Genomic DNA, 251,857 nt, shown 5'->3' with positions numbered 1-251,857 from the left:
GAAAAAGGGAAAACAACAAAGAAAAAAAGATGGAAACAGAAAACACATGAGGAGGAGACGTGCAGAGTTCCCAGGAATCTCCGATGTTACAGGCTAAACCCACCTCGCCCCCGCCAACCCCAGAGATACTTAGATTGGACTAAAAAATAAAAAGTCACTCCAGTGTTACTCTTTACAAGGGAAACATCTTCAACAAAACCATATAGAAAGAATGAAAATAAAAATATGGAAAAAAAATGTACCATGAAAGTTTAATCAAGATGGTTAGATTGCTTGCAAAATGTGGCAGTTACAGGAAAGAAAACTGTGATCATGAATGATGGAAGAAACACATCAGGAAGACAATGATTAGTAAGGATACAACTGAAGCACTAAACTACAACCTTTGAAGTAACAAGTGTTAGAAACCAGAATGCAACAGAGTAAACACTGGCTGTGTTTTGGATGAAAAGTGCAACAGTTTCAAACCATACATCAGAGACCAGATCTGAGTGCACTGTAATTGAGTAAGTCGGCAATGTGTGCACACAGCGAAGCAAGCCTCCTCCGACCGTTGGGAACGAGACCATACAAACCGAAGGGACTCCTGGATTCAGGGAACATCGTAACAGAAACTGCCGCCTGTGTGAGACAACACAAGTACAAGGTGGTGAGAAATCTCCCCTCTCCTTCCTGACTCGGCAGGTTTGTGTGGGTCCGGTGACGGGCAACCCTGGGGCCTGTGCTCGGCTGGGGTCGGACCCGGGTTTCCAGACCACATCCAGCTAGTTTTCACCCGAACTCAAGGATGTCCAAGTCACTAGCAGTCAGGCCGGATTAGGGAAAATTCAGCCAGCCCCATCTCAGCTGGGGAGCTGCATGTGGAGGGCGGCTGCCCGGGGGTTCTCCACGGCCCACAAGGGCGCCTGGTGCTGACACCGCACTGCGGCACTTTCACTGAGATCTTCATCGTGTGCGGGGTCTGAAAACCACAGTGCTCAAGACAAGCACCGGGTCTGGCGACTACTCTGGGCAAGTGCCTTAGTTCACCACTTGAGGTTGAGTGGCCAGGGGAGGAACCCCAACTCCACGAAGCTGTAGCTGCTACAGTACCCCCCAGGACGAGCCCCGGACCCGCTGGCCCGTGTGGTCTGCAGGCAGGCAACGGGAGACAGACTCAACGCAAAACCAAAATGTTAAAAACTTTAACAATTTATTAGTCTCATTTATTCAGTAAAATATTCACATAATGTCAAAAGAATGGAATGATAGAGATGTAGCCAACTACCTTTAATTGCACATAAATATTTAAAATCTAAAAACTCCAGGGGATCGTCACACTGAGTAGAAATTGATTCTTCAAAGCAAGTATTGCTTTACTGTTGTCCCGGTCCGGTCCCGAACACGACCAGCAGCCCGCAGCGGGACGAGGCGCGCGCCAGCCGCGCGGTTTCTGGGCGACGCCCGGGAGCCCCGCCGTCAGTCCAGGAAGAAGATGTTGTTGAACTGCGTGGCACACAGCCTCTTCACCTCTTCTGCGAGGAGAGCAGACACGGTGCGTGAGGGGGACCACGCTTCCTTCAGGGTCAGGGGGCATCTGTCAGGGCCCTAAATTCTTCTGGGGTACACTTGGGGGTAGGTAAACGTCTTCCTTAACTGAGACCTTACTTCTCAGAAGCCTGGGTAGGAAACGCTAACAGATGGAGGAAGACAGAGCCCGACACGCCCCAACACTCGGTGCCGTGTAAGAGGCACAGAGAGGACGCACACCCGCACCAAACGAGCGGGAGACGCCCGCGGGTCAGGGGCTGGGAGCGGAACCTCTGGGGTCTGGAGAGCCCCGGCTGCCGCCCCGCACGTGGGCCAGGGCCCCCGAGACACCCCTGTCTGCCGCGGCTCCACCGCACTGAGCCGTGTCTCCGCTGAGGTTTCCGACGCACGCCACCGTCGGTGTGTGTTAACGAGACAGAAATGTCACGGGCCCTGGAGGGCACATGCAGAAAAAGCTCCCACCTCACTCTTCTTACAGGCGGCACCGGGGCGCATCGCCGCCCCCAGCCGTCCGCTCTGTGCCCTGGCCTCTCTAGGAGCTGCTGAGGCTCGGGGCCCGGGGACAGTGGTGCCCCTCCCCCCCAGAGCAGCAGAGCTGCCCGGACACCCTGCTCCGCGCACACAGGTGGCCGTAAAGCCACAGGCGGCGTCTCGTCACAGGAACGAGGACGACCTCTCCTACACGGCGTGGGAAGCCACGGGGTGTCTTTCCCTTTCGCATTAGGAAAAGTAATTTTCTTCTGGCCATCGTCACGTTTCCTGTGACACAGGCAAGTTTCTCACACACTTTTTCTAGGAACTAAAGCTACAGAAGAACACAGAATGGACCAAATGGATTCCTTTTAAGCAACAGAGAGGCATCTGCTTAAAACCTCAACCGCCATGAGGCCGCCTCACGTTTCTCAGTGCAGGGAAAAGACTAGTTTGTAAACGGTGGAAGCACTGAAATGCGGCCCGGGCACCAAATCCTAGTTACCATTTACTTCAATCAGGTTGGCATTCTTCTGGTTCAAGATCACGTAGAGCTCCCGCTGGTCAGACTTCTTCCCCACCACCCAGTAGTCGCTCATGGCTTTCACGATGATTTCCTCGTCCTCGTCCACCCTGCAAGATAGGAGTTCACAGGCGACGCTCAGTGCCAGTGGGGCCAGGCTGTGGGGAACGAGCAGTGCAAAGGAGGAAACAGGAAACTTGAGTCACTGGAGAAGTTCGGGGAGTCACGGGCACGTGACCGGGGACGCCGGGGCGTAACAACCCGCCCGGGAGCGGCCCCAGAAGCCCGGGGCCCTGGGTTTGGAGGCCGACTCCTCCAACGCCGCCGCCACTCCCGCCAGGGAGGGGACCAAGTCGGAGAGGCGGCGGGCGCGCATTACCGCGTGAAGTCACTGTTGATGTCGCCCAGGATCTTCATCAGGTCCGGGTGGACAGACGTCAGGGACACGCTGGGGGTCTTCCTCATGTGGATCGTGCTCTTCTCCGCCAAGTTCATGTGGTTGAAGTAGATGAACTTGAACTGGGGCTCCTTCTCAGACCTGCGGAAACAAACCAGTGGGATGGTGACACCCTGAAGGGGTGACCCCGGCTCCATGACGAGACCCTGTGCCGACATCGACATCGTTACAGCTTCACCCCGGGAGGCGGAGCCCTGCGCCTCCGGGGCTGGGCCTTCAAGGTGAGGGTCTCACTGAAGGCGGGACAGGCTCTTCCTTCGTTAGCGACCCACTTGGTAAAACTCTATGAGGTGTTCAGTGTGACGGGGCTTTCCGGAGTGCTGCAGAGTATTTTTTTAAAAACAAAAATGTCTAAACCATTTCATGATTTTTCTCAGTAGCAGTATGTTTCATAAATGGCAATCACTCAGTTATTCCCTGAATTTTTTTGTAAAAAATGCAAACAACATTGGGACAGGCCATTTATCCTCCAGTGGAGGGTCGGCAAACCGCAGCCCTGGGGCTGAATGTGGCCGCTCTTCTCCGTGAAGTTTCAGCGGACCACGGCCGCACCCACTCGCAGGTGTGGTTCTCCAGGGCGGCTTTCACGCCAGCAACAGCTGACCAGCTGCAACACATACGGCCCGCCAGGGCTGAAGTGCTCACTAACCGGAGCCTCGCACCGACAGAACCACCGATGTGGGGACAACGGCATCCGTGAGGGCCTCCCCACGGCCTTGCAGACTGCAGGGGAGCCGGCGATCTAAACATAAGACAGACCAGGCAAGTACTGGAGGTGGAAGCAGGGTTCTTTGTAAAGCCGAGGGAGAAAGCCCCAAGTAGGACGCTAAAGACAGAAATTAAAGGCAGTGATTAACCCAACTGTCTACCCACATACACGACCCGAGCTCATAATCGTAAAAGAGAGTGAAGTCGAAGTTGAGGAAAGAGCCCTGCCGAGCCGGGGGGGAGTGACACTGAGTCCCGAGGAAGAAAGACGAAGCTCTTCAATGCAAAGGGCCGAAGCGCACGAGTGGCGGCAATTCTCGGCAGAGACAGCATGCCAGTGCACAGACGGAGGGCGCCCGACCAGGGTCACCTCTCGGGCTGCCACGGTGCAGAGTGCGCGGGAAGGCGGGCTGGTGGCGCAGACGGCTGCCCCCTGTGCGCCGTGGACACGTACCCTCTGCCCGTTTCCAGCCGTTCCTCCTAAGGGGCTGAGCAGGTGCGCGTCCCCGTTTGCTCATCCCGGAACGGGTCACAACACCAACCGCCGTAACCCGGGCGCCCACTCAGCGGGAGGATGACCCCGCAAACAGAACGCCTCTGTCCAGTGAACACCGCGGAGCCGCTTCAGAGAGCGAGGCAGATGCGTATTCACTGGTGTCAAAGGGCATTTATGCCATTTATTTTTTAAAGCTACAGATTTGTAGCGTGATGTATTTTTAAAAACCCACTAAGTAAAAAAACTCCGTGTGTCTGTCACTGTGTTTAGATATGTGTACAAGTCTAGGAAGACAGAAGCCAAGTGAGATTTCCAATACTTGTATTTCTGAACTGAGAGATGAACAGAAATTGCTCACATAAAAAGGGAAAACTTAAAAGTAATTGAACTTCAAGTCCTTGAGCAGAAAAAAACAAGGCATCGCACGGATCAACAGGAGCTGAAGACTGGACCACCCTCCTTGGTGCCCGTCCTTCCAGGGGTGGCCCGGCTCCCTAAGGAGCATGACAAGGGCTGCAGCTCGTGGACGTGACTCAACACGCAACATCCCGCCCTGAGCAAGGCCCTGGGGCGCTTCCTGAGCAGGGGCTGCGGAGAAAACGGGCCGCACACCCCCAGCCTCCACCCCCAGCCCCGGACTGGGCCCTGGAGACGGCGCTGCTGCTGGGGTCCCCCTCCCCTCCTTCAGGGCTGCCCCTCGCTCCCCGGCGGGACAGGAGTTCTGGGGGTCCTCTTTGTGAAGGAGAAGGTGCCTGACGGCAAGCTGACCTCTCACGCGTGCTGACGAGCGGCCGACAGTCGTCCCGCCCACCGAGGGCACACACAGAGCAGCCTACGCGGCCGGCCACCTCCCAGGGGTGGGGATGGCCCTAACTACGCACCATCACTCTCGACTTAGAATGCGTGTGACCCAGAACCGATTTCACTCACTTCGGCTTCCTTCAACATAAAAAAATCTGGCAGTTTCACAGTAAAAAACAAACAAAAAGGAACGATGAAGCAGCGCTTTGAAAATACAGTTTGGTTGCTCTCCTTCCTCGACGGTCTCTTCCAAAAGTGAGTGAGCCGCCGACAGCAGCGCTCCCCGCCCCCCGGGGCCCGCCGGCTTCCCCAGCGGCCTGGCGCCTGTGCAGGGCCATGCACCGTACACGTACCAGGGTCACTGCACACACACGGGATGTTAGTGACTGCTCAAGCACGCGGAAGTCCACATAAAGGGGGCTTTTATGTCTCAGAGAACTGCCCATCTGCTCACGTGATTGGCAGTGACTGAACTTCCATGGAAACGAGAGTCGAAGGGGGCCAATGACTTTCCCCGGTGCTCTCAACCCTGACGAGCTTCTCCTCGGGTCTCCTGGTGCTGGAGCCCTTCGGGCCACCAGGCAGCACCACCCACCGCCCGAAGGGCTTCCCGCCAGCCAGCCTCGCCCTATTTGTTTCTGTGCAACAAAGCAAAGGGCTTGCAGTCTGTACAAAGCAAAACCCTACCAGTGACCGCTGCCGGCGTGAACCTCACAACCTGGGCTGGTCACGTGGGACGTCACAAGGCCAAGACTGCAGGCACAGGGAGCCCACCTCAGCCCACATGCTGACGCCACAATCGGGGGACAGCCAGCCCCGAGCACCCACGTGGGGCGAGCACGCAGGAGCAGGTCCCCAGAAAGCTTTCCAGGAGGGACTGAACAGCACACTCCTGTTCTTTGGGTGCGGAGAAAACGTGACTTAACACCATCCACATCCTCAAGGAAAAACCGCCCTTATCCTTCTAAACCCAGTTTGAAGATGCTTGAAAGTAGACACAAAACGAAATACAGACCCAGACACTCTTTTGTTGATGTTAAACTGCTCACAAATGTCAGAAGCCAGCACCGTGAGCTGGGGCCCCACAATGCTGTCCAATCTTCGGCAGAAGTCCAACGTCGGCTGCACCGAGGCTAGCAAGTAATGTAAGAAATACCAGTAAGTGTTATAATATTTTAATGTTTTGTGTTAAAAAGGTCAATATTCATTGCATTGTCTTAAGAACAATTTTGCCATCCTTACTGAACTAACAATTCAAATTAAACTTTTACCAGATCTGGAAGATAAATGTTCTGATCTCCCTGCCCACCCCCTCCTCCAAACAGAAAAGAAACAGAAGAATCCAAATTAGTTTTACTTAAGATTTAAAAAAACGCCAAAGACCTCTCTCACTGTGAATACTGACTTAAGCACATCCTGTGGGACAGTGCATTGGCTGTGTACCCCTGGTGGACACGAGGAGGTCAAATACGTAACAGTGCACAGCACCCAGGGGCCACGTTTGGTGCCTCTGAAGTACGGCCTCGTTTAACTCTCAAAGCCGCCCGTGAGACGGGCGCTGTTGTTAGTCAGGAGGCACGGAGAGGGGCCAGGCCCTGCTGCCGCCGAGCAGGAACGCCGGGACGCGCGGCGGTCCCCGACGGGCACAGTGCCGAGGGTGGCCCCTGCGCCCCTTACACAGCACACCGATCACGCTGGAGCAGAAGGCAGCAAGCTGCGGGGGAAAGGCCTGCCACCCGAGGCCGGAGTCAGACGCAGGTGCGTACCTACCATCGATCATGAAGCACACGGCTGCACTCATGGCCTGGGAGGAGAGAACAAACCAGAGGTCACCCACTGTGCCGGGCGGAAGGCCTGCGAACCGGGCAGTGAGTCTGTCTGACTCCTGACTGGGGCACACTGACTTTATAGAGACTTTTTTAGTCAGCTGGAGAAATCTGGACATGAACTGACTATCAGGTGATATTAAGGAAGGACTGTTTCATCACGTGTGAAAACAGCACGGTGGGCACACAGATGTCCCTGCTGGGCAGAGATGCAAACCGAAGTGTTTGTGAGTAAAATGACATAATGATTTATAGCGCTCTAGCAAAACCCGATATGCGTATAGTATGTGCATGCACATGCATGTGCACACATGTACATGCATGCACGACACAACCTACACTGCTCTAGCAAAATGTGCTCAGTGTGTGCACATGCATGCATGCACATGCGACAGGGTCCATAACGCTCTAGCAAATTTGCATGTGTATGCCATGCATATACATACATACACACACGTGTGCACACATGATTCAGCATTCTAGCAAATGCATAGCATGTATGCACATGTTCATGCACATGCACACATGACACGATCCATAGCACTCTCGCAAAATTTGCATAGACACATATACATATATGTGACATGGTTTATAGTGCGCTAGCAAAAATGTATATGCGTGTTAAAAAGTTTCCCTTTTATCTTTCTTGAAGCAAGTCAGAATAAATTAGTCACTGCATAAAGTAAAATAAAATGCTCTGACAAAAAAAATGCAGACAAGACAGATAAAGATTAGCAGCTTGTTCATTAATTAAGCTGTGTGATGGGCACCTGGGGATTCATCATTCTAGCCTATTTTTGTGTATATTTGACAATTTCCACTAACCCAGTGAAACCCCCCCGGCTAAATAATGTCACCTAGTGTCATATTATAGCAAATACTGAGGTCATGACATTAGCAAGTAAGAGCAACCTACAGCACCCAAGACTATAAATAAAATAACCAGAAAAGTCGAATTTACCCAAGCAAAGTGCGTGTGGAAAAAGAAGAAGTCGACAGAGACAGCTTCACAATAAAAAGAGCCACAGAGGCCTTCTGCGGCGTCAGGCCCCCACCAGCCACCGCCTTAACGTTCTCGGGAGCACGGCTGCACCTTTAGGCCCGTCCCGACCTCCTCCTGTGCCTCCTCCCGCTGCCTGGAGCGTGTGGCCACGCGGCCCTCTGCTGGTCACCCCGCAGCCCCAAGGGGCTCACTTCTCGAGCCACCAGTCACAGGCACGAGCTCCTGAGCGGCTAACTTTCCAAGTGAGGACACACAGGTCCCTGCCCGTTCGCCCCCCTCCACCCCCCAGCTTCTGTCAGCTGTAACTGTGTGCACGCGGTGACCGTGACCACCTACACTATTTGGTGACTGGCCACAACCATCACTTGCCCACAAACAGGCCGCACCACTGGTGGCTCAGGGGCAGTTCTGCCCGGTACGTGCCGCTCTGTGTGTAAAGTAGTTTTGAACTGGATGCCAACTAGTTTTCTACAAAGTTCCAGTCTCCAGCCCTTCTGGAAACGTCAGGACACGTGAGACGTCGGCGCTGCCTTCTGAGGGACGACCCGTGGGTCTGAGCCGCTGCCTCCCGGGCCATGGGCCACTCTGGGGTCGCACTCAGCGGTCCCCAGGGAAGCCCCATCCTGCTCGTTCCGTTTGTCTACTATTGGCAGGGTTCATGCAGGTACGTGTGTCGATTTTTTAAAATGTACCTTTCCGGTCTCCATTTAGAAACTTGAATTTCAAGTATACGTATTTTACAAGAATACAGAACAGGACAAGGAACCCCCTGCACCATCGCCTCCCCAACAACGGTCAAGGACAGTGGTGCCCTGTCCGCCGCCCCATGCACACGGTCTCCGACACCCTCTCGTGTGGTCACCCACGTTTCAGCAGCTGTCTATCAAAGACACAGACCCTCAGAAGCACCCCAGAGTGGCAGCCTGAGGTGCTCCAGACTCCGCTGAAACACCACAATGGCAGAAAATTATAAAAAGCAAGTATTTAAATTTTCAGAGGGAAACTGTCGGAGGGCAGACAGCAAATGGAGGAATGTTTATCCATGAGAGCCTACGAAAGCTTAGTGTTTATTGCTTTATAGCTGTAAACACAGATACTAGAAGATCAACACCCTAAAGTTCCATCTTAAAACCTATGCTCTTACAGCGTTTTTCCTTTTTTTTTTTTTTAAAGATTTCCTTTATTTACTTTTAGAGAGAGAAAGGGGAAGGGAGGGATAAAGGGAGAGAGAAACACCGATTGGCTGCTTCCCATACGCGCTCCGGCTGAGGACCGAACCCACGACCCAGGCTTCGTGCCTGACTGGGATTGACCTGGTGACCTTTTGCTTTGCACGACGACACCCAACCCACTGAGCCACTCCGGTCAGGGCTCACGGCATCATTTCTACGCCTTTACAAATGAAATCATACTCGTACCCTCCGGCGGGACAGAAGACAAATGCTCAGCCTTTCTTCTTGAACCCAACACCGCCTTTAACATAAATGTGTGTCCTTACAGGACAATATCTGACAGACACTGAGACCGTCCTCACGGAATGAGCAAGCCCTCGGCTTCCAGACTGCAGCAAAGGCAAGTTCACTGCCGTGTGGGCAGGCCCGCAGCGCAGGGCCCTACCCCAACACGAGGGACACCGCGGCCTCATGCGGTTCCTCTTCACGAGCAGCGAACTCCTGTGCAGGAGCTGAAAACACACTCGTGGGTCCGGAGGGCACCCGTGTCGGGTTTTACAATAATTACCCCTTCCAGCTCCCCAGAGACATTTAAGAGGCCTGCATACCTACTGTGCACACACACAAGGAAGGTTTACTTGAGGGTTAATTTAGAACCCTGGAAGGAAAAGCTGTTGTTACCTTATAAACGATTAAATGGAGGGCTTCGTAAGTGTCGTCTGTATTTACAAAGATTTTGGGGAATCTGCATTTTGCTTCCGGGTCGTTCAGGTTCAGGGGTCCAGTCAGAAACCTGGGAAGGAAGCAGAGAGACGACGCGGTTCGACCAGGAGAGCTGGGAGCAGGAGCACGCTCGCTGGGGCACAGCGGGTGCGCGGTCGCGAGTCTGCGGGCTTGGTTCCTTCTCGTCGTTATTGTACTGCTTTCCGCGGGAGCAGCTGTGAACCTGCTTAGTTTACCCTGTGGAAACGCAGTACATTCTGGCTTAACATACAGCCATTGTTTTTGGAAGCTAGACATTACTTGGAGAACACCAAGTCAGCCCTGGCTGGTGTGGCTCAGTGGACTGGGTGCCCGCCTGCAAAGCAAGGGTTCGATTCTCAGGCAGGGCACAGGCCTGGGTTGCGGGCCAGGTCCCCAGCAGGGAGCGCTCGAGAGGCAACCACACATTGATGTTTCTCTCCCTTTCTCCCTCCCTTCCCCTCTAAAAATAAAATAAAATCTTTAAAAAAACCCCCACCAAATCATATTTTAAAAAGTAATGGTTTTAATTCATTGGAAACTAGAGAATCTCTCCGCTGATCATTGTCAATCAAATAGCGCAAAGGTAATTCAGGGTTTACGATTTTATCTTTACCAAAAACATAGCAAAACCCAACACTGCGTACCAGAGACCAGAAGCCCTACCTTCCGTAGTGTTGAAGGTTTCCCGGCATCTCTGCCCTTACGGGAGAATCCCTTCCTGCCAGCTGCAAACAGATTTAATTAACGTTGAGAAATGACCTATTAGAATATCTGCTTTCAAAGCTTTAAAAAAAAAACAGCATTCCCATCTACTGGTTGGCTCCACGCCACTTTTCCGTATCAATTTCCCATATCTGTCCCCACCAAAAAGAAGGGAGGGGACACAGAACGAATTTTAACCAGAGCGGTCACAATGTGAGTCCGCTGTGCCATGTGCGGTCCAGATCTTTCACGGCAGTGAGACCTCACTGCGTGAGACCTCCCACGCGGGCGGCTGACACACGCTGGCAGTGACGTACATCACTCGGCTGCGCCTCATCTCGCCCGTGGGGAACGCTCTCTGCCTGTTCTCCTGGCGTGGGAACTGGAGTCTGTAGGTGTCCCCCCACCCACACGACGCGTGCATAGGCGGGCCGGGCGTCACGCGCAGGCCTGGGACAGCCAAGCCCCCGCTCCTGCCGGGACACCGTGCCCCCTCCTCGACGTCTCTCTGGTAGCACGCTCCCAGTTTCCTTCGCTGCAGTGGTACTGCTTCAACTGCACAGGAAGATCCCACTCCGACAGTCACGTCAGCTAACACCCTGACACTCGTTCGCACACGCGTGTGTATCTGTCGAGAGAGACAAGGGGCCCGGCGTACCTCGGGTTCGATGTGCCTGGGAAACAGCGACGTGGTGAGGTATTTGTACAGGATGCGCATGTCGTCCTGTTCCAGGCCACTCCTGAAACGTCGAAGGGCACTGCGTCAGGGGTCTCGCGGCCTCGGGGGCGGCCCTCTTGCTCTGGGGGCACGTTCCCCCCTCCTCCTCCTCTGAGCTCGCGGGCACGCCAGGAGGTTGGACTCTCAGCGCCCTCCCCCCTGTGTGTGACAGGCCCCAAGGCCCTGGGCGGCCCCGGGCGTGGGCCCATCTCCCCTACCCGCCTCCCCACGGCTGGTGCAGCCTTTCCAGGGCCTCCCCTGATTTCTGTTTTTTAAAATTCTCGCCCGAGGACATGTTCATTGACTTTAGAGGGAGTGGGACAGAAAAAGAATAAAAGCAAAAAAAACAATCAGTTGCCGCCCGTCCATGCCCCTTCTGGGGACTGAGCCTTCGGCGTGCAGGACCACTCTGCAACCGACGGAGCCACCGGGCCAGGGGGCCTCCCGTGCGGCCTGTCTGTGTGTGTGTGTGTGTGGGGGGGGTCCGCGCCAACCCTCCACTGTGCTGTCCTCGTGTGGCAGAAGACAGCCAGGGCGGAGGCAGCTAACACAATGGGAAATGCCCAACCAACAATTTGTTAGGTAAAAAAGGTGTGTTTTCATCTGGAATTTGTTTTCAAAATGAATTCTCCTGAAAACCCATCAACGTGTTTAACAAGCGGATTCGAGTGCCTTTAGAGCAGCCCGTTTTCCTTCCTAAAACGGAGCCACAGGCTTTCGGCAGGGGAGGGGGCGGGCTTCCGAGGACCACAGCACCGCAGCAGCTGCCGGAGGCTCCCAGCCGGCTCCCTCCGAGCCCTGCGTCTAACCTGACAGCATTTTCTCCACCTTTCAGGGAACCAGTTTTAAACTCCTCTGCTTGTCAATGTTAACCAAAACCACCCCAGTTTCGGTTTAAATAATCACCACTGTATTTGACGACATCTGTAAGGTGTTCCCTGCATTGCCCCCTTGCCGTCGGTTTCGGCTGGACAGCCTGCCGCCACCCTGGCCTGCTGAGTCCTCTCCTGGAGAGCCAGCCCGCCCGTCCACGCCACCCACCAGCCAGCAGCACACCGACAGGCCGTGCCCACCGGCACGGGTACCCACCAGATGAGCTGGTCGTTGTAGAGGAAGGCGGTGTACTTGACGATGCTCAGGCTCTCCTCCATTCTGTTGATGAAGGACTGGATCTTCAGGTAGGTCATCTTATCCAGCGGGAAGAAGCTGATCCCCCCGAAGATGTCCAGCAGGTCGCACGACTGCAGGTGCAGTGTTTGCAGATACTGCAGGGAGACACAGGGCCCGGCGTTTCCCGGTGAGTGCCCGGAGGAGCGCAGCGCCCTCTGGCACCGGAGAGCCGGCAGCGCCGCCACACACCGGCCAGCAGCACACCGACAGGCCGGGGGGGCTCCAAAAAGGAGTTCAACCCCCACCGGTGAGCATTTACTCAGTCCTGTGTTCTAGCTCTCGGAAGTGGTCGATCCCCTGCACACTGCCCCGAAGTGCGGCCAGCCTCACCAGGAACCCAGACGGCGGCGTCGCGGCTGTCCTTCAGTGCCACCTTACACTACAGTCACGCTCACAGCACACGTGGTCGCCTGTGCCCACGGGTGGGGAGAAAGGCAGCACACGCAACCACAGCAGTCAGGAGGCGGTACGAGAGTGTGCCACCACGGTCCCTGACGTGCACAGACGAACAAGGAAAGCAGCTCACAAAAATGCAGTAATTCCAGAGTTGGGACCGAAGGTGGCGCAGGGAGAAAGTGAATGAGGAGGAGTCCTCCGAGACGAGCAGGATTCGCACGGAGGCTGGGGGAGCTGTGCGAGGTTTCGTCTGCAGCGAGGGAGAACCAGGCTCGTTCTCCTCAGGACCCCTCGCTCGCCACGTGGGGAATCACACCGGCACCCACTGACGTGCTCAGATCTGCGTCCCTTGTGCTCGAGTCAACACAGGTTACGCCTGTCTAGTGAGCAGGGTCAGTCCACAGGAACGTGCAGCTCCGTGAAGAGTGTACATTTCTCAAATCACCCAACCCGCCACACAGTAACTCCACTTTTGAGTGCGCTCACTCGGATGGATGCAGTGGGAGCAGGGATGAAGCTGAAGGGTATCTCAAGATGCTTTAAGGCAGCGGTCCCCAACCTCTTGGGCACCAGGGACCGGTTTCGTGGAAGACAATTTTTCCACGGACCAGGTGAGGGGGTTGGGGGAGCATGGTTTGGGGATGGTCCAAGCACATTACATTCAAGCTCTCCTCCTGCTGTGCGGCCCAGTTCCGGGCCGGCACCAGCCTGCAGCCCGGAGTCGGGGACCCCTGCTGTAACGAGCCGTGCACCAACGGTGAGACGCCCTGCTCCTACCACAGGGTTAGGAAATGAGTCTGACTGCAAGTCTAACGAGTTTCCTCCCCAGGCAGGTTTCGCCACAGTGCGTCTCAAGCTGCCCCTTTCAAGTTCTGGGGGGTTTTTGTACATGAGAAACTTGTCTGTGTATTTCTCCAAAGGCCTGCCTGAACACTGCCAAGATTATAAATAAAATTCAAGATACTTACCCGATGGAAGAATTTCTCTAATCGTTCCTTTAGGAGCCTGACACCCCCGTGTTCCATGGCTCTCAGGAAGGTGCCATTGAAGAGCTGGTGGTGGGAGAGATTTCAAAACGTCAGTTTGCTGTGCCCTGCAAGGCCCGGTAGCACAAGTTCTTCTCGCACTTTTGGAGTCATTAATTCAACTTATTTCAACCCCCCGTTCCTTTTTAATACAGAATTTATTCACACGGGAAAGCAAGAGTTATAAAATAAGTCACCAGAAGTTAACACTGTTAAGTGATGTAGTTTTTAATGAAATCACTCAATTATTTTGGGCATGTCTTTAACCTCAGTGCATACCTAGGTTTGACTTTACATAAGTATCACCAGACTTCTTAAACCACACAGTGTGTGTTTTCCTCAAGAACACGGGCTGTCTCATTCACAACGGGGGTGCATTCCTAGCACAAGGCCCGGGGTAGGGAAGGGGGCTCGGGACTCAGGGAGTGAGTGCACGCGCACACTCAACACTCAGGGAGTGAGTGCACGCGCACACTCAACACTGCTCCGAAGGCCCCATAACTTCCTCCCCTAGAACAGACACACGGCCACCGGCAGCCATCTCAGGAACTATTCCCAGCAGCCCTGGGAACGGGGGTCCCCGGCCGGCCCCACCGAAGCGCGCACGCACGCCGCGCTCACCTTGTACATGCTGTAGCACTGCTGCAGCACCGAGCTGTACACCTTGTCCTGCGGACACAGAGACGGAGCGCACGTCTCAGGGCGGAGGGCGGAGGCTCTGCTGCACGGCAGAGCCACAGTGCCTCCGGGCAAAGCAGTACGCCGCTCAGGAGCGTGACCCCGCAGTGGTGCGTGAAGACAGTGGAGGCGTCTAAATTCACTTAGAGAAACCAGTAAGCCTAACTTGGGGAGGGATTTAAACACAGACGATTAGTGGGAAGAATCAGGGAGACGGCGGCGTACGTACACAGTTTTGTGAGACTGCACCGATGTGGACAGCAGACGTGCGGCCTCACTATGTGCGCCCTGAGAAATGTCTGCAACGGAGCTTAAAACGGACCACGCAAGCCACTCGACAGATTTACTAATATATTTTTTTTTCTAAAAACACAAAATAAAAAAATGACATTACCAACAACTCCTCCTCTTGGTATTCAACAACTGGTTTTCCATCTTTACTCTGCTTTTCAATGATAGGATTCCGAACAACCTACGAAATTTGATAAACTGAAATTACACAAAGAATCAATTACGTGTTTTCAATTTTCCCCTAAATTTAAATATTTGAACATGTCACAACACCAAAAACATACTTCTTGAAACAGCTACAAGAACAAATACACTGAATAGGAGTTTGATTTTTAACTTGAAACCAATTTTATCGTAATTTTACTTGGATGCAATAGCCAAAGGACTTTCCTAGATTCTTAGCAGTAACGACCACCCGTAACTTCACTCTACAAATTCAAAGAGATATGCTGTGTGAGTACATACCATGACCATCCAGAAATTTTCTTCCGGTTCGTTGAAGAACTGCCTGTTCTTCTGTGTATGTAAAGATTTTGCAGGTTTCGATGGACTAAAGGTCCTAAAAGGTTAAAAGTACAGGTTGGGGACAATTCTCCAGTTTAAGCTGTAAGAATTCACTGAGCTTTGCAGAAGCACATTTCAGAGCATTACCTTGTAAACTGTACAATGGCCTCACATAACCCGACATTTCTAATTTTTTCATTCTTCTCTACTTCATTTGGATAATAAAACAAAATTTTATTTTCTTCCTAGAGTAGGCACAAACAGAATCACAACATTAATATAACCATTTTTTATCTTAGCTGTTGACAATGCTGTTTATTGTCACCTCTCATGCCATATATGCTTACGTCAAGAAACAATGCAAAACCAAGCAAAACAAAACAAAACAAAACTCCCAAACCAAAAAACCCTTGGTAGAAAAAGAACGATCTTCTCACTGCATAGAATGCTCACCAGACTGAAAGACAATTGTGATACTTGTTAAGCCACATGTCATCTGAAGTAGCACTAGACTACTATTCTGAAGCTCCATCTTTGGAGGTCTTTTCTCATGATAATTTGTAATAAACACACCTACGCTTGTAAAAAAAATTAGTGTATGCGTGCCCACGTGCATAGACTTACAACTCCCTGCAAATTAAACGCAGCAGGTTCACGGACATTTAGACAGAAAGCCTTTAAAAGGACTGTCATTTGCTGCCAACAAAACCTAGCTCCAGACATCTTCAGAAGAAGTGACGGTCCCCACCTAAAACAAACACAAAACTCCTGGAACTTATTTAGTAATTGGGCAACCTGTCCGAGGCTCCTCCACATCTGCATTATCTCAGGGCTACAGTCCACCGTTCCTGTTCCACGCTTCGAGTCGGGGACGCCCAGTAATAAAGACACAAGCTCAGTTTTACTCACCCCAGGACTGATGCAAAGAGAAAAGGCTCAACCCGAGTGAACCTCCATTCGACACACCGGCACTGATCCGGGACCTGAAGCAGACCCAGCCTGCGCTGTCTGGCCCCGCCGCATCCCCGGACCTGAGCGCACGTCTAGCACTTAGCAGACGCGTTAACGCTGCTGCAGGAGGACCGAGCGGCGAGTGCTGCCTCCCAGGCGCACCCCGCGATTCCCCGGGTCCCGGCGCCGGGCGGCACCTCCCAACCCCGGTCCCTCCTCGACCGCCGGCCGACGACAGCTCGCAGCCCCGCTCCGCCTACCTCTCCCTCGCGCGGCCCGAAAGTCGGATTGTAGATGAAAAAGCTCAGCAGAGCCGGCGGGAACTGCTTCTCTTGGGCTGCCCCGGCCCCGGCCGCCGCCGCCGCCATCCTGGCCCGGCCCCCCGCCTCGGGAACCTCTTCCTGCCGGTCCCGAGACAGCCGCCTCCGGGAAACCGCACTTCCGCCTCCCTAGCCGTCGCCCCGGAAGTGGTCGCCACCAGCCCGGAAGAATAAGCTGCGGCCCAGCGTCCCCTTCTGGCGCGCCGGTATGGTTTTGTTCCTGGGCAGACGTTTCTCATAGGACAGGTAAAGTGGAGGGGGAATTGTTGTTGTTGTTGTTCTTTGCGCCCAGATCTCTGTCCCGGATAAAAGGGGTGTCTGCTTGTCCGAAGAAAAATGAACGGAGCGTGGTTTTTCGTAGAAGGAAGTGTGAAGGCGCCAAAGGAGCCCCCGGGTGGAAAGAAACGTGCGTGCACTCAACGGCGCTGTGCCCATCTTCGTCACTTACAGAGCCCCTTCGAGCACTTAAGGGTTTTGTTTTATTTTTTAATCCCGGTTTGAGGAACCTCAGGGGACCGCTTGGATCAAACCACACTCGCAGGACTTTGCACTTCAGCTCCCCTGGCTCTGGGAAGAAAGGCCGCCGCAGAGCGGAAGGCGCTGCCCTTGGGAGGCACTGCGTGTGCCCCACACGGGGCCAGAGCCTGGCTTCCCCGGAGTGCCAGTCCCCTGGCCTCGGCGCGCAGGGCATCACCCTGTCCAGCTTTTAAGATCCACTTGCTTTCGAGTCCTGTGGACTGTGACACACAGTTGGAGTGGCGCGTCCCTTCTGGTGCCTGGCATTCGAACTCCTACAGCTCCTCTGCCAAAAGCAAGATCTCGGTTCAGGTGACCTCCTGTCAAGCGACGGTTGTTGGCATCAGTTCGACTCGAATAGGAGTCCCCAAGTGGGGGTACAGTGAAGAAGGGGAGTGTATTCAGAGCAAGCAACTCCACCGTGATCCTGTGCAGCTATGCAACAGCGAGGCTGTGAGCAGCCCAGTGTTGCAGCCCCGCCCCTCTTGTGCAAGACGGTTCCGCTCAGCTGCAACGAGACGCCTCTGCTGTGGTCCACCCTGGTCTGGCCCAGTGAGACCACTTGCTGTAAAGCTCCAGCAGGAAAACACGGCCTTGGGTGGATGAGGAAAGCATATTCCCGGAGTCCAAGGGAAGCTGACTAATACAGAGAGAAGTGCCCACCCCTAGTGCCTGATTGGTCCATTTTCATGCTAATGAGGACTCCAAACCCTCCATTGGACTGGTCCAAAAAGCTCTGTCCCAACTTGTCCCAATGAAGGCACCCTGATTGGTCAGTGAAAATGTTAAATGAGGATTTAGCTGTGCAGCTCCAATTGGATGGGGAAGGCTCAGTCCTAGTGGTTGAGCTAGGATGCCAGGAACTCCCTCTGGAGGGCTGGCTCAAATGGCAGGCAGGCAGTTCAGTGCAGGCTTCCTCCTAAAGTGTGGCTTGTGTGAGAGTCCCCTGTTTAGCAACAGTCGCTAGGCCACTTTTAAATTTGGCCCAATTAGCCGCCAAGATCCCTTCTTGGTAGTTTCTTTCTTGGAGTCAACAGTCCTCTGTCCCAGATTTTTAGAAACAGGACCTCTTTTTTTTTTTTTAAGATTTTATTTATTTATTTTTAGAGAGGGAAGGGAGGGAGATAGAGAGAGAGAGAAACATCAATGTGCGGTTGCTGGGGGTCATGGCCTGCAACCCAGGCATGCACCCTGACTAGGAATCAAACCTGCGATACGTTGGTTCGCAGCCCGCGCTCAATCCACTGAGCTACGCCAGCCAGGGCTGAAACAGGACCTCTTATCCAGCCTGGCAGAATGGGTCTTCACACTTAAGGAGGCAGTTTAGACGTGAGGCAGATCTGGGTACGTGTCCTAACTCGATCTCACCATATGTGAGACCTTCGACTGACTACCTAACCTTTCTCCAGCCTGGGGCTCTTGTTTGTAAAATGGTTAACAATAAATGCTTTCCTTGAGGAGAATTCACTGTAAGAATGAGAAGGGACTATGAAGTGGACATCTAGTGCCCAGCACTTAATCATTAGGCAATAAATGATCACCATCATTCCTTGCTCTTGAAAGACTTTCCCAACACATGCAAACCAATACACGTGATACCCCCCATTAACAGAATGAAAAGTAAAAATCATATGGTCATCTGAGTGGATGAGAAAAAGCATTTGACAAAATTCAACATCCTTTCATGACACGGTATCTCCACACACTGGGTCCAGAAGGGATGTACATCAGCCTACTAAAGACCACATACGACAAACCCACAGCTAATGTCATGCTCAGTCTGAACATGGAAGTTTGAAAGCTTTTCCTCTAAGATCAGGAACAAGACAAGCCACTGCTGGCCATTCTTAGTCAAGATAATACCGAAGTCCTTGGCAGAACAGCTAGGCAAGAAAGAAATAAAAGGCATCCAAGTCATAAAAGAAGAAGTAAAATTATCTCCATTTGCAGAAAATGTGATCTCACACATAGAAAATCTTAAAGACTGCACCCCAAACCTCTTAGAATTAGTAACGGAAGTCAGTCAGAGTTTCAGGATACAATGTCGATACGCAAAAGGCAGCCCAGTGCACTGCTGGTGGGAATGTGAACTGGTGCAGCCGCTGCGGAAACCCGTGTGGAGGCTCCTCAAACAACTAACAATAGAACTACCTTATGATGCAGCAATGCCGCCCCTTGGTATATAGCCAAATGAAATAAAGTCATTATCTAGAAAAGATATCTGTGCTCCCACATTCATTGTAGCATTGTTTATGGTAACCAAGGTAGGGAAACAGCCGGAGTGTCCACTGATCGATAGATGAATGGGTAAACAAAATGTACCAATGTGCACAGTAGGATATCAATCAGCAATGAGAAAGCAGGAAATCCTGCTGATTGTGACCATATGGGTGAGCCTGGAGGGCATTACACTGAGTGAAACAAGACTGACAAAGAAAGGTAAGTATTTCATGGTATCCCTAATATATGGAATCTTTAAAAAAAAAAGTCAAACTTACAGACACAGAGTAGAACGGTGGTTGGTTGGTAGGTGCTGGGGGGTGAAGGGAAAAGAGACGCTAGCAACAGGGCACAAACTTTCGAATGTAAGATGAATATGGTCTGAGGACCTAGTGTGCAACGTGACGACTATGGTCGATATTTCTGAGTTTTGTCATGGAAATCTGCTAAGAGAGTAAAATTGTGTTTTCAAGCCCCGCCCCCCAAAAGGTAAATATGTGAGGTAAGGAATGTGTTTCTTAGCTCGATGGTGGAAATTCATTCACAAAGCATACGTACATGAAGTCATCACATCGTGCACTTTAAGTACATCACAACTTTATGTGGCAAAAATGTCTCAGTGAAGCTGAAAAAATAATCTGAGTGCAGAATTCCGAGGGAACGAGACGTCAGAGGGGCATGTTTTTGCAGTAGAAGGGAGCACAGATCCCGGGTGGGAGGGTCTGGATGCGTTCTCACCTCCACCTGTCTCCCTCCCTGCTCACGGGAAGAGTGAGCCTCCTGTCGGGGGGGACGACTGGACTCGCTGTGCTGGCCCCCTGCCCAGCACAGTGCCTGCCGTGTGGGGCACGGAGGAGGCACGGCGTCTGGGAGCAGGGGACTTCAGAGACTGACGTTCCTCCTTCAGAGGTCAGTCTGCCGCGCAGCGCAGACAGGCTCCGGTCACGGGCCAATCTAACAGCTCAGCGAGTTCTCCCCTCCCTATGCTCAGCCCAGTACTGAGCTCCTGGACGAAGCTGCTGGGTGGAGGTTTGCATGAGCCATGCACCCCTAAGGCCATCTGTGTGAAGGGCCACTCCGTCCCACTCTGCCGGCTGACACAACAGACCCGGGAGTCAAGCAGCCAATCTGTCCCCTTGATTCAGAGCCAAGACTCTGTCATTCAGGGGTGACCGTCGTCCTAAGGATGCATTTGTCTCTGGCAGTGAACATTGTCCTGGATCTCCATCTCCTCCTGTGATCACCTGTAAAGGATCCTCAAGCCCTCACTGGTGCGGCTCGGTGGCCTGGTCATTGTCCCACAGCCCAAAAGGTTGCTGGTTCAATTCCCAGTCGGGGCACATGCCTGGATTGTGCAGCAGGTCCCCCGCTGGGGGCTTGTGGGAGGCAACTGATGGATGATTCTCTCACACATCGATGTTTCCCTCTCTTTCTCCCTCCCTTGCCCTCTGTCTAAAAATAAATAAATAAAATCTTTTTTTAAAAAAGATCTTAAAAAACATGGTTCTTTTTCCAAAAAAAATGAAACATATGAAGCAAATTCTGCAGGTCAGAGTTCAGCTGGAAAACAAGAACCACTAGAAAAATATATTCATGTGTGCATAGTATGTAATGTAATTTTTAGATGTTTCTTATGGGCGTTATGCTGTTATGTAGTCACATAATAATGTATAGTCAGATACAGGGATGGGCAAAAGTAGGGTAAATTACCAGCCATCATTACCTAAGAGATGAATCACACATAAGGATATGAAATAACAATACGAAGACAAATAATCCAATAATTGACAAGTAATAATACAAGAATAAACTGTTCCATTGACGCACAACCGTAACCCTGCTTTGCCCACCCCTGCACACACCTGTCTGTCTTCCAGGTGTGGGCCCCCTGTGAGGGCCGGCTTCCCGGGCTCAGCCTGGTGGGCCCCCCGCCAGTGCCGACGCTCCAAGCCGGCAGAGCCAGCAGAACCAGCAGCCAGGAAGCAATGGCGGATGTAATCGGGGGAGAGCGAGGACAAGCCGGAACCTGCGAGGACAGACTGGGGTTCACGTCAGTCTCCCACTGCCCCCCACTGTGTGATGGGTGTCCTCCAGGGAAAGCCGGTGTCCTTTGTCACAGACGGAGACACACACCTGCCTGGCACTGGGAGCTGAAGAAGGAGCCCACCCCGAGGAGGGGAGCCTGAGGGTGAGTAACCACCCACACCGCCCCCTGGAGAGTAAACGCCCCAGCTGCTGCTGCACCCCCTCCCTCCAAATCTCAGGCGAAACCGTCCTCGTGGGCCACCCTAACCGGTATCCGCGGCCTCAGCTAGTTGGCACCTTACCAAGCCACCAGACAGTTCATGCCAAGGTTTGATGAAGCGAGGGGGTGGGCATGCAGGGGTTCATGTCGCTGTGTGTTCTCATCTGAATGCTTGGGATACTTTATAATTTAAAAATAATTTAAGGTGTGAATTCATATATGCATCGTAGAAGTCCCATGAAAATGATGTCGCCCTGGCTGGCGTAGCTCAGTGGATTGAGCGCAGGCTGTGAACCAAAGCATCGCAGGTTCGATTCCCAGTCAGGGCACATGCTTGGGTTGCAGGCCACAGCCCCCAGCAACCGCCCATTGATGTCCCTTTCTCTCTCTCTCTCTTTCTCTCTCCCCCTCCCTCCCCTCTCTAAAAAATAAATAAAGTCTTTAAAAAAAAAGTTGTCAAAATCTGCTCCCTGCCCCCACCCCCAAAAAGTTACTTTTTGAAACCTGTTTCAACATTATGTAAATGAATAGCTTTTGCAGTGAATAAATTAGCAGGCCCGGTGGAAACAATCCTGGTGATTCCAATTTCATCTGTCCTCTTGAGTGTTTGCAAGGTAACACCATCCCTCAGCATCAGCGGAGGAGACAGGAGATAGGTTTTTTGCTTGAAACTGGATTCCACAGCGCTCCTCACACGAAATGAGGCTGCAGTCGCTGCACAGAATCGCCGATGAGGCGTGCAGACCTGCACAAACCGACGAGCGTTTTGGAGAGTGTTGCTCTTTTGCTACTCTTTTTGCTTGAGCTGGAAGGAGCTGTGAAAGCCCGTACATTTAAAAAGACATATATTTTAAATGGGCTGTGCTGAAGCAAACTACCAAATAACGTTTGAAGTATTTCAATCATTCTTATCAGCCCCAACAATTACACACGTTCATGAAGCTGCCATTGAGATTGTATTGCATTCCATTGTAAAGTACTCTACCAAACTGCAAGCCGAAATGATAAGTAGAAATTGTCCCCATTGTTGCTTCCCTATTTTATAATCAGGAAGAATAACGGCTACATAACAGCTCTGTAACCGACGGTGCCGTGGAGACCCTCATTTCAAAGCCAGAACGCACCATTTCATTGCTGGGAGCGTGCCGTCTTGGAGTCGGTCGGTGGTCATTGGCAAATCAGTCAACAGAGAAAGCAGCGACGAAAATAAAGTCGTTCGGGTGTTTGCTCATTTTCCGGACTGTTGGGATTTTATGTGGGTTTTCTCCGGTTTTGATTTGACTCTGGGTATGTTACATTTAAAACTTTTGCTTGGTGTACACATTTGCAGTTGAGTCTAAAAAGAACGAGTGGAGATCTCAGGAGCACACCAGTAGGCGGGGCTTCCATGAATTCGAGCGTGGGGTGAAAGTTTTTAAGAATCAGAATTTATTGTTACTTTGGCTTCATGGCAGTAATCGGGCAAATTCTCTCTCTTTGTGTTTAATTTTCTGTCATCGCTCTTTAGAAAGCCTCCGGTCTTATCTCGCTGTTCTGTAACTCGAGCATCCGGAGATGATACTGTTAACGTTTTGCTGTATATCCTTTTGCTGTTTTTTTTTTTTTTTTTTTTTTCTGTGAGGTATGTGCTGAATAGGACCCATTTAGAAATGAATTGCTTCATAGAAAATTTATATAGTGACGAAAGCTGGGTAGTTTTTTATTTTAAGATTTTATTTATTTTTTTAGAGAGGGAAGGGAGGGAGAAAGAGAGAGAGAGAGAGAGAGAGAGAAACATCAATGTGTGGTTGCTGGGGGCCGTGGCCTGCAACCCAGGCATGTGCCCTGACTTCGAACCTGTGACACTTTGGTTCCCAGCCCGCTTTCAATCCACTGAGCTATGCCAGCCAGGGCTGAAAGCTGGGTAGTTTTTGAAAATATTTGTTTTCAAATCATACTTCGCCCAAGATTTACAATTGCTAATGTCTCTGTAATCATTTAAAACTAGAAAAACAACTGAGAAAACAAGCAGTGCTGATCAACAAATATGATCAAACCCCCAGAGCCGCTGTTACCTGCACCCAGAGGCGGGAGACCTGCCCCCACTCCCCAAAACACTGACATCCGAACAACACGGTTAAAAGTGGATGCGAGTAAAGACGAGATTGTTTCATTCAGGCGTGCCACCCGACACTTTCTGAGTGTTACATTCAGAGAGACGTCGTCTTTGCCACTTCTTGTCTCTCCTTGCCAATAGGCAGAGACTCTAAAATTAATTTCCTAGCACTGGGTTGGGAGAATGAAAAATCGGTATATTTGAAATGGGCCAAAAGGATTTGAATCGCAGTTCTGAGACAGTGGAATGCACAGCACGCACGAACAGCTGATCATCACTCCGCCTGTGGGAAATGCCGGCAGTTCACCCTCCTGTCCACGCCTGTCCTCCAAGTGGCCAGAGCATCCGTGTGACGCAATGACATCGTGTCCCGTGGGTGCCCCACGTCCCCCTTCCCGCCACTGCGCCTTCACAGATGCCCTTCTGAGCGACACCCTCGGCCTTCACCTCCACTGGGAGGCGGGGTGGCCTTCGCTGGCCCAAAGGGCACTGGACGGCTTTTGATTGACTGATGAAAAGCTCGCAGCCTGTGGGAACCGGGCTGCGGGTCACCGGGGGTTCCTCGGAGGTCCCCCCAGCGGAGAGGGGCTGGCGCAGTGACTCCGAAGCACAAGGGGAGGGTCTGCGTGCCCTCCCGCGAGGTGGAGGTGCGGGCAGCGTGGGGTCTGCCGGCAGGATCGAGGCTCTTCGGTCTCGCGGCCTCTGTCCCGAGGGATTCGCAGACGCACCTGGGAGGCACTTCCACGCCCCAGGAGCGGCTGGGGCTGGGGGCGGGGCGGAAGTAGGCTGGTTCCTGCAGGGGAGGCCGGGGCGAGGAGAGGCCGGGAGTGCCGGGAGCGGGCCATGCCCCAAGGAGTCCCTCGTTTTCAAGCTGGGTTCCCCCGTTTTGACTCACTTGGAAACTGCCTTTATGACTGTGCCCCCCGAATCCCGTCTCTAACATTTCTTGTTCTTCTCCGAACTGCTCCCCGAGCTGCAGCGTCTGACACTGCCGTTAGCCTCATTCCAGAGCACGGCAACTGCGTGTGCACGCCTGAGTTCGTTCTGACGCGCGTTGGAACAAACACACAGTTATTAACGTAGAAAGTGCCGACCCAGGCCCTGTACAGTCACCTCGAGGCCCCAGCAGTCCATGCCCCTCACGCTGAAACGCTGCTCTCACGTTGCCCTCCAAAAAGACGGAGGTTCAAGGTCCCTGAGGGGCTGAGTGTGGTGGGAGAGCCCAGGCCCTTGTGAGCTTAGGTATTGGGGTAAAAAGTGTGAGTTTTTAAAGGGGCGCCTAGGAAAACACCTGCGTTCCTCCCCGGAGTCCTCAGCCCCTGGGGTCAGGCGGAGAGAGCAGCCGTCACCGCCACCTGGAAAGGAGCCTAATGAGAGTTTCCTGGCTTGAGGTCGCCCCACCCGAATGAGAGCCCTGTAACAGGACCCCCAGGCTCGCCTCAAATGTTTGGCGATTCTCGGTGTAATCGGTTCAGGCGGTGTCAGATACGAGCCAGGAAAATAGTGGCTGAGAAAGAGGAGAGGGAGGTGGCGGGGAGGCTGGGTCAGGGCAGGCCAGTCTCTCTCTGGTGGCTTGCTTTTCTAAGAAGAAAAAAAAAAAGTTTGAAAATGGGTCTCTTTGTGCTCAGCCAGCCCAGCAAGCCTCCTTAGCCCCACCGCGCACGGTAGCCTCCTGCTTCTCGCCTCGGACCGTTTGCCTTTTCCTTTAATCCCTCCCGCGGAAATCCAATGCCCAGCCGCAGAAAACACATCAGCAAGCGTGGTTTCGTGCTGGCCAACATCCCTTCCCATTAATTTCCGACGCGGATACATCGCTGAGAAAACCCTAACTTGCAATGCCCCTCGTCCGTCCGTGACTTTTTTCCAGTCTGTTTTTCCCGTTTGCTCACACGCGGCTCAAACGTTGCTCCCTTAGGCCAGACGTCTTCCCAAAAGCCCCCAAACGGCCTTCCTCCACCTCCCGTCGGGGAAAAGACCACACCCACACGCCGGCAACGACGAGAAACGCGTCTTTATTGGAGGGCTGTTGAAGGCCTTGTCTGCGGAGGGCCTCGCGGGAGTCGTCAGGGCACGCCCCCCCCCCCCCTCCGAGGAGTCGGGGTGGTCGACAGTCTACTCTGTTACCTGGCTAGAACGCACGCTCGAGCATGGGGGGGGGGGGCACGACAATAAATAAATTAGGGGGGAGAGGTGGGGTGTCCCATGTTCCTGGGGTTTTGGAGGCCTTCCAGCTGATTGTGTCTTATCTCCATGGTCTCGGGTCTTTAAGAATGTACCATTTCCTGGAATTCTAGAACAAAAGGGGGGAGAACAAGGGTCAGTGGAGATGGCCCGGGACTTTTACGGCCCGCTGCGGCCAGTGAGCGTCCTGAAGGGGAACGGGAACGGGCGAACTGCCAGGTGATGGGTGCGCCCCGGAGGGCACACAGGGAGAAATCCCGCCTGCCACCGCTGCAGGCCCACGTGGCCTCATCTTCCCACGGGACCCGACTGCCCACGCGGCTTTAGCTGTGCAGCGGAGCCCCTCCCACCAGGACTAGCCACCCCCCAGTCCTCTCTCTCTGGAGGTGAGCAAACTCCGGACAAGGGCCCATCAAAATCCGTGATCTTTGAACTTTGCGTCTGGTCGGTTTAAGATAGAAGGGGGAGGTTTTGTCTACTCTGTAGCTATGTTTTGCATTTTTAGGAAACATTTAGTAAATAGGGTGGTACTTTGAACTAATTTTCTCTTTGAACCCTATAACCATACCCCTGAAACTTTATATTGCTAAAAGAGAATAATAATAATAATAATAATAATATAATGATGATGATGATGATGATGTGTGGATGCTATAAATAGGAACTGAAAACTGGAGACTTACTTCATATTTATTAGTAAGCTTTGCCCATTCGGAAGTCTTGCATGGTCAGGTTTAAACAAATCAATCTTCCCTTGCCTAAACCACTTTTTCCCCGAGTTATTTTTAGAAGCTCCATGACCTCCCACCGTGTAAGTGATAGCGGCATCATTCTGATTAAGTTTTTAAAATAAGGATCCAAAGTAGCAGTTTTTAATTTCAAATTAATACCCCAGAAGGACCCCGCGTAGGTTCTCCTGCACCGGCGAGCACGGAGCAGCGGAAGAGCACGCGGGTGGTGTGACAAAGTCGGACCGAACCGGTTCTACAGCCTCGCAGCTACGCCGGGCTCCGCACACAGAAGGCTCCGTAAATGCCTCTTGACTTGGCTTATGTTCCCCGACGGCACCGCCCATTTGGTGGACGGCTGTCCAGTACACACACGCGTTAAAGCTCTTGGACGCTAAGAGGCTTTCCTGCCCTAGACCACAGACCCTCTGGTGTGGGACACTCTTGAGAACGCCGGCCCTTCTCTTACTCGGAGGGGCTCAAGCACCTCGGTGGAGACCCCTGACGCTCGTTTTGAGGTGCATCTGGCTGACTCGCACCTCGTGGGCCAGGCCACTCGCTAGCGCCCTAGTCGGGCGAAGGGTGTTTTCTGGTTCACAGACCGTGACCTGCGGGCCAGCTGGTACGGCACGCCCCAGGCACTCTGTCAGGGCCTCTCCCCATGTCACCTGCACCCTCACTTCAGTCCCATTGCACAGGTGAGGAGACTGAGGCTCCGCAAGGATAAGAAAGGGGGCTTCGAACTCACAGCCGGCGGGTCTCGCGGCCCCCCGCGTGCCCCCCGAGCTAGCCTCTCACGCTACGGGCGGACACGGACATACCGTCGGCCCCGATCTTCCCGTCTCCGTCGTTGTCTGCGGCCGCCATCAGGGACTTGGTCTCCGACTCAGTCAGCTCTCTAGCACCGCTCTCGAACTTCTGGAGGAAAAACCTGTGGGACAGCGCAGACCTCGGGGAAGGGGCCGGAAGACCACTCATCTCCCCACTTGCCCTTTCTCTTTCTGTCGACCCAAACTGGGCATGGGTTCGCAGCAGACTGCGTAGCCGGGCAAAGTCTCACCCAGCAGAGGGTTCATTCACTGTAGAGAGTATTAGTGAGCATTTTGTTTCTGAGTTTTTTTGGGGTTTTGTTGATAAGTCCATTTACCAAAGAAAACCCCTAAAACGAGTGGATTTGTGCACCTCCAATCTTAGATGCCTGTGTTTAGATGTGTGGCCCACTGACTCAGGTCCTTCCCTTTTTTTTTTAAAGATTGTATTTGTTTATTTTTAGGGACGGGGGAAGGAAGGGAGACAGGGAGGGATATGACGATGTGAGAGAGAAACACCGATCGGTTGCGTCTCGCATGCCGCCCACCGGGGCCCTGGCCCACAGCCCAGGCATGTGCCCTGACCGGGAACCTTTCGGTTTGCCGGGTGAGGCCCAAGCCACTGAGCTACACCAGCCAGGGCTCCTCCCCTCTCTCGGTGCCCTGCTGAATGGCCGGCACCGAGGCCGGCCACTGAAAAGACACGGAGCAAACGGGCCTCCCCCGCACCCCAGCCCCAGGCGCCAATGTCGAAGTGCCAGGCACACTCAGGGCAGAGCTTACTTCAGCTCCTCTTCATCCAGGTATCCACTCTGGTCATTGTCTATGAACCGAAACACATCCTTCACCTGACTGGCCGACATCTTGGAGAGGCCTGATGTCTGGAAGAATTTTTGGGGTTCAAAAGTATCTGGGTCTGGAGAACAGAGAGCGGGTTACTCCGGTGCCCGGCGGACCCCATCCTGTGTCTGGGCCGAGGTGCTGAGAACGTGGGTCATTCAAAATACTTACCGTGTCATCGAGCTACAGGGGTGCTCTACTCAAAAGAAGGGGTGTTTTATGTTTGTTTGGTTTTTGTTTTCCAAAGACAGAGGGGGCTGCGGCTGGTGGAAGATTTTTAAGCAGCCGAGACTGGGCATCGCCTCTTGGCCGCCACTGCTCAGCTGTCCCTCTGCACCCCATCTGTCCCTCTGCCCCCCGCCCCCGTGGCCCCCCACCCCACCCACTTTACGGGCCGTGTCTCCAAGGCAACAGCACCACTGGCCTAATTGGCGAGGGGACGGCAGCCACGGGGGTCAGACAGCTCCGTGGCGGCTGCCAGTCCCCTCCTCCGCTGTCGGTGTCTTTAGCCTCACAGAAAGGTCACCGCCACGTGCTCGGATTTCATAGCCCCGTGGCCTTAGGTAATCAATAACAGCCTCATCCCCCGATCCCATGAGTTTTCTGCGGCTCTGCCGGAAGGGCGAGCGCGTGAGGAAAGCCCTCCGGCGCCGCGGGCGCCGCGCTGTACCTTGGCACTCCTGCAGGGCCGCCGCGATGTCGTCCGCACTGAGGACGTCCGTGATGCTCATCGTCCACCTGTGCACACGGGGCGAGCGACACCTGGTAAGCGGCGAGCAGGGGCAGGCACGGCTGGGCGCAGTGCCCCCCGGTGGGCCCCCGGAAACTGTACGTTCGTTGAGAGTGTTTTGAACGTGACAAGCGTGGTATGAAGTGACGAGACAGAACATCCAAAGGGCCCTGGCTGGCGTAGCTCAGTGGGTTGAACATGGGCTGTGAACCAAAGGGTCACAGGTTCGATTCCCGGTCAGGGTACGTGCCTGGGTTGCGGGCCAGGTCCCCAGTGGGGGCCATATCAGAGGCAACCACACACTGATGTTTCTCTCTCTCTTTCTCCCTCTCTTCCCCTCTTTACAAATAAATAAATGCAATCTTTAAAAAAAATATATCCAAAGGAAAACCAAACACTGAACAGATCCCAGCCCCCTTGGTCTCAGGGCCCTCTCCTGGAGACGCCCCGAGGACAAAATTAGACGCGCGACCTAAAGGCCGACGTGGTTTCCTTTTCGTGTAAAAGTCGTGTTTACAGAATCGGTCACTACAGAGGCCTCTGCACACCGCTCAGAAGTCAGCCATGCTGCGGTGATCACGCCAGCGCGTCCCTGCGCTGGCCGGAGGAACTCAAGTTGCAAAGTCCGGTGAGAAAGGGGAGTGCTCGGGCTGCGCGTGGGCCTTCTGTGGAAGAGACGCCACTTCGCCCGAGGGACGGAACCAGAGACACTGTCGGCTGCACCTCAGAGTCTTCCCAGGGGCCCGCTCCAGGGGGAAGGGAAATCTGAGCGCAGCGTGCACCAGCCTGATAGGATCGCACGTAGGGAGAAGAGTCTGGGGTCTGGCAGGACCACCAGCTACTCACCGTTTTCGATTTTGCCCCAAGAAGAATCAGAAAAAAAGAGTCGAAGGAAGCAAAAGACGGATGTGCTTTTGCTGCCGTGCTGACCTACCTTATATAGGATTGAAAAAGTGATAGTAAGAACCTCTTAGATTTCCTCTTCGAGGATCAGGTGGATGTAGCTCGGATGTCTCGCCTTGCTAACTAAACCTGTTTTTTTTTTTTTTCTATTTATATCTCAAGGGAATGTGGGTGGGAACAGCCAATTTTTTAAAACAAACCTCAACAAGCCTTCACTAAGGTTTCGATTCTGCAAATGAGCCCCTCTGGCAAAGCGTGGGGAAGACACTAGAGGCCTGGTGAAGAGCATGCAGAGGCCGAAGCGAGGTTGGCACGTGTGGGGGTGCTCCGTCAGCTACAGAGGGCCCCCCGGATGTCGGTGGCTGCCACCTGAAGCAGACCTGTTGTCAGCCTCTGCAAACCTGTGGCCGCGGGAGGCCAGCCTCAGAGTTGAGACTCGAAATCCGTGTGTCACAGGAACATGGGGGACTTGTCCAGCAAACAGATGGCACTGGGTAGATGACTCTCCCAAAAAAGCCTCGACTTCGATATCTCCCAGCGGCATCTGAAATTGCACACCCTGAAAAGGCAGTGAGGGGGAACCGAACCACCCACCGCTCCTAACCCCACAGCTAAAACCTGCAGAAAAAACTCGAGGCCCGGGCTGGAGGCTGCAAGGTGCTTCCTGCTCTGGGCAGGCGTTAATGCGTCCCCTGCACGGGCAGGGCTGTGCTGCACGTTTGTCTTTAATTGCAGTAAAAACACTTAACATGCAATTTATAAGCTTAGTCATTTTGGGGTGTACCTGCAGTACGGCGGCGTTAACTGGGTGCGCGTGGTTGCACAACGGCTCTCTAAAACTTTTTCCTCTTTCGAAACGGAGCTGTCTCTTGCACTCGCTGAACCAGAGCTCCCCACGCCCCCTGCCCCCAGCCCCTGGCCACCAGCGTTCCGCTCTCTGTGTCTTGGCGTCTGACCGCGTTAGAGACCCCTCACAGACGGAGCCACAGTGTACGTGTCTGGCGGCGGCTGGCTTGCTTCACTGAACATCATGTTCTCAAGGTTCGTGTCAGCTTTTTCTCCTTTTTGCCGGATGCGTTTTTTAAAGGTCAACAACCATTTCCATGCTGTAATCAGAAACATCTGGGGCTCAGATGCGGACGGCCAGGAGGAGCTCTGGACAGAGGCCCCGGACGCCGTGTGGTAGGACCTGCATAGTCATCGTCAATTTGCCCCAAATCTGTATCCCTGCATCCCACTTTAGCTAGCGTCATCGGGGAGGAGGCTCTCTGGGAAGTCCTAACAGCATTGTTTTAAACTGATTTGGGGGAGAGAGAGGAAGTGGGGGGGGGGGCAGGTGGAGAGAGAGAAGCCTCGATTTGTTGTTTCAGCTCTTTGTCCATTTGGTGCTGGATTCTTGCACGTGCCCTGACTGGAGATCCAGCCCAAAAACCGTGACGAGCTGGGGTGACGCCGTCACCGCCCGCCCGGGCCAGCCAGGGCCCCTGCGGCCTTCCTTGGATGACCAGGTGGCAGGGCGGCACCGTTCCCATCCGGCCCACATCATGTGCCCAGCGCCCACTCGCACGGCGCCTGACCCAGTTAGAGACCCAGCCATTATTGGACCAGCAGAAACGTAAAAACCACCCAAAAGAACTTGAAAATAGGATTATCAGTGGGCATCTACTCTTGCCCACTCTTACAAAAACAGATTCTGAAAATAAATTTCAAGAGTTTCGCCTCAGGTTTCTGACATTTAGTTGCCATGGAAACTCTCCGAGTCCCTTTTTTTTTCCCCATGGAAGAGTGTATGATTGTCCATAGAGATTTAAAAAAAAAACAAAAACATCGAAAAAATCTGCCCGCTTAAATGAAAATAGCATATGGGTGAACCAAGACACTCCAGATTTTCATGTTGTTTTTCTGGTAGAGAATAAAGATAGCAGAGACCCAGTAAAAATGTCATGTGAATCAACAAGGCAGCCAAGATTATAGCTTGAGTTCCGTTCTGTGCAATCTGGGGTAAAAATGTGGATTCCCACAAAAGGACAAGTAATGTATGATTCCACTAATAGGAGGGACCTGCGGCAGATGAGCTCACAGAAATGGCAAGCGGTGGGTGCCGGGCGCTGGGGGCCCGGGGGCGGGGCTGGTGAGGGCTCGCATGCTGGGCGCAGAGCTTGTGTGTGGGAAGGTGAGCGAGTCCTGCGGGTGGATGGCGGCGAGGGTCGCACGACCACGTGAAAAGCCACAGGTGTTACACTTAAAAATGGCCAACGTGGCAAGTTTTCTGTTATGTGTGTTTTACCACAACCAAAAAGGCTGGTTCAGCGGGCTTCGTTTTGTTGGCCACCAACTGACCGCCGCCCCCAGGAAGGGGCAGAAAGAAGACCCGACGTCGATCTCCACTGGAGCCCAGCCTGGCCTTGACCGGCCTCGGGACCCCGGGCCTCGGGTTCCCCTTGGAAACAGGAGTGACGCACCTGCTCTGCCAGCTTCCCAGGGCTCTTCCGGGGACCCACGGACCGAGCGCAGGTCTTCAGACTTCTGGGGAGGCCTCCGAGTGAACCCCGCCCCTGCCCCGGGACCGTGGGAGGGCCGCACCTGTGCCCATTCTGCCGGCCTGGTGGGGGCTTCCGGAGGGGAGGGCGCGGACGCTGGGATCAGCCGGCCAAGTCTGCGGTGGGGAAGGCAGGCTGTGTGGGGGGCTTCCCTGCGGCCGGTGGCCCTGGACCCCCCGGTCACGCTTGTGTCTCGGAGGTTGGATGCTGTTCCGGCTGATCCCCCGTTGCAGTCCAAACCCCCAGTGTCGCTCGAGGCCCCCCGACATGGATGCCCTGCTGACTGCGCGGCCCTGTGACCGCTCTGCCCGTGCCGGCCTGACCCGTCCCCTCACTCACTGGCCTGTCCTCCGTGTCATTGCCACCTGTGCCCGCCTCGTCGGCGACAAATCTCTTGAACGTGTCTGAGGCCCACTTTTCAACGTGTTTGCCGCTTCCTACTCTCTCAGCAGATGGCGCCCCCTAAACACTCCTCAACTTCATCCTCTTTGCGAGCTTCACCGTCCCCGCCCTGGGGCAAGGGGCCGTCATCTCTTTCGGGACCCACTGCAGCGCATTCCTAACTGGCCAACCCGCACCCACTGGGACCACCTCCAGCCCAGCGGGGCGGGTGTTCTCCGAGCCCACGGGGGTTACTTCCCCAGGGCCGCCCCAGCCAAGCGCCGCCGACCCGTGGCTGAGAAAGAGAGAAAGCTGTCGTCCCGAGTTCTGGAGGCCCGAAGTCTGAGTCAGGGGGTTCCGAGTCTCCCTCTGAAGGCTCCCGTAGGGGAGGACCCTCTGCCGCCCTTTCCAGCTTCTGCCGGGGGCTCGCGGCGGTCCTTGGCATCCCCTGGCTGGTGGCTGCGTCACTCCAGTCTCCGCCTCTGTCGTCACACGGCCACCTTCTCCCTTTGTGCCTGTCCTTTCCTAAGGGACACCAGGAAACCTGAAGGGGCTCAGGAGCTCCGTATCAGGCGCCGGAGTCAAAGACCCAGTATGTGAGTGAGAGGCCTTCCTCGTGCTTTGACCACTCAGGACGTCACCAGGGTCTGAGGAGCCAGGAACTAGGGACAGACACCAATGTATATACATTCTGGTTTTGCTTTTTTTTTTAAAAAAAACTGGAATCTTTTGAAAAGATTTTATGTGTTTATTTTTAGAGAGAAGACAAGGGAGGTAGAGAGAAAGGTAGAGAAACATCGATGAGCAAGAGAAACATCAGCTGGTTGCCTCTCGCATGACCCCCTACTGGGGACCTGGCCTGCAACCCAGGCATGTGCCCTGACTCGGAATCGAACCGGGGACCTTTTGGTTCGCAGGCTGGTGCTCAATCCACTGAGCCACACCAGCCAGGGCAGTATACATACATTCTGTCATCTCACAGCGACACAGTGAGATCCCAAGGGCTGGCTCCATGACATATACACTCATATTTATTACTTCCACACCCGTAGGATTTATTTATAGCCAATTATTTCAATTAATAACTTCCGTTCCTCGTGCCAGACACATAAAAGGCACTCCATGATAAGTCACTGAGTGAATGAATAGGAACCCTGATGTTCTAAGAGCTTGGATAAATTCCCCAGGGTCTGACGGCTGGGAGAGGCAGAGCGAGGCTGGCTGCCCGCGTCTCCTGGCCATCTGTCCTTCAAGGCCGTGTCTGGACAACGGCCTGGGGCTTTAGAGCAGCCTCCTGGATTGGGACCTGGCTCTGAGGTCCCCAGAACTCCCGGCTACAGCACCCCTTCCTGGAAGTTTGTGGGGTTTGTTTGGATGGTTTTCCCTGGGGTCTGATTCTCGAGGGGATGTCTTCCCAATTCAAGGAGCACCCCCCGCCCCCAGAGCCGGCCTCCTGGGGGCGGAGCACACAGAGAGGGGGGCCTGGGGCGGAGCGGCAGCCCTCTCTCCTGACGTTGGGTTTAGTTGCGATTTCTCCTTAATTAACTCACTTCGTGTCCGTCAACCGCTGTTACCTCCGGCCCAGCGGTAAGTTGAGACGGTGACGCTCACATTTCCCGTTCATGAAAAAATCAGCCTTCTGGGGCGTTTTGTTTCTTTTCTCCTCTAACATTTCATGCACGTCTGAGCAGTCTGGGGCTCCCCTAAGCGGTTCGCCCTTGGCCAAAAATCCATACATGGATCAGAGAAGCCAGAGTTGGTCAGATGGCAAAAAATCCAAGGACAGGGTTTTTAAAACATGTTTTTTATGAATTATGCTATCACAGTCATCCCAATTTTCCCCCTTTGCCCCCCTCCACCCAGCACCCCCCATGCCCTCAGGGCACCCCCACACCCTTGTTCGTGTCCGTGGGGCCCGTGTGTAGGTTCTTCGGCTGCTGCATTCCCGATGCCAATGCCGCACTTTGCATCCCCGTGTGGCTACTCTGTAACTACCTCCGTGTGCTTCCCCTCCCCTCCTCACCCCTTCCCCCACACTCCCCTCCCCTCTGGCAGCCATCAACACGCTCTCTGTCGCTGTGGTTCCAAGGACAAGTCTTTAGTGGGGGGGGGTCGGGGGGGGGAGGCTCAGAAGCTTCTTGCCAAGAATTCCTTGGACGTGGAAGCCCAGGGGGCAATTGGGGGGGGGGGAGGGGGCCCCCAGCCACTGACATAGACTGGGCTGCCCTGCCTGGGGGCGGCGGCTGTGCCAGTGGCTGCTCTTCACAGGGCGGGGCGGGGGGGGGGCGCGGGTGTGCTCGGGGGTCCCGGCTGTGCAGTGGAGGAGGCTGGAGCGGAGCGGCCGGGTTGCATGGCGGTTGTGACGTTGTGACACGCAGCCGGCCCGCGCTCCAGGGAACCGTGAATTCAGGAGGGGAGCCCGTCACCCCAGGAGAACCAACCGCTGGGCCCCTGGGCAGCGCGTGCCTGTTCACTCCGAGGCCGGCCGTGCGGCAGGGAGGGAGGGAGAGTTCCAGGGCCCCGCACCAGCGCCCTCACCGACGCTCCGAGAGGTCGGTCTTCTCCATCCGGGACCTTCTCCCGCGTGTGCAGTGGCACCTTGTGGGGCTCCGGGTCTGCGTTTCCCTAACGACTGGTGACGCTAAGTATCTTTTCACGTGTTGATGCTCCAGACTGCACGTTCGGGTCCACCCCGCCCCGCCCCTCCGTTCCCTGCGGAAAGGGAAGGGATGGCGTTAGGAGGTCGGGGCTCCGGTAGAGGGTTGAGTCACAAAGGTGGGGCCGTGTGCATGGGACTAGTGTCCTTATTAAAGAGACCCCCGCCCCCCTCCCCCCGCCCCAGAGCTCCCTCCTCTCTCCTGCCACTGGAGGAAGCAGCAAGGAGCCGGCCATCTGTCCAGGAACCAGAGAGTGGACCCTCCCCAGACGGCAGCTCCGCCTGCCCCTGGACGGGTATCAGACCGCCGGCCTCCAGAGCGGCGAGGATGAATGTCTGTCATGTCCGAGCCGCCCCCCGCCACCTGTGAGAGACTCTGTCGTAGCCGCCCGAGCGAACTCAGACGGCTGCTCTGCCATCCCTACTGTGCGCTAATCCCAAAGATAGGATCCATAACAGCACATTTATGAGTCAGTGAGGAAGGTCTACAAGGCCCTGAAAAACTGAGGGTGGAGGAGAGGGAGGGGCCGTCGTGGGGTGATGTCCTGGAGAGACCGAATGGGGTAGGGGTCCGCTGACACTCGGAGGAGCCGGAAGAGTTAGGACGCGGCCAGCTCATCTTATAGAAGAAGGTGAGAGGCAGCATCGGTGGGCTGCAGAGGCCGGTAACGGGGGGCTGCTAGGGTCTGGGGGGGCCGAGGCGGTCTTCTGAGGGTTCCCGTTCCTCGGCGAGGGAGGGGGCGGGCAGTCTGCAGGGAGTGAGGGCACACCGGGCTTCCGGGAGCGGCAGAGTGGTCTGGGCAAGTGAGGGAGAGCGAGGAAGAGCTACAGGAGTGGCGTGTGATTTCCTGGGGGGAGGAATTTTAGTTGCGGGAGACAGTTCAGACTTCAACGACCTGCAGAATGTGACAGGCACCGTGGGTAGTTTGACACCACTGGCCGTGACCTGGGACTCCCATTAACCAAATTTGGTGTCACCATGACCCGGCCACCCGATCCCGTCACCTGGGGCCCCTTCTGTACACGCCGAAGGTGTTTTTTTGGCCAGTGTCAGCACAGCTGAGCGGTACGATTCGCAAATGCCTGAATTATTCATGTTTCGACCTATTCTAATGAGAACTTTGCCCAAAAGGCTAAATTATTCAGCATCCGGGTGCGAGCTGGGAGGACGCTGTCTAGAAAGCCGGGACCCGGGGAGTGTTCTTGCTGGTTCTGTTTCTTAAGGGAGTTGAGCCTTTGCTAACGATTCACAGTTGTTCCCCAAATAAAAGCAGCGATGCCAGGTGGCATTAACGTCACAGGACACAGAGCGGAAGAGGGAACCCCAACTCATTCATCACACAGGGGACAGCGCCTGTCCTCACCCGGCCCGACAGCCAGTGCCTTTTAGAACGTTGTGAGCGTAGTGGGCGGTGGTCAGGCCATCCCTGAGCTCCTGGGGCCGAGGTGTTTTTTTGTTGAACATGAATCACCCCAGCAACAGAGGGAAGTAAATTTGGGAAGTCGGACACGTTTGACAGCACCCAGGGGCTCAGGAGACTGTCAGTTCAGCCCTTGAGCAGCACCCCGGGCACGCAGAGAACGTGAGGTCAGCTCTGTGTTTAAACCAACGGGTGCGGACAATACCGGCATCCTGTTCTCTTGCCCGTTCTCGGAAAATGAAAGAAATGTACACACGTAAACGTGAGGTAAACACACCAATCTGTCAGTGACGGTGTAATTGTCTGATTTTTGTTCTCCACGCGGATAAAATTTTTAATTGCTTCAGTCCCGTATCTGCAGGGCAACGTGAGATGTTTATAAATTTGTATGTATTTGTGCAAAGTTTTCTATACAGGTAACAGCAGGCTTTCCTTCTGTGTATTCGGGAATGCCTGCGGATGTTGGGTCTTGTTAAAAGAACACATCGTATGCACATCGAAGCATTTACGGGGGATGGCATTCCGTCTAGGGTTTGCTTTATTATCCAGCGTTTACAAGGCGGGGGTGGGGGGGAGGACTGGGCACGGATGGGACACGGGTGCACAGCAGTTGGTGAGACACAGGATTCTCCCTACTCTGTGTATGGAGTATGTCTGGACATTCACAAGGTCAAGTTCAAAGACACACCAAAGGGTCCTCTTCCAAAACCGAGTCTGGAAATCAGCAGGCGGTACTTCCTGACCTCAAAGGAAACTTCCCCGAATTTCCTGCTTCTCTGACTTCGAGTTGTGGCAGTTCCTGACGGACCCCAGCCAGGGGGAAGCCAGGTCTGGGGGAGCTGTTAGGACGCCCATGGCCCCAGCAGCACCGTTCCCAGCGGCTAAAACACGGGAGCAGCCGGTGATCCCCAGACAGACGGCGTGGCCCGCACACTGTGGTCTGCACACGGAGCAGGCGAGCCTTGAGGTCACGGTGCTGAGAGACGTGAGCCAGCAGCACAGAAGGGCGGAGACAGAGTCAGTCCCCTTACGGGAGGCGCACAGTGTGGCCGGTGTCCTGTGAACAGGAAGCAGAATGCCGGCCGCCGGCACCGGAGGGAGGGCAGGCTGGGGTTCCCCGTGCAGACAGCAGTCTGCTACGCGGCTGCAGCCGGCATCTGTGAGCCGCAAAAGACCCGTCAGAGGCTACATCTGGTGTCACATAGTAACAATTCGTTCGCTGCTCTAGGCGGGGCAGCGAACCACACGAACGGAGTGCGAACATGTGTTTCCCGAAACTGAAGCTCTGGCAAAGTCCCTCCGAGTCTCAGGGGCCTCCGGGGAGCACAGCCGTGGGAACGTGTCTGATTCCCGGACCAAGGTCTCTCCTCAAGGAGAAGCCGCCGGCCTCCCCTGTGGGGCGGGGGTAGGGCCGGGGGCCCCCGGCAGAGAGGTGATCCTATCTTTCGCTTTTTTTAAAAACTTTTTAACAGCTGTGATAAAATACGCAAAACATCAAATTTACCGTCGTAATCATTTTAAGTGTGCAGTCCGTGGCATTTAGCACACTCACGCGGTTGTGCAGCCGTCACCACCACCGTCTCCAGATTGTCTATCTCGCCAAACCGAGACTCTGCCCCCGAAACGCTGGCTTTCCTGTGGCTCCCCCAGCCCTGCACCCCCTCTTCTACTGCACTTTGTGCCTATGAGCCAACCTCCCCCAGGCACCTCATTCCACACGGGGGCAACCCCACAGATCGGAGCATTTATTTCTGCTCATTTGACTCGGCAGGATGCCCTCGAGGTTCACCCATGCCATGGCAGGTGTCAGGAGGTCCTTTCAAAGGCTGGATAACTGTCCATCGTCCCGGGGGTGGCATTGCTGGACCTGCTTTTGCTTCCGGAGTGGGTGGGGGGAGGCCGGGGAGCCAGGCTGCGCCAATCCCGGGGCGCAGCCGGGGGGCGCGGTGAGTGATTCATTCCTCACCTCTCGGAGCCCGGGTTTCCTCAACCGTGAAAAGGGATGATGACAATAATAGTAGTAATGACAGGGCTGCTTTGAGAGACATTTAACATGACACATTGTGTTTATTGGACGGGGTCTGGTCCCTACCCAGCTTTCCCATCATTTTCTCCTTGGTTTTGCGGTAAAATTCAGAGGGAAGGGACGCGTGCGTCGACCGTCCGCCAGGGGTCGCCGCTGTCCGCGGTGCTGAACCCTGGCCTGGAGGCGCCAGCCTCCCACCTCCGTCCCCCGGTTCCACTTATTCGGAAAAACGCCCCCAGCGGGCTCCCCTCACCCAGGCCCTTCTTGCCGTGCAGTCCTATTTGCCTTCCTGCTCCATTACTCTCACTCGGGAACAAGAACGTCCCGAATTATCCAGGCCAGACCCTCTTACCAGAACACACGCCCCCTCCCTCCTGGGGGGCGGGGCGGGGCGGGGACTCCCTCCTGCAGGAATTCCGGCCTCCTGCTGGCCTGTCTACCAGGCCCTAGTGACCTGTTGTGGCAGGTAAGTGCCGCGTCCCGCTCCCCTTCGAGGGCCAGGTGAGGGTTAGGGTTAGGGGGAAAGTGTCCCCCACGCCACCGGCTGGGACACAGCCGCAGTGAACCTCGGGCCCTGGGCCCCGAGGGCTCCTTCCTGGTTTCAACGCCCTTCAGGCGCGAGTGCAGTGTCTGAGCAGGGGTGACATGTGTTCGTGTCCCCAGGGCCTGAGCCCACGTGGGCCCAGGGGAGAGGCCCACGGCCGCTGGGGCCCCCTCTACGTGGGGGGACAGCCGTGTCTGGGGGTGTTTGCCAGGCCAAATGTGGGCTCAGTGTGGCAGATACTCTGACCTTTCAGCAGACTCTAAAAATGCAGATTTTTTTCATACATAATATCCAAAAATTTCAATATGCACAGTTGCAATTTTTTTCAAACTCTGTGCATCAGCCAAAACACTCTCCAAGCTGGCCTTGGCCCAGGGGGGCTGTTTTGCAGCCTCTGAGGGCACCCTGTTAAAGACACCGGTCAGCGGCTGCTGGTAGATACCAGCAGATACGTGGCATTGGCCACAGGGATGACCCAGGTTTCAAGCTGCCCAGGTGCTCTCCGGTGCCCGCCTGCTCAGCAGTGGACCAGGACTCCAGGCTCCCCCCATGGGGAGGTGGGAGGGGGTGTCCTTTGACTGTCTCCCCCCTCCTGCCCCCAGGACCCAAGCTGACTATGCAGTTCAGACAGGCCAAAAGCCCCATTTACAGGGGTGGGCAGAAGTTGTTTATGTGGGAAATACACAATAATTAACAAATAATAACACAAGAATATACTCTGGCCCTGGCTGTCACAGCTCAGTGGATTGAGCGCCAGCCTGTGAACCAGAGGGTTGTTGGTTCAATTCCCAGTCAGGGCACATGCCTGGGTTGTGGGCCAGGTTCCCAGTAGGGCGCACGTGAGAGGCACCCACCCGCTGATGTTTAAAAAAAAAAAGAATACACTCTGTAAACCTACTTTTGCCCACCCCATGTATCCTATTTCCCTGAGCTGTCCGGCCTCGCCGCTTCTCCTGGAAGACTTTCCACCTGAACAGAGAGAGACACACTTGCTAACTGCCCTGGGCTCTACACGCAAGATGCACACAGGAGGGCACCCCAGTCACCCCAAACATCAACTGTTAGTTGCACACTGACAGGGCAATCGCCCTGAGGAAGGTCAGCCTCCCGCTGACATGGATGGGGGGGGGCAGACAGGTCCCTCTGAGTGGGTGGGAGGAGGACGTGCCCTTGCAGTGCCAGCAACAGGAGCCAGAGGCTGGGCCTGGGAGGTAGGAGGGGCCCTGGGAGGTAGGAGGGGCCCTGGGAGGTAGGGGGGGCCCTGGGCGTTGGGGCAGAAAGTCTGACGCTCCGCGCTTCCCACCCACCCCGTGCGTGTGCTCACGGCGGTGGGCTCCGAACGGAAGCGCTCAGCAGGGGCCTGTGTAGGTGCGGGGCTGACCTCTGAGTGTGGTAGGGTGCCAGACACTCCACCCCCGCCGTGTGTGCCGGGGACAGCAGTTCTTGTGGGGTCCCGGTTGGTCTTTGCTTCTGACCCCAAGCAGGCACCGCTGGGTCAACCAGTCCTGCGGAGGTGACCCATGTCCCTCATGCAGGGGTGTGGCCTGCTGACGGCGGCTCCCCCGGCACACTTGTCCCCCCAGACTGAGCTTCCCCGGAACGAAGGGAGCCGCACACCAGCTTCCCTTTGGGCACACCTGGCTGGGGGCCCCCGGGTGCTCGAGAAGCCAGGGAGCCCCTCCTGTGGGATTTCCCACTTTCACGGGACGTAAGCTGCGTCCGGATGCAGACCCGGGGGCCTGGCCTCTGAATGGGGCCGCGTCACCTGGACGCACGGAGTCATTGTTTCTCGCTATCGTTATCCTGAGAGAACGCACACAGTATCTGCAGACGCAACAGGGTGAGTGGCTAGATCTGGGCGAGGTGCACAGCCAGCCCGAATTTCTTGTGCTTTAAGCAGCAAGTTTCAACTTCTCCTCCAGCCCAGAGCCAAGGGCTGGGAAGACGAGTGCTGGGCTGCGCCCCAGGACGCAGGGTGAGCCCGGCTGAGCAGTGGAGAGCCCAGGGGACCTACTAGGGGTCCCTGCCGCTCGGGGACAGGGCCTGGGGAAGAAGGACCCTGTGCCCCACTGCTCATGTTTCCTTTTGGGTAGAATGAACAGAAACGGGGTAGACTCTGATATTTACGGGAAGCATTTTAAAGGGTGGGATTTCCTCTTTGTCCAGGGTTGTCCCCTCTTTGTCAGCGGAGGGCGCTCCGTGTCTCGGGCCCCGAAAGAATGCCTGCCCGTGTCTGCCCCTGAAGCTCCTCCCTGCCCCTCGGGTGGGCAGATTTCCAGGTTTCCACTGGATGTATGAATGGGCGTCTTGTGCTTAAGTTTTCAAGTTCAGTGAGTTCTTTTTCACTTTATCTTTTTTCTTTTTAATTGCGTTAAGATACACACACCGTAAAATTTGCCACCTGAGCGTTTTGTGGTGCACGGGGCAATGGTGTTGACCCCATTAACAGTGTCCAGCAGCACTGCCCGCCCGCAGAGCTCCTGCAAACCTGAAACTCTGTACCTGTGCCCCAGCGACCCCCTCCCCTCCCTGTGGCCCCCCGCTGCCACCACTGTGCTCTCCGTCTCCAGGAACCTGACAACGCTAAGTGTTTCTGTACGTGCAGCCGCACACTGTTGGTCTCTCGCGCCTGGCCTGCTCACTGAGCACAGCGTCCTCAAGGTGAATCCGTGCCGCGGCCTGTGTCAGAGCCGCCTTCCTTTTCGAGGCCAAAGAATCTCCCCTCGTACGTGCAGACCGCCCTCCGCTCGCCTCCTCAACCATCAGTGTTCGTTCGGGTCGTCTCCACACTGCAGCTGTTGTGAGAAATGCTGCCACGAACATGTAGGTACAGGCATCTCTTTGAGAGCCTGCTTTTCATTCTTTGGAGGACACACCCAGAAGGGGCCGTGCGATAGTTCTGCACAGCGGCTGCACGTTTTCCACTCCCAACGGCAGCGCATGGGGTTCCAGCGGCTCCACAATCTCGCCGACACTTGTCATTTTCCGTTTTTTTTCTTTCTTTCTTTTTTCTTTTTTTATTTTTATAGACAGAGAGGAAGAGAGGGAACAAGAGAGGGAGTAAAACATCAGTGTGTGGTTGCGTCTCATGTGCCTCCTGCTGGGGACCTGGCCTGAAAGCCAGGCATGTGCCCTGAGTGGGAATTGAACCTGAGACACTTTGGTTCCCAGGCTGGCACTCAATCCACTGAGCCACGCCAGCCAGGGCCTGTTTCTTTTTCTTTTAAACATGGCAGCCTTGTGCTGGCCCCTCAGCCTGGAGCACTTCTCCAGGTATCCACCTGTCTGGCCCACCGTCAGTGGAATGGCTTTGCTGTGTTCTCCGAGTCCTTCTGGAAGGTCCCTGAACCTGAGACTGGTCTTGGGGGTCCCGGATCTTTTTTTTTTTTTAAGATTTTATTTATTTATTTTTAGAGAGGGAAGGGAGAGAGAGAGAGAGAGAGAGAGAGAGAGAGAGAGAGAGAGAGAAACATCAATGTGAGGTTGCTGGGGGTTATGGCCTGCAACCCAGGCATGTGCCCTGGCTGGGAATTGAACCTGCGACACTTTGGCTCCCAGCCCGCGCTCAATCCACTGAGCTACTCCAGCCAGGGCGCTTTTTTTTTTTTTTTAAAGATTTTATTTATTTATTTTTAGGGAGGGAAGGGAGGGAGGGAGAGAGAGAAAGAGAGAGAAAGAGGGGGTCCCGGATCTTGAATTTATTTTCGCAAAAGTTTGGCAGCAACGTCTGCGGCCTGCGTAGGCATCAGTGTAATGCAGTGTCTGCATGCTTCCTCCCGCCTCCCAGGTCCACTAGCGGTTCCTCCCCTCCCCCAACCACTGTTCTTTAAGCTCCCGCTCTGTCCTCGGGGTGTTAGGGCATCACCTGGGAGGTGGCCAGGGTGCACCCTCCCCTGCTGGCTTGAGACTGGAGGACAAAATCTTGACGCATCAAGGCGCTGGGCTGGCCAGGCCAGTCCGGAAAGTCGTGGAAGACTAAAAACAGGCCAAAAGGAGGAGAATGGCGAAATGAGTTGTGGTACATCTACCAGATGGGACGCTGCGCAGCTCTTAAAAATAACCGCCAGGACTGTAGCGACATAGAGCAAATGTCCGCAGCACATACGGTGAAATAAGCAGACTCCCGAACCGTCTCTGCGAGGACGGGAACTGTGCAAGGATACACCCGCGGGTGGGCGGCGTGGGCCGAGCGCGGAGCAGCGCGGAGCCGGGGCGGACCATGGTTCGTGCTGCCGTCCCTCGTCGGAAGCGCTGGAACTGGCGGAGGTCGAGAGGGGGCAGAGTGCAGGGCCTCACCAGGGGCGGGAGGAAGCCCCAGGACCCCGCAAGGCCTGCGGGTGGGGGGCTTCTGCGGCGCTCCACTCACGGCCCCCGGGGTGGGGGTGGGGGGCTGGGCGCCTCCCAGGGGCGCGCGCATGTGCAGCAGGGCCGCAGAGCCCACGCTGCCATCTGCACCTGCATTTCCCCGCGTGTGAAACATGTCCCGCCTGATTTCCAGACGAGCGGGACTTTTCGTTGGTGGCGCTGTATATTATGGAACAACACACCTGACGTAAAGGTGGCCATTGTAGCCACTTGCTGCCAGCGCCGCTCCGTGGGATCGAGTGCCCCCGCCGCCAGAACCTTCTCCTCTCGCCCAAACCGAAACTCCGCGCTCCTCGAACGCGTGCTCCCCACCTCTCCCGCTCCGGGGCCTCGCACCCACCCCTCCGCTTGCTGCCTCTCAGAATCGGACAACTCGAGGGACTCTGCGTAGGTGGAATCACACAACAGTTGACCTGGTGTGTCCATGTCAAACACGGCCCTTGCCTGCCGGCTGGACCGGCCCGCAAGCCGGGCTCTCGGGCGCCACCAGGTGGCCCTTCCGGCGGCGCGCTCTGGCGAGGTGTCCAGGTGTGAGTCACGGGGGCTGCCCTGCGCGGAGCTCCTCCGGAGCGCACAGAGAACGGGCGTTGTGCAGCCGCCCCGGGGCCCCTGTAGCTGCGCTGGCGGCCCTTCGGGCGATGGTGTCTCATTTCAGAATCTGCTTTCACTAAACTTCGGCTGCAGCCACTGACCATCAAGGGTTTGCGGGCGTCTCCTGGTGCCCCACAGCGCTCTGGGCTTTTAGGGGCGTATCTTCATGGGGACCCCCAGGGCTCGAACTTGCAAAGCACTTGGAGACCCCGAGAGAGGCGAGGGCTTTCTGACACGCCAGTGTGGACTTCTACATTGCATATGTCCGTTCTTTTATGCGTTTCATGAATCCGTTTTACTCTAAAAAGTAACATGGATTTGTGGAATCATCGCACTGCCCACACATAACCGGAACTAACATTTGGGTCTTGATCCTCCCAGCGCCTTCCCCCGCCCCCGCCCCCGCCCCCGTTCTCTCCCGAGGGGCTGGTTTCTTACAGGATTGGAAATTCCCAGCCTCACAGGGGTTTCCCTCCAGGACGCGGGGGTGACAGGCCCAGCTCTTCTGCTTACTTGTCATCTTGGGCAGACGAATACATTTCTCTGTGCTCAGTCTTCTCACCTGTGAAAGGGGAATATTAACCCACCTGCCTTGTAGGGTCATTGGGAGGTTTTCGGGGTCAGTTGCATGTAAAACAATTGGCTGAACACAGAGTGAGCAATAGACCCTCAGCGATCACGCAAATCACAGCAAAGCAGAGCGCCGTGTGACTGTGAAATTCTGCCATCCACCCTTTCCCACTCAGTACGGCGGCAACATTTTTCCCGTGTAAAAGCCCAAACTTCATTTTTCCCCTCGCCGGGGATCTCGCTTTCCCACGCACAGAAAACACGTGGCGTCTGGCAGTTCCGGTCTCCGGATGTGTGGGTTTTTTTCTCCCCGGATGTGTGGGTTTTTTTCTCCCCAACAAGCGATTCTCTGCCGTGCCAGCTGGGTGCCCTACATTTTAACTCAGCCCTAACCCTGCCTGGAGATGCGCCCGATCCCACAGGTTAGGGGCTTAGGCCCTCGAGACTGACCCCACCCCAACACACACATTCAGATGCCCGTCCCCAGCCCTGATCCCATGTGCTCTGACCAGGCAGCCACGGGGACCCCTCCATGGGTTCTGTTAATTTGCTGGAGCGCCTCACAGAACTCAGGGGGCCATTTGCTTATGCTTAATAGTGTATTACATAATAAAGGACATGATCATGGACCAGACAGGTGAAGAGATACATAGAGTGAGGCCTGGGAGGGTCCCAAATGCAGGATTCTGGCCCTGTGGAGTTGGGGTGTGCCACCCTTCTGGAGTGGATTCTCTGAACCCTAGAAATTCTCACCAACCTAGAAATTCTCTGAGCCCCTTACTATTGGGATTCCACGACGGTTCATTGCGTAGTCACGATCAATCACTAACTCCATTTCCGGCCCCTCCCCCCCCTCTAGGGGGTGGGGTGGGGTTGAAAATTCCGAGCATCTAAGCATCTAAGGAGGGCTTGGTCTCTCTGGAGACCAGCCCCTCCAGGAGCTCACCCAGCCCAGGGTCCCCTCATCAGAGCACAAGGTGCTCCCAGCGCTCATCCCAGGAAATGGTAAAGGATTCAGGAGCCCGGGGCCAGGACCCAGAGCAGAGACCAGGGAGCATTTCCATCATCGCACACTCTACGGCCTTAAATATGATCTGAGAACGTGATTCTTGATGCCCACCCACACACTCCCACGGACGGCTGCACCCCACAGCCACGCAGCCACCCCTGCGCTTTGGGTAGCGCCTGGCTGTTTCTTCCCGTCCGCGGCGCTGCGGGGGGCGGGGGGGGGTCACCCTCTGTGCTGCCTCCTGTGCTGGCGATTCCTCCACGCTCCTGTTCGGGAAGGCCCTCCCCTCCCCGGGGCCCATGGTTGTGTTTAGTGCCCATGGCTCTGCGTCTTGAGCTGAATTCTTCAATCCGTTCGGACTATATTTTGACACCATGCAGTGAGAGCTGGGAAGTCCGGGTCTGTCCTCACCCCACAGACAGCAGCCTAACCGCTGGTCCCAGCGTTCGCGTATCGAAGCACCGGGCGGTCTCATCGGTCTGCAAGGCCACTGTCGGCAGATTCTCCATGTGCCCCCGTCCTGGCCCTCTGCGGGCTGTGTCTCTGGCTCCCACACCCACGTGCTGGATACGTTCGTGGCTCTGGTGGCCCCAAGGCCTCCCCTCGCCGAGTCCCAGGGGAGCTCAGCCTTCCAGCACCGGCCACACGTGGCGGCCGGAAGGAGTCAGGCCTCGGGCTCTCCTCCGGCCTGCGCTGTCTTTGCTGTCTTTTCCCAGCTGTGAGAAACCCCAGAGACTCGCCTGCCCCGTGCTCAGCCACGCCCCCCCGTTCCCCCCCCCACGGTCCTGTCCGGGCTTGGAAGTCGCTCAGAACGTGTGCGTTCAGCCTCCTCGTGTGCGGCAGCCCGAGCTTCCCCAAGCGGCCTCACCGGCATATTTGTCCCTCCTGCACGCCCTTCCTGCAGAAGATGCCCGACCTGTCTCCTCTGAGACGTGGAGGCTGGTGCCCCCCCCCCCCCCACGCGTCAGGGCCTGTGGCCACGCCATCCAGTGGAGCCCAGCCCGACGACACTGTGCCTTCCAAGATGAGACCGTACTAAGGATACACTTCTGCCTCTCTCTCTCTCCTTTCTCTCTCCCTCTCTCTCTCCCTCTCTCTCTCTCTCCCTCTCTCTCTCTCTCCCTCTCTCTCTCTCTCTTTCTCTTTCTCTCCCCGCCCCCTCTCTCTCCTTCTCAATGCCCGCCTTTGGAATCCATTTTCTGGAGAAGCCCAGGCCGCACTCAGAGGCCACACGTAGGCGTTCCAGCCTCAGCCCCAGCCGGGATTTCAGCAGCTCCGGCCGGCGTCAACCGGCAGACACGTGGGTGGACGAGATTGATTCTGCCCCAGCCTCGCGGTCTCCTGAGTTCCGGCTGAGGACGCAGACAGCGAGAAGCCTGGGCCAAGTTGCAGCTTAGCCGGTGGGAGCAGCAACCTGACGGGGATCCGGTCCCCGGTCACGGCCCATAAAGAAGTAACCAATGGATGAGTACATATAGAACAAAATCTCTCTCTCTCTCAAGTCAGTAAATACAAATTAAAAAAATAAAAGGAAGCAAACAGGATGGGGCCTGAGGGTCCAGGGGTGTTTAATGAGTACAGGGTTTCCCTTTGGGACGCTGAGAAAGTTCTGGAAGTAAGCAGTGGACACGGTTGCTTACGCCTGAAACGGCTACAGTAAAACTCCCCGTGGGTGTGTCACGAACACAAACCCGCTGGCGTCTTCTCCCGCTGCACCCTCTCGGGGCCCCGCCCTCTGCGCGTGGGTGCCCTTCCTAACGGCCTCTCGTATGTCGCGGTGGGCCGGGGTCTGCCCGCCTGACCTCACTGAACTTAGTCACCCCCAGAAGCCGGCCCGTTCTGAGTACAGGGCTTCGGGACCTCGACAGGTGGATTTGGGGGGACACATTCCGCCCAGGGCAGCCCCCTTCCTGTTTGTTGGTTTTGGGTTGTAACTCTGGCACAAGGGGAGGCGTCGGTCTGGGCCGGGACCTGGGTCCCAGCATCTGCGGGTTGTAGCGCCGCACGTCCGGACCAGGAGGAAACGCGCAGTGGGTGGGGCGCGTTCAGGGAGAACGGCCCACCCCCACCACCGAGGTGAAGCCGCGGGACTCTGCAGCCGCCCCTGAGGCCGGGGGGGGGGGGGGGGGGGCAGGACTCGGCAGTGCCCACAGAACCAGGTGGAGCCGCGGTTGTGCCCACAGGTCCCAGCCGGCGGCACGCGCCGCCCCGCAGAGGCCCAGGACGGAACGGGGGTCTGCTGGCTGAAGGGGAGCGAGCAAACCTTCAGCGAGCGACTCCCGGGAGCCCTTGGCGGCGGCCAGTGGACCGGGGGAGGGGGCTGGACGGGAGAATCTCCACCTGCAGCGTCTGTGGAGACCCCCCGGGTGCCCTGGCAGAGGGGACAGGCAGGGAGTGACAAGAAAGCAGCGAGGCGGCTTCAAAGGGAGGTGGGGCCCTGACCTGAAGCCGCGCGATGTGACGACAGGGGGACAGGAGGCGCCCCTTTCCAAAGGGGGCGGGGGGGGGCCCTCTCTGAGGAGGTGGGCTTGGAGCCGGGGCCTGAGGGTCCAGGGGCGTGGAGGCGTGGGCAGGTCTGGAGCAGGGCTTGTGGACCTCAGCCCAGGGGACACCCGGGGCAGGACAATCCTGGGCTTGGGGCCTGCCCCGCACCTGTCGGGCTCCGTGGCCTCTGCCCACTGGATGCCTGTGGCACCCCCCTCCCCCCAGGTTGTGACAACCAAACACGACTTCGGACATCGCTGAGTGTCCCCTGGGAGGCCAGACTACCCACGTGGAGACACGCTGGCCCGGAGGACGGCGCACCGGGGACAGGGAGGGCGCCGTCAGCGTGAAGGTGCTGCCAGGGGACCTGGCTCAGGCAGGTTTTCTGGGAACAGAAGTTTCCAGAAGCGAGAGTTTTCAAGGAAAGGACAGTGCGTGGGTGGAGTCCAGCGCGGCCGGAGATGAAGGGAGAGGCAGGCAGGCAGGCGCCAGGTGAGGCGGCGGCACGTGCTGGGCATCCTTCTGACCGTCGCGTGCAGACACTGGGCCGAAGGGGTGGGGGGCAACGTGACCCGAAACCCCCTCCAGATGCCGGGGGGTGTGGGGCGCACAGACTGGGGATGCGTTTCCTGGGGCTGCTGTGACCGATTCCCACAAACTGGGCGGCTCAGAACAGCAGACGTACGGTTGCCTGCTCCGGAGGCTGGAGGCCCAGGTGAAGGTGTGGGCGGGGCGGCGTCTGTCTCAGGCTCCAGAGCAGGATCCTTCCTCGCCACCTGCAGCTTCTGGTGGCCCCGGGCGTTTGTTCCTTGGCTGTGACCCCATCACTCTGATCTCTGCCTCTGCTGCCACAGGGCCTCCTTCCACATGTCTTTCTGTGTCCTCCCCCCATGTTGGAAGGACACCTGTCATGGGGTTTAGTGCCCACCCCAAATCCAGGATGACTTCGGCGCAAGACCCTTAGCTAGTGACATCTGCAAAGACCGCCTTTCCGAACAAGGACAGATGGTGAGGTTCTGGGTGGGTGCGAATTTGGGGGGGTGGGCGCTCTTGAGGAGGCAGAGTAGGCTGCTGCTGTCTCCAGGCAAGACTTGGCGGGGCCTGGGCCACGGGCGCCAAGGGGGTGCAGAGCCGTGGCCGGGCCTGGCGGCGCACACGGCAGACACCCAGCCCCACGTGCCGTCCGGCTGTGCCCAGGTTTGGCGCACAGGCCCAGGCCTTGCCTCCCAGGCTGTCCCCACTGTGGGCAGGAGTTAGCCCGCACGGGGCCGGGATTCGGGGCCACCCTCCTCCCCAGCTGGGGCCTGGTGCTGTGTTGGGGCTCCCCTCCCTTCCTCCAGCGCCCTCGGGATCTCCTGAGCTGGGAAGTTTCTGAGAAAACACTCTTTAATCCCCAGTTCCCGCCTTCCTCCTAAAGCCCTCCTGTGAGCATTTTCCTCCAAGCACAGAGACGGGGAGGCTGCGTCTCCGGGCCAAGGGCAGGACAGAAGAATGTCCCTGGCACTCCCGGGCACGCCACTACCTCGGCAGTGGCAGTGCGGGGCCGGGCTGGTTTTTCAGGTTTCGGTCAATGCAGGGCTTTTGTTTCCTGCGGAAACTACACCGAGGGCCGGGGTCCCCTGTCCCACCGGGCACGTTGAGCATCTTGCAAATCAGCCCAGGTGTTCTCGGTGTGCCGCCCCCCCCCCCCCCCCGCCGCAACCCCCCCCCCCCCAGAGCCTCAGTCCTCCTGGGGATGGGGTGTGCCCTCCAGGAAGGAAACTCCACCTTCAGGAAGCCGGCTCCCACCCCAGGCCCCTCCAGTGTGACAAGCGGGGCCAGCAGTGGGCGGGGCCCCACTGGCAGGATGGCCTGGGGTGAAGATGTGGAAGTGGCATCCAGAGGTCAGGGTGGGGGTGCGGAGGGGAGTGGGCAGGGACAGGAGGAGGGGCACGCTCCCCGGGGCACCATGGGAGGGGTGAGCGTGTGCCCCCCAGAGCAAGTGCTGGGGGCTGTGACCGGGTGGCTCGCCTGTTTCTGGAGAGCCTCCCCCCCGTTTCCAGCCTGAGCTACTGAGGGTGACTGATGTCACTTGCATCCTAGCTGACATAGCTCCCCTCGGTCTCGCCCACCACAAAGCAGGGGTGATTATGTCGTCCTCTCGGCGGTCCCCAGGGGCTTGGTGCCTGGCTGGCAAGGATGTGCTCTCCTGGAAGGAAAAGGACCCTGAGCCCCAGTGGGTGGGGCCGAGCCGTCAGGGTATTTTTTATCTCACGCAGCAAGGCGTCTGTCTGGGGGCGGGTGGGTGCGTCCTGCTGTCCACAGCGCCCGCAGGGCCGGCAGGTTGGCTGGACCTCAGGACGGCCCCCTGCGTGGTTTCCAGGTGGCCGATGCCCTTCCCGTGTCACTTCCAGACACATGTTTTGCCATGTATGGTGCGCACTTTTTGCCCAAATGTTTGAGGGAGAAATAAGGGTGCACATTGTCCCTGGGTATGATGATTACACGCCGTGGGTAAAATAATCCCGTGTGCGATGCACACACAAACACGGGTGCGCGTCAGACACCCACGACGAAATGCGGTGACTTCCTCAGACGGTCTATCTTTCCGGCTGAACATCCCTCAGGAACAGTACATTGACGAGGATTGTGCCACATGGCCACGTGGGAGCCAGTCACTGGCAGGGACACTGACATCATATGACTGGCGGTGGCCAATCAGAATCCACGGGGTGGAGCTGGGGCTTCCCTCCTCCCATCTGGACCGCCATCCCCCTCTGGCCCTGCCCGCTGGAAGCAGGATCCGCCAGGAAGGAGGCGGAAGGTGGGGATGGGTGTCGGGGAGCGGCCCTCACCCCGGGGCAGGGCGCGCTTCAGACCCTCAGTGAGGGGGAGGTGTGGCGGGCTCCAGCCTTCCTTCTCGGGGCTCCGGCTGGGTGTGGGCTGGGTTGCCCCCACGAGGGTTTCCTCTCTTCCTCGGGTCACCTGTCACAGGTGGCAGCCTCAGCCAACTCCCTCGCCGGGTCTGCACTCGCTGGCAGAGGGGGCATTTGGAAGGCAAGATGCAAAGCCGGGGGGTCCCCAGCCCACTCCCAGTCCTGTGGTCCGCCGCAGAGTTCAGAGCTCCCCGGGACGGCCCTCGGTCGTCAGGCCTGGCCAGTCGGGGGTTCCCAAGGCCATCTGCAGGTTCAGGAACTAGCCAGGGACTCCCAGGACTTGCCGGGAGCCGTCGTGCGCACGGCTGTGGTTCGCGGCCGCAGAGGAGACAGACTCGATCGGCCGAGGGCAGAGACCAACGGGGCAGACCCCGGGAGGGTTCCGTGGGCAGAGCTGCCGGTTGCCCCTCCCGGGGGGCGTGGACAGCACTGACCTCTCCTGGCTGTGACCCCCGGCAGTGCGGGTGGCATGTAGCCAACCGGGGAAGCCCCCCTGAGCCTCAGTGCCCAGAGACTGTATCTCGGGCTCCAGCGCAGACGGGGTTGGCTCCCATGTAGCTGACCTCAATTTCGAGCTGGCACCGTGTGGCTCCAAGTCCCCACCATAAATCACACTGTCCAGCGTGGCCCGAGGGCCCAGCTAAATAAAGACACTCTTATCAGGCAGGGCGTTGGAAGGACACACAGCTCACCTCCCGGGAGCTGAGGGCAAAGGCCAGGCCTCCCTCTGGGTGCCGTCGGTCCCAGCAGCTCTCTTTGGAGGCTGTGAGATCACTAGCAGCCAAGAAGGAGAGGGAAGGCAGGTCCGAAAGGCCCAAACTCAGCCCCCTAGAAACATCTGGGGTGGGTGGGGGCCGAGTTCAGGGTCCTCTCACCGTCATCTGCCCTTGAGCTTGGCCCCCGGTGACTCTCTGGGCGTCTTGATTAGGGGAACTGCCCGGACTCCACGCTGGCTTCCCCCCCTTCCCCTTCCCCCGCGCCCCGGTTAATCACGGGTTTGGTCTCCAAGGGGTGGAAGTTCACTTCTGCGGTAATTAGGTGAGAAGTGTGGTGCATGTGTCAGTAATTGCTCTGCTGACAAGGAGAGGCAGGGCCGAGTGGCCGGCCCTGGGGAACTCCAGCCTGCGGCCCTGCCCGCTCCCCCTCGGAGTGGAGGGGGGCCCCAGTGCCGCCCTGCTCAGCGCTCAGGGCATGGACGGAGGCCGATGGCGCTTGGACCACAGTCTCCTGCGATTGTGACGTTTGCTGCTTCTGAATGCCCACTGTGCGAACACTGTGGTTGCATCGAGTCCTCCCAGCGACCCACGCAGACGGGTCCCCGCAGTCCCCGCCCGCAGGGGAGGGAAATGAGGCTCAGAGCCGCGAAAGCGAGTCACCCAAGGTCACTCAGCTGGGGCTGGCGGGTCCAGGTTTGCACCAAAGGAGTCTGGGGAGTGAGGTCCCCTGACGCCCAGGCCTTCGTCCCCCGCCTGTCTCTCACACTTTAAGTCAGAAAACCGTGCCCCCCGTGGAAGGCTCCGAAGGCCGACGACAATCTCCCTAACACACGGGAGCCGTCTGCACGCTGTGCTTTGCAGCCCGAAACCGCGCTTTAAGTGTTAGTAGGAAATGGGGGGAATAGCAAGGCCAGCAGCATAGGAGCTGATTGTTACCGAAACATAGCTTGTTACCCACAGTTCCTCAGAGGAAGGGCCATACATTGCCACTCAGGGTCCCCCGGGGAAGCTCTGGGGTTGGTCAGGAGGCAGAGAAAGAGGAACCGTGGGCAAAGGCCTTTATGATGGGTCTTTCTGGAAGGAACAGGCGAAGCAGGGTGAGCAGGCTTGGGACTGGCTGGTTTGGGTTAGTCCAGAGGGCTCTGGGGCGCAGGGCGTGTCCCCGGTTGTGTGGTACTTGGTCCTGGTGATGAGGATGGGGGGACAGCGGCCTGGGTGTGCACGGGGCTGGTTGGTTTGCATTTGAAAGGCGCACACCATACCTTGACCTCCTTAGGATTTGGCTGTCCCCGGGAGGGGCCGGTCCCTGCAGAGTCTGCAAGGCCCCGAGATGTCACAGTGTCAGAATATGGACAATGACAGACACACTGACACATGCGGGGCAAGAGCTTTCCGTCACCCACCGATCACATAGAAGGATCCTTGCCGGGCCGGGAAGGGGTGTGCGAGCAGAGGAATCGCGTGGGCAAAGGTGAGGGGGCAGGGAGCTTCACGTGTGTATGCCGGAAAGGTCTGGAAGGTTGGATGGTCCGGGGCGCCACCCCGGACACTCCTGTTCGTCTGGATGCCGACCCCTCGGTACCTGTCAGAATCCACATCACTGAGGGGACCACATGTACCCCCCAATGCCTCTTACACCTGGGCCTTCGCATCATCCCTGCTGCTCCGCCCAAGTTCAGGCCGGCCCTCACCTGGAGGGACGCAACAGACGCCCAGCCAAGTTCCCCGCCTCCCTCCCTCCCTCCTGCTGTGTTCGCAGGGTGTCGGTCTGGCCGAGTCATTTCTGTTCCGAGCCTTCAGCGGGGCTGGGTGTCGGAAGATTCCAAGGAATTGTTGTTGAGGATTTTTGGTGATGGTGGCATTGTGGGTTTTCAAAAAACAGAATGTGTTTCTTTATCTTGTGGAGATGCACAATGAAATACCTCTGCGGAGGAAATGGCAGGATGTCTGGAATGTTCTCCGTGGTGATGAGAGGAGTAAGGAGCCGGTGGAGAGGAGGCCAGGTTGACCCCGAGTTGGAGGCAGAACTGGTGCCCACTGCAGGGGCGGCTGCCCACTCTTCCCCCACCTCCTCCGAGCACGAACGTGCATCCTGGGGCGCCCCCCACCCCAGCCTCTAACACTGACCCCGCGTCTTCTTCCGCTTTAGAGGGAGGCTGGCCTGGCCCCCACACACTCCCCAGAACTGGACTCATCTCTCCCGCCCCACACCCGGGCTGGCTGGGCGCCTCCATAGCTCTGCGTGGGTGTCTCCGTTGTCGCCTAAAGCATGTTGTATGTCTGACGCCTGTTGTCTTACCTCTCCCTTTCTCATTCGTTCGTTCATTCATTCAGACAATCGGTACTTATTGAGCCTTTACGGCCAGCCGTGGGGGACACAGTGGGGACTGGGTCTAACCCAACCCGGGACTACCGCATTCCGTGGTCCCACCTCGGGGCCTTCTTTGCCCATCTCTCCCCACCCCCCCCCAGCCCCCGCCCCTGTCCCTTTCATCTCTGCCTGCGCCTCCTCTTCCCTCCGGAGTGGCCAGTGCTCGCTCTCCTAACTGGCCCGCCCTCTTTCCTCTGGCCACGTGTCTTCTCAAGAAACTGATTTCATTTCCTCCAGACAGACCCCCAGGGGTGGGGTCGCTGGGCCGGAAGGCGGTTGTATTTTCAGTTTCCTGAGGCCGCTCCGCACCCTTGCCCACAGCGGCCGCACGGGCCTGCACGCCCACCAGCGGCTCGCAGGTGTCCCACACCCTCCACGTCCCGAACAGCACTTTCCTTTGTCTGCGCGACGATACTCATCTTAACAAGTGCAAGGCGATCCCTGGCTGTGGCTCGGATTTGCATTTCCCTGGCGATTAGTGGTGTCGAGCACCTTGTCATGTACCTGCTGGCCCTTGGCACGCCTGTGTCTTCTTTGGAAAACGCCTGTGCGGTTCCTCCGCCCACGTTGTCACTGGATTTTTTTTTTTGCGGTTGAGTTGTATGAATATTTTAAAATATATTTTGAATATTAATCTCTTATCCGATGTATCACTTGCAAACACTTTCTCCCATTCCCTAGGTTGCCTTTTCCTGTTGTCGGTGGTTTCCTTGGCCACGCAGAAGCTTTTCAGTTTGAGGGAGTTCAACATTCCTTTGATAAAGGCCCCCAGTAGTTGTCTCCCCTCCCCTCCAGCTCTCAGGGGCTCCCCCGGGCTCTGGGCGCCTGTCTCACAGGCCTTCTCATTCGTGGGGTGTGCTGGCACCCCTCCCCCCCCCAGGGGGCCTTTGTGAGGCTGCCTGGCCAGCTCGTTCCTGCTCTCCCTTTGTTGTGCTTGTCACAGCAGCAACGTCACGAGGTGGTGGCATTTTTTTTTTAGTGGCACCTGCATCAGAGCCAGAAAGCCGAAAACAAGCTAACTTAAGCAAAGAGTGCGTATCTTGGGTCGTCAGCTGAACTCGAGGCGTGGGCAGCCCTGCGTTGGAGCTGCTCACTGAGCTCAGTGGAGGGGTCCCGGTGAGAATGTTTACACCCTGGACATGGGCAGGCGCCGCCAGCCTGGGCTCTCTGCAGCGCCCGCGCAGCCGCAGACCCTGCAGGAACAAGTGGTTGCGGCTGCTGCAATGCCAGCTCTCCTTTGGGTCCTGAAATTTAAGTTTTTCTAATGTTCATGTGTTGGGAAATATTCTTCTTCTATAGATTTTCCCCCCAACCATTAAAAATGTCAAAACCCCCCTGGCTGGCGTAGCTCAGTGGATTGAGCTCGGGCTGCGAACCAAAGCATCGCAGGTTCGATTCCCAGTCAGGGCACAGGCCTGGGTTGCAGGCCACAGCCCCCAGCAACTGCACACTGATGTTTCTCTCTCTCTCTCTCTTGCTCCCTCCCTTCCCTCTCTAAAAATAAATAAATAAAATCTTTTTAAAAAATGTCAAAACCACTATGGAAAATAGCATGGAAGTTCCTCAAAAAATTAAAATTAGAGCTACCGCATGATCCCACAATTCCACTTCTGGGTTTAGATCCCAAGGAAATGAAAACAGGACGTCGGAGAGATACCCACGCCCCCGAGTTCGCAGGCACCATTCACAACAGCCCAGCTCGGGAGACCACCTGCACCCACCAGGGGACGAATAAGGACAGAAGACGTGGCCGTACTATTCAGCCACGACAGCCAGGGGGGCCCTGTGGTTTGTGACACGGAGGGACTGTGGGGCGTTATGCCAAGTAAGTCAGTCACACAGAGAAGGACAATGACTGCCTGGCACCGCTGACATGTGGAGTCTGGAAAAGCTGCACTCATAAAAACGGAGGTGTGGGGGTCGGGGAGTGGGGGATTTAAGGGCGCAAACCTGCCACCAGGAGGTACGTAAGTCTTGGAGATCTGATGCATGGCACAGAGATTATACTCCATACTCAATAACGTTGTGTTACAAGCTTCAGAGCTGCTAAGAGACTCGATCTGAGGTGTTCTCACCGCAGCAGAGCGATGGTAACTGTGTGACTAGCCGCACTCAGTAATCATATTGCCATATGTGAATGTATCAAATCAACAGGTTGATTTATTCAAGGTTGAACTTACATAATGTTACATTGTCAATTATATCAATTAAAAATTGCAAAATGGCCCTGGCTGGTTTGGCTCAGTGGATTGAGCGTGGACCTGAGAATCAAAGAGTTGCCGGTTTGATTCCCAGTCAGAGCACGTGCCTGGGTTTCAGGCCAGGTCCCCATTAGGGGGCATGGGAGAGGCAACCACACACTGATGTTTCTCTCCCTCTCTTTCTCCTTCCCTTCCCCTCTCTCTAAAAATAAATAAATAAAATATTTTTAAAAATTTGCAAAATGGACCAAGGACCAGATGGGGCCCGTGGCTATAGTCTGGCGACCCCTGTCCTCGGCAGGTCTCGGAGGTTTTACTGCTGTAGGGAGGGATGGGGCGGGAAGGTACGAGGAACGCACTGTCTCCAAACTGACTGCCTGTAGCACCTACGGCGAGTCAGCGGTGTTGAAATCCAAGCTGAGTCAGGAAGGAAGGCCGTTTCCTCACTTCCTTTAGCTTCGATTAACACATGCAGGACTGTCTGGCTCTGTCTCTTCCCCTGCGGGCTGGACCAGGCGGGGAGAGCGCCCTGCTAGTACACGGGGGACAGTGAGAGAAGAGAGGGGCTGAGGGAGGAGGGGGCAGGTGACCAGACCCTTGTGTCCTGGCCTAGCTTTTCCAGATCCAAGCCCCTGAAGGGGGACAGCTAAGGGCTGGGGACCCCGGTGACCGAGGGAGACCTGCACTGGAGAAACAGGGACTGCCCTTTGCGCCAGTGGGGTACGGACAGGAGCCGAGCTGGCTCCCGCAGCGGCAGCAGCACGAATGAGCCAACAGCCAGGGGGCGCGGTGGTTTGACAGCGCAGGCGCGTGCAGGCCCGCTGACGTCACCACGCGGCCGCGCGGAGGGCGTATTCACACCGTGCTCGTCCGCAAAGACGGCGAATCGGGTCTGGTTATGTTCTGGAGAGCCCCAGGCTCAATGTTTCCCGGCATGCCACTGGAGGACTCTCCGTTGTCACGCTGAGTGGCAGAAGCCACCTGCAGTTGTGTGTCTGCGATTGCACGGACGCGAGGTTCCAGCACAGGCACCGCTGCTCTCTGGAGCCAGAGCCCTGGGAACAGCGGTGGCCTGGGCGCGGGAGACTGCCCAGGAGGGAGCTCAGCCTCGCGCTGCTGGGAATGCCGGGTGTCTGCTGTCCATAAAACGCAAAACGCAGTCCCCTGGGGTGGCAGACCGCCCGCCCAGACTTTTCAGTGAGAAAGCTTCTGTCCCGTGGAAGGCTGCGTTGCTGGGGTGGGGGTGGGGGGCACCGACACTCATGATAATGACACTGATAACCAGGGGTCTCATGGGGCCGGCCGGCCGGGCTCTGCGTTGTGACTGCAGAAACTAACTGGTTCTAACTGGTTTGAGCAGAAAAGGGAGGTGTCAAAGGGTACTGGCCAGCTCACAGTATCTGCAGGGAGGTGTGGCTCTGGCTTGGCGAGAGCATACCACCGGGCAGGGGACCCCACGGTTAGACGCCCCCTCTGGTTCCCTCTCTCCAGCCACCGGATGCTGTTCTCACCACCTTCCCTCAAAGTGGAGGCTCCCGTTCCCCTCTAGCTACCGGTTAGCCACCGGCGCATCTGATTGGTGGAGGAGAGCCCCCTGGCGGGACCCCAGCTTCCGGAGGAGCTAGGGAAACAATCGTCAGCCTCCCTTGGCCAGTGCTGGTCAGCCAGAAAGAAGGACCGATGGCCGCTACAGCCAGCGCTGGCCTTTCCCTCAGCCGTTGCCCAAGCAGCACCCCCGATGGCTGTGTGCTGGACGGAGAGCATCTCTGAGGACAGTGGCTCAGCCCCAGGACTCAGCCAGCCGCACCCTTCACTGTGTCTTATTGCCTGGCACTCTGGGCGTAAGGAGTCCGTGGCGCCTCTTGAAATTACCCACCCGTCCTGAGGACAAGCTGGTCCGTGTGCAGCCGGTCTTGGGGAGGGGGGGGCAGGTGGTTCCTGACCCAGCAGAGCATCCCCTATTCCCCCTGCTCCGAGGCCGCAGCTCCTCCTTCTTTACCCCGAGAGGGGACGCGCCGGGCTTCACGACCAGGACCCAGGGACCATTGGTGGCGGTGAAAACGGCCCCGAGTGGTAGGCGGTGGGGGGTCAGACTGGACCTCGGTTCAGCGACCTTGATACCTGAGGCCCAGCTAAGACAGGATTCAGAATCGGGACTCGAACTGCAAAAGAAAGTGTGCTCAGAAAATCACAGAAGCAGGAGAAGTGAGGCGGGGAGGACAGGGGCTCAGGAAACACAGGAAGGACCCTGCAGCTCAGGAGAGACAGAGGTGAAGGGAACATGCCTGCCAGGGTGGGGGGGGGGGGTCGTGCAGAGGAGGGGGAGGGGAAAGGTGCAGGTGTGCTCCCGGGAGGGACAGCAGGCTGGGTCCTCTGTCCTAAGGGCTTTCAGGAGTGGAGATTCTAGGGGACGTTCCGGGGAGGATCTCGATAGAATATTCATCAGCTTTCTAGGTGTGTCCATTCAGGGTCCCAGTCCCCAGTGACTGGTCCCTAGTCCCGTCCCGGTCCTCTGCAGGACAGGGGTCATGAGCCGGCCCTGAGGCCAGCCCTGGCCTCACTTGTCTGGTTTTGCTGCTTTTCTGGGCCTGGAGCTGAAACACCACTGAGGCCTGGGTGTATTTGTTGTGGGTCAGAACCTCACTGTCCTGGGGGCTTCGTGCTTAAGGGTAAGCTCTGGCCCCGTTGTTTTTTCCCCGCTCTGAGGGGGTCTAACCCACAGGACTAGCAACACGCTAGTGGAGGAGAGGTCAGGGGTAGGTCTGAACCGCTCGGCCAGCGATGTGAAAGGTCAGGGAGTCTGGACCACATAACCAGCCACCTGCTGGGGAAGGAAGGGTCAACCCAGGGGCAAAGTCCTTGGTGTCCCAGTTTTGCCCCTTGCTTGGCGCCCGGGGCTTTCTGCCCTGGTGACCTTCTGTCCCTGACCCATATCCCCCTTGCTCCGCTTGTGTCCACCTGCCGGCCACAGAACTGTCTCCTGGGAGGCTTGGACTCCCTGTGGACGCTTCATCCACGAAAGAGAGAGCCCTGAGCTCCCTGCGTCCGAAGACCCTTCCGGCGCAAACCGCTGTCCTGGGGTCTGAGGCTGCTGCATTTTCTGATCTTCCCGGGGTCCCTCCAGGAAGCCGGCGTCGACACCGAGGATTGTCGGGAGCCAGAAGACTTTGCAAGTGGCCTCATTTCCATTCCCATTAAAGCGTCTGCTTGCTCAGCAGTTCCACGTCTGGATGCACACTCAGGAGGATTGAATGCAGGGGCGGGTGCAGAGACTTGCACACCCACAGTCCTAGCAGCCTTACTCACAACAGCCGGAGGGTGAGACCAAGCCGCGTGTCCGTGCACAGATGCACGGACCGACGAGATGCGGTCTCTCCCTGCCGTGCAGCATGATTCCGCTTTCGAGAGGAAGGAGATTCCGGCGTGTGCTAGAGCATGGACCTACCTTGGGGACACTATGCTAAGTGAAAGGAGCCAGTCACAAAAGGACAATTGTCAGGTTTCCACCTGTGTGCGGTACCCAAAGAAGTCGAGCTCCTGGGGACAGAAGCGGAATGGCGGTTGCCAGGGGCTGGGGGAGCAGGTGGGGAACGAGTGCTTCCCGGGGACACAGTCTCCGTGTGGGGAGATGCAGGGGTTCTGGGGAACGGACCGTGGTGAGGGGTGCACATCAGTGCGAATGTGCTTAATGCTGCTGACCCGCACGCTTAACGATGGCTGAAGTGGCGCCTTTTGTGTTACGTGTATTTTGCCACAATAACTGGAGACTGTCGGCTTGCTGGGAGCCCAGTGTCTTCGAGGACTCTCGGCCGGACCTTGGACCGAAGCCCAGCAGCACGCAAGAACTCCCATCAGCTGGCCCAGCTCATTGACCGCGGTAATGGATGCAGAGGGAAGCCCCAGCCGGCCCTTCCCCTCTGCCACAGCAAAGAGCCGGCACGCGCTGACGCCCGGGAGACCTACAGTCCCGGAGCCACTAAACCCGACTCCTGGAAGGTGCTGACCTGCTTAGGCATTCCAAAACCGGGCAGCACATCTTGTCCCCGAGCAAGCCAACGGCTGGCTCCAACTTCCTTCTGACCAAGACGCCCTCCCTCCCCGATTTTAATAAACACATGACAAATGGAATTGTGTCTCCACGCACCTGCACCTTGCTCAAGAGCAAGGGCCCTGGAGCAACATCCAAAAGCTCTCGGGGCCGCCACCAAATAGCAACAATCTTTCAAGTAAAAACTTAAAGAGAATACGTGGACTAGAGCCAACCATCCCCACCAAAAATAAAACACTCCACTCTCCTAAGCTGATTCAATTATCTCTCTAAAAAAAGGGCTTTTTTTAACACCTCCCAGCAGGCAGCAGATTCAGCTGGTGAGGATCACAGCGCATAAGCAAGCAGCCGGAGCCCAAGGTGCAAGCTAAAACACGGGCTGGCTCGGCCAGGAGCGGCGGCGCCGTGGCGCCGTGGCGCCGTGGCCGTAAATGTTTAGAAATGGATCGTATCCTTTTCGTACCATCTGGAACATGTTCCGCCGTGTAGAGCATGCTTAAAAAAAATTCCTCGTGACTCTCCCATTGTGCAGCTCTGCCGCTGACGAAGTCCCTGTCCTTGACACGGCACCGTCCTGCGTGGCGTGGCGTCCACCCGCTCAAACACAAAAATAAGCACACGAGGAAGAAGGAGAAGAGCCCTCCCTTTTGCTCTTAAACTAATTCAGGCTCATTGCAGAAAAGTGAGAAGACACCAAAAAAGAAAAGAAACGAACAAAGGAAGACCCACCCGCAGCCGACCACGCGGGGATGGCCACGTCAGGAATCTGTTTTTGGGCGATTTCCTTCCATTCCTCACGGACATGTATGAACGTGGGCGTGGGGCCATGTGGCCTCCTTTACCAGTGCGGCTGCCTGGCATTTGCCCGTGTAACATGGTCACTCCTGGTCTGGTCATTGGCATAACCCCCTTTCCTGCCTTTTAAGCAACAGTTAAGGCCTGTGGCCTCTGTCCTCCGGCCGGAGAGCCTCTCCTGCCACGCCCTCCCTTTCCCACCAGCTGTCCTGTGATGCGATCTCCCACCCTCTGTCTGCCACCCCGCTGCGGGTTCTGTGCTCAGGCCTCGCAGGGTGGTCGGGCCCTCTGGAGGACTCGGCGGCCTGCCCCGCTGGGCCCTGGGTCTCTGGCCGGGACACTTGCCAGCCCAGCTGGGGGCAGCCGCCGCAGACGGCCACCACCTATCACCCCAGCGGCTCCCGAGGCCCCATCTTGAGGGGTCTGTCTGGAGCGTCGAGTTTCCCCGTGAGAATGCAGCTGTCAGCTTCCCTGGTTTCCGTTCCTTCGCCAGCTCGGGGAGGAAGCCGCGGCCGGTCGTTTCTCGAAGCCACGCGATCGCAAACGTGGCACCGGCAGAGGAGGGTGAGGTCGTTCCTGGGCCGGGGACACCAGAGACGCCCCTCACGCTGCGCCCGGCTCCTCCCGGGCAAAGTCCCCAGTTTCCACTGAAGAGCTCATGGAGGTCTTTTGTCCTCTCAGACCTGGGACAGACCTGTGTCAGTCCTCGACGACCTGTTCACAGGTGGCGTGGAGAGGTGAGCAGGTGGGACGGAGCCGATCGCCCCCACGAGGAGGCAGGTGTCAGGAGGGACAGTCGGGCCACTGGCCCAAGTGAAGTGAGTCTGACGGCCAGCCCACCCATGACCTTCCCGCTGACAATCAAATACTGCCGCCCCCCCCCCCCCCCCAGTCGCCCCTGGGGAAACAGGGCTGTGTCTGCAGAGCGGGCACAGTGCCAACCGCAGGGGCCGCTCCGGGGAGTGACCAGGCGGCAGCGTCGGAGCCCACACGGTGCCCAGGCCCGGCCCACGTCCCGACATCCTGAGCTTGGTCTGGAACCGCGTGGGGTTGGTGCCTGGGAACCTGGAGACGGACGTGCCCGTTTGCCCTCCCAGGAGAGCCTCGGTCTGGCGCTGCCACCCAGCTGTGCGAGAAGCAGCGGAAGAGCCCATTTCTAATCACCTCTGGCGATTTAAAAAACAGCCAGGCCTCCCTCCGCTATGAAATAATACGTTTACTGAGCGTCAGAGAAGCAAACACACGTCCCGGCTGAGCCTGTCGGCAGACGGCGGAACCGCCCCGAACAGCTTCGGGCGCGAGCAGGTGGGGCAAAGGGCGGTGCAGGAGAGGCACCTGGGCCTCCCGACTGGGCCCGGCAGCCGGGTGGGGAGGCGGGGGTGAGGGGTGCTGCTGGGAGGGTGCGGCTTCCTGCTGGGCTCCGAGCCACAGATAAGATCAGGTACCAACCAGTGACGCCCCTGGCCAGTCAAGGTGACTGTGACCGCGGGGTCTGAGCAGTTGGGTCTGGAGGAGCCACTTCCTTACTCATCATCTTTGGGGGTCACACGAAGCACTCATTTCTCTGGCGTTTGGGGGTACGCTGAAAGAAAAGGAAAGTTCCTCGTCATGGCTGTCCCCTTTGGGACACCGTGGACACGGAGGATGGGACGGGGTGGCACTGCAGAAGGAGGTGGAGAGGCCCAGGCAGGCCTTGCTGAAGAGGCCCCCCCATCAGCAGTCCCTCTGCTTTGAAGGTCCCAGGCCTCGGGTCCTGAAGTCCCCTTCGGGCGCAGTGCCCAGGAAGGGCCCAGGATGGCACTGCAGGCACTGATTGGTGGGGGCGAGCCCACAGGCCCCTGCCCGCCCTGCCCAGCCGCCCCGGGCCCACGTGCCAGCCCCACCCTGGTGAAGCTCCCACGTGCACAGGCAGGCCGCCTGGCACCCGCCACCGGGCCCGCCCCAGCTGGCCTGTGGGGACTGGCACGGGCGGTTACCCCGTGAGCCAGCCTCGGTGTTACGAGCTTGGGGCAGGGGTCTCGTGACTGGTGGGGACCCTGAGCCAGGCGGCATTTTCCAAAACAGTCCCGGCTCTCCCTGTCCCAGAATGCTGCTCCCCGAGAGCAGGGACCTTGTTGTCTTGTTTGCTCCCGAGCCTGGAATGCGGCCCAGTGCACCCCAGCTACCTTCCCTGTCTGTTGAAATCACTGTCCAGTGATTGGCGAGGAACAGATGTGACCAGAACGTGTACCCCGCCCTGGACACACGCTGCAGGCTGTGTGTGTGGGGGGTCACTGGCCAGACACATGGGCCTGAGCCCACCTGGGTCCTGGCACACCGTGACCCCACGGCCTCTCACCCATGGCTGCTGGAGGTCCCGCTGGCGCCAGCCCCTCCTAGCGGCGGGGACGTGGCCGGGAGTTCCACGGATAGGGCTCCCCTCCTGGGACTTCCATCCTGACGGAGGGTGACAGGCAGAGAGGAAGGTGCTCGGAGGGGAGAAGACACCCAGTGGAGGTCGGACAGGGATGGGTGGCCGGCGAGGCCCCTCTGAGGATGTTGGGACCTAAGGGAGCCAGCAAGCAGAGATGGGGCGGGGCGTGCGTTCCAGGCCAAGGGCCCAGCCGGCAAGGGGTCCTGAGGCAGGAGCTGCGTGGGGTGCCTGCGGAGCGGCCAGGAGCCGAACTCCAGCGACAGGCACACACGCCGAGGGAAGGAGGTGACCATGGCAGGAAGGCGCCACTGCGTGGAGTGTCCAGGTTTGCCCTGCAGCCGGAAGTGGAAGTAAAGCTCCCCCACCCCACGCCCAGGGGAGAAACGGGAGGGAGGCATGGGGGCCTGACTCAGCCATCCTCCGTGTCATCCCCAACCCCTGTGACCCTCACCAGGCTGCCCCCCGCCCCCGGCCCCCTGAGACTTACTACTCTTCTGTCAGGCAGCGATGGCCTACACTCGGAAACAGCAGCGATCAAACATTAAAGCCCACACGCCCTTTTTTGTCCCTTTGTGAAACTGCCTCCTGTTTGTCCTTGGGGTGCTTGCTTACACGTCACGCCCCCCCCCCCCAAAGAAGACTTCCTGGGTCCCCAGGCTGCGTCAGCTGCATCGCACACGCACTTCACAGCCTTGCACCACCACAACAGCACGTTCACAATTAGTCGTGTCACGGGCTGTGCAATTTCTGTGCCCGCCAGCGCCAGTGCCAGGAGGGCAAGGACGACATCTGTCCTGTCCGCCACGGCGTCTCCCGTGCCCGGGACAGTGGCTGACACGTAGCTGAAGCTCCATGGACGCCCAAGGGCTGGGTTCACGAGCGGCCCCCTGAGGAGCTGGCTGCACCCGTTGGGAGCAGCCGAGGGTCTTTGCAGGAGCCTGAAGTGCCTGCGTCGGTTGTGGGCATCCTCCGGTCCCCGAGAGGCTGAGCAGGGTGGGGAAGGGGCTGGAGACCGTGGACGGCCACACGGAAGAGCTGGGTGCTGGGCTCAGGGCATAAGTAGCCACTGAGGGGCCTGGGCAGTGGGCGGGTCACCAGGTCCCACCTTGGGAACCGTGTGTGGGGATGACGCACTGGCGGGTACCTGTGCAGACCTGAAAGGCCACTCACTGGCCCCAGAGGGCTCATCTGACCTCTAGTCTTCAGAGTGGCCACCATCTTCCCACCCTCAAGATTCAGGTCCCGGGCTTTCTCAAGAGGGAAGCGATTCAGCTGCTGGGCGGGCCAGAGGGAGGGGGCCGATGCGAGCTCCCATTCCAGGAGGAGATTCCGTCTTTCATGGTGGAGACCTGTACGCCACTGAGCAACCACTGCCTTCAGGGTAGTGTTTGTTTCCTGGCCTCCACTCTTCTCCAGTCCCCACCTCTGTCCCCGCTGGAAGGCAGCTCCTGTTAGGGCCTCCCACCCAAGGGACGCACGTGCGACCTTTGGGCCCACGCCTGGGATGCACAAAAGGCCTTCGATGCATGCTTTGGCATCCCTCAGTGTCAAGGGCTCTGGAGCCACCTGGCCTGCGCTTGGATCCCACCTGTGCCGTGTGACCTTGGCCTGAGGACTTGACCTCTGTTTCTCAGTTTCCTCACCTGTAAAATGGGCGAGGAAACTCACAGTAGCTTAACCCAGTCACAGAAAAACACTAATTGCGTAATTCCATTTATGGGAGATGTCCAGGGTAGCGAAGTCCGTGGAGACCACGAATGGCTGGTAGTTGACAGGGGTTCCCAGGAGGGGGGTGTGGGGAGTGACTGCTGATGGGTGTAGTTTCCTTTGGGAATGAAGAAAATATTTTATGATTAGGTAAAGTTAGACAGTTATCACTTATAAAGTGGTTAGAGCGGTGCCCGACACGTAGAAAGGGATTTTCAAGCCAAATCAAACTCATCTCCAAGCGAGGGCGGACACACTGATAAGCTTGGAGAAAACGTTGACGGTACAATTCAAAGTGCAATCCCATCGCTGAATCTCACTGTCTGTTGTGCACTTTCTACGAATCCTGTAATTATGTTGTGGATAGCATCGTTACGGTGCATTATACACTATGTAGCACATCAAAAGGGTGAATTTGTTGGACTTAAACTTGGGCATTTGTTTGAGTCTTGCCTCAGCATTTCTTACTTCTGTTCTTCCACCCATTCCCTCATTCATTCCTATTTTTGTCACACGAGGTGTTCCCCCCAACATGGGAAGTGGCTCGGGGCTCTGAAAGGCACACGCAGCCGGTGAGCTGTCCTTGACTCAGACAGTTTTAGACAGAAGGCCTAGAAGACAACAGAAGGGGGAGATTTGACACAAACGCATGTAGGAGGGGAGCTGGGATGACGTGTGTGACTTCGGTGCGATTGGCAGAGAGCTAGGAGAGTCTGACTTTCAACCTGTGTGGTCTCCTCATTCCCCTGAGGGGGAAGCAAAGCCACACAGCCACGGAAAGGATTCAAGTGCACGAGGGGCCACATCGAGGTGCCGTGGAGGATGCCCCACTGCCAAAGCCGCAGTGAGCAGAAGGGACGGCTCTCTGGGAGGAGAAGGGTCCCGGATCCGCGCCGTTTGCCAGTTTCCACGGTGTAAACAAACACTCACACTGCGGCTGATTCCCAGCCACAGACGCGGCAGCACTGCAGCCGGCGTCGGCAAGAGCTATGCGGCCAACTGGGGTCGAACACGGTGCTGCCGGCCGCAGATGCAAACGCCCCGAAAGCGCAGAGAACCGTCCAACGCAGCACAATTTTGGATTTCATCACCAATTTGTGCCGAAGGCTGTTTTCTGATTCCCGCGTGAACCTGGACGAAGCACACAGGTTTCCACTGGTTTTGCAGGTTCTGGGAGTCTTCGAGGGAAGCACGGGGCAGAGGTGCGAGTGGCGAGCTGGGCAGTGCGGTGCAGGCTGCCATTAGACACGCCTGCGGAATGTGCACCTTAACCCCTGCTCCGAGAAGGGGGAGAGCGAGTCAAAACAAAACAAAACAAAACAAAACAACTGTTGGGCTTGCTCAAGTAATAACGAAACCTGCTTCGGGACTGTGGTCTGACGTGTTCTTCTTGGGGTGTCCTTTAATTAGGGTGAGCAGCCAAGGAGCTCGGGGGGCCCCTCCCAGGCCGCGGCCAGAGTGCTCCCTCGCTACCTCGGACTCCGCGCCCGGGCTTCCTGACAGGTGTCGAAGCACAACAGGGCGATTGTGTCTCCTCCCCAGACCTTTGCCCCCCTTCCCGTTCCCACGGAGAGATCGGCAGATAGCCGTGGTGGCTTGCGCCCAGCCCTTCACGTGCCAGCCAGGCTTTTCTTGGGGGGTTGCAGGCTTGCCCCGATCCTTCACCAGACATTCCCTGGGCCTGTGGTCTGTGTGTCCAGCGCCGGGGTCAGCGCCGCCGAGAGCTGGCGGCGTCTGGGACGGACCTCTGAAGAGTTTGGAGGACTGGGGAGGCTCTCCTGCGGCCAGTGGGCAGAGCCCCATCTGATACGATTCCAATCAGTTTCTCTCACGCACAAACTGGGCTCCCGCGTGTTTTCCAGAGAAGCCTAACCTTATCCCAGCCTCCAGGCCTCTCACCAGAACGTCACTTCTGCCTGCAAAGTGCTTTCTCTGCCCTTCCCCCGCTGTTGGTTGGGCCTTGTCTCTCCATGGGAAGAGGGCAGCCCCTGGGAGCTGCTCCCCCCTGGCACCCAGGGCCAGGACCAGACACCCCTCTTTTAGAGCATGACTGGGAGCCAGGCCCTGAGCCAGCCCCTGGGGAGCCCCAGCTGACGTGGGCACAGTTCTTGTCCTCAGGGAGCTGACAGTCGCAGGAACAATGAAACGTGGTGTCCGGGATAGCAGCCTGCCCCGGGCGGGGCCGGGGCACGCAGGGATGTTAGTCATTTCTCCTGGGCTCCGGGAGCGGCCTTCTCAGGTGACGTCATCGTTCAGGTGCGTCCTGACCCAAGGGAGGGTGCCGGGTGGCCAGGACAGGACAGGAAGGGCACTCCTGGCAAAGGGAATGGCTTGAGCCCAGGAGCTGAGTCAGTGGGTGTGAGGGAGAGGGATTACATTCTTGGTGAATTGAAATAAAACACCCAAAGTTCCTGGTGGCTGAAAGGACGTGTGGGTCAGCCTAAGGACAGGACCTAAAATGGTAAAAAAGACAGAGGACAAAACATGTTTTAAAATACTGAGAAAAAAATTCAGGATGGATTCTGGATGTTTTTTATTGTCTTCTTTATACTTCCCGGAATTTTTAAATTTACAATAATTGCCGGTATTACCTGCTGCCCACACGCTTCTCCGTCTGCAGGGGGCGCACACGCGGACACCCTCCCTCCGCCAGGTTAATGGGCGGAGCCTCCCGGGCCTGTGGAACTGACGATTGGCTAGATGGGCTGTCCATCGCGGCCTCCCGCCCCCGCTCTACGTCACATGACGCAGCCCATCATGGCGGCAGGAGCGCGGCTGCCCTGGCCCGCGGTTCCGCAGGGCTGCTGCCGTTGAGAGGCGGCGGCGGCGGCGGCGCGGGCGGCGCGGTCGGGCGGGCGGGAAGGATGGTGTTTCCATGGTCGGAGCGGCGGGCGCGGACCAGGAGCCGGGCTGAGGTTTGGCCGAAGCGACGCGCGCTCAGGAGCCGCCGGCGCGGGTGCCGCTGAGGCAGCGTCGGGAGGCAGGAGCGACTGACAGACGGACCGACGGGAGGCGACCCCGAGAGCCGGCCCCGGGGCGGCGCCGTGGGCGAGATGCCGGGGCCCCCGGCGTGGCTGCTGTTGCTGGTCCTGGCCGCCGGCAGTGCCGGGGCCACGCCACTTCCGCGAACAGGTGCAGGTGAGCGGGCCCACGGCGCGGACGGGGCTGCGGGGGCCCGGCTGCCGGACCGCCGCGGCCGGGGAGGAGGCGGCAGGCGGGGCCCGGCTGCCGGACCGCCGCGGCCGGGGAGGAGGCGGCAGGCGGGGTCCGGCCTCGGCGCCGGGGAATCGGAGGGCCTGCGGGGCGCGAGGCCCGGGGAAGCGAGCGCCTCGGGAGGTTTCTGCCGCAGGGGCGGGCTGCCTCTCCGGGGCCGGAGCGGGGGCGAGGCGATGCGGTTGGGCCGGGAGGGCGGCGAGCGGGGTGGCGGCGGCGGCGGCGGCGGCCGACCCCTCCCGGGGCGGACTGCGGTGCTGGCTCTAGACCTGTTGCCCGGAGGTCCTCAGCCCACATCCCGCCCTGGCAGTTCTGCTTCCCTTTCCAGATGGCACCTGCCTCGGGGGAGTTCCTCACGCCCCACGCTAAGAACCGTCCCTTCGCCCTCATCGCACGTAAACGCCAAGGGTCGGCGAGCTCTGCGGAGTTCCCTTCGGGCTCGGCAACTTGCTCTGAAGTTACGAATCGATGGTAGATCCTGGGCTGTGCATTCGGGTCGAACCTCTGGGGACGAGAAGGCAGCAACTCCATAAATACCCCTGTTTTAGGAGGCCAGTGATTAGAGAGCGGCAGCCTTTGAATAACTATTGACACACTGGCCCAAGGGGGTTGAGATTTCTATTTCAGCTAAGTCCGTGTGATTTTCTTTCATTCTTCAAGTTTTATCGGTAGGCATTTTCATTTGCAGTTTATTTTCCTAGATAAAACACCAACCCCTGAAAGCATTCCGAGTTGGGTCATTTTTTTTTTTTTTTATTTAAAAGAAAGAAATCGAGGCTAATTTGTTGTTACCATTTACCGCTTATCTTTGAAATGACGAGGCCGCGATTTTATAAATTCATAGATTTTTTTGCGTTGCCATAGACCGTAAGCAAACTTTAGTCCAATTTCTTTATTTTTCAGTGGCAGGCACTGAGGTTGGGGCTGGGGGTGGGGTTCGACTGACCTGCCCACGGTGGCAGAGCTGAATTGTAGGCAGAGTCGTAACTACATCCAGGATTGAGATCCCCCTGGTTGTGTGACTCAAGTCTTGTAACTGTGCGGGAATCCTCTGGAAGTCAAGGGCTATTTTAGAACGATGTTGGTTGGGTGCAGAGTGTGGAAGCTGCGGTCCCAGCAAAGGCGTGTTTTTCAGCCGCATCCACAGTGACAGCTGTTTGCGGTTGTCTCCGGAGCCGCACACCAGGTTGTGTCATTGAGCGCCCTTTGGTTGGGGACTTGTCATTGAGCGCCCTTTGGTTGGGGACTGCTTATCACCATGCCGTGTACTCTGTTGCTAAGTTTCTGGCACTGCCTGAGATCAGATGTTTGTGAGGTGCATTGTTTTCCGATCTCATAGACAAGAAGAGCATTACTAGAAGTGTATGGGCGGCCCAGGTAAGAGCCGCAGGAAGTATCCGGGAAGTTACAGAGGACGATACGGGAAGGTGGAGGCAGTGGTGCTGCAAGTTACCGGTGAGGAAATTGAAAGGTCACCATGGAGTGGGGTGGTGGGTAACAAGTAGAAGGGATTCAAGGCGTTTCCAGATGACTTTGCACTCAATCGAGTATTCATGCATTTAGAAAAAGACTCTGTGTGGGAACCTGCAGAGGTGTGCCTTCCTGCAACCCCCTTGCTTGGCATGCTTCTTGTTCCGCTCTCTCCCTGTCGTGCGCAGCGGGGTGCGGATGGCGACACCCAAGCGTTCAGAGGGCTGTGAGACGACTGGGGGGAACATCAGCCCATAGAGGGAAGTATCAAATCTTGAAATAAATAATGCGTGAGTAAATATTTGGTGATTTATAGCAGCTTTTTGCAGATTTTCCCTGCGTATTCTGTTGCTTGGAAAGTGTGTAGTTAGACAAGTGGCTTGTGAATGACAGGCAAACAGAGTTAAATTCTGTGGGAAAGATGCACAGTTGTGCATACATTTGGGGGTTTGTGTTTCCACCCAGGGGAGATTGTTGATCCTGGTGGCAGAGGTAGGTTCTAGACCAAGGACAATGAAGAAAGCCCTGAGCGAACCCTGGTAAGCGAGCTCACTGGTGAAGGAAGAGGAACCCCTGTGAACATATGGGGCAGACAGAAGAGCAGTTACAGGTTCAAGCCTCTGGCGATCCGAGGCCGGCCCTCCACACGAAGGAACTGCTGGCCATCGTCAAATTGGGGTAGAGCGTTGCTCAGGGTCGCTTTGCCTCCTTGGCCCTATTCTTGCTACTTAAAGTGCAAACCGGTTGGTTAATAGTGCTTCGGAGAAAGGGTGGCTTATCCAAGACAGGTTGGAAAAAAATATTTGGATTTTTATCCTTTGCCAGCCCATTTGCATGGGGAAAGCAATGAGGCCATTTCCTAAAATGTGTCATGTAAATTGAAATTCATTTATCCAAGGGTTTTTTTTTTTTTTGGTCATCCAGTATCATTTCTAGGTTTAGAAGTTAAAACGAGTGTCCACCCATTTAATCATAATAAAACTTTGCAAACGTGTGGATTGTCTTTGCCCATTGGAGGCAAGAAGGCATCTCTTGGTTGAACTTTATTTTGGGCCTCTCCCTGGGAGTCCCGCACACCCTCCCTGCAGGCCTCCTTCCCTGAGAACCCGCTCCTCAAGGGCCTCGTCACGCGGCCGAGCTCTGGCTGACCCTCCCTAGGGAGTGTGTGCAGAGGAGGCCGCTGTCTCTCGCGGTCAGATCGCCGCGCTAAGGCTGCAGTTCAGGCTCTTTCCTACGGGCCCGGTCGTCAGATCGCTCCTCTCGCAGAAAGCATGTGTGTGCCTGCTGTTAGACCCTCCGGCCCCGCATCGTACAGGGGATCTCGCGCGCGTGAAGGGTCCCTCTGGGTCCGCAGCTCACCCATCGGCTCCGGCAGTGCCTAGACGAGGAAACCGTGTCTATTGTCCTGTGGCACATTGGGTCACGGAGCACAGAGGAAGCTTTCAGCAGCGCCAGATAAAGGACCTCACGGAAGTCAGCGAAGCCGAAGCCGGTGGGACTCGGCTACTGATTAAACAGCAGCTTGTGAAACCCGGCTCTTGTTTTAGGTTAAACACACACAGACTTGTATCTTGATAGAGATTTCTGAAGTAAAGGTAGTGTTTCCCGAAGTATGACTTTTTGTGTTTATCGTAACAACTTCTGAAAAATAAGACGTACTTTCAATAAGCTATCCATCCGCATAAGTCACTTCAGGGTTTGTCGCTCTGAGGCATGAGAATCGGCTAGGTTGTAATCCTTTCGGTTGGCGGCAGCGGGGGGTTAACTGAGCAGGCTCATTTGCACAGTGGTGGGGAGTCTGTCCAACGGTTTTGTGGCTGATTGGCATTGAAGTTATCAAATTCCTTCAGTTTTGCTGATACCAACGTGCTGTTTATGCAGCTCTCGAAATTTAGAGTCCTTGGGCCCTCTGTGTCCCCTGTGGGCTGTGTCGCCTAGATAACAGCTGTGCGGGTGATAAAAAAGACTTTGCAGGGGAAGTAAGGGACGGCCAGGGTTCTGGAACAGTTAAGTGTGTCTTCAAAGAGTCCTGGTAGGTGCAGCATGAAACGAGTCCAGTGTTCCAGGCCAGCTGAGAGGGAAAGCCGTGAACCAGTCACAGAAGAGCAGGTCCTGAAGCCAGAACCTGGACTTTGGAGTTCGTCTGGGTGTGAGCCTCCCGCCCACCTCAGTAGCTCTAAGACGTCTTGACCTCCCCAGGCTTCTCGGACTCAGTCACTAGCACGGGCTCATGACAGTGTTTACCTGAGGAGGGGTGTTGGGCAGGGGGCAGGGGCGCTGGGCACTGTGGGTTTCCTCACTGTGTCCGATGTGTACTCCTGAGGGGTCATCGTAGGATGGACTAGTGCGGGGGTGTGCAGCCTCCAAGAAGAAACTCAAAGTGGAATGCCCAGAACTTGCTGGATTTAAACAGTCTTTGTTACTCAGAATAATTTGCTATTTGGTGGGTGAAGACCAGACCCTTTAAATCTAACGTGAATATGATAGGCTGGTATTGTTACTTCTTGGAATTCATAATGTTGGGGAATTACGCTAGAAATTTTTAAGATGATCTGGATTAGTCTGCTTTTATGTAATAAACCTCCTTTTAAGCATCAAGATGACTAACACTCTCGCATGTGAGCAATCGCTGGTTTTAACTTAAAGGCACCCAGCGCAGTCTAAGTTTAGTGGACCCCAAGCAGAACGTGGACTCACATAAAGCGCCCGTGAAGGCAGCCGGTCACCCTTGGGCCAGCACAGGGCGGCGGCTTGCCTTTGAAAATGTCATTTGGGGAGATGACTGTGACCGTCTCTTCCCCGTCTCTAAAATCACACATTTTTGCATTCTCCTAGCTGGGCTTTACTCCTTTTAAAATGCGTCCTGCTCAGACGCGAGGAGAGGAGCGTTACGGGACGGAGGAGCTGGGCGGGCGTCCCAGGCCTTGGGCAGACCGCTACAGCCAGGCCTGTTTTTCGACTCGACCCTCGGCCTTCCTGGGCGCCCTCGTGTGAAGACGCGGCTGTGGGAGTGGGAGGAGGAGACACGGGACACCGGAGGGTCAGAGCGGGTGCTGGGCTGCAGTGTTTTTAAACTGGGGCAGGTGACTGGTTTGGAGCCACGCCCTGGCACGACAGTTATTTGCCACAAAGAACAGGCGTATCAGAAAAATAACCTCTCTATTTCAAAAAAGGGTTTTTTTTTTTCTTTTTTGTTTTTGGTTTTGCTAAGGTTAGCACCGAGCAAAGATTCCAGATTTCTTTCGACTTTGCTGGGATTCAAGTGGGGACAGAGAATTGTTGGTGCCGACTGTTTCGGGTGCCTGAGAGTTCTGTGCAGCCTCAGCTTCCCACTAAGTCCTGCATTCTTGCCCAGTCCTTAGAGACCCCTCACCCCAAGGACCCCCAACCCCAAGGACCCCCAGAGTGTTTCCTTGTGGGACGGGGGTTCCACGGGGTGCAGTATGGAACCACTGGAACTTAACTTTTATTTTCATTTCATCTCTTTAAAATTTTGGCTTATGTGACTTTTTGATATATAGAGCATGTTGGTACACTAACACATTTTTATAGTTTGTAAATAAATAAATTTACATGAAATAAAGGAATGTAAAGAAAATTTACAGGTGGGCGGGCTGTGTGATCACAGAAAGTTTGGATTCGTTGTACCAGTCTGCAGTTTGCATTCAGCAAATGCCATTGTTTAAGTTCTGCCTCTTCGCCCAGGTTGCAAGGACTGCGTCTCCTGTGCTTAGCGTCCCTCGTGTTTGCACGTGCTCTCATGGTGCGTAGGTGATCAGTGAGAGTTTGTGGATGAGGACGGTCAGGGTGGTACCTGAGAGCTGAGCTCACCAGACCGGCACTTGTGTGTGTGTGTGTGTGTGTGTGTGTGTGTGTTTAAAGGAGAATATGTAGCTTAGAACCTCTGATTCTTCCGTGAACCCTGCTTTTCATCCAGCCACAGTGCGTTGCCTGGAATGGGGCCATTTGTGCTTGTTTCATTTTAGATTTACAGAAAAGTTGCAAAGGAAGCACAAAGAGTGCCTGTGTATCCTTCTCCCAGATTTCCCCATTGCCGACATGGTACAGCCGTGTGGCGCATTCGTCTCGGGTGGGGGCCAGCACTCACACGTCATTATTAACTGAAGCCCGTCCCTTACGCAGTTTTGTAGTGTTTCCCGAGTCCCGCGTCTGCCCCAGGCCACCACGTTACGTGTGGTTGTCCCGTCCCCCTAGGCTCCTCCAGTCTGCACTTTGCTTGGAGAAGTGCCGCTCAGGTGGTTCGTAGCACACCCGCTGCGGGCGTTGGCCGACTCTCTTCCTGGTGCTTAGGGGCTGTGTGTCCTGGGGTGGAGCTCCGTGCAGGTGAGGCGTAGTTCTCATCACGTCACCGCGTCACGCCCTGGGTCCTGGGGTCCTGGGTGCGCGCTTTCAGTGTGGCTGCCGTGGCACACTCTGCCTGAGCTTTCACTGCCGGGAGAGGGTGCCGTCCGTCCCACTCACCGTTTCCAGCCCCTGAAGTCGCCGTACTTCGATCTGAAGCCCAAGAGCCTGCCTCCTCCCGACCGCCGGGCTGAGGTGCTGCCGGCCAGCCAGTGTTCCCCTGTGAGGTTCCTGTTTCCTGCCCGCGCCACGGCGCACGTGGGCTCCGCCTGGGCTTCAGCGGTTACTCACCCGCTGAGGTCCACACTCCACCTCCTTGGGGGGAACTGCTGTGTATCTGTGTTACTTGGAATTCCCCCCATTGTTTCTTTATTCAATTGCTGTGTCAGTATGGACACGTGGTATTGATAACGCACTTTGGGTGATAATCCGGTACCGTGTTTTTTATTTCACTGCTCAGATCGTACCAGTGTTGGCCATCGGGAGCTCTCTCCGTTGGTTCCTGTGCCCCTTTTCCCCCCCAAACGCTGCGTACTTTCTGATACTACAAGAAGCTGTAGGCTCATCTTTACGTTCCCGGCTCCCGCCCTGGGACCAGCCACTTCTCCAGGCTGCTCCTGTGTTGGAGAACGGTGTTAGACACCGAGACCTGGGCGCTGGCTCCGCTCACTGCTGCTGGGACACTCACAGTAGGGTTCGAACCCTCTGCTTCCTGTATCTTCTCCTAGGTGTTGGGGAAAAGAGAGAGGGAGAGAGAGATTTTGGAGGGACAGACGACCTCGTTGAGACGGGTGACTTGGAAGGGTCCTGCCCACGTTTTCCGTCAGTCACGGGACCACCTAGTATTAATCACCGACTAACACCCGCCGTGAATACTCTGCCTCCCACGCTTGCTTGCGATGCGGCCGTGTCGGCAGGGGGCTTTTATTTTAGAGCCGTGGGCGTTTGAAAGGTAGATTTGCTCGACTCTCTCCGAGAGTAGCCTAATCTCTAAAAATATGAGGCAAACCTCTTACACTTAAGAATTGAGTTATTTTTAGGGGTCTGTCGGCTTTCGAAATTATTGAAAGGGATTGTGGGCATCTCCTTTAACTGGTGAAGGCTCAGGTCACACATCTGATGGCGGGGCTCTTGAAGGCCACGGGTGGTAGACTTGTTTTGATCTGTTTACAGAGTTCTTCTTTTTTCTTAGGGAAAATTTCAAACCTACACGGAAGTCGAGGAAATCACAGAATGAACCGTCAAGTACCCATCACCCAGCATCGATAGTTTTTGGTTTATAGTTACTGTTGTTCGCCTGGACCCTTCCCACTGTCTCGGACCCTGTTGTATTGTTGTAGCTCCCAGCTGTGGTGTCAGTTCAGCAGAAAATGTTTCAGGAGAAAGTAAAGATGTTTTTATGAAACAGGAACGCTTCTTCAAGATCACCTGGGGGTTTGTAGGAATGCCTGTTTCTGAGCCCCCGGCAAACCAGCTGAATCGTGTTTCTGGAGGTGGGCCTGGGAACCTGCATTTACTGTGCTTTTCTGGTGATTTTCTCTGCCCCCCACACAAATATTTTATCTACTACTAGGGACGAAATAATATCAGTTATCTAATATAAATCTGTTGGCCTGTAGAGTTAGTGAGTTTCAAGGAAGGAAGAACTGTTTACAATAGAAAAAATTTAAATGAGTGTCAACACCTAAAAGCTGAAGAGGTCACTACCCCTGCCCTCTGCACAGGAATATCGTTCTGAGGAATCTTCCTGTGAAGAGCTCCTGCTCTGTAACCACAAAGGAATTTAAACACTCCAGGGCAGAACACCCTTACAGCTCAGCATACCTTTGATTCTTTTTTAACTTCAGCCCCTTCTCTGAAAGTCAGTGTAAATAATAACCTCTTTATGTCTTATAAATATCCTGTGTAAATAATCAGTGAAAACTGTGAGCCGGCACCCTGACAGTCAGATGCAGCACCGTGAGCCGAAAACCGTGTGGTGCGGGCGAGCCCTCTGCAGCCCAGCCCGGCACGGACTCCGCGCCGGGCCAGCTGCGGCCCAGGGACACTGCGGATCCCCGCGTGAGGCTGGTGCTCGGCCGACACGGTGGCTGGCGGGGCTGGTTTTTTCCAGTACGATATCATGATAACAGCTTGGTTTTTGGAACGTTTATTTTTTTCAAATTAGTTGATTTTGGAATAGCCTAGGATTTGTAGCCTATTTTATATTTTTCAACAGGTGCTTTTTTAAAAAGGTAGTAGATATAGTAGACACATTTTGATATATTTGTGGTGACGTATAAAATATTCTTATAATTAGCTAAAAAAGAAAGTCAACTGTCTTTGAAAATGCTACATTATAATGATTGTATAATCAGTTGGGCTTGATTAAAAACATCATAGGCTCACATACGAGTGCATATAATTCACGACTTTCTTTCTGGCAACACGTGTGCCTGGAACAGGAGGAAAGAATTTAGTTACAAGCATCTATGATAGAGAACTTTGAGAGAGACATTGCTCTTATCCCAAAGTAAAACCACCGTAATTTAATTTTTAAAATCTCTTTGTCTTTCTCCTTTGTTCTCCACATCCACAGTCCATCCCAAATACTTACTATGTCGTGGTTGTTCTTCTTCCTCTTCCTCTTCCTCCTGTAGTGAACAGGAGACTTGAGCTTGATATGGTAAATTGCAAACCTCAGTTATAGGAAGTAAACCTCTGAGATGTCGTGGACTTAAAGTTCGTGATCATTTTGCACATTTGAAATATCTATTTAACCAACTAGTAATGGTGACACTTTGTAGTTTCAGTTTTTTATTGCAAAACGGAAGTGTTGTGATCTGCTGGTTGCCTCTCAGGTGAGCCTGTAAGTGCATGTATTATTCACATTGCCGAGTCTGCCTCTGAGCCCTCCGTAAAGTCAACCTCTGCTCCTTTCAGAAGGGAAAAAGTTCCTCTTTCTGGTTGTCCCCGGCACTGCCCCTCTAGAATGGTTCTTTATGTCAGCAGCAACTGTTCCTTTCCAAGGATCCAGCCTGCCAGTTGCGGCCCAGAGCCCCACTTGACTCTGACTTCAGGCTGTTATTAAAACGCAACACCCAGCACTGATTGCTAGTGAGACACTGAAAAATGACCAACTCACCAAAATAGTCCCCTGGGGACACTCTACCCGTGGCCTGCTGCTGGGGTGCAGCCCAGAAATCTGCAATTTAACTTTCCTTTAAAAAAAAAACAGACTTGAGCGAAAGATCAGATTGCCAATATTAGCCACACAGGCACCTGGTAGACTCATAACATGTTGGAACTACAGGTCCTGTAGACAGAACCTGAGAGCTGAGGTGCCCGTTTCCGGGGGAGGAGCCGAGGCCCCGAGAAGTCAGGCAGCAGTGCGGCCCCACGCTGCCAGGCGGCGGCGGCGGACTGGCTGCAGAGTGAGGGGCCGCCTGCCCTGGGCCGCCGAGTTCACTGCCTCGCGCTGTCGACGGCACCGTTTCCAGTGTGATGCGCACGCAGAGACGAGTCCCAGTCACTTCTCCTCTGGATGCCCGCTTCTGCTTGGTGTCTGGAAGTGCCGAGATGAGATTTACTCTCCTGGCCTTTGACTCCAGGGTGCAGAAGTTGTATTGTCCGAAGTCGTGTTGTGAGTCCAGTTCCGCCACCGACGTGCCTGCACACTCGTGCAGATCTCCATGGGAAGTCGTAGGGAAGGAAAAGTGTCCTTTCCTCCAGACAGCGGTGGTGCACCGTCGTGGCCGGTGTCGGGGAGGAAGCCAGGAGGCTGGCCCTGCGGTGCTGCTTCTGGGCCCGCTGCTGCCCGGGCTGGGCCTGGCTTCCTGGACCGCAGGCCGGTGTGGCTCAGACCTGCCGCGAGTGTCTGAGCACGGGGGTCCCCCCACAGCCCAGCCGTGCGGTCAGCGTCGTGAAGACTCCTGGTCACAGAGGACTGCCCTGCCACCGTTTCCCCGGGGGTGGGCACAGCGGTCCGACAGATGTCATGCGAGCCTGACACGCCTTTGGCCACCCCGGGCCTCCGTGGGTGAGCTCCTCTGTGCTGCCTTGCGCCCTGGCTAGCGTTTCCCAGGCTGGACGGAAACAAACGTTTGCCGGCAGATTTCAGCGGCACCGGCTGAGGAAGCAGCAGCGCCGTGCGCTCCCTCTCGTGGGCGTGGTTTCCCACACTCTGTCTCCGCCCAGAGTGCGCTCCCTCTTGTGGGCGTGGTTTCCCACACTCTGTCTCCGCCCAGAGTGCGCTCCCTCTCGTGGGCGTGGTTTCCCACACTCTCTCTCCGCCCAGAGTGCGGTGTCGCACTGTGGCGGCCCGGGCAGACTGGTGTCCAGACTACACCAGGCGCAGAGCCACGTCTCCGAAGCACCTGCTGAGATCCCTTCTCCCCAGCGCCGGAGTGGCGGCCCAGGGACGTGGCCCCGTCTCCCCGTCCCGCGTGTCCCGGGGCTCCCACAGAGCAGAGGGCGCCTTTGGGTTTTTGCTTTGCCAGCAGGGAGCAAAGCGGCTCCTGCAGCTTCCGGTGACATGAGATGACGTGGAGAACGTGGTGTGTGTAAGTAAACAGTCAGCACCACAGGAGGACATAAGTTGGGGGAAATCCCCAGTTAAAAAAACTTTTATTTTTTAAAGGAAACAGCTTACTAGTTATAGTGCTAACCATGGACTGCAAGCAGAACAGGTAAATGAAGAAAGTTTGTGGGAGTTCCCTGAGACCTGGGGAACAAGCGACAAACTATTGATAGTGGGAAGGGGAGAGCCACCCAGTACAGTGCGCATTAGGGTGTGATTAGTAGTAGTGGGAGGAGACTCTTTGCCAAATGACGGCATAAAATTATCGAAGGACCGCTACGTTTATAATATTGTTTGGCTCTTAAAACATGGGTTTATTCTGTTAACCAGGAGAATAATTATGAATTTCTTTCCCCCTTCCTTGCTGGAGCTCCTTAGTTGGTGTCTCATTTTTTTCTTACTTCCTCCTGCACTACCCCACCCCCCTCTGAATTGAAGGCCAGACTCCACGCGGGCCCTGGGAGTCATTGGTGAGAACACAGGCCTGGTCCTGACCCTGTTGAGCTCGCAGTCTAGTGGGGAAGACATACGGGCACTTAAAACACTAGTGTGATAAACTCCACGGTGGGGAAGTGCAGGGGCCTTGGGGGTCCAAAGGCAGGGACTCCACCCTGTGGGACCAGTTTTCAAGTTGAGATCTGAGCAGTGAGGATGAATTGGTGGAGGGGTGTGCCGATGGGAGAGTTTCCTGATAGGAAATGCATATTTGGTCTTTGTTGTTCATGTTGTTCAAATGCATACGTTGTTCCCTTCCCTGCACAAACCCTTGGAATTTCCTGAATGAGGGGGGCGATGGGAACAACATCTCTTGTCATTAGTAGCAAGCCCCTGTCAACCGTACCTGAGTTGATGCCACTGAAGTGACTCTGGGTTGGCTCCAGAGAGCTTCAGCACGAGGCTCGTGGCCGGAGAGGCCAGCCGTGCGCCTGGAGGGTTCGAGCCCTCAGTCCCACCCTTGTGGCGTGGACCACTGGGTAACCAGACGGTAGATAGGAGGCCATTTCTCTTTATGAAAGTATGTCAGCTAGTAATTGAAGGTGGATGACAAAATTAGAGTATCAGCATTTTGCAATTTCTTTTTTTAAAGAAGATTTTATTTATTTATTTTTAGAGAGAGGGGAAAGGAAGGAGAAAGAGAGGGAAGGAAACCTTGATGTGTGAGAGAAGTATCGATCAGTTGCCTCTTGCATGCCCCCAGCAGGGGACTGGCCTGCAACCCAGGCATGTGCCCTGACCGGGAATCGAACCAGCGACCTTTCACTTTGCAGGACGATGCCCAACCAACTGAGCCATACCAGTCAGGACGCATTTTGCAATTTCTAATGGATGGAGCATTGATTATCATTTTTTTAAATCTGTGGGCCTTTACAATCTTTTATTTAACTCAAAAATGTACTCATAGGTAACCCTTTAGTTAACTACATATATGTTCAGATTGCAATGGAAGTTCCAGGCAGGGATTTATAATGGTTGAATTAATAATCAGGTAGTAGTCTTGACTCACTCTGAGTCATTACTGAGAAATTGCAGGCTCCAAATTATGTGTCTGTAAAACAGATAACAGGTACCTGCCTCTTGGAGTTTCTCAGGGTTTCTGCTTATTAAATCAGGTGCTAGATATCTATTAAAATAGCTTTGGAAGTGTGAAATGACAGCTCACAGAATGGTTTCGGAGATGCCGAGGGTGTTTTGCTCAGTGTCCGGGGGAAGCAGGCGGAGCGCCCACACCTGTGGTCACTCGTCCCCAGTCTGCACCGGGCGAGCTGCTGGAGCGTCAGGAGACGCACCTGCTGTGGTTGGTGTTTGTCTTTAGTAGATGATTGGTTGGGTTTATGCGTTTCTGAATGTCATCGACCGAGAATGTTGAGGGAAAACCATCTTGCTTCCTGGTTTCCTAGCAGTTGTAATCAGGAACCTTGCAGGGAGGGGCTCTGTCTGTAGTTCGACCACGGGTTGGGGGGGGGGTTAGCTGTAGTTCCTCATGGCTCGAATGTACTTCCTGTCCGTGGCTTATGCACACCCATCTTACCTTCCAGCCTGTGCTAGGTTGGCCCAGTTCTTCATTTGATGGAAGTTTGTCCTGCACTGTATGTAGAGTTTTTTTAAAGCATAGTACTTTGGACTAATAAAAAAAATACAGTAAATAAAAAAATAGTTTTTAAAAGTGGTGAAACTGTAAAAATGTCTACTGACAGCCACCCAGTGAGATCCTTTTCAGGCCGTCGTTAGTAGAGGGCTTCAGGCAGGACCGGTGGACACCGAGGTTGGGCAGACTGCTGCCCGTTGGGGAGCACAGGCCCTGTGGGGGCTCCAGGAGGCACCTAGGCGGAGCGAATCGGTAGGAGGCGGGGCCGAGCCGGCAGAACCTGTCATTTGTGACTCGGGGGCGCCTCCTCACGCCCGCCTAACCCCTCGCAGAGGCCGGTGGGCGGCATGAATCAGGAAACCGGGCTGTCGGCAGGCAGTCCTGATCAGACTCTACGATGAAGGAGGTGGTGCGTGATGGTTAAAAGTTGCAGGAGAAAAGAGAGGGAGAGTAAGTTAGTGTTTGCTACGTGGAGTCGGCAGGAGAGCCCCGGAATGTGGACTGTCCTGACAGTGACAGACCTCAGTTCTTACTTAGGTTAGGCTGTTTGCAAGTGTTAAAAGTTAACCGCGTGGAGGCAGAACACTGCGGTGTCCTGGGCAGCGCGCGGATGTACTCAGTGCCCCCGAGCCTGGAGTGTACACCCCCGAGTCTGGCCCTGCCGCTCCCCACTTTGCGTCCTCATCTGTGGCGTGGAGCTGGTCGAGTTCCCTCAGAGGTGCTGTGACGGTCGAATGAGATCGCGCTGGGGTTGGTGGAATCTCAGATACACTTGACTGTCACACCCTTGTCTCTGTGCCCTTGAAGAGAAGGGCCTGTGCCAGTGAAACCAGCTTTCCAGGGTGCGCTGTGTCTGAATCCAGGGGTGTTAAAGTGCGGTGGGCAAACTGCATTTTAAAAATAAACGAAACACAATGGGTATGAGTGTGCTTTGCTGGGATATGCCTCAGGAGTCATATTTAGTTTTTACTGTATGAGTCGGGGGCGGGGGAACAGTTACAGCATGAACGCCAGTGCGGACGCACGGGCCGAGCGGGATGAGAGGACAGGGGGCCGCAAGGAGGAGGAGGGGTCTGTCTGGGTCTTCTTCCCTCGCAGAAAGCGGCCCCCAGGCCTCGCCCGGGTTAGTGTGGGAGTGCGTGTGCGCAGTGTCTGCAGTGAGGGCGTTCTGTCTGTCCGTGCACGCGCACTTCCCTCTGGCCTGGGTCTTCCGAGGAATCACCGAGCCACTCCGTGTCCAGTGCGTGGACTCTCCTGCTGTGGGTGTCGGGTCTAGAACTTGCCGGTGCTCAGCAGCCCTTGGTTAACTGCAGTGTGTCGCTTGTGAGCAACAGAGCGTGTTTCAGCGTTGCTTTCACAAGTAGACCTTTGTTACTGAAAAGGACCTTAGTCCTCTCTGCGGTTGACTTTGGGTGGCCCTGCTCTTCACGGAAGTCGTTTTATGGTCAAGAGTCGTCATGCTTGCGTCAGGGTTGGGGTTGGTTTTTCTTTTCTTCGGGTCCTGCGGCTGCACCAAAGACAGGCCGGGGCGTCGTTCACTGCCAGTCCCCACGCCTTCCCCTCGGCGCGTTTGTGCACGTCGTTAGCTGTAGCTGAGGATTTTGAGGAAAAGTTTATTTCAGAACTTATCGTGGCAATCATTTCACAATATATGCCCGTGTCAAACCATCGCCTCGTGTGCCTTCAACTGACACCATGTTAAATGTCAGTTACATCTCAGTAACGCTGGGCGGAAATGTTTGTTTCTTAGTGGAACACCAGCAGGCGAGGCTTACCAGCTTGCTCCAAAGCAGCTGCTCAGCGTAGCCCTGGTTGGAGGAGGCGTTTCCAGAGAGCCCCCTGTCGGAGGTGGGGTTCCACACAGCCTGCGTGCTCTAGGCAGGGCCGCGCACGTCGCCACGGAGGGTTGGGAAGTGGGATGTTTTAGGCTTTGTGGCTTGCGGGCACCGTCTGTTGCGTGCTGTTTCGTTTCGTTTTATTTTGAAGACGTCCCTTTAAAGATGTACAAAGTCATCTTAGCTGCCCCCTACCCCGCTGGCCGCTGCCATGCAAAAAGCGGTCACAGGCGGGGCTTGCAGAGCCCGCTCCGGGGAAGGGCTCCTGAACACCTCGAGGAGGCTCCTCGGAGAAGGGCAGGTCCACAGCCGCTGGGGTCGGGGCGTAGAGGAGGAGCCTGGGGCCAGCCGGAAGGGCGGGGCGGGAGGATGAAGGGAAAGTGGGGTGCGTCCTAGAGGCCCAGTCGTCAACTGGACAGAGCCCCAGGGCCAAAGCTGGAACAGTTTGAGCGAGAAAATAATGGTAATGCTGGATTGTGACCCCAAGAATGTGAAGTGTCTGTGAGTCCGTAACTGTGAGTGCGGGAGGAGGAGCAACTCCTGCTCACAGGGGCGTTACAGACAAGGAATGAAGAGGGAACGAGGCAGCTTCAACATTTGTCTGCGCATCTGTCATGCTCCTCAGGAAGCCCCCCAGGGGTGTACCCTGGGCTTTGGGACCCACTTCTAAGGGGCAGAGAACGGGAAGGGGGAGGTGGTCGCCTCCCATTGGTGAACTCTGGCAGGAGCCACCTGGCCAAAAGGCCATCGTTCACACCTCCCCCCCCCTCCCGGAATAAGGGGCGCCAACACCGTCGCCCTGCAGTGATGGGAGGAGAGGGCCGTTCATTCTGGGCTGTTCTGGATCTTCTGGCACAACTGCAGCCCCAGCGCAGTCACGAGGCAACCCAAACGGGAGACGCTTTACAACGAAGTCCGAGAAGCACTGGGGATGGGAGACGAGTAAGGGGACAGGATGATTAGATGCAGCGTCCACGGCCGGGACTGAGTCTGGGAAAGCAAAGGAACGTCAGTGGGAAGACCAGTGAAATCCGAACACAGCCTGAGGCTCAGTCAGTGGTGGTCTGGGATGCTGCTGCGGTCTGAGCTCTGAGGAAGGAGCCGCGGAGACCTGAGCCGTCAATGTCGGTGGGAGCAGGTGAAGGGTGGTGGGGACTCCGGATTGTATCTGGGACTATTCTGTAAACCTAAGATTGTTTCACAACAAGATTTTTTAAAACCCTAACTGCTTACTCTGGATTGGTTATCAATTTCATCTTGAGCACTTACGCATTATTAAGCATTTATTGACTCTTGGTCCCATTGACATTTGGTGGAAAATGCACTGATTCGCTCGTTGGAGTTGCTTGTGGCGTGCCCACGTTGTTAAGATGACTGACTTCTCTCCCCAGGGGGGCTGCCTGCGGCAGAGGTCTCCTTGCCCTCTGTGGTCCTGTCCGCGTGCACCTTCATCGTGCTGGTCGTGCTGGTGGCCAAGTGTGTTTCCTGCTGCAAGGACCCGGAAATAGACTTTAAGGTGAGCACAGGTGGTGGGAACATTTAAAACCAGCCTCTGGTACGTTTGTTGATAGAATGGCCAGACTTCACTGCCCCGGGGCACGGGGCTGCAGACCTCCTCTGTGGGAGCCAGCTGGTAACCGCGTCCTGCCGCGGCAAACAGTCCGTGCCGTGGGCCGTGCCGGGTGTGGGCACGGCCGCCCGACTCCCGGCTTGCCGTTGCGGTGCCGACGCCAGCCACAGACACCACAGAAGCAGACGGCTGTGGCTGCATGCCGGTGAAACTTCATTTACCGAAGTAGGTGGCTTGGACTGGGCTCACCAGCTGTGGTTCGCGCACCCTGCCTGAGAGCGCCGTGGGCAGTTTTAAGGTTTGAAAGGGGGCACAAAGCCTGGTGATTGGGTTCACTTGCTGGAAGGTCTGTAAGGAAGAACAGGCTAGTTTTAAGTTTTTTCCAAAATTCTGTATGCTGGTGAGCCTGTGGTTGTTAAGGCTGTTGAGGCCAAGGGATCCCCCAGGGTGTTTTGTGTATGGGAAAACATCTTTCAGTTTACCTTGAACCCTACAGTCCCCAAGGGGGAGAGAGAACAATGCTGCCAATTGTAAATGCTGGCGGGGTGGGGGTGTGCACAATACAGTAGCCACGGACGGGCGGGATCTGCTGGAACCAGCTGGAATGTGCTGTCCTGCCCTAGATCGCACTCCATGGCTGCTGGCCTGTCCGGGCCCGGTGAGCACTTGTGAAAAGGGAATGCAGGCGTGCGGAGAAGGTGGTCCTTGGTGTGAAGCCTACTGTGTGTGCTGGCGTTGGTTGTCCCGGGCGTCCTGAGGGCTGCTGGGTCACGTTGCGGAAAAGAGAAAACTGTCTTCCAGCTAAAACCTTTTTAGTGGACACGTGAGCCTTATTTGTAGAACCTCGCCCCTGTCGCCATCGCGTGTTCCCTTTACCTCGGGTGTGGTGGGAGCCCAGAGGGGCAGGGACGCGTGCCACCCCTTTGGCTCAGTGTTAGCGTCACACGCACGGAGCGCTGAGGCCGGGGGGGCCGGAGAGGAGGGCCCCGCAGGCTCAGTGCTAGCGTTACACGCACGGAACGTCACACGCACGGAGCGCTGAGGCCGGGGGGGCCGGAGAGGAGGGCCCCGCAGCACGGCCACGTCCTCTGCGGGGCGCCACCCCGTCCCCACGGGGCCTCACCCACCACGCCAGCCCCTGGGCCCTGGGGTCGCCGCAGGCACTGCTGCGGGTCTCAGCGCCCACACCACGTGGGGGCGCGGGCTGGGCGGCGAACCTGGGCCCCTCGGCTGTCAGTCTTGCTGAAGGACTTCGGCCAGACAGGCATCTGGGGACAGAGTCTGGTCAGTGTTGCGCAGCTGAAACCCAGTTTCTCTCCCACGTGTCACAGTGCCTCTGAATTTTTGCCTTCGATTATTGCCACCCCGCTGCCCCTCAGCATCCGCGATGTGGCTTCAGGCAGTGAGGGTTTCATCCGTTTCCCCAGATGACCCCGGTGCAGGTGACCGGGGTCACGCCTGTGGAGGATCCGCTCACCTCCACCAGCTGTCGGACAGAGAGGGAGCACAAATGACCAACGTCTGTAATTTGTGGGTTTCCTCTAGATTTGGAGCTGTGTCGCTCTAGACGGGAGTGGTCCCTTGGGGGTCCTCTCCTGGACTAGGCAGGAGCTGGCCTGGTAGAGTAAGTGACTTGCCCGTGAGCACCCAGATAGCCACTGGCCTAACTGTAAGAGTGACCCCGTCTTCTCCCACATCTCCGTTAAAAATAGTGTGCCATATTCCCTCTTCGCATCTTAGCATCACCTGCTGCCTGATGGAGTGCCGTGCGGGGGCCAGAGTCTTGCGTGGCATTATTTCTAAGGTAGGAGTGACGGAGGAAGCCCTTTTCGATGGCAGAGCCTTTGGAAGGTCCAGAGGGCAAGGTGAACATCGCCCCTCCGTTTGAGGTGTCCTCACGGCTTCAAGTCGCAGCTCCTGACGCGTTCCGCTCCCTGCCCTGTCGGAGTTAGCAGTAACGCCCTAACGCATTTGATGGCATGTGTGACATGTGAACTAGTGTCCTCTCACGTGCGTGTGAGAACACGATGTGTGTTACATCAAAGAGCTCTACCCTTACAACGTTCAGTCTCTTCCGTGTGGGGAGGAGCTACGGGAGGCGGTAGACAAGGCACACGGAAAGGAGGGCATGGAGCAGAGGCGTGGAAGGCAGCCTTGGTCAGTGACCTCTGCTCAGCTGCTGTTGTGGCCTTGGCGGCCTTGGCGGGGTGATGCTCGTTCTTCACCTGAGCGGGCGCGCGACCTTGATAATCGTCTGTGCCTGTGTTAACGTGGACGCCGAGGTAGACCAGGCTCCTGCCGTCCGTAGAAAACCCCGTGTTCCCAGAGGGCTAATTGCACTTGTGTGCTATGCCGTTTTCCACTTTAACCTTCGTGGTTTGTATCTGGCATGATTTTGTGCCCGGCATAGTAATTTAAAAAAATTATTTATTTATCTTTAGAGGGAAGGGGAAGGGAAGGAGAGAGGGAGAGAAACATCAGTGTGTGGTTGCCTCTCGTGCGCCTCCTGCTGGGAACTGGCCTGCAACCCAGGCATGTGCCCTGACTGGGAATTGAACCAGCACCCTTTGCTTTGCAGTCCTGTGCTCGATCCACTGAGCCACACCAGCCAGTGCTGGTGTAGTAATTTTTTTATTCTACTCTTCAGAGAAGTAGGACTTGCTTAAAAATATTTTTGAGTCTTTTAATTTTCTTGTTTTGATTAAAATCACAATGCAACCAGAAATGTATAAACAATTTTAAAATAAATTTGATTTAATATGCAAAGGGATCTATGAAGGTGAATAATAATATCAAAAGAAGAGCTTAGACTATAATAATAACTTAAAAGTAAAATTTTGAACCTAGAAGAGTATTTTCATTTTAAATTCCGTAGTCATAGAAAATTTTACATTTAACTTCAAGCTATCAGTTTTAAAAGTTACATAAAATGTGTGTAATTTCAGATCTTATTTATTCTGCTATTTGGAGTTGGAGAACACAATTACATATGCTTTTACTTAAAATAACTATGATTTGGGAAAGAAATTATGGTCGCGTGTTCCAAATGACTGAATAAGTGCTCACATCTTAAATGTTAGCCAGTGCTTTTTTAGGATTACTCTCAAACTGATCTATATTAGATACAACATTGCTCTTCTTTTATTTTAGGAATTTGAAGATAACTTTGACGACGAGATAGATTTCACACCACCAGCAGAAGATACGCCCTCCGTTCAGTCCCCAGCAGAAGTGTTCACACTCTCAGTCCCCAGTGTCTCACTGCCAGCTCCGTCCCAGTCCCAGCCTTCCACAGGTGAGCCCTATCCCGTTTCTGAGAGGCGGGCCTGGGGACCTTGCTGCCCATCATAAAACAGTTGGACTCTCCGTCTCCTCTGGGGGGCCTGTCTCTCTTCCTTCTGCTCCTTGCTGAGGCCGAGCGGTCAGGCCCGTTGCATTCCCGCAACAGCTGAGTCCTTTCCTTTGGGCTCCAGATGGGTTCTGAGCACACACTGGCCTCCTCAGGTCACTCAGGTGGAGGAGCGAGCCCTTGGACAGAGCGCCTGCCCCTGTTTCAGTGGCCCGCGTCTCCCCTCACCCGCTGCACGGGGTGTCTGGCTGAACAGGCACGGCTGTCCTCTGGTGTGTCCCGTGTTTGGCGGGGGGGTATATTTGGATTTGTTAGTCAGATGGACTTTTCATCTTACCATAGGGAGGGACAGTCCCTGGGGTTCCGCACTCCACCACAAAACAGGACTACGTGGAGGTCAGTGGGATGGTGACAGGGCTCACAGTAGGGTAGTTGGACCAGGAAAAACCAGCGCAAGTCATTAAAGGATCAGGGTGGGATCGTCATCCAAAGTGACTGTCAGTGTTAAAGCTTGGAGCCACTTTGGCGTCGTTGGTTTGAAACAGGTGTTTTATGTATCCATTTCTCCCTTTATTCACACGAGCGTTATGGTCATGTTAGTACTTGTATTTTATAGGTCGTGTAGTTACCATTGAGTTTATTTCAGTTAAATATTTACATTTAGTTTTAATGTTTGTTTCTTTTTCCTGCAGAAGGTTTGAAGTCTCAGGTTGCTCGCCACAGTCTGAACTATATACAGGAAATTGGAAATGGCTGGTTTGGAAAGGTGAAGTATTGTCCACTTTTATTTTTCCCCTTCTACTTACACTGTTTAGAATGTAAAGCTAATTGAGAATTGTATTGCGTGATGTTCCACGTTCTCTGTGGACACTGTAGTCCCCACTGAATTGCCCCATTGCCCTCTGAAGCCTCGTGGGCGTGTGAGCTTCAGCGTTCCTGGGTGCTGAGTTCTTCCAAGGGGGTCTTTTATTTGTGTATCAGAGACTTTTCTAATTGTTGGCATAGGAATAGTGCAAGGGGCCCTGGCTGGCGTGGCTCAGTGGACTGAGCGCCGGCCTGCAAGCCAAAGGGTCACCGGCTTGATTCCCAGTGGGAGCACATGCCTGGGTTGTGGGCCAGGCCCCCAGTAGGGGCTGTGAGAGAGGCAGCCACACGCTGATGTTTCTCTCCTTCTTCTCACTCTGTTTCTCTCTCTAAAAATAAATCAATAAAGCCTTAAAAAAATAGTTTGTACAAAGGGAAAAGACACAGGCATTTTAGAAGCTTTTTATTCTTCTCAAATTAAATTACTTGTTTTTTCCTTCTTCTCTTCGCCTTGTGAGATTCTGTAATTGTAGACAGAAAGTATTATTATGATGGGGAGCACTGCAAAGAGTTGTTCTGTTTCTCGTAGCCTATCCAGCGGCCTGTGGTAAAGGCACTTTGTTGATGGTTTTCCCGGGGCATTCAGAGGGAGTAATTTCATCACAGCAGCGGTTTCCATGACACCACAGTCATCCCCTGTGAAAGGTCCCTAACTGGAGAGTGGTCGCGTCGTGGGCACGGCGGTCACCGCCGCCGGGAGACGCATTTGCTCTGTAGCCACCGGCTTCTGTTCCTTGTTCCCCACCCAGAGTTGTCTGCCAGGCCTGTGTCTTCCACGTCATCCAGACCTCGGTGGTTACCGAAGCTTCCAAGCCATTTAGCGAAACCTTTGCTGTGCCTCACATTGCTCTTGGTGCTGGGGTACGGTGTGGAGGAGGACAGGTCAAGTCCTGGCCGGGGAGCGCTGGGCACGGAGCAGCGAACCAGATGGAGGCCTTGCCCTGGCGAAGCTGCAGGTCGAGCATGTGGGGGTGGTGGACGGTCAGGAGCGGCAGGAGGTGGCTGAGGGGTGTCGAGAGCCAGGTGACGGGAAGCGGGTATGCATTTAGCGACTGGCTCGTACCCAGAGTGAGATGGGGAAATACTCCAGGCCGGAGAGAGGAGGGGCGTGATCTGGCTCACCTTGTGAAGGGTCACTCTGGCGGTTAGTTGGAGAGGCCAAGGGGGCCACAGGGGAGCGGCCAGGAGGCCCCCGCAGCCGCACAGGGAGAGAGCAGCAGGCTGGAGCCCGGGTGGGCGGCAGCCGGAGTGCGGAGGAGTGGACGACCCACACAGGTTTTCAGATGCGGGTGTGCAGGACTTAGGCTGGACCAGCTGTGGAGCCCAGAAACAGAGGGGGGTCCAGGATGACTACTCCTGGGCTGACGACAGGCAGGGTGCAGCTGTGGGTTTGCAGTGGCAGAGACGAGGGAGAAGCCGGCGTGGCGGAGGGGGTCAGGGGCCCCCTCTGGGTGTGCAGGGCGTGAGAGCGCTCCCAGACGTTCAGGTGGAGACGGCGAGTGGGCAGCCGGGAGTGCGTTACAACACGCAGTTCAGGAGAGACACGGAGTTGGGGGAACTCGGATGTGGGTGGGATGTGAAGGCGTGAGCCTAGATGAGACCACGGGGAATGTGGACACGGAGATGGGGGTGGCCGGGGCACCAGGGCTGAGCCCCGAGGCTCTGCAGCCCGGAGAGGGGAAACCCGAGCAGCCGCAGCCCGTGAGCGGGAAGAGGCGCAGGGGCAGAGAGGCGCTCCAGGACGGTGAAGCACAGTGCACGCCGCTGCCGGCGAGCGAGGTGGAGGCTGGGAGAGCAGGGTCCCAGCACCACGGGGTCCACGGCATCCTTGCGTGGAGGGGAGAAGGGGCAGCCAGCATGCTCAGACAGCTCTGTGGAGGAGCTTTATTCTGAAAGAGAGCAGAGAAATGGAGCAGGAGCTATTTGGGACCAAGTGGTAGAAAACCAAAGTCTGGGACGAAATACAATGATGGCGTAGGTCTAGACCCATGGAGTCTTTGCTGAGATGGGGTCATAGGAAAAGATTGCCGGGAGTGAGGTCGAAGATGCGGGCGGTCCCGGCGTCGCAGGACTTGTCCCTGCACCTGGCGAACGCCGGGAATGGGGAGGCGGGGGCGGGAGGGGAGCAGTGGGCCTGTTACCGCAGGAGTCCACGGTCACTCTTCTCCTGGCCCAGGGCGGTGTCCTGCGGGCGTCGGGCTCACGGCCGGCACGAGGCAGCTCTCCGAAACAGGGCGTGACTCCGTCAGTGGTCGGGGTTCCCGTTCTGTTCGCTTCTCTGCCCTGGTGGTCCTAGTGAGCGCATCACGTTCCGTCCCAGTGTACACTCCTGTTTCCAGGGCGTCACAGTGAGTCCAGTTTATAACAAGGTGAACCGTTTTAAAAGGAAACCTCTAGCTTTGATGATCCTCAAATTAAATAAAAACTTCTACTTCATCATTTTTGTTTTAGCTATTGTGTTTTAGAATGCCTTTTCATTGTCCTGTATTATATTTAATATTTCACTTGTAACTTGTACTTGTTTCATTTTTGTGTTGTTAATTTCACTGTGATATTCCCCCCTAGAGTTTTCTTTTTTAAAATATATTTTATTGATTATGCTATGACAGTTGTCCCATTTTCCCCCTTTACTCCCTTCCACCCTGCACACCCTCTCCCACCCACATTCCCCCCCTTTAGTTCATGTCCACGTGTCATAAGTGCTTTAGCTTCTACATTTCCCATCCTATTCTTACCCTCCCCCTGTCTATTTCCTACCTACCATCCATGCTGCTTATTCTCCGTACCTTTCCCCCCTCTCCCCCTCCCCCTCCCCTGTCGCTAACCCTCCACGTGATCTCCATTTCTGTGCTTCTGCTCCGGTTCTGGCTGTTTGCTCAGCTTGCTTTTGCTTTTGTCCCCCCGAGAGTTTCCACTAAGGTTCTGGTACCAGATGAAGGCCTGGAGTAATTGGAATGCCGTGGGTTTTTGGCATGATAATGCAGCGATGGTTTGTTTGCCGCTCGGCTGTTTGTCAGTTTACTTTCTCTCATGTGAGGGAGCCGTACTCAGTTCAGGTGTGTTTGAGAAACATTTAAGCTATGTTTGAACTGAACTTGTAATTACTCTTCTGTAACACCGTTGGTAGTTTCCATGCAAGTGTAATACATTTTAAAGTACATAGAAAAGAAACACACATAAGCACACAAATGTTGGAACTATCTGGCGGCTGGTTTAAAATTGAAGGTGGTATTTTGCTTCCCACACCTTTTGTGAGGTAGTATTTAAAATAATAGAAGGCCATCTGCTTGTTGCTTAATTTGTTTTCTTGTATGCCATTTCCTAATAAGTGAGACACACTTTTTTACCATTTTGATGGAAGTGAAATGGAAAACTGTTCTTTGGTTCTAGGTCCTCCTCGGAGAGATTTACACAGGCACTAGCGTAGCGCGGGTGATAGTGAAGGAGTTAAAAGCAAGTGCGAGCCCAAAGGAACAAGATACCTTTTTGAAAAATGGAGAACCTTACTAGTAAGTAACCTTTAATATACGTGTTGTAAACATAGTCTGTGGTCTTTTGAAAATCACCATGTTTAAGAATACTTTGGAATTGTGTTGTAAGGTATTTAAATGTCAAGTCACTGTATTGTACACCTGAAACTAACGTAACATTGCGCACCAACTATACTTACATTGAAGGGAGGGAGCGAGGGACGGAGGGAGATAGGCAGGCAGGCAGACACGTCAGACGGGAGTACAGACCTGGGTGTTCCTGGTCAGGGAAACGACGGCATTGGACTCGTCAGGGTTCTTGGTGACAAACGGATTCTGTGACGCTGAGGGAGGACGAAAGAGCGAGACATGTCAGTCAGCAGGACACGGGGGACCCGCAGGAAACCCGGCCTCGATGTCCCGGGCAGCCCTTCCGGTCCTGCTCCTTCCAAGGCGCCTTCTGGTCGCTGGTGCCCCTGTCACAGGTGACAGGGTGGCAGTGCGCTCATTCCGGAAGTCCCCCTCTCTCCGTGTGGGCAGACTGCAGAACTTCATCCAAGAAACAGTATTTCAAACCCATCCCTTAAAATCACAACGTCGCTAGACCTAAGAGTATCTTATCTGGGCCAAATAAGTCTGCCTTTAAAAAAAAAACAAAATATTTCTTAAACCCCCACAAACCTAACTTTGAAATTTCTGCTTGCCAAATACACACTTTAAACGAGACCCAGAGTTTCGTAACGTAAGACTCAGACCGGAACGTCCCTCAGGAGGTGCGAGGCTCAACGAACTGACACCCAGACCCGAGACTGCCCTCGGCTGTGGAAAGGGGTGGATGGTCCACACGGCCGCCCCTGGGGCCGTGGTGGGGGCGCTGTGTCAAGTGAAAAGTCAGTGTTCAGGGGCCACGTGCTGTGTCACAGTCACGTGACGATCTCCAAGTGAGAACGCTGCAGAGACGGGAGCCAGGGCTTCGGAATGGCGAGGTGGGGGTGCGGGGCGGTGGCTGGGACGGTCCCAAGGGAGGCTGGGGGCACCTGTGTCGTGATGGAGCACCTCTGTGTGTCTGCTGAGGTGGTGGTCGTGCGAATGTGTGCGCGTGATAGACCGCAGGACACAGAAGTGTGCGCAGGCGTGTGGTGCCAGTGCCCTGGTTTCGGCGGTGCACTGCCGTTGTCACATGCAGCCTGGGGACCCTGGGGGAAGGGGCCGTGGGGTCTCTATACGCTGCCTTCGTAAATTACTGGTACTTCCTAATTGCTTCAAAATAAAAAGCTCCTTAGAAGATGGTTTCGGCCTATCTTTTAGAAAAACTTTCTTTTAGACAGAATATTTTCCAAACAGAGATTGCATATGCTGTGGAAATTTATGGAAATAGTATATAAGCTAGATAGCATAAGGAGTAACTGGGTTATTTATTTAATATATGGATCAAAATGCTTATTATATTTGTATATTTAGCCTGCCTTTTTAAAAATGATGCTTCAAAGCGATAATCTGTAAATATAAATTACTAAAATTAGAGGGTCTTCTGATAGTTCTGTTTTGATTTTTGAAAATGTTCACCTGATTGCCTTTGAATTATTTAATCATTAGATAACAATAAATCTGGTAAGTTAATATGCTCTTTTCGGCTTAGCATATTTAAATCACTATGAATGTTAAAATTTACTGTTGGGACGGTTTTACTGGCGTGCCCTCTGACTGACGGTGCCCTGCCTGTTTCCCCAGCATCCTTCAGCACCCGAACGTCCTGCAGTGTGTGGGGCAGTGCGTGGAGGCCATCCCCTACCTCCTGGTGTTCGAGTTCTGTGACCTGGTAAGCCTCTGGCAGGGGTCCAAGGCCGGGCATTTGGGAGGTCCGACCCACGTGTTTTTGACAGGCGGGAGTGCTGGGTGGTGGGCTGCTTTCGCTTCCGTCCCCCGTGTCAAGAACTTATTGAAGTATTTATTCCTTACCCTTGATGATAGTGTTAGTGCTGTTTTATTTTGTTTTGTTTTGAGAATATTTGTCCTTTAATTGGCATTTACAGTCAGTTTCTTTAAATATTTCAGTGACAAGTTCCCCGTGTTCTGTGTTTCACTCCTATGTAAGCTGTTTGCACGCAACACCACAATTAGTGATATTTCTGCACACTTTACGTATGAGTGAAACAAGGCCCGGGGGGATTAAGAAAACGTCCGTCGAGCGCCTGGCAGACCCAGGGCCTGGCTCCGGCTTGCCCTTCCTGAGAGCCCGAGGCCGTGCCTTCCGCGAGGCGTTTCTTGCGCTTTCCCTGCTGAGCGCGCCCAGCGATCTCAGGACCCGCAGAGCGCCCTCGGCCTGTCCATTTTTAATGGTTGTGTATTAAGTTTAGGTTTTGATTGATTTCTCTGCGTTGTCTCAGTTTTCAGAACATTGAGCTTCCTTGACCGAGTGCAGAAAAGTGGGAGTACCCCAAAATAGGTCCCCAAGTGATTCAGAGAGTATTTCCCAGCTGGTGAAACTGGGAAAGAGCAGTAAACACTGAATTTTTGTGTTGATTCCTAGGTATCATTTGAATATTACTCTCATCGGCAGAGGTAGCTAATTCTACAGAAAAGTTGTTACTGAACTCAGGACATTGGCTTTCCTTTGGTCACGGTCTAACAGCCAGCCCGCCTCGGAGGCCGGTGGGAGCGGAGCGGCCCGCCCTCGTCTTCCGCGCTGCCGCGGCTCCGGCAGCGGCAGCTCCGCTCCAGGCTGCGTTTCCTTCATCCCCCTCCGAGCCGCGTCTCCTTGTGTCTGTAGATGCCCGGAGGGGTGGGGGCTGGGGGGGTGTGTTCTGGTGCTTTGTCTGGTGTATCTCTGTGGCTCTTACGGGTCAAGTTTACAAGGTGCATAAAACGGTAATTGCTTCTCAAAGAAGTAAAATAGAATTACCATAGGGTCTAGCAGTTTCACTTCCAGGTACGTAGAATTGAAAGCAGGGTCTTGAGACTTTCGTGCACCATGTTCGTGGCGGCGTTACTCACGGCGGCCCGGGTGGAGAAGCAGCCCGCGTGTCCACAGACCGCCGAGGAATGACCGAAGCTGGGCGTGTCCATGCAGTGTCACCTACTGTGCTACGGAAATAAGCCAAGCCACAAAAGGCCAACACTGTGTGGTGGTCCCACTTAATGTGGCATCTAAAGCGGCCAGACTCAGAGACAGAGGGGAAGGGTGCTCGCCACGGTCTGGGCGGAGGGCGTTCCCGTTTGGGAAGGTGTGCAGAGGGTTCTGTTGGGTGGACGGCGCTGACCGCAGCTGCACGCGCTGTGAACGTGCGCCACGCTCCTGAACTGTACCCTTAGAAATGGGAAAGATAATTTTATGTTATGTGTGGTGCCACCATTTTTAAAACATCGGTAATTACCTACTATTAAAGTGTCGTACCAAGTGGTGCTTCTATTAGGGGGAAGCTACAAATTCCCAGATTTCCTTGGGAAATCTGTCCGTCAGTGCTTGGGGTGGCTGGTCTCCCGTCAAAGCCAAGGCCCGTAACCCAGGGCCCCTGCCACCGCGCCCTGCGGCGAGAGGTCGCCGTTGTCTCCTGGGGCGGTTTTGTGCTCCCCCGCCCCGGGCCCCGGTCAGCCTCGGAGGCTCTCCCGCGGCGAGGACCGGGCCTCGGCGGGCCGCCTGGCTCTGAAGCCGGGGTCTGTAGGCTCCGTGTGTGCAAGGCCTCATGTCCGGAAGGGCCGGGTAGGGTCGGGGGGCCTGCCCGGGAAGAGGGGCGTCACCCAAGGCAAAGCCACCCGCTTGCGAGGGTCCGGGGGACAGAGGGTTATGGCCCTGGCCCGGGAGCACACAGCTGCAGCCGCAGTGAAAGGAGCCACTGTCTGTCGTGCTCCTAGTAGGCCAGGAGCTGGTGGATGAGCCGCGGCCTTTTCAGCTGTCGCCGGGCGGGGATCGTGCTCCACGATAACGTCTCCTGAGCAGAAAGGAGGGAACATTTTTGCACTTACTGAAGTAATTCCACGTAAGGTAGGATTACCAGTCTGTTTTCCAAAGCACTTTATCTTAGAATTTTTATGAAAGAAGATGAAAGCTCTTGCGAGTGTGGCAGCTGGACCGTGGCCGCTGGGGCGCTGTGCTGCCGAGTGCGGGGGCTGTGGGAGGACGGCGAGCACGGCTTGTCGCCGCAGGAGAGGCACGCAGCGAGTCGCCGGAACGGGGGTGCGAGGGGACTGTGTTTGGGGTGAGGATCACTCATGTGGCACCTGTGAAGTGCAAGGCGCCCCGGGGGCGGTGGCACACGGGTGAGTCACCCTGGTCCCCGCCTGTCCTGCCTGTCGCGCCAGCAGGCCTGCCTTCAGCTGCTCCGTCTGCCACCTCCTTGGGGATCAGCCTCCTGGGGACGCTGCCTGAGCTCCTTGAGCCTCAGTTCAGACGTCTGTGCGGTGGGGAGAATGCTGTCTGCCCCACGGACCACTCTGACCATCAGTAGGAGGAGCAAAAATTGCTGGGCACGTACAATAAGTGCTCAAGGAATGATATATTTTTTTCATCTTTAGTTAAGTTTATTGCTCATCATTAATTCTTCGGTAAAGGTTTGAATAGTGTGTGTAGAGGAAATCTACCTAGAAACCCTAACTAGATTCACAGGGAAGGCTCTGCAAAGGAAATGTGTTTGGTCTGAGTGTGAAGAGTGAGGGGGTCGACTTCCTGGGCAGGACACGACAGCAGGAGCTGCGTGCGCCAGGCAGGGAGGCTGACGGCGCGTGGCTGTGGGGAGCGGCCGGCGCTCTGGTGGGCGTGGAGTGCCGTGCGAGCAGGAGCAGTCTGGCGTCTGCGGGAAGGATCGGTCGGGTGGAAAGCATCGGCGAGCCGCTTGGGAGGCCAGACTGCGGGCTGAGGTGATGGGACGCAGATTAATTAAACTGGGCTCCGTCTTCGTGTTTCTGCCTCCCCCAGGCCTGGGCCCGCGGCCCTGGCTGTTGGGGGCAGGCTGTCCCGACTGCTTGTGGCCAGGCCCTTCCTGCCCTCCCCGAGGCCTGCGCCCCTGTACCCCGGGCCTCCCGAGGCTGCCTTCTCCGTGGCACTGCCCGCCCGCTCTGGCCGCGGAGGCTGTGCCCTCCCTCACGTGGCAGGTCCTCGCTGCTGGGGCACCGGGGAGCACACCTGGAGTTGGCGCCAGGCGAACACCAGGGAAAGAAACAGCGATCTCTCTAGGGTTTTGACGTCGCTCCTGGAAAACTGTGCATTGTACGTGTGGCCAGCACCCTGTTTCCGTGGGACCGCTCTGCTCTGTGCTGTCCCCTGAAGTGATCCCTGGATCGTGCACACCTAACACAGCACAGGTGCTGTGTGTGCTCGTTACACGGTGCGGGCTGGGGAGCAGTAACGAGGGGGAAGGTCTGCCTGTTCAGCTCTGGTGCAGCCATGTGGGCCTGACTGCACAGTCCTGTCTGCCGCAGGGGACTGTTCCCCTGAGTATTTTTGGTCTGTGGTTGGTTGAATGTACAGATGGGGAACCCGTGGATACTGAGGGACGACTCTGTTTGCCAAACTTGTGCTGTTCCAGGCTCTGGGGACACGGAGCCAGACAGTCCCAGCCCTGTGTAGCTGATTTCTGGTGGGAAGGGCGGACAAGCAGGCTGATAAGACGCCAGGTAGGACTGGGGGCGGCGTCCGGGGTGGAGGCGGGAAGGCTGCGCAGGGGCTGCTGCAGTGATCCTCCCAAGAGGGCGGTGGCCACAGAGGAGTCCGGGAAGGGTGGCCTGATGCCGCATGGGGTGTGGGAATAGAGCCAGGACTCAGTGACGGGTTGAATCATGGCACCTCGAGGCAGAGCACACTCAAGAATGGCATCTTCGGTTTTGGTCTGATCCACTGGGAAAGCGGTGCCATTTCTGAGAAGGAGCAGATTGGAGGAGTTTCGTGCAGAAGGTGTGAGGTTTGAGGTGCCTCCTAGGTCATCCAGGAGAGGGTGTCCAGTCAGCAGTTGGGCTCAGGAGACAGAGGGCCGGGAAATGTGTTTGATTTTTGTTTTCAAGCCACAGAGTAGGTGGCATCACCCGGGAATGAGTGTCATAGTGACCAGGACCAAGGACTGAGCCCTGAGATGTGCCAGCACTCACAGGTCGGCGAGAGGAGGAAGACCCAGGAAGGGGCCCCGAGAAAGGATGCCCAGCGGGGTGGGAAGACAGCCAGGGGGGTGGGAAGACAGCCAGGGGGGTGGGAAGACAGCCAGGCGGCTGGCGAAGGAGGCAGTGCACCAGGGGCACGCCCTTGGCAGAGGTGGTCGGCAATAGCTCCCGGGAGCAGCCGCAGCTGAACGTGGGGGCCGGGGAGGAGGCGGTGGAGTTGGGGGACGAAGGGTTTGCACGAGAGAGTGGGGGGCCAGGAGGAGGAGCAGCGAGAACACAGCAGGCTTCTGAGGAGGTTATCTGGGAAGAGGGGAGTGGGGGCAGAGGAGGCCTGTTTGGTTCTCTGTTGGATTTCCCTGAGAGGTGTAGGGGCCTTAGAGAGTCGGAAGGGATGGGCTCACCCAGGACTGGGCTTAGGGCGGCCCAGTGACCACGGCAGCAACAGAGGAGGGGTGAGGGTGGGTGGGGGCAGGTGGGAGCTCGAGTGGTGCGCGGAAAGCGGGACTCGGAGAGGGGGACAGGGCCGGTCCTGGGGCTGCAGCTGTGATGCTGATGTTGTATCTCCTGGCTGCTGCGTGTGGCCGGTCATTTATTTTTTCATGCAGTTTTCTGTTAAAAAAATGATAACCCTCCCCCCCCCCCCAATCATCCTCTTAAACATAAATAACTGAATTTTCCGTTATAAAGCTACGTAATTGTTTGGGTTTTACATTGTATTGAAATTAACTCATAGTTCTCAGTGTCCTGCAGAAAACGGGATAAACCCTCACGGCAGTTCCTGTGGAATTTAGGAGGACACTGCTGAGCGGCCCAGTTAAATACAGGTCTGCTGCTCGTGAGGGACTCACGCCAGGGGCCAGGGAGGCGTTCCCCTGGTTCTGTGGGCTGCGTTCTCAGCACAGCGCTTCGCTGCCATCTAGTGTTGCACTCTCTTCTCTTCTTTTCTTTTTTTTATTCAAGTACAGTTGTCTGAAATTTTTCTTTTCGAGGTTTTTGAGGCTTTGGGGGAGGATCTGGACAAAGGAAACTATTTTTCAGAATACATTGCTGTTCTTAACTGTTGTGTTTTTAGATAGTGGACTGAAGCAGTAATCCCTGTCTACTCACTCAACATCATTAAAATACCATAAAACAAACCAGGTACTTAAATACAGCTTTGTTTTGGACGGAATGAATCAATTGGTAGTACTTGCTTGATATGAACATTTTTATTGTGATGAAAGCGTTTATGCTGATTTTTCTTTTCAATGGAGAGCTCTCAAGGGTCTTCCCAGAGCACAGCTCTGACCCTGGGTCCTGTGCGGTGCAGGGCAAGTCTCGCCCGCGCTGACGGTCACTGACCCCCCCACCCCCCCAGGTCAGAGGAGTGCTGCCCGGACAGTGCCGACTTCGTGCCCCGGCGGGTGGGGGAGGCTGGTGTTGCTGCCAGGCTGGAAGCACGCGGAGTGTGAGCGTTAGAAAGCCAAGTCTTCTGTTCGTTACGATGGCCTTCTGATGAAACCTGGGGCCTGGAATCAGTTGTGGAGAGGAGCTATTTTAAGAACAGTGGGTGGTAGTGAATATACTTCAGACAACCTTGAAAAACAAGGACACCCACCCTGCCCTCGTGGCCGGAGTCACTTGTGCAGTGCTGCCGGCTCGTCAGCAGCTCCTGTGTGCTCTGGGAACCAGCCAGACGCAGCGCGGTGCGACCCCACCTTCGCGTGAGGGCAGTTTCTGCCTCAGCTAGTTCTGGAAAGGGCTGGACCAGTAGGTTTCTCGCCGTGTCAGTGGTAGTATAAATAAATTAAGCTATTCATTTTCCCACGTAGCTTCCTTACAGTCTACCTTATAAAAGTCCCGCAGCCAGCAGGCCCGGAGTTCTTTGCTGGAGTGTTTCTGGGTTAATTTAATTGTCATCCAGATCTGTCTTCATTCCCACCACTCCCCCTTGCTGGTCAGAGCTTAGCCCCGGGGAAGGAGGAGGGAGGAAAGGTGGGTGTCCTGCCCTGGAGCAGCCTGGGGGGAAGCTGGTGTCGGGGAGGAAGCGGGTGGGTGGGCGTGCGCACTGGACGGCGGAGGGAGCGCTGCTGCCCCGGCAGAGAAGTCCCGCTGAGTCGGGGGTCCTGCCGGCCCTGCGACCGACCGACTTGGAGTCGTTGACACTCCTTCACACCACGTAAACCCACGAGACCTGCGTTGCAAATCCTTCACTTCTCCCACACACCAGATAGAGCTTTCTGGGTGAGTTGGTCAGCTGACAGGAAGTACAGCCCCACCACTTGTCATTAGCTCTGTGGCTTTGGGCAGATTTCTTAGCCTCACTAAACCTCAGGTCCACACCTGGAAGAATGCTTGAAATTGTAAGGGTGACTTGGGGTCACGAGTGTCAAAACGGGCCCAGCGCTTGGCACGCTGCTCAGAGACTGCAAGGGCGCCGGTTCCCCGCCAGCGCTGTCCCTCGCGGGAGACCGTGGCCGCGGGGGGGCGGACGCTGCCCCAGAGTGTCCTGAGAGGTCAGTGGGGGCCGATGCTTCTGAAGGGGTGTGGCGTCTCCAGGCTTCTCTCCGAGAGGAAGCTGATAAAGGGACTCTCTTGGTAACAGTTGTAAGAAATGAATTCTTCTGTTGGTCAAGGCAACTTCCTTCCTCGTGAGCCTTTTCCTGACTCAGATACAAAGAGAATGGAAAGCTGTTGGCCTTCTTTCTAAATTTTATTAACTGATTATATAAAGCTTTACTTTGGAATTAAGTCACATCAATAAATGTTTAATCACACGGTAAGGAGGATGCTGAAGATTCGTTTCCTCATTTCCTCAGACGTGCACTCCCCAAAACGCGCAGTCCCCGGCCGGAGAGAGCTACAGCCGCGGCGTGAAGACGGGAGGGGGCACGGGACCCGTGTGTGTGGGGGGGGGGGCTCTGGGTGGGAAGGTCTGCGTGGGGCCCGCCCACGTGTGAGTCTGCTGGCTCTCCCGCCCACGCTGCCGTCCTCTGAGGGGGCTGTCTCGTGAACTTTTCTGGAAGGACCGGAATGTCCTTACTCACAGCCACCGCTGCATAACACGGGGTCGGAGGAGGCCGGCAGACACCCGGGCAGCTGGCCCCAGCACCGCGCACACCTCTCCCTCCGTCCGCAGTCCACAGCGTCCCCTTCCGTGCACACGCTCCCTCCCGTCCCCCGGTGCTGTGCTGAGCCCTCGCGGGGGTGGGGCCCTGATCGCCGTCCCGGGGTTTCCTCAAAGGGACTGTGACAGCTCCGTTTCTGTTGGTCTCTTGTCACCTCCCAGTTACCTGGAAATCTCTGTACTTCACTCAAGTGTGCGTCGTTGTGAAATTGCCTGTTTTTACTGTTTTGTTTATGTGTTTATATGACAAAGGTAAGCTGGTGTTTAACTTAGTTAGAGCGGCCCTCACAGGTGGATCGTGTGTTCTGTACCCTTGAAGTACTTGGTTGAAGCATTTTGTAACTTGGAACTTGATCAGCCTGAGATTCTTTATTAAGTTAAAGCTAAGTAACTTTTAGTAAATGACCGTGGTAAGTGATGTCAGTTCGGGCACCTGCTCAGTTGCCGACGAGTCTCCTCCCTTTGAAACCCACTGGGCCCATCTTTGCAGGGCGACCTGAAGGCCTACCTGCGCAGCGAGCACGAGCACATGCGGGGCGACGCGCAGACCATGCTGCTGCAGAGGATGGCGTGCGAGGTCGCCGCGGGGCTGGCCGCCATGCACAAGCTGCACTTCCTGCACAGGTGGGTCCGTCCGGGGGCGCCTCGCGCGTGTGGGGTCGCGCTGGAGAGGCGGGGCCCCGTGTCCGCGCCAGACGCTCCAGCAGGTTAAAGACGGAGGGGCTGCCCCGTGCTTCCCAGCGTCGGATCAGGGGCGAGCCGGGCTCCCTTTAAACCGCACCAGGGAGCAGGGTGCGCAGCCCAAGGTCCAGAAGTCATTTCCCACGTCTCCAGCAGCGCACAAGTCGTACATCATCGCTCAGTGTTGGGAAGGGACAGCCCCAGTCTCCCTCGTGACGTCCTGATGTGTCCTCACGTCTGCTTCGGGCTCGGGTTCTAACCCTGGGCCTCGCGGTGTGTCCCAGGGACGGTCCCAGGGACGGTCCTGGGAGAGGAGGAGAGGACCTGCTAGGCGCCCGCCCTGCCCTCTTCTTGTATAAGGTCAGAGAACTGGTCTCTGGCCAGCGCACCGAGGGGCAGCACGGGACGAGCTTCTCCGGAAACCTTTCTGGTCCTACGCAAGCCGCCGCAGCTGCGTGGCGGAGCACATCGCGTTGGGCTGAGGTCATCGGTGCTGTCCCCGCAGCCAGACGGCAGAGGGCTTGCTGCGGCCCCGCCCGAGAGGGCGGCTCCCCCGTCTCCTCCAGTCGTCGGAGCTCTGGTTCGCGTTCCCAACGCGCGTGAAACCACTTCTCGGGCTCCCGGGAACCAGGCGGGGTCTCTTTAGTTGAGTTCAGTTAAGTCACTTAACCCTTAATAATCCAAAGGCTTGAAAAGGAACACCTGTGTGTGTTGACATGAAGAACTATCTATGAGTTATTATATTTTTAAAAAGCAGGATGGACCGGGATGTGTTTATAGAATAACTTACTTTTTATTTTTTATTTTTAGAGGAGGAGGGAGAGAGAGAGGAAGAGAAACATCAGTGTGTGGCTGCTTCTCACACACACCCCCCCCCCGCCCCCACTGGGAACTGGCTCACAACCCGGGCACGTGCCCTGACTGGGAATCAAACCTGCAACACTTTGGTTCGCAGCCCGCGCTCAATCCGCTGAGCTACGCCAGCCAGGGCACTTTTTTTTTTTTTTTTTTTTTAAGAAAACACTTGGTTGTATTTGTTAGAGGAGTGTGTGTGTGAACGGACATGGAAAAGTACCTATCAGATTCTCAGCATTACTTCAGAGTGGGGAAGGAGGGACATTATTAAATTTTTTCTTACACATCTATACATTGTTTGACCTGCATAGTGAACAAACCGTTCTGAGAAAATGCTTTTTAAAAGATCCAAAAGATTACGGGTTTCTTTAGACTCCCTTACACAAAACTGAGTGGAAAGATCTGTTCGTTTCGTGATGCAGCAAGCTTACGTTTTGTTTTTAACCTCTCATAACAGGTAGTGCACAACATTTTTGCATTGTTAATCTCCCGTTAAATACAGATGAGGATTACCGAGCGCATAGTGTAGGAGTGTTCAGGTTCCGGAGAACGGGGCGCTGGGGAGGAGTGTGTCAGAACCGGCGACACGCAGCTACCGAGGAGCTAGAAGCTGTGCGTGAAGCCCGAGTCCGTTTTGACTTGTAGTTTAAAAGTCAGCAAAGACTTCAGAGGAAATGTTATTCTCCTGTGAGTTTTTTCAGGTTAAAGTTTTACTTTATTTAGAATCTCGTGGACTTGAGAACAAATAAAGATGATAAGTTAGATCACACGGTTTGGGTTTCATTCAGGTAAAAAAACTCAAGGGAAAGAAGGTTCTTGAAGCCATTGACAATGGTCTCATTTTGTTTTAAAACGTAGCCATATCTTATGTAAAATTTCCATATGGGACAGAACTTTGGGCTTTCGGGTTTTGTTTTTTTGTTGTTGTTGGTAGCACACTGTAGAGCATTTTTGAAGTTGGGATTTAGAATATCTGCTGGCTGACTCAAAGCCACACTTTCTGTGTTGGCTGGAACTAGAACAGCCCCTGTGTCCAGCTGAAGCTGCAGCTGCGTTTGGGAACGGAGGTGGTGCAGCGCCCGATTAGGGCTCCGTCGTGCTTGTTGTGTACGAAGAGACCTGTGCCCGCGTCTTAGGCAGCCTGCATTTCTTAGGCTGCGTATGGGCGTTCGTGACATTCAGGGACTTCCAGGTACTCGGCTTGCCGGCTGTTACCGGGAATTCAGGTTACTCGGGGAAGTGTCGGCAGGTCACGTATGTGGAGGTGTGGGTGGTTCGCAAGTGGCCGCAGTGACGTAGGCGCTGTCTGTCACGGCGGCCCTCCTGCAGGTGGGCGTGAGTTGAGGGCCGTGGTGGCGATGCCCCCTGGGGACTGGGGCGGGGACCCCCAGTTCCTGCGTCGCTGCCGTGAGGGCTGAGCCAGGGCCTGGGGGGGGGGGCCTTTCGGGCTGGCTTGCTCGGCGGGCCGGACCTGTCTGTCCACTGAGGGAGGGGGAGGAACACGCTGGGCATGTTTGCGCTTCCCGACCAGGGCCAGCTGCTGACGTCAGGAGTTATTCCTGCTGCCGAGAGGTCGCACCTCGTGGTGTTCTCGTCCCCACCTTCGCGTGCTCTGGGCTTCAGAGAGTCTGTTTTTACCAAGTTTGAACCACTTCTAACATTTTGAGAACATTTTATATGCATTGTTGTTTTATCCTTATAAAAACCTTGTGAAATAGCCCTCGCAGATCCACCTCTATTGCCTCTGTGGGGACTTTGAGGCTCTGACATGTTAAGTGACTTGCCCAAAGTCACACACTCCTGAGGTGGGGGAGCTGAGACTAGTCCCCGGTCTGACTGTGGGGCGGGGGTGTTTGGAGTGGACCCGCCCCAGGCACGCCACTGTCTCTGTCCTCACCCATTGCCTCTGGTTTCAGTTACGAGAGGCGCCCTCCTGTCCCCGAGACTGCCAGTGGGGCTGCATTGGAGGCTTGCCGTGCCTTTTAGCACGGGGCCCACAGGGCCGACGCTGCACGTGGCTCCCGACCTTCACACTTGCACCCTGAAGACCTGCAGTGACCATGCCTAAGGGGAGGAGGGGTAGCCGGGCGCCTGGGCACCCGGAGTAGAAGGTGCTGGGCACTCTGAAAGGTGCTCTGGCCAGCCTCACACCTGAGAGGACACCGGCTTTTCGTCCTGGCCCCAGGAGGCAGGGTGGGGAAGGCCAAGAAGGGTCTGTTTGTAGAGACTCCAGACGGCTCGTCAGTGGGGCTCAGTGGCAGCACCTGTGCTGGCACAACCTGCGCCCTGCCCAGGGTGCAGCAGCCCACCCTAAAGCCTGCCCACGCTCCTGCCCTCAGGTGCACGCCACTTCCGCCGCCTCCCCTCCCTCCCTCTCCTCATCCCCCAGCGGGCCAGTTCTGTTCTCCAGACTGGAAGTCTGCCTGTCGTCTGTGACAGTGCAGTCAGGGGCGCCCGGGTCTCTCCCAGACACATCCACAGGCCTGAAGGCCTCTGGCTGGAACGCCAAGAATCACATGCAAGCAGAGGCTGCGTGGGGAGGCATCTAATGCAACGAATGGGAAGTTAATTGGACATTCAGATCAGCACAGTCAGGTATTGTTGTCAGTAGTTACTGGTGGCAGAAGGGTCGGAATGCTCTGGAGCAGTGTCTCGCCAGCTCTGTGGCCCTAACAAAGCGGCTGCCATTCTCTGCACCTCGGTGGGCCTGTCTGTGCATAGCACTCACCGCCAAGGGCGGCTGTGAAGATTAATGAACCGGCAGCACACGCGAAGCACTTGGGGAACGCCTGTGTGCAGCGAGTGCTTTGTAAACACCGGCGCCGCTGCGTCGTTGGGCCAGTGCGAGTGCAAGCTGTCACTGACTCGCATCCGCGTCATTATTGTCGCGTCATTCTCGTTGTGTTTGCATTTCAGACAGGTGAGCTCTGGAGATCAGAATCTTTGAGAGTGAGAATTTAAGAATTAGTTTAAGTGTTTGATCTTCTGTAGTCACATAGAGACAGACTTTTTAAAAAAGAGTTTATTTGTAGAGGAAGGTTGTAGGGAGGGAGAAAGGGAGAGAAACATCGATTGGTTGCCTGTCACACACTCCCAACTGGGGACCTGGCCCACAACCCAGGTGTGCGCCCTGACCGGGAGTTGAACCGGTGACCTTTTGGTTTGCGGTTTGCTGGATGACGCCCAACCCACTGAACCACCCCAATCAGGTCCATAAACATCTCAAGTTGTGGACTCTAGAAATTCAGTTTCTGATAACTTTTGTGATTTGGAATTGTAAGTTAGTGTCCTTTTATGTTTTACTTCAGTGGCCTTGTTTGTTTGTGTGCCAGTTGATGATTAAGAACATCCCAAGGACTAATGCCAAAGTTTTAAAAATTTAATGTTTTCTTCAGAAGAAAGTAATTTTTTCTTCTCAGATTATGTTTTTGAAAATCATCTTGTACTTAAGTAAACTTTATAAGTAAATTGTTTGAAGTAACTCTTGAAAATACGCTCTTTACCTCCCCCGTGGGAGGCGGCATTTGAAGAGATGCAAGTGATTGGAAAAGGGTGGTCTCGTTGATGCCTGCACACCTCTGAAAGGGGGGTTCACAAGCAAGCGTGTTCAGTAATGTAGATTTGGGGGGGCTCGAAGCTGTGACTTGACTGATCTTCACTGGACTGTTACTCAAGTAATACAAGTTAATGGCAAAAAAAAAATATTCAGACAGTTTAGACAGTAGTGGTTTCGAATTCTTTCCTGGTCACTCTTGAAATAATAGGGAATGCTCCATGACTCTGTTACTGGTGCAGGACAAGGTTGTGGGCTGTGGGCGGTGTTTAACCTTAGCAATTTTAGTTGTTTGCATAAATATCTGGTCACCGCCAGTAGTGAAGTCATTAAAACTGTGATATCCTTTTTCCTACACAAAAAAAGAATTTTAAAACAAATGATTAAGCAGGGAGCTCCACATTCTACTCTGAGTACTGGAAAAGTCTCCCGTAGCATTGTGCCGTCTGCCACGTTTTCTTCGCGTGGGCCCCCCGTTCTCGTGGTCATGCCGCTCTCTCCGTTTCCAGTGACTTGGCCTTGCGGAACTGCTTCCTGACCTCGGACTTGAACGTGAAAGTGGGCGATTACGGAATAGGATGCAGCAGGTACAAGGTAAGCCAAAGGCCGGAGGGTCTCGCCTCGGTCTGATTGAATGGTCCACAGTCCCGAGGTGGACTGTCACAGAGTGCCACTCCAGTTTTGGGAGACGGTTGGTTCTCGTCATTTCATGGGCAGTGTTGGCTTCCGATGTGTTGTTTTTCTGAATCGGTGGCTTTGTACCTGGAGGTTTGGTGACAGCTTTCCAGACGCTCTGTTTACAAAGACTGACGGTGAGTGTAACTGATACGGTTTGATGCTACACAGTAAATGTCAGTGTGCACGTGGGCAGTGCAGTTGCTACCACGTGTGCGACACGATACACGTCACACCAGTTTCTCCCCATTAGATGTTCAGTAAAAGTTTGGCTCAAGTTCAGTAAGCTTGGGGTTTAGGTTTTTCAATTCTGTCATAAACACACCCCCAAAGAAAGCGAGAAGGGGATGTTTTTATCTGTGTGTTTGTGCAGCCCAGCTGCAGGAAGTAGCGTGACGCGGGGCGGAGAGGGCGCCCGGCCTGGGTTCACGCTGCCGGGGGACCTCGGAGAGGCCACTTGACCTCCTTTTTGTACGAGCGGCGGGAGGGTCACATCTGCTCTTTCTGTGGTGTGCGTGGAAAGACCAGAGGGGCCACCTTCTCACAGTTCTTTGTAGCTAAAAAGCGTCGGGCAAGCAGGAGTTGGCCGCTCGTCCACACGGCAGCTCTAGTGTCCTGAGCACTTGCTGTGCACCAGGCACTCGGAGGGACTGGCCCGCATTATCTCGTTTAGTCTGAGCCCCAGAGGGAGGGAGGTCTTCTGTCACCTCCTTCTACAGATAAGGAAATAGGTCCAGCTTTTTCTTTTCTGCCCAGAGTCACGTGGCTGGTAGGTGGTTGAACGTGGACTTACAGCCCAGACTGTCAGATTCTGAAGCCTGCGCCCTTGTGACCTGGCCCAGTGCCCCCGCCCGGGGCGCATGGCCCAGCTGCTGAGCTCAGAGCCTGCGTTCTGGGCATCGGATACAGCGCGCTGCCCTTCCCCCGGAGGGAGTGCTGCGCAGGTGTGCGTGGCTCACAGGCCGGCTCAGTGAGCGCAGGAGGCCTCGGGGGGCCCTCACCCGCCCCCACCCAGAAGGTCTCTCTCCAGGCCCACTTACTTTTTGGTTAAGCATGTGTTTTCTAAGAATGACCTGGAATTAAATCATTGAGCTCGTTAAAAGTATAATGGAATTCAAAATTCTGTGTGCTTTGTAACAAAACAGGAGGATTATATTGAAACAGATGATAAAAAAGTTTTCCCTCTGCGATGGACTGCTCCGGAATTAGTAACCAGCTTTCAAGACAGACTACTGACTGCAGATCAAACTAAGTATAGCAACATTTGGTATGTATCAATTTACCTTTCCGTTAGGCTTTTGTGTAGCAAAGTCCCAACTCCCTCCCCCGGAGCACTTCCTTAAAGGAAAGTCACTGAACACGATGTAGGGATGCGGCCCTGGCTGGTGTGGCTCAGTGGATTGAGTGCCGGCCTGCACACCAAAGGGTCGCCGGTTCGATTCCCAGTCAGGGCACATGCCTGGGTTGCATGCTGGGTCCCCAGTGGGGGACGTGCAAGAGGCAACTGCACACTGATGTTTCTTGTCCCCTTCCTCCCTCCCTTCCCCTCTGTCTAAATAAAATCTTAAACAAAAGAAAAAAAGAGGTAGGGACGCAAGCGTGCCTGATTGTGTGAGAAAGGCAACTCACTGACATGGCAGCGGTCACGGTCTCAGTGACATAGTTAACCTTCCGAACACCGCCTCTCACCCGTTCAGCAATGCGCTCCACACAAGCAGGACCCCGGGCCATTTCCTGTGCCCGCCACAGGGCCCGGCATGCGAAACGCATGAGAGAACTAATATTATATTAGGCAATGTCAGATAGTTAACTTATTTGTTCAGTCCATATTCCCCATTCAAACAAACATTCTGGTGGGAACTGATCGAAGCCACTTAAACCACCAGTTCCTAAACCTGACTGGGTGTCAGACTCAGGAGGGGCTTTTAGAAAGACTGTTTCCTAGGGCCCACTGGCACCTCCAGCTGCAGGACCTTGGGGTGGTCACACATACCAGCAGGGTCAGGGAAAGCTGCTCAGACGACCCCCCAGGGTCAGGAGCCGCTGCAGTCACTGGGGTGCGGTGACGCACCGCAGAAGGCAGGCAGTGGGGGGAGCGTGCCGAGCCCACGAACGGGGTGAAGGGTGAGTGTCCATCTGACTGGAGCAGCAGAGACCTCTCCGTGGGGGCAGAGCAGCGGGCCAGAGAGTGAGTGCGGCCCACAGAGGGGAGGGGCACTCCTGCCTTCGCTCGGGGCCGCACACCTGGAGGCCAAAGAGGCCGGGCAGGAGGGGGAGGGGAACCCCTTCACTGCGGCAGTGCGGCCCAGACCCTCGGAGTCACTGGGCGAGTGCGCGGGGCCGACGGGGAGGGGATGTTTGTATGCAGGTTCCTTGTAGGTACTTTCTGGTGTTTGCTGCTTTTATGGTTGGAATTCTTTTTGTGCCCTAAAACTCAGGATTCGGGATATTTATCTTCACCTGACCAGTGTGATGAACTCTCACATCAGTGTAATGATCTTTCATGTAATTTCTTGACTCTTAAAGTTGAGAGTCATTACTAAGCTCCTTGGTGCCTGTCGTCTGTTTCTTTTCTTTTTTTTCTTTGTTTTGCATTGGCCAAAACCACCGGAGTCGTGCGCACTGGCAGGTGTGAGGGGCGTGCCTGCTGCGGTCCTCATCGTAGTGAGAACAACGTCACTTCTTAAAGTCACGTGCAGGACGACCTTCAATAACCTCTTCAGTACACACCTGCTCCTGGAAGTGCCTGAGGACTGCGCAGATGAAAACGTGGATGTTTAAAATTCAGCATCCGAAGGGAGCACAGGAATAACCACTTTCTCTTCCCCGCAGGTCCCTGGGTGTGACACTTTGGGAGCTTTTCGACAATGCTGCTCAGCCCTACTCTAACCTCTCCAACTCCGAGGTGCTGAACCAGGTCATTCGGGAGAGGGACACGAAGCTCCCCAAGCCCCAGCTGGAGCAGCCGCATTCCGATAGGTGGTCAGTGGCTCCCTGTGTCGTGTCGCTGCTGAGGCCGTCCTGTTTCCGCGGGGTTGAGTTAGCCGTTCCCTAGTTTTAAACAGTGCATGCCGTAAGGACCAGTCATTGTACATTGTTCACAATGTTTTTTAGAATTAACATTGAGTTTTACAAATTAGCGTTATTTTTGGAAACTGTACGGAACAGCAGGAATTTATGTATTATGCACAATAAAAAAATGAGAAGTCCAAACTTATTAGAAAAGTCAACAGTAAGGGAGTTTGCTATTGTGGAATTTTCAGATGAGGGTTTATATAAGTAATACCGAACGCATGAGAAAAAAGACAGCATAAAAATAATATTTAAAATGGCAGTTAGACTAATTTGCATAATGTATGTTCACGTTTGCAAAACAAACCTCCTCACGAGCCTTGGGATCAGCCTTACTCCGTTTCCCGTTAGGACCGGGTTCACCTCTCTCCAGGCCTCGACACCCCTGCCCGCCCGCCCGGCCCCGCCCCTGGGCCCGGCGCCCCGTGTGCAGGCAGGCAGTGCCCAGCCGCCCAGGCACTGGGACCGTGCACCGAGAGTACTCGGCTCGTGTGCCGCGAACTTCGTGCCTCGAAGTTGTCTCGGTCTCCCGTCTGCACGTGGCTGCAGCCGTGGCCGTGCTCAGCCAGCCCCTGGGGGGCCCGGCTCTCGGTCGGCACTTCTGTGGGCTCCTTCCCTCTTCCCCCACATTCAGCCCCTTCCGCGACCCGAGGAAACCGTGTGCTGTAGAAGACGGCGGTGCTGCTCTCTCCGGGGGGGTGGTCAGAGGTCAGTTACAGCAGCTCTGCCCGGGCGGATGCTCGCAAAAACCTGCAGATGCGAGGGAAGCGTGTTCTCCCCACGCAGGGCGCTGCGGCAGCTGTCTTAGGACAGCCTATTAAAACTATCCCTTTCTGAACTCCGCAGATAAGTCCCTGGGTAAACACCAGAGGCACAAATGACAGGCAGCAGAATTGCAGGGATCCTGGGAAATGGCCGGAGAAGACAGAAATCCGGGGTCCAGTGTATTACGTCTTCGTCTCTTCCCGCACAGGGTCTCACTGCGAACCACCTTCCTGTGGTCCGCAGTGGTTCCAGGGTAGCAGCTCCGGGGGTGTCGAGTTGGTTAGGGGTTCTCACAAAGCCTGTCCGTGTTTTAGAAACAGTCTGTCGCCAGCCCCTGACAGCCTCTCGCGCGCCCCCAGGTACGAGGTGCTGCAGTTCTGCTGGCTGTCGCCGGAGAGGAGGCCCACGGCCGAGGACGTGCACAGGCTGCTCACCTACCTGCGCGTGCAGAGCCAGAGGGACTCGGAGGCCGGCTTCGAGCAGCAGTGGGACGCCCTGAAGCCCAACACCAGCGGCAGGGACGCCGCCAGCAGCGCCGCCTTCCCGATCCTCGACCCCTTCGCCAGGGACCGGCTGGGCCGGGAGATGGAGGAAGTCCTCACCGTGACGGAGACCAGCCAGGGCCTGAGCTTCGAGTACGTCTGGGAGGCCGCGAAGCACGACCACTTCGACGAGCGCGGCCAGGGCGCCCCGGACGAAGCCCTGTCTTACACGAGCATCTTCTTCCCGGTGGAGGTGTTCGAGCGCTCTCTCTCGGACCCCGGGCCCGGGAAACAGGACAGCAGTGGCCAGGAGGCCCCCCTGAGAGCCCCCGGCGTGGTTCCCGTTTTCGATGCCCACAACCTTTCTGTCGGAAGTGACTATTACATCCAGCTGGAAGAAAAGAGCGGTAGCAACTTGGAGCTCGATTACCCGCCGGCACTGCTTACGACGGAAATGGAGACCCCGGAAAGGGCTGGCGGCGCAGCGCCCCCGTTTCTGACCCTCAGGAGCCTTGAGTTTGAGGAGTCCAGCACAGATGAGGGTTTCTTCCAGAGCAGTGCAGACCCCAGGGATCCCGGCGTCCCTGAGGACGTGCGTGCTCCCCAGGGCCCCGAGAGCCCTTTCAACAGTCTGTTTAACGATCTTGACAAACTGGAGGATCTGCCCAGCCACCAAAAAATGTTTGACCTAATGGAACTAAATGGAGTTCAAGCCGACTTTAAACCAGCCGCTTTAAGCTCAAGTTTGGACGACCCCAAAGACTCGGCGATAACAGGCCGCCTTGAGAAAGAAAAGCCCCATAAGCTTTTTGACTGTGACCCTCTTTGCTTCTCAGAAAACCTTATGCACCAAGATCATTTTGATCCACTGAATGTGCAAGAATTGTCAGAAAACTTTTTATTTCTTCAAGAGAAGAACTTACTAAAAGACTCATTGTCTCACAAAGAACAGATAAATGATCTTCACACGGAACTTAAAAACGCTGGTTTTACTGAAGCTGTATTAGAAACTCCATGTAGAACTGCTGTAGATCCTGAGCTTCGGTTTGCTGACAACGAACCCGGCTTTCCTGGGCTGCGAGGAAGCATGGGCGCGAAGGGCCCAGACTCAGGCGAGGCGCTCGGGGACCGCACTTGGAGCGCCTCACTGCCGTCGTCCCCGGAACTGCAGGTCCCTCCCACCTCCCGCGACTCGGAAGGGACACCTCACAATGCACCTCCGGCCGTGTTCCTGAAGCAGGGAGAAACCACGCCCAGGCATTTAGATGTCAGTATCCATGACGACGGTCTCTGCCAAGAAACAAATTTAGAATCTATGACCGTCCCCGATGAAATTCCCTCTGCTGATGCCACGACACCCGGTGTTGGCCACGGGCCCCCTGACCGGGCCCACCAGCGTGAGGAGGCCTCGAGAGGAACCCAGAGCGACGCAGGTCTGGGGGGTGACGTTTTTGCCAGTGAAGGGAGTGTGGGGAGCAGTCTCCCGGAACCGACACGGAGCCTGCAGGGCCAGCCGCTGTCGGAAGACCGTCCCAGCAGCGGCCTGCCGGGGAGCAGCTCGGGCGCTGCGGGCGCTTTGGACCAGCCGGACTGTGAAGACGCTGCACGAGATGGGGGCTTGGCGTCCGCCCTCTCCTCGGACTCCGCCAGCCAGGACAGCCTCTTAGAAGACAGCTCGTCAACCCCCGCTCCCGCGTCAGAGCCGTCCATGGAGACCCCGGACTCGCTGGACTCGCTGGACGTCCGAGAGGCCCTGTTGGGTCCTCTGGGCTCCCAGTCCCCCCAGAAGCTCCTGCCCCCCGACAAGCCTGCCGACAGCGGGTATGAGACAGAGAACCTGGAGTCGCCTGAATGGACTCTGCACCCTGCCCCCGAGGGCGCCCCGGCCTCGGACGTGGCCACGGCGAGCGACAGCGGGCGTGGCGAGTTGCCGCCCAACCCCGTCATTGTCATCTCCGACGCAGCCGATGGCCCCAGGAGCACCGAGGTGACCTCGCAGACTTCCGCGCCTGGCTCTCAGAGCTCGTACCGAGACTCTGCCTACTTCTCAGATAACGAGTCTGAGCCCGATAAGAAATCAGAGGGGGTCCCGGGAACCACAGTGTCAGCCTCGGCGTTGGTGACAGATCAGCCCCCGCCTGGGCCAGTCATCCCAGAGCCAAGTCCTGGCGCCAAAGACAGTTGCCTGGAAACCAAAAATGGGCAGCCAGACCAAAGCTGTCTGTCCGCTCTGCAGAACCCCAGTCTCCCGGAGTCTGGAGAAGCCCCAGAACCTGCACTGACCCACGTCCCCAGAGAGCTGGCCGCCCCTGCAGACGGGGCCGGCAGCCCCTCGAGCGTGCCGAACTCGGAGCTGAGCAGCGGCGAGGACTTGGAGGCGCCGGAGGAGCGCCCCTGCACGATCGTGTCCACCGGGACCAACACCAACGAGCTCCTTGCCCTCGCCGGCTCCACCCTGCGCCCCGGCAGCCCGCCCGACCCGACGGTGGACAAGCCCCTGCCCGGCCACCCGGAGGGCCCCAAGCTGAAGGAGCCGGACGTCGAAGGGAAGTACCTGGGGAAGCTCGGCGTGTCCGGCGTGCTCGACCTCTCCGAGGACGGGGTGGACGCGGACGAGGAGGACGAGAACAGCGACGACTCGGACGAGGACCTGCGGGCCTTCAGCCTGCACAGCCTCAGCTCCGAGTCGGGGGACGAGGCCGAGCACCCCGTGCCCGTGGTCGTCAGCAACGAGGACGGGAGGCACCTGCGCAGCCTGCTGAAGCCCCCGGCCGCTCCTGCCGGGGGCCGGCTGCCGGGGGACTGGAAGAGAGACAAGAAGGCCGTGACGTTTTTTGACGACGTCACGGTGTATCTGTTTGACCAGGTATGTTTCCTCCAGGTTGGCGCGACAGAGAATTCCAAAACGTGGGAGGGAATTGAGCGTGCTCTGTTTTCCTAATTCTCATTCTGAGGCCACAGGTTGCTTTATGCTGACTCAAAAAAAAAAGAAGGAGGAGAAGTCTGCAGGCGGCTGCTGTTGCCGCTCCAAGAATACACAGAGACGGCGTTTGCGCAGGGAACTCCCGTGGAATTAGGGGGCGGCGTCTGTGCGCTCTCCCGCCTCCCCGGGGGGGCCCTGCTGCAGTCGGCTCCCCTTCACGGAGCGGCTCTTCCTGTCTGGCAGTCGGCGGCGGCAGCGCCCGCACTTGGGTGCACGCTGGGGCGCCCGGCTCCCGAGCAGCCCTGTGGCCCTGCCCTCCCTGCCGCACGGCAGGCGGCCCGCTGTGCCCCCAGGCGGGCGCGGGCTTTGCCTTCTTTCAAAACGACCCAGCTGGTAACTCAGAGGTTTTTATAAACTACTCGTTGACTGGTCTCTGTGGTCCTTGAATTTGCCTCTTGAATCAGTGGGTTGTAAGTAAAGCTCAGCCACAGACGCCTCCGGGTGGGGCCCCTTTATGCGCGGGAGGAAGTGCGGGAGGCCTTGGCCCTTGTCTCCTTAAAGCCAGCCGCCTCCCTTCGTGTCAGTCCTGGGAACCGAGACCGTCTCGGCCTCCTGTCGGCGCCGTGCCCCTTGGTTCTGCTCTTCGGCCCGTGTGCCGTTCCAAGGATGCGGACAGGCCGGCCCCTTCCCGTCAGCGTGGGTTTGCTTTGAGGTCCGTCCCAGCTGCGTGGCCGACAGTCCTTCCCCGTGTTGCTGGGCCGCGTGTGTGCGTGTGTGTGTGTAGGGGGCGTGCCCAGAGGTGCCGGCAACCGACCCCCACGGAGGGCGAGTCTGGGTGTTCCCTGGGGGCCGCTGACAGGCAAGGCTCCTTCGGACAGCGGCGTGCGGGCTGCTGTGTGGACACCGCGTTTGGGGGGACGAGCGTCCGGGGTGTGCTTGCTGGGTTGTGTGGTGAGTGTGCGTGTGTGTAGATGTGCAAGGGACGCACTCTTCTCCCAGTGGCTGCACCAGCCCCACTCCCACCGGCGGTGTAGGGGAGCGTGGCCTCTCTCTGCCCGGGCCGCGGTTCGCGCGCGGCTCTCCAGTAGGTGCGGGGCCGCCCCGTCGGGAGCCGCGGTGGCCTTCCCGGCGGCCGGCTGGCGGGGCTGCGCACCCCGTCTCATGCTCACGTGTTCCGTGTGCGTGTTCGCGGTGCCTGTGCCCACATCAGTGGTGTCCGCCACCTGCTGCCCGTTCTCCACCCGGTTTCCCTGCGCTCTGAGTTGGGAGCGTTGCTGTGAATTCTGGCTGCGAGTCCTCTGTCAGGCGTGAATTTCGTTGTTGCTGGTTTTGGCATTGCCCTTGGTTTTGGTGTCATGGCGGTGCTGGTCTCATAAAATAAGTTGGGACGTGTTTTCTTTCTCCTGTTTCTGAAGGGGTTGTGGGGACTCAGTGGTCTTTTTGAAGAGCTGCTTTTGGTTTCATGGAGGGTTTTTTCTTTGTAATTTTTTAAAATTTTATTGATTTCTGCTTTATCTTATCATTTCTTTGCTTCCACTTGCTTTAGATTTATTTTGCTCTTTTTCTAGACTCTTAAGGAAGATGCTTAGGATTTAAGACCTTTCTTCTTTCTAACAGTAGCAGTTAAAGTTATAAATTTCTTTCTACGTACACTTTAGCTGCATCCCACAAATTTTAGTGTTGTATTTTCATCCACTTTAAAATATTTTCTAATTTTTCTCAAAGCTTCCTCTTTGACCCACGGATTATGTATAAATGTGCTCATTGTCAAGCCTTCTGTGGGTGAGCGGTTCCCTTTCAGAGTGTGTGCTGCACGGCGTGAATGCAGCACAGCCTGAAATGCAGAGCGGGCACCGGGGTGGGCGCACAGCTCCGGAAGCTCGTTGGTGCTGGTTCCAGAAGCAGCAGGAAGGGTCTTCTGACACCAGAGAGAGGGGAAGGCATCCTTTTGTCCCCCCTTTTCTCTTGCTCCCCGCCCCAGGCAGTCCCAGGGTAGCAGCAATGGGGGGGGCAGGTGCCTGTGCTCGTGAGGGGAGTGGATGTTCTCCCCACCTGGAGGGCTGTGATGCCAAGAGTTAGAGTGAGGGGACCCTAATGCTTTTTTTGTTGTTATTTTAAGAGAAAGAGAGAGAAACATTGATTTGTTGTTGCGCTTATGCATTTATTGGTTGCTTCCTGTAAGTGCCCTTTCCGGGATCCAACCCCAAACCTTGCTGTATGGGGATGACACCCCAACCAACCGAGCCACCTGGCCAGGGCCCCCAGGTGCTCCTTTCCCGCCCTGTGCCCCTGCTGCAGAGCTGCAGGAGGTGTGCGGCGTGGTGGGGTGGCCCGAGTCCCGGCTTTCCGGCCGGAGGACCGAAAAGGGAAGGCCCAGGGCATCCGAACATACCCGGGGTACAGCGGAGAGCGAGGCACGCAGAGCGGCAGCCCCACGGAGCTGGTTCTGAGCTCCCAGCTCGCCTCCAAGCCATGCCTGGCGGCGGGTGGGACCCGGAACAGCACGGTGAAGCTGTGAGACTGGAGCTGTTGGGGGACCCCTGCCCCAGGGTCCAGTCCGGCCAGTGGGTGGCGCATGCACTGGACAGGTTCAGGAGTCCAGGCCAGGGGCTATGGTGGGGAGGTCAAGTTCACTGCTGGTTCGGTTCGGTGTCCTTGAATTCTGGCCTCCTTCCGCAGCCGGCCTCCTTGCTACTGTTGACTTCTCAGGCTCCGAGCAGCTGCTCCGAGCTCTCTGCCTCGGCTTCGGAGCTGCGTGCTCCTACCCCGCCTCCAGGACCGGGGCCACCCGCTCTGAGAGGAGCGTTGACAGCCAGTCGGTCAGACGCGCCGTGGCCTGCGGCGGCGTACCCCGGCGGGCTCCGGGAGCTGGCGCCTGCTGATGGGCTTTCTGCTTGGCTTTCCAGGAGACCCCCACCAAAGAGCTGGGACACTGCGGAGCAGAGGCACACGGCCCGGAGCGGGGCGGCCCCGCGCCGGCGTCAGGCTCGCCCTGCCTGGGCAGGTGCGTGAACTCGGAGAGTTCCACCGACGAAGAAGGTACTGTACTTCACAGGCGGGTTTTGAACACACCAACAAGAGCGCGTGGCGAGTCACGTGAACCCCTTGCAGGTGACGGCAGACACTGCTGTAAACGACCCCGTGACGCGGGCAGCAGCCCCGCCAGCTGCCGGGCCGAGCGGTGTCTGCTGGCCTGCGGGGCGCACCTGTGTGTTTGCGCTCCACGCTGCCCCGAACCGTCAGAGGCGAGGGGGGTCTTGTTTTGCTCCTGCAGGCGGAGGCTTTGAGTGGGATGACGACTTCTCCCCAGACCCTTTCGTGGCGAGGACGACGAGCAACCTGCTGGGTCCCAAGCCCTCTCTGCAGACGTCCAAGTACTTCTCGCCGCCGCCGCCGCCCCGGGGCGCGGAGCAGAGCTGGCCCCACGCGGTGCCGTACTCCAGGTTCTCCATCTCTCCCGCCAGCATCGCCAGCTTCTCTCTGACGCACCTGACCGACTCGGACATCGAGCCAGGAGGTGAGGGGTGCTGGGGTGCTGGGCCTGGAGCCCGTCCCGCTGTGCTTGAGTGGGTGCCGATCTGGCGCCCTCCTGGGTGGGTGGAGTAGAAAGAATTCTTCGTGAAGCTCTAACCGCCTCGACAGTGTGCTCTCGGGGCCACTGTCACTCCACGAGCTTGGTGCCCCCCGTAGGCGCCCCCCACTGTCACTCCACGAGCTTGGTGCCCCCCGTAGGCGCCCCCCCGCCCTGCTGGGCTGGGCAGCCCGGGCAAAGGCAGGGCTCATCCCCGAGGGGGGCTGCCTTCTCCTCTCTGTTTTTCCCCTCTTGCTGTCAGTCCCCCGCCCCCACCTCCCGCTCCTTCTCCCCTAGAGAAGTAGGTCTTTGCAAAGCTCATACCCTCGAGCACACTTGGGCCTGGTCTGGGGATCGAGCCCAGAGGCGCCCCGGTCCTTCCCAGGACTGGTGGCCTTGCTGTTAAGGCCCGGCTTTCACACGGCACAGAAGGCCGGGGCGGCAGGCCGGGGCGGGGCCCATCCGAAGTGCTATCATCTGCACGCATGGGCCCTTTTCTCCCCGTAACCAGATCGGAAGATAAAAGTTAATAGGCACATTTTGTCACTTGAAGTTTGCAGAGCAAACAATAACTGGGAAACATAAAGAGCTCTTGCTTGTGTTTGTGCCGCGCTTAATTGTGCCGATTAGATAGTGCCCGTGACCTGCCGCCCCGTCGGGGGGCAGATGTGTGCCAGTCAGAGCTGGCTTCCCCCGTGCCCTGGGTCGTGATATTGACCCAGCGTGGGAGCCCCGCAGATGTGTTTGCGAGCCTGGCAGGGACGGCTGCCCGGCGAGAACACACAGGGCCCGGCAGGTGGTGGGCGGCCGCCCTGGCGGCTTTGGTTCCCTTTTCTGCAGCACGGGTCAGGTGCTGGCCGGGCTATTTTTATCTGTGGCGATCACTTTAAACACAGCGTTGCTTGCTCTGTCCTCCACAGGAAGCAGTGAAGACGGAGAAAAAGATTAGATGGACGCGGACGCACTCTCGGGCCCCAGGCTGCTCCCCGGGCAGCGGTCCTGCACTGCCAGCCGGGCAGCGCCGAGCGTGGGACACCTGCTGAGACGGGGCAGGGAGAAGGACTTGGACGGTGGAGAGGGTGCCGGGTCTGTGCCCAGGGCCCACGCAGGAAGCCCGTCTTGGGAGACGTGGTCCTGTCCAGCGCAGTTTGCTGCCCTGGTGGCCGTTCTCGCCCGCTCAGGACACTCGGGCTCTGGCCGTCCTTGGGGAGGGCTGGCCCTGCTCGGGCGCGTGGGGAACCGGGGGCTCCCGGCTGTTTCCCGACTCCACGCGGGGTCCTCTACGTCCACCCCGTGCGCCCTGCCTGCGCGGGGGCCCGGAGGACGTGTGGTGGGGCTTGGCAGCAGTGAGCCATATTTATTATTTTTAAAGAAATCACTAACTGCTTTCTGTAATTGCACTGTGGATAAATGTTCTAAGAGTCCCTGATACTGTACAGAATCTTAAATTATTCAAGGAAAATAAGGCAGGTCAAGCTGGTGCTACCCACTAGTTTGATTTTTTTTTCTGTTTTATAGTTTGTTTGCTCTGCATGGTACTTGTAAAGCTTAAATTCTTTGAGTGTATGCAGTCCTTAGAATTGTTGAAATTGTACATATGGTACTCTTTCGTAAACGACGAAGGATCCCGAATGTTGGCGTCTCCTGTCCTCGTAGGAAGTATTTTTGGTGAGTCCCACAGGACTGCTCTGCTGTCGCCCGACCGAGGCCCGAGTGCCCTGTTCCCGTGAGGGGTTTCCCTGCGGCCGGCGAGGCGCTCAGGGGAGCCAGGGCCCTGCAGCCTCCCTGTGGTTCTCCCACCCCGCTCCCCAGTTTCCTTAAACCCCTGTGGTAAAAATCGAAGGTGGTACATCCCAGAGCTCCGTGCCCCTCCCCCGGGGCGGAGGGGTGGGGAGCCCAGAGGCACCTCCCCTCCCAGTGCGCTGTCCCCCGGAGTCTCTAGCGGTGGCTTCAGTGTCCTCCTCGGACCTCCTGCCCCCCAGAGGGCTCGGGGGTGCAGAGTGGTGTGATCGATTCTGTTTGTAGAAGCTCCGCCTGAGGGGCTGAGCCTTTAATCACCCCCACACTGAATTTTGCCCTCAGAACCTCTCCGAGTCAGACAGGTGGCTGGTTTCTGCGGCCCGGGGGCACCGTCCCTCCTACAGCTGAGAAGGAGGGACACGGGGCAGAGGTGGGGGCCTCTGCTGCTGGCATGTCTTCCCGGCTGGAACTGGGCAGCCCTGCAGGGCCGCACACCCCGACGCCCCCCGGGTGCACCGCACGGACCCTCCCTTCTGCATTAAGCACCAGGTTCTGCCCTCGCTCGGAAAGGGGCCGAGCGTGCGCGGTGCAGCCTCACAGTGCTGGTCCCCTCTTCCCGGAGTCCTCGAGCTCTGCGTTGAGCCGCGTGGCAGCGCTGTGCTGAGGGCGGTGGCGTGTGCTCGCGAGGCCAGGGCTGCGGGCCCCGTGCGTGCCCCTCCCCTGGGTGTCCTCTGGTGCTGACATGCTCTCCCGACTGCGCGGGCCCTGGCCTGACTCTCCCGGCCTCAGGGGCCACGTGGTGTGTCACCGGAGCTGGGCGTCGGACGAGATGCAAATGCGAATGCTGGCTCCAGTTTCCATGGTGAAGTTGACCTTCATTACCAATTCTGGTTCATTCTACTAACTTTTGATACTAGCAATAACTTTTCTGAGCAAGAAAATTCAGAATGGAGAACCGGCCCCCTTTCCTCCACTTGCTGTGAGCACGGAGCACCAGGCGGGGGGCAGCACCGGGGGCTGGACCCTGTGCCGGGCACATTGGGAAGTTAACGGGGCCATTAGACGGTGGTTTTGCCAAATTGCCAAACTCTGAATTTCTTACTATGGAGACTTCCTGAGCTTTCTGAATTTTTACATCTAACTACCAGCTTGGTTTAGAGAGGAAATGAGGCAGTTATACTGGTTTTTTTTAAAGTATAGATTTAAGAGGTTCAGATTTAACGACCAAAATCAAGCAGATCCATAGAATATATAGTCTTGTTAATACAGTCAGCTCAGGATAAATTTGGTATTTGGGGTTGTCCATTTTTCACTACAATTCAGGAGATTTTAACAACATAATTCCCATTTTAATTTATTTTAAGTACATATCACTCATAATTAATTGCCAAGAAAAGCATTTTTATACGTTGCGTTGGGGGTGGGCTGAAGTAGTAGATATCCCTGTGGGGTGCATGGTAGGGAGGAATTTATATTTATAATAAACATGTAAGTGAACATGTTCTTTCGAAATCTCAAGCAATACACAAGAAATAAATTATGTACATTAAATTTTCCAGCCCGTTTTTGAAATGTCAGCATGTGCTCTGTCGTTTCAGTTCTTTTTCTCAGCCGGTATATCGGTGATGGGTTTTCAAGTGGCACTCCCCTCACAAGTCATGCAGCGAAATACGTCCCTGGGTTCTCTGGGCCACACGCTGAGACCCGAAGTCCCTGGCTCCCGGGGACCGCTCCTGGCCTCCCTTGGAGCGTCTCTTCAGGTTTCGATCAGTCCTGCTTTGGTGGAGTTTACGTATTTTAAATCCTGTAATAAAAATTATGTAACCTTCATTTCCTTCCCAGCTAGATGCTAATTTGTGTTACCAAATGACTCTGGGGCAAGCCAGAAGGGGAGACGCAGCGCTCCCCAAACCCTTCTGAACCCTGGACGAGGGTCTGGGGGAGAAGCCGCCCGTCCTGCCCTGCTGGTGGAGCAGCTCAGCCAGCACAGTAAGGACCGACGCGCTCAGGTCCCTCCCCGCGCTGGCGGCTGTTCCCGTGGAGACCGGCCCACCCGAGAGAAGACTCTGTCTTGCTGCCGGAAAAGGCCTCTGGAAACCTCTTCCCTCCAGTATTCCTTCCCACGGGGTGCTCGCGGGGCGAGGGCCGGGTGACTCGCTGCGTGTTTGTCCTGAGGCCCAGGTGGGCAGGAACCGGGTTAGGCTCCGGGCCTCGGAGGCGCAGGCCCTACGGCCCTACGGCCCTGCGGGAAGCGGCCTTAAGCGGGAAGGGCGGTGCAGAGTCTCCAATGACGTCCGAGTTGCGACGGGGCGGGCTCGGGCTCTGACCGTCAGCAAAGCGAGTTCTCTGCAGCGCGGGAGCAAACTCGTGGGGGGGGGGGGGCCCGGGGGGGGGCGACAGTATTGCCTTCCCAACAGCCTGTTCCGTGAATGGCTTGAACTCGCCTCGGTTCAGCTGCGCGCAGGCGCAGGCGGGACCCGCGCACCACGGGCCGGTTCCGCGGCGGACAGGACAGGACCCGGGCGGCCACCCCTGCGAGGTCTCCCTGCTGTACGGTGTAAGGGTTATATTCACGGCAGTGTAACAGTCATGGACTTTCAGTTTAACTTGTGTACATTTTTAATTGTAAGATTTTTACTGTATATCGATGCATAGTGTGATTCAATAAATTGCTTGTAATTTAAAAACTATTTAATATTCAAAATAAATATAGTTATATATTTATAAACTCGGTTGCTACGTTTATTCCGTGTTTTTCCACACTGAGGGCCCTGGGTGGGGGGTGGCCCGGCACCGCCCTGGTCTCCAGATGCAGGTCCCCATGGCGGACCTGCCCCCGCGCCCGAGGACCCCGGGAAGCCAAACCTGCGTGCGGCGCTGGGGCGGCTGCTGGCGCGCCTGTAGCCCGAGGCCTTTGCCCCTGGGGAGTTTCAGAAGCGTTTTCATTCCCGAGGCCCCGCATCGAATGAGCTCTAAGCCAGCCTGTCTCTGCCCCGAGTGGACCTCGGCCCCCCCGCCCCCCACCCGCACGCTGTCCCTTGCTCCCCGGGTCCGAGCTGCCGAGAGCCTAACAGGCTTTGGCGAGACCGGCTACTCCTGGCGCCAGCCCGGGCTGCAGAGCCGGCCGCGCGGCCCCGGCTTCTGCGGGGCAGGACCCAGTGCTCGGGAGCCGGGCGCACGTGGCTCCCGGGCGCCCTACCAGCCCACAGGCCCCCGGAGCCAGGTGCCTGTAACACCTTGTAATAATGCTCCTGTAAGCGGGGAGGACACCGAGGCAGGGCGCGGGTGCGAGTCAGGGGAGCGCGTGGGCGGCACGGCCCGGTTGAGCTCGCTGCCCCTGGAGGCCTAAACCGCGGCTCGCACTCGCACGCAGGCCCCGCGGGGCGGGGCGCCGCCCCCTCGCACGCGGACCGAGTCCGGGGCACGGCCAGGTCCGCCCGAACGGAGCACTGCCCTTGGGAGACGCGACCGCTGCCCGTTTAAGAAACGCGAGCATGATTACAAAACGCCTTTTCCGCTAATTCTGACGCCACGTGTTTTGAGCTTTAACCCCAAGACCAGGTGCGGTCCCGGGCTACCTCTCCGCGCAGAGCCCGCGGGGAAGCCCCAGTCTCCCCAGCCGTGGTCGGGGCTGCGGGGCGGGAGTGGGGGAGCGGCCCCGGCCACAGGTGCGTCCCTCCCCTGCAGGCCCCGCCCCGCCCCGGCCCCGCCCCGCGGGCTCATTTACATGTGGCCGCGGCCCCGCCTGGGGCAGCTAAAGCGACGTGTCCTTGTCCCCCGTGGGCAGCCCTGGTGAGTGCGGCCGCGGATCCCCAGGTAATGAGGCAGGGGTCGCGGGTGCGGCGAGCCGTGGGGAGAGGACCCAGGGTCAGGGCCGCGTGTGGTCTGGGGGAAACCTGGGTGGGAGCCCTGACTGGGACCATCCACAGGTTAGCCTGGGGGGTCGCCTACAGGCCCCCGCCACTGTCCGGACCCATGGGTCTGGACCCTGCCCACCCGTGACCACAGCAGTTCCGGCCCCAATGTCGTCCCTGTACGTGATGTGATGTGGTGGCCGGAATCAGTGCCAGCCCATCAGGGCAAACAGGAGGCAGAGGGCTCTCCTGAGCCAGGATGGTGCGGTGTGTGTGGGTGGCCTGAGCAGAGTGGCCAAGGCCACCTAAGCTCGGGAGCCCCCAGGGGTGGGGGCAGTGAGGAGCACGGGGCCAGAGACAAGTCCAGGGGTCAGGATGCCTCAACTGGGGGGCGAGGGGCCCACCAGGCAAGGGAAAGGTCTGAGGGGTCAGCATGAGATCAGCCAGGGGCATGGTGGGGGTGGGGGGTCGGCTCGGGGCTCCCTGGGGTAACTCCCTGTGCACCAGGTGGTCAGCGGCGATTGTGAGGCCAGGAGGCCGCCATGGGTAGCTGTCCTGAGTGTCCACGGGCCTGCCGAGTGACCTCAGGGTGGCTTGTGTTCTGGATTTCAGCTCCAAACACCACCCCCCTCAGAGCCTTCACCCCCTGGGATAACCGGTCTGGAACCATGAAGACCAAGGCGCGGCCCCCCAGGCGCCGGGTGGCTGCGCAGAGCACAGAGGCCACCCCAGGGGATCAGACCCCCGACAGGGCCCCGCCGGACTCGGGGGCCCAGCTGGCCAGGAGCCTGCGGAGCAGGACAGCGCAGAAGCAGGGGGCCCGGGCCGAGGGCGGGCGCCGGCGGCAGGCGCCGGCGGGGGCGGCGGGCCGGCGGGAGAGCAGCATCCAGCGGCGGCTGGAGAGCAACGAGCGGGAGCGGCAGCGCATGCACACGCTGAACAACGCCTTCCAGGCGCTGCGCGAGGTCATCCCCCACGTGCGCGCCGACAAGAAGCTCTCCAAGATCGAGACCCTCACGCTGGCCAAGAACTACATCAAGTCGCTGACGGCCACCATCCTGACCATGTCCAGCGGTCGCCTCCCGGGCCTGGACGGGCCGGGCCCTAAGCTCTACCAGCACTACCAGCAGCAGCAGCAGCAGCAACAGCAGCAGGCGGCGGCCGGGGGCGTGCTGGCTGCCGCCGAGTCCCAGCCCGCCGGCCACCTGCACAAGTACTCCACGCAGATCCACAGCTTCCGCGAGGGCTCCTAGCGCCCGGCCCTGGTCCCACCAGAGCCCCGGGCTGGTGGGGACCCCCACGTGGATGCAGCCCCAGCGGCTGCATCTTCCCCGAACACTCAGCCGCCTTTCAGGAACTCATCCTGGCCCCCCCAGGGGACCAGACCTGGCCAAGGCGGTGGCCCTGGGCGGCCGGAGGCCCGGATGTTCGTGTAGCTGCCAGAACTTGTTGGCTTTCGCCTGACTAAGCAGGAGCCCACCGGCCTTGGTGACTAGACTGACCCTCTTCTCTCCTGAGTTCGCCCGGAGGCGGGGAGATCCCAGGAAAAGGTGTCCGCGGTGGGTCTCCACACATGTGCCCAAGGCCCAGGCCCGGAAGGGAATCCCCCGCCCCTCATTCAAGCGGAACGGAACCCCCTCCAACCTGCACCAGAACCCCCTCATTCAAGCTGAACTGAAGCACAGAGCGAAGGCCCGTGTGGGGCCAGTGCGGCTGCACCCAGGGGCCCAGGTAGGGGGGAGTGTCTGCTTCGCTATCTACCTGTCCAGCAGAAACCCTCGTCAGGTGGCCTCAGAATGATTTTGGGGGGATCTTCGGAGGTCCCGGAGGGGCCTCGATATTTTCCTCCTGTGTTAGGGGCTCTTGGTTGCGGAGGGACTGAGCCGGGTGGGAGGGTCTGTCCGGCCCGGGAAGAGAGGGGCTGGGGCTCTCGGGCCCAGCCCTTTGGGGAGCCGCCCATCCCCAGGCCTGCCCCTCGTCCCTCTCAGGTTTGCTGCTCATCGTCACCGTGATCACTGAGCATGTGGTCTGGAAGGACTTGCGGGTGCTGTCGGGTCCTGGCTGGGGTGGGGGGCCCTGCGGGGCTCTCTGCAGGGAGGAGTCTGGGGTGGCAGAGCCCCCTCCCCCACGCGGCACGCTCCACGGAGGCAGGGCTGGCGTCTTGGCAGGCCTCCGCAGGCCCGGGCCAAGCTTCCTCCTGCCGTGTTCCTGCCCCGCTGGCTTCAACAGGCCTGGCGGCTTCGCTCCCAGCCGGCTGGCATCTCCCCTCCCTTGTCCTTCCGCCCCACAGCCCATATGGGGAGGGGACAGGGCCCTTGGCAGCCTCAGGCGGGAGCCACGGTGACCGAGGTGAGAGTTGGCCTGGCACATGGGGCTGGGTCCCCTGGGCCCAGAGCTGTGTGGTAGGTCCTCCCAGGCCATTGGGGATGGGGGCTGGGCCGGGAATAAGGCTGTCACAGGTGACAGCTCGGCCCTGGTGCGTGGCCTTGCTGTTCCACGCCTGGTTGTCCCGGCCCTGCCATTTAATGCGTTTCCGGGCTATGCGTCAGCCCTGGCAGTGTCAAGGACAGCAAGCAGGTGGCCCCTCTCGGAACAGCCATGTGCTACTTCAGTTCTAACTTCCCTGGTCAGACGCTGGCCGGGCCCTTCCAGGCCCCTCCGGCAGGTGGGCCAGGGACGCCTGTCCCTCAGCCTGGGTCGGGTTGGGGCCCCAGGTGGCCCTGGGCTGCCTGGCAGGCCTGGCTGCTCCGGAAGGTCAGAGCAGTGGCGAATGCTGAGGCCACTCTGAGCTGGAGGACCGGCGGGGTCCAGGCTCCCCTGCTGTGGGGGGCCCGCTGGCTGAACACAAAATGGGTAGGCCCGTGAACTTGGTGGCTCTTGCTGCGGCTGAGCTGAGGCCAGAGCAGGGCTCAGCGCGCCCCTGAACTTGCTGAGCGCACCAGCACGCTGAGTCGACGGCGCAGGGAGGGGTCCCCGGCAGAGGCTGTCTGTCCAGGAGGCCGTGCCTGGTGACGGGGTCGCCACCTCGTGGGATGACAGCCCTGGGGGCTCTTGCTCTCCCTGTCCCAAACTGGCACCTGCACCCCCTCTGCTTCCCAGAGGGTGACCGGGGCCCAGACGTCCAGCTCGGAGGACACCTGCATGCCCTGTGGCCGCATCACCAAGGACCTTAGCGGTCTCAGTCTCGCTTTTGGGGAGTTCAGTGTGGGGGCACTGAGGGAACCGGTCTGGTGACAGGCCCGTGAAGTCTGCTGCCGCCGTCTGTCCCCTCAATCTTCCTCTGGGACCCAAGCCCAGCCGGACCCTCCTGTGCCCTGAGGAGTCCTAACGTCAGAGGCCCTCATGCACCAGCCCTGATCACCCGCTCCCCGCCCCCACCCCCGGAGCCTTGGACCTGCGGGCAGACGGGACCTCAGAGCAGGCCAGAGAGTGCCCATCCGCTGAGCAGAGAAACCAGAACTGTGACCTTTTCTGTCTGAGAAACCCCCGGGACCGAACGGCTGGTGCCCCAGCGATAACTGAGGTGAAAAATGTTCCTTCCACGACCCAAATCTGCTTTTCATGGGTCCTAACGGCTCCTCCGAAGCCCTCACGAAGCTGACGCTGTCACAAAATGAAAATAAAAGATTTCACGGTGATCTCTGCGTCGGCCCCGTGCGCCCCAGCGGGGGAAACCGCGTTTTAATTGTAACAGGAGGGGGGGGAAGGCTCATCATTTATCCTCCAGTGTGAGTTTTATTGAACAAAGCATCTGGGGAGTCGGGACGGCCCGGCGATGCCCAGCAGACACAGCTGCTGCCCCGCCGGCCAGGAGTCACAGCGAAAGAACAGGGGGCGCTGCGCAGCCCCCGGAATGCCCGCGTGCAAGCCCTGACGGCGGGATGTAAACAGACGGGCGCCCGCCCCTCCCCCCACGCTCTGCCGGGCCCTCCGCCCAGCCTCCCCTGTCCTGGTCCCGCCTGCAGAGGCAGACGGCTGGCCCCCTCCAGGGCCCCTCAGGAGGGCGCCCCGAAGCAGGTACCGCCCCCTGCTGGGCGTGCGCAAGAAGCTCCGGGGCGGTGACCGGTGGTTAGGGGGCCAACCCGGGGCCTCACCGAACGGGGTAAACAGCCGCCCGCCCGGGACAGGAGGGGGCTGCCTGGGAGGCGCCCTCCGACCCACCCCTCCCCCGGCAACGTGATCGGAGGTAAAAGATACCCCCGCGGCCCAAACGCATTTGGGGAGGGGCCAGCGGAGGCGCTCGGGACAGCTTCTCCCAGCCTTGGGGTGGCCCCGCGGGCCTCTGTCCATGCACCGACGGGGGGGGGGGGGGGGGGGGCTGTGTCCACCTAGGGGGGACACCCTCCAGCACTTGTTTCCGACCCACCGACTCCGTCCTCAGCGTCAGGAATCAGACCCTTCGGCGGCCCTGCTGTGAGCCGTGATGACGTCACTAGCAGGGGCCCTGGACCCACGGCCACTTCCTGGCCCGGGGCTCAGAGGGCTCTTCCCTGGGCTCTGCTTTCCCAGGGGCCAGCGTCCCTGGAATGTTCCAGACTCCAGGTTCCGTCCTGGAAAGGCGGGCGGCAGAGGGGGCAGGGCTGGGTGGGAGAGAGGCCGGGGTGGGGGTCCCCACCCGGTGCCCTCCTTGCTCACAGGGGCACGTGGGGACCGGCCACAGCACTTCACATTTCTGGGCTATTCCCCATGCCTCCGAGGCCACGCCCTCAGGCCGGGTTCTCTCAAGCCAAGGCAGGACCCTCGTTTCGGCAGAGCATGGCCCGCGGCGACGAGGGGTGGGCTCAGACCGCCGGGGACCCTTCTGACCGGGCACCCGCTACCCGCTGATGGGTGCTCAGCAGCAGACCGGGCCTATGGCCTCCTGCAGGGCGCCAGGCCCGCTCGAGGTCCTGCCGGGGAGGCCCTGCTCGCCGGCCGTGTCTTGGGATGTGCTGCTCCTGGAGGCCCTGGTGGCGTTGGCCCGGATGGAGATGTGATCCCAGCCCCCCTGTGAGGAGAGGGCCGGGTCACTGGGGCGGCAGGGGGGCAGGGGGCAGAGACCACCCTTCCAGACGGCTGGGGCCTGGGGACTCCTGAGGGCTCCGCTGGGGTCTCCCGCCAACCCCAGCCGGTCCCAGCCCAGGGGGCCCAAGCACAACACAGCATGCCCTCATCGCCCCGGCCTGAGCGGCCACCCTCTGCCAGCGGGCTCACCCCGATGCCGTAGTCCCAGCCCTGGCCCGTGGGCTGCAGCGGCTGCACGCCCGTGCGGTGGCACACGGTTCCCCGGCTCAGGCTGTGGCTCCCCTGCACTTTGTTGGCGATGACCCAGACCTGCAAGGCAGACCTGCTGGATGGAGGCCCTGACTGCTGTGGGGCCGTGGGGATGGCCGTGGGGAGACGGGAGGGGGAGCCCGAGCCCCCCAAGGCCCCGACCCCAGAGCGAGCACCGGCCCCCTGTCCCCCGCCCCCCCCCCGGCCCCAGACCTGGTCCAGGGGCCCCACGGACACGCGGCGCACATTGTTGGACACGTGCCCCCAGCCGGAGCCCTGCGGGTAGCCGGGCGCGACCCCCTGGCGGTGCCACAGGTTCCCTGCGGAGAGAAGGCGCGGCCGGAGTGAGGAGTGAGGCCCGGGCCTGGGGACCCGCTTGGGTCTGCAGAGCCCCTGGTCTGACGGCCTCCCCGCCATCTGCTCCCCACGCTTGCCGGGGCTCCACCAGCCCACAGCGAGGGGGGCAGCCCGGAGCAGCCAGCTCTGCCTCCCCCACACTCAGCGCCACAGGCACCCAGGGGCAGGGCGGGGCCGGCACCTTCTCTGCTTCCTACTCCTGAGGAGCTGAGGACGAGGAATGCCTTTCGCAGATAGAGCTGGGCCTGGGACCCGACCCTGGGTCCCCGTCCAGCACCTGCCCTTTTCTCGCCTCGCTCAGTGGGGACCACGGCCCCACAGGAGGGGGAGCCAGTGACAGAGCTGCCTGAGGCAGTGCCATGTGGCCACCTCCCGGCCCCCAGCTGCCTGCCGAGGGGCTCTGGCTCACAGGCCTGGGTGGCACCTTCTAGAAGATGCTCCCAGCGTGGGCCCTGCCAGGCAGCGTGACCCGGGCCTTAGCACTGTGCCCTCTGCCCCAGACCTGGGCAGGGCTGACCATTTTGTGGGGGGCTGGTGTCCCCCACCCCGGGGAACACGGGGAAGGGACCTAGTTGGAGGCTGACCTCAGGCTGGGTGGCTTCTCACAGTGGCTTATGAAGGTCTCGCACCAGGGACCCAGGGGCCCGTGAGGGTCTCACCCCATCGGGGTCCTCAGGGATCCCCCAAACCGCCCCTGGCGGCCCCAGGGGACAGGGATGACTTGCCGTTCTCGTCCACGGCGTACACGGACGTCTGGCCCACAGACACCTGCGTTAGCCTCTGCTTGGGCGGGGACGGGATGTGGTACCAGCAGTTGCCTGGAACGGGAGGCCGGGCTTGGGTGCTCGGGGAGACCCCAACCCGCGAGCCCCGGCGCTGGGGAGCACGTCACCTCCACTCCCGGGGTGGCCTGGTGGGTGCACCCTGTCGACCTCCAACCCCCGGCCTCTCCCAAGGCCCAGAAGCGGCCGTGGCAGGTCCCAGGTGGTGGGGCCCGTGGGGCCGGTCTCAGGAACATGGGCACGATGGTGCCCACCCTGCCTGTGGCGGGGAGCCAGCCTCTCGGCCGCTGTGCCAACCCGGACCCCTCAACCCCGTGTGGGGCGCACGACACACCAGCCGCCACCCACTTGTCTGCCCCTGGGACGGCCTCCCCCAGGCCAGACGTGGTCTAAGAGCAAGCTGGTCTGGCCTGCGCTCCGGGGAGCGGCCACAGTGGGGTGGGCCGTGTGGGGCAGGGCGTGCATGGTGCCCGCCACCAGCTGAGGATGATGAAGCGCAGCCATGAGGGGTAGGGGTGGGGGAACTGCCCCCACCGGGGCCCAGGGGGAGGGGCGTGGCCTCTGGGGACCCGGCTGGGCCCCCAGCACCTGGTCCACAGGTGGCTGCCAGGAGGTGCTTGTGCAGCTGAACTGAAAATCAGGAGACCCGTCGACCAGCTTCCCCTGCAAGTGGAAGGGTGCGCAACCTCGCTCTGACCAGCCCCGCCCCCACCACAGGGCGGTGGCACCAGGTGGGGGGCTCCTCCGGCAGGGCGGCACTCACCGGCCGGCTGGGTGGGGGACACGGAACCCCGGTAGAAGGCAGAGCCATCCCTCGCCACGGCCCACACCTGGTGGCAGCCCCCGATGGAGATGGAGGCGAAAGGCTGGTCGGTGCCAACGTGCAGCCAGGAGGAGCCCTGGGGACCGAGGGGGGAGGGCACTGAGCACCACCCGGCCCGGCCCCAGTCCCGGGAGCTGGCGGTGCCACACGCCAACCCCACCCTCAGCTCCAACCGCCCAGAGCCTGGCGGCCCAGCCTAGCCCGACTCCACAGTGAGCCCTGTTTCTGGAAGGATCTGTCAGAAGCCCCACAGTGAGCACAGGGCGGGCGGGCCCAGCGGTCCCCAGAGGCAGGGACGAGGGTGCTCACCGCGGGGTTGAGCTCGGACACCCCCAGGCGGCAGAGCACGTCCCCCTTGTCACTGATGGCCCAGAGGGCAACGCCGTGCCCACTCCTGTCGGCGTCCGGGCTCTCGGGGATGATGGACACGTCCCTGAGGGCGATGGGGGCCACCTCCAGCCAGGGCCCGCTGGTCACCAGCTTGCATTTTCTGTAGGGTGGAGACAGCGCGGCTCTGGGCACCCCGAGGCTACTGCCGGCCCCGGTCACCTGCCCTGGACTCTCAAAGGCCGTGGAAGGCGCAGCCAAGTTGGCCTTCTCCCCAAGGCAGCCTCGGTGGGGCCCTGGGGAGGCCAGGACCACCCCCCACCCCTGCGCCTGGGCGAGCACCCCTGCCCCCCGCCAGCCCGTCTGGCCAGCCCGTCCTGCTGACAGGCAGAGGCCGACATGACATTTCTCGTGTTTGCTCTTGAAAGCACACTCTTCAGAAACCAGAGAGGCCGGGCGCCCGCGGGCACTTCCTGGGCTGACATTTACTTAGATTCGTTTCCCCTCCCCTCCCCTCTGCCTCCCCTTCCTCCTTCTGGGACTGAGGTCGGAGGCCGGCAGGTCGGTCGGGGAAGGTGGGGGGAGGGGCCGGGAGGAGGGGCCCGGCCACACCCCAGTTGCCTTGTGCCCGTCTTTACCTGGCCCAGCGCCTTCTCCGGACAAAATCCCTCATGGTTTTGTACCCGTGATAGGAGCTGCAAGGGGAAGAAGCTGAACTCGAGACCACTCCGTGGAAGTTTCTGGAAAGCGACGCTGCACACACACACGCACATGTTCTCTCGCCACTGTTCCAGGGCGAGGAGCCGCTGTGAGCCGTGCAGTGGCCTCGGAGGGCGGCAGGGGTCACAGGACGCAACGCTCAGCCTTCGGACGCCTCTGGCCTGGCCGGGGTCTCCCTGGGGCCAGGGTGCGGCCGCAGCCCGACCGGTGGGCTCTGCTAAGGGAGCTCTGGGTCCTCGCCACCCCAGGCTGGGCCCTGTCCTTCTAGGGGCAGTCAAGCTGAGGGCCCGAGGCCCGTGACACCGGTCCCCTCCCGGGGTCGGCCCGGAAGTCGTGGCTCACAGCTGAGCAGGCTTGTCGGCCACGTCTCCTGTCTCCGAGTCCTCCCTGAGCCCATCCGCTGAGGCCAGGTGCCAGGTGCGCTAGCCAAGCTCACCTGGGCCCCTCCACACCTCTCCTGCTGGCCCCAAACCCCACTGGCAGCTGATGCAGGCATGCAGGGCCTGCTCCTCGGCCAAGCCAGGGGCTGGAGGGGCAGGGGGACGAGGCCACGGCCGGGGAGGCAGAGAGAGAGAGAGATGCTTACGCAGGGAAGTCGCTGGCGTACTGCCACCCCTCCGGGTCGGTGCCCCCGGGAACGCTGAAGTCCACGAACCAGTCGGACGCCTGGGGAAGGGACAGTCAGTGCAGGCGGGCCCCCCGCCATCCCACCACCCCGCCACCCCACCGCCCGGGACTCACCCAGGCCCACTGAACGGAGGGCGGCTTCGTGCCGGCCTTGGTGCACTCCTGCAGGCCCGTGGCGTCGCTCCACATGTACCGGTCGGTGGGCAGGCCCCTGCGGCAGGCCCCGGCGGGCCGTGTGTGACGCCGTCCTGCCCAGGCACCGGCCGGAGACGGACGGACAGACAGACAGACGCACGGGGACCCCTGTGTCTCCGAAGGGGCGAGCGGGCCCAGGTCTGGGACTACGACTGGAGTGACCCCACCTCACGAGGGGCCCTGGACCGCAGTCACCGAGGGCTGCGGCCGCTGGGAGGGCTGGAAGCCCAGCTCGCTTCCCACCTACACCCACCCGTGTGCGGCCGATCTGGCGACCGCACAGGTTGACACCCGCCTCACCGTCACCCATTTACGGTCCGTGTGTTTCCTGTACGTTACCCCTCTCCGTGAGGGGGGCTTTAAATTACGCATCGCACTTAAACACTCGGGAGAAGAGCTCCAGGGAGGCCTGGGGCGGGCACCGGGAGCCCCCGCCCCCACCCGGGGGCCCCCACAGCAGCCGGGGCGGCGAGCCCACCTGCTGGTGTAGCCCGTGACGGGGTTCCAGCGCTGGTTCTCATAGATGTGCACACACTTGACGTCCGACTGAGCGTAGATGTTCCCCGTGCTGCTGGCCAGGCCTGGGGGGCGGAGAAGGAGGCTGCCAGGGACTTACCCAGGCGCCTGCCGGCTGGGGACTCGGGCTTCCGTCTGGGCGGGGAGGTCAGGCTGGGGGGTCGGCCGACAGGGGGGGCTCACGGGCCTGGGGAGCCTGCCTGGCTGGGGCTGGCCGGGCTGGGGTTTCTCTGGTTTTTCTGGGCTTGCGCAGCCCTGACGCACTGAGCCTCCCGCGCACACCCCCGCCACCCCCGTCTCACACTGTTCCGGCTGCACCTCTCCCGGCCTCGGCCTCGCCATCCCACTTACCCAGGGCAGGGCAGGTGCGAGGCCCAACCAGCTCACTCCTTACTAACAGGAGCTCAATAGACCCCTGAGCCCCGATTTGCTCGTTTGTAAAATGGGGGCAAAGGCGCTTCCTGTCTCACAAACACGGGCACAGCTGAATCTGTGCAGACGTGGGACCCTGCGGTCTCGGTGGGCCACATGGTTCTACGGCGGTAGCCACCCCCAGAGCGGGGCGTGCGGCGTGGGGCGTGGGGCGGGGGAGGCCCCGTTTCAGTGCTTGTTTCTGCCCGCATGTCCCCGAAGGAGACGAGAGGACTCTGCCTCCCAGAAAGGGGGCGGCACACAGGGCTCTCGTCCCCAAAGGCACAGCCACCTGCTGAGGAGCCAGAATCGGGGCCTGGGCAGCAAGGGACCCAGGCCCTGGGCTGCCCGCCTGCACCCTGAGGCCTTGTCTGTGCGGTGGCAGCTGGGACGTGGGGGAGGCCTGGCCGCGGCCTTTCTAGAAGCTTCAAGGCCAGAAAGGCACACGGGAGGTGAGGCCTGGCCTCTGAGCTCCCACGCCTGCTGCGTTGGCCAGGGACCGTCCTCTGCAGAGGCTGGCAGTCCCGAAGGTCACCTGTCAGCCAGCTGCCAACTGAGTGTCAACACTGGCCGGGCCAGTGGCTGCGGGTGCGGGGCAGGGAAACCAGAGGGATGAGAGGGGGCGGCCAGGGAGGCCGTGGCGGGGCAGGGGGCCGGGGGCCGGGCCGGCCAGCCTTGGGGCTCAGGCCACCCGCACCTTGGAAGCAGCCTCCGCCGTAGCCGCCCGTGTACACCCAGGCTGTGCCGTCGTAGCCGATGCCCCACACCACGCCCCGGCTGCTGGCCTCCACCACCCGCAGGTGGCCGCCCATCTGCCGCCAGAACCTGGTGGGGGAGGGGAGAGAGGGCGGGAGAAGGGATCCCAGCGCGGCCTTCCAGCCTTCTCCGAGCCCTTGGGGCCCGGGGCGGGTGTGCCGCAGCAGGGGGCAGGGCCCCTCAACTGCCAGACCAGCCCCAACCCGAGCCCGCGACTGCCCGCACTGACAGCGCGCCCTTCTGGGGCCAGTCCCGGTGCCTGACCCCTGCTGCCAGCACCAGAGGTGGTCTTTCTCAACCGGGTGCGGGTATGCGGGCCCTCGGAGAGCCGACCAGCGAGGGGCAAACAGACGCGGCTGCCCTGGGCGGGGCCACCCGGTGTCACGTGCGTCTCCCTGGTCCTCGAGGGCTCTGGGCGACCTTCTGGGGGCAGACCAGGGGGCACCATGCTCCCTGCAGGGCCCTCGGCTGCTGCCCCCCCAGAACGCCGGACACCCCAGGACTCTGTGGGCAGCCTCGCGCCACCTGCAAAGCCACCCCCTCCCACCCCAATGCACAGCAACTGTTCAGCGGGGTGACCTGCCCTGAGCCCACCCAGGGGTGTGGTCCTCCTGGGGGTCTTTGCACAGGCCCGAGAAGACTCGGTGCCTGGCGGGCAGGGGGTGAGGCCTGCGGGGGCCCTGTTCCTGTGGACCCACAGCCCGGGCCGTTCGTGGCGTCAGCGGCCAGGCCACGCCCCCATCAAGCTCCGCCCCGCCCCGCCCCTCCCCCCCGGCCGGGCCCGCAGCCGACTCACATCTGGTCGCAAGGCTGCTGGCGCTCTGGGGCTTCCAGGTCTGGGCTGGGGTCGCTCACGAAGACGTCCCCCTTGCAGGTGACGGACCAGATGGCCTGCGGGGAGGGGCGGCCGAGCACCTTCCGGCTCTCGCAGCAGGACAGGTTGAGCAGGGCCAGCTGGCGTGGGCAGACGGCTGGTCACCGCTGGGAAGGGGACGGGCCGCGGGCCGAGGCCGGGGTGTCCCGAGTCTGCGGCCCCTCGGCCCCCGGCCCGCGGGCACCACCGCCCACTCACCCAGTCGTTCATGTCCTGCTCCGTGGCGGCGGCCAGCTGCACCGGCCACCGCTGCCGGGTCCTCTCGGGGGTGTACAGGGCGAAGGAGTGCTTGGCCTCGCTGAGCAGGGGGACCAGCGCCGTCACCTCGGCGAGGAACACGTGCAGGTACTGTGCGCAGAGGGCGGGCGGCGGGGCCGTCACCGGGACGGACGAGGGCGGCCCGGGCGACCCCCGGCCCCACAGCGCCGGTGCTCGTGGCGCGCACGGGCGGCGCCATGTAAAGGCCTCCTCCGAGAGCAAACGCCCGGCTCCCTCTTCGAGGATGGTGAGGGCGCCGGAGCACCAGACGGGCCGCACTCAAACCCCAGCTCCCCTCTGGGTGGGGGGCCTCATCTCTGGGCCTGATTTCCCAGGAAACACGGGAGCCCGGCCGCTCGGACCCAGGAGGTGGCTCCGTGGAGCCGCCACACGCCTTCCCGCCACCGGGGGGCGCTCTGTCACCAGAGGCCAGTGCTGGTCGGTGCCAGACGCGGTCCCAGGCCGGCTCCCGCACCCCCCCCCGCCCCCTCCCCCGCACCTTCTTCTCCTCGTGCACCACGTAGTAGACGAAGAGGATGCTGTCTCGGGCCCCGTCGTGCCCCGTGAACTGCTCCAGCGCCACGCGGACGTCCACCCACTTGTGGGGCTTCCAGTCGCACCGCCACTGCAGGGCTCCCGTCTTCACCCACACCGACTGCGGCACACGGCCCGGCCGGCACGGTCACGGGCAGGCCCCGGCCCCCCGGCACCCCGGGGCCGCCCTGGTCACGGGGGCCTCCCACCTGGGGCTCCCAGCTCCCCCACTCCACCCTCATGACAAGTGACGCTACCAGACCCCGGCGGGAGGTCATCTGCGCATGACAGCCTGAGGGGTCTGTCACCGCGGCCTCTGATGGGGGAAACCGAGGCTCAGGGAGGTTCCGAGCCCGGCCTAACGTCACACAGTGAGTGGGCGGCACAGCTGGGGCCCACGCCGGCCTGCCTTGGAGGCCTCCCGCTCCGCCGCTGGCGAGATGCGTCTGGGTTGCCCACGGAGACGCAGCCAGGACCTCTGAACGAGCCCCGCCTGTGGGCCTCCCGTAACTCCTGCCCCCCAGCCCGACTGGGCCTTTGGCGGCGGGACCACCCCCACCCCTGTCCTCTGTTCTCTAGAATTCTCCCCACCGTCTTGGCACACGGGACCCCTCCGTGGGGGAGGGGGCTGTGTGATTCCCCATCCCCCACCACCTGCACCTTCCGCTGAGCCTGCTCTGTTTTCCGGGTCTCAAGGCCCACACTGTGGGGTCTGAACAGACAGAGCTCTTCAGGGCGGATGAGCAAAGGAGCAGCCCTTCTTCGTTCTGGAATCTGTAAGGACCTGGGCGGAATGGCTTCCCGCCCGAGACTGACCGAGGATGCACGCATCTGTCTGTCTCTCCTACCTCACCTCAGGGCTGGTATTCAGCAGGCACTCAGTAAGTGCCCCAGAGGAAAGAAAAAAGGCGCCCGGCGCCCGCCCACCTGCTCCACGGCCTGCTCGTAGTGCCGGAAGTTCTCCAGCTCCCGCTTGGTCCTCTCCGTGAGCTGCTGGAAGATCTGCTTGCGCCAGGCGGCCGTCTGGGCCGGCGTGATGGACAGGGACAGCGCCTGCATGGAGCAGGACAGGCCTGCGGGCCAGCGGGAGCCTCAGGGCCGGGCGTCCGGCCCGCCCAGCGCTGGGCAGCAGGCCGGGGTTTGGGGTCTGCTCTTCAAGTAGCCCCTTCTGGCTAGAAAGCTACGAACTCTCTGAAATGCCCAGGGGCCCTCCCCGCATCGTCCACCCTGGGGGGGGGGTCTCCCGAGTTCCGCCTGCTAGGACGGGCAGGGGGCGAGGCACCCCTCTCAGAGGCCGGACAGCCCTCCCTCCCGCAGGAGCACCCTCTGCGGCCCTGGACCCCCGACACCCGCCCTCACCCGACTGAACGGTGAACCACTTGAGCGCAGCGTGGGGCTCCACGGCGCAGCCTCCCCCGGAGACCCAGGCCCACAGCGGGTGGTCGTCGGCGCCGTAGGGCTCCTCCAGGCCCAGCGGGAGCAGCCCCAGCGAGGAGACGCTGGCGGTCTCGGGACAGCCAGCGGCCGAGAGGCTGGGCGTCCTCTTGGGCTCCTTCAGGTCAATGTTGGTCCAGGGCAGCTCGGCCGGGGTGGAGGCCGGGCGGGGGCAAGGCTCGGACCCGGGGGTCGGGTCGGCCGGGCCGGCGCCCTCCAAGGCGTGCTCTGCCGTCTTGCTGGTGCCTGAGCCCGAGGCTGAGCCGTCCTCGAGGTCCCGGGGACTGTCCAGAGACTCTGCAGGGACAGGCTGGTCAGGGCCTGGTCTCTCGGCTTCCAGGGAGGTGTCCACGTCGCTCGGGGCACAGGACTCGGCACTGCCCCTCACCTCGTCGCCAAAGAAGCAGCCAGCGCTGGGGACAAAGGGGACAGAGCTGTGACTCCCTGGGGGGAGGGGCACGTGTGCTGCCAGGAGGCTCAGCGGCTGCGCCACCTGGGCGACCCCGGGGCAAGCCGCAGCGTCTCTGGGCGACTCGGGGAGCGGGGCACGCGGCGCCTCACCCACGCCAATCAGATCCGTCTGCCGGGGCGTGGAGCGCCGGCAGGGGGATCATTTCTAGAAGTTGTGGCAACATACACCCGCGGGAGAGTTTGCCGTTTGAAACCATACGATGCGGTGGCATTCGGTGTGTTCGTAACGCCGTGCCGCGGCTGCCGCCACCGCCACCTTCCGGAACCTTCTCAACGCCCCAGACGGAAACACCGGGCCATCGAGTCGCTCTCCGTCGTCCTCCCGCTCAACTGGGTTTGCCCACTCCGGGCACTTCACGCAGACCGAGGCGCCGTGTGACGCTCGCCCTTCTGTGACCGCCCCTGCACCCCTCGTGGGATGGTGCACGGCCAGACCACTCTCAGTTCTCCAGTCACCCACCGGGGGGCAGTAGGGGGGCTTCGGCCTTTGGGCGATTGTGAGCGTAGCCTGCACACACCTGCCCGTGTGCAGCTTTGTTTGGGCGCCTGTCGGTCCCCGTCCAGCGGTGAAACCCCCCGGGACGCGGGGCGGCTCTGCCTTTAGCTCCTGCAGGAGCTGCCGGCTGCTCCCAAAGCTCACGGTCCTCCCGCAGAGGCCGGCGCTCCCGTTTCTCCCCAGCTCGTCCCCACGTCTCCTGTCTTTTCGGCGGTGGCTGTCCTGGCGGGCGCGCAGGGGCACCTCGCCTCGTGCTGGTTTGCGTTTCCCTGATGACGGGCACTGAGCGTCCTGCCCCGGGCTCGCCGGCCCTTCCCACGTCCACGTGGGGAAACGTCCATTCTAGTGTGTTGCGCTGCAAAGACCGGGTCCTCTGTGTCTTTGTTGTCGGGGTGAGGGTTCTCCGTGCGTGTCCGAGGCACCAGGCCCTTCTGCACCTTGTGGTCTGCAGACACTCCCCCCCCACCCCCCTGGGCTCTCTCTCCGCTTTCCCGGCAGTGTCCTCGGAGGCAGAGGACGTCTCATTCCGAGGAAGCCCAGTCTATCTTCCCTTCCGTCGCTCGTGCTCTCGGGGTCGTGTTGCAGAGGTCAGGGGCAACTCTGAGGCCTTGCAGGTTTCTGGCATCAGAGGTTTCAGGGGCGTCTCAGCTGATTCCAACGTCCCGCTCAGCTGAGGAGACGGAGCCTCTGCTCCGTGGGAGCACACCCTGCCCGGCTGGCCTCCGGCCCTCTGGGCTGCTGGCGCGACGGTGTGCTGACCGCCAGGTGGGGGGTGGGGGCAGAGGCGTGCGGACCGGGGTCTGGGCGGCCCCCGGCTGCAGACAGGAGTGAGGCGGGCTGCGGGCACTGCCCCGTGGAGCGGAGGCGACCCCACCTGCCTGCACCCTCACGGCAGAGCTGGGGCTCTCAGGGCACGGTCCCCAAGGCTCACTGCAGCGGCAGCAGCACACCTGGGGCCTTGCGAGAAATGCAACATCTCAGCGCCCCCAGATTTACTGAAACAGAAGCCCCGGGGGAGGGGCCTGGCTGACAGTGGGGGAACAAGGCCCCAGAGGAGTCCCGGGTGCGCCCAGGTCTGAGGCCCCAGCTCCAGGGGAGGGAGACTGTCCACCCTCTTCCCCGAGTGTCCACCCCGCAAAGAAGCCTTTTCCCTCCCAGACCTTGAGACTCCAGAACCAACAGGCCAGCCCTGCTCAGGGACAGCCCATGGCTCCCAGCCTCGCTCACCTGTCACCTCCCACCTCCCGCCCTCGGGATGAGCTGGGACACTGGGCCAGGCAGCCGGGGACCCCACAGGCTGCGGTTGTTCCTGCCCGAGACGAGGCTCAGCCCTGTTGACCGCGTGGGCGGCAGCCTCCTCCAGACGCTGCCCCCCGGGGCCCCGGGCAGCCCGCCCCGCTCACTCCTCCTTGCCCTGCCGCCCCCGGGGTCACCTGAGGAGGCTGGAGGAGCTGCCCGAGTGTGACCGGTCACACTCTCGGCTGGCGACAATGGCCTTCCACGTCTTCCCACTGAGCTCGCTCGGGGTGACGCCCTGACGGAAGTACACGGCCCGGTCCTCGCAGCCGATGCCCCAGACCTGGGACAGAGAGAGCTGCTGGGCGGGGAGCCAGCACAGACCTGGGGGCTCCTCCCCTCTGGGGGGTTGTTGGGGGCTGATGGGGTGGGGGAGAGCACCCCGAGGCTGGAGAACACGTCTGTACGTGCAGTGGGGGGTGGGTGCAGAAGTCAAACTCGGGGAGCCAGCCCAGAGGGGTTGGGGGCAGCGAGCTCAGGAGAAGCCGGCCCAGGCTGTGAGACAACAGGGCCCAGGGGGGTGGCTGTGTGGGTGGGCTCTGTGCTGGGACACGGAGTCCCCCCACGTCCCCATCTCGTCTCTGGTGGGAAGGAAGCTGTTCCCCACTGAATCCAGAAAGTGGCCCTGGTCTTTTTTAAGATGCAAAATAACCTCCTTGACTCTGACTTCGTTTCCCATGGGAAAGGTGGCCAAGAGTCCCCCCCATCCCCACCCCCCGCTCTGCCTGTGGGCACTGAGGAGGGAGGGCGTGCTGGGCAGCTGGAGGGCCCAGGGAGGGGTCCAGGGCGCGAGCCATTTTGAGCTCAACTTTGGGGGTCTTGAAGGGCCCCGGCTGGCCCAGGGCCTGGCAGAGTGGTGGCCCCAGGCGGCCCTGCTGGGGAGGGGGGCTTTGGCATCTCCGCCACTTGGCTGTGGGGGGCTGGCGTCCGAGCTCGGACCCTGTGTGCTGTGTGCGCCTGCCAGCTGGCGTCTGTCTCACCCCCGACGGCTGTGTCACCCAGCTCACTGGGGCGGGGGAGGAGGGCCAGCACCCTGGGGGAGAGCTTCTGTCACAGCGCAACGGGGGGACGTGTCACGTGTCACTTCTACGTGTTGGGCCCTAAAAACTGCCAAACCTCGCTGTGCGAACCCCAAGGTGACGTGTGAGGGACGCTGCGTCTAGAAAGTTGCGAAGACCAGTCTCGTCTTTCACCTGGAGGTCCGGTTTCCCACACCTACCTCTCAACAGAACTCTTCCAGTCCCTGGGGTGTGGGTCCCTCCCCCAGCCCTGTGCTCACTGCCACTGCTCTGGGGGGGTCCTCGGGGGGAGTGGCCCCAGACAGGCTGGGAGAGTGTGGAGGTGCAGGGCTGCCCCCCCAGGGTGGCACCGAGAAGGGGCAGCGGGAAGCCCCCATTCCGAGCGCCCCCCCCCCCCCCGGCAGGAAGCAGGCCCAGCAGGAAGCGCATGCACACCTGGTCGTTCAGCCCCACGTCCACCATCATCATCTCTCCGACCATCTGGATCCAGCCGGTGCCGCAGGGGCTGTGGGAGCTGACGCCTCGGCGGAACCACACCTGGGGGGGGGGGGGGGGGCAGAAGGAGGCGCCTCTCTGCAGTGCCACCCAGACGGGCAGCTTTTCTTTCTCTTGTTTGATTTTAATTAGAGAGCAAGAAGGACACATGAGTAATCCGACCCTTCAGCTCAGGCCACGAAGGAGCACAGCACACCTTTTAGGAAGGACATGTTCATGCACGTGCCTCTTGCCCCGCCCCCGGTCACACTTGTCCTGGTGGCCTCCTGCCCCTTCCCTGGCTAAGGGCATTGTCTCTCCAGGAGACAAGGCTGCCTGAATCTTTCTAGAACCTTCTTCCCACGGGTTCAGCCACCAGTGGCACCTGTTGGGAGCAGGCAGTAGCAGCAGGTGCCGGCTGCTTCCCTGCGGTGGGAGCTGGGAGGTGGGACTGCTGGTGGGGGGGGGGACTGGGGGTGTGACACATGGGGGGGGATCCTGCAGGCACCGAGCATCTGGGACTCCCACGCAGGCAGAGCACAGTGCTTGGCTGATTTGTTCAGAGAACAAACACCTACACCACCCTCAACGCAAAACGGGGCCCTGGAACCCAGCCCCCTGGAGACCCCGTCTTACTTTGCGGTCCTTGGTGACGGCCCAGACCACGCCCACTCCCACGGAGACGTGCATGATCCCATTTTCAGGCGTGGGAGGCTCCACTACGCACCAGGAGCTTCCTACCCGGCCGCAGAAGAAAACGCGGGGTCCCCATCAGCGAGCACGCTGGGGAGAAGCTGGGCGCCCCCCTCTCCCAGGGTGGGGTGCAGGGCTCCCACCTTTGGGGCTGTTCCTGTTGATTCCTTCCCGAACCAACGCCTGCCCCTCCCAGAGCGTGACCCACAAGAGGTCGTGGGGCCCACAGCTGATCTGGACCACCTCTCCCGGGGTGTCCACGAGGGACCACGAGGAGCCTTCGGGGTTGGGGTGGCTGACGTCCTCTCTGTACCACACCTGAGGGGCAAGAGAAACCCATGGGAAGGGTCCAGCGGGGTCAGGCCAGGGCTGCGTGGAGGCAGCAGCCCCGGGGCGTGGCTGCGTTGGCGTCAGCGCCTGCACAGGCCAAGCGTGCGCGTTGGGATGTGAGCGCCTGTCCACATCTCCCTCGCCCCGCCCCAGCTGCCTTCGGGACCCTCCTGCCAGATGAGATCATCCCTCACCGCCGCTAACAAATGCAACGCCTGGATTTCTGCCTTCCGCAGGGACTGAGGGGCTGCGGGAACCCTCAGCTCGCCCACGTGCCCAGTGGGAACCCCGCGCCAGCCTCGGCGTCCTGCGCCCCCTAGTGGCGGTGCGCTCTCAGAACACCTGTCTCTCGCCAAGCCACTCCCCTTCCTGCAGACGTCTAAAGGTGGTTTTTCTCTCTGACCTGAAGACGGTGAGCGTAGTCAGACATTTAAGACTGAGAAACCCGTTTATGTCGCCTGCACTGCCTGGCTCCTTTCACCTGGAAGGGGCCGCACGTTGCTGTGGGATCTGGAGGGGCTGTGGAGCCCCTCCCAGGAACCGTCTCCATACTGGGGACAGAGGAGTCCCAATCCTGCCCCCCCGCCCGGCAGCCCACGCTGCAGAAACGGGCCCGGATGGCCTCCCTCCGCCACTGCTCGCCTGGGGGCCCGCCTGTCTCCCCAGCTCCTCCTGGAGCCCGGAGTCCTGCTGACACTTCTGAGGACCGCGGGACGGGTGCAGAGTGGCACCAGCTCACAGCCAGCTCGCAGACTCCGCAAACACGGCTCTGCAGCCCTGTTCTCCCAACTCTTTGCTTCCAGGTGGGCGTGGCCCCTTGGTGGGGGCTCTGCCCGGGCGAACTCCCCGCCATCCTGCAGCGTGGCTCAGGAAAACCATGGTTGGCCTAAGCCCCGGGCCACACAAGACCCCAGAGGTGAGCCTGATAAAGGCCCCCAGAGACTTTCCAAGCAAAGCGGCCCAGACAGTCACAGAGCACCGTCTGACACCGTGAGTAAGTGCTGGGTCCCCGGCACTCAGGACCCTCTGTGTCGCTGCTGCAGTCAGGGGCTGGCTTTACTCCTTTGTCTGTGTATGCACTCCCTGGGAGAAGGGTCTCCTCTCCTCTCCAAACATCCACCCACCCACCCACCCATCCACCCACCTATCCATCCACCCACCCACCCATCTACCTGTCCATCCACCCACCCACCCATCTACCTGTCCATCCACCCACCTATCCATCCACCCACCTACCCATCTACCTATCCATCCATCCCTTCATCCACCCATCCACCTACCCATCTACCTATCTATCCACCCACCCATCTACCTATCCATCCCTCCACCCACCCACCCACCCACCCACCCACCAGCAACACTCCTAGAGACTGCTGTGGAGACTGCTTGTGCCACAAGGGCGTGGGCAGAGGACTCGGAATCTGTCTGAGGGGACAATACTGATGGCATCTGAGCCCAGGGCGGGCACTGATGGGTGCTTTAGGGGCCCAGAGGAGGGGTAGGCGAGGACCAGGAGTAGGGTGGGAGGTGAGAGGCTTCTGGGAGGAGCAGGACCCAGGGGGGTCAACAGGACAGTGGGGTCCAGAGAAAGGGTGACTTGGGGACCCTGGAACGTTCCACCTGCCCAGGCTGACCCCAGCCGTGGGGACAGGAGGTGAGGAGAAGGTCCCCAGGGGCAGCCCTGCCCCTCCCTCCTCCTCCGGGAGGACAGTGGAAGGCCAGCTTCTCTCCCGCCCTGCTCCTGACCATGGCCACGCCCCCTCAGCCGCCTCCTCTCCAAGGCACAGACGGGCACAGCCTTACCTTCCCCTGCAGAGACACGGCCCACACGGACAGGTGGCCCACGGGCTCGTCTGTGATCTCCCACCCCCCCACGGAGAGGTCATTGAAGGGGTCGGGCAGTTGTTTGGGGTCATCCTTCGAAGGGATCTGAAACAAACGGGAGCAAGGCAGCGGCTCTCAGTGCCTGAGGGCGCCTGGCCGATAGATGGCGCTGTTCTCCTCCTGGTAGACCGGAGCCCCCAGCCCTCGCTCAGCGCGCGCCCCCCACTCAGAGCCCCGGGGCACCACGGCCTGGCCTCAGAGAGCTGGCCCACCGGAACAGAGGGTCCCGCCCCGGATCCCCTCTGCCCTGTGCGCCCTGTGTCAGCCACCAGGCCCCAGCGGCTGTCCCCAAGTGGTCACTGCTGCTCCAGCATGAAGGCAGATGCACACACAGGGCCCCGGCGCTGTGCTTTGCAGTGACCGGACGCTGTGACTCCGCCCCCACCTAGAATGGTGCTGATCGCCGGGCGCGGCTCTGCAGTGCACGCCCCTCGGAGATGCTGGCTGTCACTCCGGTCTCCTGCCCGCTCCCAGCCTGCTCCCAGCCTGCTCCCAGGCAGGCGGGCCAGGCCGGCAGTCCCCTCCCACAGCACGGACCCTCCGAAGAGGCCTCGTGCGGGCTCGAGGCCTTCCTCTCACTCAAGGCCACGCAGGACCCCAGTCCAGGCCTAGAGTCCCTACGCTGCAAGGTCTGTGTGGGTCACGAAAACCATACGAAGGCCAGCGTGACTCATTCGGGGCGAGGAAGAAGCGCACAGGCTGAGCCTCACTCTGGGACAGGGCGGCCCAAGACCAGGGTCAGAACGAGTTCTGTGCTGTCCTGGGCCAGTGTGTCCCGCCCCCCTGCCCTGTGGCCATCTCCCAGATGAAGGGGCATGCAGTGGCATAGCGTTCCTGGGACACAAGTCAAAGGCCAGGTCCCAACGTGGGGGTGGGGGTCCCCTGTGCACAGGTGGGACGGCAGAAATGGGGGTCCACGTAATCCTCGCAGCAGGGGACTGCTCTGGGGCCCTGCCCTGCACCCCAGGCCGCACGCAGGCGCCGACCTTGGCCCAGGTGTCCCGGGACTTGTATCTCCTGTACCGGATCCACCTCCGCCTCCGCACGCACGAGTTCCACTTCCTGTCTCTCGTGTAGGTGGCGGGGAAGTCGATGGCGTACGTCCACCCCTGGAATGCAGGAGGGTGCCCCGTGAGGCTCCGGGGGAAGGAAGTGGTCGGGCTGGGGAAGGCGGGGAGCAGGCGGAAGGGGGAACAGCACGGACCCCCACCGATCCCTTGCAGAAAGTGGGGAGCACACAAGGCAGAGGCCAAGGTTGGTGCCACAGGACGGGGGGGAGCTGGAGACAGCAGTTGGGTGGGTGGGCGGAGCCTAAAGCATTCCCTCCCCACATCAGAGCCCCGGCAGGCGCCCAGGTCACTCACCCCTTTCTCGGTGGGCTCCCCTCCGAAGTTCTCATCCACGTACCAGTCGGACTCCCACTCCCAGTGCGGCGAGGGCAGCGCCACCCCATCCAGCGGCCGATGCTGGAGCCCACTCACGTCGCTCCACGGCCAGCGGTCACTCGGCAGGAGCTTCTCACAGAAGCCTCCCACCGGGTTCCAGCGCTGAGGGCAGGGGACGGGCATGGGCATCAGGCCTGTAGCTGGCCCGAGGAGGCCAGACCCCTGCCCGAGGGGCCCTCTGGCTGGTCTCCACGGCGGGAAGGGGGCGGGGGAGCCTGCCCGGAACTCGGGGGTCAGCCAGCACACCACCATCCCAGCCCCACAGGACAGAGAACCTGCCACAGGACGCAGTGCCCCAGGGGGCCAGCAGTGGGGGGCATGGCACGCCCTGGGCTCCTGGAGACCGCTGGGAACCCACTCTTGTGCGAACCTGACCAGCCTGCCTTGGTGAGGACACAACAGAGGCTCTGGTCCCAGAGACCCTGGACACCACACAACTCAGAGCTTTAGAACATGGGCTCTGGCCGGGAGTCTGGCTTTATTCCCCAGGCGACCGACAGACTTGGGAACCCAAGCACGCAAGCCCCACCTGGTTCTCATAGGCCTCCTCCTGGCGGCGGATGGGGACGTCACTGGCACACACGTACACATAGACCTGGTTGTCGCAGGCGATGCCCCAGCAGCACTGCGTGGCCGCGCTGACCCGCTTGAACTCCAGCTGGGTGTCCCTGCAGAGCTCCCAGTACTGCCCGGCCGTGGAGAGTGTGTACACCCTCCCGAAGAGATCCACCGCCCACAGCGCCGAGCTGGGCATGGCGGCGCCTGCGGGAACACCGGGGACAGTGGGCAAGGGTCCGTGTTGTGCCACCGCCAGGCGCAGGCTCCCAGCCCCAGGGACATCCAGGCCAGGCAGGGCCCGAGAACCCCCAGCTGGGACAGTCTCGTGCCACAGGTGGCGAAACGCGGTCCAGAGGGCAGATAAGCGGTCACCCCACACCTCAGAGGCAGAGCCCAGCTTCCAGCCCGGGACCCTTTTCCCGTCTTTGCCTGCGTGTCCCTCTGACTGCGGGATTTCTTTCCTACACACACAGGAAAGTACACAGAGGAAAATGGGACCTCCAAGTCTCTCCCTCCCCAAAACTACGGATACTATTATTCGGTCAAATTGCCTTCCGATCTTTCATATCAAAAGAGTAAGTGAAAAGCCATAGATGTAGCTGAACCCCAAACATACACGCATCCTGCTGCCTCCCCAGGAGGCCTCTGCCACCCCCCCCCACCCCGCTGGAAAGGTCCCCTCCCTCATGCTGGTCCCATCTGGACCTTCCGATATGGGTTTGGTGGGGGCGACCACATGGGCCTGGCCCCCCAGCCAGAGCCTTGCGTGGTCCTGCAGGGGCCCTGCGGCCGTGTGGCAGGGGTGTGAGGGTCCTGTCCTCTCCCTCCCTGTGTGCCCACCTCCCTCTCTTCCCCACCCCTCCCTTTCTGCTCTCCTCTATCCCTGTTCCTCTTTCCTCTCCTCTTCTTTCTGCTTGGCAGGGCGTGGGCGAGGCAACTCTGCACTCTGCCGTTGGCCAGCCCCCTCGCCCTGGGGCTGTCCCTACCGCTGACCCTGGTGTGTAACTCCCGGAGGCCCGGCTTCTGGTAGGGATGGGCGTCCCACCACGGCGGGGCCACCCGGCCAGACCCACACCAGCCCGGGACAGCGCTGGACTAGGGCGGCAGGGGGTGTGGCTGTGAGAAGCTCTCCTGCACCCGAGATGGAAGCCTGCCCGAGGGCCAAGGTGGATGGAAGAGCCTAAAGGTGAGGGCACAGCCGGGCCAGTCTGGTTTGGAAGCCAGAGCTCGCAGGGGACGGAGTCTGGGGGCCTTGAGCCGGGCCGGGCAGCTCCTCCCGTGGGCCAGAGGCAGGCGGGCGCCTCAGAAAGCCCGGCGACTGGAATGGCGACATGGAGTGGACCGCGTCTGAGAACAGGAGCATCTGCCACGGGCAGACAAGCTCTTTGGGAACGCAGTGTCTTACGAACACCAAGAAGAGAGAGAAGTGAGAGTTGGAAAGTAAGTGACAGAAAAATAAGGAACCGGGAGAAGGGAAGCAGAGAGGGCAGAGGGAGGTTTGGGGAACGTCAGGACAGGAAGTGGGAGGTGACAGGAGGGGGCCTGACCGGCAGAGTGGCGCGTGCACGCACCCACGCCCTGGGGGGAGCTGCCGCAGAGCCTCCCTCTGTCCGCCCAGGGCACCGGCGCCCAGGCGGACCCCTGGGAGGTCAGAACACCAGCCTCTGGAGCCATCTAGAAACTGGTACCTGTGCCCAGTGCTTGAGCTGGAGCCCCTGGGACCCCTGTGGCCACTCCCAGGTATCCCTTCACTCCTCTCTGGCCAGGACCGAGGGCCCACTATCCCCCCCCGTGGCATCTACACTGTGACCGAGAGTGCTCAGAGCCCCGCGGGCCCAGACTGCTGGAATCCCTGTCCCGGCCACCCCTCTGTCCAGGTCGACTAACCTCTCTGTGCCCCAGTTTCTTGATGTGTAAAAGGCAAAAAGGACTCGTGACCTACTTAGGTCCTTGTGAGGATTAAATGAGATGATACAGGTATAGAGCTTATATCATGGGTAGTGCTCGGTACCCAGCAAGAGCGCAGTGAATGCTACTGGGGTCATTTCATTACCCGGCATCTGCTGCCACAGTTGCCTCTTATCTTCCGTCTCTTAAACACAAAACAAAACAAAACAAAATGAAACACCAAGTCCCTTTCTGGTCAGCCTGAGTCTTCAGCCTCTTCATTTGCCCCGCACCTAACACTGCTTTGCACACAGTGGGCCTTCAACCAAAATGGCGGATAGCAACTGCCACTTTTCTACAGCCACCACCCTGCCCACACCCCGAGCTAAGGTGGAAACAGCGCTCGAGGAAAGCCCAATGCTTGACTACGGAGGATGACGTCCGGTTCACAGCCAGGCCATACTAGGTGGGTAGGTATGTGGTAAAGCAAAAATAGGGAAAAGTCAATAGCAGAAGCTAGGTGGCAGGCACGTGGGTGCTTACTGTGTAATTCTTTCAACTTGTCTGTGTGCTTGAAAATCCTCATCATACATTCCTGGGGGGAAAGTAAAGGGTTTTTGGGGGGAGGGATGGTCTTTCCTATGGTGTTATTTTAATATGAACCCAGTCTGCAAAGACATCCCTGAGCTGACTCTTCCCTGCACGGAGACCAGCGAAGTCAGGCGCCTTCTGCAGGTTCAGCTCCGTGAGTGGCGACTGGGCCTGGATGCACCTTCCCCCGGAGAAATGACTAAGCAGTAATTTCCTTGTGGACATAATTGAACCTTCGGGACACCTACCTAATGGCAGACTCTACTGCAGAGAAAGGGCGGGGTGGGGTGGGGTGAGGTGTGTAAACACCCTTCAGAGGGGAGCCTGGGTTCCAGTCCTTTTCCAGCTAAAGATGACCCGGGGTGAACATTGTTCTTAGGTCAGCGGCACCTCCTCCCCACCTCTGCCAGGGCGCCACCCCAGCTCCTCATGGGCCACCTCCCGGCGTCAGGCGGTCCAGTAACCCGTCAGGGACACTGGGTCACTGGGTCGGAGGACTCTTGAAAGGAGGGTGGGAACATTAATCCCGTGACTGATCCCCTTCTAGCGTGTCTTTGTTTTGTAGGGGTGAAGGGATGGGGGGGACATATTTCAAGAAAGAGACTTCGGATTCACCGAGATCTTTGGCACAATGGGACCTCGCCACCCTCAGAGCCACTTGCCTTTCTGCTCGGGTCTATTAACAGATGGGTCTCCTCCGAGATCAAAGACAACGGAGGGAGGTGGGACTGTGTGAGTGTGTGTGTGTGTGTGTGTGTGTGTGTGGTGGGGGGAGGGTCGTAATTCCAAAGAGGCTCCTGAAGCATTTACCACCTGGCGTCTGCCTTGGGATCCTTCCTGACAGGTTGCCTACGGGTTCATTTTTCTGTTACATCCGGTCAGACCCACCCCCTGTGCAAACAGAGTCCTGGCGACTAACGTCGCTTACTGCCTGCCGGTTGCGGGGACTGTTGGAAGGCGACGTCGGGGTCCAAAGAGGCGGGAGAAAGCAGCAGGATGTGCGGTAGCAGAGCCTTCCCAGTGGGGCAGCGACCGCGCGGCGCCCGGGGCAGGAAGGCCCTGAGCCTGCAGCTCTGCAGATAACCCCTCCGCCCAATACCTTGTGGCATTCGGGTTCCGGGTACTTGGGCGACAGGTGGGCCCCCTGCCCGGCCACCAGTAGCACAGTCGGAGCACCGGGCCCTGACCATCTGCCTGCCCTAATCCCACGACCAGCAGATTTGCTCCCACCGCTGCCCGGAGGAGGGACGGGCGGGCTCCGCCCAGCGCGATCCTCCGAGCCCGCCAGGGTTCAGCAACACCCAGTCACGCCCGGTGCACCGGCTGGGGTGGGGGTGTCACCTGGTCGCCGTGCGCCGCGCTCTTTCCCGAACTGGCAGCAGGAACGAGCACGGCGCAGCCCCCTCCACCTCCCTCCCGGCTGCGATCGTGGCCATCGCGGCCGCCGGGGCAGGAAGCGCCGCTGCCCTCCGCGGTCCCGACCTGTCCCGGGACCCGGGCGCCGTCCGCGCACTCAGGCCGCAGCTGCACTCACCTGGGCGGGCGCCCGGCGGCCGGGGTCGCTCGGATCGCACCTCCGGGGCCTGGAGAGCGGGCGCTTCGGGGGTGGCAGCCGGACCCGCGCCCATTGGCCCGTTCGCCGTGACGCAGAAGCTGGTCGCGCGCCATTGGCCGAGACGCGTCACGGGCCGGCCTCGGGGTCGCGGCGGGGTCGCGCCGAAGTCGGTGGAACCGGTTCCCGCGCTCGGAGGAGCGGAGCGTCTCGGAGATCGCCCTCCGTTCCCAGGTCCCGGCCCGCCTCTCCCGAGGTCCCGGCCTGTCCCCCACCTAAGGCCCCGCTCCCCGGAGCCGGCAGGCCGGGAGAGGGGCGGTGGGGTGGGGGTGTGAGTGCGGTGACCCGAAGGACGGAGGGGGCGTGGGGCAGAGGCCGGCGCCTGCGCGGTTTCCGGCCGACCACACTGCCCGGCGAGTGCGCAGCCCGACCGCTCGGACCTGGGAGGGAGGGCGGGCTGCTGCGGGGCGCGCGCGCGCCCCTGGTGCCGTATCATCTAGGGTGCCTGCGGGACTGTCCCGCCTTCCCCTCCGCCGGCACAGGCCAGGCCGGTGCCCCCCCCAGTGACAGCACGAACTTCCACGCCGCCCCCGTCTCCCGGGTGGGCATCTCCTCGCAGGGTTAACTCGCGTTTCCCAGCTTACGGCTGAGGTCACTTTTTCATGAGTTCATTGGTCGGCTGTATTTCCTCTTTTTTACTAAGTGCCTCTTGGTGCCCCCCCCCCCTTTTTTCTTTAGTTTAGATGTTTTTGTCTTTTTCTTTCCGGTGGGCAGGTGTTTCTGCACTCGGGATGCCAGCCCTGGGCTGGCGGGAGGTGTGGTGGAGTCCTCCCCTGCTCTGGATGGCCTTTCCACCTCTTACTGAAATGCTGTCCTGAGAAACAGAAGTTCTGGGGTTTAAAGTAATCGGATTGTGTCTTTTCCTGTAGGGTTGGTGCTGTGTGTGTGTGTGTGGAAACCCTTACCTCAAGGTCTTAGCGATCTCACGTTATCTGTAGAGGGTTTGTTTCGTCTACCACAGTTACGTCTGTAATTAGAGTGGCCGGGTTCCAGTTAGCATCATGACCCCCTTTTACTCTCAAAAGTGTCTATGAAGTTTCCTTAAGCTTCCTTCTAGGAGAGAAGTTAGGAGCGCCTCTCTGCCATTTGTCGCTGGCCGCTGTCGACGGCCGGCTTTTGGAGCGGCCCAGGCTCCTGCCAGCGCCGCAGAGAGCTGGGGGGGCCTGAGCCCTGGAGTGGCTTCCCTGGCTCCCCCCCCAGGGCAGACCCTCCTGTGGCAGCAGCGCCCCCGCCCCGAGCTCTGTTTCTGCGCTGGAGCGAGCTGTGGGGTTCGGGGCGGGGACATCCCTCTGGAGTAGGTTACCAACAAGCCTCGTGTGCATGCAGTTGGCTTGTTTGACAGGTTATATTTCTGGAGTCAAAATATATCATGTGTTCCTTTTACATACAGATAGAACGTGGGTTTTATCTGGTGGCGAACGCGCTGTTCAAGTTCATTGCCAGCGGAAGCTCCTCAAACGACTGTCCACCAGTAGCTGTCTCGTGCTGTGGGGCAGAGTAACGCACACAGCAGGGGAAGGTGGGTCCCGTGGGAGAGGCGCCTGGCACACTCGGTGGGTTCAGAGGCCCACGCGCCTCCTGGGCAGAAACATTAGGCCTTAAACTACAGGCAGGAGTGCACGTCTTATTTTGCTTCCTGGAGCACAGTTTATGCCCGACCAATTAACCTGGGTGTTTATTGTTTATCTTATCCACTCCCTGCCCTTGGACTTTGCTGCTGACACCAGCGAGTCCTCCTTCACCCCGAGCGCCATCTTCGTACAGGCAACGCAACCCCGGACAGGTGACAGTCTTCCCTGCCCTCTGCCGACCTCTGTCCCCCCACTGACCCTTCTCCAGTCCGGGTGAAGGGGCACTCGGCCGGTCCGAACTCCCAGCAGTGCGGCGTGGAACCTCACACACAGCAAGTGCCCCCTGGGTGTCTGCTGAGTGGGCATTTGCCTCTGTCACGTGGGTATGACTTCGCTCTACCAGGCGGAGGTCAGACCGAGTTTCCCCGGCTGAGCGACGCCCAGGCTCGGCCCACTGTCTGTCTGTGTTTGAGGTTTTAGGGATGTTCATCGCTTTTTCTGTTAGAAACGAAAACATCACTTCTCCACGCCAAGGCGTCGTGGTCGGCATTTCGATGTGTGACTCTGGGTGTGCACGTGAACTTGGAGTTGCAGTGTTCCCTGGTTTCTGCAAGTTTCCCTTTGTCAAAGATGGGGGGAGGGAGGGGAACAGCACATTTTTAGCTGCTTCTTCTATGACCTTAAGTATCACCAGGGAAAACCAGTGTTGAGATGAATTCAGTTAGCAGAGTGTGCGGAGGAGGAGGGAGCTGCGTGCAGTGTGGGCCTCCCCGGGAGCCTGGTGCTCCCGGCCGAGCAGTGAGCGGGGTGAACGGGGTGAGTGGGGTGCCGAGGCCCGGGGGCGAGGAGCACCAGGGTCACCACCCGGCACAGCACGGACTCGCCGGCTTTGCAAAGGGAGGGTTGACGGGAAGCGGAATCAAAGTAAAGATGCCACGAACCACGTATGATGACAAGTTTACTCTCAGTGAATAATAGTTTCTACAGAAAGAGTTAAAAACAAACTGGTTAACAAAGGCAGGTGCCATTAGAAAGAGCTTAGGGATAACCTAACCACCTCCATGTACCGTGTGGGGAGCTCCCTGGGAGCGGTGTGGGGAGACGGCCCGGGCGGAGGCACACCGTGGGTGGGGTGGAGGAGGAAGCGGAGAGAGGCCGCTGCCCTGCTCACCTCCGCCCTTTCGGCCCAGGCCCCTCCAGCAGTGCATGACTTAGCCGTTCTGTGTATGTGGGGGGGGGGGGGGGGGGGAGGCACATTCATTCCAGCCATGGAGACCGAGTACCTGTTGTGCGGTCGGCAGTCGGGAAGCCCTGGCCACTCCAATGTGAGTAGGAGAGTCGAGCCCTCAGAGATCTCACGGCGTGGCCAGGAAGACAGCCGAGAACACAGCTCCAACGGAGCACGTGAGGGGCTGGAGTGGAGAACTCCAGGGAGAGGGCAGAGGCTGGGGGCTGCGGGAGCTGAATCCTGCCCACACCTGGAACGGGGCTGACAGCAGACCTTCCCACGCACACCTCCTGGGGGTGAGAATCCCTCCAGCCGACCCTTTGCTTATGGCTTCGTGAGACCCCGAGCAGAAGACCGGTTAGGTGAGCCCTGCCAACTCCTGACTCACAGACACCGAGAGATAATAAACGTGCGTTGTTTTTAGCTGCCAAATCGGTGGTAATTCGTTGTGTGGTTCAGAAAACTAACGCAGCAGGAGATTGCTAGCATGTGGGAACGTTGTTTTCCCCGGGCATGAGTGTGCCGGGGACACGTTTCCGCGGAACAACAACAGGTGAGCGCACGGGGCCGAAGGACAGAGCCAGCGGCCGCGGAACACGCAGGAACCGTCCGCCCCGGCGGGCGCTCGTGAGAGCCTGAGGTGCCCGCCCCGGGGCTCACACGCAGCAGCCAGGCAGTGAGTGGGTTGGCCCCGCGGGGGTGTTCCCAGGTCATGCACTGCCCAGGCGTCCACGAGAGAAGGCGTGACTGCAGAGACGCAATCCTCCCTTTCTCGGCGATAGAGTTCCAGGCGGCCTCGCTAACCTTAATACAAGGCTAAGAAGGCAAACATCGATTTTTAAAAAAGATTTTGTTTATTTATTTTTAGAGAGGGAAGGGAGGGAGAAAGAGAGAGAGAGAGAAACATCAATGTGCGGTTGCTGGGGGGCATGGCCTGCAACCCAGGCATGTGCCCTGACTGGGAATCGAACCTGTGACACTTTGGTTCGCAGCCCGTGCTCAATCCACTGAGCTACGCCAGCCAGGGCTCAAACATAGATTTTTAATAATGCTAACTGTTCCAGTCACCGTTCCACAACAGCAAGACAAGGTTAGTCAGGAACACCCAGTATGTAATAACTTTCAAGCAAGGCTTAGAAAATGCATCATTTTAGGGGAAACACAAGGTTACAGAGAACTAAAACTATGAAGGTTTTCAGTGCTCAAACCTGTGAAGGGTTTGAGTTTAAAGCAACTTTATTCTCACTTGCTAATCCCCTTGGGACCAGCCATCGACACCCAGTTCTATGGCCGAAGGCCTTACCTCAGCTGGTTGGGGGTGGTGGTCTTTTTCTTCCGGGCCTTCAGCCCTGGAAAAATATCAAAGCAACTCCAAAATGGTCCTTTTTAAAAAAAGTAAAGGGAATCATGAACAGGTCAGTTAAATCCATGCTGTTGATATTTAGAGTAAGAAATAAATTGGTTTTGTTCTCATCACATTAGTATTTGGTTTCTTTGCTATCTAAGGTGTGTGCAATGTTCAAAAGGATCAAACTTGCCACATGTATTACCTCACTGCAGGTTAGATCGTTTATGAGAGTTACTTCCATATACTTGTAAGTGTTTAGATGTGCAGAAAAAGCCCACGAGGATTTGTAAAACTCCGTTCACGGCCTAAGAGCCTCAGCTGCGCATGAAACAGAACCCAGGGAGGGGGGTGACCTGCAGTCATCCCCAGAGGCTCCTGGGACAGTTGGGAGCCTCGTCGATGATGCAAAAGGGATCTGGGTCCCAGAATCTGAGCTGGGGACCCGGCCTTCTGACCGATGGCACCTGTTACATTGTAATAAGACAGAAGACAGAGACCACCTTGATGGATTTGCAAAAGTCTCCAAGTGAATAAAAAAAGCAAAACCGCCCTGGCTGGCGTAGCTCAGTGGATTGAGTGCGGGCTGCGAACCAAAGTGTCGCAGGTTTGATTCCCAGTCAGGGCACATGCCTGAGTTGCAGGCCATGACCCCAGCAACCGCACATTGATGTTTCTCTCTCTCTCTCTATCTCCCTTCCTTCCCCTCTCTAAAAATAAATACATAAAATCTTAAAAAAAAAAAAAGCAAAACCTAGTGTGATCCCCCGTGGGGAAAAGTCAACTCGAGTAAATGACGTACACTTGCAACTAATGGGAAAAGGTGACAGGTTTACACTCTCCACTGTGATACCTGTGGAGGGACGGGGGACTCGCACCTTCCACCTAACGCAGATGCGTGATGTGCAGACGCGTGTGCGAGGTCCCCGGCAGCACGCGGCACGCAGAGGCGGCGGCCACCCCCCTGCCCTGTTTGCCTCCGACAAGAGTCCAGGGAAGTTGTCACAGTTACTGCCCCATTTCATAGACGGGGACGCTGTCTCACAAGTGGGCTCCTAGTCAGAAGGTCAAGGACACGGAGGGCTGGAGCCCAGACAGCCCCACCTGGGGCCTGCGTGCTTAATCTGAAGGTGGAGGGAGAGCTCTCCTGACCTCGCTGCCTCCAGGCCAGCGAACCGAGGTCTCCAGGACCACGTGCAGAAGGGACGACACCGGAAGTCGCCGGAGGAAGGAAGGACGGGCCTGCGCGGAGGGAGCCGCTTGCAGGGGCACTGGACCTCGGCTGGCACGGGGAGGCGCTGGGACCCCGTTCTGCGGGCAGCGGGGAGCCGCTGAAGGTTGCAAACGGGGGTGCTGGCCAGCATGGCCGACGTGGCTCTCCAAGACAACCCTCTGATGGTGGTGTGACGGGGTTGCGGAGGGACGACATGAGCGAGACCAGGAGCCACGCTCATGAGACAGGAAGGAAGGCTGTGCAGCCTTTCAAAGGAAGGACCCACGACTATACTTCAATAAGGTTGTTGTTAAAAAAAAAAACAAAAACAAAAACCAACCGCAGGTCCCGGGTCCCGTACGCAGGAATTCGGGAAGGGGACATGTCTCCACCGACACTAAGGAGGACTGGAGGTTGCTGTGTGGATTCCACTGACCGTAATCGTGACCTTCAGCCACAGCTCGCATTTGGAATCGGGCTCCTCGGGCGACGCCGTGTGTGGAAGGCAGCTAAGATCTATTCTGCATGTCACACCTGCTCCAGTGTTTGACCTGCAGCAGCCAGGTGAGCCTGCGGGGCTGCCGGTCAGGGAATGAGGCCTGGACGCAGTGGACCCTGCGGGGCTCCTCCCGCAAGCCGCTGCTTTTCTGGACTGAACCCCAGCTTTCCGCACAGCACCTGCCTGGGTACCCCCTTTTTCCTGGCGGAGGTATAGAACCACATCGCCCTTGTTTTAGGTCCACTTTGGGATTGCAGAGGGGACGTGTCCTAGGAAAAGGGGGGGAAATGACCCACAGAAGCAGGCAAAGGAATGAGGGTCTCATTTGAGGGGAGCTTCGTTCCTGGAATCCAGGGGGCCATTCTTGCTTAGTCACGGGTAAGGCGACGCCCTCACCCCACCTGTCCCTGCTGCTGGGGCTTGGTCTTTGGTGCCTGCCACGTTTTGTCCTCACCTGGCTGCCCCTACAGCTCCTACCTCTCACGGTTCTGTTTTTTCATCAGAGATCCCCTCGGCAGTGAGGTCAGACCGGCCAGTTCCCGCACCTTTCCGGCTCTAGAGTGAAACCCGGTAGGTGGCGCCAGGAGCCTCTTCCTAGAGGTGGGACTCCAGGCTCAGAACCTGAGAACCTTCCAGGCAGGGCAGGATTGTGAGGCTGCATTCTGTCCCCTGCAGAGGCCCAGCCCCCGCCACCCAGGATGGCTCCTCCCCCTCGGCTTTCTCCTCCATCCCTCATTCATGTCGCTGGCCACTCCCTGTCTCTTGCGGGACCGTAAGGGGGCTCTTCCCAGCCCTGTGCTCGGGCGGCCTCCCACCATCCAGGGGCAGCTGTCCGAAGCCAGCCATGGCCACAGTGCAAGCAGCAGGTAGGAGCCATCGAACAGAGCCTGGGGGGGCGGGGGGGACAGGGTGGCTGTGGCCAGAGGAGAGGATGGAGGGGCTTGAGGAACAGGGACAGGAGGAAGAGGAGAGGAGGAGAGGGACCCTTGCAGCGGAGGTGGCCTCTCTTCTTCCAGAGGGCCGCTGCCCGCTGCAGACCCCGAGCCCCACGAAGCCCCCCATCTCAAAGCCTGGGTTCCCTGGTTTCGCCCCTCGGCTGCAGGAGGGCTCAGAGAGGATGCTGCTGCGAGACGGGGCAGGAGTCCGAGCCCCCACGGGCCTGCAAGGGCCCTGTGAAAACCACCATCTGGGGCGGTGCCCCCGAGTTCCTTACCCCGGGGGGTGACCTCTCCACCTCACCTGGGCATCCGCTCCCCCAACCAAAGGTGCCTGCTTGTCACCAAGTTCAGGGCTCTGTGAACGGTAACAAGTTCACGGCAGGCTCTTCAAGGTTTCTCTCCGTCAGCATAGACAGCGGTGACAGAATTCACAGGGAAAGGTCTTCTGTGTGTGAATGTGAGGGACTCCCACCGACAGCGGGTTACCTTTTCCCCTGCAGTCACCCAAACCTCCGCGATCCCAAAGAGCATGCACATCTTCATGGGCACCCTCCCTAGGGTCTGGGCACTGGAGATTTTTTTAAAAGATTTTATTTATTTATTTTTAGAGAGGAAAGGGAGGGGTAGAGAGAGAGAGAGAGAGAGACATCAATGTGCAGTTGCTGGGGGTCATGGCCTGCAACCCAGGCATGTGCCCTGACTGGGAATCGAACCTGCGACACTTGGGTTCGCAGCCCGCGCTCCATCCACTGAGCTACGCCAGCTAGGCGTACTTAAAAAGTCTCAGATTAAAAAATCTCAGGGCGGCACTTGAGATTTTTTAAAACCAAGAACAGCTTCTGCGATAACCCGGACCTGTTTCTAACCTGAGTGGGGCAGTGCCTCGCGGTCTGTGGGCCGCAGCTCAGATCTGGAGCTGGGAGGGCCTCGTTGGAATGCCCACTCATCAGCCAAGTGATCCTGGGCGAGTGACCTTAAGTGCAATCAACTCGTTACTGAGCACCTACTGTGTTCCAGGCATTGGAGATAAGACACTATTCTGGCTTCCCTCAGCGCCCCAACGTGGCCGAGGCCTTCCCGGACCCCCGCTGCCCCCAGCACAGTCTCGGGAAGACGCCCTGGGCGGCCGGCGCCCCGAGTACGACAGCGGCAGACGGAGTCAGACCGAGTTCGCGTGTGGCCGCCACAGACGCGTTGGCGTCCGTGTTCTAGCCCCTCACGGGTGTACACGTGAATGCATCTGCGGATACCGCGTGGCTTTCCGGGGCTTTGGCGTGCAGTTGCTCGGAAATGCACTCAGCTGGAAACGGGCTATCCGGCATTCACTCCCGGTTCCTGTGAGCCTCGCTAGGAAGTGTGGGCTCGAGGGGAGGCTTTCTAGATGTCGCTGCGCAGGTGCATTGTTGGTCTGAGGGCAGGAGGGCGGCGAGGATGTCAGCTTAGAGAACATGGGGTGCAGTTTTTTTGTTGTTCATAACATTGCTTTTTCTCTTTTTTTAAATTTTATTTTAATCCTTGTTCAAGTACCTTTTTCTGTCCTTTACTCCCATGCCAGCCCACCCACCCATCCCTCCCCACCTCCCTCCCATTTCCACCCCCCGTAGTTTTTGTCCATCGGTTGTTTTTTTTTTTTTAATATAGTAATTATCTGCTACTGGTGATAAGATTGCCCAGGGGACCTGGCCAGAAGCTGTATGTCACGTAGAAATGTTTGTGCTTAATTTCTCAGTTATTGAGAAATATTTGCCTCGTGGAATGGTAAGGCTTACCCTAGGCTTACTGTAAGACTCAAAGCTCAGCGCTTATCTAAGATAAAAATTTAGCAAGCATTCAGCAAATATTTGGCAAGGGCCTTCTCCGAGCTGGGCACTTGTCATTGGTTACAGCCTTGGATTTTGAAATATTTGCTTTGCTTTTTTTTTTTTTCCTGCCACAACCCCAAGCATGCGAGAGACCAGCTTGAATGTGCAAGCCGCTCACGTGATGGGTTATCGGCACTCTGCGGAGCCTGCCAGGAGGGGCGGGCTGCTTGTGTAGGTCTCCCGGGCCCCGCTGCCCCCGCAGAAGCATGTGCACGTAGCAGCTACTATCATCCCTATGTACTTTCATGGAGCTGGCGATACTCAGAAGATTTGTTTTAATGTAGGCATGGCGTGAAAGCACATTAAGGGCAGAATGTCAGCTAACTGAAAAACACGCACAGAGGAAGGTACATTCCAAGTCAATAAGGATATTGCATTTTCTGTTCAAATCGGCCAGCGGCGGCCGGCTTTTCTCGTGGACTTTGCGTGGAGGCAGTGGGCTGTGATCGGCCCCGCGTGCCGGTTCTGGGGTCGGAAGAGCCACCTCTCCTGGCTGGGCGTCCTCGGGACAGTCGGGAAGACGTCCCGTGCTTCGGTTTCCTCATCCAGCCGTCGGGGGATGCCCATGCCTCGTCCTGGGGACCGCTGGAGGGTGGACTGAGACGCAGGTGGGGTTGCCCGGGCCCACTTTGCAGGGAGCCGCCGTCGCCAGCCCCAGCCGGCCCTCACCCTGCAGACCGAGGCTCCCTAGCCTGGTCCAGTGCCGTCCGTGCTCCTGGCGACTTCCACACCCTCCTCCCCTCCTCTCGAACCCCAGCACTCCTGCCCGCGTCTGTCCTCAGGCTCAGCTGCGACCTGCTTCCCGCTTCACACAGCAAACACGCGGTGGGCAGGGAGCGGCCCCCTCCTCCTGGCTGCCCACCCACGCCGGTGCCCACGTTCTCCGCCTTGTCCCTCCTTCGGCCTCCTCCTCCCTTCTTCCTCTTCTGGATCCGAGGGTTCCCGCCAGCTTATCAGTGCGCTCTCACTTTCCCTCCCCTTAACACGAAACACACAAAGCTGCTCTTCCCGGCCTCCCCCAGGCTCTGCCTGCCTCTGCTTCCCCACTCTGACACGGCACCCCTGGTCCGCCTCACTCTGTCTGCCCTTGACCTGCTCCCTTTGTCCCCTGCCCCCAGCGCTGACCACTGTCCACCGCCATCACCACCCCCTTAGAGCGGGGAAGGCAGAATGTCGCCAGTTCTGTTGCATCGGGGGCAACGTGCGGGCTCCCAAACGTGTGTTGAGTGGGGGGACCGCTGTCAGCCGCTGAGGTTGTCTCAAACCTCTTACCGCAGGGTGACGCTTCCCAGACCCCCGCTCGCACGCGTCCTCCTGCAGTCAGGTGTCACTCTGGGACACGCGCACACCAGGTAAGCCGACGCGAGCTCGGCCTCCCCTCCCTCCCCCTCCGGCTGGCATCTTCTGATGCACAGCCAGGCTCTAGCACCCCGGTCACCGGAGCCCGAAACCTGAGCAGCCTGAGCCTTCCACATCCACCCAGGAGGAGGTCATCAAGTCTTAATGGGCTCTTGGCCTCTTTCACACCTCTCCTCCCTCGGCCGGCACCGGCACCACTGCAGCTGCACCTTCCTCCTCGAGCCCCCTGCTCCTTGGGTCTGCGGCCGAATCGCCGTCCTGACAAGCCGATGTGATGCTCCTCTCCCCTGTTCAAACCCTCTCTGTGCGGTTCCTTTCCCAGCCCTTATGGGGCTGCCACCCCACCTCCGTGGTCTGGGCCCGCCTCCCCCGGCCAGCCCCACCCTGGCCTCCCGGAGGTGCTCCCTGGGCTGCAGCCGCACCGAGTGACTCAGAGTCTTGGCAGGGAGTGGGCTGTGGCACGCTCTTTGGGACTGCGGCTCGCTCTGCCCGGAATGCGTGTCCCTTGGTCCCTCAGGCCGAGTCACCGCTGGCCTTCCAAGCGGGGGTTCCTCCCCCCCCCCCCCCCCGTATGTTCCAGCCCCCAGGGCACCCGGGCACCTCTAGTGCTCTCACTGCATTGCTCTCTGTGAGCTCACTGTCTGGCTCCCTACCAGGCTGCTCCGTTTTTTGTCCCCAGTCAGTAATCATTGTGCCGCCCCGCCCCCCCCGCCCCCCCAGGCCTTGCACGGTGGGAACCTGGGAGAGCACGTCACACTCAGTTTGCGGGATGAGTGAGGGGAGGGACCTGCCTGGAGTCAGTGAGCGGCCGTCGCCCAAGTGATGCTGGGAAACCCTCCAGACCTGCCGTGTCATTCACGAATACGGGTTTCTGAGCTGGGGGCGCTGCTGGGGGCGGGGATGATTTTTGGAAGAGAAGGGAGTCGGAGGCTACAGACTTTGTGGAGTTTGATTAGCAAACATAGGCCTATGGGGAAAGGAACATGAACCATGAGACTGTAGGGGCAGCTGCCAACTTACACTTAGTCTGACGGGGAAGAAGTCATGGGGTCAGCTGATGCTGCTTGCTAGCCGTATGCAAGGGGGAAAAAGCCAGCCCCCCATATGGGTGTCCGTAGCTGTCCAGGTGTTCATGTGACCAGAGCCGCTTCTCACTGGTTGGTGAGGCGTGAGGTGGGGCTGCGCCCCAGGGCCCACTGGCAGGGGCTGTCACTCCCGGCTGCTCGGGAGAGCTCACGGCCATGCTGTCCCAGGCCGGGGCCCCGGCCGACTCTGAAGGCCTTGGCTGCTCTCAGCCCGTCTTCGTTCCCCACCTGGCTCTTGGTCTACCGCTGGCCAGGCCCTTACCTGGCCCACCCCTCACTCCTCCCCATTGGACCGATGAGAATGGGCTTTGAGGAGCTAAACTTGTGATCAATAAATAGGATGATGTTGACCCTGAGACTATACCTGCCAAAAAGGACTCCTCGTGGTGTGTTGGGCTCAAATTAATAACCAGAGCCTAGCAGCCATTGTTTATAGGGGTCCCTCCTGCACACTGCATTTCCGGGAGAAGCTACCTACTGGGCTGCCTGGCCTCCCGCAGTGTCTTCCAGCCCAGCTGAGCTGACCCCTGTGAGAGAGCTCCTAGGGCCAAAATTGGACCAATAGGACTGAGACTTCTCCCATCCAATCAGAGATGCATCACTATATCCTTATGAGCATGCCCCCACTCCAGCAATCAGAATAATTCCATTACAAGAAATCAAGACTGTGCTCTTTGAACCAATCAAACTGAGGATTCAGACTCCTCATTTGCATGAAATTGGACCAATCAGAGACCAGAGGCTGGTACTTTCTATAAAAGCTTTCAGGCCAGGAGGCTAGACTCACTGAAACATCCCTTTGGTGCTACTGTTGAGTTGAACTGGTCACAGTGACCTTCCGATGACAGTGGTCTTTTATGAAGAACTGAAAATCAGGCGGGATCTGAGAGGAGCTGTGTTTGTCCCTGAGCAAGCCACCTGAAAAATGATGGGCACAGCAAAAACTACAGGAGGCCTGGGGGGTCCAGGGGAGCTGCAGGTGTGAGAGGCTTCAAGCGTGCGGAGCTCTCTTCTGCCAGTGTCACGACAAAGCCATGCAGTGTTAGCTGCAACAGCGGGAATGCTTCCGTGGGGAAGTCTCGACAGTGATCTCTCGGCTCAAGCGTAGGTCACTTCCCCTCTCTGAGCCTGTTTCTGGTCTGTAAGGTAGCAATAAGGCCCTCCAGAGTAGACAGGGCTGGGACAGTTCCTGTCTGTCACACAGTAGGTGCTCAGTATTTAGGGGCTTTGTCCCGAATGGGGGTGTTACTTTTAACCAGTACTCTAAATCACTTCATTTGATTTGTCAAGAGGAAAACATCAGCCAAACACCAGCAGGCCCCGGTTCCGACACCGGCTTTTTCCCGCAGTTTGCGCTGCCACTGACCCTGGCCACGCCCTGATTGGGATCCCGGGACGCTCCAACTGCGGAGCCCGGGCCCCTCTGCCCAGGCACGGCGGCGACACCCAGGGGGCAGCCTGGGTACTCCCGCTGCCAGGCCCTCCTCCAGGGTGTCTCAGCCCCAGCCAGGCCTCGCCCCGTTGTGGGTGGGCTCGGGCTCTCGGATTCCTGGCGGGCAAGGAGTCTCCGTGTCCTCGGAAATGGGTGGATCGGCCCTAGCGCCGGGCTGGCAGGCTCGCGGGCCGAAAAGGTCGCGACTCGAGCGCAGGGTCTGCGAGCTGGTGTGTGTGTGTTCTCGCCGTGGGAGGTCTGGGAGCCACGCATGCCAGGCAGTAGGGCACCTGAGGTCACCACCAACAAGTGGCCAGCGGGGCGGCCCCGGCGGCCCCTTTAAGACGCCGTGCAGCCCCGCCTCGCGCCGCACCCCCGCCGGGAGCCGCACCACGTGACCCGGGTCTTGTGACTGGCGGGGGGAGGCCGGGAGGGGAAGCCCGCCCGCCGCCCGCGACAGGGGCCATCCCCGCCGCCGCCCGCTCGGAGCGGGACCGCCGCCGCGCCGTCCGGGAGTCCCCGCCAGCCCGAGGCGGAGCGGGAGTCGGAGAGGGAGCAGGGCCGGGCGCGGTGGGCGCCGCCCGCCATGGACCACAAGCCCCTGCTGCAGGAGCGGCCTCCCGCCTACAACCTGGAGGCCGGCCAGGGCGACTTCGCGTGCGGCCCGCACGGCTACGGCGCCATCCCCACCGCGCCCCCGCCGCCGCCCTACCCCTACCTCGTCACAGGTGGGCACGGAGGGCGGGGGCCGGGGTGGGCGCGAACGCGGGACCGGAGTGGGGGGCTGCGGGACCGGGCGCCGGGGGCGGGGCGGGGGGCGGTCCGAGCGGGCGGGGCGCCCCGGGGTCCAACTTGGGGTCGAGCCCTAGGGCGACCTTTGACCCTGATACCAACTTTTCTCCGGGCGCTGCCCACGCGCAGCTTGGGAACGCGGGGCCCCGGGGGCGGGCGGCCTGTGGGGAAGGGTTGGGGGGAACCTCCCGCACCAGGAAGCTGCTGCCCCGCACCTTCGGCCCACCTGGGGGGGGGGGGTTGCGCGCACGAGGACCTCTGTTCCCAGGAAGTGTCACAACCCCGGTTCAAATGAACTTTATTAGCCAGGCTCCGTCTACGCTTTAGCACCCAGTAAAGCTAGGAGGTACCTAGGGAAGGCAGCCGTTGTCTGGATTTTGAAAAGGAGCGTGTGTGTGTGTGTGTGTGTGTGTGTGTGGCGAGGGTGGGGGCGAGGAAGGGCAGGAGAAGGGGTTCACCAACTCCCCAGCTTTCCCTCCTTGCCCCCCTTCTGACGTGCGCTCCTGTCCGCAGGGATACCCACCCACCACCCCAGGGTCTACAACATCCACAGTCGGAATGTTACCCGGTACCCCGCCAATTCCATCGTTGTCGTCGGCGGCTGCCCAGTCTGCAGGTATGTCACAGGCCTGGGGGCTGGTCCCCCGAAGCCTCGGAGAACACATGTACCCAGGGCTTCGCAGAGGCAGAGCCGTCGGAGTGGGGGTCAGTGTGGACTTGGGACAAGCTGTGGTGGGTGGGCGTGGGTTCTGTTTTTTAGAAGGGTTGAGTGCTTTGGGCCATGGAGTCCCAACAGAATTGGATGCAGAAATGTGTGACGGTGGGATTGATAGCCTCTCATCCGCGGTTCTCTTGAACGGGGTGGACAAGTTTTCTCCTAAGTGGGTGGGCAGGGGAGCCCTGACTCAGGTGGCGGGCATGTTCAAGGAGCCGGAGGCCGGGGGAGCTGGGCTGTCGGTGCCCCCTCCTGCACGGCAGGGCTGACACCGCACCGGGATGGAGATGGGGCAGGGGCGGGTTTCGGGTCCTCGAACTGGAGCCCTCAGTCTTCTAACGGCTGTTTCCGTGGGGCCACCAATGCAGCCAGCTAGGTGCCTGCTCTCCAGGGGTCCTGAGGGTTCACGTTTAACAAGACTGGGTCCTGCCCTCGGTGGAGTCGAGTGCTGGGACAGTCGAGACAGTGCGGACTTGGTAAGGACTGTTTTTCCTGTCTGGGAGGAGGAAGTTTAAGTCTCTGAGATGGGCTTGAGAAAGCCTGGCTCACACTAAGGCTTGCTTTTGAAAGCGTATGGCGAAGGCCCAGAGTGGTGTGAAAGGGAAGTTAGTGATTTCAGAGTCACGGGGGGCAGCGAGGGGGAGACCGGAGCCAGGGAAGAGGGAGGGCGTGACAGGGGTGGGAGCAAAAGCCTGGACCCCCCAGAGCCAGCCGTGGCCCAGTAAAGGGGCTGTGGGCAGGGGAGAGCCCCTGGAGCTCTGTGCCAGCCCGGGGACCCCGTTTGCAAACTCAGAGAGGGAGTCTCTTCTGACACAGCTGGTGAAAGTTAGGCCTTCGGAAAATGTGAAGGGGAGGGCGGGAAGGGCAGACAGCTGGCCTCCCGGACGCGCCTCTCTCCGCGAGGCACCGGGGGCATCAGAGCAGTCGGGGTGGAAGGTACCGGGAGGGCTTGGGTCAGAGGGGCTGGACTCGGAGGCCGCTCCTTTGCTGCTGGGCAGGGCAAGGGTCACGGCGTGGCTCCCTGCGGAGCGAGCCTCCAAGAATCCTGGGAAGTTGCATGAAGAGGTGGGTGATGGGAGCCCCGCCATGTGTGAGGTTGGCCCCGGGTACTCGGCCCTGGCGTGTGCATGGCCCCTCCGTCCCCACTCAGCCCAGCCAGAGGGTTCCGGGGGGCCCATTTTTTGGAGCGGGGTAGCCTGTGAGCCTCCTGTTGGCCCAGGCCCCTGCGTTCAGAGGAGCGGCCACCAGCAACACGGCCCTGGGAGGCAGGGAGCCGAGGCTGAGGTATCTGCAGGGCTGTGAAGCTTCCCGCACCCTGGCTGGGTGCCGCCAGCGCGGGGGCGTTCCCCGAGACCTGCCCTTCCTTGGGGTGGGCGCTGTGTCGTCCTGGAGGCCGGTGGCTTTGGCCTAGGGTCTCCTGTCATCCCGAGTCGTGGGCTGGGAGACAGGACACTCCCCAGTGGCCACACCGCGGCCTCCCATTCCATCCAGCCCGCCAAGCCCCGTCCCTCCCCCTCCCCCTCCCCGGCAGCTTGGCAGGAATTTGCGGGAGTCACATGGCTGCGATCCCCTTCGAGTGAGTCTGGTGTACGAGTCTGTGTCACCTGTCACTTTGCCATCGTCTGGCCTGCAGTTAAGCAGCCTGACCCCAGCGTCCCCTTTTAGCCGACTGCAGGGGCCTCGCGTCCGGCCCAGCGGGCGAGTGGGTGCGCTCCTCCCTGCACCCGCCTGCGGCCCTTGGCCCGCTGGGCTCCGCTGGGCCCCAGGGCCTCTGCGCTGGTCCTCCCGTGGGCTGTGGCCGCCCTCGCCGCAGCACTGCGGGGCTGGGGTCCGGGCCTGGCTGGGTTGCCCTGGGCCGCTGTGGGGCTGCGTGCTGAGAAGGGGCCCTGAGTGACGGGGGCCAAGGCTGGAATGTGACGAAAGCAGCAGGCATGGGGCCTGGCCTGCACCGGGCCCGCTGCTGCCGCCGGCTGGGGTTTCTTGGGTGTTTCATTTTAGGGGTGACCAGAGAGAGGGATAGGAGGGAATCCAGGCCCAAGTGAGGCCTCGGAAGCCGAGACAGAGGCTCAGGGAACGTCGGTCAGGGTCCAGGGAGTGGCACTGGGTGGTCAGTGTGGGTGCAGATGGTGACCCGAGGAGAGTTCTGGGAGGCGAGAGGCAGGCCCCAAGCGTGTGCACAGGGCATGGGTGCTGGGGTGGGGTGCGCAGGGCGCACCGGAGGGGGGCCTTGGCAGAGCCCTGGGGAGCTGGCTGGGAAACAGGCCACCAGGGCGGTCCCTGCCCACGTCACACCCGGGGGCTCCCCTGGCCTGAGGGGTGGCAGCGGACAGGTCAGTCGGGACCTGTGTCCTGGGCAGGGTGCAGAGCAGGGGGCCCGGGGCTGGCCGGTCAGCTGCCGGCTCTCCAGGTAGTGCCCCGGGTCTCCAGTCCGCTGCTCCTGGACCAAGCCTGGGTGGCCCACAGCGAGTGCCCGGCAGACTCGCTGCCCGGTGCGCCTCCCCAGGGCCCTAACCTCCGGCTCCACCCCCCACTCCAGGCAGGGCTGGCCCCGGGCTTCCTTGGGGTTCAGAGTGCCGGGAGACCTCACCCGAGCTTGCTGGCAGCCGCCCCAGAGAGGCCGACGGCTCTGCGGACGAGGCGGGCACCGTCCCTGACGGGCAGGTGGGCCTCCCGCTCCTGAGCGGGGGAGAGTGGACCAGACTTTGCGGGGTGGGGGCTGGCTGGGCGTTTTGGGGCGTCTGGCCTTGGGCCACCCGCAGTCCTCCCCGAGGAGGCGGCCCCCCTCCCCGTGGGCCGGGTGCCGCCTGGAGCCGCCCGGTGCTGTGTAGTGAGTGGGGTGAGTGGGGAGGGGGTGGGGGGCTCCGGCTTCCTTGGGGGGGGGCCGCAGGGGTGGTGCCTGGGCGGGGGCTGCCGTGAGGACTCCGGGGGGTGGGCCCGCTTCTTCCCGGTTGGCCGCCTGGCCTCGGGACGCTCTGGGGACAGGTGGGCTCGGGGTCTCCAGCGTGTTCGTCCTGGGGGCCCGCCCAGACCTGCTCTTGACGGATGTCAGTGAGACTCCGTGTCCCCTTTCTTCCGAAGGTCAGAGTCAGGAGTTAAGTGTCTTCACAACTAGGCAGTTCTCTGATTCCCCTGCCTCCCCGCTCCTGTCCGTGGCTCAAGAATGGAGGCGGGGGAGGGGCGGCCCAGCCACAGCTGAAGCCACTTGCTCAGATTGGGTTCCGGGCCCGTTGGTGAGGGGCTGAGACTCAATTCACCTGGGACGGATGGAAGCGGGCATTTAGGGGCTCTGGAGAGGGAGCTTGCGAGGCTCTGGGCAGAGGCCTGTGCGAGGGCCGCGTGCCTTTCCCCTGGGGGAGGGGCTCCGCACCCCAGGCTTGTTGGGGCACCCCACAGTGGGTACAAGGGTGCGTGTTGCTGCATCAGGATCGGCTTAGAGGCCACGCGGTATCTCTCAGGTCAGAATCACTTGGATTTAAAAACTGAATTACACCAGTGCTGCTTCTGAGGTTGGGGGCAGTGTCTGCCGTCAGAGCGGCCGTGTTTCCGCAGCGAGGCACAAACGTTCACCTTCAGCGGGTAAATCGGTTCAGGGCACACGCGCTGCTGGGTGAGTTTGCCGCAAACTTTGCTTTTTCCCGGGGCGTCCGACAGGCCGTGGGGCTCCACGGGGTTCAGGGTGACCGCCTCGGGAGCCGCTCCTGGAAGGAGTGGGTGCTGTCCCCTGCGGTTGTGCTGGGCATTCCCTCCTGCGTGGGTGGGGGTGGGTACTGAGTGTGACTTGGAGCTGTCGCAAGCCGGGCCGCCTCTTAAGTCTGGTGTGTTTTCTTTCCGTGATTCCCAGCAGGGCGGGAAGCACGTGGCCCCGCGCACCCCCACTGGAGCCTGCCGTGCAGGGCTGGGGGTGCGTTCTGCCAGGGTCTGCCCCCGGGGGCCGAGAGCTGTGAGCAGCAGCGGCGCTCACGTGGGCGCGTGACTTCCCCAGAGCTGGCAGAGAACTGGCCGCAGCAGTGGCAGCGTCTCGGGCACTTTGAGTGGAGGGAGGGAGGGAGCCCGTTTCGGTGTAGTTCACCTTGACACTTGTTTGACGTTTTGTTGGTGAGCCGGGCCTCCTCTCCGTGCAAGGCGGCAGAGGGAGGAGCAGGGGCCGCCAGCACACGAGTGGCGGAAGGGTCCCCAGCTGCATTTGCCGATGCCTCGGCTGAGGGTGGGTCAAGTGGCTCCGGCCAGACTGAGGAAGCTGGGGCGGACATTTGTGGCACGGGAACGGGGGAGGGGGCCGGTGACACGTCCCCCCTCTGGCAGCACAGACGTGTAGGGGCAGCGGGAAGCAGTGCCGGGGTCCCCACCGAGGCTGCCCCCAGCTGCCCGTGAGGCCGAGGAGGGCTGGAGGGGCCCAGGCCCCCGGGGAGCAGCCGGCTCCCGCGGGCTTTCTCCGGCTCCCAGGTCTGGTAGGGGCGAAGCACTTCTCGTTGGGCCGGCGGGCCGGCTGTCATTGCTCTAATCTCAGCCGGTTCCCGGGACTCGCCGAGGGGTACGGGTGGGGCCGAGTGCCCTGCTCTTGCTTGGCTGCTGTTGGGCCCTTCGAAAATGGCCCTTGAACCTGAGTGGTGACTTCAGGCGCCTGATGTGCTGGCGCCCCCTAGGTGTCGGAGGTACTGTGTGTTGTGCTCATTAAAGGTGAACTTGCCTTTTCTCCTGAAGAGGAAGCTTTGAGATGAGATTTCTCGAGTGAGTTGTCTTCCAGACGTTGTGTGAACGTGGCCGATCTTAGCCTTTTAGGAAAATCTGTTGCCCACACCCAGTACGAAAACCTGTTTTTTTTTTTTAAGCCTCACCTGAGGGTATGTGTGTTGGTTTTAGGAAGGGAGGGGGGGTGGGATGGGGGGAGAGAAACGGGTCGGTGGCCCGAGGCACCCCGACCGGGGACCGAGCCCGCAGCCCTTCAGTGGACAGGGCCTGCTCCAACCCGCCCGGGTCTCTGTTCCTATTTCTGGGCTTTCCCTCCAGGAAGCAGGAAACAGAAACTTTTCAACCCCGGGAAAGGACACTCAGGTGATCTGGTTTCTTGGCCTTGCTGTTTCCAGAGACGCAGGGTTTCTGTGAGGTAGTGCTGGCTCCTCGATGTTTCTTTTGTAAGAGAACGTGGCAGACGACATGCGACCGAGCGTCTCTGCCGTGGAAGTGGTGGCTTTCAAGCGATTCCTCCCCCCCACGCCCTCCGGGCAGCGCCGTCTGCCCACCCCTCCGCATGGGCAGCGGATGCGGGGGCTGTGGAGGCGGGTGGGTTGTGGCGCCCGGGCGAGGAGGCTGCCTTTGCGGACGGACTGCGCTGCGCCAGGCGCCTCGTCGGGGGTCCGGTGGGACAGCAGGCCGAGGCCCTAACCCGAGCCCCCTCTCTCCACAGAGTTGGGGTTCTGGAGGACTCCTTCACCTTCCTGGGCATCTTCCTGGCCATCGTCCTGTTCCCCTTCGGGTTCATCTGCTGCTTCGCCTTGAGGAAGCGAAGGTGTCCCAACTGCGGAGCAAACTTCACCTAGAGGGAACGGCGGGCGCGGCTGCCCTGCCCCCAGCCGTCTTTTCCTAATGTAAATGTCGTGTACAGTAGCCTGTTTGATTACGCTTTAGGACTGTTTTGTAAAGGGAGGTGGCACCGGTTCGGTGCGTGCCAGCGGGGTCACGGCGTGGAGTGCGGACACGCGGCGACACTGCTTCCGAGGCTCATGACAACTCAATAAAGCACTGCTTTTATTTTTCGCAGTCTTCAATTTGAGAAAGGTGAGAAGTGCTGTTTTAAATAAATGAGATTCATACCACTGCTTACCTGGTTCTGCTTGCTTGGTGTGCAGACCCTGCCACTGCAGACGTCAAGGGGACTAGAGCGACACCCGTCACCCACCCCAACGTGGGTCGGTCCTGCCATCTCTCGATAGGCATTTACGGCCCGGAAAATGTTGCTTTCAACTTCTTTTATTGTTATAATGAAACACGATACCTTGACATTCACAGAGCATGCACCTCAGTGCCAAGGACACGGCAAGCCCTCCTGTCCCGTGTGAGGCAGGTAAGTGGCCGCTCCGGCCCCTTCTGTGACGGCAGGAGAGAGCGGGAGGGCGAGTCAGGCGGGCCCGAGAAAGTTGGCTGCTAGTGCAGGGCGGCGGGCGTCCCCGTGACAGAGCCAGGGATCCCAGGTGGACGGCACTCTGGCGGCCGCCGGGGCGAGGCGGGCAGACCCTCCCTCTCCTGTATCAACACACCCCTACAGCCTGTTCCCGCCCCACTGCTGGACATGGCGGGCCTCTGTGGGTGCTCCTCGTACCCAGGCGCTGAGAGGGCAGAGGGCCCCTAATTGCCCTGACTGTGGCTTCTGTGCTGGCTGGAGTGTCTGCTCTCAAGACAGGGGTTTTGCCTGACTTGGCCCGGGAAGCCCTCACACAGTCCTGTGCCACCAGCGCCCCCTACCCCCCGGCTGACCTAGCCAGGAGGAGGAGGACAGGACCGTGAACGTGAACTGTCGCACACACTGGTTTATCAGCAGTTGTCCTGGGCCAGTCTCGGGCTCACAGCGAAAAGCAGCACAGTGAGACCGCAGGGGCAGTCTGAGCAGCAAGCCCCCCGTCCCTGCCCACCCAGTGAACGGCCCGGGTGTGACTTAATCACGACTCTCCACGCCTCCAAAATAGGGCCTAAGTCCTCAGCAGCCTGCCACGAACCCGGCCGCTTGCCAGGGCCCCTCCCAGAGAAGCCCGGGCTCCCAGCGCGCGAGGGCAGGTCTCAGCCACAGTGCAGGTGCTCCCGGGGGTCCCCCCTCGGCAGAGGCAGCTTGGTTGGCGCCGAGAGAGCACCGTGGCTCCCGTACGTGGCCACCCGGGGGGCACGTGTCTCCCTGCGGGCCGGGCAGGCCCACCTGTGGCACGGCCGGGCGGGTGTCCCGAACGGCCCGGCTCAGGAGCCCCGGGGGCCTTTGCGAGCACCGGGTGCCAGGGCTGTGCGTGGGGCAGGCAGAGGCCGTGGTGCTCGCCGCTGCGTCTCGGTCATGGGGCAGGCCGGGCTGCTCTGCCTCGGGCAGCTCTGCGTTGGACCACACAGAAATTAACAATTTCTAAGTTAAATTTATATAATACTCTCATAATTTATATTGCTTACGATTCTGTAGATAAACATCCTAGTGCTACTTAAGGGCAGAAGCTTTGTCACGTTAAACCATGATCTCATTTGAACTCGGGTCTACAGTGAACCGGCCGGGAAAGCTCAGACCGGCCCTTATTCTGGCTGTTTGCACAGTAATCAGAGTATTTAAACAATAATACAGAAGGATCGGAGCCAGATTTACTGGGTTTGGAGCAGAACGGGAAGCGAACACGTTGAGGGACTGAGTGGGGCACGAAGCTGACTAATCGGGGTGAAGCCAGAAACGTGCAGACCGGCGGATGAACCGGAGAAAGGCACTGATTGCTCAGCCGGGGACGCTGGGGGCCGGCGCCCCCTGGGGAGCCGCCAGGGCGCTGCAGCCCGCGCGGGACCGGCCTCCTGCAAGTGCGAACCCAACATCCGAGGATCCGGAGAGAGAGCCCCCCGGCCACCTCCTCACCGGATGACGGGCGCCGACCGGTCATTCGTCACTGTCGGGCGGAGCTTCACAGTAGCAAAGGGGTTTTCTCCGCTGTGGGGGGAGGAAAAATGTGTGTGCGGAAAATACTACAAGGTGGGAGTAAAAACTTGTTCGTGCTCTGTAGAACTCCATGGGCCTCGTGGGAACTCCAGACAGCCTTTCCCGACTGCGAGGAGTTTCCCGGTGGCACTCGCGCCGTGCCGCCTCTCGCAGAACTATCGACGCTTTACATGTGGGACGCAGGAGAGCCCAGCAGCTCTCCACAGTTCTCTGTGGGAGGGGCAGCCGCACAGGACCAGGCCTGGAGGAAGCTGCCACGCACGGTATGCACGACCAGGAGACCGCCCTCCGGGACCCGGGCGGATGCGCCGCATCCTCCTGAGCCCATGGGCCCGAGCACATTCTCAGGACCGGGCCTCCTGGTCCACTGGGCCTCCTGGCCCGCGCTCGGAGGGAGGGGGAGGGGGAGAGGGAGGATGGGGGGAGGCCCTCCCGGGGCAGCTCACTAACCGGGGTTGGGGCCGGGGGCGACCTGCAGCTCGGAGGCGTTTGTGGGGAGTTACGTACCTGAGAAAAAGAGGCTTTGCAGTCCCGTTTGTGTTACTCTGTGAGAAAGATAAAGACAACTTACGGAAGGCTCATGAAATTGGGACACTTTAAATAAGAGCTGCAGGTAAAGACATTTAAAACGAGGGATTATTTAAAGTTACAAATGTTTAAGAGAACCCCAGAGATGCAAATCATTTGAGACTATCTTGGGTTTTTTTCTCGATATTTTCAAGGTATAAGAGCAAACCCAGAAAACATTTATAAGGCAGTGAGGGACCCCCCCACATGTGGACCGTCTGGGACACAGGGACGGCGCAGGGCCTGCTGTGCCCGGCCCGAGGCCTCGCAGGCGCCTGGCCCGCAGCTGCAGTTGGCTCTCTGGAGCCCAGCCCTGAGCGAGGCCGTGAGAACACAGGGAGTGAGACCAGGGCCTTGCTGGGTCCGGTGCCCGGAGACTGGTGCTGACCGCCCCCTGGAGACCCCGTAGGAAGTCCCACGGAGCGAGGGACAGAGAACCCGGAGGGGCGAACACGGTCTCTGCCTGCAGGGGGATCAGGGGGCGCCCACTGTGCCCGGACCCAGGTGTGAGCCTCCATGCAAGGAGCCCGCAGGCTCTGAGAGTCCGCTTTCCGTCTGTCCGGCTGTTGGGAGCAGCAAGCCCTGGTCCGAGCACGTGGGCGGACTCAGGTGGTCGCCTAGGACAGGGCCGTGCGTCACTGTCTGACGGGGGCACCGGCTGGCCCTGGTGCTGAGAGCCCCCCCGCACCCCCTGCGGCCGGAAACCCGGACCCTGAGGGCTCCCGGGGAGGCCTCTGCTGGGTTCTGGACCTCCCAGCTCTCGAGGTGGAGGGCCAGGGACACTGCTAGGGCTGCTTCAGACCTGTGGCTGCTGTCTGAACCCCCGAGAACCACACAGCCTGCCCTTGAACCCCAAGCCCAGAGAGCTGTCCTGACTCGGAGCCCCAGCACTGGGAGGCCGAGTCCAACTCAGCGCTTGCTCCTCTCTGTAGTTTTACGACATGCAGTTGTAAGTTTTTTTAAGAATAAAAGTCATTTTTATGCTTTTAGGAATGCCTTAAGATGGTTTCCAAATAGCTGGAATATTCTTTTAAAATGTACCAGGGCCTTTGATACAACACCATTGGACATCGCTGCCCCTCCGAGCCGTTCCTCCAGCTGCTGGCATCTGCCTCCGTGACGACACAATGGAAAAGCTCCATTTTCAACAGCCACATGCCCTTTGAACGTCAGTTTTGGAATTAGACACGTGTAGTAATTTGGGGCAACAGAGCGGCACACGGAACACTGTGCAGCGAGCGCGCCGACAGAGACACCAGGGTGGGAGGTCCGAGCCCCGCCTTCCTGACCCAACGCCGCCCAGCGGCCCGGGGAGAGGCAGGGCCGTCCAGAACCCCTCACTCAGGCTCGCCCGAGAACTCGGGGCACGTGTTTAGAAGGGTTCCCATTTCGGAGGGTCCGCCTCCGCACCATTCCCAGATGAACAAGGACCACCGGTAGCGGTGCTGATGGGGACAGGCCTGCGGAGCCACTCGCCCCTCGCCAGGAGGAGAGGGAGCAGGCTTCCGCGTGCCCTGCAGGAAGGACCACGCAGTACCTGAAGGTCACCGAGAGGCAGTTTCTGCACCGACGGTGTGTGGACGACCGCCAGCGCCCCGGGGGTGTTTCCGAGCCCCTGCAACCCCGAGCAAGAGGCCCAGCCCACGGGCCCTCACCCAGGCCCCTCCCCTTCTCCGAGCCCTAGCAGTGCAGCTGCGAGTTGCTGGGGAAGCCACCACATTGGCTGGGTTTGTGTCAGATCTTGACCCCAAACAGTGAATGAGCACCTGTCCCCAGCCCCGCTCTCCTACAGCTCTTTGAAGCAAGCACACTCACGGTCTTACCCCTTGAAACCCCGACTCCACAGATCTTCAAGTTCAAACGTGCTCACCACCACCGCCGGCCCCGCCCACTGCCGGCCGACCTCACCGCCGCACAGACCAACAGGGGCCCCCAGTCCTCCCGCCCAGCGGCATCCCCCAGCCCCCTCCTGTGTAACCCGTACTGAAACAGACAGGGAGAACAGGACCCCCGAGACGCAGTAGTGTCCAGGGACGGTCGCCTTCCTTCCCCGTTCCTTGAAGATGCCAAGCATGGGCCCCCCTCGGGGGTTTCAACTTTCTACCCCTTCCGCCCGGGAGGCTCCTCCCGACCCCCGCTGGGTGGGCTCCCTGCCTCGCGGGCGTAAGCTCAGCTGTCACCCCTCGGACGTCCTCTGCTACAGAGAGCCACATGCCACCTGAGTCCCCTGACCACCGCCTCCAGAGCCCACCCCGGCCTGGCACCCAGGGGCCGCCGCTGTCAGAGGGGTGACGGGTGTCGCCTGACTTTCCCGCGGGGCCGCTCCGGGCGGGGGACGACACGCTGCGCCTGCACGGCACGCGGCGCCGAGCCCACACGTCCTGGACACGCGGAGCTCAGGCTACTGAACCTTCCTTCAGGACACGGCACGAACACGGAAGGAAGTGCAGACAAGGTGACGAAGTGACTCAGCGACGGCGGCCACGGCCGAGAGAGAGCAAGGAGAGCCGAGGACCTGAGGCAGTGGGGCGCAAGGGGGCTCCCCGTGTGTCGACTGTCCTTCCCAGGCGGCACAGAACCAACGGACTGAGGCTGGGGGGCGGGCGGGGAGGAGGCCCCGCCCCCACACCCGGCGGGGACAGCCCCGCGCCTCCGGAGACCGCCACCCGGGACCTGGGCCTACGCACAGAGTGTGAGGCAGTGGCCGCGCTACTCACCGACGAGGGGGCCTCGGGTCTGGACTCCAGGGCTTTGCAGGCAGGACGGGGTCTGGAGCCGTTCGCTCTCTTCTCCGCGGCCGCCCGCGTGGACAGGCAGTCCAGGTAGTCCGGCGGGGGGATGGGAACGGCGGCACTGCCCTTCTCGGACAAGTCCACGGTGCTCACGCTTCTCACTGGGGCGGGGCTGACGGCCCGGGGGTCAGAGAGTGCACGTGAGACCGGGTCCTGCCGGGGTCCCAAACACCCAAGCCAGCCCGAGACGGGGACTACAACAGATGGATCATAAAGGGCTTGGGGGGGAGGGGGGCTGCAACACACACACACACACACACACACACACAGCACCACCATCCTCATCGTCTGGGTCTGAGTGGAGGCTTGGGGGCGACTGGGAGAGGTGCTACAGGAAGCCCGTGGGTGTGACCGGAGCACAGGGCAGACAGGATGGCCCGGGAGCAGAGCAAAGGAGACGGGGCTGAGGACGGGGCCTGAGGACACCTAGTTCCACCCGTGGGGCCTGGGCGGGGCCTGGAGGGAGGGCTGGTGAGGAGGAGGGAGAATGAACAGAGGGCAAGGTCAAGAAGCCGGAGCAGGAGAGCATTTGGGAAAATGGGTTCCCCAGTGTCACAGGCCGCTCAGTGGGTTCAAGAGGGAGGGGTGGGCCTTGGGTGTAGCTACGGTGGGTGGCGGGGCCCCTGGGGTGGGGCCAGAAGGCTGCGGGGGAGGGTCTGGGGTACGAACCTTCCCGGCACGCAGTCAGAAAAGCCCGTGGAAACAGAAATCGCTAGGAACCGAGTGTGGATTCGCAGCCTCCTGCTCAGTCCCCATGATGGGGGGCTCCCCGCACCCCCGGATAGAAGGCTGACCCCCCGAACACAGCAGGTCGGGTTTTCTGTCGCTGGGAAACGAGCCCCAGTCGAGCCCTACCTTGGCGAGGGCGCGCTCACGGCCTCCTTGGCATTTTCCTCCAGCAGCTTGGTGTACGACGACGGGAACCAGCCCCTCCTGCACGGGAGGGCGGGGAGAAGAGACCCGGCTGGGGTGCCAGCTGCGGACGGCGGTGACACACACACCACGGACGACTGGGGCCTGTGGCCCCTCGCTACACCGCACAGGGTGCCCCTCACATCCCGTGCCGATTCCATTCCGTTCCCTGTTTATCGCCCCCCCTCCCCCGTTCTGGTTTTATTTAATAGGTGAATGATCTACACAAAATCAGTTCAAGATACTTACACAGATTATCTTTGAGAAATCCAAAATCACGTTTAAAAAAAAAAAAAAAACGACCCAAGAGAATACTTAAACCCACTCTCAGAGGCGACTCCATACGACTTAAGTGATCTGTTCATGCATCAAGTTTACCTGTACACGCACATATGTGCACACACACGCACACACGTGCAGAAACAGTCCGGGACGGAGTGAGTCCAGCCCACGCAAACAGAACTGGAACCGGACCACGACCCGAGCACCGGCTAAAATGCCGGCACGTTCGCAAGGACAGCGCGCCGCTAACGGGAGAGACCACGGCCCTCGGAAGCGCCGGGCGGCTGGGACTCCTGCCGGACCCCCCCTCCGAGACTCACGCTTTGGAGGCGTCGTGCTCCCCGTAGAGCCAGCCGTCTTTCTCCTCGGAGATGAGCAGCGTGATGACGTCGCCCTGCGCGAAGCTGAGCAGGGTCTGGTTGCTGCCCGCGGTGTGTGGGAAGATGGTTTTCACTTTCTGCCTTTTCATCATGTTCAGTCCAGTGGCAACAGAGACCGACCGCTGCAAACTGGGGTCGTCTGTGGAAGCTGCTGGAAACGAGCACAGCAGGGACGGCCTTTCAAAGGATGGTAACAGGCCACTGGCAACACAGGGACCCCAGTGGTGTCCTGTGGCCACCCCCTTCCCTGTGCTGGGCGGGCAGGCCCCAGGCCTCTCCCGGGGCCCCTTTTGCAGACAGAGGGGATAAGGCAGTGCCTGCCAAGCTTCGCCTACCCTCCGCCGACTGGGCTCACGGTTCCCCTTCCCCTGCCCGCCCTCTCGGCCTCAGCTCACACCCAGCTGCCCGAGGCCTGGGCCACCGGGGGACCAAACTGGAAATGCTCCCGTGAGGACGAGCGCCTTTGCCCGGCCCCCCCTAACCACCAGCCCGCGCTCTCAGACCCCCGGGCGAGGGTGGCGCGCAGCACAGCCAGGCACCGGCCGGGGCGGCCTGGCCCCACGGCCCACCCCGCACCACACGGAGCAGCAATGCGCTGTGTATCCTGTGTCTCCCTTCAAATACAGCCGATACTCACCGCTCAGGGGGAAAGAAAGTGGAGTGGAGAATTTTTTTTTTAGGTTTTCCCAAATATCGCTCGCCTAGTATTAAAAACCAAGTAAGATCTCTTTTTGCTTTATTCTTCCAGTCTTACTAATTACAATACAAGCTTCGCTAGCCTCTTACCAAGCCGCTCTCTGACTGCCTCAGTGGTGCTGAACCCACCAGCAATCTTCCTTCGCTTTTACCGGGAAGAACCGCTGGTCTGAGTGACTGCGAGGCCCAAGACATCGCCTACTTGACCCTGTGTTGCATGTAGCTTGTGGCCCTGCTTTCCAAGGCCGACGGCTGCGGACTGCCGTCCTCCCAGCTGCCACTCGGAAAACCTCCTCTCCTCCCCCAGAGCCGCACGCGGTATCTGGGGCGTGTCCAGCACCCGGCTCCACGGCCAGGACCCTTGTAAGCTAAGCGGGGGCCGGGGAGACACCCAGACAGAGGCGGGGGCGGGGGCTGTGATGTCTGCAAACAGTAACGGGCCCCCATCTACCGCAGAGTTGAGAAATTCAAGCACTCAGAACTCAGTCTCCAGAAAGTGTGACGTGCTGTCAGAGATGACGACAAGCACTGATTCTAATGCAAACAGAGCCTGCGGGTAAGATTAATCACCACAATTCTGTCCTGTGAACTGTTACAGTTTGTTGTATTGAAAACAGAGATTGCAATTGTCACCACATATAAGACACATCGGGGACGTCTCTATACATTCTTTTTATTCATTTTTTAAACTTTATGCTATTGTAAAAATAACCTTTCAATAGTATATTTACTCTTATAAGCATCAACTGGCAGTAGAACTGGTATGTGTCAGAGTGTCTCTGGTTTTACTCAAACTCAGGGATTCACGTGGCCTGAGTTGTGCGCTCTTCCAGCGCGGGGCGTGTGCTGCACACACACACTCGGTCACCCCTGCCTCGTGTGCACACACACACACTCGGTCACCCCTGCCTCACGACGCAGCTACCCAAACCGTCTGCTTTAAAAATTCAGGAAGGTGGGAGTGGTGGGGGGTGAATGCAGACAACTGCAGCCGAACAACAATAAAATAATTTTAAAAATAAATAAAACAAAAGTTTAGGAAGGCGATTGGGAAGAAATATCTTACCTGAATTCTGTGCGGCCGTCGCCGGGTTACTAAACATATCGATCAAAGGGCTGGTGTTCGCTCTGGTCGAGGGGGCGGGGGGGCACCTTCGGTGAGTGTTTAGAGAGGGCGTCGTAGTCCTCCCCGACCTGCGGGACGTTTTCACTCGTTTAAGGCTAAGGCGACACAGCGTTACAGCGGCACTCTAGGTCCCCAGGGCCGCTTGGTATGACATGCTTTAAACTCCAATTTTCCCCAAGGTTCTTAGTTGCAGGGCAGTATCCCATTTTGAATTATTTCAAGGATACCCTATTTCTTAATTTTTGCCTTAAAAATGCAGTTATCTTTAAAAGTAAAAAACAAACAAAGCCCCGCAAACACAACAAAGCCATTACTCCCACACCCTCTCCCGCCCGGGCAACCACTAATCTCCGTCCCGTTTCTGTGGGTCTCAGGCTCGCTCTGAAGTGCCCCTTGGCTAGCAGACCCTACGTCTGAAACGCTGCTTCCACAGAATGTGAGCGCATCGCTCCATGGGGTTCTCGCATCTTCAGTTGTCAGGGTCTTCTCCTCACCCCTGGCTTCCTGTCATCTATCCAGGCTCTGGTCTTTTCAACGAGTCCAGGATCCCTCCGGCTGCCGCGTCAGGGACCAGGCAGAGGCTACCGTGGCCACCCCTGCAGGGGCCGCAGCCAGAGCCGTGTGCATGGGGTGAGGAGAGGCTGGGCTCGGGCCCACTTTGCAGATGGAAACAAAGCTGGCCCACAGGCTGACGGTGGCGCAGGAGACAAAGGGAAGGGAGTCACTTCGTGTCTGAGCCGCAGAAGGACGAGCTGTCATCTCCCGGAGGGCGAGGGGTGCGGAGGAGCAGGCTGGGGGTGAGAGAGCCAGTCCTTTGGGTCTGGACAAGTGGAGCCTGAGATCCCCGCTGGACAGCCGGTGCTGAGGCTGGGCGGGCGTCCGGGCCTGTCTCCACGTGCCAGCTGGTCTAGCATCACGTTTACCCTCTTTCTCCGATTTTTCAGAGGGTCCCCTTTCTGTCGTTGCACTGTGTTTCGGCAGTTTTTTTGGCTTAATTTTCCAAGCAGTCCCCTTCTTCTCATGAGCCCATATATGTTATTATGTGTTTTGTTTGAGGATGGGGGAGAAATGAAAACCAAAAAGCTTTTATTTTAGAACATTTTCAAGCGGGTGTGAAAGCAGAAAGATGAGCAGAGTGAACCCCCACGCACCCAACACCTGGTTCAGCAGTTTCCCGGCCGGTCCCGTTTCATGTACACCACCCCCTGGCCCCCCGGCCCATCCACCTCCGCCCCGCGTCTGGGCTGCTCTGAAGCAAATCCTGGACGTGTCGCTTTAAGTGTACATGATAATCCAGTTTTCAATCTCCAAGGACTCGCTGATTCTTCTCTAGGAATGCAATCTGCTTTCACCTCTTTTAAAGCATTTCTCTCCTGCCCAGCTGGCTCTGTTGCCCCCAGTGCCGGTCACTTTGCTTTTTAGTTCGTGTGTATTTTTACGATGTGGGTTTCTTCACCTGCTCAGTGATTCTTGCCTGTCTGTGCACCTCTGCATGCACGGCGGTCGCTCTTCTTTCTGCCATGTGTGAGAGCCTGTGTTTGCCTGTTCTCATCAACTGTGATGTGGGAGGAGGGGGGACCTCTCAAGGACCGTGCCCTGTGTCTCCCATTTTGGCCAGCGGACAGAAGCCCCTGCTGCCCGGGGTTCAGCAGGAACTGGACAAGGGGAGGGACGGACCAACCCAGATGGTCTGAACCAGGTCCCCGACCCACACACAGAGAAACGCCCCCGGTTCTCCCCACTGCTGGTGTCCGCTGCCTCTGGGCTTGCTGCTCCGCCCTCTGGAGAGACCCTGCCCTGGCACGTCCTCGGGCCGGGGTTTCCCACTCTGAGCTCCCCACACCGACTCTGCAGGGACCCCCTCCCCCCCGCAGCGCGCCGGCCCACGGGCGGCACCTGTCCTACCCCCTGTGCAGCCCTGGGTCTGTGTCGGGGGCTGCCAGAGGGGTCCAGGGCCTCTGCTGCCACTTCAGAGTTGTCGGTGGGGTGGACTCGTGTTCTCACTGGATCCTGGATCTAAACCTCCGGGTGTTGGTGGAAAGGAACAAGGCCGAGGTTTAAGAACAGCAAACTGTGACGCCCGAATTCATTGCTTCGGCGAATTTTTTTTTGGGAGTGCCTTACGTCGTGAAGAATGGCATCAGAGTTCCGCTGGCCTGTTCTCTAAGACACCTACGTGCCCCCACTGAGGATGAACTTATGAAGGCGGAATCACTGCAACTCAAAACAGTACCGGTAACATTTCTACAACGAAGAGGCCGGCGCTAACGAAACACAGCGTACAACACTGGCACGGCCGATGCCGACGAAAGCTCAGTGAGGACGGCAGGCCTCAAAGGGGGACGCGTGACCCCCGCTCATGAAGGCCTCGGTCCTCCGTGCAAACCCGCCAGGGGCCCCAGCGGCGACCCGCTCCTACCACGCTGCTCCTCTCGGCCGTGGGCGAAGGCTGGGGCGTCCAGGCCGCCGGGGCGGAGAGCGGGGCCTTGACCTCCTCTATCATGTGGGCGACCTCCTCGGGCACGCGGGTGGCGTCGCAGCAGGTGGTCTGCCACCGGGGCAGTTTGGCGTTGAGCAGCTCTGCAGACTGAAAATCCAGAGGACACGAGACTGAGAACACGTGTGTGCCGAGCGAAGAGCCGACAAAAACGACATCAAGTACCAAAGCATCGCAGGTTCGATTCCCCGTCAGGGCACATGCTGGGTTGCAGGCCACGGCCCCCAGCAACCGCACATTGATGTTTCTCTCTCTCTCTCCTTCTCCCTCCCTCCTTTCCCTCTCTGACTAATAAATAAATAAATAAATAAATAAATCTTTAAAAAAACCCCCACAAAAAACGACATCAAGTAATACCACAGAAAACATTCCCAGCTCATCGCCAGAAGTGCGGGAGCTTGAGTTAAATTCAGCGAGTGGTTCAAGCACCTGTGGTATCTGCTGTCCTGTTTGCTGAGAGGGATGCAGGTTCTGTCCTAGAGAACTGACCCTCTCCCTCTACGTGAACCGGAGTTGAAGACCAAATACGAGGGTTGTGAACGATCAAGAACAAGCTCAAATACTGAGAGGGAAGGGCTGAGCGAGGCGCATCAGTCCCACTGCTGCTCCCGCGGCCCCAGCACGGCAGCCACCACTCTCCCCCTCCCACCCCTCCGCCTGCACGAAAGCACCTCCAGGATGGGCGATGGGACCGGGCGCAGACTCAGAGCCGAGGGGACTGAGTCGGACTGGTCCATGGGACCGAGGGACTAGGGGCCAAGTGCGGGGGGCTCTGCAGAGTCGGACACGGTGCTGAGAAAGCGCTCCGGTCCCCCAGGGCGGGCAGACTATGGGCTGTGCAGCGAAGCTGGGCTGTGCAGCAGGGAGATGCAGGAGGACCAGGGGGAGGCGGGAGGACGGGGGAGAGGCAGGAGGACCGGGGGGAGGCAGGAGGACCGGGGAGACGCGGGAGGACCAGGGGGAGGCAGGAGGACCGGGGAGACGCGGGAGGACCAGGGGGACGCAGGAGGACGGGGGAGAGGCAGGAGGACGAAGGTGAGTCCCGCACCCCCAGAGGCAGAGGCAGAGGCCCCAGGCTCCCGCGAGCCCGGCTCTGCTTCTTACAGCCGGAGAGTCCCTGGAAGCCTTCTGGTGAACCAACTTTTCCGGGGCAGCAATCGGATTGGCAAAGGGAAGTAGGGGGGCCTTTCCTGAAGCTGTTTCCATAGCAACCACACTGTGTTTACTTAGATTCTCCTAGCATCAGGGCAGGCTGGGGGTGTTGATGGAAACCCTACGAGAGCACAGAGCCCCTCCCCTGAACCACCTCTGTCCTGGCTGTAACCTGGCGCAGCAACCGCCCGGCCTGCCTTCCCCAGGAGCCACCGCAGGGACCCCGCTTCAGGAGGGGGTGGGGGGGAGGGCACAGGGGATTCCCCCAGAGCTGCAGGGGCGTGCGCACGGTGAGCCGCGGGTCTGGGTCGTGTTGCCCGGAAGAGCCTGACTGGGACCCGAGGTTAAGTGTGAGCAAAGGCCACCGGCAACCAGAGCTCTCGGGAGACCGGCCAGGTGTCCTTGTGAGCGCCCCATCGCTGGGGGGTGTCGCCAAAGGACAGGAGCTTCCAAGTGGCTTCTGCCCCTCTCCAGCCTTGGACCCGCCCCGGCAGGAGCCCCGGCGTGGGGGTCAGCGCCGGAGGGAACCAGCATAGCATGGTGGACGGAAGTGCCCACCCGGACCGCAGTTCCTTCCTGTGGCAGGCTCAGAGCCCAGGTCTCTGGATCTGAGGACTCCTGAAGTTGCGAGATCTTTCTAGAACACGTGGGACGTGGCATATGCGTGCACGCAAGACCTAGTTTCTCTTCACCTGGAAGCAAAGAGGAAGTTGCCTTATATTCAGGCTCTTACGTAGCGTTGCGTATCTGGGAGCACGCTCCAAATTATTATGAGTGACAACGAATGACTGACATCAAGCAATGCTACTTTTGGGTGCTTGCACAGGCCCAAGAGCATGCATGACTGAGCAAAAGAGGGAAGGAAATCTGACGTGTTCCGTGCTGGCTACCGGGGACGCACGCACAGAAGACAGCGCGTGTGGTGGAGGGCGGCAGAGCCCGGTGACTCGGCCGACGGGGCTGTGGCCGCCACCTTGACGAGGAATGGAAAGCAGCTCCAGCCGGCGCCCTGCTGCTGCGAACGGGGCCTGTGGCCCGGACACAGCTTCCATGCGCACCAGACCCTCACAGTGAGCGCCTCCGACCGCCCCGGGGGGGTGGGACCCTTCCTCCTGCGGCTCTGACAGAGGCACCGATGCCGACAGTGCACCGCTGGGAGGCCGAGGAGGGCTCACTCGCAGGTGGGAAAAGGAAAAAGTGACCTTCCTCAACTACTGAACGTTATTTTAGGAAAGATTTTAAACACGCATGTGTTACTGAACTAATTAAACATTGTAAGCTGACGTCTGACCACTTCATCTGTGTTTCTAAAAGTCTGACATCTTATTGGCAAAACAAGCCAGCTGCTTTACGTGGGGGCATGTACGGAGGGGAGGCAAGTCGAGGGCATTTAAACATGATACGGAATGAGTGCATGCTGCGTACTCGGAAACCCCACCCACCTGTAAGTGGTGGTGGTGCAGGTGGTGGGAGAAGCTGCAGTGCCTGTCCACCAGGTGGCTGAACCCACCTGTAAGTGGTGGTGGTGCAGGTGGTGGGAGAAGCTGCAGTGTCTGTCCACCAGGCAGCTGAACCCACCTGTAAGTGGTGGTGGTGCAGGTGGTGGGAGAAGCTGCAGTGTCTGTCCACCAGGCAGCCACACCCACCTGTAAGTGGTGGTGGTGCAGGTGGTGGGAGAAGCTACAGTGTGTCCACCAGGCAGCTGAACCCACCTGTAAGTGGTGGTGGTGCAGGTGGTGGGAGAAGCTGCAGTGCTTGTCCACCAGGAAGCAGAAGCGCCTCTTCTCCTCAAGCAGAGCTTCTCTGCAACCGTCGGCAATGAACTTCTGGATTTCGTTCTGGCGAGAAGTGATGGTTTCTATATACTAGAAGTAACAACCACACAGTCACGGCAGGAGGAACCCAACGGCTGCACGGCCCGACACTCACCCTCTGCCGTCTCTCTCACCGGGCTATGTGGATGACAGAGTGACTACTAGACGAAGAGAACCATTAGACAGAACGACAAAGCTGCAACCTGACCCGGCAGATACCACCGTCCTCATTAAGATCACCGCCCGGACTCACGGTGCAGAAGTTGCCAAAGGCCTTCCAGTTCCACCGGGCAATTTGCACCAGGCAATGTTACTCTGTACTCCAGGGCTAAGGTCCTGTTCTGTCGGAACATCAGGGGCTTCGGAGCCAGAAAGTTCCGTTCAAACCCAGTTCCAAGTGTCGACCCCGTGACTTAACCGATGCCCCCCCTCCCCCATCTGTACAAGGGGGGTAACAATGCTCCCCCTCCCCCATCTGTGCAATGGGGGTAACAATGCTCACCCTCCCCGAGTGAGAAGAAAATGCCAATGTTTTTTGGGGGCCACTGACTGATTATTCTTAACTCTGGAAAACTCTGCAGCAGCTCGTTCTAGGTCAAAATGCTTATTTTTAACTTCAATGGCAGCTCAGCACTTAGCAGATATAAAGTACAGGCTGACTGAGCTAAACAAACTCCCCGTAAACTGTACCAAACATCGACAACAAAATGAAGCTGAAGAGCTCACCTCAATTTCTTTGTGTTCGTATTTGAGTGCATTTCGTCCTCCTTGACTTTTCCTTCTGATCTTCTTCAGTTCGGCTTGAGATTTCTCCAAAGAATCTAGTTTATTCCTGTGTTCTGTTTGGTATCTTTTGAGAGTAGCCTGCAAGTTAAATGTTAAATGTTGCACTTACTTCGCTGTAGCACCGTACAAACCCCGAGGAGGCTGTTTCGCTAACATTCCGCTGGGTGTGGCCGATGGCCCCTCACTCCTCACTGCCCCCTCCCTTCAACTGTAATGTTCGCTACTTTGTCTGTCCTCAAGTTGTTTCTATGAGGGGGCCACATTTTCTTCTCTTGTCTTTGCTAAAAGGTGTCTGGACACTGGGGTGTCAGTAAGTGCTTGGTGAATAAAGCACCCACCAATGTGGGTGAATATTAAGTCCCACATTCCTGTTTTATGAGTTACAACGTCAAGAAAGAGTTAAGAAAGAACTTGTCACCTCTGGTGATGTGGGTGTGGTGCAAGACTTTTCGGGCCTAACAGACCTGGGCTAGGACCCTGGCTTCTCCCCTCATTTCCTGTGTAATCTCAGCAGTCCCTGAATTTCTCTAAGAACCTCCTTGTGCGCCAATCTGTACAGTGAGGGGGGCGAGGGGACCTACGTTACGGAGCTTCTGGGGGGACAAAAATCTGACGGTGGAGGCACGGTGCTCCGCACTGCTCCCCCCCTCAGCTGTCCAGGTGGTCTGCAGCCTTCCCCCCAGGCACGCAGAGCACGTGCATGCAGGGGTGCGGCTTGCCGCCTCGTGGGGGTCTTGGTGTGAAGAAAGGGGACTCTGGGTGGCCATCGGGGGAAACGGGAAGAGCCCAGTGTGCTGGGGCCAGAGGGTCAGGCGGAAGGAGAGAGCTGCTGGAGCGGACAGTGCCAGGCGACAGCATGAGGTCCACGCAGGGGTGGCCGCTCATGCTCACTCTCAGACCCGGGAGCCCCAGACGGTGCTCTCCCACGCACACCTGCCGCCCCACAGTGCCGGCGTGTGAGAGCGGCAGCTGCACCAGCGCTGACGCAGCTGTCACCGGCACCTGTGTTCTCTGGGAACGATGCCTTCCAGAGGCAGCACGGTTCCTTGAGACATTTTTTCTTTGCATTTCAGTGAAGATCCCAAGTGTCAGTAACAATGAGCCCACGCAGCCCCGAGGGACCTTGTCCCTCTTCTGCATCCGTGCACACACTCAATGACAAGCTCCACCCACGTTCGCTGCTGCCGAATAAACGGTGGGAAGCTCTCTTCCAGCTGAGAGAGCAGGCACGTGCGGCCTCCGGGACCCCCGTGCCCCACACCACGCCCACCATGGAGGTGGGGCCTCCAGGCCACCAGGCCCCACACCACGCCCCACACCAAGCCCACCTCGGAGGTGGGCCGGACTGTGCACTCACGTTCATGTATTTCACATCCAGTTCTGTCTTCTTCTCCAGCTCCTGTATGATCTCTTTGTGGAACGTTTTGAACTGTTAGCAAAAGGAAATAAAAAATCCACACCAGATGTGAGACTTTAAGCAAAATGACATTTAAAAATAAATACATGTTGTAGATATAAAAAGGGTTCACATACATTTTCTTTCAAACTCTCATCAAGCTTCTGGTGGGTGATCGAGATCTCCATGAGCACGCGGCCTGAGAAGAAAACGGCGCGGGTGAGGGGTGGCCGTCTCGTGGTCGCTGTGCAGAGACGGAGGGCAGCGGAACGGCGAAGCACCGCCCGCAGCGGCCCTCCGGGCCTGTGAGCACCGTCCCTGAAGCTCGGGACACCCGACTGCGGCCGGGGGGTGGGGGGGACGGCGCGGACGCCAGGGGAACGCAGCCGACCGCAAACGCCCTCCGCAACACCGCTCGCCAGAAGCACGCCGGCTTCGCCTTCAGTCTCACGTTGTTCGTTCTCCATTTACTCACACGTTTATCAGGTTTAACTTTTAGATTTTCTTACAGAAGATTCTCTTGGTCATTACAGTAGCTAACTATAGGAACCAACGACTTACTATTTTTAATCTAATCCCCAGAGTAATCTGATTATCTGCCAGGAATGAAGGATGGAAGTTATTTTCTTTCTCTCCTGGCAGCTTCTGCATCCCTCCGGAAAGCACCAACATCACGGAAAACCGCAGCAGGGACAGGGCCCTGCCTCGCGTCCCCCGGGACGACTCCAGTTCTCGGAAGTGTCTCCTGAGCCGGGAGGGAATGTTCCGGGACAAGGGCCTTACTCCGAAACGCGGCGAGATGGCCACTTGACCTGCAGAGCACGTCCCCCGCCACCCATAGCAGCGCGCACAGCTCCGCCAGTGGGCTCTGTCTGACGAGGGTGAACGAGGGCCCCCTCCGCCAGCCCACCTGCGGGAACCAAACGGGCCTGGTGTGTGAGGACGGGGCGAACCGAGGGACCACGTGGGACCCGACCCGACCAGACCCGACCGCACAGCAGACGGTGCGGGGCGGCCCACCTCACGGCTCCGCGGGGCGGCGGGAGAGAGCTCCTTGGGGGAGTGAGAGGATGCGGACGAAGACTGCAGCAGGACACGGGGAAGGGGGAACCGGCTGGGGCTCCAGCCCGTGCCTCCGTGCCTCTCCTCAGAAGGCGTTCAGACGTCTGACCTTGAAACGCCCAGCCCAGGCTGTCCCTCATCTTCGGGCTCAGCGCTGCACCCCCTTCCTGGACGTGCCCACTGGCACGTGCTGGTGAGCACCGCCCAGTGTGTGCCCTTCTCAAATCCCAGCTCTCGGCCGGCGGCCCGTGGGGCAGCCGACAACAAGGCCTCTTCCCCTGCGTGGGCGGTGCCACCGCTCCGGCCACCGGCGGGGTGGATCCGTCCCCCTGCTCGTGCTGCTACCTTGGGCACCGAATGTGCCAGCACCTCCCTGCCCCGGGGAGAAGTCACGTGGGAACAACTCGAGAAGTCTGTGTTCATCCGACAACCTGTCCCGCTAGAGGTGGAGGGACAGACCCCCAGCCTGACACCCACAACACGAGAAACCTGCTGGTCGGGCCCCTAACAAGTCCCCCCCCACCCCCAGCTCTCATCCTTTCTCCTGACTCCCAGGCGCTCTCTTCTGGCTCTTCTGCCTCACGGACGCCAGGGGGCGCTCCACACGCAAACGTAACCTGTCACTCCCTGGACCGCTCCCCCCCACGGCGTCCCGGTAAACCAGCTCCTCAGCACGAGGCCCGCCCTGAGCAGCGCCACCTAAAATAACATGGCACAACCATGGGGGGGGTGGGGGTGGGGGGGGGGTCAGAAAATCTCCCGTAAACACACAACCTCGCAAGGTCATGGGTGTGCACCCTGTAAGTCCCTAAGCACCGCGACCTCCTAGGAACCTCCGACAGAAGAGCCTGCGGGCTCAGTGCGGGAGTAAGGGCGGACTCGCCCCCACCCCAGCGCTCTGGGTCTGCCACCCAGGTGGTCAGAGCACCCTGTCCACGTCCTCAGTGACACCGATGTCGTGCACCCGTGATTATGCTCTCCTGAGGTGCAACACGAGAGCTGGTCACGAAGGAGCCCTCATGGGACCAAGGCTGTAATAATCACACTAATGTCACTCTGTGTCGTTTAGTCACTTCAGATACTGGAATAATCTAAGTTGCGTTCACGTCTCTTTTAAACTCATAAATCTGTAACTCCTGGTTGGAGATGAAAAACAACAACAAAAGCCCACTTCAATTATCTGAAAACCAAGCCCTCTATTTTTGGCAAATTAGATCTACTTAAAAAAAAAAAGTTAAGAATAACATGGCTGACATCAGTCGCAGAGGTTCCAGCTAGAATCAAGGCACGCATGTTTCCCCACGCTGCCGCCACAAACTCTGTTTCACGGCCTCGTACGGTGTGGGTCTCCGAGAAGCACGCTGCCAAAGCTTGTGCCAGTGCGGGCGCTGCTGAGCTCCATGCTCCACCCGGGGGCCCCAGCTCCCCGCCCCAGCCCCGGGCACTGCTGAGCCCGGCTGTGCTGCCCGCGGTCTGCCCCGCAGGCAGGCGGCTCGGGGAGCGGCCCGCAGGCCCCGTGAAAGGCCCTTTCACCGTGTGGGCAGGACGGAACACCTGCCCCGACCCCCTCGCTCCGCCCCTCGCAGCCCAGGGGACTGAAGGGCCAACCTCACGGCAGCTGCTGCCGGGTCCCTGGCAATGAAAGGGACCAAAGGACATCTTTACCGGGCGGTGCACGCTGCCAAAAGGGCATCCTGAACCAGAAAGTGAAAAGGGCCTTTGTGTTCCGTCTACAGAAGTTCGTTCTTAAATACCACGCGTTACGTCTGAAACGCGGTGTCACTCACGTTCGTGTACTCTTACCCCCGTAACCTGCATAATTACGCTGAAGAAAAAGTTTTTTATCAAAGACGGCGGGGCCGGGAGAGTGCGGCCCAGACCCCGCTGGAACGGAGCCGAGCGCACGCCCCAGCAGGAATCGGCACGCCACCCCCGGAAGCCGCAGCGCCGCCCACGCTGGACCGGCCGCTTCTTGTGCTGCCTTTCAGGGTCCGAGCCCGTGTTGTGAGAAGACAGTCACAGCAAGGACAGTAATGTGACTCAGTCTGAATAAACTGTAGTTTTAAATGGCAATAGTAGAGGAATTTAAATATGTACCTATTTTAAAATCATGACTTTGATATAATTAGTGCCTACCATCAATTGTCCCTAAAGTTCATGTAAATAATAGCTAATTTTAGGAACTATGAACAAGTATGTCCAACATTTTTGGACAGTACTGGATAAAGGCATATATTTAGACAACAGGCAGCATGGACTTAAAATAAAGCTAAAGAGAAGTTAAGAGAGTGTTGGCACAAACACAAGTTTTCACCGGAACTACAGAGCAGTCACTGGGCTACTCTGGGCATGTCTTCAACCGGGGAACTCGCCACCACTCACAGCTCGAGCGGAGAGACACTGAACAGAGACACTGAGGGACCTGGTGGCCCAGGACACGCACTGAGCATTCAGGGTAAGTCGTCACTGTCATTCACACTTGACCCCGGACGACCAGAGCCGACTTGTTACTTCAGGACAGCACGGGGCGGTGGCTGGGCCACACGTGCCTCCCTCCGTGTGGCATCTTCCAGTGGCGTCCGACCACAGAGCGACAGGCGGGGGGCGCCCTGGCCTGGAGCCGTGCCGCCCGGAACACAGCAGCACCGACCAAACCGCCACTGGGAAGGGGACGCTTTCCCCGGCAGTCTCCCAAACGCCAGCTGCGACGAGGAGAACATATAATGCGAGTAAAAGCAACCCCTGTGACAGACGGGGCGTGTTAGGCGTGCAAGCGTGGACCGGGGTCACCACCCTGGAATTAGTGCAGAGACAGAGACAGGTCACGCCACCAACACGTGGCCACACTTGCACGGCCTCGCCAGCGTCTGAGAGCAGCTCCCAGTGGCCACTCCCATTCAGTCCCTGGGTGCAGTCGGAGGCGCTCTCCGCTGGTCCCCGCTGACCTGGGCACCAGTGGACAGCGCCCACGCAGGGGTGATGCCAAGTAACAAACAGGTGAGCGTCACCGCACACCTCCCGGAAGTCAGCTTCTGACTTAGCCAACCACGTGCCACCGAGCGAGTTAACGTCTCGCACAGAGACTGTAATTACTCTGCCGTGGATCACGGTGTGGGTCCACCTTACGAAAACGAGGGCGGCAGACAAGGGCACACAACAGAGTCAGGTAACGCTCTACCATTCTCTCAGTGTCTGAAATAGAAGTAGTGCCGCTGGTCTGACTTTGACGTTTGATGCAAGAAAAGATGCATGTTGAATCTCCAGGGTAGCACCTGAAAGAATAAATAACTACCGAGCTAATGGGGGCGGGGAGTCAAAAAGACGATGAGAAGAAATGAACACAGGACAGAGAATAGGGAACCAAAATAGACTGTACAGTCAGTAAATAGACTGTACAGTCCAATGAAAAGGCAGAGATGGTCAGGATTAAAAAGCAACAATGCCCACCTCTACTCTGCCTACAAGAGGCCTTAAGTACAGAGGCAGGGAAACGGCTACAGTGGAAGACGGAATGAGGCGTGTGGCGGACAAGCTGTGCACTGGGAGAAAATGTTGACAACCCATGGCTGATAACAGGACTGGTCCAAAATATGTGAGAAACTCTTACAAGTCCATAGTAAGAGATCAAACAACCCAACTAAAAAGAGCAAAAGACAGGACCAGAAATCTCACCGAAAAAGACACGCAGATGGTGAGTAAGCATCGGCAGAGATGCGCCACGTCCCATGCCACCGGGAGTGGGACACGAAGACAGCAAAACGCCACCCCTCACCTGTCACAACGGCTACAATCCCGAGGAGAGATGGCACCACCAAGTGCTGGGGAGGATGTGGAGCAACAGGAAGTCACCCTCGTCGGTGAGGGGATGCAAAACGGCACGGCCACTCTGCGAGACAGCCTGGCGGTCTTTCACAGAGGACGCAGTCGTACCACCACCTGAAGCACTGGAAACCGTACGTGCACAGAAAACCCGTGTGTGACTATTATTACAGCTTTATCCATACTGCCAAAAACGGGAGGCAACCAAGACGAAGGGCCAACAAAACCGTGGTGTAACTCCGTACACCTGAGTGTTACTCAGGGATGAAAAGAGAAACGCACTAGGGAGCCACAAAAGACCTGGAAGAAGCTTAGGTGCGCCTTGCTCAGTGACAGAAGCCAGCCTGGAAAGGCTACGTGACATACGACACAATCCCAACCGAAGACGTTCTGGAAAAGGAAAAACTAGGGACAGCGGAAAGATCAGGGGTGGCCAAGGGTGGGGGGTGGGAAGTGGATTACAATGGCAGGGATGTGTCATTAAACACCTGTCAAAACTCAGAACACAGAGTAAATCCTGATGCAAACTCTGGGTTTCAGTTGACAATAATGTATCCACACTGGTCCTTCATTTGTCACGAGTGCCCCACACCAGTGCAACATGTTAAACAACGGGAAGCTGAGTGGGGAGAGAGGAGCGTGTGGGGACTCTGAGAAGAGCTGCTCCATTTTCTATAAACCTGACACGGTTCAATAAAAAAAATAAAGTCTATTAATTAATGAGTCTAGTTAATTAACAACACAAGCCAAACATCGCAGCAGCCACCTGAAACCAGCAGTAATTAGGGCCCGGCGCACCGCTTGGGGGAGAACACACGCGGCGTCTGCCTGTTGCTGCAGGTTCCGCGTGGACAAGAACCTGGTCTGAGCTCCAGCTAGCACGTGCGCCCGCGCCCGACTGGCACACGACGGGCCTCAGACGTCCGGTCAATGAGGGAGTGTGTCCGACAAGTGGACGAAAGGGTAGCTGCAGGGGGAATGCAGTACAGTGACAGCAGGACAAGAAAACTCCGGCAGAGGCCTGACCCACCCAAAGTGGCATGTGTAGTGCTGGATTTTATTTCTATAATAATATATTACAGGAATTCCTACAGGAGAAGTTACTTAAGCTGAAGGTGAATGCCCAGTTGTCACTTGCCATCCTCTCTCTCCTCCACCGAAACAGCTATTTTCGGAGGGGCAGAGGCTTCTGTGAGGTGGTGCTGGGCGTGTGGGCACCAGGGTCCGCCCATGGGCCCCGGTGCCCCTGCAGGGCGAGGCCCCGCCCCCAGGCTTGACTGGGGCCCACGTGGCGCTGCTCCTGTCCGTGGGGTCTTTGGGAGCCAGTTCCCGGCAGCTCTCAGTCAACCCAGGTCTAACAACACGGAGCTCTGGCCTCAGAGGGTCCCAAGCCGCAAACGAGATAATTTTTTTTTTAAATGGGACATTTTTGTTTCCAAAATTTTCGTTTGGCCACACGAGAAGCGACAACACCGGACCATGCCGGCTCAGGGCTGGACACCGGCAGCCCGAGTTGGGAGGACCGATGCCCTAACGAGGACACGGGCCACGAGCCACACACACACACACACAAGACGCCCACCGTTCGAGTCCTGCCGCTTCCCGGTTTCTGGGGGAAAGTGCGGGGGGGAGGGAGGATGCAGAAAGGAGAGAGCCGGCACGGACCACTTATGCGGGAAGCTTGGCAACAGAGGAAGAGTGACACCGGGGGGGGGGGGGGGGGGGGGGGGACCTAGAGACAGAGACTGTGTGTGTGTGCGTTAAGAAAGGGGGTGACACTTAAGGTGTGAGGGCGGCAGAATAGTGGAAACCGATAAATCCTGTATGACATAGGAATCAGTTCTTGATTCCTACGTAGGAAACGCGTCCCCATAAAACACTCTGGGCATCTTAAACTCCAGGCCTTTCGGGGAGCTGGAGCGCTAACGCGAGCCGGGAGTGCCAGAGACCCAGTGTTTCAGCCCCCAGGCGACTACCGAGTCGGGGTGTCGCTGGAAATTGTAACGAAGCACCGTGTCAGGGAACAGGGAGGGTTGGGCTTAGGGGATAATTCTGCCATTAAGGGCGATAGACGGACTCAGAGAGCAGACAGGTTTTATCACCGTTTCCTTGCTGACCAGCGAGTAGGCCGCTTCAGCCTGCCTGCCGTACGCCGGCACTGTCAAGCTCAGTGAGGCCCAGGGTTTGCGGGCACGAACGCTTGCTTCCCAAGTAGGATTTTACTGTGCTCTTCTTATTTCAGCTAGAAGGACAATCTCAATTTATTCACGTTTATCAATTATATATCACACAGAAATAACTGATCAATTTTACATCCTTATACAGATGACAAGTGACTGTTGTATCTACACCTGAATGCAAAATACAGCATTAAAGGATTAAAAATGGTCGACAAGCTGTTATGTCAAGTCGGCTAAGTTCACATTAATTATTCATCTTCCTTTTTCATTGATCAGCAGGTGGAGGCTAAAATGCAAGCACTTCGATACTAAGGAAAATGGCGGCAGGGGTGGTAGCGATAACGAAGGAAGCTGACAACTAGTTACTCCATATGGTATCGCTCATTAACTGTAGGCATTTCCATTCGAGCTTAAAAACTACTACATCTGAAGTTTGCATGTGCCCTGACTGGGAATCGAACTGGTGACCCTTTGGTTCACAGTCAACCCACGGAGCCACACCAGCCAAGGCTATAATAAATATTTTATAAAGATTGCATGACCTATAAACATTCTATCAATAATAAAAAAACCCTATGCTTTTCTATGTTCCCTGATGGTGAGGGGATAAAAATCTGTTTTGGGCCCAATGAAAAAACCAGGCCCAAACAATTTAATAACTGATCTGAAATAATGTAACAGCTGGCTAAACAGGAACCAAATAACACAGTCTAAATTTATGTAATGGCGAGCTGCAAAGGCTTCGAGGCAAATTTGTAACCTCCCCACAGAAAGTCTCTATTCCTTGAGAAATAAATGAGAACAAGCTTTATTTTTCTATGCTTTAAAGATATTAAAACAGGTTCAGAGTTTCTTTTAAATATATTTTGCCAAAACATTTCCCTCTGACCATGTGTTTTTCCTTTCCACCTTTAAGTTTTTCTAAGTATTTTCTAAGTTTTCAAAAATAAACGCTGTTTGATTTGGGGACAGACTTGGAAGCTGTGCACACGGTGCAGCTCCCTGTCCCGAAGGGCCCGGCTCCCTGGGCCGTGCCGCGCACACGCGGTAAAGACTTCCATGTGGGGCTGCAGGCAAATTCTAAATAATTTACGAGCATTTTATCAAATGGCAGGTCATATTACATCAATTATTTTTTATTTTCTAAGAAGAAAAACTATACTATTTAAGTCAAAGAAGCCCCCCATTGCGTGGTATTTCTCCTCTTCATTTCTTGGCAACTTCCAATGGCAGAACTTGCACACCTCCCTAGGTGACCCGACATGGGCAAGACCAGCACGGTGACAGCGAAAGCCTTGCAGCACAGGTGGCGAACACAGGGCCCGCGGGCCCAGTCCGGCCCTCCACCTGGTTTTATCCGGCCCGGCACCTTGTTTCGACCCGGCACCTTGTTTCGACCCGGCTGCAGCGCTGAGCTCTCGCTGAACTGTTAAGGAGTAGCTACATTCATACAGTCCTAAAAATTACATTCGGCTCTTTGAAGGCCACTGTGAGGCTGATGTGGCTCCCGGTGACAATGACTCTGACACCCCAGCCTTACAGGAAGAGTTCTTCATGAGTGAGCATCGAGAGGTACAATAACAGATAGCATTAGCAGAATTAGACCTTCAAGAACTTCAAACAATGGAACTATACTGCATAAATGATAAAAGGAATCAACACATAAAAACAAAAGCTTACTGAAAGTGAACTTGCAAATTCAATAATAAAAGGACAACCCAGTAAAAACTGGGCCAAGGGCCTGAACAGACATTTCTCCAAAGGGGACGTGCCATGGCCAGGAAGGACGAGGAAAGGGCTCAAGGTCAGCAGTTCCTGGGGAAATGTACACCGGAATCCAAACGAGACAGTACTTCCCGCTCACTGGGAGGCCGCCACGGAAAAAGCAGGCGACAGCAGGCGACGACAAGGATGCAGAGCAACTGGGGCCCCCGCCCTCTGTCACAGGCGTGCACAAGGGTGCACTCACTTAGAAAGCCTGGCAGTTCCTCAAAAGGTTAAATTTAGTTACCGCGTGAGCCAGCAATTCCGCTCCTAAGTATATAACCAAGAGAAAAAAAGCGTATGTACTGGCAAAAATCTGCACACAAACGATGACAGCAGCATTACGCTCAATAGCGAGAAAGGGGAAACAGCCCAAATGTCCTCCAGCCGACAGACGGACGGACCAAACGCGGTGCGCCCGTACGGCGGAGCACGGTCCCTCCGTCAGGAGAAGGGACTGACGCACGTCACCGCAGGAGGGAACCTGGCAACCACCAGACGGAGTGAAAGGGACCAGTCACAAAAGGTCACACACTGTATGATTCCATTTGTACGACACGCCCAGCATACCCAGATCGAGAGACACAAAACAGGGTTTCTTTTGGGGATGGTGAACATATGCTGAAGTTGATTTTGGTGATGATTTAAAAATCTTGTGAATATAATAAAAATCACTGAACTGTACACCTCACGTGGGCGAACTGTTATGTTATCTCAAGAAAGCTGTTAATTGACAACAGCCTTTTTTAAAAAAAAAGACGTACTTTTTAAAGGTTTTACTTATTTTTAGAGAGCGGGGAGGGAGGGAGAAAAAGAGGGAGAGAAACATTAATGTGTGGTTGCATCTCACGTGCCCCCTACTGGGGACCTGGCCTGCAAACCAGGCATGTGCCCTGACAGGGAATTGAACCAGCGACCCTTTGGTTAGCAGCCCATGCTCAATCCACTGAGCCATACCAGACAGGGCAACAACAGCCTTTTTATATGGGATAATGAAAACAATTTTATTGACTAAATCACTGTTAGTTGGGCATTTCGTTACTTCTGGGCAGAAAAATCTTAAATTATCCACTCGCCACTGGTGAGCTGGTGCTGAGAGCTGGGCGCCTGGAGGGAAGCACCCACGGCTGGAAAATCCACGGTGCAGCTGCCACAGCCGCGGCTCTGCCTTCCTCGAGAGGCTGATCCAGGACAGACACAACCAGAGGAAAAGGCGAACCAGCCTTCTCCGCCAAGGGAGCAGAGACAAAAGCTCAGCTTTGCCGCCTTGATCAACCCTCGCCATGTGCAACGTGTTGGGCCAAGTTTTCCAGGTGGACCCTCTCTATAAACGTCTAGGACTTCAGGAAATATTTTACTCAGAGTGTGTTTTCTTCCCTTCTCTCCCAGAGTACAAAACTATCAGAATGCAACGTAAGTTCCATATAAAAGTCTGTATGAAAAGTGTTATGTGTTCTATAGCGACATTAAAATTATTTTAATTACATTAAAACAACTACTTTTACAATCAAAGTTTTAGAAATGATAGGGATCCTTCAGCATCCCTTTCTTCTAGAACAGTACTTTTAAGTGGAAAAACTTTAAACTGTAGGAGCTTGTGTGGGTCAGGGAAAAGGAAGGTTTTCCAGAGACGGTATGCTCAAGGGATGACAATTTTGATATGATTCATGATCTTCACATACATAACATCCCTTCAGTTTTTATCAAATGTAATTGATAACGTGTTCATAATAAAGCTATGAACACCAACAACAAGAGTCAGTAACTCAATAAAATCTTCTTGAAAATGAGAAAAATATAGTCTGCTTTAGGTCTTTCTCTCTTTTCTATCAATTGTCCACTGTACTTCGACACGGAGAATTTAAATGGATATACAGTAGTATTTTAGTCTAAACTTTGAAACAAGAATAGAAAAACTAAGCAAAAAAAAAAAAAGTTAATATTAGGCCTCTGAGAGTGGCTCTTACTAGGACAGAACTGTATCATGCAGTTGATACAAAGGGCAGAAAATTAGTAACTGTATGAGATAATGACTGTAAGCAGGACAACCTGAAACCCAAATAAAACACAGCAGGAGTTACTGCCAGCCTCTTGGAATCAAATACAGGCCACAGAACCTCACCACTGCAACACACTCTCCTTCCTGCAGCGGAAGTTTTAAGCCTGTGTCCATAACAACGCGGTTGCTGTGGAAACACTTGACTCAACATCAAGGACTCACCAGTGAATAAAACAAGGTGTCGAACAGAAGTCTCACTTAAATAGAGCCCAGAACCACGGAACAGGAGTGGCAAACCCAGTGCCGGTGAGTCAGAGCACCGTAAGGTTTAGTGTGAAGGTCACGCCTCCCCCCCCACGCCTGACACGAACAGGGCGTTTCCTTCTCATTCCGTCCTGTATGCTGGAGCCCTATGCTCGCCTCCATCACCCCTCCAACGCCCAGTTCCGGCCTCACCAGAACACGCAGGAGCCACGGCGCCGGCGAGCACGAGTCAGGAAGGGGCCGGAACTTCTCTGCATGAACTGATCCCGTTAAGTGCGGGAGTACCGGCGGTTACTCACCCAGCCCCACTTCGGGCTTAGCTCTGTCCACAGGTTTGACGACTATAAGCACTCCAGGGATAAAATGTGCCAGGAAACGTTTGAGCGCACCCAGCTCCGCGGCACAGCCAGCACACTCACCCGTGTCCCCCACTGTCAGGGGCCAGGAGGTCAGAGCCTCCCGAGCAATGCTGGGCCCCTCTGGACCCCGGACGCTGTGTGAATCACTGAGCTTAAGTGTCCGCCCCTACGCCCGTCCTCCACTTCCCTCTCCACCTTTAATGGGAGACACACCCGTGCTGCTTCAGTCAGGCACACACTTCACTCATCTTTTCCTCTGGTTCTCTGAACCTTCCAAGTTTGAACACACACTCTAAAGCCAGGCATTTTGCCCTTCGTAAAAGAAAACGTGTGTGTGTGTGTGTGGGGCTGTCGGAACAAACGCACCTCCCCCGCCTCGCCTCGCCTGGGAGATGGCACAGGGAGGCCTGGCGCTGCGAACGGAAACCGCGCTCCCTCCCCCAGGAGCTGGCACAGCCCAGGGCGTGGCTGCCCGCGGAGCGCGCACAGGAGGCCGATTCATACCAGCAGGACCGGAAAAGTTCCAGCCCAGAGCGGCCACGAGCAGAGCGCGAGGGGCTCTGACACACTCTCTCTCTCTCTCTCTCTCTCTCTCTCTCTCTCTCTCTCTCTCTCTCTCTCTCTCTCTCTCTCTCTCTCTCTCTCTCTCTCTCTCTGCAGGTGAGTCACAGGGAACGCTGCCACAGAGCCGGAGGCCCGGCCCGGCCCCTGCAGCTCAGAAAGTAGGTCACGGCTCCCCGGGCTCCGTGCTTCTCGGGGAAGGGTAGCCCGAGACTCAGAGGCACAAGCCCAAGTCCCAGGGGGCAGGGGGACTGGGCCCCACCTCGGCCCGCCCTCCTCTAAGGAAGCCTCGGCTCCCCACAACCCGCGGTGAGCTCCACCCCCAGAAGTGACCGCACTGGCGCCCTAGGCTGGCTCTCCGCTCCAGCCGGGTCCGGGCCGCTCCACGTGCTCTCGTCAGCCCTCACCCTCACGGGATGGAAGGCCCTGGAATCGCAGCGCAGGGTGGGTTACACACGGCGCGGGGCAGCTCACCCAGCTCTGTCGACACGGGGGACCCGGTGGCGATCTCGCCGATTTTGGCCACTCCGTCGTAGTAGGCTTTGCCCGCCAGCACCATCGCTAGACAGGGGAGGTGAAACACAAAGTCATCACTTGGGCACGGACGGGGGGCGGGGGGTAGGGGAGGCAACACACAGGCTCCTTTCCAGCGCCCCTCAGTCCCTTTGGCGGCAGGGACACTCAGGCTGCGACAGGATGGCTTTCAGGAGGCAGGGCCGGTGCTCCACAGCTTCGCCTGCAAGAGGCCCCCAGCCCTGGGGAGCACTGCGGGGACCCCTTCCTCCACCAGCCCGGGAGTCCAGAGAACGCCCTGCCGGGCCCGATGCCAGGTCCGGAATGGATGTGCTCCTAACACAGAAGCTACGGCTTGTCCCATACACACACGCAAGCTCAGGAAATGGAACGTGCTACTACACAGTTCCTTCGACGGGCTGAGGATAACCTCAAAGTGGAACCCTAAAAAAGGACAACAGGAAGTTGCACTTATGCAGTTATCCCAAGTCGTTCCTCGGGTTGTTCTGGCCGACAACATCACGACACGGCTCGGCTCAGTGAGGGTGCCGCCCTGTTTCGTGAAGGGCGGGAAGGGTATTCTGGGCAGTTCCCAAGGTCATCGGCCAGCCAGAGGGCGTGCACACAGCTCCAGGTGAGGGACGCACTTCACTCCCTCAGCCCCAAGTTATGGTGGTTGTTGGCCCTCCGGGCTCAGGACCGAGAAGGAGACGGCTGCGCCCACAAAGGAGCTCACAGGCAGGGAAAGGTCGGGTTCACGTGTGCGACGTTTCAGCGTGAAGGTCTGCAGCCGCAGGGTGCTGACGGACCGAAAGCACACGCGTGGGAGAATGGTGAACGGGATCGCACAATAGTTAAACAACACTTTCGGTTTGAACTCACACACCCAAGTGAAATTTTTCATTACCTGCTGATTTATGTTTAAAACTGTTTAACTTTCCTAATCTAGTAAAATAGCCTTGCTTTTACAATAAAGTTGAATTAGCTGTAAAAATTATATAATTTATCCAGAATAAATACTTTCATAATTTTGGCCCCCTCTGTGATACATTAAGAGATTTCCCACCATTTATTGTTTTAAGGAATGGAGCACATTAGTTCTATTTTACTTATTTAAATTCGGGGGAGGGTAACACTGGGTAACAACACTGTGTAACCTGCAGGTAACTTCACACGACACCTGTGTACTCTACACCGTGCGCTCGCCACCCAAAGTCTCGCCTCCTCCTGTCGCCTTGTACTTGGGCTCCTTCGCCCTCTCTGTTCCCCCGCCCCTCGTCCCCTCTGGTAACCCCCGCTCCGCTGTCTGCGTCTGTGAGTTCGTTCGTTTGCTGCTTTTTGGTTTACATCCCACATGAACGAAATCGTATGGTTCCTGTCCTCGTCCATAGGACTTATTTCACTTAGTGTAATACTCTCAAAATCCATCTGTGCTACTGCGAAAGGCAGTATTTCACACTTTCTATGGCTGGATAGTATTCCACTGAGTGTGTGTGTGTGTGTGTGTGTGTGCACACCACACCTTTATTCCATCGCCTTCAAAAGATACTTTGGCTCCTTCTGGGCCTTGGCTATTATGAATAATGCTACAATAAACACAGGGACACACATATTTTTACAAAGAAGTGTTTTCAATTTTGGGGGTGGTGGTAAATACCCAGAAGAGGGAGTGCTGGGTTCTATGGTAGCTCTGTCTTTTTTTCTTTTAGCTTTTCTTTCATTGCCTCTAGAGACAGGGGAAGGAAGAGAGAGAAAGAAAGAGAAACATCGATGCAAGAGAGAAACACTGATCAGTTGCCTCTTGCATGCACCCCAAGCCTGGGGCCGAACCCGCATCCCAGGCATGTGCCGGCTGGGAATTGAACCGGAGACCTTTTGGTTTGCGGAACAACACCCAACCAACCGAGCCACACCAGTCAGGGCAGGGCAGTGGCTCTATTCTTAATATTCTGAGGAACCTCCATACTACTTTCCTAGTAGCTCACCCATATACACTCCCACTGGCAGCACTCGCAGGCTCCCTCTTCTCCGTGCCCTCTCCAACACTTGTCTCTTGTCTTATCTACCGGTAGTTGCTATTCTGAAAGGCATGAGGTGCTATTTCACTGTGCTTTGATTTGTATTTCCTTTGTAACTAGTGACATGGAACATCTCTTCCCATACCTGCTGTGTGTCTTCCCATATCTGTGTGTCTTCCTTAAAGAAGTGTTTATTCAGGCCCACTGCCCACTTTTTAATCAGATTGTTTGTTTTTTGTTGTTGTTGTTGAGTTGTGGGAGTTCTTTATATATTGGGTTGGCCAAAAAGTTCATTTGGTTTTTTCCCTATAAGATGGCTCTAGTAGCACTTAGTTGTCTTTAACTTCATTCAAAACAATTTTGTTAGACTGCATGCTTTATTATTTCAAGAAAGGTAAAAATGTAACTGAAACACAAAAATAGAATTTGTGCAGTGTGTGGAGGAGGTGCTGTGACTGATCAAACGTATTAAAGGTGGTCTGCAAAGTTTCACGCTGGAGACTTCTCGCAAGATGATGCTTCACGGTTGGGTAGACCAGTCGAAGTTGAGAGCAAGCACATGGAGACACTAATTGAGAACAATCATTATACCACGTGGGAGATAGTCGACATACTCAAAATGTCCAAATCAATAAAGTTATTGGCAAAAATGAAAAATGTGTCTTTTACATTATAGACAAAACTAAACAGACTTTGTGGCCAACCCAATATTTTAGATATTGTTTGAAAATATCTTCTCCCAGTTGGCTGCCTGCCTTTTAGTTTTATTGATCGTTTCTTTTGCTCTGCAGAAGCTTTTTAGTTTGCTGTGGTCCCATTTTATTTTTCTTTTACTTCCCTTGTCTTTGGAGTCAAGTTCACCCCCTCCCCAAACCAAGTTTAGTGCCTATGTTTTCTTTTGTTATTTTATGTCGTGGGTCCTATATTCGAGTCTTTAATCCATTTTTAGTTACAATTTTTTTGTATAGTGTCAGATAACAGCATACTTTCATTCTTCTGCATGAGGCTTTCCAGTTTTCTCAACACCATTTATTGAAGAGACTTTCCTTTTCCCTGACTGTTGAGAATTCTTTGCCCACATATGTGTGGGTTTATTTCTGAACTCCCAATTCTGTTCCATTGGTCTGTGTGTTTTTCTTCCAAAACCAGTGTTTTGATTATTGTAGCTTTGTAGTATAGTTTGAGGCAGAAAGTGCGATACCTCCAGCTTTGTTCATTTTTCTCAGGATTGCTTTGGCTATTCGGGGTTTTTTTTTGTGGTTTCTAACAAATTTGAGTATTTTTTTTGTTTTATTTGTGAAAAATGCTATTTATGCTATATTGGTTCAGGCAATACGGCCACTTTCCACAATGTTAATTCTTCCAATCCATAAAAACGGAACATCCTTCCATTTCTTTGTGTCCTCTTCAATTCCTTTGAACAATGTACAAGAGTATTGTAGTTTTCAGTACAGGTCTTTCACCTTCTCTGTTTATTCCTAGGCATTTTGTCCTGTTTGTTGCAAGTATAAGTGGGACTGTTTTCCTTATCTCCTTTTCTGATAGATTTTTGTGTATTGATTTTGATCCTGCAACTTGATTGTACTTATCATTTCTAGCGGTCTTTGGGTAGAGTCCTCAGAGTTCTACACATAGAATCACGTCATCTGAAAATAGTTTTACTTCTTTGCGCCCAACTTGGATGCCTGACTGCTCCGGCTAGACCTTCCGTCACTATGCTGAGTAACAACGGCAAGAGCAGGCGTCCCTGCCTCGTTTCCGATCTCAGAGAAAAAGCTTTCGGTTTTTCACCGCTGAGTGAGGCATTAGTGCGGGTTTGTCGTCTATGGCCTTTGCCGTGTTGAGGTGCTTTCCTTCCACACGACAGGTGGCGAGCACAAGGCCCGAGGCCGAATCCGGCCCTCCGCCTTGCTTTTTCCGGACCGGTGCCGTGTTTCTACCCAGCGTGCCGAGCTCTCACTCAACTGTTAAGGAGTAGTTACATGCACACGGTCCTAACGTTACGTTCGGCCCTCTGAAGGCAACTGCGAGGCTGATGTGGTCCCCCCCATGAAAATGAGCTTGACACCCCTATTCTATACCCATTTTATAATTTTAGTCATAAATGGATGTTGTATCTTATCAAATGCTTTTTTCTGCATCTACTGATACGATAAGATTTTTATCTTTTGTTAATTTTTATACACGTTGATTTGCGGATGTCGAGCCACCCCTGCATCCCTGTAACGAACCCCTCTTGATTATAACGTATTACCTGTTTAACGTATTGTTGTGTTACATTTGTTAGTATTTTCTTTAGGGTTTTCGGCATCTATGCTCATCAGAGGCACTGCCCTGCACTTTTCTTCTCTGGGGCTGTCCTTGCCTGGTTTGCGTCTGGGGAGCGTCGTCCTTGTGTGATGAGGGAGGGAGTGCTCCCGCCCCCACTCGTGGGGAAGCTTGAGAAGGGGCGGGGCCAAACGTTCTCTGTGGCAGGATTCGCCAGGGAAGACATCTGGTGCGGGACTTCCATTTTTTAGGAGGGTTTTGATCACTGTTTCAATTTCCTTACCAGGGATTGGTCTACTTGGGGTTTCCGGTTCTTCACAGTGCGGTCTAGGAAGGTTATATATTTCTAAGACTTTGTCCATTTCTTCTGGGTTACTGAATTTGGTGGCATGTGGCCTTTCACAGCATTCTTGTATAATCCACAGTGTTTCTGTGATGTCTGTTGTAACTTCTGTTTCATCTCCTATTTTGAGTCTTTTCTTCTTTTTTCCTCAGTGAGATAGATCATTTGCGTGAGGTATCATCTTCCCCCCACCCACTCTGAGCCGGCGCTTCGCTCGGGAGCTGCTGGGTCTCCCGCAGGCAACATACGACTGGGTCTTGGTTTTTAACCCATCCCACTCCTCTGTGCCTTTCCATGGGTGAGTTCAGTCCATTTACATACAGGGTGATTACGGATACATCGGGACTTACTGCATCCACTTAATCTTTTGACGTCTGGTTGCTCTGTAGCTCCGCTGATGCTTTTCCCCTGTGATTCTGTCTGCTGTTTAAGTTGGTGGTTTCCTGTGTTTTTTCCCTTTATCCTATTTTATGTTCCATGGCTCCGCCCTGGATTGCTGTCTTGTGGCTGTAAAATATCTCACACATACAACAGTACTTCCTTTTAATTGCCTCTTGTCTTCATTCACCTGTACCCGTTCAGTCCTTTTCCTCCTCCCCTTTTATGATTTTGTCACACATTTCCCCCTTTTTTATGTTGCCAAATCATACTCATTACCCAAATTTCATACTTATTTTAATGTCCCCTTTCCCCTTTAACCTTTCTGTCATAATTGTTTAATAACTCATCCTGAAGTAGATTTCCAGTTTTCTGCTTCTGTCTGTTAATCATCTAACTCAAAGTTTTGCATACTTCTTTTTGCTTTCTCCCAGTAGAAGAGTTCCTTTCGATGTTTATTGTAATGAAATGTCTGTGGTGGCAAATTCTCTCAGCTTTGTTCATCTGAGAAAAACTTTATTTCTCCTTCATAGTTACAGGATAGCTTTGCTGGATATATTATCCTCGGCTGATGGTTCCTCTTTTGATATTTTGAATATTTCCTTCTACTCTCTCCTGCCTTGCAATGCTTCTACTGAGAAATCTGATCATAACCTGCTGAGGTTTACTTTGTGTGTTAGACCCCCCCCCCCGCCCCCTACTGCCTTGAGAACTCCCTCTCTGTCATTGGTTTTGAACAGTCTGAGTGACTGGTGTCTTGGCCAAAGTCCTTCCGTGCTGATACAGTCACATCCTATCAGCTCCCTCCATTCTGAAGCCCGGCTCTCTCTGCAGGCCGCAGAGGTTCTCGTCAGCCGTTCCTCTGAGCAGCCTCTCTGTCCCCTTCTTCCTGCTTCTCCTTCGCACGCACCTATGACCTTGGGTTGCCCTTGCTAGTGTAGTCAGCGAGTTCTCGAGGGGTTCTTCCTTTCATCTTCTTACACTCTCAGTGGGTCCTCCAGGGTCCTCTTTAGGTTTCTGTCTTGGAGTTAGCCAATTCTCTCTTCCACCTGGTCCGCTCTGTTTCCAACATGCTGATGCATTCCTCGTTTCCTTCATTAAGTTCTCCAGCTCCAGAGTTTTGGCTTAAGTTTTTTTTTTATTTATTTTTTTTTATTGCTTCAACCTCTTTGGTAAAGTGCTCCTTTCGTTCATTAATTCTGTTCCTCGTTCAGTAAACTACCTTTCTGAGTTTTCTCGTATACCCCTGAGTTTCTTATAACTGCAATTTCGAATTCTCTGTTATTTTATTCACTGTCTTCCGTGACTTTGATCTGGTTTCTGGAGACTTTTCATTTTCTTTCTGTGCTCCCCAGTCACCTCGGCCATGCTGTTTGGTGGACTGTTTCTTCGCCTGGGCCCTTGAGGTGGAGCTCTCCTGTTTAGATACGGTTCTGCTCTCAACAATGCACTGGGCTGATAGAGACGGCGCTTTCTTTTGTTTTCCAGTAGATGGTGCTGTACTGCAAGCTTTTGTTTTCTCTCGCTCGCACTGTTCCTACTGCTGGGACCTCAGGCGTCCTCTCCGCGATCAGCTCACCTTGGTTATGGGGCACCACCGCTGTGGGAGGACAGTGGTTTTGCGAACTCCTGGAGTCCCTCCTCTTTCTGCTGTTTGTGGTTTTCCTGGGCTGTGCCAGGGTGTGTGGGGACTGGAGGTCAGTCTGCTATCTAGCAGTTTTGCCCCACCCTTCCCTGGGTTGTTTACAGTTCCCAGCCACCTCTGCTGCTTCTGCTGCGAGAGGGGAGGGGAAGGCAGATGCCTTGTCGGGGAGCAACACTGCTCCATCCCAGCAGCAGGGGATCGAACTGCAGCTCCATGCCCCCTCATGATGCTAGCTGGAGCGGTGGCGGGTGCCCGGCTGCGTCCCTGCCCACCCACAAGCCTGCCTTCAGATGCCCCAGTGCACGGGTCTTTCCGGTCCGTCCGTGTGAACAGGGGATCCTGTGCTGAGTGACAGTTGAGTGACTTGTAAATTTAAGGGGAGAAACAATGGAATCTTCTCGCTCTGCCACAAAGCTGACATCACTCTCCTATTAGTGTTATTTTAGTGGCTGACCAGCTACTTCATCAATCTAATCTACGTACTTCTACCAGATAATTTTTCCCTAAAATATGATTTCATTACATTATAGTTTTGCTAAAAAAACCTTTAAGGGCCTGCCATGGCTCAGAGAGTAAGCCCCCACTCCAGAGTTCATGACGGATTTTTACATAATGGCCTTCGATGAATCACACCTCCCAGCACTGCCATCCCGAGTAGTCAGTCCTCTACACACGGACAGTGGCTTGGTCATGTGGCTTGCTTTGGCCAATGGAGAATCACCAGGTGTAATTCCTGCAAAGGCTTGCACTCTTAGAACAGGTTGTTACACCTGCAGGAGGGCATGTGCCCAGCAGCCCTCAGCCCCCAGCCCAGTCTAGGTCACGGGGGACTGCGGCTGCAGGCGTGAGGCCGAGGGGTCCAGCGAACTGCACTGCCTTGATAATAAACTACCGTTGTCTCATGCCACCGAGTTGAGGGGCAGTGTATTACGTGGCACCAGACAACTGAGGCTGCACTGGAGTGCATTAACAACCCGACTCCACCCCACCACGTGTTTCAGCACTCCCCGACAGGTGCTCACCCATGCCGGTGTGGACCCCAGGTCTCGGCTTGGATGCTGTGTTTTCTGCCTGCAGCACTGTCGAGCAGCCATCTGCCTGCTAAAATCTAACGTGTGTCAGCTAGCTCACCGCCCCGCCTCCGCCGCTCAGACTCCGGGGGACTGCCCGTCCCATGCCCTTTGTGGGCTGCACACGTCAACGTTGCTTACAACGTAATCTGCCTGATCTGGTACCCTCGGCTGTACTGAAAATTCCTACCAAGGGCTTTACAATTTATCCAAGTTTCTCAGTGGTTCCAACAAAACCCAGATGGTCTGCAGACATTCTGGAAATACCTTACGAAGTGCAGAACAGTCCCCGGAAAGTGTTAAAGCGATAAGAGCCCTTTGGGGGAGAAGCCTTTTTAGCAGGGACCGAGCTGCAGGCTGCTCGCTGAGCTGCCCTGTAGAGCTCGGCCTCAGGAAGGCCGCACATGCTGGAGAGAAAACAATCATTGCCGTCCCGGTGATTGCCTTCACCGGGGCGCCTGCAGCGAGGACTCTGCAGCCCCGTGACTAAGCACCCGTCAAGGCACTCCTGCCCTTTGAAGGGGGGGGGGCACCCGCAGGAGTCACCCAAGTCACGGGTGCTGCTGCAGGGTGACAAACCCCAGGACCGCCGCATTTCCTGACACGGGAAATGTCTGGCAGGCAGCAGAGATCCAGAAGTAAAGAAGCCGTTTGCTTTTCCACTGACCACAACAATAGGGCACTCATCATCCCCAGTCCAGTCCGCACGGCCTCCCACCCGGGGCGAGCTCCTGTGGGAGCCGTGTAAGGCCACCGGTTTATGTCAAAAAACTGACAGGGAGCACCCGAGGGTGGGCGTGGTAAAAGTTAGAAAAATGAGACACACCCATATTTTTCCATGTATAACGCGCACCCACGTTTTTGGCCCAAACTTTCAGGGCAAAAAACTTTAAATTTTGTGATTCAATTATTTATTTATGTATATTTAGGAACAAAACTGACGATCCCATTCCGGGGTATTATTTTGCATACAGATACCGTTATTGCTCTCTAGAGTTGCCCTTTTAATGCATAGGCATAAATAAAAGAATTAAAAACATTTATATAGATGTGTCATTAGTACTACCCATGTATAATGCACATCCTTATTTTCCCCTCAAAAATTTGGGCAGAAATGCACGTTATACACGGCAAAATAAGATACAAGAAGACACAGGACTTCATCTGAAGCCTTCTCCACACCTACCCAGTGGAAACCAAGTGTCCTACTCACGTTCCTTGGTGGTCCTAATGAACCAGGGTCGAGGGTGAAATTGGGGCCTGAATATTTGGGGGACGATTTCTGCTACCAAGGGGAAACTGTTTTGACCATGTTAGAATCTGGTGACTGTCAGCTTCCTCAGGTGAAGACGCTGCAGACCAGCCAATACCGCGGGCTCTCCAAGGGAGACGACAGCAGCCAACGCTCACCTTCGTTTTCAACAAGCATTCGCTTTGAAATGAGGATCTAGGTTCAGCCTTCAATTTAGATGTTTTCCATTCAGGCTAGAAATTTTACTGCTCACGTTACTATCAAAAGCGATACACCCAAAAGGCAGGGAATTCTTCGATATAAAGAAAGGGTAATTCCTATGCTGCAGGATACTAAAGTAAATATTTTATGTACACATTTTCAACGTTCTTAGTTCATAAATAATTCGGTTGAAGAAGCAGAAAACACATTTATGGCAAAGATATGAAAGACTGAGCCATGTCAAAAAATATGATTTGATAATTAAAATACAAAACTCAAGTAGTTTATTATTCAATTTACTCATTTCAAATATACTAATATTCTATTATTGCAAAGTTGTGTAGATTACATTATGTGTAAATAATTTCTATCAATTTAAAGATATTTTTAAAACCTCAATATCAAGCATTTAAAAATAATTAGTAAACTATTTACTGAATGGCTTTTATACATGCTCTATATTTATAAATTCACAAAATAGGAAGACTTACCATTAACAGCTTTTTCATAATTTTTTCCTAGGTTTATTAAATTTCGCAGCCGCGGGTTGAACTGCTCCATAACATTCTGGCAAACGAACAGAACAAACGAGTTAGTAAGATACGGGAACAGGAGACCGAGCGATCTCCAGATTTTGTCGCCCCACAGCCGGGGACACCCACGCATGCCGGGCAGCACGGCCGACAGGGCGTGAAGGCCGACCTGCAGGTCGTGCGGGGCACGCGTCTCCGAGCTGACGGAACAGGGTGCTCGCGCCCTAAGGTGTCCGTGCCCCTGGCGGTTCCGCAGGTGCCGGCGGGCGCCGAGACCCTGCTGGGAACGGAGCAGGCGGCAGGAGGGCTGTCCCCCAAAGCGGGCCCTGCAGGTGCCGTGAGCCCGGAAGCCGGTGCCACCTTTGGGTTTAAGTGGATCCATGGCTGTCATTCCAGGGATCGGAATTTAATTGCGGGGGCACCGTTGTGGCTGTCAGCTGGACAGGAATTTGGAAGAGATTTTGTGTTTACTGCGCCTCGTTGCTGGGGGAGGCAGTGGGGGTGAGAGTTGCTGGTGGCTTTAGGACACTTTCTAGGAGGTCACTGTTGCCCCCTCAGGAATCAGCTTATTTGTTAAACACGGACGGAGCGACTACTGTGTGCGCGGTCCTGTGCACAGCAGGGGGTGGAGAGACACGCTTCCCCCTCGTGGGCGTCACGACGCCGCGTCTCTGCAGATGTCGGGTCTCTCGTACACTTAGAGACAGACCGCTGTGACAAGTGTGAGACAGGCAATTATTTGGAATGTGACTATAAGTCTAAAACATCCTGAATCTGAAGTGCGCACAAGAAATCCTTCCCAGGGGAGTCTGGCTTCACTCAGAACACACACAGTGACTGAATCATTTGTTGCCCCTACAAACAGTGAGCTTCACTCATGCCAGACAGAAGACGCTTGAGCCCCGACCCCAAAGTCTGTAACGTTGGTAGGAGGACCAGGACATGGAGAGAATGAAAAACTCAGCAGCATTCAAAGGGGCAGAAACTTGACACACGCCAGGTGGGACACAGAGGTTCTCTATTCCGAGGTAGCAGAGAGAAAACATCCCTCTTATTTTATCAGGCAGTCATGAAAGCGTATTTTGAAAAATCGCCCTGCCTCACCTTTCCCCATGCCTAGCCTTACTCCTGAGGGCCCTCTTAGCGGTGCAGCTACTCTTGTATTCGCTGCCACGGGTTTGAGTAGTCTTAATTTCTCAACATGGGGCAGTAACTACAGGCCTTCTGCCACAGTGGATGAGGATTGGCTCTCCGCATCACCCCACTTTCCTCTCCCCAGTCCTTCCTCCATGGCAATTTCCTGGTAAGTCAACAGCCAGGTTTTATTATTACTTTGTAAATATTTGCCACTACTCGGCAAGAAATGGACCGAGGACTGCAGTCCCTCTCCTGGTGCAGCCCTCTGTTTGATCACTCCCCTCCCCTTCCCCGTGCTTGTGCTCGATTTGCTGTGTGTCTGCCTTGCGTTCTCCCACGTGTTCTGTCGGACCCAGCAGAGGTCTGTCAATATCACTTTTCAAACGCACAAAGCTGTCAGCTAATCTGCCATTCCATTTCCCCCAGAACTTTCTCCAAGAACTCTCCAGCCTCTTGCTCAGTCTGGCCTGGGTGTCCCCGCTACGCCGCTGCCCTTGTAAGTCCCCGTCTGGTCCCCTGTGTCACAGCTCTCATTAGCTAGACTCCACACTGTCCTCTTCCTTTATTCCTACTTTCCGGAGGTCATCCGCCAAGAATGACCTACGAATTGATGTATGAGGTATACTTGAGTGCCCATGCACGTGAAATTATTTTTGTCTTGACATCTGATTGATATTTTGCTGGCTAGAGTATTATAGATGGACAGTGACTTTTCCCTTAGACTTCTTAAGAGACTGCTCCACCGTCTTTAATATCCAGGCTTGCTATCACTGCTTCTTCTTCCTTTCTATCTGATTTTTCGGGGCGGGCGGGGTTAGGGGGCTCATTTCTGGAATAATGCATAATGGTTGGTCTCACCGCAGGTGCCTTTTTCATCTATTTCACCGAACACTCAAAATACCCCATCTGACTACACAGAAAATTACGTCCTTTGGTCTGAAAAATGTTCCCATTTCGTTTCTTGTCTCTTCATTTTTTTATGGCATTCTGGTGAATACTTTATACACCCTGGAGTTATTCTCCAAGAGTTTTTCCTCTGATTTTCCACCTTTTGTTCTGTATCTCGGACAGATACCCTTAACTTTACATTCCAACTCTCCTACTGTTTAAAACTTTAATTTGGGCTCTGTCAAGATTTTTCACTATTCCTTTTCAAAAGCATCCCATTTTTGTCTTATGGATGCCATACTGTCTCATTTGAATGAACTGTAATTTTGGGTATTTCCTTCCAGTTCCCCACGTTATGTCCTGATTATTTCTTCTCCCTGTTTGGTGTCCACCTGTATTTTGTGTTGAAGGGGTTCCTCAACTGTCTGGTGATCCTCAACTAGTTTATGTTGAAGACTGAGCCCCAACACGCAGGCTGGAAACCTGTGGGCGTAGATATGAACGCAGGGCAACTGTGGACTAGCGGGCTTCACATGGAGGTCAGCGGCAGAGACTGGCCACGGGACAGTAACCAGAGGCCACTGGGTCATTCCAGAGATGTTTCTAATTCCCTGTCATTGGGTCGGGGAGGGGCAATCACCAGGAGATGGGCTTTCCGAGTCAGGAAGGGGGTTGGGGATCCCAGCTCACCGAGCTGATTTTTACTGAACTCCCATGTTCAGCTCTGAGTTTCACTCCCCTCCACCCCTGGCTGGTGTTTCCGAGTCACTATATTCTGTGTGCAAATCCCCGGCCCACCCGGCAGAGGGCGCCACTGTCAGCAGTGGTGGCTGGGGCAGGAGCAGCCGGCAGTCTCCCCACTCTGCAGACCTCCTGTTACAGCCCCCCCGCTCCGCGGGTGGCCGGGGTTCTCTTCGGGCACTGACGGGTCCTCTCTCCGCTTCCTATCACCCCAAGTTTCTTTAGACCTTTTCTCAACTGTATTTCCATGTTCAGATCACTACGCTATGGACGTAAAGGGTCTTTAAAAAAGTTCCTTTGCCATCATTTTAATCATTTTCAGGTACTCTCAGAGAAAAAGAGCAGGAAAACACCCGCAGTGCACCTGCTGTGTCCGACTGACACTCGTCCATATTACAGGAGCCTCGCTCATGGCCGGCGCCCCCCAGCCCCGAAGCCGGCGCTGCCCCCTTGCCAGTCTCCGGGCAAGACGGCAACCCGCGGCACCCAGGCCCGCGCCTGTACCGCACCGGCTATTCCCCTCTCTCCCCTCCAGTTCCTTGTTTTGCTTTCAAGCTTTCCATTCTGAAATGGTTTAAGATCCACAGGAAGGTGTAAAGGTTGCACGGGGCTCTCACGCATGCTTCCCCCAGGGACAGCTTGTGGAGCCGCCGCGCGTTCCGAAAGCCAGGGCACCGACACGGCTCACACTGCTCACTGACCTGCAGGCCTGACTTGGATTTACCGGGTTTTATGTCCCTTTTTTTTTAAGCGGTGCGCTGTGTCTACGGAATTTTATCACATGCACAGGCTTGTACAGCCACCGCCACAACTATAATACAGAGCTGTTCCATCAACACAGAGACCTCCCTCCTGCTACCCCTTCGTAGCCACGACCTCCCCGCCAACCCCAACCCCTGGCCACCACCGATCTCGGCTACTGAGGCTGTCACTGTAAAAGTGCTATACAGATGGAATCCCGTGACCTTCCGAGACTGGCTCCTTCACTGAGCACTAAGCCCTTAAGTACCATCCAGGTGGTTGAGTGTGCCAGTTTATTCCTTCTTTTTGTGTATGTGCTAGCAGTATTCCATGGCATGGAAGTATCACAATTTGCTCATCCACTTGTCCACCAGACATCTGGGTTGGTTTCCAGCTTTTGTCAATTTCCAACGAGGCGGATACGGATGCTCGCTGATCGGTTTTTGTGTCAACACAAGTGTTTGTGTTCGTAAGACAAACACCTGGGAGCCCCACGGCTGCGTCATCTGGTCGGCGTGTGTTTCACTTCATGAGCAACTGCCGCGCTCTTCTCCCGAGTAGCCGCACCACTGCCCACCCCCATCAGCAATGTGTGAGACGTCAGTAATTTAAAAAATCTAGTCATTTCGGCAGAAAATGGTCACCTTCTAATAAACAGATAAAACTGTTTTTCAACTATCTCACTTAAACCTCTTATGAGACCAAGTCTGGATGATACGAAGTTCTGATAAAAAGATAAAGTTAGATTTAAAATATCATTTAAAACAATAATCTTATGAGGCTGAGCCTAGATGGTAAGAATGTAAGGAAAGTGATACGGAGTTCTACTGGGAAAAATTTTAATTAAGACTTGAGAGTGCAATCAGCCTCACAAAAAATGCAAGAGTTTTTAAGCTTCAACGTTTAACATATACTTCAATTCTTTACTATGGAGGTTTAGCTCCAGAAATTCCCCCCGTAAACTCTGGCCTCTTTGAACAGCGGGAAACCCACTGCTACGCTGGCGCTTGGCCACTCATGTAGTTACTTTAACTGAAGTACAAGTGTTGTTAACCCCAAAAGAAAAAGGCAATGCAGTGTTTGTGTTCCACAACCCACACAATTTTACACTAGCAGTGGGTGTCCCTGGGGACTGGATGGGTTCCCTATGTTCGGGGCGGGGGGGGGGGGGGGGGGGGAGGACAGCAGTTAGGTCAAAGGTCATGCTGTGTCCAGGCTCGAGCCCTGAGTTGTTCATGAAGCCTAACATTTAGCGAGAATCACAAGTAGTGATGAACGAATCCATTTTACTTTAGTTTAAATTAAGAGTAAAAGGCTCAAGATACCAAGTATGGAAACAGAATAAATTACAAAAGGCATTAACTGGCCAAGAAGCACTACTTTATTATAATGAATAACAAAAGCTCGGTATGTATTCCGCCCGTTATGCCTGGCAAGGAGGCTAATTTGCCAAACTCGTTTCAACCAGGGTAAGTCTCATGTCCACTCGGAGGAGAATACGGACAGTCTGGGCTGAAACGCAATGACGGGCAACACCGCTGCCCTCCCCGCGCCGAGTGTCCTTTGAAAAGGGGCTGATTCACTCGCACGAGCGCTGAGGCCCGGACTGGGGTCCGCGGCCGGCCATTGCACACAAAATGCCGAGGAGCAGGCCCCCGGGAGCCTGCAGGCGCGGTTCACCGGACTTCCGGCGGCCCAGTTATCTCGTGCACTCCCTCTACTCCCGGGGAGCTGCAGATCATCATCATGTGAAAATGAATTATACAATCTTACGATGGTTTAACTTCCTTACCAGTGAGATTTTTCTTTCGGTTTTAAAAAATTATTGCCTTTTCCACATGGAACTATAGACTATGAAGCATAAGTTAATAGATTATTACTAGGTAGAGAGTTAAACTGAGCAGACTTTAAATTTCTAAGAACTGCTTTCTCTTTCTGTTTCTTTTTCCAGTCCCCCACCCCTATGACCAAGGACAGATTATTTGGTAGTTGAGTGCTTTATTTTTCTTAATTGAAAAACATGGATAATATTCACCCTGGAATAGGTTTTAAAAGTGATTTAAGAATCTCTAAATAAATAGTGAGTTTTATAACTTGATTCAGGTACTGTATGTACCCTTGAAATTTTCCATATTATTTTGTTTTATACAATATCACACAAATTAGTTTAGCATGTTGCAATGCTTAAACTAATCAAGGCATCATTTAGACTCCTGTGGCAAGAACATTTGGAAATAAGGATTAAATATCTGAGAATACTTCTAGAGAGACAGTATTTGTTGAAAACCTCACTTCCTTTTTTCTCGCTTTGTCGGAAGCTGCTGTTCTGGACAACATCATCAATACTTAATCACGTCCCTGCCTTCAGGGAAAATACCAGCGGGTAATTGGCAAACAGGCAGCTGCTTGTGGGCTGACAGATGGCCAGGGGTCGTGTTTTTTCACACCCACTGGAATGGGGGGGGGGGGGCACAAACCAAGTAACAAAATCAGGCAACTGAGATGTTTTTGTTTGAAGAAGGATTAAATTAGGGCAGAAATACTCAATTCAAATGTATAAACACCCAAATTTGTTTCCCTTCAGTCTGTATTATATATTTATGCTACTATCAACATGCATTATTAATCAACTTGTATTATCTATAATTTGTAACATGCCATCCCCATAGCAGTGGGGGGGGGGGCACAAGGGGAGAGGGCATGAAAAAAACTTTGGGGAAAAAAAAACCAACAACCAATCAGAACAACAACAAGAAAAACAATTGAAAAAAAAACAAACAAACAAAGATAGAGGGAGTGTCTGGGACAACTTCAAGAGATCCAATGTTTGAATCATAGCGGGGCTAGAAGGAGAAGAGAAAGAGCAAGATATTGGAGCTGTATCTGAAAAAAATAATGAGAGAAAACTTCCCTAATTTGGTGAAGGAAATAGACATGGAAATCCAGGAAGCACAGAGAGTCCTTAACAAGATGGATGCAAAGAGGTCCATTCCAGGAAACGTAACTAAAATGCCAAAGGTTAATGAAAAAGAGATCATCTTAAAAGCAAGAGAAAAACAGAGTCACCCACAGGGGAGTTCCCGTCAGACTGTCAGCTGATTTCTCAAAAGAAAGTCTGCAGGCTAGAAGGAACTGGCAAGAAATACTCAAAGTCATGAAAAGCGGGGGCCTCCAACCCAGACTGCTCTACCCAGCAGAGCTGCCACTGAGAATCCAAGGGCAGATGAAGCGCTTCCCAGACAAGGAAACACTGAAGGCACCTGTTATCACCAAACCATTACTGCACGAAAGGTTAAAAGGAATTATTTAGGAAAAAGATGGGAGGGGGGTCTGGAGAAACGGAAGAAGAGGCGAGAGGACTCAGAAGCACAAATCGGTAGTCACAGAAGCGCCAGAGGAACACAGGTACAGCACAGGAAAGGGAGCAGCCAGAGAACAGCAGCAGGACCCATGGGCGTGGTGAACAAGGGTGTGGGGACTGCCTGAGGGAGTGGGAGGGGCCGAGGGGAGAAAATTGGGACAGTTATAATAGCACAATCAGTAACGTATAATTTTTTAAAAAGATAAAGGAAAAACTTTGGCCTGGAGTCCTTGGGCAAATCACACCACCCCTCCACTGAGCCTCCGACCCCTCCTTTGGAAAACGGGAATGACCATCACGCCCACCTCGTGACGGGTCTGAAGATTCGATCTAAACATAGCTAATGTTTATGGAGCACGCACGTACTCCGTGCTCTGCCAAGCACCGGTACTTTGCACACCCCTGATCAGTTGTGGTGACCAGCACCGCAGGACCGAAGCTCAGAAACACCCGCCAGCTCTTCAGACGACGGGCATCCCTATCTCACCAGATGCCCTGGTTACCCCAACTCCTGCTGTGTGTGACAGGTGAGTAAAGGATGCTGCCCTCCTGCTCCGAGTGTCAGCGAGCATGAGCGGACCGGAATTCACGTGCCTCCAGGGAGGAGCGTGGTACAAAGGACAGGCAAAGGGTTGTTACCGGCTTCATTTGTTGAGAATGTTTCATTCCCTTTCCCATCTGACTCCCACGTGGACAATTTTGGGGCGCTGCTGTGTTTTGGGCTCTCTGCCTCGCATTCCGCGTGGGCTGTCCCCTGGGGCCCTAACCACATGATCGTTACTGCCCCCGTAGACCGTGCTGAGGGGCCCTCGGGCACAGACGTGGTGCCAGGCCCAGGCGCTGGGGGAAGCAGTGAGCAGAGGGAAATCAGGGCCCCTCAGTGGTTCCGGTCCAGCAGGCACCGGCCGCCACTGCCGACAGCCAGCGCACGCCTCCGAGGCTTTCCCGGGCTGTCGCGTGCCATCGCCGCCGCAACCGCGGGCGGTGCGCACTGTCCTCTTCATTGTGGGTGAGAACACGGAGGCGCAAGGTCAGGTGAAGGGATGGGGCATTGTCAAGCACACACGAGAATCTGGGATTGGCTGGATGGAGAAGATGTTTTCTCAAAGGACATAATCGAACTGAGTGTGAAGTAAGAACAGTGTTTTGCATGTGTCAAGTGGTTTTCACACCCTGAAACCTGCAGTACCGTCAGACACGGTTGTGTCGTGCACCTAAGCTGCCCCACGTGTACGATGAAGTCCGTGCCGTGATAAAATATACCATTTAGTCTGTTAAAACCATTCAAGTTTTGCCAAAAAAAAAATTCACAGCACTCAAGCATAAGAAATTATTGTGATCTTCCTGATTGTCTTCTGCCACTTGAGTTTCTGTGGCCAGAAATGAACTGGTCTGTTAGCTTAGGCCTGGGGCCCTCTGCACTGACAGGCACGCGAAGGGGACCGGAGCGCCCCCTGTACTCCTCCCCACGCCCCCTGCAGGCAGGGGCTTCCTCGCTCCTAACTCAGGGCAGACTCATCACCTGAGACCTGTCCCGACCCCCAAACCCATCTTCCTCATGTTTACCCTAGGCTACATGCGCTAACCATCCGAACTTTTACCCCTGCTTACTTTCGACAAACTGTTACTGCCGCTTCGCTCCTTTTCTCGTCTTTGCTATTACTGCCTTTGCGCCCTTCAAGGAGACAGCTGCTTGCAACACCAGGAACCAGACTTCTAAAAGGTAACGGGAAGAACGGGAATTCAGGCGTTCTCAGTTTAGAATTCTTCTATTCTAAAGAATAGTCTCATAGTCTCAGGTGAGCGAGCAAATGTTAAAAATGTATTCCCCACAAGTAAATATTAAGAGGAAGCGGTAAGATTTTTCAGTTAGGTTTATCTTTGAAATGTTAATTTGCAAAACAGAGAAAGAAAATGGCACCTGTTAGAGTCTAGTTTTTAAAGATTTTTTACCCATTACAATGAAACACATATACCAATTTCTGCTCTTTAATAAACAAAGCTCACTTACACATTATAGAAGTCCCCCACTCACAAAAGAAGGGGGAAACCCTCCCCAAGGCGGGCTGTGAGCGCGCAGTCACGGCTCCTTCTGCCCTGGGGAGGGCTGGCCACCACTGTCCGCTGGTGTTTGTAGGGAAGGCGATGCTGCCGTTTAGGGGCTTTTAACCCTCTATAGCACCACATAAACAAAAGCACCAACCCGGGGGCCATCTTCGCTGTCTGCCTTCCCTTTAAAGCCCAGGTAGCTCTACAGCAAGGCTGTGCACCGTCTCGGTGAGGTCCAGGTCTGGAAGGGGTGCTCATTTATTCTGTTCCCTGGTGGGGAAACACAGCCTGGTGACATTTTTCACTTAGTTATGAACGGCAGAGAAGCCAGCAACATTTTTTCTCACTTACACAAGTCTCAGCTTTATCCACAAAGAGTTGAGGCAGAGGTTACAACCAGAATACGGTCCCTTAAAAAAAGAAAAAGATAAGCCCTGGCTGGCGTAGCTCAGTGGATTGAGTGCGGGCTGGGAACCAAAGTGTCCCAGGTTCGATTCCCAGCCAGGGTACATTCCTGGGTTGCAGGCCATAACCCCCAGCAACTGCACATTGATGTTTCTCTCTCTCTCTCTCTCTCTCTCTCTCTCTCTCTCTCTCTCTCTCTCTCTCTCCCCCCCCTCCCTCTCTAAAAATAAATAAAAAATAAAATCTTAAAAAAAAAAAAGAAAAAGATAAACTAAAAGAAACTTAAGGCCTTGGAAACATAAGTAGAAGTACAATGTCAAGGCTGGGGGGAAACAAAGGCATACAGGCGTGAAAGGCCACAGGGCTGTAATCACTCTGTACCCATCTGCAAGTCCAAAGTTTATGGAGGAAGTTACATTGTACCCAACAGTGGGAGACACGAAGTCTTGGGTATTTTCCTGGCCAATGTCCACAAACTACTACATATTGTAAGTATGTATGTTTTGCTACTGTTAAAAAACTCCATCCTCTACGGATCGTAGGAAAGGAAGTGGTTTGAAAATATTTACCCCACTGGCTGGGGATCAGGGAAGGTGCATTCACACACAATCAGATTATAGCATAACTTGGGGCATGTTTTCTGGAGGGACTTTTGCCACGTGTAGCAAACAGGCTCTAGAATGCACCCACCCTCTGCCCCGCACTCCCTCCGGGGATTTCGCTTATGGAAACCACCAGGAGTCGGGGCAAGGCCCCGCCCGCAGTGGTGCTCACTGCAGCGCTTCCGCAGCAAAGTGCTGGCAATGCTGTGTGCTCAACGTGTGCTCAACGTGTGCTCAACGTGTGCTCAGCGACCAAGGAGCGGGTCGATACGCCGTGATAAAGAACGGCATTCTGCGGCGGCGTCAGAGCCAGGCACAGAACACCGGGTGACCGGGAAGAGGCCCTGAGGGGCACCGGCAAGAGGCACAACGAGAGTCGATACTGCTGGTACCTCTGGGCTGTGGGGTTCCAGGCGACTTTTACTCGCAGGACCAGACAAAATGCAGTTTAAGACAGCCGAGGGTGAAACCAACACGGACACGTAAATATAAGGACGACTGCCGGAAAGTCAGACCTCTGCATTACCCTGCCCAACACGCCACAGCTGGGAGGCCCCTCTCAGACCCGTGGTCTCAGACCCGAGGTCTCAGACCCGCGGTCCCAGCCCCAGCCCTGCCCGCTGCCCCGGGGCAACACCTGTGGAGACCAGGCTCCTGCTGAGGGGGCAGACGTCCAACCTCCACGCCTGGGGCAAACAGTGTGGTTTAGCTTTTAGTCAAAAATGTCATTTGCTTCCTCCCACCAGGGTGGCTAACATGAAAAGGAAGGAAGACAGCAACTTTTGATGAGGATGTGCAGCAACAGGAGCTCTGGCCCGCTGCTGGTGGCAATGTGAATGGGCGCAACGACTCTGAAAACCTGCGGGTGGTTTCCACCAAAGCCAGACACTCCAACACACGACGGCCCAGCAGATCCGCACCTGCGTGCACACCCAGGGGAAGGGAATGCCCGTGCCCACTGGGCACGTTCTAGAATGTTCACAGCGGTACTGTGCGCATCCTGGTGTAGTCTGAAAACCATCTGAATGCCTCTCGAGAGGAGTGATAACATGCGATACAATCACACAGTGGAACCCTATACAGCACGAAGAATAGACTATCACCACTCCAGTAACCCGGATGGATCTGACCGACACACTGAGGGAAAGAGGGCAGGCGGAATAGGCCGCACGAACTTTGGTGCTGTTAGAAGTCAGGAGGGCAGTTGTTATCTTGGAGGGCGTAGCAACTGGAAAAGGGTGTGGGAGGGACTCCGGGGTCATGGTCTGCTTCTTGCTCTGGGTGCTGGTTACACAGGTGTGTTCCGTTTGTGACAATTTAGTGAGCTACGCACACCTAAGCACACTTTTCTGTATGTATATTATAGCTTAATAAAAAGTTTTAGAAATAAATTAATGTATTCGCAAATGCCAACAGGAGCTGCATTAAGTGTTCGTGCTTTCAGAACCACTTTCACTTTGGAACTGCGGAAGAAGCAGTGTGGAATGTGGAGGAAAACAAAAATCCAATCTGCTGCGATTCCACACACACCAGGATTCCCCTGCAAGTCTGTCTGTGGCTCAGTACAGCAGAAGTGCAAGGTGAGAACTGATGCCCGGCCCCCGCTGGCGTGGCTCAGTGGATCAAGCACTGGCCTGAGAACGGAAAGGTCACCAGTTCGATTCCCAGGCAGGACACAGGCCTGGGTTGCGGACCAGGTCCCCCCCCCACTGGGGGTGTGTGAGAGGCAACCGATTGATGTATCTCTCACACCTCAATGTTTCTCTCCCTCTCTCCCTCCCTCCCCCTTGAAAAATAAAGAAATAAAATCTTAAAAAAAAAAAAAGAAAAGAATTCACGCCCAATACCGAATAATGTCACAAATGTACACCTGAAGGCAAGCTGAACCTGTGAGCAGTGCCACCTGTGCAAGGGCCCCAGCCTCCCAGGCCCCACGACAAGGGCTGCGGAGCGGTCCTGTTACCACAGTTCGACCACCTCTTTCCGATCCAGAAGAACTGCTGTGACAGAAAAAGACATCTACTCTTTAGCTTTGTATTATTTTCATTTTCCCCAGACAAGGAACTACGATACTGGGCTGCTCAGCTTCATGTCGATACCTGGCACCCCTTGTGCCAGCACCTGGCACATGCCTCTTACGTCCCAGCCTCTCTTCCTTCCAGTCACCACGGAGCCAGGGGCAGGGTGTCTGGACTTCTGCAGGCCCCGCTTCATCTCCAGCACGTCTGCAGAAAGTGCGCGATGGGGCCAGAGGAGGAGATCAAACAGCGTGTGAACCACAGCCGTAAACAGAAACGTCCAGTGAAAGCTGCAAAAGCCAGACCTGCACAGCAGAGTGCACCCTGGACACCCACCAGACAGGGACTTTCACTCACACGCCCCCCATTAAACCCAAGTGGAGAGGATAAAAAACTGTGAAATAAACAACAAAAGCCCCTAGTACGCATGCCTAGATTGCTTGCTTTACCCATTGAAATAAAAATGCCTCATTTTTATATATATATATAAAAGGTTTGTTCAAAACATGCCAGTGGTGACAAATTACCAGAATGACAGAAAACGTTGTTGACATCTTAGATCACCAAATTATAGACAGGCATTCGGTTTGGGCCCTTGTCCGTCAGGACAAACTAAATTACTATACAAGAATGGGAGGGACGGAGGCTGGCGCAGTAAACGGCATGTGGACGCTGGCCACTCACAGGCTTCGGGACTCAGTTTCTCAAGGGGAAACAAACAGCAACCACGTCCACCTTGGGAGCTGCTGTGTGTTAGCAGGAAACCGACACCACCAAAGTGTTAAGGCGGGTGGGGGTCTGGCATACGATAGGTGCCTACTAAATGTCCGTTTGTTCTGCACACAGGCACACCTACTGTGTGCCGGGATCTGTTCTCAGTGTCCAAACACCACAAAACAAAGCTCCTCTCCTTTGGGAGCTCAGACTCCGGCTGGCGTGGGAAGAGAGATGAACACAATAAATAAATGTATTACACCCTGAGGTGGTTGGGTAGGGTTGCCAGGTAGATGGCGTCGTGGGCAGTTTTAAAGAGCTGTGAGAGCGGGCCTCTCTGAGAAGGTGGCATTTAAGCAAAGACTCCGTGTCCCCTTTCCCCGTTTTAAGTGTCATGTTCCCCCTTCACTGCTGCTTCAGCAAGATTAATGGAAGTATGACGGCCCGAGATGATGTCATACCCCTCCCTCCAAAACATCCTAAGACTTTAAGAGTTCTAACTTCTAGGAAGGTTGTGGTAACTCTTAATTAAGGGTTTTATTTTTTTTTTAAACTTTACTTCTTCCTCATACCACCAAAGCATATATATACTTGTGAGAAAGCCATGCAAACTTACAGACAAGCTGCAAATTACCGGCATACTATAGACTCAAGTGTGGACAAGGGGAGGGATCTTTCGTCTAATTCTTAATTAGCAGCAGTAACATTACTGGACATTTTGGGGTTTATTATCGTGCCATTTGTTTGTGAAGCTGTAAAACACAGATCCTCCTGGGAGTTGGCATGGCTCTCCAGTAATCATTTGTCTAAGTAGATATTTAGAGAACTCTACAAATGTGTAAATATTTAAAGCTACTTGATACTGCACACAGAGGATCACACTTCTTTATAATCCCCACTTTCTGTAAAGAATTTATTCCTTTATTTCAAAGTGGGAGAAATTTGAGTATTAAAAAAAACCCCTGACACCCATACAAACAAGTCATAAAATCTCATCTGCAGGTGTCTTTTGTAAACGCACCTGGTTAGGTTGTGGTTCTATTAGTAAAACATTGCAGATTGCTAGGTAACATAAAGGAAGTCTCTTAAAAAAAAAAACTAGCTAGACTCATCAACACTGACAGATTTTTTACCCTATTAGGCTTAAACTGTTTTCAGCTTTGGTAGGGGGCAGGGGCATGGGGAGCAAGAACCCGGTGGGCAGGAGGTGAAAGAATTTCAGGCTTCCAGCTCAGCCCTGTGAATATACAATTTCACGGTGCATTTCCATCGCAGACAAAGCACGAACTAGCAGCACTCACTTCATTGCTTACAGATAAACTGTTTGTCTGGAGTTGTCTATTCTTATTTTACCATCTCAACATAAAAACACGACCCTACAACATTAACGAGGACATGGTGATTGAGGTCAATCAACAAACACCTGTGAGCTTTTAGTGTACTTTAAAACACCTGGGAATAAAAGCAATGTGCTATGAATAACCTTTCAAGGCATGAACATTTTTTATACGACCTTCCAAATACATATAACCAAAGCTACGAAACCCACACTTTTCCCCCTCCTGCCCCAAGGCCCTCGGGTAATGCAACCCGCCAAAGTGTGGGGCTGGCGTTTGGGGGCTGTAGTTCCCTTGAGTACCAGACCCTCCGTGGGGTAGAAGGGCTGAAAGCGAAAGTCAGGAATAAAGCACAGCCAAATCACTTCGGAGCGCCTGACTGCTCGTCTCAAGCTGTTATCTCCTCTCAGATTGGACAGATAAGTGTGCCCGTTCTGGGAGGCAGCGGGGAGAGGAATCTGTGTGTGCACTTTCTCAAGCTTCCGTGGCCCTGCAGAGACGCAGGCCCGGCCTCCGACTCGCAGTGACCTGCATTCCTCAATCCCTCGGTTCTTCCTTAACTGACAGTCGTCAGAGTGGCCACCACTGCCTGCGTCTGAGAGTGGGAATGTTTTATTTACACACTTTGAAAAGACCCCACGCTTCCTGACCCGCCATCTTCACCAGCACTTAAACATAACAGCCCCAATGCAAATGTAAAACTTTAACATTCAAATTTCTGGGGTTTCTAAATGCCCTCATTAAGAAAAGACATGGCTAAGGAACCGGTTTTGGTCACAGGGCCTTACTGAGCCCCTCAAATGCCCTGTCAACGGTGTCTATGAACCTATAAATTATAATCCACACGTTACAGTACTTTTGTATTCCGATGAAGGAAATAGAAGTGTTTGAACTTCAACAGATAAATTACGAATATATTTCCATGCTGTCTTAAAATTCTTATCCAACAAAGTCAATAAATCCTGATTTAAGGAGTTCACGCAGACCCTGCCAATCTAGAGGACTAGAGTTTTAAGGTGGAAAAAAAAAAAGCATAAAAATGACCACATTGTGGGCCTTAAAAATGACTATACACGACTTGGAAAACTTTTAAAAAAGTCTCAGGGGTTCCACGAGCCTAAACCGAATTAAAACAAAAGTTGTTTTGTCTTCTATTAATAGCAGATGATTGAACACGTGTCTTATTCCCCCTGGAATTCATGTCCCACTGAAACTGACTCGACTGGCCACTAATCCCGAGTCTGTGTCTGTTTCCGGAAAAACTCTCGCGCAATGAGTGTGAGTTAAGACATGGACCGTCTCGGCGCTCCTTGAGGTCCGGGCAGTTTTCTGAAAACCCCGGGTGCAGGTTTGCTGGACGCCAGCGAACGCCAAGTTGCACTTCCAGCCGCTCGCGAGAGGCGAGAGGGTCGGAGGGAGCGAGGGTCGAGCGCCCCCAGAGCGCCGCCCCGCGGAGTCCCGGGCCGCTCGGCTCACCTGGCGCGCCCCGCGCGGCTCTGCCTTCGCGGGCACGAGCTCGGCCCGGGCCCCGGGGAGGCTCGGCGCGGCCACGGCTCCGGGCAGCAGTTCGGGGCGGGCGTGGCCCCCGAAACCGCACCGATCACCGCCCCTTCCGCCAAGTCCCCCCGAACACGTCGGGGTGTAAACTAAGTAGCGCCATGGGCGTCTCCGGCGCCCGGAGCGGCGGGGGGAGGGGGAGGGGAGGCCCTTCCCGCGAAAAGTCCCCTCCTCGCCCCAAGGTGAAAAAGCCGGACCTTGGGGCGCCCGGGCCTCCCCCCTCCTTGCTCGGCCCCGAGCCCCGAGTCCCGGAGCGCCCCGGCCCCCGGCCCCCGCCCCCCAACCCGGGCCCGCGCGTACCCGGTAGGTGCTCTCGGTGAGCCGGTTCACCTCCTCCGGCCCCTTCGACATGGCTGCAGCCGCCGGACGGACGGGCGAGCGCGGGAGGACGCGGCCGGGCCTCGTGGCCGCCCGACCCCGGGCGGCGGGATTGCAGGGGCGCGACCGGGGGACCCTCGAGGGTCAGCCGCCGCCACCACAGCCCGGGGGCCCCGAGTGCCGGCGCACGTCTCCGCCGCCGAAATGTCAAAACTCGCAGCGCCGCCGCCTCCGCCGCGGAAGACGGCGAGGAGCAGGGGAGACGCGGCCTGACGCCAGCTGGACGAGCGGGCCGGGCCGGGCCGCCCCACCTGAGGCGGCGGGGTGGGCGGGGCCGAGTGGGCGGGGCGGCCGCGAGGGAGCGCGGCCCGGCTGGGCGGGGCTGGCCCCACCTGAGGCGGGCGGGGTGGGCGTGGCCTAGGGGCCGGGGGAAGGAGAGGAGGCGGGCCCGGGCTGGTGGGAGGGTCTAAGCGGCCCGGGTGGGCGGGGCGGAGGCGAGAGGGGCTAAGTGGGCGGGGTGTACCCACCTGTTGGCACACCCGGCCGGGCGGGCTTCCGGCCGGGAACTCCTAGTGGCGCAGGGACCCCGGGAAGCGTCGGTAGCCGGGGTTTCCCTCCTGCGGGGACAGGACCTGCCCCGAGGGCGGTCGGGCCTGTGTTCCTAGAGAACCTGTTGTGTCCCGCACGGAGCTGGTCTCGGAGGCCCCGCCGGCTACCAGCCCTACCTTTTGCGGACTGCGGGAAGAGGGGCCCACGTCCTCCAGTTGCTTTGATTTCCTCGCTTCACACCTTCCTCCCCCGCACCCCTCTTGCTGACCCCAAAGATCTGAGGGACCCCGTGGCAGAGGCTCTCCTAGATGAGGAAAGGGGGCCTGCCCCTTGCAGTGTGGGAAGTTCCTCATATATCAAAAATTACTAAGTGCCGAGATCTGGTTACGTGTCTAAACTTTACATTTGAGACCGACATTTAACTCAGCGTAATGTCACCATGCGATTCACAAGACTTAGAGGTCCATGCTGAGCTGCGGCATGGAGGCAGCTCTTCCTTTCGGCTCTCAAGAGCCTGAGCAGGGGCAGACCCCTGACGCTCCCTGCTCTGTCTTCACTCCAGCCTCAGCCTAGATTCTGAAGATCCAGAACAGATTTCTCCCAGCAGGAACACCTCTTGGCACCTGAGACGTTCACCCAGCGAGCTTGGCGGGAGGTTACAGTCTGATTTTTTTTTTTTAAACTTCTGTCTGGGTGCAATTGCATCTTTTATGGGCTGTTAAGATATGAGGCTTCTCAGCTTCTCCTGTGATTAAGTTCGCTGGGGAATGCACACAAAGACAGCACTGTGTGGCCCGGGTGGGAACTCCAAGTGTGTGAGCTGCTGCTGGACTTGGACCAGAAGCAAACACTTGGACTCTAGGACAATGTTACGGGATCTGCCAGCTATAAAACATATCTTGCTTGGCAACTAAAAGGTTGCGTGTTTTTGGATGTTGGGGGAAATCACACATCAGCTCTAGGTTTTCAAGGCAGTGGAAGCAGCTACCTCCTGTTGGAACAGGTTTCTGACATTGGGCTCACGAGATTTGCCAGTTGGGTTTCCCTTGCCATACTGAGACGTGCTCATGACCTTGTAATTACCACCGGTGCGTATTAGGCTTCTCGAGGATGTCTGTTAGTTTTCATTTAAACTTGAAAATCACTGGCGTGACTTTGAAGATCACCTTTTAGAACTTCCCTCTGAGCCTGCTGCTGAATGGGGTCATCTGATCTCAGCGGCAAGGCAGTCAACTGAGGAGCCAGAAAAGAGAGCAGAGGCCTAACCTTTAACACCTTACAGCTCGGCAGTGTGATTCAGACCCAGGAGAGATAGGTTAATAAGCCACCATCAAATAAAGCCAGCGAGTATCTCAGATGGTTCGATTTGATTGCCAAAGTTGGAATTTGATCTAAGGACCAGGTTCATAATTGTATGCAAATCTTCGAACAGATATTCAGCCATTTTAAACTCTCCTTTATAGAAATAATTTCCTGGTTAGGACCATTCTGCTCCTTTAGAAGGCTTTGAGAACGGTCAGTTCTTGGCTGGTACTGGCTTTAAGAGTGGTGCCGTTCAGCCCCCACCTCGGTGCCTGGCACGTGGATCCCTGGCAGGTGTTTGTTGAACGAAAGAGCAAGTGCGTATTGATTATCTGCTCTGTGCCAGGTGCTGTGCTGGGGCTGCAGGGGGACAGAGTGACCTGGGCTTGACCTAAGCCTTTAATCCGTGTGCAGGAGGTAGGATTTCAGGAGCACAACGGCGAAAGCTGTGGCAGAGGCACAGCCAAACGTGACACAGGTGTCCAAAGGTGGGAGTGTTCTCAAAAGGCCATTCGTGTTAGGTTCTTCAGTAGGTCTGTGAGTGTCAGATAAGCTCGGAAGCCTGCAGTCTTAGCTGTCCTGAGACTTTGTGATGCTCAGAGCACACGGAAGTGAACCAATGGGAAGGACTGACTCAGGAGAGGGTGAGGAGCAGCCCTGGCTTTAACCATTCTCTAGGTCAGCGTAGCGACGTCACGCTCTTTCTGCATTCTTTCAGCCGGGCCTAAGCTGCTCGGACTAGGGGACAGACGGACAACAGTTCTCCACCTGCTGAGGAACCCGGCAGCCACGCGCCAACGGCCCAGAACGCGGGCCTGCAGACGAGCTGGCTGGGCCTCCCTGCAGGTCAGCGCCGCACCTCCCCAGGGGCAGGCCACCCAGGCTGCCTTCCTCTTGTCGCTCCTGCTCCAGTTTAAATGACCAACAATCCTCTTTATGTTCACAGACGTTGTAAGACACAATCGCCAGTGATAATGTCAGTAAGATTTTGAAGATCACGGTGCAAACAGGTTCTGGTTTTGAGACTGATGTCTTGTTTTGAAGTTACTGCAGGGCGTGCTGAGGGGCTCTCTGCCTGGACGGGTGCTCCGGGGTGTCCATGACATTGTGCAGTTCTGTGGCAACAGGGGTCCTGCCGATCACAGTAGTTATCACATACCCGTTTCACAAATAAAATACCAAGAGAGAGGATCTGAAAGAGAGGTATGATTTCTCCACACAGCTAAACTATCCATCGGGAGTACGTGTTTTTATTCTGAAGAAGCAAATGTGAACTGAAAACGCGTTCACTTTTCTGGAACTTTCTTCCAATCCCGGCAGCATTACCTTCTCTAGCTTGTCCAGTTAATTTCTGCTGCATAGTTTTTCACGTAGCCATTGCTTCCTCCTAGAATGCTCTTCCCCTGACCCCACAGCATTTTCCCGTGATTTGGATTTCAGCCCGCTGCAGCCTGGACTAAACCCTCGGCCTTTCCTGACCACTCGGATTCAGTAGAATCCTCATCAAAGGTCTTCTGATCCGTGAACATGAACGCCCTCCCATTTATTTAGGTCTTCTTACATTTTTAAAAACAATGTTTTGTAGTTTTCAGAGTATAAGCTTTACACTTCTTTGGTTCAACTTATTCCTAAGTATTTTTTCATGCTATGGCAAATGGAATTGTTTTCTCACTTTCATTTTCAGATTGTTCATTACAAGTGTATAGATACAGACTTGATCTATGTATATTGACCTTGTAACCTGCAATATCGCAGAACTTATTGGTTCTAATAGTTCCCAGACTGAGGTAATTCACTTCAATTCTTAGTTCATCATTGTTATAAAAAGATGCTGGATTTTGTCAGATGCTTTTTCCGTATCTATTGAGGTGATCGTGTGGTTTTTGTCCTTTGTTCTATTAATTTGGCGTATTACAATGATTGGTTTTTGTATGTTGAATCAGCAATCATTTGTATGTTGAATCAACACTCATTTATAACATCTGGATTCAGTTTGCTAATATATTGTTGTTGATGATGCTTGTGTCCATATTCGTAAGGGGTATTAGTCTGTTGTTCTCTTGTGATTTTTTTTAAAGATTTTATTTATTCATTTTTAGAGAGGGAAGGGAGGGAGAAAGAGAGAGAGAGACAGAAACATCAATGTGCGGTTGCTGGGGGCCGTGGCCTGCAACCCAGGCATGTGCCCTGACTGGGAATCGAACCTGCAATGCTTTGGTTCGCAGCCGGCGCTCCATCCACTGAGCTACACCAGCCAGGGCTCTTGTGGTGTTTTGATGTTAGGGTGATACTGACTCTATAGAAGGGGTTGGGGAGTGTTCTCTCATCCTCTATCTTTGGGAAGAGTTTATGAAGAATTGGTTATTTACTTTTATCTAAATGTTTGGTAGAATTCACCAGGGAAGCTATTTAGGTTTGAACTTTGTGTTCAGAAAAGTTTTAAAATGACTAATCTAATCTATTGTTATAGGTCTCTAGTTGTTTTTTTTTTTCAGTGTAATTTCCTTATGGTTTCTACACCTTCACCTCTTTAATCATTTACAATATTCTTTTATAGTCTCTACCAGATACGTCTGTGTGGTTTCTGTTTGTTTTATGTTGTTTGGTTGCCGGTTGCATCATTTAGCCACAGCGGTGCCTGCTGGTTCCCTGTCACGGTGGATCACGTCCTTTCTTCTTCTTTTAATTGTGGACTCATCTTTAGTGGCGATCGTTTTGTCTGTAAGCCCCTGTGTGCCTGAGTTGTAAAGTGTTTCTCCAGAAAAATTTTGCATTTGTTCCTGGCAGGCATTCCGCGGGAGGGTGTAAAATTCAGACGCGGCACCTGCCACACGACACAGGCTCGATGGGTTAGTTGCTCTTAGGACTTTATTTTCTTCTACTAAAGACCTCAGTGACATCAAACTCCCCTGGCCTCCCCATTGGGCCCCCCCCTTACTGGCGAGCAGTCTTCTCAGGGCCCCACCGGCATGAATGGGCCTTAGTGTCTGCCCCCCCACCCCCCAGCCCCATCTTGCGCAGGGCTCGAGCCCTTACACAGGTGAAACGCATAACATTTGCAACACCTGACCGTTTGGGCCCGTTCCCGGCTGGAGCCCTCCCACCCACACCCCCGAGGCCGCCATAGCATCTGTCTGTTCCGGGGCTTGGTTTTTTCTTTCGGTTTTTGGTGCTGGAGAACATTTTTTTTTTCCTTGCAAACTCAGCTATGTGTTAAAATACTTTTGGCACCTTTTATCCATACTTTGAAGTATCGGTAGCTGGAGGAATTCTGGGTCTTCAGTCTGCCAGCAGCCTGAAAGGGCCTTTGTGGTGTGCGTTCGAGGCCGCTCCAGGGGAGATAAGGGCGGGGCTGCGCGGCCCGGGATCGCGTTCCATCCGCCTCGCTCGGCCTATAGGACCGGTCCGGGCGTTCTTCACTTCTTGCTGTCCGTCTTGTCGCCTCTGAATGAGGGTCATTGGTCTTCAAGTTACTTTTAGTTCTAAAATGGTCTGAAAACAATTTTTTTTTTAAAACTCCCATTCACAGCCCCGATTCTGAAGTGTCTTTTTATCTCCAGGTGCCGGCTGGCCTCTGGGAGGAGAGGCTGTTTGCCAGAGGCCGAGATTACCTGGACACTCTTGACTTTTCCGCGGGCGGAAGGGGGGCGAGAGACACTGGGCCGTTGTCCCGGGGCTCCTTGGCAGTCCGGCTCCTCCATCGATTTGTGCGATTCGAGTCTGGCCGGTCTGCGTGGGCCTCGTCTTGATTTTCCCGTGGGAAACCAGCGGCAGAGAAAGGCCCGGACCTTCTTCTCCTAAGCAGACGTATTTTCTTTGTGTAGCACATTCCAAGCATCGACCACATCTACAAATTTCCTCTTCCTCGGACGTAAACCCTTGCACAGTGTACCTAACTTTTTTCCTTGCTACACAAGCACAGTAAGTTCTGGAACACTTTCACCTTCAGTCGAGCTTTCTCTGAGAGCGAAGACTTGGGGACAGACACTCGGAAGTGCTTTTACAGCAATCTATTGAGCCGGATCAACAATTCTCCTCTTCCTCCCGATGGCCACACTGTTGTTCTAGCAGCAAGGGCAGAGAGCAACTGGATTGTCATGCAGTACCCCAAAGTGAACAGCAGGGGGTGCTAAGGGGTGGACTAGACGGGAGCAGTCTTTTTCCATTGGGACGATTTGACTTTTCCACACTTTTCCAGGGAGAGCAAAAGCCTGCCTCTGATGAAGTTTTTTTTTGCCACAAGCCCCCACCTTATCACACACCCGCGTTTGTGTCCACGCGCCTACCAGCTGCCACCTCACCACACGGGCTCCTCCTGCTTTGGGCTCTGGCATTTCCAGTGCATTCTTTCCAGAACGGCTCAGGCCCTCCGTAACCTCCCCTGCACCTGCAACTGCACCTCCGCTCGGACTCTGAATGCCCATGGGTCCATGAGAGCGATACACGATGAGAGAATGCGGCTGTTTTTCTAAAAGAGGAACTATGAGCCCCGTGGATCTTGAAATTCAGCATAAAACGAAAAATCTCCATTAGGTAAATGCGTGCGATGATAAATAATTAAGCAAAAAACGTTGAGCAGTAATTTATGTGTTTCTTTAAAAATGTCCCCGGCATATTGACGCGGACGAAGGAGCACGAGGAAGCTGAAGAATCGATGGAAACTTTGCTGAGTACGAAGGGCAGACTTTGCCACTTAGGCCTGTTGTCACGTCCCATTAGTCTCCGCTCGCTGTAAAACTTTTAGTGTGCATTTGGCCGTGACGTCAGGCAGCTCTCCGGGCCCAGGAGCAGGACTCCCCCATTCCTGGTGGACAGGAGGCAGGGCAGGAAGAGGAAGCTCTGTGCAAGTGGCATGGGGGAACTGAGACAAACAGCCGGCCCCCTTCAGCACCCCGACTCACCTGCCTCCTCCTCCCTTGCCCAGCCACTCCCTGAAGTGTTCGGCCCTCAGGACAATGAGGTTCTGACCCCCAGGAAATAGTCTTAGGGACAGAGCCTGGGGTCTGCGGACCCCAGAGACCAGGTTTTGGTTAAGCTGGAGATAATGCTTAGGCCTCAGTGGTGTTTTAGCTCCCGGCCCAGAAAAGCAGCAAAACCAGGTGAAACGACACCGTGGCTGACGTCAGGACCAGACGCAGTGACCAATGACCTCCCACCCCCTACCCTGGCCCCGAACAATCAGTAGAGACCACAGCCCTGAACCGACACACCTGGAAAGCTGATGGGTATTCTATTGAGATCGTCCTCTGAGACCTCCTCTAAAATGCTTACCTTTAGAAAACGGATAAAAACCTTTAAGGCAAAGGGCCCAGCAGGCATGTGCACACTCTCTCTCTCTCCAGAGCACACCTGTGCCTCTCCCCCAGTCTTCCCTTAGCCATGTGTCCTTTGCTTTCTTTCTTCTGAGCTCCCAGGACCCTCCTTTCACCTCTGTAGCTTGTTTCCTAAGTCCACGCAGCCCAGCCGGTTCCCTTCTTCTGCCCCTGTGACTTTCTAAATAAACTGCCTCTTTCTCCAGAGTTCTTGACTACAAATTCCTTCTTAGCCAAACTCAGGGACCAAGGTCTCACACTGCTGCTAACAAAAAGTGCTTCACGATTTCAATTGTCTTTTTTTTTTTTTTTAAGATTTTATTTATTTCTTTTTAGAGGAGGAAGGGAGGGAGAAAGAAAGAGAGAGAGAAACATCAATGTGTGGTTGCTGGGGGTTATAGCCTGCAACCCAGGCATGTACCCTGGCTGGGAATCGAACCTGCGACACTTTGGTTCGCAGCCCGCGCTCAATCCACTGAGCTACGCCAGCCAGGGCTTCAATTGTCTTCAGTAGGGTGAATTCACCAAGGAAAGGCATGCATTCTGTGCATTATTTGTTGGCTTTAGAGATACTTAGAGTTTACCATTGCTGTGGCCTTGGTAAGGCCACAAGCAGACATGTGCTTATAGGTACTCAACCCCCCTTCCCTAGCAGAGGGGCTGGAGGACAAAGAACTTGGTTTCTCTGGCCTCCCCTGCAGTGAGGAGTGGAAGAGTAGACACACTTCTGGCCAAAGAGACAAAGCAAACAGCGACCCGTTGAGAGGGTCGAAAGAGAAACAGTTACAGTTCAGGCAGCCCCAGTAACTTCCTGGACAGCAGACGAGATCCCTGAGACGTAGCCGCCGTCTTGCAGGCTCCGGACACCGAACGAGGCCGGAGTCAGCACCTGGAGACCGGTGAGGGGAGAGGGAGAGCGTGGGAGCGGACAGCGCCGGAGAGCGCGGAGCTTCGTGTTCTTGGCGGCTGGACGCCTTCCCGAGTGGCATATACTGTCCTTACAGGGGGTCTGGGAGTGCGTGGGAGTCCCCATACACTGATGTGCTGCATGTCCAGGCGGAAAATCCAAGCGGGGAGGAAGGGCTTTTTGAAATGTTAATACATTTAAACTTCTTTATTTGGGGGATGATCGTATTTTGGAGCTAAAATAAAAAGGCCCATGGACTTCCAAATAAGAATAGGATTATGGAGACAAAGGGGGGGGGGAATGCTATTAAAATTGGGTCTTTCTGGGGGGGACCCCCTGTTATTTGTGAGTTTCTATCCTCAGGCTACGTTGTAAAAGCCCTTCTATTTTGCTTTCCCCGAAGAACACCGTTTTACACCCAATTTTCCAAGAGAAATATTTCTGTTTCATTTGTCAAAGTTGGCGAATAAAAAACCTCGTCCAGACGAGTTCATCCGCTTGGCTTTCGAGCCAGTTATTGCTCCCACAAAACAGCAGCAGCAGCAGCAACGCCACGACAGCGCCCCCGGAGGCGCCGCCGGGAAAGCGCGCCTGCAGGGTTATTAGCTGCAGGGACGATCCGTCTCCGGGCCTGTCATTGAGTTCATAATTCGCGGGCGGTTTCTCCTAGTGCGGTGGCTCCCTTCCAGACGTGAACGGAGCCGAGGTTTTATGACACAGCGTCACGCAGGGCTCCTCAGGTTGCGGAACGTGCGGATCTGCGACGCGAAGCAGACGAAATATGTGTGTGTCCGCGTCTCCTCTCGTTCCGATGGAGCTGGGTGTTGGGTTAGCGAGCAGACCCTTGGGTGTGGGCTCCCTGGATCCCCCCTCCGTGTGGGAGCAGCAGCTGAGAGAAAGACGCGCGTTTGTGCTTTGTGACGTTTCCAGGCTGTCGTAAGCCTGACATTGACATCAGAGTAGCCCTACGGTCTGGGGTCTGTCCGCTTTGTGACTTGGGGACAGGGGTCTCCTCTGCCATTGACATGAGATAGCATGCGGACTGAGCGCCGGCTGCGAACCAAAGTGTCGCAGGTTCGATTCCCAGCCAGGGCACATGCCTGGGTTGCAGGCCATGACCCCCAGCAACCGCCCATTGATGTCTCTCTCTCTCTCTCTCTCTCTCTCTCTCTCTCTCTCTCCCTCCCTTCCCTCTCTAAAAAGATAGATAAATAAAATCTTAAAAAAAAAAAAAAGAAATGGGACAGCACGTGAGGACAGGGAGCCTGGCCTAGTGGGAAGGGTGTCAGTCTTGTGAACCTCGTCTCTGTCCCAGCGATAATGGTCCCTGAGCAACGTGCAGCTCGTCACATCATGTCCCTGGGCCTCCGTGTCCTGATCAATAGGAACCGGGGCGGGCAGCACTCCAGATGACCCTGAGGGCAGTGACGGGACTGCTTCCCCTTGTCCAGAGATGCAGCCACCGGCCAGGCTCCCCTCAGAATACGCAGCAGTGAGAAGCAGCTGCACAGGACAGGGCGGTCGCCCCGCTCCTGGGGCTGCTGGCCAGGGGGTGCTGAGGGTGGCCAGGCTGCCTTCGTGGACACCGAAGGTCACGGGCCCACATTCCGAGGCTGCAGACTGCTCCCGCCTCTCCCCTTCCCAGCCTGTTTTTGATCTCCGGTTCACCCCACTGCGCTGTCAACAGAGATTGCGGCTCGCCCGAGATTGGTCTGCCCGCTTCCTCCCCCACCTCTATCTAGGCTCCCGGCCTGGCCGGTCAAGTCACATGGGGCTTCCACCCTCCTCGCAGGTTGTGCAACTCCCGGGCAGCTGAATTTCAAGTTATCGTCATCACCGCTTTTTGCAGCGTAAACACTTCTCTTTTCCATTATTAAAAAAAATTTTTAGCCCCACCCAAGGACATGCCCATTGATTTTAGAGAAGGGGCAGTGGAGGGAGAAAGGGAGGGAGAGAAGCATCGATGTGGGGGAGAGTCACCCATTGGGTGCCTTCCGCATGCACCCGACCGGGACTGAACCTGCAACCTAGGCGTGTGCTCTGGTCGAGGATTGCACCCGTGACCCTTTGGTTGGCGGGACCGTGCCCAACCAACTGAGTCACACCGGCCAGGGCTCTCTTTGTTTTATTCTGACTCACCTGGATCTAGTCATTCCTGAAGCCACTCTTTTTTTCCATAAGATACTTACGTATTTCTCATCCTCCTTCCCCCTCCCTCTGGCAACCATCAGCTTGTTCTCTAGAACACTTTTTTTTTAAAGTAAATCATTTTTAAATTTTTCATTTATCGTTGACACACAACATTATATTAGTTCCAAGTGTACACCCCAGTGGTTAGACATTATATAATTTGGTAAGGGATCATCCCAGTAGCTAGTACCCACCGGATACCGTACAGTTATTAGAGATTAGCGACTGTATTCCCTACACTGTACGTACATCCCCCTGACTGTTCTGTGACAGCCAACGGGTACTTCCTCACCCCTTCCCCTTTTCCGCCCTCCATAACACCTCCTGATTTATTACTTTTGTGGTGACCCACCTGCCCTGAATCACTGACCCTTAGCAGCTGTGATGGCAGACAAGGGGCAGCCACAGACGGGCCAGGTGACCAGGCTGGAAGACACGGTTCCCGGGCCACCAGTGGCTCCCGGGCCACCGTTTGGACAAGACTCCTTCGCAGGGAGCCAGGGGCGTACCCTTGGAACCTGGGCACACGTGTAAGAGATCTCAGCTACCCGCTAGGTTTGTTTCCACCTGCTTAGCCCTGCCTGCCTGTCTGTGGAATACCCCTCTCCCACCTCTGCCTTGTGCAGTCATTTCTCCCGGCCTGATTCTGCTGCCCATGTCACCAGACCGTAAGCAAACCCTCCTGTCGCTTGCTGTGCGTCTTTGGACAAGACACATCCCCCCACGGAGCCTTCCTGTCACTGAGGAGAGGGGATGGGTGGTGTGAGGCTGGCACACGAGGCACGGATGGGGGCTTCGTACTTTTCGCATTCAGGTCGGGGTTTCGCTGCCGCTTCGCTGTGCGGTGACGGGGTCCCTTCCGGGAGCCAGATTCTTGCCTGTGCGGGTGGGTCACGGCATGAATCACCTTGACCAGCGGCCTGAGTCACAGGGACCAGGAAGCCCCGTGGGTGTGATACCATCAGTAAACAGGACCAGTCCGGGTGTGGAGGCAGCTCTGTTTGCCTTGGCGATAAACGCCGCCCCGCCCCCCCCCCCCCCCCCCCGCCCTGCTGGGCCTCTGCCAGGGGGGAAGGACCCCAAGCCTGTGTGCGTGTTGACTTTGCACAGTGACGCGCCTGCGGAGGGACCCGAGAGTCTCAGGGACTTGGCCGTAGTCACTGGGGAGGGGCGGTGTGTCCTTGGCTGCTGCAGGGAAGGGACACCAGGTGGCAGCTACCTGTTCCCGTGGGCTAGTTTGCGGCTAGAGGCCGGTGCTGTCTCCCCGACGTCACTGCTTTGCAAAGCCCAGCCAGCGAGGCCCCTGATACCCTCTGTTCCTGTCCCTGTGTCCCAGAAAAAAGATGGTGGGCCCTGTGGGCTGGCTGGGGCAGCAGGTGGCCCTGGGTCCCTCCAGGGCCTTTCTAGGGCCAGCATGACAAGACATAGGGTCTGTCACCTGCCCTGGGAGCCCTACTGTAGCCTGAGGCAGATGGAGAGATCAGGAAGACTGAGCCGGTCCTTGCTTATCTTTATCCCCACTAATTCTGAGTTTTCTAACAGGTTGCATTAAGAGATCTTGATGGCCCAGCTGCTTAGGGCTCCCCTCAGTTTTGGGCTGAGTCAACCGGCTCCCTCACTTTATTTGTCCCTCCCCTCCTCTCCCCTCCCCTCCCTTCCCCTCCCCTCTTTTGCAAGTCCATGAAATTTCCAAACAGTCTTGTCCCTTCTAAATGAGCCCCAGCTGCTGTCTGAGACTCTGAGAGGTGTAGGTGGACAGAGCAGACGATGGTGCCGGGCAGCCCAGCCCTGGAGTTCCCCCCCACCCTGCAGGGAGGGCTGCAAGGCCTGTCTTGCTCTTCCTTCTGCACAGACTTGGGTCCCCTGAAGCCCCCCTGAATGTCAGCTGCCACTGGGTCTCCGGACGGCCGGTGCGAGCCGGCCACGCTGACTGCCCTCTGTGCCCACTAGGTGGCGCACTGGCGGCACGGGTGAGTGCGGCCGCTCCCCCAGGCTTCCTCCCCACTCCAAGATTTCCAGTCCCTGTGAGTCACTTGCTAGTGCAGAAAGAGCTTGTTCATTGGATCCGCAAAGGCAGCCAGTTCCCAGATGAAGAGACCGAGGCACGGAGAGGTGAGGTGACTCACCTACTAGCCTTTCGTGCCTAAAGAACATCAGCTGTGGATTCTGGCCTTCCACCGGACATACCCCAAATCCCCGTCTTCCCGGATCAGCTCTTGATCTGTTTTAAAGGCACCTTTGGCAACCTGGAGAAAGCTGTAGGACCCTTCTTGGAAAAGCTTGAAAGTAATTTCATAAGCTTCAAAAAATAGCACATGAGTAGATTAAACCCCCCCCTTCCTATGTGTTTGCAGTGTATGTGTTTGATCTGGGGTTTAGATGTCACTCCTAACTTTCTGTCCCAGATGTGAATGGAACCATGTAATCCATTCATTCATTTAAAAAATATTTATTGAGCATCTACTATGTGCCAGGCACTGTTCTAGGTGCTGGAGATACTTGCCTTTCGTGGAGCTGGTGTTCTAGAGGTGGAAGACACAGGATAACATCCGTAGGAGTCCTCAGTCCCCAGTGTGTCATTAGTTCTCTGAGGGGCTGCAGTTGTCCCCCTTCCAGACAGACGACAGGACTTCCCTTCCTGGTCTTGTGTTGGGTGAGGCACCGGCCGGCCAGTTCTGGCCAGTGAATTGTGAGCAGTGACGTGTTGCTTCTGGGCCAGAGCATTTAGGAGTTGGAGTGAGGCCCGCCAGAGCTTTCCCACTGCCCCCTGATGTGGGAGCTGGAAACATTTCAGTCAGGGGCCGTGCAGTCAGCCGAGGTCCCTGAGACATGCAGCAGGAGTGAAACATCAACATTTTTTCACAGTCACTGACATTCTGGAGGTGTTTGTTGCTGCAGCATAATCCGGCCTATTCTGGCCGATATAGTAATAAAGAAGCAAATTATACAACGTAACTACATGCATTGCCAGGAGGAGATGAGAGTCACAAGGAGAAGAAAATGTTGAGCAGCATAAGTGGTATTGGAAGGTGGCAGGGCGGGTGGTAGGGGAGAAGGAAGGTGGAAATTTCAATAGGACGACTAAGGCAGGGTGAGAAAGTGATCTTCGAGAAGGAAGGAAACTGCAGATGTCTGGAGAAGAGTGTCCCGGGCAAGGAGAACAGCCAGGACAAAGGCCGGAGGCACATCTGGCCTGCATCTGGAGGTTCAGGGAGCAGCGAAGGGGTGATGTGACAGAAGCCAAGGGACAGGGCCTCACCGTGGGGAGCCTAGTCCCCAGGCGGGACTTCAGCACGCTCTCTAAATGGATGAGGGAGCCCTCTCAGCGACTTCAGCCCAGGTCAGGGTGTGGTTTATGTTTGCAGAGGATGGGCCTGGCACCTGGGCTGACGCTAGACGGGGAGTGTAGCGGGGGACAGGATGGGTGTGGGCAGGCCTATTACAAGGCTACTGTATATTCCAGGTGACAGCTATCGGTGGCTCCCTTGGGGTGGCGACAGCAGAGGTGGTGAGCAGCAGTCCGATGGTCAGATCCTGCCTGGACGTGTTTTGGAGATGGAACAATGACATTTCCGGGTAGATGAGACGGCGGTGGGAGGGATCGAGGCTTTGGGCCTCATAAAGCAGAGCAGTGGGATTGCCGTCAGCTGAGGGTGGGCAGGTGTCGGGGGGAAGAGCAGGAGTTCTGATTTTTGAGGTTAGAGCCCATGGGGAGGTGCGTGGGAGGCCTTGAGTGCAGGAGCCTGGAACTGGGAGACTAGACATTTGGGAGTTGTTGATGGGAAGGTGGTGTCACCAGTGAAACGTCTTAGAGCACTTTGATTGCTACAGAGAGAAGCTTTAAAGTGCAGCGTCTCATCCAGGACTTCAGGTGAGTGTTATGGAAAACGGTGCGGTGTCAAGGTCATGACCCATTACATCATGCAATGCTCCCCCCCACCCCCCACCGTGGTAATTGATTTCATCTTTGGCTAAGTCCTGGGGGGAGTGCTGCATACCCCAAGGAACGAACATGCTTCCTCTTTTCCCAAAATGAAAATCACAAAAAGATTAGGCCTCTTTCTCGCCGGCTGCCAGAGAGCTCTGAGCCTCATCTGGAACTCGGCGACCACGCGTCAGCCACCTGGGGCCGGGGAGCCCACACGCTGCTGTTTTCCTTTCCCGACGCCTCGACTTCCCGCTTTTCACGTTCAGTTTCAGTTTCTTCATCTTTCCTCTATCACGCGTGCTCTTTCTAGAGTCATCTCAGATCCACACGGGATGAGAAGGAGTATAAAATAAAGAAGGGAAATAAACATAATTGAATAAAGTTGCTTTTTAATAACAGCACAGTTCATTTTTTTTAAGTAAAAAAGAAATTGAAAACCTGTCTCTGAAGTAATCTCCGACGCACAGAGTCTCATCTTCCGCCTGGTCTTCATTACGGCCTTGAAACCGTGTTCCTCAAGGACGATGCATCCTACTCCCGAAATGTCACAGAAATCCCACTTCGAAATCGCAGCAAATGTGTAGATTCACATATTTTAGAGAAATAAATCATAAGATACTGAGAAGAATACGCCAAATAAGTCACGAAATACAGAGGCACAGTAAGCACGGTAGTTGTTAGGATTCGCACACCGAAGGTGAGTGAGGTCGCAGGGAAAACCTGAGCGGCCTCACCTGCACCCGCTGCTCTGCGGGCCCCGGAGCCCACTTTTTCCGGGGACCACGGGAGCCGAGTTTCTCACGCTCCGCCAGCCCCCCAGGCCTTTATTTTCCCACCTGCTTCATTAGTCTGTCCATATGGGTTCTTCCAGTCAATTCTTTTCAAGCTTCAGTTTATTTAAAAAGGAAACGGTTCAAGCCATGCATGGTAGGTGTGAATTCATAGGTTTGCTATTTTCCCAATGCCCATTCAGATCGATTCCTGAGTGTTACAATAACAAATGGCGTGGTGTGTCCCCGGAGACCCCCTCTTCTGGACCCCAGGACGCCCATGGGGGGGTCCCGCCCTGGAGGGCAGCTCTATATGAGGCTGCTCTCAGCCTTTGGAAGTAGCCGGTGGGTCTGAAAACACCTAGAGGAACCAGGCCGCAGAGCGGAGGGGCCCTGAGCTCAGTGAGACACCCATGCAAATGACCCGGCAGAAAGAGGAGGACGCCCCCTAGTGCCAGAGATGACGAGGTGAAGTGGGGACGCCTGGCGAAGCACTCCCAGCAAAGCCCTGTAGGGGGAGTGCTGCCCAGAGACCTTGAGGAAGGTCGTCAGAAAGCCCGCGTGGGGTGGGGCCCGCCGCTACAGGGGGTTGTCTTCCGCATCTGGTCCCCTGCGGCTCCTGTTTGTCCCCGTGCTCACCTGTGGTGGCCGGCTGCAGGGTGAGTGACACTGCTGGTTTCTGGCAGTAGCTCTTGCACCGGCTTTGAACCGTGGCTCTCAATCGTGGCCCCGGACCAGCAGCATTAACATCACCTGGGAACTTGCTAGAAATGCAGATTCTCGGCCCCCCCCCGCCCCAGCCCTCCAGGGATTCCGACGGGGCTAACGTCTGACAACCGCTACCCCAGAAGCCCCGGCGCGGCGCAGTAAACCAGGGCTCTTAGCGAGGAGCCCCGAGTTCTGCCCCAGACCTAACGCCGAGTCGCTCCGAGCCTCAGTTTCCCCGCCTGCCACACGGGAAAGGCCTGAGCGGTTCCCGGCTCTGCCAGCCGCTTCGCCAAAGCAGACGCTGCCTCTCCAAAGGGGCCGCCGTTGACGGTTCATTTACATTGGGATCTGGAACGGGTGGAAACCAGTCTGTGATGGGGACAATCGGAGCGGCGGTTGCCCACGGGGAGGGTGTGGGTGGGGTGACTGGGGTGCGGCGGGAAGGAACTTTCTGGGGGGGGGGCTGCTGCTCTGTCCCGACGGGAACATGGGGTGCATCGGTGCACGCATTGGTCCAAGCCTGCCGACGGGTGCCTCGGAGAGCTGTGCATCCTACTGCCCGCATCTTTACTCTAGAAGAAAAAAAAGGGTTTACGGGAACAAATATAAAGGACAAATGGACAAAAACTGGGGGGGGGGGTTGGAAATGGGAGGGAGGTGGGGAGGAAGGGGTGGGTGGGCTGGGATGGGAGTAAAGGTCAGAAAACTGTACTTGAACAATGATTAAAATAAAATTGGAAGAAAAAAAAGACTATCAACGACTACTGGGCCCTAGTTAATACTATTTGCGCTGAAGTGTTCAGGGGTCAAAGTCCCTGATGTGACAGGTCATTCTGAAATGCGTCAGAGAAATAGAAGGCTTAGGGGGTGGGTCGCGGGAGGGAGAGTAGGACAGTTACATGATGAAGTGAGGATAATAAAATGTTCATTGGAGAATCCAGGTGGTGGGAACATGAGACCTTACCATAAAATTCAATTTCTTATTAAGGTTGACGAGTTTTATAATGAAATGTTGGAGGGAAACTCTGATGCTGGCGCCCTATGCCCACGTTTATGAAATCAGCATTTTTGCAAAACGAAACATTCTGCCCCTGGAGGGAGATACATTTCTTTCTCCAGGGTAACTGGTGTGAAGCCACGCATGTACGGATGTACTGGGGAGAAATGACACATCGGGAGATTGTTGCTTCTTGTTCCTGACTATGAATGTATTGGGCCTGGAATCTTCCCACAGGAAACAATAATAGGAAAGGCCTGGGTTGTGCACCGGGGCTTCGTTGTCATGGCTACTGTTGTTAGGGCTTCCCCAACCCCCTTAGCTGCAGGCGCGGGATGCCTGGGCGCCACCTGTTCTCCAGGTGCGCGTTTGGGGATGAGGGCTGCAGAGCGTCCACTTGCCTCAGCCACCAGGGGGAGCTGTTCCCCAGCAGTTGCCCAAAGCTCCCACACCGTGCAAAACCCTGCAGCTTGAAATTTTTGGTGTTTCCTTCTGAGGGCCACACAGGGCTCTTCCCATCATGCCTTGCTTGCCCTGTTGATTCAGTCACCCACCCCCCACCTCCTCGGCAGAAGATCAAGCCTCCCACTCCCGGACCCTCTTTCTAGATTTGCATGTTCTCTGATTTGGTTCAACCCACCTCCTCGACCCCCCACCCCCGCCCCATCCTTCTCATCTCAGTCCGGACCGATGGTCAGCAAGCCCCCACAAATGCTGGCCTCTTCTGGGCAGGTTCTGCTTCCTAGTACCTGGCTCCCCGCCTCACCTGGTGCCCTCCCCCAGGGGACCCTTCCTTCTCTTACACCCCCCCGCCCCAGCCTGCAGGAGCTGAGCTGGTGGCACCCTCCGTGCTGGCCACGGCTGCTTCTCAGACATTTCTCTTGCTTTCTCATTCAAAACCCAGCCCTGTCACCTGCGGTCCCTCTTGGGGACCTCCATCTGTCGGTCTTCTGGTCCCTCACTGAAGATTGCCACTCCTGGCCAACTGCTTTCTCCATCCCCTTGTCTTATTTTAATGGCCCACGAGGACGTCCCTCCTACCCCTGGCCTCTCATCACCTCGACGTGCTCACCTCCAGTGGTCTTCCCAACTCTCTGGCCCAGCCGCCCCCTCCTGTGGTCACATCCGGGTATCCTGCCATCTTCTGGAAAGGAGGTCCAAGCACCCCCTACCCTACCCCCACCCCCACTTGCCCTCTGGCCTCATCCAGAGTTCTCTTCACCTCCTCACTGGGTTACGCCCTGCCTTACTCATGCTCCCGTATTGAATCAGCTCCCTCGGCTCCCTCCCACTGAGCAGCCCCCAGCATGATGGATGACACACACCGGCCGGCTCTTCTCTTCCCACACCCAGGTGGCTGCGCATCCTGGGGGTGGGGCGGGGGAAGGGGGGGGACGGTGCCCTCCACTGGACTCGCTGCACTTTAAGTTCGTGATCAGGATCCAGGATGTCCAAGGGGTGGGCGCCCCGTGCTGCCCAGCGAGCTCACTACCTCCCGCCGGCTGGCTCGCCCACTCTCTGCGCCAGGGACTGCACGCCTCCTCTCTCTCCTCCGCCCCCGCGGCCCTCCCGCCTCGCGGAAGCCCAGGTCTCTCACTCCAGCCACAAAGTACGAGCCGGCAGCGCGAGCTCTCTCTCCTTCCTCCAGCGGCCCGGCGCATCTCTCTCCATCCCCATGGTCCCAGCAGAGGGATCCTGCCTTCTCCGGGGAGCCGGCTGCCCCCTGAGCTCTGGGTCCCACCCCTTCTCGCTGACTCACACCTGTCACTCTCACGTGTACCCCTGCATTCTTGTCAACGGGGAGCTTTCACCAGGGGGCAGAGAGCTGGCTTTTTCGTTGGGCACCCCAATGTCACGAAGCTTTCTGGGAGGAGGAATTTTCCTGGTTGCCACCGGCCTCCAGAGGAGCACGGGGGGGGGGGTGTGGGCTGCTCTTGGCCACACGGTCTTCCTGGGGGAGCCCTGGGCTTCGGTCCACGCGTGTCCTCCTCGGGGTGGCTTCCCGAAACGAATGAGTTCCAGCGTGGGACAACGTCTCGCTGTTCTCCTGGCCGTGCCCTCATCCGACCTCCTGCCCGGGACAGTCACGTCCACCGCTGTCAGGATTCGGCCGGGTCCACGGAGGTCACACTGAGCTGACACACCCAGGGCACTGGGCCCTCAGAAGATGCTCCTGCCCCCGGGACGGTCCCACCTGGGTTGCTAGGAGAGCACGTCTGAGGATGTGGCCGCCGTCAGTGGCCCCAGAAGGCGGAGGTGGGGGCCCTGGTTGGGAGTCACGGGGCAGGTGTGCGGAGCCACATCTGTGAAGCCTCGAGCCGCCCGTGAGCAGGAAGAAACACCTGGAGGCCGTGATAGGGGACTCAAGACTTGGAACATTGTAGCGTAAGATAAAAAGCTGTAAGTGTAGCAAGTAGTGTGTATGTTAAGCTTTTGTTTCAGAAACTACAGCTCCTGGGAAAAGCAGCCGACCTCCTGGGGCACTGGCTAGAGACTACCGCCTGGGGACATGTTGGAGGCATCCGGGCCTTTTGTGTGCCCCCCCCCCCCCTTGGGACCAGCTAACTGCCTGGAACAGGAATGCTGCAGCGTGGATCACCTAATCCTCCCTGAATGTCAAAGCCCTCACCGCACCTTGTTTGTCCTCCCCCACCCCCTTATAAAAGAGCTGGCCAGGAAAGAGAAGGCAAGATGGTTTGTTGGGGTATGAACCCGCCATCTTCTCGGATCGCCGGCCATCTGAATAAAGCGCCCATAAAAGATTCCATCACTGTCATCGCTTATTGGATTTGGCAGTGACGGGCAGCCCGAACGCCAGTGTGTTTTCCGGTTACAGCCACAGCCCGTTGCCGCTGTGCCCTCGAGAGCACCTGCGCAGTCACAGCCACGCAGGTGTGCCTGAGCAGCGCCCGCAGGGCCCCGTCAGTGTGGGTTCCCCAGGGAGGGAGGGACACGGGGGTGACTCGGACCGGCTGGCTCGGGGCTGCTGCGGGCTGTGGACCTGGGCTGCTGCCCCCCCCCCCCGCCCCGGGGCCTGGGGCAGGGCCCCTTCACCTGGGATGTCTCACCCCCCCTTGCCTGTATGAGCTGCTGATGAGGATCAGCCACACGAGACTCCGATGGCCCAGGTCTGGGTAACCAACCGCAGCAAAACAGTGGCTTCAATCCACCACCGAGCATGTCCTTTTTGCTCACCAAGGTGAGGGCCACGTGGGCTCAGCTCAGCGGTCCTTCTCAGCACCCAGAAGACTCGGCCGGGGGCCTCGCTGCCCCGGGCGGTCTCTCTGGAGCCCAGCTCCAGGGCGGCCGGCCTGCCTGCTGCATGGGGGAATCAAACTCGCGTTCCTGGGTACCGATCACATGCACGGGGCGCTCATTCTGAGACTCGGGCAATCCCTGCTTCCACATGCAGAACAGGCTGGGAGATGGTGTTCTCTCCAGTGTTCCTGCGGACCAGACGGACGGAATCAGATGGAATGTTCACCCCCGAGTGCCCCCCTACCCCTTAGCATCCCACCCACCACGTCTGATGCCTCTGCCGGCCCCCGATCTCACCTCCCATCCCGCCTCCCGACGAGCAGGGAGCCAAGCCCCTGAGACGTTTGTCAGAAGAAACCAGGGCTGGTTGTAACCTCGGCTTACAGCGTTCTGGGGGCTGGGGGCACCCCCAAGGGGATGGAGGTTGCCAGAGGAACCAAAGAGCTACTCTGTTTTGTTCCAGTGTGGAAATAGAAAACCACCACGGGCGGATGAATCATGCCGGCGCTGACCGCGAGGCCGGAAGGCTTGCTGAGGCCGCGGGGGGTCGGCCGGCCGGCGGGGCTGCGGCTCGCGGGGTGTGAAAGCTTCATTTTCCTTCCTCAGATTGCCTTTCTCGCACGTCTCCGGCCTCGCCCGCCGCCCCTCTCTTCCCAGGCATGGCTCACATGTTCGTTTCAGATCATTCCTCACTCATATCACTCCCTTTCCTTCTTCAAAAATGTCTTTCTCTATCCACCTGCTTCGTTTCTGCTTCCTGGGAGTGTGCACCAACTCAACGAAACGCTGACACTGTGTCAAAGCCGCCGGGAAGTGCCAGCACCTGGAGGGACCCCCCTGCCCCACCCCCAGCAGCCCCAGCAGCAGCCCCAGCACTGTGGCTGCAAGCAGGTGGGCCAGGTCCAGCCAGGTCGGGGTGCCCAGCTGCCAGGCAGCTCCAGGCTGCGAGGGGCTTGCTCAGCCGCAGGTGGGGTTCACAGAGCGGGAGTCGGGAGAGCACCCAGGTGCCCTGTGGGGGGCCACCGGTTAATGCGGGCCCCCATCCCTTGGAGTTCAGGGCCCAGGTGGGTCAAGAGGTGGAAAACTGTGCTCTGAAGAGACGGCAGGTGAGGGAAGGCAGGAGGACAGAGAGCGTCCGAGCACCCTGGGGAAGGCAGCCCCTGCCTGGGGGCTTGGAGCCGTTCTAGAAGTCTCCACAGCACTGTTCTTTTCTCCCTCACTTGCCCAGAGCCTCTGGGCGGCCGACTGGGCGAGATGCAGACACGGGAGAACCTTCCGGGGTCCCTTTTCCCTCCCACCTGATGCATCACTTTCAAGGGGTCCGCGCTCACTTTTCAGGGGAAATCCACGCACCCTTCTGTGTGTGAATCCTGCCTCCACCACTTCCCAGCGGAGCGGCTCCGGGGAATCACTCAACCTCTCTGTGCCTCGGTTTCCTCCTCAGGGAACCATCTCATTCCTAAAGGTTAAACGAGGTGATGTGTGTAAGGCAGAGCGCCAAACATAGTACGTGTGTTTGGTCAATAAAAACAATCTGTTCTAGCCCTGGCTGGCATAGCTCAGTGGATTGAGCGCAGGCTGTGAACCAAAGCATCTCAGGTTTGATTCCCAGTCAGGGCACATGCCTGGGTTGCAGGCCACGGCCCCCAGCAACCGCACATTGATGTCTCTCTCTCTCTCTTCCTCCCTCCCTTCCCTCTCAAAAAACAAATAAATAAAATCTTTAAAAAAAACCAATCTGTTCTGGACACTGGGGATGCAGGTGTTCCCGACCCCACTGTTACTCTAAAAATAAGAGAGCAAAGTGAGGGGCCATGAGCATTTACTTATGAGCCGAAGGAATACCCATTTGGGGAGCACCGCCTGGGGCAGACAGCCACACAGCGCTCCTGTTCGGAGGCCGGGGCGGGGTGTTGGTGAGAACGGGGAGGGGACAACTCCATCCCCAGCAGGAAGGCATTCCATAGGCGGGATGAACTGACGTGACTATGAATGAGCCGGCGAAACAATGTTTGTAATTTCCCGTCTGTCAGTCATCAGTCTGGTGGTCCCAAAGCCTGCTTTCTTGTGTCTTTGCGCACAGGCGTTTGGGACACAATGTTACTGTAGGCCCAGGCCAAAGGTTGTTTCGCTGTTGCAAAACGCCAGCAGTGGGGGGCCTATGACCAGCACGGCAGTGCCTCTGGGGTGGCCGCCCCGCCTCCACCCCAAAGGGGCTCTGTTTATATTACTTTTTTACACCAGGGACCCTCCTGGGGAGGGGGTGGAGAAAAACAATAAACACAGGAACAGATAAGTGGTATAATTTCAGCGTCATGAGGAAAATTCAAACAGCGACAGGATGGAGGGTAAGTGGCGGGTGGGGGTCAGGGCAGGGGGGCATGGTTTTAAGCAAGGAAATTAAGGGAGGTCTTCCAGGGAAGGGGGTACCTGCATGGAGCCCTCAATGATCCCAAGGGTCAGCCGCAGAAGGATCGGAGGACTGGATTCTGGGTCTCGGGAGCAGCAGGGCAAAGGGCCGGCGGGTCAGAGGAAAAGCAGGGCGGTGCGGCTGGAGCACAGGGGGCAGTGGGAGAAGCTGTGTGTGAGGACGGTGGAGGGCCGGTCCAGGCCCCATGGGGTCTGGCGGGGCCGAGGATGAAATCGAGGCTCTTTCGTATTTGCAGTAACAGACTACCTCCGTTCCCTAGGGCTGTGGGAACAGAAAAGCATCCTCTCAGCGTTCGGAGGGCAGAAGTTCAGAATCATGGCACCATCAGGGCCACAGTCCCTGCAAAGGCTCCAGGGGAGACCTTTCCGTGCCTCCTCCCGCCTCCCCTGGCCCCCACTGCCCCCTGGCTTGTGGTTGCATGGCTCCAGTCTCTGTCTCCCCATGCTCTCTCTGTGCCTCTGTCCGTGTCCTCTCCCCTGCTTACAGGGGCACCAGGGACAGCGTCCTGAGGTCCTCCTCCAATCACGTGGCAAAGACCGTGTTTCCAAGCCAGGCAGCACTCACCGGCGGCTCTGGGGGTCGGGACTCGGGTGCATCTCTTGGGAGGAGCACACGTCAGCTCCCCGCAGAGGCCACAGGCCGGTGGAGCAGGGGGCTGGTGCGATCCGCCTGCTGGTAGAACAGGACCGGGCTGGCGGCGCGATGGAGAACCAACCCATGGGGAGGCGGGTTACAGCAGGCAGCCCGGCCGGAGACGGCGGCGGGGGAGAGCGGACAAGACCCTTATGCACTCCCCCGTGGGACGTAAACAATTTCACGCACCAACCAGCCCGGACAAGGCCGGTGTGTGACCGTCCTTTCCAGACAGCTACCGGCCCCTCGGAAGTCATGTCTGAACACAGACGAAGCCTGGACGTGGTCCAAGCCGCCGAGCGAACCGAACATCCTCCGCGCTGGCTAATGTGACTCCTATTTTTAAAAAAAGATCGATCACAGTTCTAGCTCCGTCCTTTTCACCTTCCAGATGAGGACTGTTGAGCCGCCCCACCACGGCATCACTCCTGACTCCGGGTGGCGTCCGACCCAGAGCAGAGCCCGGCTCCCTCGCGCCTTCCCGGACTCGAGCCACGGAAGCTCCGATCCTGTGTAGCTGGTCCCGACTGCGACGCCCTCGGTTTCCCCCACCGCGCGTGTTCGCGCTTGTCAGATCGAGTCAACAGGTCCAGGCGGTCCATCTTCTCTCGGGTGCCCCTGGTGGTCGCCAGTTGAAGGGCAGGGCAGGCTTCATGGGGGCGGGGCTAGCTTCATGGGGGCGGGGCCGGCTTCGTGGGGGCGGGGCCTGCGCCCTCTGCAGCCCTCTACTTAGAAGGGCGCTGTGCCCGGTGTGAATGCTGTGCCGCCCTCACACGGAAATTCTGAATACTTTTCGAACGGGGTGGGGGGGGCTCCTTACATCCTTTTCCCCGCGGGCCTGCGAATCCCGCGGCTGGTTCTGCTGAAGAACCTGAGTGGCGGCTAAGGCCAGGGTCCCCGTGGTGGAGTATGAGACAAGTGGGTGGACTCAGGATGGGAAGGACTGGTTGCTAATTTGGATATGGGACAATGCGAGGAAGAGAGAGAGAAAAAAACCCCGATTTTGGGGGCGTGTGCTCGTGTGGGGGGTGTGTCGAAATGGGAAGGCTGTAGCATGGGGGAGGGGGGGTCAGGGGTCTCAACGGGGTGAAAATATACTTCCCGTCGCACGTCAGCAGACGGGCGTGGGGGGCTGCCTTTTCCAGAAAATGGAGACTCAGTATCGTGTGACCGCTGGCTTTGCAAGACCGTGTCAAGGAGGGAGCGGAGGAGGAGGAAAGGACGCACGGTCTCTCTCCACGCGATGTCTTCCAACTGCATCTGAATCTGCAATCACCTCAACGCTGGAAGTTTAATTAAAAAACCTGGTGGCCCACAAAATCGAGGCGCCAGCGGGATGCGAGGCAGCTCCGGACATGGTTCCCCGTCCGTGTTCCCCAGTTCTTCAGCGCGCCAGGAGCCCGGGGCCTGCCCACACGGGTGGTCGCCGTCCAGGAAAGGGGCCTTGTGAGGGGACAGCAGTGGCCACTGTGGTACCTGAGTGCCCTTCCTGGGGTTCTCGAGTTGGGGGCTGGTGGGGTGCAGAGCCACTTGTCTCTGAAGGCCTGCTCAGGGACGGGTTGAACTTGACCGAGGAAAGTCCTTTGAGGAAAGTGACTTGGTCCTTTGGCCTGTCTGGCAGTTTCAAGGTCGTTTCAACGGGAGGACAGGCCCGGGCACTCTGGGCCTGGAGACCGGGAGGGAGCTTGGTGTGGAGGCTGGAATGACTTTGGTGGGTCCCTACGTCTGGGCTTTACCGCTGAACTCAGCTCCCCGGAGTGGGGTCGGGGGAGGGGAGCAGCTCATCTTGACATCCGCAGATTTATCCACCGAGCTCCCCACACATCTGGATGGGAATATAGGATTCGCCCCCTAGAGGAAACGGTTAAATGAATCGCTAAAGCACAAAATGTTCCTGTAAAATTGCTTCCATATTTTATTAGACGCAGATGAGCATGAATTATTACCGTGAAGCCAACGGGGGGGGGGGGCGAGTTGTGGGTCTGGTTCCCGGTTTTTCTGTCAACAACTCTTCCGCACCTGGATCGTCATGGGAGGGCCTTCCTGGCTCCTGGCCTGTGAGGGGACCATCGAGTCACCCCTCCACACATCCATGTATCCAACACGTATTAGGCACCCCCATTTATTATGTATGCCGGGGAATGCCACCCACATTGCAGCTGCGGGCACCATTCTCGTTGACCCCCCCTTCCAGAGAGACATCGTCACGTGTACCAGGTCCACGTGAAGGGAGCCCCTGGGGGTCCCTCTACGGCCGGAGGGGGACATCTGTCTGGGGGTGGGGCTTCCTTTCCGTGTCTCAGGGGCCGCTGCCACGGAGGAGAACCCACGTTTTCAGATCCCGTGCCACGGCTGGACATGCTGCTTACCCTTCAATTCCTGTTTCTTAAAAAATCTCGTTTGTGCCACATTGTGAAATTTCTTGGGGGTGCAATGGACACAGTCACGCAAAACTGGCTTTCAAGTCACACTCTGTGTGGTTCTGCCGTCGATCCCAGCTGGGTGTTGGGAGGGGCCTGGGTTCCGCTCAGAGCGCCTCCAGGTCCACTCAGAACGCTTTTCCTCAAGCAGTTCCCCTGGAGGCAGATCCCACGCTCCCCCTCAGGATGTCAGCTTGCAGTGCCCCTGACAACCCTAGAAGGTATGGGTTAGGGTTAGGCCCCACCGGACCACAGGTGTTGGTGGCCGTCATCCCCATCCCCAGCTCAGTCCCAGCTGGCAGGGACACACTGCCCCTCTCACTCACCTCCTCTCTGTGGTGGCTGAGGGCGCATTGCTGAAAGCGTCCCTGATCACTCAGGTTTCCAGCCATCTTGCCAGCCCCACTGCTATGCAGTGGGGAGGAGAAATGAACCGTGTCTATTTTCCCTTGTCCCACCCTCAGCTCCCTTGCTCTCCATGCTGGGTGGGCTTGAGCAAGGGAGTGCCCTTGGCCCCCCATCCGTGGGCAGAGAAGCAGCTGGGCAAGTCCATTAGCGTGTCCAAGGCTACCCACCAAGTTGTGGAGACTGGATTTGAACTTGCTATACTGCCTGAACACCATGGCATCCCAGGCAGGAGCTGTGTGTTAACCCCTTTCAAAGGCAAAAAAAAAAAAAAAAAAAAAAGGTATAAAACTGTATCGGAAGCCTGGGCAGGAAACGGTGCCCTTGACCACGAATGCGTTTGGGGAGGCAGATTGTGGAGGAGAAAGATGTGGAAACGTCCGAGGACTCAGTCTATAATCAAGCCGGGCAGACACCTCGGCTGCCCTCTTCCTTGCAGACAGCAGCGCGGCGCCTGCTTAGAGATTCAGGGAACAAGCGTCGGCCAGAAGCAGGAATGCCGTCTCATTCCTCTGCCACTCCAGGGGCACCAGCGGGGCGGGGCCGGGAGGGGGCGCTCGTTCTTCCTAACTGAGCACTCGTTAGCGGCCCCTTTGCTGCCGACTTGCACATTTATACTGAAACCAATTCCCCAGACTGTCCCTTTTGGCAAATGGCGTAGAATAGACAATGGCTGCACCTGGATTTGAATAACTGAGGATCTCGTGGTGCTTCTTCTGGGTCAGGACTTTGCAGGAGCTCTCAGCGCGGAGTCCTGGGAGCGCCCCCGTCTCCGTGCCGGAAGACCCGGGCGGGAGGTGGGCTGCGTCCCCGACCGGCTGAGCCGCTTCCAGCAGGTCACGGCTGCGCCGCCCAGCGGCACTTCTTGCCTGGGTCACGGCGGACGAGAGGAGTGGCCTTCGTTTGCAGTACGGGTCCTCCGAGGGCGTGGTCAGGCTCGCGGGAAACGAGGCGATCTGTCTTCTCACCCTGACTTTCAGATCGCTGCGCCCACACGCGGCGCCATGACCAGCCGGGCGGCAGGGTGGCAGGGAAGACAGAACCCAGTGTCTCCGTAAACCCGCGTCGGGCCTGTCCATCACGCAGGGTTCTCCGCGCTAAGTAACACAGATGTGCCTGCCATGAGGCACGGGCTCACGCGGTCACGGAGGCGGAGGAGGCCCACGGTCGCCCGCTGCATGCGGAGGCCCAGAAAGGCTGGAAGCGCGGAAGGCGGCGGGAGGAGGCGAGCTCAACCGGAAGGAAAGGGGCGGGTCCCTCCTTCCCCTGCCTCGTGTTCGAAGCGGGTCTCTGTGGACAGCAGGGCCCGCCGGGACTCCCCATGATCTCCGCTCTAACCTTGGCGATGACCTCTGCGAAGTCCCTGTTTCCCAACAAGGGCACATTCTGAGGTTGTGGGCGGACATGCATTTGGGGGACACTGCTCAACCCATTACACCTTTTACATGTCAATCAGTCGGTAGATGGACCAATGGGACCAGAAGACGCCCACTTGTCAGAGTGGTCGCCCACTGTAGAGCCGGGGTGGGTGCAGCCCTGGACAGTCCCAGCGGTTATTTGTCCACTGTGACA

At 57.0% G+C, this 251,857-nt stretch overlaps 7 protein-coding genes and 1 long non-coding RNA gene across 12 annotated transcripts; 4 read left to right on the top strand and 4 right to left on the bottom strand.

Annotated features, from left to right (window-relative positions):
* Window positions 1-1,175: 1,175 nt before the first annotated feature.
* CCZ1 (CCZ1 homolog, vacuolar protein trafficking and biogenesis associated) lies at window positions 1,176-16,629 on the bottom strand. The gene is made up of 15 exons (XM_028528070.2): window positions 16,427-16,629; window positions 15,363-15,460; window positions 15,177-15,270; window positions 14,815-14,892; window positions 14,364-14,411; window positions 13,686-13,769; window positions 12,241-12,416; window positions 11,092-11,173; window positions 10,395-10,456; window positions 9,669-9,780; window positions 6,757-6,790; window positions 6,002-6,119; window positions 2,904-3,062; window positions 2,507-2,634; window positions 1,176-1,514 (listed from the first exon to the last, which is right to left on the bottom strand). Exons 1-15 carry the CDS (start codon window positions 16,532-16,534, stop codon window positions 1,459-1,461), a joined length of 1,437 nt encoding a protein of 478 aa, XP_028383871.1. The 5' UTR covers window positions 16,535-16,629; the 3' UTR covers window positions 1,176-1,458.
* Window positions 16,630-21,184: 4,555 nt separating this feature from the next.
* On the top strand, window positions 21,185-30,313 carry LOC118497912. The gene is made up of 3 exons (XR_004900427.1): window positions 21,185-21,410; window positions 28,084-28,885; window positions 29,916-30,313. It is a non-coding gene; the product is annotated as an uncharacterized LOC118497912 (long non-coding RNA).
* On the bottom strand, window positions 27,131-28,851 carry OCM2 (oncomodulin 2). The gene is made up of 3 exons (XM_028528849.2): window positions 28,791-28,851; window positions 28,064-28,196; window positions 27,131-27,402 (listed from the first exon to the last, which is right to left on the bottom strand). The coding sequence occupies exons 1-3, from the start codon at window positions 28,849-28,851 to the stop codon at window positions 27,258-27,260; spliced, it is 339 nt and encodes a 112-aa protein (XP_028384650.2). The 3' UTR covers window positions 27,131-27,257.
* A 37,942-nt stretch (window positions 30,314-68,255) lies between the features above and the next one.
* Window positions 68,256-122,517, top strand: LMTK2 (lemur tyrosine kinase 2). The gene is made up of 14 exons (XM_028528787.2): window positions 68,256-68,644; window positions 84,422-84,546; window positions 87,751-87,895; window positions 88,642-88,715; window positions 92,204-92,322; window positions 94,015-94,102; window positions 101,967-102,100; window positions 107,075-107,159; window positions 108,386-108,507; window positions 110,073-110,222; window positions 111,437-114,425; window positions 117,389-117,521; window positions 117,757-117,999; window positions 118,974-122,517. The coding sequence occupies exons 1-14, from the start codon at window positions 68,560-68,562 to the stop codon at window positions 119,000-119,002; spliced, it is 4,521 nt and encodes a 1,506-aa protein (XP_028384588.1). The 5' UTR covers window positions 68,256-68,559; the 3' UTR covers window positions 119,003-122,517.
* Window positions 122,518-123,516: 999 nt separating this feature from the next.
* On the top strand, window positions 123,517-125,283 carry BHLHA15 (basic helix-loop-helix family member a15). 2 transcript variants are annotated; one of them, XM_028528789.2, is made up of 2 exons: window positions 123,517-123,609; window positions 124,260-125,283. In XM_028528789.2, the coding sequence occupies exon 2, from the start codon at window positions 124,316-124,318 to the stop codon at window positions 124,898-124,900; it is 585 nt and encodes a 194-aa protein (XP_028384590.1). In that variant the 5' UTR covers window positions 123,517-123,609; window positions 124,260-124,315; the 3' UTR covers window positions 124,901-125,283. The 2 variants fall into 2 exon arrangements, with proteins under 2 accessions (XP_028384590.1, XP_035869921.1); XM_036014028.1 differs by having other exon boundaries at window positions 123,564-123,585.
* A 2,082-nt stretch (window positions 125,284-127,365) lies between these two features.
* Window positions 127,366-150,296, bottom strand: TECPR1 (tectonin beta-propeller repeat containing 1). 3 transcript variants are annotated; one of them, XM_028528796.2, is made up of 25 exons: window positions 150,193-150,296; window positions 146,152-146,384; window positions 145,542-145,724; window positions 145,164-145,286; window positions 144,097-144,222; window positions 142,107-142,281; window positions 141,907-142,007; window positions 141,232-141,333; window positions 139,915-140,060; window positions 137,440-137,927; window positions 137,008-137,153; window positions 136,046-136,201; window positions 135,487-135,636; window positions 135,211-135,368; window positions 134,356-134,483; window positions 133,210-133,312; window positions 132,651-132,747; window positions 132,496-132,575; window positions 131,828-131,884; window positions 131,172-131,352; window positions 130,803-130,938; window positions 129,983-130,075; window positions 129,114-129,220; window positions 128,841-128,960; window positions 127,366-128,634 (listed from the first exon to the last, which is right to left on the bottom strand). In XM_028528796.2, exons 1-25 carry the CDS (start codon window positions 150,284-150,286, stop codon window positions 128,482-128,484), a joined length of 3,636 nt encoding a protein of 1,211 aa, XP_028384597.2. In that variant the 5' UTR covers window positions 150,287-150,296; the 3' UTR covers window positions 127,366-128,481. The 3 variants fall into 3 exon arrangements, with proteins under 3 accessions (XP_028384597.2, XP_035869919.1, XP_035869920.1); XM_036014026.1 differs by having other exon boundaries at window positions 146,152-146,395; window positions 150,193-150,284; XM_036014027.1 differs by lacking the exon at window positions 150,193-150,296 and adding an exon at window positions 147,318-147,673.
* A 9,785-nt stretch (window positions 150,297-160,081) lies between these two features.
* Window positions 160,082-170,126, top strand: BRI3 (brain protein I3). 2 transcript variants are annotated; one of them, XM_036014029.1, is made up of 3 exons: window positions 160,082-160,278; window positions 164,108-164,210; window positions 169,714-170,126. In XM_036014029.1, the coding sequence occupies exons 1-3, from the start codon at window positions 160,097-160,099 to the stop codon at window positions 169,891-169,893; spliced, it is 465 nt and encodes a 154-aa protein (XP_035869922.1). In that variant the 5' UTR covers window positions 160,082-160,096; the 3' UTR covers window positions 169,894-170,126. The 2 variants fall into 2 exon arrangements, with proteins under 2 accessions (XP_035869922.1, XP_028383916.1); XM_028528115.2 differs by lacking the exon at window positions 160,082-160,278 and adding an exon at window positions 163,216-163,530.
* Window positions 170,127-171,390: 1,264 nt separating this feature from the next.
* On the bottom strand, window positions 171,391-224,796 carry BAIAP2L1 (BAR/IMD domain containing adaptor protein 2 like 1). Its single transcript, XM_028528377.2, is given in 15 exon segments — window positions 171,391-171,969; window positions 172,486-172,523; window positions 175,263-175,449; window positions 176,193-176,270; window positions 176,852-177,059; window positions 178,674-178,755; window positions 178,757-178,801; window positions 181,153-181,320; window positions 184,095-184,247; window positions 184,923-185,060; window positions 186,340-186,411; window positions 186,516-186,577; window positions 198,861-198,947; window positions 208,566-208,641; window positions 224,458-224,796. Coding segments are annotated over 15 exon segments (1,521 nt in total). The 5' UTR covers window positions 224,509-224,796; the 3' UTR covers window positions 171,391-171,893.
* Between the last annotated feature and the right edge of the window lie 27,061 nt (window positions 224,797-251,857).

The sequence above is a fragment of the Phyllostomus discolor genome, chromosome 13, assembly GCF_004126475.2.
Source record: "Phyllostomus discolor isolate MPI-MPIP mPhyDis1 chromosome 13, mPhyDis1.pri.v3, whole genome shotgun sequence".
In the NCBI taxonomy this organism is placed as follows: domain Eukaryota; kingdom Metazoa; phylum Chordata; class Mammalia; order Chiroptera; family Phyllostomidae; genus Phyllostomus; species Phyllostomus discolor.
Note: the sequence above shows the minus strand (reverse complement) of the source record. Positions and strands in the feature narration are given on the sequence as shown.

Excerpts from the sequence above, each read along its gene's own strand:
- CCZ1 (XM_028528070.2), bottom strand. The coding sequence starts at position 16,534 with ATGGCGGCGGCGGCGGCCGGGGCCGGGGCAGCCCAAGAGAAGCAGTTC. Across the intron at positions 13,770-14,363 it reads AGTGCTACAGCATGTACAAG|CTCTTCAATGGCACCTTCCT; the intron begins GTGAGCGCGGCG and ends TCCCACCACCAG. Across the intron at positions 6,120-6,756 it reads CGTGTGCTTCATGATCGATG|CCTCGGTGCAGCCGACGTTG; the intron begins GTAGGTACGCAC and ends ATTACTTGCTAG.
- OCM2 (XM_028528849.2), bottom strand. The coding sequence starts at position 28,851 with ATGAGCATCACGGACGTCCTCAGTGCGGACGACATCGCGGCGGCCCTG. Across the intron at positions 28,197-28,790 it reads GGCCCTGCAGGAGTGCCAAG|ACCCAGATACTTTTGAACCC; the intron begins GTACAGCGCGGC and ends TCTGTTCTCCAG. Across the intron at positions 27,403-28,063 it reads CTGGATGAAGAGGAGCTGAA|GTTTTTCCTCCAGAAGTTCG; the intron begins GTAAGCTCTGCC and ends GCTGTCCCACAG.
- LMTK2 (XM_028528787.2), top strand. The coding sequence starts at position 68,560 with ATGCCGGGGCCCCCGGCGTGGCTGCTGTTGCTGGTCCTGGCCGCCGGC. Across the intron at positions 84,547-87,750 it reads ACCCGGAAATAGACTTTAAG|GAATTTGAAGATAACTTTGA; the intron begins GTGAGCACAGGT and ends CTTTTATTTTAG. Across the intron at positions 94,103-101,966 it reads TGTTCGAGTTCTGTGACCTG|GGCGACCTGAAGGCCTACCT; the intron begins GTAAGCCTCTGG and ends CCATCTTTGCAG.
- BHLHA15 (XM_028528789.2), top strand. The coding sequence starts at position 124,316 with ATGAAGACCAAGGCGCGGCCCCCCAGGCGCCGGGTGGCTGCGCAGAGC.
- TECPR1 (XM_028528796.2), bottom strand. The coding sequence starts at position 150,286 with ATGGGCGCGGGTCCGGCTGCCACCCCCGAAGCGCCCGCTCTCCAGGCC. Across the intron at positions 142,008-142,106 it reads CAACAGGAACAGCCCCAAAG|GAAGCTCCTGGTGCGTAGTG; the intron begins GTGGGAGCCCTG and ends GCGGCCGGGTAG. Across the intron at positions 128,635-128,840 it reads GCTGGGACTACGGCATCGGG|GGGGGCTGGGATCACATCTC; the intron begins GTGAGCCCGCTG and ends CTCTCCTCACAG.
- BRI3 (XM_036014029.1), top strand. The coding sequence starts at position 160,097 with ATGTCGCCAGTTCTGTTGCATCGGGGGCAACGTGCGGGCTCCCAAACG. Across the intron at positions 160,279-164,107 it reads CTGGGACACGCGCACACCAG|GGATACCCACCCACCACCCC; the intron begins GTAAGCCGACGC and ends TCCTGTCCGCAG. Across the intron at positions 164,211-169,713 it reads GGCGGCTGCCCAGTCTGCAG|AGTTGGGGTTCTGGAGGACT; the intron begins GTATGTCACAGG and ends CTCTCTCCACAG.